Source organism: Falco biarmicus, chromosome 11, assembly GCF_023638135.1.
Source record: "Falco biarmicus isolate bFalBia1 chromosome 11, bFalBia1.pri, whole genome shotgun sequence".
NCBI classification, from domain to species: domain Eukaryota; kingdom Metazoa; phylum Chordata; class Aves; order Falconiformes; family Falconidae; genus Falco; species Falco biarmicus.
In genome coordinates this window covers 26,538,923-26,827,280 of record NC_079298.1, presented here as the reverse complement: position 1 = coordinate 26,827,280, position 288,358 = coordinate 26,538,923, and the positions used below count along the sequence as shown (strand labels likewise).

The following is a 288,358-nucleotide window of genomic DNA, read 5'->3' as shown; positions in this document are numbered from 1 at the left end:
TTTGAGGTTTCTGCTTGGTTAATTAATTTTTTCAGTTGGAGAAGCTTCTGTTGGTTCATCTGTGTGGATTGACTGGGTACCTGAAGTTGTACATTTTGGAAAGTACCACACCATCACCAGCAAAATAATAAAAAAAAATGTCAGGAATAAGTCACTAAGAAATTGTGATATGGATTCATTTGACAGTACATGCAACTGGATTTTTGTGCTTAAGTGTAATTTTGTCCTCATTGAAATCAGTAGCAATATTGAACTAACAATCAGGTTTTAGTGCGTGCCATGCGCTAATTAATGCTCAGTGATAAACACATTAGGCCTCACTAGTTGTTTTTACTGTAACCTGTGACCCGAGGCATTTATATCAATGGAGTGTTGAGGGCTCTGCTGGATAACATCCATTGTCCCAGCCTACTTGAAGCAAGTGTAATGATTTACTGGAGCAAATACAAAAGTGGTTTAATCGTTTCTGTAGAAGCAGCTGATTAATTTCTGTTCTGGATACTGCCAGACCTGTATTTTTTTCTAATTCTATATTTTCAGTGTCATTTCATATAGACAACTTACAGTCTTGACCTTTCTTACTTTCTGTTTGCATTTGCTGAAAAGATGGAAATTATAGTGCAAACTTCAGAACTGGAATTCAGTTTTAGAAGTTGTCCAAACACATTAAAACTACAATCAAAGGTGTAACCTGGGGTGCTCTAAAATGCAGCAAAAGCCATTCCTTTAACCTCAGCCTACCTAGAAAAATTTCTCTTTAGGCTGAACTAATTCCCAGAAGGGCTTATTTTGCCAGTTTAAGAAGAGTGGCTTTTTGAAACTGGAGTAAAACCTTTGTGCTCATTCAGTCAAGTCCAGTACCACCAGCTAGCGGTCGTGACTTCAAAAGCTTAACCTAATGGAATTTACGTTAGCAATTTAAAAACAGAAAAATAGAACAAAAATAAAAAAGTAGAATGATCTGCAGGGATAGCTGGCTCTCCCAGTATTTTTCTTGAGCAATATGAACAGGGAAAAAAACTGCCTGTATTAAGATTGCCTTCAACTTTTCATCCTCCTGTATCTATCAGATTAATTTCAGGAAGATAACTAATTCATGTCACAAATTGCCATGGAGGCATGAATAGTCACAGGACTTGTGCACATAAATCACAGAGGATATTCCAATTCATTTTTTCCATAAACAATATTTTATGAAATATGCAAGTTTCAGCAGTGAAAGTATACCTATTATGCCTGGCCAATGCAGGAAAACCTTGCCTAGAATTTTTCTCTTTGAATTCACTCAATTTATCACAGGTTTCGAAAAGTTGGAGCAATACGAGTTTCACCTAAAGCAAGTATTATCATCTAAAAGCTAATATTGAGGTTCTTAGTAATCTGCCCTAAAGAGGAAGGAGGCAGAAAAAAGTTTCTACAAAAATACTGGACTTCTGAAGGTACTTGGGCTTCTAAAGGAATGATTACATCTGACAAAAGTGACCTTATATGTTCTGTTTCTCGCATATGAAATAACTTTTAGGTAATTTTTTCTTCTCCTTTTCAAGTGATTTTGATCTCTATGAAAGGTTTGTACATCTTCTGAATGGTGAGAATTGCCAATAATTTTAGATAATACCATTTATTTCAAAATACTGTCATGCTCAATTTCATTTGTCACTGGGCTTTCACAATATTTTTTGTACTTTAAATAATAGCCTAGAATATTTGATTGTTAAATTATATGTTACTTCTGGAAGTTTACAGTATTTTATGGCTGGTTTAATGGAGGCTTTGAAAGATGGCTCTTAACATGCTTGTGAATTTATCTGGTAAGTGAATTGAAATCAGTTAGGATTTTCTTTCTGGTATTTCTAACGGTTCCAAAATAAATGGGCACAATTTATGAGTTAGAAATGTATTTGACCTGCAGATCCTGTAAACGCTTCTTGTATATGAGAAAAAAAAAGCACAAATCTCCACTTGCTAGAGCTTTATCAGGAATTTAGAAAATCCTGGACTTCTGGTTTAAAATCCTCACCACCTAAAATCACTGAGAATTTGTATTAAAGATCTGCAGGGGGTAGCTCATCTGTCTGGTAGAAAGTAACTGTTTTTGCACAATTCTTAAGATAGAGCTTCCTTTGGCAGGCCTCACAGTGGATGCAATGAAGAAGCAGCCATAAAAAGAAAAATCTGTTTAACATGCTGTTTAAACAAGAAAGCTTTAAGGTGGACATTCTAGTTGCAAACCCTAGTTGTCTGCTGGCATGATTTTGATTTGCTAAACCAATAAATTCTTAATCTGCACCAATATCAGATTGCCAAACAAACCTTCTTCTTGCCATTTCTTCTTCCAGTATCCCTGTGAATGTGAAGACAGTGAAATTTTGGGGGAATTCACCCAGCTTAAAAACTTGCTCATTTTGAGAACGCTTCTGCAGACTCTCTCTTCCTGTCCTTTAATTTTGTACAATGGAATCTGTTTCTTTCTAATGTGCTATAATGCTTCTTACTGTTCCAAATGATACATTCAGGTTTTTCTTTTGGTTTATACTTTGACCTTTGCCAAAGAACCAAGTGTTCAGCCTTGGTAAGAAGGGGGATTTTTGCTTATTTACAAGAATGCAATAAAGAACTTCTTTAACAAGATGCATTTCCCACTTTTCCATCTTCTTTGCAAATGGATCGAGAGAAGCTACATTGCAATGAGAAAAAAATGCTTGAAGCTTTCCACATCACCTGCACAAGAGTCAAACCAATTTTACAAAGTAGGACAGGAAACCATAAACTGAACTGTAAACACTGAACATCATTAGCAACTCACTTTTTCATACATAAGCACATAATTAATTTTTACTTATTACAGCAACAGCACTCACTGAGTTCTTCATCTGATGATATGATTGGGGGTTAATGCAGGCTGGTATGTGAAAGGTAGAAACACTCTAATAAACCGTTTATCCAGAGATAGAGCTCACAGTGCTGTCATTTTTTGAGCAAGTCCAATAGAAGACAACTGAAGCAGTTTTTCACAGTGTTTCCAGCCTGTACCAGCTCTCTGTTTAGTAGACAGGTGGTTAGTTAACTGCGTTCCGATGTGCCTGGCCAGGGAACATGCATCCATATCAGCAGACACCTGTATCACCCATTAGTGCACCCACCTGCATCAGTGGAAGAAGCAGGACCACTGGGCAGTGATTCAGTCTCTGTACTTTACACAAAGAACTGTTGTTGGAGTGTCACTGAAGCTCTGCTCTTTTATGGTGGGGGATGGGGTGTTTTCTTTTTCATACAGTAACAGACTTTTTTTGGAGTGTGTGTTGACTGGCTAGAGGATTTCTATTAGGATGCAGGTGCTCGTGATTTCATACAAAAGGTATAGTTGTGCTAGCTGCAATTCGGAAGATATTGGGAAGATAATTTTGGCATAAGAAGGTGATTTTGATCTATGTCTGCAGGATATTAAACAGAAAATCAAACGACATCGTACATTATTTTTAATTAATGGTTTTGGCAAAGTTGACAAGAGGAGGTAGGATGGAGCAGTGCTCCCTTGTGTACAAATGTTGAGTCTTTGATGAGGTACAGTACTACAGAAAAAACAGCACTGCATTTTGACACGGATTAGCCTGCTCTGTTTTATTCTGAAATAGATCCATGTACTTACCCAGTTCTCGAAGCATATTTTAAATGTTACTTTTAAAAAGTTACTTTTTTCTCATCAATGTTTTTCAGTTATTCACTTTTTTTTCTGAATTTCCCTTCATGTTGTGTTTACATGGGAGAGTGTTTTCAAGCAGCAGCCATGTTTTTAATCCTTTCATTTTCTACTGTGTGGGACGCTGTTGTCTATAGTATTCAGGTACTTTCAAGATTACAGAAACAAAACCAAAATCTGCCATGCTTTCATCCTTCTTTTTCCCTGCAGGAACATCTGAAATGTCTGACAAGCTCTCTATGAAGCTGCTGACAAGGAAAGAAAGCACTGGGCTCCGTAGACTCTTCACACAGGTTTTTGTTTATTTGTTTTTTAAATTTATTAAACGTTTAGTTTAATTTTAAACATGTTTGAAGAGGTGGGATGATGAACAGCCATCATAGTAGCAAGTACCCTTCGGATAGGAGGCAGCTGAGGTCTCAATTTTTGCTTCTTTTAAGGTAACAGCGGCTCAGTTTGTAGGAAAATGAGATCTGATCTCAGAGCAGCAAGTTTTATCAATGTCAGAATGACAGATATGCCAGAGCATATAGTCTATTAGATTTGAGTTTTTGAAGCTAAAGTCCCTTTTTTTTTTTTTCTTTTTCTTTGACATACTTAAGGCTAGGCACAATATGTGCAATTCTTGGAGCTTAAGGAAGGTAGATGTCCGGATCACACTGAAGCTAAAACATTGCTGTCTTCAGATGTCACAAAAACCTGAAGTTCAAGCTAAATTTATTTTTAGCCAAATGACGACTACTTCCACATTGTTCATCTCCTAGAATCTCAGTATTGTTTTTGCCAATGATGGTGCGATACTGATAATGATGGCGAGATAAAGAATTTGTCTGCTAGTCAGCCAGATCTACCAGTCTTCCTGAATGCACGCACCAGAAAGGGGGTGGGGGGGGTGGGGAAGGCTTTTCCAGTGCTTTAATCCCTTTGGAAAATTATGTTGTTCTCCTGTCTTGGTGTCTGATGTCAGGAAACTTGAACACTAGACAAATCTGCCATTTAATCAAACAACAATAGCTATACATTGCTTTTTAGAACTTGTATCGTAATACCATTATAATGATCATCCTAAAGTAATGAAAATAATTCTGCTGCTGTTTTATAAAACTAAGTTAATATTTGTGGTTAGTTTGTTATTTCACATCTTTGATATCACAACGTGTTTGATTATATGCCTTCAGAAAAAAACCTGCAGAGGACAAAATGAATGACAAAGCTGAATAAACACTGATTATGCTGCCTAGCTTTAAGTGCCATCAACAACTGTATATTCTGTGATGCAATATTCTATCTTATGCAGAAGGTGCACGTTAGCATGTTAGGCTGTTACAGTCATACAGGTCTCTGATAAGTGTATTGCTCTCCAGTACTGTAATGTATAGGGGTTTTTTTCTTCTAGAAATTGATATTGGTCTGTCTTCAGTAGCAAATACTGATATATATGAAAAACATTCTCTGCATCAATACTGGATGGACAAAGTTCTGTTATCTTCACTTGTTTTCTGATAAGGACCTAGAAGGCAGATGTGCTCTGCAAGGGCCAGTCATGTAACTAGGTTAATATAATGGCAAATAATTTTTTTATAGTCAGTCTTGCAAACTTGTGTTGTGATCTCAGAAAGCAGTACAGGCCCAGTAAAACAGTGGGAAATTTATTTGTGAATGGACTGGTGCTAACTTGTCTCGATCTGAAGGTCTGGCTTTTCATGCACCTTCAGTTTGCTCCTCGTGCCTGCTGCTAATTTGCATGCCTTTTCCAGAGTTTGCTTTGCTGCAGATCAGTGCCTCAGGTAGCTGCCTGGAGTGTAGTATTCTTTTCTAGGAGTTCTAGAGGCAGAATTGCATCCTGGTTTTCAACCATTCTTTCAGATATGTCCTCTTACTTTGTCAAATATTTCAAAATACATGTGCTACTACTTGTTGTTATTAAAAAAATGAATAGAGAAGGCTGAGTGAAAAGTGTTACATTGAAATCTCATGCTTAGAAAACTGGAAACACCATAACAAAACACCACTCCTCTGGAAAACTTAACATCTGTCTCTTCCATATGTATAATATCCAAAATTGTCATTCTCTGCAAGTGTACTGTCAAACTATGTTTCTGTATAATGGATGATCTATTGATAATCCATTTGATTTGTTGTCAAATTATTTCTGTTACACCTCTGCAACATCATTTAGTCGCTCTTATGCGTGTTAAATATCTCATAGTTAATATCATTGTTGCTCCTGCCAATTTGGAATGGATCTGCATTGGCAGTACGACTGAAACTGCTTAAAACTCTTTAATGCTAAGCCTGGAAAATCTTTTATGCTCTTCTAGGCATGATGCAATGTCCTGAACAGAACCATCTAGTGCCGTTTTAGAAGTACTAGGCTGTATTACCTGTCTCGCAGCTGCTACTGGGAAAGGGCATGCTCTTCTACAGGTCACATCACGTGCATCAGCTGTGTGCCGATGTTGCTGCAGAGTATCAAAGGCACTCGGTGCTCATGTTGGGGCAGCCAAATTGACTCCTTCAGTATCAGATTTTATCTGACCAAAACGGTGACTGCTTAAGGTATCTTTTGACTCATGCCTAAGTGACTAAAAGCATTTCTGTATTGCCCAGTCACGTATCTCAGCGGCCTGGAAACCATCACAGAGCAGAATGCACTGTGATGACACTGGCTTGGGCGTGCAATTACTATGTATACATTATATACGTACTGTATCCAAGCCAATAACGACTTACTCTCGCCCATGCCATAACCCTTTAATTTCTTTGGGTAGCTCTTTTACTGTATAGTATGGAAACCTACTTTCAGAATTGATGTGTGAATTAACAGAGCTCACTACATGTTTTTTAAGTCACAGGGACTTGGGGCCTTCAGATTTTCTGACACTTCAGATTTTCATCCTTTGAACTAAGTTTATATTTGGGAGTCTTAAAAGCCCAGTGTGCTTGAGTTTGCTCTGATACTATCTGGCAGGGACTAGATGCATACACTTTGGCTTCAGAGAGGTTCTCTAGGATTCATTAATGCCTTCTTTTCTACAAGATAAGAACAAAACTCTTGATGGTTTTTCATCACTGCTTTCTGAGATTAAAGTACTTTCTCCTTTGAATTAGTTGGGTGGGTTTTTTCTTTCTGAAATTAGTGTGATGGTGTTATTTTTGAAATATTTTAAGAATGTTATATCAATTTTGTGTTCATTAACTTCAGTGTTTAAGAATATTTTTTTTTGGTAGAGCAAAATCATGTTTTACTGTCTGTTTTGTGATAGGTTTCTGTTCATTTAGCCTAAAAAAATTTCCTTTAAACAAAACCAATCAATTTTGTACACTGCATCTAATGGCCAGTTTAAGCTTATTTTGTCCCTGCAAAGATAGTATAGATCTTAGAGTGGCTCATTTCTGTAGGGCATTCCAATGCCATGTAATTTAAGATTCTTTTGATTAACCTATTGATTTGGGAGGATAAAGGGTAAACTATTTTTCTTTTCATTGTCTTTTTCCATGAGCTTGCTTTTTCTTCACGAGTAAAAGAAGAAATAGAAGTTTCCAATGTAATTTTTTCAGCACCTGTTAACATTTGAATGTTTTTTCTCACTAGCCGTAGTAGTTAATTTTAAAAATCTTTAGATTATAACAAATTAGTGATTCCTTAAAAAATCAGCTAATGAGTTCACTAGAAATAGTTTTAACAGATACTTAGAATATGGAAGTATTATGCTATATCATATATTTAATTACCTGTTGCCAAAAGATATAGATTAAAAATACATATTTTCCTCTAGAAAGAACAGTGTTACAGGCTTAGAGGTTTTTTAATATGTTAATGGAAAGCCTCTGATGAAAATAACCATTGTCTTATTTTTATTTGGAGATATATACATCTCACCATCTACAAACTTAAATTGTTGTTGCACCATTTCAGTATCCAAAATGGAAATCCCCACACTCTTCATTTTAATTCCTTAGAAGTAAAAAGTTCCTATTTCAGAACTGAAATTTTAAAATGGTGTCTAAAACATTTATCATTCCTTAATTTAAAATCTCCACTCTAGTCCATTGCCTGTGTCATGCTCTCATTAAAAAAAGTTTTATTTTTCATCAGGAATATTCACATGTGAAATATTCTGGTCAGCACTGTGGCACACTTCCTTCTCTGAAAATTTCTGTGAAAAATACGTTGTCACGAGTAGTGTTCTGCAACTGTGCAAGGTGGGGATTTATCTGCTTTGCAGGTTTCCCTAAGTGGAGTTGCCCTACTTTGAAAAATGAGTTTGCCAGCTGTTATTAGCATCTGCAGTACTTCCAGGTCATGCTGTTTGTCTGTAAAAAGGAAGCAGTTTGTTACCTGTAAAGTCAAGTACCTAAACTCCTGTACTTAAAGAATCATAAAAGGGTATATGTGTTGATAGGTTTCCATCTTAGTTTATTGTATGCCTGTGTTGACTAGGAAGGGACTAGTAAATAAATTTTTAGAACCAAGCTATAGACTGCCATGCTTGCTACTGAAACACCCGGACAGGAACTTTATTTAGACGAAAAACAAGTTTGTCAGAGAAGAAGTTGGAGTCACGGTGTGTTTGTTCCTGGGCAACCAACGGAAGGTAACTACAGTGAAAATGGCTTTTTTCCATTTGGATGCTGGTTATGGCTGATGCCTCACTGAAGATCCTTGAATCTGCTGAAGGAGAAGGCAGGGACACTTACACAGGTAGATCTGACAGGCTGTCTAGCTCCAAGCCTCCATGATTTCCATGGAAGATACCTCAGTAGGTAACACTACTGAAAACCAAACAAGCATTTCAAAGACTGGAGGGAACACTTAGTTCAAAATCTTGGCTCAGATTGCTACAGGGTCTGCTGTATTAAAATCCAGTTTGTAGGATACAGACTTTTAGAAAAATCTATGTAAATCCATAGTGATAGCTCTGTTTTAAACACCATCTCCACAGTCTCTGGAAATTCTAGCTCTGCTGCATTAGTTTAACACTTACATGAGTATTTGAGCTAGGTAACGTTGTATTGTTAATTGCTTGATATGAAAATTATTTCCAGGTTGTTTTCCCCATATAGAAATTATAATTCAGAATACACCCAGAACACAATCAGAGTGCGTGTCCAGAACTATTAGGAAAAAGCAGAATTAATATTTCTTGAAGTTTGCATTTATAATTTTGTCTGATTATCAACATGTAACAGAGTAATTCAACATAGTAACCACATATAACCATGGCATAAATGAATATAGAAAACAAAGTAATTAAACAGAAATAAAATGAAGAGGGTTGTTTGGCTGTTTTGGGGCTTTTTTAGAAGTGGAACAGCAGCATAAAATAGTTTGTCTAAGGGGAGCGTAGCAGATGTAGGAATGGGCAGCAGTCATTTGTCAACATAAGAAAACCATAATGGTAGCATCAAGAAGAAAATTATGCTAATAAAGTCATGCCTCATGGTATTATTATTACTTGCCTGTGATACATGAATGATAATGAGAATTACCTCACTTCTTGAATTTCTAAATTGCTTTACAACCTGGTTGTTTATACATTATATTCTGCTTCACAGTTGGCAGATTTTCAGCACTTTCCAAAGAGTTTAGATTGTAATGTTGTACAATCCTTGCCTTAATTATACATGCAGATGATGTTCATGAGTTCTATGGAAGCATGAAACCCATTCCCTGAGACTTGTCCCCATTTGTTCAGCTACAGGGACTAGGAATTTCTGGTACAGAAAGGCCAGACCATCTTTCTACTTATGTGGAAAACTGCCTTTATCCTGTTTCTGTGCTTTGATTTTCATCATACGTGAGCCCAGCACTGGACCGAGGCTCCATCATCTTATTTATAGGTGTATATAATTTTTTAGTAGGATTTCTAATTTTTGGGGTTGTTTGGTTTTTTTAGGAAAAAACATTTTCTGCTGCAGTTTAACTTTGAAACAGCCTGTCTAACACTTGTTACACCACTTTAATTTCTTTTACCAAATAGCAGTTTTGTTTATTTGGATCACAGCAGAAGTAGTGATGAGAGAAACATCAATTTCACAGCCTTGTAATTCCCAGGAAGCACACAAATTATTTTATTTAATCTAGAGCCTAATATGTAATTCTTACAGAGCAGCTTCTCTGAAATGTATCACACAAGATCAAAATGCTTATGAAGGTGAGTTGAACAACAATGTTTTAAAACTGACAGGTACTGAAGTGATAACCTGTTTACTTTAATATTGGTAGTCATAAACCCTCAAATTTGTTCTATGACCAGGTAATTCCAATTAGTCTATTTTGCTAAAATTCTGTTAAATTTTCTTTTAAAATTGTTTTCGCATTTTAATTAACCTCCTCCTTAACACTTACAATATATACATAACTGGCATAATTTTAGTGAGGCAATTCTAATGATTCACTGAAAATTTAGGGTAGATGGTGTTCATTTCTATTGTATCATATGGCATTTCTGGTAATTCCAGAATGAGAGTTATGTCTTTATTTGTTTTTTCCTCTGAGAAATGGATAATAGTAATCCCACCCCCCTGCTGCCCAGGCTTTTTTCTGACATGGCAAGTGTAGTCCTCGTTGTTCTTCTCTCATCCAGGCTGATTCTGGGATAGTAAGTACCACTTCAAGTTCCACATGACTATAAAATACAGTTCTTTGTCAGTGCTGCCTCTAAAAAATAACATAATTTCTAATTGAATCTATCAGTTTTCTGGATTTCTGCAGCTGTGCTTGGAGATCCTTGATTTTCCTCTTCTGTTGCTTCAGAATCTGGCAATCTGTCCCTTTCCTCTTTGATCTAGAACTATCCATCTGACAATCAATTCCAATATGTACTAGTGAAGCAAAACCACTTCAGCTACTAAAAATTATAAATTAAAATGGAGGACTGGTCAAAAACATTTATTGGTTTTGCTCAACTTCTGGAGAAAGTCACAATGGAAAGTGCAGAAGGCCCAGACTAATTTGCCAAGAAAGAAAAGGCTGCTGTAAAGAACAGAAGTCTTCCAGTCCATTGGGAAATTAAGCCACTTGGATAAGTTACATTTACCCTTCTATAATTTATAAGATAAAAAAGGTGAAAATTAATAACCTATCATCTCTTAGTAATTTTTTGTGCCATACAAGGAAGACTGAAGTTAGGTTCTAGCAATTTCTTTCCCTTTGTGTTGTTCATAAATTATATTCTCTGTATTTTAAGAGGCATGGAAACCTCTATCTTGCTGAGAGCAATCTGTTTTTCTCAAATCCTGACAAAACCTATACTTTAATTCAAAAACTTTCACAGTGCATCTAATCAATTGTATAGTTCCAACTGACTAGTTCATCCTAAACGTGTTTAAGATATGCAAAACCCATTTCAAAACAAAGTATTTACTAAACCAAAATTAATAAAAAGGTCTTGATATAGCTGAGAAATGATACAGAAGAACAGAGGTGGCAAGGTAGATTCTTTCCCCATGTGAATTGGTCCAGGGCCATTTAGAGTCAACACAGTTTGATTGTAGGTGTTACATTATCTGAGCTCGTGGAAAGACATGAATTTGAAACACAGTGATTTGGTGATATATCTGAGAAAGTACCTGCCTATGATGGATGGATATACTCAGTTGCAATTGAAAAAGCCCCTTAATTTTGAAAAACATAAGCAAAAGCATATTCAAAGTATAACGTGTTCTTGCCAGTATATGCCGCAGATCATGTGGTAACATCTGTGCAAGGTTTCTGTCCTGATGCACTAATTCAGAGAGAGACATTTTGAGTAATTAATGTTGGAACTTTAGATAAAGTGAAGGCTTGTCTGTGCAGAAATAGTACAGAGCCAACTGTGAATTTAGCACTCACTGCATGCTCCTCGCTACTCCCTAGCAAATATTTTTAGTTTTTACCAAGAGTGCGTTCTTGTGCTGCAGCTGTCTGCAAGAGTGAAAATAGTCAGTGTATTATTAATTCATAGCCTGGCTTGTCATGTGCTGTGCTGACTTTTTTTTTTAAAAAACTCTCTTCATTTTCTGCTGTTTAAGAAAAGAAGTCAGACTGCTGAACTTCATTGATAAGCATTTTGCAATAAGCAATATTCTTTACCAACCTGATTTATTAAATTTTATTGCTCACTTATGTACAGTTAAACTTCTTCCATAAAAAACAAATACAAAAGATTTTTTCTGAGTCACCCTTATGTTAACTGCATGCCTAAAACTGCAATCAGAAAAAGTTCCAAGTTTCACCATAACAGCTCGCCTGTCATCACAGTGTGTGTGAAGACTTTTGGAAATATACAACTGTTCAGTTTCCTTTAAATTATGAATAGCACATTTATGTCACTACAGCTTTATAAATCCACAATATCCTGTTAATTATGCTTTATGAGTCTCTTAGGTATTTCATAATCCTTACTGCAGCACAATGTATTTTTTCTTTATTACAAGATGTTGCTTAGTAATGCACAAATCTCACTTAAAATGCAGCTGTTTGTGTTTTTTTAATGGTTGTCTGCCTTTAGTTAAAGGATGGCATCAGTAAGATGCCTCTCTCTGTGCCAGCAATGAAGATGATAGTTTCATATCAAGTCTGTCAAAGTTGCCGTCATTAAAAGGCTGATAGCTCTCTTTATATCTCTTTCAGACACTGGAATTGATGAATCAAAAAAGCCACATGCAGGAGGGGGAGGGGAAGCAGCCTATATAATCTAGGAAACTAAAAAAAATGAGGATGGGAAAAGCAGAAGCAGAGCACATCTACATTGGCTTTAATGTTCTGCACCTGGATTCAATCACCTTCCCAGGCCAAGCACTGGGCATTTTATAACACTGTTTCACAGCTGGAACAAAATGCTGTGTCTCAGCAAGCCAGAACCGTCAGAGGTGTGAGAAAGAGCTGGTTTGATTTTTAGGGTTGAAATGCTCAGTTGCATAGTAAGGTTTCTGTTCAAAAAAAGGCAAAGTTCATCAACCAATTCCATTAAAAAATGTAACTATAAATGAAACTATGTTGTGATTTTTACTTTTTTAAGGGGCCTTCATGAACAGGTGAAATCACAAGCAACTTCATCCACGTGCAAACTGCTTATAGGAATGACAGGTGGTTTTGGTTTTCCTATACAAATTAATCCCTTTTCCTCACAGAGGCCCCTTATGAATGCTGACCTCACCTTCTCTGTGTCCTCTCTTACTGTGATTAGCACTTGAATTGATATCTGGTAAAAGAAATACCATGCTGTTTTGAAGCACATTTACAATTTCTTGCTGAGATGGATAGCCAACTATTAAAGGGTGAGTACCAGAAACTCAGCTTTTGAGGATGAGTTTGCAAAATACTTTAAGTTTTAAGAATAATGTCCCTCTCTGTTCACCTGCTGTTAAATCACACTGATACCTCAAAAAGAGGTGTTGTAAAATGACTCTGCCCAGCTGGTTCTGTAAGTAATATGTTTAGATTGTGAGTGAGAGAACTTGATTTTCGGGCTGATGCTAGAAATCCGCATGGTAGTTTGTTGTGTAAAATAAAGCTTGATTCTGCCAATAGATTTCTGACATGAATATGCTTGGCTGACTGCTGTCACCTAAACCACGGTTCACTTTGCTGTGAAAACTGCATCGCTGCCACGGTGGGTGTTCCACAGTGGCGCTGGCATTCAGTGTGGCACTGGCCTAAAGCTCTCAGCTTTTTAAGCAAGTTTGTAGGAAAGGGGGGAAAGAATGTAATAAATGATGACAAGGTGTGGAAGGAAGGTTGCTAAGTAAGATTTGGGATCAGGACAGAAAGCATAAAAAGAAAGGTCTTTAGACGCTTTGCCGTTTCCCAGAATAGGGGAGACGACCTGGCTAGGGAGGGTCTGCTGTGCTGCTGTAAGGTCACTGCTCCCCACAGCTGCTGAGGCAGTCCTGTGTGTTACAGGTGCACAGACTGTCCAGGTCTGAGTAGTTTATGAGGAAAAAAACACATTTACAAGTTTAGTTTGAGAGAACGTGGTTATAGACGAAGAAATGTGTGATTCGTAATACAAAATTATAAGCTCTCTGGCTAGTGAGAAGCTGCTTTTGACTTTGACAAAAGAGTTAATATTTCCTTTGTGTGTTGGATCAGCTGGCTCGTGGGGTCTTTTGGCGCCTCAATCACTAGTCCAGCAAGAGGAAGATCTTCACGTAAAATGGATCACATCTTCTGTGCAGAAGTACTGATAGGCTGAAAAGAATCTGTAGCTGTGTTTAGACTTCGGGTAAAGGATAAGAGTCATGAAGGTTTGGAGGTTTAATTTACATATGTGTAATGCTGTATTTAGTCGCAGGCAGATTTCAGTCACACTTTATTTCTTATTGACCCCAAGCTGTTGTGCACAGAGTTGTTATTTTTGTCTTGTTACAGAAGCACCACCTCTGTGGGTTTTTTTGTTTGGTTTGTTTTGTTTTCCTTTTCTAGTCTTTACCTAGTTTCTTCCTCCCACCTTAAGTTTTTTTTCCAGGGTATTTGACACCCACATTATCAGTCTCAGATCCAAGTTTTCTGGATCCTGTACAGAATCATGGAGCATCACAGCACTTCTTTGGCAAATACCCCTTTACAATCCCTTTGCAGAAACACTTAGAACTCAGACCTGTGTTGCCCAGGGAACTCAGAAAACCTTTCCGCAGGTGCTTTGTTTTTCTTGCTATCTGCTCCTTGCAAACAGTAAAACCATAGCAATTTTCTAGTTCATGGATGAGTGAGGAAACTGGTGACAAAGAAGACAATTTTCTAGTTCATGGATGAGAGAGGAAACTGCTGACAAAGAAGACATTCCATAATAAAAAAGACCGTACTTTTGAAACAGCCTCCAGATTTGCAGGGATGAAGATTGTCCTATATGTGGTAAACAGTGGGATTACTATTTAAATATGCCTTGAATAAAATGGTATAAAAAGTTTCCATAAGTACCTTTTTTCCTTTCACAATTTTTATATTCTATGTTGGTGAAAATTTAGGTAATTAAATGAGAATAACTAGATCAAAGCTTTTTTTTCCTCTTTCTCTGCTTTGCTTGCAAAATTGAGGGAACAGAGTTTAACCCAAAAAAGATAATAGCAAGAGTAAATATATAGTGTCATAGAAATTTCTGCAACAATTATCTGTCTGTGACAGTAATTTGTGCTCTTGTGTTCATGGCAGGTAGGACAGGAAATAACTGACTTAGCCGGATAAGGCAAAAAAGATTTAGGTTAAAATTGTGAAAATCTTTCTAGTGTTACTGAAACACTGGAATAGATAACACGGAAGAGTAGCAGAGATATCACTTTCTGCAGCTTTTAAAGGTACATCACGTTACTGGTTAGAATTAAATGTCTGAATTTTGAATGTGGAAGAAATGTTTCCTCTATGATTCTCCACATGTGAGCATTTTCTGAAAGTGCAGCCATTTTAAAATAAAATGACAACATGTGATCTATTTAAGGCTTTTGGACATATAACAACGTATTAGAAAAAAAAAATAATTACCTACCTGATACTAAAGTTTTACGTCAGCCTTACCTTAAGATTCCAAAATTCAGAAAAAGAAAAATCTTGAGGTTTTATGTTGGAGGGTGAGTGTATATGTAATGTGTAATCTGCCATAAGAAGATGAAGGTTTTAAGTGTGTGTTAGAGATGAGAGAGTTTCATGTAAGTATAGTTCTTTTCAGAAAAAAATAAACAATTATTTGGAACTTAGAAGATGTTGTTGTCTGTCCTGTAGTTGTTAACAAAATGTGTGTTCTCATGTAGTATGACAAATCACTTTAAATTCTTATTTGGGCTAAAATGTTATTTAAAACCAATTAGATGCACTGATTGGAACTGTCAGGTGCCATATTTAATTTCTACCACATTAAAATTATATGTGGTCATGAATAATTAAAATATCCCATAGAAAAGCATTGACCTTGAAGGTTTAAAAAAGCATATTTCACAGGTCTGCAAAAGCTTGTTGTGCTTCACTTTGAAATTATGTTCTCATGTAAGGAAAACACAAAATGAAATCCACTCTTTTTTCCCTTTAAAATTCAGAAGAGAAAATATGCAAAGTACATTTAGATCATGTTTAGACAAATTCACTTAATAGTTCAGTGCAAGCTACAGGCCAGATTGGTAGAACTACATCAAATTAATTGCTATGAAATGGAAGCTTGTACCTGTTCCCAAAGCTTTTACACTTACTCAGTTTCAATTTGTGCAAATCATGTTAAATTTAAAAAGACATTATTTTAATTTGGAACAATATTTCAATTTTTAACTATTTTTTAATTTTTCTTTAGAAAGCAATTATATTTTTGGAGTTAAGTAACTCTCTAAAACCTTGAAATGAAATATTATTTTTTAAGTGATTTTCCTCTTTCTCCATTGTCATAGTATATGGAAACAACTGCTGAGACTTCCAGCAGCAAGTTCTGTTCCTTTTTGCCCTACATGAGTATCTTCTTTATCTGTCTGACTTTTGTAAAACAAAAGTCATTATGGACCTATTTATGCAGGTGTTAATGGATGTGAATCAGTGTTAATGCAGTTAAAGGATCCAGTGAAAACTTGAGAAATAAATCTACTAAATTTGCATTGCTTCTTCCTCAACTGTAGGGTGATGCCAAAACGACACAGAGTAACTGCTCAGAGACGAATTTTGTCTTTAAGCAGCAAAGGTATTTATTTCGTGCAACGTTGGGGAGCTAGCCGATTGGCACCGGACAAACTAGGTCCAAAGTTTTCAGTGAAAAGTCAGGTATTTTATACAGTTTTCGTGAGGGATTACAACATCTTTACATACATATTCATTTGATTTTGACACCTAATCTTTCCATTCATAATAGGTGGGATCTAGGTGGAGTAGACCTTTCAACTTTCTTTGTTCAACGATTTCCTGACTCAGTCTCCTTATCTCCTTCAGGTGCCCACCTTATCTTTTCTAATTATTCAGAGTACTTTCCTTTAACATTCTCAGTGGTACATTCCTTTAACATTGCCAGTGGAACCTTTTCTTATTCAGAGTACTTATTATTCAGGGTACATTCCTTTAACAATCATCAGCGGAAACTTTTCTAATTATTCAGAGTACATTCCTTTCGCAACACAAACAGAGCATCACCCAGAGCATTGTACCAAACCCATCCCGACCAATCTTTTTAAGTCCTTGCTCTGTTTCAAGGGCTTTTTGCTCTCTTCAAATTGTTTTGCTAAAAATGCAGGGGGTTGTTGGGTTTCTTTTTTTTAAAAAAAAAAACCTGCCTAACAACTCTTAGAAAAGAAAAATAGGGGGGGGTTCTGCTTTATTAAATAACTAAGACTTCAGAATGACAATTGCTGTTTTGCTCTTCATCACACACCTTACTGTATCACCTTGCCAACACAGTGGTGATCTTAAAACACAGCTAAGGAACAGAACATGATCAAAGTATGCTGAGATACATTGACTTCACTGTTGGAAAATCACTTTGAATAGTTTGTTACCTAAATCCTTCTTAGAACCTTCAGTACTTTCTTCATGTTGCTCTTTGTTTATGAAGTATCTGGCACAAAGCCATATTGTAGGCAGGGAAGGCAGCTTGAATTAAGATAGTCTCATATTTTTTTGCACATAATGAAGAAAGGTATCTAATTTTTATACAATTAGGAGTGTTTGTGTTATGTCCAGAAAGTTCTATTTTAAATTAGACTTTTTTTATAAAGTTAGTGCCCTATAAAGTTGTGGCTTTTTATCTTCCCAAAATGTTTGATTGACTGTAACTGAAGATTTCTGGAAGGAGAATATGGCAGTTTTTCAGTGATATGGCTCATTGAGCCAAGGAAATACAAAGCATTTTATGGTGAAAGGCCACAGCTAGTGACGACTTTCTAAAAAAAATACCAAAAAGAAACCAAACCATCACCACCACCAAAACCATATAGAAAGGGAAGTGATCGCACTCTGCTCTGAACAAATCATATTTATTTTGACTGTTCAAGCAGGGTCTTCTAACACTTTGCCTTTTAAATTTGAGGAAAAACAGTCTCTTTGCGTACAAGTTGGCCGGGGTTCCTTGCCTGTTCCTCTGTGCCCATTATGCTCTTTCTCAAGGAGGTGAAATTTTCTCAAAAGCATCTTATTTTCTTTTGTTTAATTTTTTTTGTTTACACTCTTCACACCAAAATGCAACTTTTAAAATATTTATTCCAAAGTTCTGGTTGTATGCCTGTTAATGGCCTGTAATAAAAGTATTCACAGTATTGCAAATGGTGGACGTTCACCTTAGCGTGTTACAATAAATTATCAAAAGAAATGGAGAAAAAGGGGGGGGGAACCCACTATTTTGATGCCTCAAAAAGCCTATCTTATTCTTGTTTGACTATCAGCTTGGAAGGAGCAGTGTCTTACAAGAAAGGTGCTTCTTATCCTCTATTTGACTATTTCCTTGGGGTTTTTGAGAATTAAATACATCCTTTTTTTCTGGCCTGTCTTGCACAGTATCCAAACGTACTACTTTGAGACAGGAATATAGGCCACTCAGATGGTTGTACAATATACCTTATATTATGGTCACATGCTTGTTTCTTCTCTGGTGCTGGTATATTCTAGTTAATGTTGTGTGATTGGAAGGATAGAAAACTGACATTAACGGATAGCATATTCTTAAACAAATCTTGATCTGTAGTAAAATGAGCTTTTTTTCTAAATAGTACATAACTTCTCTGGGTTTTTGGCATGTCTTGCTTGAGCCAAAGTTGTTTACATGACAGATAACAGCAGATGTAAATCCAAATCTTGACAGCAGAACTAAACAAAATTGTGGCAGCTGAGATTTTGCTCTTCTGTTATGCACTACACCATGTAAAACTTTTTAATGTGTTCATAAGAGATGAAAAGTTCATTCTTATAAATTACTGTAGTACTCGGCAGCATGTAGACATTTTTAGTGATCAATTATGAAAGGAAGATTTCTGATTTAGGCTTCATCATCTTTGTTTTCATCTGTCCAAGGAACTTCAGATACCTGTCACTCAAACTACCTCAATAAAGTGAAATTTTATCTTAGTAGCTTTCTACCTGTACAGTGTGTCTTTTATATTTGACTCTGGGAACTTCTTCAGAATGATGTAAGGTGTTCCTTTCTCCCTATCCTAAACAGTCATGTAACAGTGCTGTCGTAAGTCATCGTTCTGCTGATGTGTTAAGGTTCCTTTTATGTTTGTAACGTCCGTGGGAAATTTGCTACTTGGAGGAAGTGTTACCTAAAGATGTGATTATTCTGGTAGGTGGTATGAGGGGAGATTCAGCTTCTGGAAGGAAAAGTGTCATCCTTGAACTCTTGAAAGAGCTATGTAATAGGCTGATACAGGTACAGACTCTTTAGCCCCTCTGGTTGACTTTTACTTTTTTTTTTTTTTTCAAACACAAGAGGTTCAAACAGTGATATATTTTGCCGCTCTTCATAGTTCATAAAATTGCTTCTGATGAAAACTGGAGAAGGATAAAAAGTGAAAGGAATAGCACATTCACTTTGTTGCTTCCCCTTCTGTTACATTCTCTCATCCAGTATTTTTGTATTTTTCCCCAAACTGTTCAAAGTAAAACTGAAATCCTTTACATTACCCTTCAGGGAAAAGCTATTCCTTTTTAGCAAGATTCAATATTTCTTATCATTTATTATTAATTTCTTTCAGTGATCATAATTTTTCAAGGGTAGCCATAGAGAAATAATTTCAAAAGAATTTGAAACTTCTTAGATCACATCAGAGGAGGTCAGCAAATGACCGTTAGCCTTTCTTCCTCTTATCCAAAGAGTAAGCATGACTTCCCTTCATCGGGTGAACCAAAATATAATTGTTTCCTATCAAAAAGGATTTTACTTCACTTTCTTCACAGCATTGTGATCTAGATTAATTTTTGTAATAGGAAGATAATTTTCATTGCTTTTCAGCTGTATTTTTCTGAGCTTCAAGATATAAAACATTGTCATATATTCTATATTACTGTAGCTCCCGATATATGAAATGCTTTAGATACAGGGTAGAGGTATAAACACATCATTCAAATCTAAATAGATTTCAGAATGTTTCTCATCATTCATTAAAAATTTCTGAAGTGTCTGGCTTGAAAGATTCAGTGTTTGCTCCAAAGCTGACTCAAAGCTAGTGGGCAGTTTCTCATTAATAATGTGCTTGAGAGGGAGGAAAGGAGAAAAAATACTTTAATCTGTTTGGTTTTTGGTTTTTTTTTTTCCTAAGAAGTGATCCATTTATATAGTTTTATGTAGTGATGAATTTCATACCTGTTGCCACAAAAGCTCACAGTGATTTGTTCCAGGATTTTGAAATTGCTTCCAATGCAACATCAGAATATTTATATTGTTGGAAGAATTAAAACCATAGTAAAAGTTTAATTATAACTTAGCTTGCCTTGGTAACTGAGATGATGCCAGAAACTCTTGATAATTCACAGTGAGTATGCTAAAAAGAGGACCTTCTCTTCCTCTTCCTTTTCAAATTTGATTTCCAACCTTGAAAATAAAAACTGTTTTGATTTTTTCAGTAGGAAAGCGGCAAGGCTCTCACCATTTCTACAGCATAATGTGGCAAAGAGCAAGGTTTTTATGCTTACTGCAGTTATGTGTGTACGTGTATTTGGAGTTCTTCACAGGGTGTCAGTCTTCTAGGAAATCCTGGCCTGAATTGGCCTATTCTGTTTCCTGTGTCTGGAATTCAAAGATTTTATGCTTATTATGAAGCACAGAAAATTGTAAAGTGTGAAGAAATTTTACTGCAGCTGCAGTAACGTTTGTTTCTTTCCTAAAGCAGCATGTGGCAGAATAGTGCAGCGCGAATCATACCTGATGCACCAGAGCAGGATCATGGCCTATTTATATGGATTTTCTTTATGCCTCAATGAATTTCAAACCCTTTCACTTTGTTGTTTAGCCTTAACTTCTACTACTCCACAATATTTACAACAGATGTTCTTTTATTTATCAATAGAAAGCAGAAAACCACAATGCTTCTACAAAAAAAGCCTAGGTATTCCTTCCATCCTTCCATGACAATAGTCTTGCTTTACCTCAAGTGACTGAACTTATGTTTAATATTTGATGGCATATTTTGTCTCAGATCTTCCCTCATTTTAGTATATGATGGAAGATGAACAACTCACGTGCTTTGCATAGTGTTTTGGCACAAAAGTATCCAGTAATAATAATATTGCTTATTTTTCAGCTTCAAAAGGGATTTTTAAGATATGAGTATTCTAATTTAATGTAATGATAAACCACCATAAATACTTTGAACACAGGAGAAAAATATGAGTCCTATTACTTCCTCATTTTGGAGTGTGCATTTACAAAGTTCTCATGTATTTTCTGAGATGATGTTGGAGTGAATTAGCAATGATCATATGATTTCAGTAGAGGAAATTGAACCGTTCATATCGGCTGAAGATCCAGGCCTGAGGTAATAAAGTTTGATATGGGTAATACATTAGCATATGAAATAATTTTTGAAGTGCAAGAAGGATGTTCCTTGTAAGGACACTAAGAAAATTTTATTTTGAGACATGAGCTATTGGTTAGTTAAGGTCTGAGATTACAGAATTAAGGGGCAAAGTTAAATCTAGTAAAACAATTCTTGTGTTTTAAGATGGGAGAAAGACCTCTAAATAAATGAAAGCATGATTCAATTGTTAGTTTTTAAGAAATCTGGGATCTTCCCTCTTTGAAGCTTTAAGAAATTCTAAGATTGAAGGGGGGGGGGGAGGGGGAGACCCGTTTGGGCATTTCCTCCCTCTGCCCTTTTAAAGGAAATAAAATAAAAATTTCACTTGAGGAACTAAATGTCTTTCTCACTGAAATGGAAGAGACGTACCTTGGCTAAGGCTAAAATTCAGCTTTGTGCATCAAGCCTATGCAAGAGGCATATATCATCTATCTCAGTTAACTTCCACTTAAAAATGTGCCAGGAGCATCGGTATTACAGTGAGTTTGCATGTCATCAAATGCCACGCTCCAAGGTAGACCGGTAACTTGTATTTGCTGTCTTATATACAAGAACTCTCATTGAAATACCAGAGCAGTTAGGTTGCTTCTTAAGAGCATGAGATTTAGATACTTCTTGGCCTTATGGGCTATAGCCAATGCTATCACCTTGGCACATTTCCATATTTTTCAGTGAGACTTGGATCAAGTTTTGAGGAAAACCTGAACGTCTTTATTACTTTTTTCTCCTCTCTATTTATGCTTGATTAAGTCAGACACTATAACATAGCTACTAACCAGAAGCATTCTTGTTCCATATGCAGTCTGTTTCCTTAAAAGACAACAGGAATCTAATCATTCCCAGAAAAAGATATTTTGTCGTGCTTCTGAAGTGTGAATTGTTACAGTGGCTGAGTTCTACTGTGAAAAGGCCATCTGGCATAATAGAATACAGTATATAGTACAAAAAGATTCTTTTGTCCACATGGTTTTCCTACTATTATTGTAAGTCCTGCAAGTTTCATAAAGTTTTAGTTCTAACCTTTTTGGTTTTGTGTAAGATTTTAATTGCTCATCTGGTCATGAACCAGACACAAGCATGCACTCTCACCTGTGATTATTTGGTAGAAAACAATGAATTTATTGTCCTATGATGAGACTAAAAGCTCCATCTTCAGTTCCTCTTCTTTATGATGGGAGAGAAGTTCAGAAGAGTTCCTAGAATTTTTGTTGTTATGAACACCGCGACATTTACCTGGTTATGACTGAAACCTCATATAACTATTTGAATGCAAAATGTAGTCCCTTCATGTATCCTTATCCAACCTTCTGCTAAGGACCTATCTTATTAGCTGAACCTACTTTGTCTGCTTAAGGAAACAGTTACCACCTGAACCCCAGTGCCTGAGTGAGCTTGAGGAAAAAAATAGCTTTAGCTTTCATCCGGGAGGAAAGGAGAAAGAGTCTTTTTCTGTCTGTTGTCTTACAGCAAGAGTATCTCCGAGATGTGTTTTGCTCACATTATGTGAAAAGTCTCCAGGCATTTACTTCCAAGATTTGCTGCAGTTCAGGGCACAGGCTGTCGTCGAAATACCCCAAATGCACCATGAGGTACAGTCAGTAATTTTTTTTTCTTCTTGGCCAAAGAAGCTACTCTACATAAGAGTTGGTATTAAAGAACTTCGAAGCAAACACCACAATCTGTATAGGTCTAACACTATGACGGAATAATGATGTTTGAGGTTGAAGCAGATGGTTCATTAACTAGAGACTGCAATTTTTCTCATTAACTATATGGCTATTTAAAGAAATGTTTTCACCCGATATGAAGAAAGTATGTGTGTGTTCACATACCTGCACATTGCACTCTCCCCCCACTGTAATATCTAAGTCTACCCAGATTTAATTTTTGTTAGACATTAAAAAGAAAGAGGGAAGGAAGCATACAACTACTCAAAGCTTGTTTTGTTAACATTTAATGAAAAGGTGTATGATGACACATGACATCTTGAAGATCTGTGAGGCTACTGTAGAGTCAAGTTCTGGTCCTCCTGTGATCTTGGAAACTGTGATCTTTAAAAAAAAAAAACAAACCAAAAACAAAAACAAAAGAAAAACCCCACAAACAAAACTCCAAACCCCAACAAACTCCCGAAGGTTTATTCTAGCAAGGGTTACAAGAGTATCTCTTAGCTCGCTTTGTGTGGTATTTTATTTGGGACTTCAGAAGCCTTTTTACTGATTTTTTGGGGGAAACAAAACAATGGTAACATAGAACAACTAGTTAAAGTAATCCATTCAGAAAACACAGACCATTTAAAATTATGCTGTCTTTCCTGCAGCTCACAACTTGGGCAGCTGCGCATGTGTGTATCAGACATTAACTGCTTTTGTTACAGAGCTTTTTAGGGGAAGCAGCTGCTTTATGCTAGTTGAAAAAACGTGATGGTAAGATCAGTCAGGATGCTTTATAACTCTCCTTATTACCGTATCACTGTTTTTCATATCTTCCCATTCAATTGGATCCTTTTTCATTATTCTACTGTATTCTTCAAGGGTCTTAAGTGGGCATGCATTTTATTTAGTCAAAGGTCTATAAAACCAGGAAAAACAAGAATACTTTTTAAAAAATTGAAAGGATTCCAATTTATTTTAAAGAATTACTTTCATGACACCTGAAAAATTTCATATATACTTTTCTTCTCCAATGACAGAAATATAAATAAGTCATATAACCACTGTTTATTTAATGGAACATGTTCTAGGTTTGTCTCCATCGTATTTCTGTATTCAGAATTGTGCCAGATATTAGCTGTGAAAGATAGATACAATTTTTTTAATCATTTTCTTTTCTTGTTTAACAGAATATGGTGGACCAAGCTTTGTATGTTAGTGGTTATATTTCTAAAATTGAGTATTGTATGTATGTACTCTATGTAGCCATTCTGTGAGATCATTGGAGCATGCAATGACAACTTGATTATTAGAAGTCTGTGTGTTTTGAGGTATCCTTGATATCCACTTGCCAGGCACCAGATCTCCTCATGTAGAGCTGTTACAGATTGACTGAGTGCTAGAATATTTGAAGCTTATCATACGAAAGCTAAAGTTGTGTAAAACTCAGTAACTTCTAAAGAAAAAAATGCTGCTTCATTTCTGTGGCTAAAATGGGATAACATTGTAGTATTATTTCTTGTAGACTGAGGATAGTCCATTTTGGTTTCTTTTTTAAGAGAGTTATAAAGGGTTTATGTTACAGATGAGATTTCCAGGTTCAAATCTCTGTATTCCGCTTTTGTTAATCTAGATACCTAATGTTTACCCTCCAAGGAAACGCACCTGAAATATACTCAGAAATGTAGCTCACTACAAAAGTCTTTGAAATTTAAAATAAAAAGTCACTATAGTGTAACCTACTATTTGATGGGAAATGCATATGTAAGTAGCTTTTTGTAATTGTTCATGAAGCTTTTAGACAGATATCCCCTCAGGTACCAGTGAATTTCAATGCAGTATGTGATGATATTGTTTATTCAGGTTACTTATTAGCATTCTTTACACTTCACTACTTTAGACAGCTGGGACTTCATATAAATGGTTCTGTAAAATTATTTCACTTGCCTACAGTGTGGAAATGACTCTTTATAATACATTGTCGCATCTCACTATGGAACAAAGCAGAAGTTGTACAAAGACTATTTCCTGCAGTTTACAGAAGTTTACCTCGTACCATTGCAGGGCTTGGCAAGCCGTATTGAAATTCAGTCTCATGCCAGAAGTTTCATAAGCTGACATGCCAAAAAGTGATGTCCAAAATTATTTTGATGATGAACATTCCTCTGTTTCACTGATCTGAAAAGTCCAGTGAATTCCTCAGTGGTTTCACCTGGCCCTAAGGTTTGAATTTCCCTAACTTTATCCTTTCACCTGTAATAAAGTGCTATATTGGTCAAGAGAGATTCCTCATCTTTTATAAAGGTTGATGCTACCAAGTCCCTTGTCACCTTTCCACCTGTCCTCTGATTCGCTTGGAGTTACTAGTTCTGGGATGATTTTTCTTTTCATGAAGTAAGTTTGGGATTTTTCTTCAGAGTAGTTGGAGCTGCTCAAAATTTCTGACTGCCAGAAAGGAATCCACTGCTGACAGGCTGTTTATTAAGAACTACACATCCCACATAGTAACGCACTAGGAAGAAAAGATAGTCTGCAAGTTCCCTACAATCAGAAAGTATGTATTTTACCTCCCAGCTCTGTATTTTGAGTAAAACCAAATATGGCATCAATTGGCATGATTATCATGAGGTAATTGGACCCAAGGGATTAGAAGCATTTGGCTACAGGTTGTACCTGTAACAACCCAGAATGTAAATTATAATAATTATTTCACAATAAACTCTGTATAGCTGCACCTTATTTCCCAAGTAGCCTGAGGTTAGCAAAATGCTTTTGGATACCTTCAGCAATTTCATTTCCTTCATACCTTAAGGTTACTTCTATTAACCTGATGAAGCTTTGATGGAGGAGTGAAATGAACAAATGCAAATATACCTGAATTCTGTTCTACAACTTCAGTGCTGTTTTGCAAAGAAAATGTTTATGCCCAGTATTGTGTCATTATTAGTTTTTATTGTTTTTCAAAATAAATTCTGCAGATGTCTTGTAACAACCGCTGAACAATTGTGTAAGACACCTGTAAAGTCATATTACACTGAGATTTTTAAGTGAGCCGAAGAATTTTGATGCATCACAATCAGAAACCAAAAAGGGTAGGAGGTATCTGTGAGGCAGCTTTAAGGACTTAAGCCTTTTACCCAGAGTTTTACACATCTTGGGTATTTCACTGTAGTTAATACTACCATACCTGTCACGCCTGTGTAGCCTTAACTGCTGACAGTGCCGCTTTATGCACTAGAAACTCCTTACATCACTTAGACTGGCAAATGTATAGTAGCCTGCCAAAGAGAAGGGAGAAACCTCTAAGGTCATAAAAAATGAAAAGGGTGATATATAGCTTATGTGATGAAGCAGTAGTTCTAGCTTTGCTTACATGACCTGGTAGAAGAAAAGGACACATTAAAGTTTTGCACGTGTTCATTTTCACTTCCATGTATCAGAAGAACATCCGTAATAACAAGGTAAGGAGCAAATGTCCTTAACCTGTTCCTGTTTGGGCATCTGTATTCTACTTATAATTGGTAAGAACTGTGTATGTTCTCTGCATCTTCAGGGTCTAAATACGGAATAACCTCCAGACATCATTAAAAAGAGTAACGGATGTGTCTTTTGCCATTCTGGTACTTCTGTCACAGAACTGAAGTTATCCATTGGATAACACTAGTCCTATAGCCCAGCTAAATCTCTGTATTTACACAATTTCCCGTGGCTCTAGTAGTAAGGAACGCTAATGCTACAGCTTCAGAGAATTTCAATCTTGTAATACTTTATCACCAGTGATGCAATAATTCCAAACCACATAATACCAGTTGGAGAAGGACAGATGTTTCTGAAATTTTTGCTCATATCCTTTGCTTGCCACACTGAATTACCCTGGAGTGTATGCATATTAGTATATATGTTAGACAATGAATGTTTCACAGCGTCAGAATAATGTTATGAATGATGCGTTTTCTTGCACTTATGCAATACTAAAGGGTTTATAAGATCCTTAAATTTAAAGACCACTATCTGATGAACTCATCTCTCACTCCACCTGCATTTGTGTCCTCTGTTTTTCTTTCATTTAGATTCCATTAACAAGCAAACTTTTAACTGAATGACTACCCTAAGTCAATTTGAACAGGCTGTCTTTTCATGGATTGTATTACTTGATAAACCACCTCTTAGAACGGACTTGTCATTTACTCCAGGTCTGCCAAGCTTAGTTTATCTGCAAGTGTATATTTTTGTGTGTGATCATCAATCGAAATATTTCACTTTTAATTTGAAAAATTAGATGCCTGGTATAGTTGTAGGTGGCTCTCTGATCCTGGAGTTCGTCTAACTCCACGCTAAGCATAATAAAACTTTCATTAGGGAAAGTTTCTGCGTATTTTCCTTATGCAGCAGACCTTGCAAAGAAAGGGCTTCAGTGAAGATTCGTACTTTCATTAGATTTAAGGCTATAGTGGAGCTAATGATACTACAACTGGTGGAGGGGAGGGAGAAGGAACAAAAAAAATATCCTATTTTTCTTTGGTTATTGTGTTTTCTCTTTCTTCTGGTGCTTAAGAACTTCATCCTGTTAATCTACTTCATAGGATGCTGTTCAGCTCTGTAGATGATGGCACTGTTCTACAGCAGTCAGAGAGAGGTGCATTCACTCACATTAACCTTTTGTTAGAAACGAAGTACTTGTCTGACTGCACTTTTTTGGCTAAGGAGCAACAGAACCCAAAGATTTTAAGCAGAACTGAGAAGAAAAACTTCTTTTCTGCTCTGATGTAGGCTTGCAAGTATGCAGGAATTCGAGATACGTTTTCTTTTTTCTTTCTGAAAATACGGGTTAAATTTGATTTATCCTTTAAAACTTACATATGTGTAAGTGTACAACCAAACACTGTTTTCCAGCACAGTAATGACCTACGTTGCACAGTCATTAATTATTTCCATCACAGAAATATATAATGCCATTAGAAGAAAAGCAGACTGCCTTTATAACTCCAGGAAATCAAACATCAGCCACCCAAAACTAATAGCCTGTCATTACATTTCTGTTTACCAGAGAACAAAATTTTGTTCTTGCTATTTTGAAAAGGTTCCCTGGAGTAAATGTTTCTATAACATTCATAAATCATATCCTCCATCAAGTAACCTAATGATGCTTTGGGGGTGGCATCATTAGGCTTCCACATAATATTTTGCCTGACAAGGGATGAAAACTGTCTTCTAATTATCAAGGAACTGAATAACAGGGACAAATAAATAATATTAAATGAGACTCTTTATTATCTTTTCCTGAAAAACAAACAGAGAAAACAAAGCACGCCTTTCTGAAGCCTGTTTTTACTAAAATCCTAGTCCCAACGTGTATGCTGTTGCTTTCAGTAGAAATAGAACTCAAAATGTATTTGATTCATTTTTTGCTTGTTATTCTTATTGTCTGTTCTCGTAGATAGGGTGGATAAAATGCTTGGGGTTTGTTGTTTGGGATAGATCACTGATTTTTTTTTTTTCCTGCTTCTTGACAATCTCTTCAAGACATTGATTAAAATCTATTTGATTAGATGTGTACTGAATCTGTAATATTGTTTCCTTGAATGCACTTTTTCTTGTTGTTTTTCTAGGTGGTTATGCACTGTCCTTTCCTTTAAGAAATGTAGTGAGAGGTTTAAATTGTTTCCATGTTATATAAATCAAAGCACCAAATGTTAAATGGTTTTAAAACAACCAGAACTGCTAATCCATGTAAAATGTATTAATTGCATTTATCACATACATAGTAACAAACTGTTATATGTGCTAATATGAGAGAACATAAACTAAATTTTTGATGTCCCAAAAAGACGGTTTTTCAAGTCGTGTCACAGAAATACGGTTGCCAGTCTTGCCATTTCTGCTGTAGCAAGGAAGAACAATAACATCTCTTGATCACTTTAAGCTGTCCCATAGCACTGGGGAGGGAATATTTAGCTGTAGGAAGGATGACTGCAACTTCTGCTGCCTCCTTTAAGACTGATTTCCTTAGTATCTTCCTGCAATTTGAATCCACTGTCCCCTGAAAATGGTGACTGAAATACCCGTCTTAAGAAAGAAAACCTATGAACAAGCAAATGTCAGATCCATTTCTGCGATACCACTTTGTACAGGCTGACTGACTCCCTCACGCAGAGAAGGTGGGGATCAGGAAGGATGGAAAGTTTGGGCTAATGATACGGATTCATATTTGAATTTATTCATCTATAACGTCAATGGAATAGTTCTTTGTTTCTAGTTTTCCAAGCTGAACCTACCTTTTCCAGTACTGAAACATATTTCTCCTCAACCATAGTACCATTGTCAGTTTTTTCCTGGTCTCTTTAACATCTTGAAATCCACACTATACTCTGCTTCTAAGGTTTGCACAAATTTAGCATTCTTATTATCTAAAGATTTTGGATTAAAGCCCTGCTAAAAGCACATTAGGCAACTTGCATTATCATGATAAATCTTCCTGTCCTATCTATAAACCAGTCCAGGCAGTAGAGTCAGCAATCACAACAACATAAATCATTTTCTACAGCATGCCTGACTGAGATGATTAGAGGACGTTACTAACTTGTACGTACACACCGCTATGTTTCTGTGTGTACCTCAACGCCAACTAGTTTTATGAAATCAGAATCACCCTAATACTCTATTAGCCTATAATGACAGCCATTCACGGTTTGTTACCCTCTACTCTGCCAGTTCTCAGTCTTCAGTTATAAAATTAGGGAAATCACTGACATTTAAATGTCTTTTCATCCATACTCCAAATAATTACCTGTACATACTTTAATGATTTCTTCACACACTTCATGCAATTAAAGACATAAGCAATTTGTCTTTCTTCTAATACCTTTTGAGGAAGCATACATCTTAGGGCTATTTGTGTCAAAATGTTATTTTGGCTGCATAATCGTACTCTCTAATTCAGAAAGTTTCCTAATATATCCTTGGAATATCTGAGACTAATTTAGTTAGCTATTTTAAAAAAAATATTGTTTAAATTTGCCTAAGTTTTCCTTTGAATGGTGATTTTCATTTACACTGCTCATCTATATCAACATAGAGGCACATCTCTTCGAGCCTAGAAGGAAAATTTTAGATGCTTGTTGAGAGAAAGTAGCTTGATGGATCTTAGATACCTCCATCTAGACTCTAGTATTAAACAGAAGCTGTTTAGGGGGGTTGAGGACTGTAGCTTTGGATGTGAGTGACTTTGTTCTGCCAGAAGACATATTTTTTTGTGTATGGGTCTCTGAGCCTTCTTGACTGACAAATGACCTTGTTATCTTTTTATGATTTTTTCCATCAAGTATTCTGTGATTTTCATTGCCTGTCTTACCCTACTGCTTTTTTTTCTTGGCTGTTACTTGCCCATATCTTCTGTCATGGATGAATAGCCATGCTGCACAAATGTTTGGCATACAGAACCACATGGTTAAAATATGCATGAGACCAGAATGAAGTTTAACTTGCTTTGGTACAGTTTGTTCATGATGCCTAATATAACGGGTGCTGTTCTAGACTGTAGGTCAGTGCTTTGTAATAGCATTTCTGTATATCACTTTTTTTTCCATTTCTTCTAAGAGAGATGACAGATATACCATACAAGTGCTGTTAAATCAGAGATTCACTTATTTCATAGCATTTCTGCTTACAATGGACCAGTGTGACCAGGCAAGAAGCCAAGTATATCTCATTCCTTTGCTTCCATTACAAAAGTGTTCTTTTTCTACAGCTTAAGGCAATTGGTTGATAATTACAACTGTTTCTGTGATTTCTAGAGCCCTTTGAAACACTTACTTCTCACTTTACAATTTTCTCAGCTTCATCTGTGCCCAGAGGCCATGAATTTGGAGACTCTGGATTTTCAGAAGTTTCAGAAATTTTCGGTAGAGGGTCATTCTGAGTTTTATGAAAATGGATAAAAGTAATTTTTCTATTGTCGTGTTTTAGACCTGTGGCTGAAATCTGTGGTGTTACCAGAAGATTACTTCTATTAGCTTAGTAGTTCAAAGTTATTTAAAATCTTTCTAGAGGAGATGTAGTTCCACCTGCAACACAGACATCTCCAAGAATGTCTTCCCTTATTTCTAGGGTTATAAACTGGATTTAGCACTTACTCCTTTTTGAAAATGTCTGTATGAGACTGATGTGTATGAAACTGGCTGGACGGGCAGCGGGGCTGGGGCACCAGGCTGGTGGGGAGTGGCTGAGGGAGCTGGGGGGGTTCAGCCTGGAGAGGAGGGCACGCGGGGGGGACTCCCTAAAGCTGTCTGGCAGGAGGTTGCAGCAAGATGCGTGTCAGTCTCTTTTCCAAAGTAAAAACTGACAGGAGAAGAGGAAAGTGTCTCAAGTTGTGCCAGGGGAGGTTTAAATTGGATACTAGGAAAAATTTCTTCACCAAAGGGGTCATCAGCACTGGAACAGGCTGCCCAGGGAAGTGGTCCAGTCACCATCCCTGGAGGTGTTTAAAAAGATGTGTAATGTGGTGCTTAGGGACACAGGTTTAGTGGTGGACTTGGTAGTGTTAGGTTTACAGTTGGACTCAATGATCTTAAAGGTCTTTTCCAACCTAAATGATCCTATAATTCTATGATAGTGTGAGTAAATATCACACTATAGCCAGTAACATGGCTTTCGCACATTGAACAGGAATGTGAACATTGCAGGGTTTCCCATACAAAATCTTTCTGGTAATTTGGGAATAAGCAGATCCATATAATATCTCAAAGCTGAGCTATAGCATTTTCTAGCCTAGAGATGTAATGAACCATTGGCATACTACACTGTCTGGACTTTCCCTTTTATACTTGAACAGGAAAATGGAGACGAAAAAGCACAGAGATGAAGCCCCCATTTTCCCCATTCCTTAGATGTTGAAAATACAAAAGATCAGAATTGAAAGCTAAACTACCGGGTTGATCCCTTGGAAAGAAAGGCTGTTTCTTCTGTCCTAAAGAAGCTTAGATGTTTAGGAAAACAATCTGGTACCATCTGTGGCACAAAGTGGTTGAATGGCAAGCTGTTAAGAAAAGATGTGAATTTCTGTGTTGATCAATGTACATCACTGTTAAAATTGAGAGTCGTGCCACAAGTATTTTAATGTAAACATAATGGATTTTTAACATTAAATATTCACTTATGTCAAAAGCAAATTTCCTAGACATCTGTATAATAAAAGTTATTTCTGAGTTTCAATCTAAACTGTCAAATGGAGAGTTACTCATCTTCCTGTCACCTTACAGGTTTTAGAAATCTTTGCCATCTTAAATGAGCTCTTTGTGTCAGAAGTTTATGTAGATATATTCTGTAAAACATAGATGTAAATTAGGTATGACCAGGAGGCTTTATCAAAATTCAGAGGCAGAAATCCTCACTTTTCCAGATTAAATCACACTGGAATTTCAGGTTTTGTCCTGGTTCTGTTCTTAGCATTGTAGTTTTTGGAGACTCCATGACAAGAAAATTTAAGTACGTGTTCTAAAAACATCTGCTTATTTATTGACACTTAAATATTTGTTTGTCCTTATATTGCTTATTTGTTGTATATAGCTATGATGGGTATTTCATGTGTACGTAGATTAGGATTTCTGAAAAAATATGTAACAAGAACCTTCCCTTGGAAGTTGGGGATACCTGCATGGAACTGGAGTTTATGAATGGTCTCATTATCCTTAAGGAATTTTTCCTAGATAGACCTATAGGATGATGCACTATAGCTAATTTAACAGATCACATCTACATGAAAACTTGTATTTTTTTGTAACCCTATGATTACAAAATAAATGCTAACCCTTGTTATCTCCTGACCACAGCAAATCAGACTTACTTCTGTGGAAGCGGTCCCTTTTAATCTGTAACAATGCGTAAAACAGAGAAGTGAGAGCAACAATCCTGAACTGTAGTCACTTGTGACAGGCTAGACAATAAATATCAAAACTTTCATGACTGAAGGCAGTTTTGAGGTAAGGCTTGGATTGCTGTGCAAGGTATTGTATCAGGAAAATTTAATCTTTCAAGACGACTGACTATTTTTGTTATTTTATAGGGTTTGACATAGATTGTAAAAGCTGCCATAGTTTATAGGAAACTATTCAATTTCAGAGTTGTTTTGGAAGTGAAAAGCCCAAAACTTCATAACAGCAGATGTAAAAAGGTGCTATCCTAGAACATCTAACTGAGCCTTTGGCTACTGCTGATCTGAGGTTCTGACAGCCACGGTCTGTAAGTTCATAGGTATAACTGTATAATACCGTCTTTATGTCAGTCCACGGTTGCAATTGGAGGCAAAGAGATGTAATGCTTTATTTCAGGTTACCATTGCTCCTGATTTTACTTTGATAAAATTCTAGTTCACTCCCCCTTTACTTTAAAATAATGCTTTATGCATGCCTGCTGTAGCATGTGCATGCACAGTGATTATCAGAATGTGTTTATGCTTTAGCATTTAATTCTGTGATGCACATATGGAGCTTTTTAATACCCATCCAAGTCTGACCCATCACCTCTGGTCTGTTAACAAACCCACGATTTTTACAACAGTAAAACTGAAATATCAGTAGTATGATATTTGGTAGCTGTGTAGTTAACTCAGTCATGCTTACACTAGTAGAGCAACATATGGGTTTGCACAGTAATTTCCTCCTTTTAGCATGCTGTTCTCAGAACTACTTCTAGCGTTGACCTGCATTATAAAGTTATCTCATTCAAGAAACAGTTGGATGAGATGAGCTCAGGTGAAGCCTGCTGCAGAGGTCCTAAAATCTTTAGCAGGCTTGTAAGTGTAGAGGTTTGCAGCATCAAGCTTCTACCATATGTAAAGCACATAAAATTCAAGATGAAACCTACTCCAGATGACCCTGCTTGAGCAGGAGGTTGGGTAAGATGACCTTCAGAGGTCCATTCCAACTTCAACCATTCTTTTATTTGTGTCCTCTTATTATATTGAGCTTTATTTTCATTTTCTTTTAATTCCGTGTAGCTAGTTAGGAGTGCAAGACCTCATTAGTCTATGCATTTCTTTCATTACATTACTTGTGAATTCTGTAACCCTCATATATGAATTAATGGAACATGCCTGGGTTCTGAGGACAATTTTCTGAAACAGTGTACAGCCACAGAGTTAGCTCAAGTCAGTAGAGGTGATAAACATTAAAGGAAAAGTCACTGCTCTCGTTCTGGTTCCTTTGTACCATGCAGAAAAGCCTGGTTTCCTGCAGAGGCGTTTCCCTTGTTGCTGTGGAGCCTCATAAGACCCCTTGGAAATCAATGGGCTAACAGTGTACTGGGGCAATGTTGGAGAGCTCTGAAATGATGAATGCTGTCATTTTATGGACTCTGTCCTTAAACAGTGCTAGGACACATGTGGGAGGGCACAAAGCTTTCTTAAAACAGACTACCCTCATTGCGGCCTGAGGAAACTGCGATCTGCCTCTTAGCAGTGAAGTAGAAAGTCACAGAGTATCCTGAATAAAGCATTTACAGGCAAATTAATAGCCTGCAGAATTAGAGTGTAAGTGCATGATGCCGTAAATACTAATGGCAGTGCATATCACTTAACTCAGCTATTAGTTCTAATTAACTTGATGTAGACTATTTGGTAATAATAAGTTAGTGTTATATTCCTTGGAATTAGAACATGAAAACATTGCACTCCTGTTGATAAAATGACAGAATTATGTTCAGTTACCTATTGGGAGATACAGTCATTATTAAATCCTGCTATCTATGAAATGCAAACTCGAACGTGTTCTTAGAAATAAATTACTTCATCAATAAAAGCTTCACCCCCTTATTATAGTGAGGCTGCTGTGTGTACTGATGAGTTGGATCTTTGCCTTTGTTTTCTAATATAACAGATGTGCTGCTTCATCTTATTATACATGGAGCAAATCCAGAAAGTACTTGAGTTTTCTGTTGATGTCTAATTTCCATGCTCCCACAATATTAAGAGTGGTCTGCTGACAAATCTTCCCAAATATATTTTTCAAAGCTAAAAGAGAACAAGTTCGTATCAAGTATTTTAAAATAAAACATTCTTAGAAAATGTAATGTTCAGAACATGGATTCAGTGGGGCTGAATGCAGCCACACAGGCAGGATTGTGCTGTTGATGGCATTATTTATTAGTGTCTTAACTGACAGCTGCTGACAACCGGAATCAGATGTCTCTGCAGGACTACTTAACCCAGCAATTAGAAGTATTTGCATACGGTACTTCCCCCCTCTGTCTTGGAGCTTGTCTTTTCCTTCCTAGCACAGCCTCACGGGTTAGGAAGGATGTTGTCTTACTTCTGAAGTGAAATGTCTGACTAAAGTTACCATGTAAATTGGGCTTCTTGCTGCGTATGTTGACATGTGGACTTCTTTAAGACAGAGCAGAAATATAGGACGCTCGCTAGCAACAGCGAACCACATGAAGAATTCGTTTTGCCTGCTGATTCTTTTAAGAACTAGTAGGAGTTTTAAAGTATTTTTCTGTTGAATCTTACATGCTTCTACCTATAGTTAAGACTTGATCCTGCAAACCTCCACACCTGTAAACATGTTGAAGATTCAGGATCTTTGTGTCAGGCTTTACCTGAGCTCATCTCATCCAGCTGTTTCCTGAATGAGATATCTTATAACTCCAGTCAACACTACAAATGAAAACTCATGCCATTCATTATTGAAGGAGACAGAGCTGTGTGAAACTTGCAAAACAAATTTGGTTTGTACTTGTCTATCAAACATTTTTATATTCTGAGGCCGTACCATCACAAGCTGATTACAAAGAAATGCTAGTTGTTTTTTAGAACTGTTTTGGGAACATGCAGTGATGGTAGTTTATCAGCAGAGTAAATATTTTGCCTGCTAGTAATAAATTTACAAAATAAATTTTAAAAAATTTGAGTCTGCAGAGGCAAAGATTTAAGCGTCTTACAATTTGTGAGTCTGCATATAGTTTACTTTCTCAGTGATAAAAAGTTTATTGTAAACAGTAGAAACTATTATGGAAATCACACCTCACAAAATTATTGTCAACTTGCAGCTGAGGTCTAAAGATTAAAATCCATTCAGCTTTCCTGTTAGTCAACTGCACTTGATAAAATGTACAGTAGTAAATTAAAATTACATATTAATGAAAGTGCCATTTTGTCTATTGCTGTATAAAGATAGGGCTGTGCTCTGCCAAATTCTGTACCATCTTTAAGTAGCCTTGTTCTAGATTACAAATGTAACTAAGATACCCTTACGAGCATATTTCTAAAGAATTCCACTCTATTAATAAAATATTTCTTACAGAAAAAGAAACTGGAAACAAAACTACCAAACAATAAAAGTAACTGCTTAACATAGGTTTCTAAAAAGTTTCTAATACTTTAAAATATAATCATATTAACCGCCTTTTTCTATTTTTCCTGTTAGTTAAGAGATGCCAGAAAGACATCAGAACAGCTGTTTGAATGCCTAATCAAAGTAGTGTTGAACTTCCACATTAAAAAAGAAAGATGCAAATTGGTTTTAATATCATCCTTTATCTTTCTTTCTGAATTCCTACTCCATCAGAGTTTTATTGGCTGATTGGACCTAATCTTTCAAGCTTTCAATGAGGGCTATTTTTTTTTATTTTTTTTTTATTAGGATTCTATAATACTAGCACATATGGGAAGTTTTTCCATAGAAAAATAGACTGATCAGCTGATCCAAATTATACCCATCTATGCATGTAGAATTACAATGATGTTAATAGAACTGCTCAAATAAAGGCTGCTCAAGGGGCACCTGGGAACACCAGCCTATATTTTGTGGGGAGATTAAAAATACCACTTTGTCAGTATTGCTTAATATGTAAAACAAGTTATGCAAAACCCAGTGCTCAGGGGAAGAGCATACATTTTGCTTTTATATTCCCATTATGCCAGGAGCTTTGCCAACTCATAAGCAAAAATACTATTTTCTATGTTCTTTGAATATGAAACAGGCAGTAGACTTGAAAATAATCATCTCTAGAGTAGTGTGACCTATTGGTTTGAGTGTTTAATTTGTGAAAGAATTCCTGAAAGGCAAAAAAAATCCTCTGTTCCTGTTAAGGCTTAGGGTCTTCATTAGGCTGTAGCATGTCTGAGAGTTTTTTGCATTCATAACTAGTGATTCAGTTGTTTTCCCACTCCAGATTTGAGAGACCACATTTAGAAATAAAATTTCATTGGAGAAAAATAAGGTCATATTTTCATAGTCAAAAACAGATCACTGTGAATTGATTAGCGAAAGAGTGAAAAAGAATGGAAAAAATATAGAAAGTAACATTTCCCACCTCTTTCATCTCCTGAATATATAAAAGTATAGATAAAGAGGACACATATCTACAGAAATACAGAAAAGTTTATTATCAACAAATGTACTTGAGCTGAATTTACATGAATGAGAAATTTTGTTCAACTATCTGTGGATCATTACTAGGACAATTATTATTATGAATCCAGATTTATGAACTTTGGCTTTTATATCATCTTCATTTAAAAACATTCTTTAGATAAAGTTATGAAAATCAATGTTCTCGTTGTTCAATTAGAATAAATTTCTTTTTACGTGGATTTAATTTTTTTTCAGACTTCACGTTTGTGGCACAACATGAAGCATCCTCTGTAGATTATGAAAGATCCAGAGAAACTGCATTGGATTTGTTTCAGCTTGGGTTTTCTAACATCATGCAAGTCCACAGATAGTCAGTTATGTGGCCACAGGACTAACACCCCAATATCCAGTGACATACAATCTAAAATTTATTTACTAACTAGGAAAAAAATAGTGATTCCAACTATATAGCATTCACACGCTACATGTATCCAGCAACCTAGGTCTCAGATCCTCTAGTCCTGTGTGAACCAGCACCATGGACCTAGGGGGATGGGGCATCACTCTTACCTCAGTGTCCTCCTGTCTCATGACCAGGTCCCTACAGGTAGTGGTTCCATCTTGGGCTTAGGTTTCTATATGGCATTCAATACACATGTAAGCATCCCACCACCTCCTTCAATTACGTTTTTGTATTCTTAACAAGTTAAAGTGAAAAAGAAGATCTTAGGCTCTTAAAAACCAGTGTGAACCAAATTTGTTAAGATGCAGGTACCTTTTTCTAACAGAACAGTAATCATACTTTGCAGGTCCTAAGCTGCTTTAGAACACTCATTACCTTATCACAGAATTTTTAGTATTACAATTAATCTTTTTCTTTCTGTCTGACCAGTTTCTTTTCTTTCCTTTCTTTTCAGAGCTGTTTGTTGCTTTTTCTTCCAAAAAAAATGAAATCTAAAGACACACTTCTAATTGTGTGAAGGTGTTTCACCTCAGGATTGTCAGATGGACTTAACCGGTAGTTGGATACTGAGGGATGCAGCCATTGTGAAATTGCCACACCATATTTGATATTGAGCTGAATAAATGATTTGAAGGATTTGATGATTTGAAGGTACTTGGTGTTCATCTTACTGCAGAAAGTGACTGTCAGTGCTGGGGCTGACACATCACTAACATAGAGCGGGTTCTGGTGCAGTCTGCACTTGAAACTGTGTGTGGTCTCCACTTTGTATATTCCTTCCCACACTTGTTCGGTTCTGTTTATATCTCTCTAGGTATCAGTGAAGGTTAAGAAACTACTGTATGAAGCCATGTACAAAACAGGAGCTAATGTCCATGCTGGAACTTGGTCTGAGGCAAGAAAGAGTTGCGTGGTGAGGCAAGAGGTCATCAAACATTGGCAGCAAATCACAGCAATATTTGACAGTAGCTCCCAACTCCAGCCAGGTTTCCTCAGGCATGAAAACTGTTGACTAGTAAAGGGAAATTTGCTGGTAATCACCTGTCTGGTAATAAAAGCAAAAACCTGGTTAGAAGACTGCTTTATTTTTGTCTGATACTTGGTGACACATTTTACAAGTTGAGTTGAATGCCTGGAGTGCTGTAGTAAAGTAAGTTTATTTGCCAAAATTATTTTCAAGAAACTGATTCTGCTGTCATCTTATTAATTTTGCCTGAAAACTAGATTCAAGAACAACATGCTTGTGCATTTCCTCGGGTATCTGTATAACTTAAATATAATGAAAAAGAACAAGTGCTTATTTTTAGATCATACAGTAATTATAGGGTTAGTTTAACAAAGGATAAATGAAACTTTACCGAGAGAGGTTTAGGCTAAAATAATTTAAAAGAGGTGATACAGTGCATGTTAAGCATCATATTAGTGTCAACATGACTCTAGTTTCAGGAGAGATCTAATATTCTGTCATTTGCTAACCATGATATTTTATTTGTTAGTACCTGGATTTCCACGTACTACCTTGCCTCCATCTTGGCAGTCTCTGTAGCAGCCTGGGAAAGGGTCCTGGGAGACAAGGAGTCTCTAGGTGTCTGATAAAAGTAAATGCAGGTACATTGATGTAGTCTTTTTTAATTGAGGTGGGTTTTTTTGCTTGTATGTATTCCTAGAACAGATGCAGGCACTGAAGGAGAAACTTGTTCCACAAGAGGAATGGATAAGAAAATATTCTTGTAACCAGGTGATTTAAAGAAGTAAATGTGATGCCTGAAATATCAAAAGTTGCATAGCAAACATCTGAAATACAAAAGAGTAAAGTAGTTATGGAATTCAGTGATACAATGTGATTATTGTTTTTTAAAATAAGTTGAAATATACAAATTTAGCTGCATACAGTCTGTTCTTTGCAAGTCAGAAGCTTGAAATATGAAAACTCGGTATTTGTTTATTCTAGAGGGTCCTCTTGACTAAAGGCTATTTTGAAGTTATCAGCTCAGGGACTTCATTTGGAATTGAATTGGAGACTCTTGCCCGGATCACTAGCACTCTTTTTCCAGCTGATTAAGGATGTGGTGCTGTATCTTTAGCAATGTAGTGTTTTTTCACTATAGGGTATAATGAACTCAGGATCAGATTATAAACAAAAAGCATATACGTAATAAATATAACTTTCATTTTTTTAATCCCAACGATTTCTTTCCATTGCAAAAAAAAAAAAAAAAATAATTTTTTTTCGGATGATTATCTAAAGATGGCTTTATACAATAATCTAACAAGATGCATTATGTCACTTTGGTTCTTTGTAACATTCTGAATCCGAATTGCTAGAGACTGCAAAGATAAATTTTAAGTATCCAAATCTCGGACATGTATCCCAGGTCAAATTTGTGTACATCCTCACATGGAAATAATGTGTAGATTTAAATTATCCTGATTCTTATATTTTCTAAATTTAGTGCTATTCAAGCATAACATCATTAAAACATTCAAGATATAAACAAATTACTTCTTTGAACAGAATCACTACATATCAACAAAAATCTGTCTATTTTTGAAAACATCTGAGGATTTATTTTCATTAGATTTATTTATTTTTAAATATTTGTTTAGAAAGAAACATACTTTTCAGTGTGTTATACTTAAGTTTCTCAACGCGCAAAAGCAATACCTCATTATGGCCTTAGAAAGATACCTGGTCATCACATTTGTCAAGTTGAGATAAAGCTGGAAAAGCAGCCTATGGTATTCTTTACTGCAAATGTTTGTGATTATGTAAAACCATATTTCCCAAAATACAGTGCCATAATGCCATAAGCCTTGTTCCTGCCTTGTTTTACAATTAGTCGAATCAAACTAATACTGTGTTTCCACTGAGACCAACAATGGGAAAACGCATCCAGTTTGTTCCAGGTTTCCCTTTCCAGCCCAATCCGCTTGTGAAACAAGAATCGTGAAACCATAACAGGCTACAAAGCACCCGTTAAGCAGAAGTAGATAAATAATATATGAACTTTGGTTGGAGGGTTGTCAGGGTTTTTTTCACTTTCTAGAGGAGGGTGGAACCCAACTTCGGAAATTTCAGCTGAAGGACTCACTTCTGTTCACAATGAGTACAGACTAGAAAGGAGTGGTTATCAAAAAGCTGTATTTCGCTTGAGCTGGGATATTAAGCAATGAGCTAAGATTCTCAAAGCTTTACTGAGTATAGGGTCTGGAGAACTTAGGAGTTGAAGGATGGGGGTGTATAAATTGAGAGGGACAATTCATCCTGTAGTCTTGGTTTTGTGTGATACATATGAAAACAGAACAACTCTGGCAGACAATTCCTCTAAAAGAAATACTGAAATAGAAGCTATTATAGCAGTAGTTGCCACTGTGAGCAATCTTCCAACAAGCATAACAACTTATATAAAAATGAGCTTCCTTTTCCTATAACTTGTACATATGTTTAGAGAAGGAGAAGTCAGAGATGACTGCATGACAGAAGTGGCTCTCTTGATAGTTCAGGCAGCCTGTAACAGGTTACCGTAAATTTCACTTGAACCGAGTCACTTTGCCAGACTTATTTTTTGCTTTGCCAGACTTATTTTTTGTAGAGACTGCCTACGGCAGAGCAGCTGTATAGGCCATCTTGTTTGTCATCAGTCACAATACACATTTCCAGATGTTACCTTCAGTTAAAGTAAATTTCCATTTAGTAAGTAACTGTGGAGCCTGGAAAGCTCTGGAAAAAGCTGCATATTAATTGCGTTGTTCAAACATACCAAGTACAGCGGACTAACAAATGTAGGCTTCAAATTCTTGGACTCTCTTGTTAAAGTCAGTCTTTGGAATCATGGAAGGTATGCTGAAATTAAGGCTTTTACATTTTTCTTGCAACTATACTTTCTAAAGATGTGCATTTACAATTTGCATTTGTACTGTAAGGCCAATGTGTTTATCCAATTATTGTTGTTATTTGAAGATTTCTGTAACTGAACATTTGAAGCATCTTTTTTATGGTTATTGTGTCATGAAAATTCAGGGATGATTTCCGTTAATATTTAAGCTGGTTAGTTGCCTTCCTTACCAGTTCTATTAATCGCTTCGGTAGAGTGTCTGCTAAAAGATAATATGTAAAAGCTCACTCAGCCTTTAATTATGGAATCAAATCCACTTTGATACATCAAAATATCATCTAAACACCTTCTGCCAACCTCCTACTCATTTCTCCAGCTGTAACCATAGGTAACCTTGTTGGGCTGTCACATTCCTGTTGTTGTGGTCACAGATGTTTGTCTGGAAGTAGGCTAGGGGAGTGATCCTGCATGCTGCAGCATGTTTTGGTTCCCTAAGATGAAGATAATTATGTGGATTCACAGGTTTTCCTGCAAACTATGGAGTCTGAGTCTCTGACTGGATGATTTTCAAAATGAGTATGACCACTTTACTAACAGAATGTTGCATTCATATAAAGTAAATTAAAAGAAAAAGAATAAAATGTAGGCTTTTCACAGAGCAATGTAATTATTGTTCCATTTAAGTTTATGACACATTGACTGACCCCTAGAATAGAACAGCAGAGCCAAAGCTGTGTCATTCAGGGATCCAATCTGCCAGTCTGCATTTCTGAGTAAGTAAACGAGTTCTTTCCATTACAGAAGTTTGTTACAGGTAGAATTATTTCAAGGATGTTCTGGTGTTCCTTCAGGACATTTGCATGACATCCGTTAACAAGAGCTCTGGAGAATATGTATTCACAACAACAATCTCCTTCGCTGAGTTTGTTTTCAATCACACTTGCTGCAGTTGGTTTTAAGTGATAATTGCATTTGAGCTGACAGCTGTCAATGCAAGTGATTGAAAATCCCAGCATTTGCACTTCTTCACTAATGACCCCTTATGTCCTCACATGTGTTGTGATCCTGTGCCACGAGTAACGTATAGTTCTACTTGTCTTAACCAAGAAATAAAAAGTTTGTTGCAAGTTTATATTAAAAAAACAAACAAAACAAAAATGAACTTGACCATTGGATTACTAAAAATGCTTTGCAAAAATGTTATGATACTCTCTTTTCCAGCTTTAATCAGTTAATTGTTCTAAACTTTCACAATCTGGAATGGTGATTTTTACACACTTACTGGAAGAAGTATCTCATGCTGGTTAGAATGGGGATGGTCAGCTATAGTTTTGCTGCTTACGTTAGAAAATAAAGTGCTTACTATGAAAGACAGTACTGCCTGATAAAACAGGAGAACTTGCTGAGTAGAGGAGGTGGCAATCTTCACCGGGGTCCTCTGCTGATGTGCTCTGTGACCCTTACCCTCCTGGGCTTTTCCTTCTATCTCCTCATTTTATCTTGTCTGGAATTTGTATGTTTTCTATGACTGTGGCTTATGATGTGCAAACCATCAGCTCTGAGTACCAAAACCCTTGCTGGTTTGTATTCAGGAATATTTGTGATGTAAAGAACAGGATAACAAGCCCTGGATTGGAAAAAAAGGGTGTTCTTCACACCTTGCATGCTCAGATCATGGACTGTTGACAGAAGGATTCTTTTAAACTGCTTCAGGTCTGTGCACATTGTATCTGGTAACAGCATATGTGTTAGTCGTTAGAGCACTTTCCAGCGCTTCTGGTAGTGAAAGATGTTACATGGCAGTTCATTCACCCTCAGTTTATAGGGAGAAACCCTTCAGCACAACTTTGTTACTACAGTGTGCCAACTTACATTACCTGAAATAATAAAGTCATCTATTGATGTAACTTATCCTTTTCCTGCCTACCGAGGTTAGTAGACACTTCTCTGTATTACACCCCTCCATGTTCATTCTTAAAAGCTATCACCATCCTAATATACAAAAATATCTCAGTTTCTCTTACTTGCAATTTGAATAGGATGGCAGGTTGTTAAGACCCTTCCTATTTATATGCTGCAGTTTTACTGATGGCTTTACCTTGCAGACGTAGCACTTCAGTAAAGTTGCTACTTTATGGTGACTTTTTTCTTGTCAACTTGGTTTGGGTTTTTTTTTTCATATGGGTGACATGTCTGTTTTTCTCAGAGTACAGTTTCCATTCAACCATCTTTTGAAATAAAATCACATAGTTAAATTGTCAGGGAAACCAGTCCACTGTGTGAGATAAGGGATCATTGAACTGGCGTATTTTCCCTCTACTGTCTGGTGTGTGTTTCCAATTCTGCATTATATAATATGGTAAATTAAAGAAGTTGTAACTAAATATTGCATCATCCAGTGGAAGAAAAAAATATCAAAACCTTGTAGACTATAGCAATTCTCAGGAAAGGATCCTCAAATATTATTTGCATCTCAGAAGATTTAAGCTGGCTGAGCTGGGACAGAGTTTATCTATCTCAGCTGGGGAGAATAATACTGCTTCACTTCTGTGTTTCTAATTATATATGATATTTTAATTATTTACATTGAAATATAACTAATGATGTGACATTAATTTACAGATTTTACATTACCTAAATCCAATGTACATTAGAAAAAAATTGCACAAAATGGCTTTATTGAACACAGTTTTACATAATGCAATACTTATCGTGAATTTTCTGTGGAAGTGGTGATCTGGAAAGTAAACAGCAAAATCATCTGCACTGCTATAAACAATTAACACTGTGCTTTCACGATGTGCTAAATACGTCGCAAAACCATTAGCTGTTAAGAATCTTTTTATATAAAAGAATTGATTTGACAGACTGTTTTGGTTTATTTTTTAAAAAAAGGAAAAGAAATGGAGTTCACACAAAAAGGTTTTATTTCTGAAGTGCTGCTTTTGCAGCTATCTGGTATAATAGGAAATGGGGAGGGGAGTTAGCTTTTCATGTCCTGGGAAATTAGGCATTGGTTGGCATTCAGAAAGTATTTCTAATCTAAAACGCAGCTGCTGCAACCTTTGCATTTGTTTTCCAGGTCTAAATTTTCCTTGTTTGATAATAAAATTGAGGAATGGTTTCTCTGCTGTCTTGGTGCAGCAAAGACAGTTCAGTTGGAAAAATAATTGAACTGGAGTCTCCTTGGCCTGTGCCCCAAAGACTTTCCAGTATGATATCCAGTACTGAAGATCTGATCGAGTTCATCATCTTCAGTGTCTTGGTTCATCCTTGATATTCTTCAATTTTGTGGGGACTTGTAAAATAATAAGCAGACATGATTACACTGGCTCATGAGTACAACCCGCTTGGGACCAGACTGATCTGTAGGGCATGGATGAGGTCTGTCTTTGCTGAATGAGGAGCACTGTAAGTAAAAGGGGGACCTTCACTATTCAGCTTTGAATTTAAAATTTGTAAAAAACGGACTCTTTATGATGACATGTAGTTCTAGCTGATTTTTTTTTTTTTAAAGTGACAAATTGGGTGTAAAAGTCCCATGACACTTCAACAAAGTGTTAGAAAATGCAGTTTGTTCTATACCTCTATGCATCTGTGGGAGACAAGCAGTGTAAAAGATAAAGGAAGTGTCTTCCTAATAGAATTTGCCTCTAATACTCATCAATGAAAAATGCTGCATCATTCAGCTTATAACCTTTCCACATCCTGTCTGGACATGCCCTCTAATCTTAAAACACGTTAGTCATTATATGTAGTAGGTCAGAGGATAATGTTAAACTCTAAATCAGTTTCTTCTCTAATCTTTCTAAACCTTTAATGCCTTATTTCAGACAGTAATGCAGTTGCTAGAAGGATTTTGTCAGCCGTTCAATGTCAGAATTTGCAGCAACGGGGTGGACAATGTCTTTTCACACTTTTTGCTTATAATCATAGAAGAAGAAATGTCTGTTACCACTGTTTTTCCAATCCAACTGGTTTATCATACCCAATGAGAAAGTAAAAGAGGTATGTTGAGACCTCATTAGAACTACTTGCTATTTGCTACCATGAATTGCACATTTCTTAGCACCGGCTTCTTAATGATAGTGTTTCATTAGCAGCTTTCATCTGTGGATCTTTAAGAGGTTTAATTATTTAGTAATAGTGGTACATTAAATTAATTAGTTAAGCCTTATTTTATACGCTTGTGAAAGAACCAAAATATTTTTAGTCTTCTGGAGAAAAAGTGCCATAGAGACTTTGAACACTTGTCTCATAAAGCATGTGTGATAAACTCAGATATGGGCACTTCAGATGACTGACCTGATTTTCATGGATGCTGCACATGTGAAATCTAAATTGGCTGTCAGATTTCACGGAAGTTAGGGAAGGCTGTTCTAAATTATTTGCCCACAGCTGCTCGATGACCCAGATCATTTAACTCTTAGTCCTTTTCTTTAATGGTATAGCATGCTTCACTCTTGTGTGAAAAATATGTCTTTCATTACAATTAAGACCTTTCTGCCACATTGTTATCTGATACTACCAGAAAAATTCAATAGTAATTCATATTCATAAAAGAGAATCCAGCAATGTTTGGATGGAAATTCCAGTCTACTATGCTTCACTGGTGAAACTGAATTAAAAAGGGGGATGAACATATTGAAAATTAAAAAAAAAAAAAAAAGGACGAAGAGGAAGAGTGGCTCTTCAACACCAGAAAAGACATTGCTGAAAAAGAATGGCCTAGATGGGAGGAAAAGAACTACATTTCTTCCAGTATTTCTCAGTAAAAATATAGGTGAATATGGCAGAAGTAGTTCCAGTAAAATCTGCCACTGAAGCTAACGGAAAAAAACACCTCTCACTTAAATCATTGTCCCCTCTATTTTATCTGCAGGCTTTGCACAGTGTAAGAAAGCTATGAAAATAAAGAAAAACAGAACTATGGTCATCAAGAGGTCTGATAATGCTCATCAGAGGAAAGCTGAGCCCCTCTAACAGCAAAAAGTGTAGTGAAATCCTCTTTCAGTTTTTTGGTGTATTTTTGTTCATTGGACTTCCACATTCAGTGAGCTGATGGAGTAACTTAAAAATAGGAGTCATGTCTTCTGCAATTAGCAATGGATTCTTGAAGTAGGGGCTGGGCTATTTCAGGGAAGGAATGGTGTGAGAACTTTAAGGATACCTTAAATATTTTTTTTCCACCTTCTGTAAAAGAAAAGGATGACAAATGGTCATACCTATAAGATCTTGAATATATTGAATATATAGCAGATGACACAGAGAAGCATGGTTTATATTTGCCATAGTATAAACCCAGAGCACCTCAACTCTGTTAATTATTTTGCCTGGCTTACAGGAGACGCTCTCTTACTGCATCATGAGAGGCTTTCCAACAATACATGATGAATTAACTGGAAGAAGGTTAACAAAACAGCATGTGTCAGCACATAAACCTTTTCCATTAAGCTCTAACTACATGATTTGCCCCCCTTTCTTTTCCTTTAGAGATAAGAATAGATTCATTAAAGTAATTCTAAATATTTTATCACCTTTAATGTACTTGCATAGACAAGGCTTTGCAATAGTCTCAGACATAATTCCTAAATGAGCTCTTTCCTTCACAAAATCTCTCATTAATCTGTCTAAAGAAAGATGTATGACTGTCTGCCCCATGCAGGTATTGTCAAACGTGTGATATGTTAGTTTATGTGTAATAAAGTAGCCTAAACTATGTACATAAAAACATTAATGACATCAAATTATAATTCCTGAAGCTAAATGAAAACCTGCCTTGTTTTCTATGCACATATAAGAATCTTGGGGTTTGGGGTGATGAGTACCTCTCATAATTAGAATGAGTGGCCACAGAGTGCACGCATTGCCCTTCTGAAATAGAGAAAATGCTCCTTCCCTGTGGTGACAGGCTGGACCTCATCAAACCCATTTTGAATTTTCTTCTAACTCCAAGGATGTAATCAATGAGCTATCCTCTTTGAAGTGACTAATCGCTTTTGAGATTACAGATGCTACCTTGATAACTAAAGATTATCTTCTCTTCAACAGACTTTGTCACACTGTGGCATCTTGTGGAACAAATTGCTCCTAACCTACAGAAGAAAAGAGTATTGTTACCCTGCTTTCTGACAGAACTTGTGACTGACATGGCTGGAAGGGCTGAACATCTTCAAAAGTAGTATTCAGTTCAGCTAGGAAGACTAGCAGTGGAGATTGCCTGATAGAAGTAGTACTTCATACCTAGTCACAAACGTCTTTGGAGACTCATGAGATATGAAATCTCATTTGGCTCTGCATATTACTAATCTATTTTCTCAGGATTGTTTTGGGAGTAAAATAGGGGTTAAAGCAGTTGTTAGGCCTCAATTTCAGAACACAAAAGTATCTGCCCTTCAAAATAGTTAAATTTATTTCTGCTATTCTTTATTTCTAATTCCTCCTCAATAAGCAGGACTGCTTTTTTTTCCCAACCAGTAGCACACTTACACATCTTGTGTTCTGCCTCGTCACGTTCAACCGATATCCAATAAACAAAATGCTCGGTTTTCACACCTATAATATCCGTATCCTTCAGGGCACTGCAGTGCTACAAGTTCATGCTCTGCTTCCCCTAGGTGAAGCTACCACATCAGTAGGAATCTGATAAATAACTGACTAACGTCACAGGTCCTCTATAAAACTGGACAAAGGACAATGATGGACAACAAGGTGAACACCATGTGTTGTACGAGTGGACTGAAGAATGAAGTATTTCTTTTCCAAGAAGTGTGAAACAGCATCACTCTGACTCCCAGGTAGCTGCAATGGAAATACAGCTGCAGCCCTACTCTCCTTCTTCATTGTCCTCCTTATCCACTAAGGGAAGAGTGCAGTTCAGCACCTGGCTGTGTGAAGTCATCGACTAGATAATGGCACAGTCTAATGATCTTCTGGTACTTGCTAAACATGAAAATGTAAAAATTTTACCCCTTAATTTGAATTGTGTGCCCTGTAAGCTGTCAAGTAAAAATAAAACCAAGATCAACATGTGCCGAGAAGCTGTAGGAGCAATCCAGTATTAGCTACCTGTTAGCAGTAAAGAACAAAGCAACCTCTAACTAAACCACTCTCCTCGGAAGCACATAGGGCCATACGTATCTTATATGCATTTGCGTTCCTTCAGTCAGCTTTCTTAATACAGTTCATTATACCTTCTACCTGGCAAAAGGTTGCTGATTTGTGATGGACACATGAGGATGCCACAGAGACAGAACTTTTGGAAACCCTTTTTCAAAGGGTCCTGGTTATTCACTTTGGGCCAGCAACTTGATCTCAAGACTTTTGTTCATGGTATAATAGAAAACTTTGCAAAAATCAGAGACAACTCAGGCAGAATGGAGAATGTTCCCAAAGTGCAAGACAGTCACCAAATGAAAGAGCAACTCCTGTTTCTGCAGAAGCACTAAGCAGGCACATGAAGAAAATGGGACAGTCAGATGGAAGTATCCTAGGGAGAAATAGTGATTTGAATGAAGAAAAACACTTTGCCTTGGAAGAACAGTGAAAGCAGAGAATGTGACTCTATGCCTAAGGTGTTCATCTTTCTGCCAGGTTCCTGTACATGGAAATGTAGCATTGTCTGTCTCTAGGTTGTTGTGGATAAAGAGGTGAACCTTTAAAAAGCTACCGTGAGGAGCTTCAGCTTTACAGACTGTCTGTTCAGAATCTCTTCAGTGGCACATTATAAATCTTGAATTTACATGAAGAGTAGTGGACGAAGGAGGAGTTTTCCTGATTTATGGCAGTATTTAATGTATCAGTGATAGGTCTTAGCCTCTCTTGGTGTAAAGATTTTACTCTGAGGGTTAGCACAGCTGATACTAACAAAGTTCCAATGCTTAAAAAAAGACCCCACCAAACAAACAAAAAAATACAAAACCAAACCAAAATAATTAAGCTGGCTTTCATGTCAAAATCCCTGCATGGCCAGCTATAGATAGACCTGAAAGAGGACACTAGGATTAATGCTTGCAGTATGTATAATTTGGGGGATGGCACAGAGAGAACTGTGATCTTTGGAATATTCCTATAAGCAGGTTGCAAATAGTTAGTGAACAGTTCCTGGAAGAAGGATGCTTAATCATAATTTAGAAAAAGGTTCTGCTGTTCTTTTACTCCAAGTTTATAACTTTTTATAATTTCTCTTTTTCATACGTAATTCTAGAGCAAACAGATGTGTTTGTTAATTCAAAGAACGTGCATTTAGGTTTCCCATGTTGTTGGATAAGGGCTTGAGCTGGTATATTTATTTGTATAGAACCAAGGTCTATTGCATACAGTCCTTCATGCTGGACTTACTGAGTTTGCAGAAGGCTTACAAATAAATGAAAAGACTGCAGTATACTTGAGTGCAGTGGTAATGGCGCACAGTACATATAAGTGTGTACATCACTGCCTGCTTCTCCCAGAATAATAACGAGGAAAAAGAACCCAAGATGTGTTTTGAAGAGGTAACTGTAGATATTCTTATAATATGTAGTTTATACTTAGATACTGATAAGTTCCACAAAACTTTTAAAAATTCTTTAAATACTTTAAGATATCTTATTGAAAGGACATTCTCATTATTCATATATTTATGCTAATTATACTTTTGTATGATGTCAAACAGGGAATGTTGTGCAGGGAGGAAAACTTGTCACTCAAGAGAGTATGTAGTGTGATGTTTGAAACTATGTGTTTTCAGGAACATGGGGAGCTGGATAAAAATCAGTGTAATAACAGATTTGCAGCTTGTTGAATGGAAGAGTGTTTTTCTTATAGTACTCTGCCTGCTTGAAAGTCTACACAACATTTCCAAAATATCTAACAGTAATGTGAAAGAACTAACAGTAACTTTATCCACATTAAGCCTGTCAAACTCGTTCCATAATTGGTCCGAAAAGAAAGCTTCTCCAGAGATCCCATACCTGTGAATTCTTGCGGGACCTCTGAATTCAGATGTTGTTTGGCCAAGAGCTCATAGGTTGGTTTTTCAGGGTACACCCAGATTTCCCATAGGAAATCATCCCAATTTGGCAAGTGACAACTGTGCAGCCGGTGTGGCCATCTCTGTACGGAGCAGCCTAGATTAGCCAATTCTTTTTTCTGTACAAAAAAACCCTATGGCTAGCATTTCTAATTAAGATAGGTAGGAAAAGCAACAGAGCTACTTCTGTGAGAATGTGTTGCTCAAATCAAAATCTTTGATTAAAAACAGGGGTTTATTCTTAGAAATCTGTTTCAAGAAAAAGCAAACATAAAAATTAGGAAGAAGTCCTGGCAACTTCAAGTTATCCCATTTTAAAACTCGTTACAAAGAGTATATTTTTTTAGAACAAGTTTTAATACTGATTTTGTTTTTAATTGTGTTATAATGCCAAGTAAAAAAAAAAGTTTAAAAATGAACTGTTTGAGGCAAAACAAATTGTCTTCAGAAAAAGGTATTTGCCTGATAGAGTTTATAATGCTTTGGTTTAGAATAAGAGCAAAACCATATTTTGAAATCTGAAATACTTAATGTAGTGTTCTGTAAACAGCTCTATATTTTAAAATTATGACTGAGGAAAAATCTGGAAATATGAACACCATTTGGAGAGGCAGATGGGATACTACTCTTAAGGTAATTATAGGAAAGAGAGAGGTACTTTTCTGGAAAAAAACCCAAACAAATAATGTTTCTGCAGCATCACATCTGAGGTAGCTTGAATGCATAAGATTGGCAGCTATCAAGAAGAATGTGAAATAGTTTATGCAGTGATTGCTTTTCCACAGACTCAGTGAATGTGAACCAGGCACTTATACAGTGGCGGGTATCAGCAAAGTAGACTGAAGTCTATTTTACAGTCTCATAGCAGACCATAGAAGACAAAGGATTTTGTTAAAAGGCACCCTTTTATCCTTGGTTGCGTGTCTTACAGCCGCAGCTAGAAGGTATTGCAGAAGAAGCTACAGCTGGAAGTTATTACGGCCAGAAGTATTACCGAAACTACTTCCAGAGAATATTCCCACCATTGGTTCTCATAGCAGCTGGCTTCTGCCTAGTTTGCAATAAAAAAAGAAGCTCTAATGCACTGGGGAATCAAGCCCATTAATTCTTATGAACAGTAACTTCTTGAAGTTACCCTTGAAGATTATTAGTGATGCTGGGAAGGATTTAAGGGGTCAGTGAGGAGATGGGCGGAGATCCCCACTTATCGCCATAGCTGCAGAATCAGAAGCCCGAATAGGACCTGTTATTGGACCTTCACCTCTCCACCTTGAGACCTCTCAGTGGCTCACTTACAAAACTCCAACCTCTCTGATCCTACTTCAGAGTGTTGCTCTGTTGTTGCAGCAAAACACTGCAACACAAGATTTCGTCAAGAATGAGAACAAGGTGGTTTTCCCCCTCATTCTTGCTTAAATACCTCAAACAGGTTCTCTTACTAGTGAATCTTGAAAAGAGAATTTAACTTTCCTGATCCCAGAACCTTGCAATGCTAATTCATTTAGCGATTAATGGTTTTGTATAGAGATTCATCATTTTATCTGTTTAGAAAAAAAAGTCCACACACAGAGGTAAATTCAGTCTCTCAGGATTTTTCAAGAGCAAGATTCCAATTGTGCAGAATCTTCATCAGAGTATCTCATTAGATGGTTCAATCTAACATGGAATAGTCTTTAACCTTCTGCTGCACAGACTAAGTGATCAACTAGTTGCAGGATTTCAAACACTTTGCTTAATCATGTCTCATAATGAGTGCTTAATGATGGAAGAGGGAAGGGAGAGACATTCATATTCTTTCCATTTCCTCTTTGAAATAGTTGCAACTGACCTTTCCTAAATGACCCTCAGATTAGGTTCTTAATAACTTCTAATTAATATTTTCCACATGATCCTTTACATATGAAATCTGATGTCTTACTTCTTTCTAATACCCAGCAATTATTGTATTCAATCACAGTTGTTTTATGAACTTGACTTTCAGCAGTGTATGTGGGGTCTTCTAGAATCTATTTTTGTAGGAGGTGCAATGTAACTGCAAAATACTATTGTAGAAAAAAATTAAGATATAAATCAGTTTTAGATGTGCAAAGTGTATTCAAAATACTCTTTGCTATGACAGTAAAATTAATTTTTAACAGATTATTGCTGAAGAGTATTAAAGATATTATGAACGAGTTACACTGCAAAATCTGTAGAGAAATATCTCATGCTGTCTTCCATCGCTGTTGCATGTTAAATTTAAAAAATGCATGGTTATGTTTGCAAAGCATTCATAACTTATCAGTAGCAACGTTGTTTATTGCACAATCATAATTATAAATTTCTGTGGATTTGACATCTAACCAAAAGTAACTAACAGCAAATATTTTTTTCAAGATTTAAGGAAGAGACAAAATTATATCTGGATCCAAAATAGGCCTTTTCCTCTCAAATTATTCTGTGTGAGTGCAAGAGTTCCCATTATCAACAGAAAGGTCTGTGATTTCATCTACTCTGAGTTTTAGCTGTTTCCGATGAATCTTTTATTCTAAAATACATTATATTCGTAGGTAGTTGAGGACTGAGATATAATGATATGTCATTTTCTGGGGATACAATCAGCATTGACATGCAAAAGCCCTCTAAGCTCGAACCCAGGTTTTTTGACAAGAAAACCAATAAGATTTAATAAATTTGAAAGTGTGAGCTGGAACAAATTGACATTCACAAAATTTGAATGGAGAAGGACTTAGAAGAACTTTTAGCACAGTTAGAAGTTTGAGAGAGATTTCTTTCTACAGTTCAGGCATTAGGAGATTTTTGTATGTGACTCAAGAAGCTGGTTTTGTGATATTTTGTAATAAATGATGTTACAGAACGGTACCAGTCATTCACAGTTATAGCAAAGCAACTGCTATTTTATTTGCAATATTTAGAGCATGCATTAATTCACCAACACAATAAAAATTCTATATGGAACTACCAAGTAACCTACTGCTGAGATGTTTCTGTGTGCTAGAAATAGTTTTTGATGGTTTTTTGTATTTTATTTTACACCTGACTTCTCTACTCTGACTACCCCTACTGCTTTGAGAGTTCAGAGATCCATGGAGCTTATGTCAAAAGTAACATTTATAACTTATTGGAGTAGGAGTGCCATACTACCTAAATGCTTCCTTTTCTATTACCAAATGATTAATATTTTAACAGTACTCTTAAGTGTGTCAGGAGTATCACTATTCATGCCATTTTAGCAGGCGCTCATATATTTACATGGTACATGCACGATTAATTTCCTAGATAGCAGACTGCAACAAAATGCTTGCCTCAGACTTGGATCAAATAATTTCTTTTCACCATTTGTCAGTTGTGGGGATTTTTTGATTTTCAGCAATTGCAATCAAAATACTTCAGGAGCTGGGTCAAGTCATTTAAACCTTAGACTAAGGCAAATGTGAATTAGATTTGTACTATGTTCTGTATTGCCACTTGTTTTCTGGAAGTGTGGAATGAACCTGTTAGAAGTCCTGATTGGTGCTGAGCATGCAGGTGAGAAAACATCTATATATTGGTGCTGTGATTGTTGTAAAGGTGCTGTGTGTACAGGTAAGAAAATGTCTCTCTATGTATTCTCAGAATTTCAATTCCATTTAAACATACGCAACTCTCATATGAGCTCAAGCCGCAGTGACTATCCAGGATAGCTTCTGACTAGATTTCAAACTTCCTGTTCTATACATGATTCTATCCCAGAGGTACAAACTAAGTTTTCAATTCCCAGGAGTATTAAACCACAAGTTGTGCTTTTAAGACCATTTGAACAACCAATTAAAACTCTCCTGTAACCCGTCGTCCACATTTCCCAATGCCACCAATCTCTACGAAATTTTGTGGGTTTGCAACAAATATATCTCATTTACAGGTAACATTTTCTCTGTTTTTCCAAGATTAGTAATACTTAATTTTGGAAGAAGCCATCCCATGTCTTTTGTGCTACCTATAGCAAAGTTTCTATTCCCACAACATCACAGCGGATGTCTAGTTCTTCCTGCTTTTATTTCAAATGCAGCACACAGAACAGTGACTTTCTGCCTTTGTAGCATTATCTATCACTACACTTCTCAGGAGCCTGCACTTCATTGACTTAATTGATAAATACACTTTATCAAGTACCTCCATACTTAAATATACTAATTTTTATTTCTTGTTAGTTTTTTACACATACTGATTTTGGGCTTAAATAATAATTGTTTAGGTGGGGTTTAGTTGTGCTTCTGGTTATTATAGCTTCACATTACATGCAGCTTCAGATGTAATTCTTTGAGCAATGAGATACGGTTTAATGTCTGTCTTATTAGAAAAGCTAACCAGCTTGCCATTCTGTGTCCATATAGACTGAACTGGTATAATCTGCTCAGTTCTTTAAGTCTGGGGAATAAACAACTGTGCAGTTCTTCTAGGATACAGATATAGATTGCAAAATTGAATAAGCCTGTGAGCATGTAGGAACCTTTTGGGTTTTTTCTCCCTGTTTTGGAGAGTGGGAGGGGATGGCCCCCTTTGGAGGCCAAAAACTTAACTATTGTCTGCTGCCTTATGGGAAAAACAATAGATATTCCTTGTAGCGGGGGATGCTATCTCAAATTTCAAGACACCTATTGAAGCTACGATAGAGCTTAAATCTTCAAAACAGTTCTGATAATCTTCATAAGTATAGACAAAACACGTTTTTCTCCATTTTGGGAGTGGCTCATTAAATGGAACTAGATACCTGTTGGGAGTATCTGCCAGAAATACTGTCATGGAAACATATCCATAAAATTTACTTCCTAAGCAATAACATTAACAGTGGGAATGCCTGGAGGTTTGATTACACTGGTCACTGTAAAAAAAAAACTCAATTCCAAGTAATAATGAAAAATTCTGAATTTTCAATTAAAGCTGTTTATAATATGTTGCTAAAGCAGATCAATTGCAAAATCAAATCACAAGCAACAGGCTAAAAAAAAAAGTAGAATTGCTGGCTCTGACTCACAGACAGAATTTCTGCTAAATCTGTGACCTTTGAAGTCTTCAATTACTTACTAGAACCTGAATTTTCACCTCTGAATTTCTTTACTGAGCTTACTTAAGAACTTATAGCAATCCCTCAGCTAAAGGTCACAGTGTTGTGTGGTGTTATCTGGGGTTTTATTATTTCCTCGTAAACTATGACATTTATAAAATGTCAGCATCTAAGGAAATCAGGCCTATATGAACATGGAGGAAGAACAAAAAAAAAAAATCCCTGCTTATTTTGGCAATTCCATCAGTGGTGGTTCAGAGTTATAAATGTAATCACAACAAATAACACAACATTCTGTACTGTTTACAGGTATCAGTAATTGTCGTCCTGAGTAGACATGCATGTTAGTACACTTAGGAATAAAAATTAAGTCATGTCATACTTTGTTTAGAATCATTGTACCATGCTCAGTGACCGCAGAAAGCTTGCTCTTGTCAGAACTAACAATAAATGTTGTTCCTTCATTTTCCTCTTCCTAATCCTAAACCGAGGTGATCTGCATTCTGGTAACCCATTTTGGTATGAGAGTTCAGAGAAAAGTGGATCTTTCCCATACTCAGATAACCCACAAGATTATTTTGGGGGCGGGGGGGAAGGGACAGTCATAATGATAGTAAGATAGCAGAAGGTATATGTTGGACAACAAAAAAGGGGCAGCAGAAGAGCAAAAGTAAGCAACATGCCTGGCTGAGGCAAGCTGCTTTCTCTTACTGCCGGCTGCCATCTATTTGTCTTGCTGCTGTCTCACCCTGCTGCCCTTGTGGGCTTGATTGCACATTGACCCTCCATCTGAAATGACAATTTATGTTTCTGTGAAGTGAAAGAAAATGCAAGTGTTTTCTAATCTCTATGCACAGGCATTAAGTGATAACACATTGTGATACCAGTGAGGCATTGGGTACTTGAGGCCAAACGCATCTGTATAAAGCAAAGGAAATTCACTGTCTTCAATTTTATTTATTTATTTGTTTAATTTATAGCAAGATTGAGGTCAGCTCAGATGGCTAAACTGTAACTTTCTCTAACTTTGGTTTGGTTAATTTATACTAACCTTTGATTCTGAGTCCTCTAACTCCTGATAAATACCTACCAAAACCAAAGGGATACAGCATCGGCAAAGAACATCTCTATTTTTCCTTTTAATTATTAAAATCAGTGTTTTGTCATTTCAGCAAGTCACTTTGGGAAAGGAAGAGCATTTGTTATATCCATACTCCTTATTTCAACTTCCTTTGTGTTACCCAACCAAATATATATATATATATATATATCCCTAAGGTGATACTCATCTTCATCTTCCAAATTCCTACTTCACATATGGATCCAGGGGAAAGAATCAGAACCAAACCATGCTGTCTCAGACTCTTCCATCATTATTCTATTTAAGTGAAGCTTGCATTTTTACTGCATCAGTTTGAGTAGCTGCAAAACTACGCAGGCAAATATGATTAGTTCAAAATGTTTGATAAATATTTTCATCAAATAGTACAGCTAAGAGAAGTCTATTTACAAATAACTGATGAATAAATGAAGGAAAATAATTTTGTTTGCTATAAACCCTAACAAAACAAGAAGAAATGTACTTTGTCACAGCTTATGTAAATCTTTAGCTAAGGCTCCTCAGAATTGGGATTTTGAACTGATGAAATGTTGAACCGCAATTTTCAAGTGTCTTTAAATCTTTGAGGTGTTCTTGAGTTGCTTTTCATACAAACATATTTGTTAGTGTGGGGTGTATGTGATTTAAGTTCATAGCATCCTAGTGGCAGTGCTCTTCTTACCTTCAATAGTCAAGGCCATTTACATAAAATGCATGTCATTGTGAAGTCCACTAGAAATATAGGATTAGAAAAATAAAAACTTCATAGCTTCACAAAGAGATAAATGAATTAATACCAGCCCTGTTCCTCCAGCAGTACAGCCCCTTCGCTATGCTGGAAAGAAGGTGGTATATCTTCTATCTGTTAGCGGGTTTTCATCTGTGTCCCATTCTTGCTGACATTGCTTCACCTGTCAGCGGACTACTCATAAACAGAGTACTCCAGTGCTACATTACTATACCATACTGCAACAGCAGGAGCTTTTGAAATCTAGCTTCTTTAAAAAAGCAAATAATTTTTAGCAGCTCCCACTCTTTGTCAGGTTTCACTGAAATAATTCATTCTTTCTTTGATTCGCCTTAAAGCTACCAAAATCTGATAAAACAGAAAAAATCATCCCAGATAAACACAATGTCATAGGCAGACCCAGAAATGACAAAAAAAAAAAAAATTAGATTGAAGTAACAAGAATGAACTGTTCCGGACTATAAGCTATTTTATGGGCAGAGCCATTTTCTCAAGACAGGGAATATGCCCTATATGTTCAAATGTCCATGTCCTATATATTCATATGATTAATAGGAAAGTCAATATAAAGAAAACTGAAAACTTAATGAAGCTTGCTTTGTGTGTCTTAGATCAATTATTATCAGAATATGAGGCACGAAGTCATATACTTGTATAAAGATCTCAGAAATTAATGGGAACCCTGGGTCTTCTGTTTGAAGAGAATAAATTAACCTGACGGGGGGTGTGAGTGTGTGTGTGTGTGTAATTATTTTTAAAAAGGACTTTTTTATATACTTGTAAGTTTCTTGTGTTTTTTTAAGAGATCCTAAATAACTTAAATATTTGTAAATGAGTATATTCTAGAAATCGTAGAAAAATAGGGCAGGAAGAGATCTTCAGAGATCATCAGGGGAATTCCCATGCTCTGAAGCAGGCTAACACTCCTGGCTGAAGTTTGTCCAATTTGTTCTTAAAGCTCTTCAGTGATGGAAGCTTCAAAAGCTTCCTGTGTAAATCTAGTTTAATGCTTCATGTGTTCACTTCTCCCTTATATTGTACTCTCCAATAGAAATGGATGAGAAAAACCTCAGATAGATTCTCATTCTTGTGGGTTTTGTTTTCTTATTAGTTTTTTTGCAGGTTCCCATAGCTCTATTTAAGTGTCCACAGATTTTTTCATGAGAGAAAAATTAAATATGGCTTGACTGAATCCAAAAGAGGATGCAGCTAAGAAGATGAAGCATGGAGGTTTTATAAGCTAAGTCTCCATACTGTTAGAAGATCTAGCTACGATGCAGCTTTATAATGAAAATGGGAATTTGGCAAAGGAGGTGGTACTTGGTAGCCACCTGGACACTCAGCCAGACTCACTTTCTGCCATAACATCATAAGCATATGATTTAAGAAAATGAAAACTGGAGTTTGGCATTAGATATTGTGCAAGAGGCCATGTATGAAATGCTTTCTAAGTTGCTCCTCACTGTCCTATTCTGAACCTTTCACACCGTCCTGGACCTCCCTGCCCCCACCGCCAAAAGAGTACATTAGGAATGTTCTTTAGTTGGTTTTCATTAGGCAAGGACACAACCATTCATATAGCTGTTTGCCTCTTCTTTTCCAGGATGGCACTTGAATCATCTGTCTGCCTTAGGTCTACCAAGTACTGTTACCACAAGCTCCGAAGAGATGCAGAGACAGTCAGTCCAGGTCAAGGTAGTCACGGAACTGAATTTTCTTTCTCTCCCCTCTCCTGACTCATCATTCTTTGTAGCTTACCCCAAACCTGTGCTTCTGTTCTTTGGGCACAGCCTCTGTGACCACAGCCTTGGATTTATAAAACTGTTTTCAACCTCTTTCTTGCCTGTTATATAAATTATTTATTATTATATCATTCATATTATTATATCATTCATATTATTATTGCTATTATTATATCAAGTATTGATATGATCATTTAAATTAATGCAAATATGCATGATTTGGGATATTTTCTTTTCCAAAAATCTCTAATAGAGACACATAGCGTGCTTCTTTGGGACAAAAAATTCCCTCCTGACATCATTTTGAGCTGTAGCACTATGCTGACCACCTGCATGCTTAAGCATGTAAAGAACAAGTAACAGCGTAACACTGGCCACTGTCTCCACAGTCAGGCAAAAGTGAACAGCTGGAGCAAAACTTCAAACCCAGTGACCTATTGTGAATTCTGTTGAATTTGTTTTAGAACTTGTGATCATTCTGTCCTTAGATGTTCAAAGAGGGATGCTTTTGATATATAGCACTTGATAAGGGCTTATTCCATTAAGCTGTAGTGATTCTAGCTTTCATGCATCATTTGACAGAGAAAATGAGAATTTGCAGAAGTAATAGCTAATGTAAAGTATATTAGGTCGCAATGCAGTTAGACAGGTAGGAAATAAAGTTTATGTATTATGTTATAGATGATCTTGCACATTTCATTTTATGTGCACAAAAGAGATATTTTTGGGTTGTTTTTTGCATATCAAATTTAAAAAGTGCTAAGACCACTGTTTCTGAAGCAGGCTGCATCCTCTTAACAGAGGTTAGGATTTCAATTTCAAATAAATATTCTTACACAAGTCGTGAAGGTTAAATTGAAATTGGAAGACAAAAAGGAAAGCTGTAAGCAGAAGCACGAGGATAATGAAATGGTAGTTGACTCAAATAATAGTTTTACTAGTTCCATATCCTACCTAACATCTTCAGACATACACACAGACACAACCTTAACACTTAAGTAATGCTTGTGTGACATTTTTTCAGGGCTATTTCAACAGCCTGTCAAACTAGTTCTCACCCTGCTTGCTGAAGTTCACCCTGAAGAGGGATTTCTTCACCATACATTTCTACTTAAGAGAGGATGGGAGGAAAGCATTGAAAACATCAATAAAGTGCATGCAATTGCATTTTAATTAATGCCTTTGATATGTGAAAAAAGATTGGCGATCGTTAAATAATTTGTTGCACAGTGAGTTGTGAAAGTGACTTGCAGTGAAAATATATTGCAGCCTATTAAAATATCCAAGCTTTTTGGACACATCCTTAAGCACTGAGGTGATAGATATTTCATTCCTGCTGCGCCTTAATGCATCCATAACTTGATGACACTTCTAAGAAATAATCCAAATTGCCTATCAGAAGAACCATTTACTATAATTTACAAAAAAAAAAAAAAAGGAATAAATAACTTAGGACATCACTATTTCTGTGAGGAAATAAAGTGACTACGGCAACTTCTGTAATGAAGGAAAGCATAAGCACTATTTTAAATTGTGGTCTTTGCATAGCTGTGCTTACGAAGCTGTTTCTCATGTTAGCAATATGATTATCTCCCACAATTCAGAAACAAGACACGAAGAAAAAGGACAAAACTTGCATTCCTTCATACCCTGTCCTTAGGGGAGATTTGGCTTAACAGGATTTCATTAATAGGTCTTAATTATTTTGACTAGTGCTGACAGTTTCCTGGGAACCTTATCTGCTTTCAAAAGGTGTTTCTACTGCACCAATACATGATCAAAACCTTTTAAATTTATTTGAAAATGAATTTTTTTTTTGCCCCTGTGCAGCCCTACAGTAGAAGATAAAAAGGAGGGGAAAACATAAGAGTGTGTGTCTATTGTTTCTGTAACTGAGAGGCTCTCCAGGGATGTGTGAAACCCAGGTTCATTTGACTGCTCAGTTTGTTTTGGAGGGAAAAGCTCTCTAAGACAATGGAGATAGCACCAAAACAGATAAATTAAGAGGCTCTCCTATGTGCACAGGCAAAGTGAATAACTAGCTTATAAAAAGCATATGCTACTTTCATCATAATTTAGAGTCATAAACTTCCAATCCATTTTTTTGCCATATATAAAACAATAAATACTTTATTACTTCTGTACAATTTTATTAACCTCAATCCTAACCACAAAGAATAAACACATTTATGTTAAAATGTTGTCTTATGTTTTCCAAAGGTCTTGGTCCTTTGTTTAGAACGACCTGCTTATTTTTCATCTTAGCACACGCAAGTGTTGTTTCAGATCTCAGTTCTCTGTGCCCTTTCCTACCACCACAGTGTGTTTTATGATAGGTATGCAAAGTCTGAAAATACCTCTGCTTTCAAACTAAGGAAGAAATGTGCAAGTGGTCACAGAATTCTAGTGTTGGAGCCTTTTGTTTATGCTTCCCTTTTTAGATGACTTGATCATTTGAGGCTGGCAGAGAATGGTGGTGCTTTTTTTCTCTTGGAAACTTTTGATCACGAGGCAAATACAAAACAAAGTACTATTCTGAAAACTGGTGAAGTATATATGCAATATTAATAAATTTTGCTTTCCTCTGCTTTTGTCACTGAGGGTAGTTTCCCTTTTGCTGCCGTATATATATATGCTACTTCTATGTTATGAAAAAAATAACTATGACAGTTCCAAACTATGTTTTATTTATATATGATAGACTTACTTGCAGTAATATTCCGAACTGCAAAACTGAATTATATATCTAAGTAAAAATGGTATAAGAGCTCAAGCTATGGCAGCAAATGGAAGAACATCGGAGCTCAGTGAAAAAAAATGTGTATGTCTAAATGCTTCTTTCTGTACTTGCCTTCAGGAGGCGGTTCCCATGCAATAACTCAACTACATTTTTTTCAACTGCTACATTATTTGCTGTAGCAAAAATCAGGGAAGAAAACCAAGGAGAGTATAATTGAAGAACACATATAATCCCCATAGCAGGTTATCGCTCACTTCTTATACTGATTTTACCATTAAAGGTACTATTGCTTTCCTAGTTCAGCCTATATACATGAACTACGTTCTAATAATTCTTTTTCATAAATTCTGATTTCTGATTCTCACATGATTTCCTAGTAGCCGTCATAATCTTATCTGTAAAACAGTACAATGTAACCCTGTAGTGTGATGAAAAATTTTGAGTATTTGACAAGTAAATATCAGTTTAACTTTGTGTTTGAAAGCCCAATACATTAGGTGGCTGAAGTCATCTGATCATTTGCTTTTCTATTAATTGTCTTCAAGACAAAAGATTTTGCTCTGGGAGACTATGTTGGTATTTATGTTGATTTCACAGGTTCTTTCTATTTCGTGTGGCACTAAAGTGTATCTGTTTTTCAGGATTGTGACTACTTGATATTTGGTTAGCTTCAGAAGCACAGAACCCAAGAGAGTTACAGAATATAGGAACAGCATACATCATTCAAAAGGCATTGAATCTGACTTCTAGATACAGAGTTTTGTACAATTATATGTCTTGAGTTTGAGAAAATTGTAGATTAAACCCTCTTTCTTTGTTCACAAATGATGTGAACTAACTACTCTTTTATAAACAAGTTTATGCAGTTCCCGTGATGCGGATTTTAGTCCAGTCAAGAACTTTCATGATGCAGTGTGCTAGGAACACGCTTCCACTGCAAATACTATGGTCTAAAAAAAGGGGTATCTTATCCATTTCAAAATCCAGTCCGAGAGGTGATCAGAGTGTTGAAAAGTACCTCATTATTTTAGGTACCTGTACTGTGCATAGTGTCTTGATAAAGGTTCAGTCTATCTGCTGTAGTACCCTTAATGACTAGAAAACTATGCTTTCTTTAAGCTTTATAGAAGTGCTTTTGAAAATTCAGTTTCCCAACTCAGCAAGTCTGTCCATAGGAAGTAAACCTTAGTATGAATCAAAAATAAACATGACATCGTTTCAACGTGATCAGCTGTCATCATAACCCGTTGTTTAATATAGGAGACACATAGATATTTCTTGGCACAATTTCTGCATAAATTTATTGTGATCAAATTAATTTTATTGGTAAATATTCTAAAGAGCTGAACATGAAAGCAATTTTAAAGTGCTACAAAAATAGGTACTGAAAAGACTATATAACACACCCTAAATCCTCTCAGAATTCATTTTCCCACTAGGCTATTTTCTTAAGGGTTGCTGACATAAAAGTGATGTTTGTTTAGGTGCCAGACTAAAATGACAATTTTATTTTTTTTCTGCTAAAGGAACATAAAAAATGTCTTCTTTTATTACAGTGGAGTGTTTTAACTGTGATCTGTGCTGGGGAGTAATGATTTGGCTGTCACCGCCAATAAGAATGCAAATTCAAATGGTGGAAACCGGACAGTTTTCCAATAAAATCTGAACTGGAACTACCAGCTGGTTTTATGGAGACTGATAACCCACGGGTTTTATGGCTACTTTGTAACATGAGCCGAGTATTGGCCAGCAATAAAAGTGAAAATACTCATTTGCCTTCCTGTCCTTGCCCGTGGTGTTACACTACCATCTAGAGGCCCAGCCAAGAGCAGGCAATGATAAAGGAATACCTGTTAGACCTGTAGAAGGGTTATTAGTTCTACTTTGAACTAGTTACATATAACCCCCAGCACAGCTTCTAGAGCATTTCAACAAAGCTTTTCCATACCAGTGAAAATGCTCCCTGTGCTGTGCGACCTGAACGTTGGTACGAGTGCCAGAAAAGCGATTCCTCTTTGTATTTGTCATTCAGTCCGCTATGATTACCTTCAGTGCAGGATTATTACGATTATTTCAGTGCATGCCTGGATTCTTCAGGTTTTTAGCCTAATGGAGAATTTAAGAAATCCTAGTGCAAAATCTTGTTTCCCCTTGAAATATAAAGTTAAAATAGAAGCAAATCTTCCTTCCCAACATTTCTCAAACAAATCACCTCAGAGGGTGTTTAGTTCTTAACAATCACTGTAAGAAGGTGCTGTTTCAAAGTACTTTTTGGGTACCAAAACGTTGCCCTTTTAGGCCCATTTTGCTGAAAGGGCCTGACAACACACCTGCCTGAGAACCTCACGACAACTTGCTGAACGTCTTCTAAAGGAATCCCTCTTGACTGTCAGGACTGAGAGTAAATTCCTGGGATCTATCAGAAAGGTGAAGGGTTTGACAGGAAGGGCATAGGTAGACATTACAGGAAATTAAAGGTGTTCTTTTAATTTTATTTAACCCTTTGTTTCATTATGTTCATCTTTTTGCATCTTCCTATTATTTTAGAACTGAAATGTGATGTAGTGTTTTATGCCAGAGGACAAACACCTTTGCATCTGGATTTGCAGATATTTTTGACCAAGTTATATGATGAGCAGTAAGTCGATCACTATGCTGGTATTTCTTTGGAATTATCTAAAAATAAGATTTAATCTGGGTGGAATCAGTGGTATAGCTTCTTAGGCAGGATATAATTCTTTATAGAGGCCAGGGTTTTTTTTAACAAGCCCTAAATGAAAGTGCTCTTTCTTCTGTGTTTAAGGGGGTTTATCTGTAAAAGTTCAGAAAAGAACAGATCTGAAAGTCTAGGTTGCAAAACCTGTGCCTGGATCAGATAGCTGCTGCTCAGCAGTCCGAGGAGTACTGCATGAAATGCAACAGAACATGAACTGCAAAAAGGAAGGTTAAGGTGAAATTATCACCTACACAGTTAAAACTGCAGGTCTCAACTGAACTTCAGTCTGCCCCCACAGAACCGGAAAAATCCATTGGTGTCTGTGTTTTCACTAGGGAGGTTTCCCAAGGGCTCTGCGTGCTGCCTCTGGACATGCTTACAGCAGTAACTGCATGGGAAAGGCTGACAGCTTCTATCTATCCTACATCTCAACTCACTTCTAAGTCAGACTATTCCAAGATAATATTTTGGTTTTATCTTCTGGAGGTCTGATGAGCATGCATTGCTCATGCCTGATGCATGAGAGTGACATTTAAAAATGTGGCAGCAACCACAGGACTCTATCCAGGACAGGAGGGAGTTGATGCAGTGCCTTTCAAAGCTGGAAGGGGTTCCAGGTCACCTCTCCTGTGTTTTCACTCCCTGTGGTGAATCCACATAGGAAAAAGCATGAGATCCATGCAGTTACATTGGTGAAGAAACATTCCGGATCCCTGCAGTGAACAAGCTCTTTGAATTACAGCCAGTGCTGAACAGAAATGCTCAAGACGTTCCATATGCATGTGTCCCTGTAGCGACAGAACAAGGCACTCATGTTCTAGCAAATAATGAAGCTTTATAAATGTCATTTTTAGCTGAATTAAATTATACAACTTCATGATTAACCAAGAGAAGAAGGAAGAAAGGCTTGAATGTTCTGCAGCTTTTACAGGAATTCACAAAAGGCATGAGACACTAGTGCCTGAAGACTAGCTGTTTATGAACTACCCACACATAAACACTCATAATTAAATTTATGTTAATTTTTTTTTTTTAATTGATCTAAGGAACTCATCATTGTCAGAACTTTTAATGATAAAATATAAATTAGCCAAACATCTCTAATATAAATTGCTATTCTAATTTATCCTAATTCCTAAAAAGACCCAGCTATGTACTAAAGTTAATAAAGAAAACTGATGTAGTTTTGGGGTTTGTGCCCATGATAAATTTAGTTTAAGAATCCAGACACAATTGTAACAAACAAGTGAAAGATAAATGTCATAAATAAAATTTTAATTTAACGTGTTGTTTCTAACCTGTGTCAAAGCTACCTTTTTTCTTGCATGTTGTCCTGATACATTTATGAAAACAATTGCGTGGACATGTGGGTATGTAAAGTATAAAACAGCTGTCTAATTCATAACGGGGCCACCTGTGGGTGGAGGATCAACGGAGCAAGTATGTTCTGCAAATGGCTCTCATTAGGCTACTGCTAGCATTAACTGTTTTAAAATATCTCTCTCTGCTAATTTCCAATTTTGAATTTAATTCCTCATAGTCCCACTTCCCTATCTTCCTGCCTTGTTATCTAAACTAGTAAATTCAGATAGTACTTGAAGCGGTTGTGTGTAGTGAAGTAATATCCTTGCAGAGACCCATCTTCCCTGATGTTAAAACGGTATCTTTAAATTCATAAATATATCTGGATAGAAGGCTCTGTATGAGGTATAGTTTTTAAAGAAAATTCTAGTTCCAGTTCCATGTATGGAAATAAGGTGGGGTGGCGTGGTGGTTAGTACTCAGAAACCACTGGGAGCTGTGTTTGGCACCTCTTTGGACTGTCTGTTGAAGAACCCAGTCACCTGCTGAAAACCAAACTAGGGAAAGAGTTTTAGGCCAAGCAAAGAAATGGGACAAATAGTACCCGCTGCCATCAGTTTGATCCTCACATAGTCCGTTCAATTGCTGCCTGAGCCTAAAATATATGGGAAAAAATGAAATGTTGCTGTTCTAGACGGTGTCATTTTCACCATGGTCACAAGAAGGGATCATTACAAAACCCTTCGTGTCAAGTAACCCAGACAGCTCTGATCGTAGGGAAGGCCACTGCTTACACATCTAAGAGCATTTGTAGCTTTAGTACAAGCAACTTTGTTTGCTTTTAAATTATTGCATGAAATAATGTACTTGCATATGTCTTTATGTGGCAAATATGTTCTGTGAGGTAGTGTATAAATAAGAAATAATGAGTAGGGTGGTTAGTGTCTGTAGTGTCTGTAGCCACAACGGCTGACACGATCACACAAGTTTCTTAAGCCAAGTTCATTAAAGGACCTAAGAGACTATAATGAAAACTACGACGTTTCCATAATCCATGTAAGCAGATCAGTAAACAAGCTTACTGAAGATACTTACTGGTTTGTCAGATATAAGGGGAAACTGCACTCGCATTTTGGGATAAGCCACCAAGGACCTAATGACAAGGTGCTTGTCACTGTTGGTGAGGGGGAAGAATCACTGGATAGGGAGCTACGGGGCAGATGAATCTGCCGTGATGGGCTTATACAAGTGTCTAGAAAACCAGCTCAGAGCCTACCTTGGAGTCGTTTCTTATGAAAATGGAATTCTGCTTTGACCAGGGCCTCACAAGGGGCTTGGAATAACATACGAAAATAATGAGGTTGTGGTTGGTAGGGTAAAGTGGAAATTATCTGAGATAACGAGAAACAAAGGCAGCATATTGGCTAAGCTGCCCGGCCACGTGGAAGTGGGTCACACCGCACAACAGGTCACAAGCTCTCTCTCTTATTGCAACAGCAGATCATGTGGATCAAGCATCTGATAGTTACAAAAAAGACAATGGTTTTCCTGGGGTGTACAAACAGGGAGAAAGCCTGGAGGACACATGAAGTAATCCTTCTGCTCTACCCCCTCAGTGCTAGGCTTCACGTGAAGTAATGTGTCTCCCTGGTCCTTTCAGGGCAGAGAACTGAAGAGGAGGAATAATAACGGTTAGAGGTTCAGAAAACACGTCAGAACTGGGGATGTAAGTGAAGTTATAAAGTAAAAGTTATCAAATGCTCTTCACAGAGAAAAAGAATGTTTGTTTTCAGTGCTTCAAGAAGTAATGAATTTAAGGTGTAGCATGGGAATGTCAGTTTAGATTAGGGTAACAGAGTAATGAAGCATAAAGTAGATGCAATGGAAGGTTATGGGGTCTAAATTATTTAAGTACAGGTTAGAAAAGTACAAGCTGGTATTTGTCAGGAATGCCTTGGTTAAAACTGATATGGTTTTGGGGCAACTTGTGGTCTAGATGTCTTGTTAAGGTCTCTCTCTGTTCTCTATTGCTATCTGTATGCAAACAGCTCAACATACTTTCATATTCAACCTCACTCTTTGCTCCACCTAGTTGAATAAATATATTGTTTATATATTGCTCAGCTGGAGCAGATTTTTCTGAACAGCAGGAGATGCAGGGAGGAGCCTTAAACCCCAACCCCCTTCTGCTGCTGGGGGCAGTGGGGGGCAGGTAAAGGAATCAAGTTGAGGCCAGGAAAAGATGTGTGAATGTGTGTGTATTGTTTTAATTTTTTTTCTTGTTTCTCACTCTCCAAATGTCTTTTAGTTAGCAATAAATTATACTAATTTTCCCCAAATCTCTTTTGCCCTTGATGGTATCCGGTAAGTGATCTCCCTGTCCTTATCTTGACCCACAAGCTGTTTCATGTTATTTTCTCCCCTTGTCCTGCTGAGGAGGGGGAAAGAGGGTGAGCAGCTGGGGGGGTGTTTGGATGCTGGCCAAGGGTAATCCATGATACATTTGCATTCAGATTAATCAACACCTATTTTATCCACATTAAATTATAATCTCATCATAAATCCATTTCTTATTGTACATTCATATTGCATATTCTGAAATGGTTAAATCCAATTTCATTTTATAAACGGTCTTCATTGCTAACAAGTCACAGAGTTTCTCCCTTTCGGATAGAATGGTGAATGTCCTGGTTTTCATTTGTGTTAATTCATAATTCCTCTGGAACAAACTTAGAACAGAACCTCAAGGGCCTGGAAGATTGTCCTCAGGTTCTCCATGGGCAGACATAGGATCCCTGACTCTATTTCAGTCCTTCTAAATCTGTAATTTCTTTGCAAAGCAGCAAGAAACTATTGAAGAATCTGTTCCAAAAATACCATGGTCGTATGACTGGGATGAATGTGTGCTTTCAAAGATTATGGTGAGACGCGTTGAATTTTGCTGTTTGATTGCGAGCTACATCTTGCATCTGTCAAGTAGTGTTTTGGCACAAAAACCTGAACCCCCCTGACTTACTGTACTTTTGCAGCTCACTGTGGAGTACATGTAGAGCACCCTTCAGAGACCAGTTTGTGAAAAGCAGTTTAATACAGTTACCTTGCCCTTTTTTCCAAATAGCATTCTTGGGTGTTACCAGTTTGTGGTGCCTTGGATACATGTGATTATCTCCCTCTCCCTGCAAACTGCAGTGAACCTCCAAAGCTTAGATAAATCTATGTATCATTTAGCTGAAGGAAGCCAGAATTTGAAATTAGCTATTATGGTAATCACAAAAAACAGTATTTTCATTGTTCCAAGTATTTATATTTCAGCTGTCCTTGCAGCCCATTCAGTTGAAGCCATTTAAAATGTATGGATCTAGCCTAAGGCAGTTGTCCTAAGTACTCTTTACAGAGGTAGATGCTGGCAGGGGCCACTTTGTCTCATGTAAGACACCTGTCTTTCAGTGGCCAAGTTTGCCTCTGGAAATGCGACCTCTCTGTCAGCACTGACATTTTACGCAGCCTAGACAATCACTTTCAAGCATCTCTCTCTCTACCTTTTAAATGGCCAAAGGTACCTGCCATGTGATCTTATCACAACAGTCTCCAAAGCAGTGCCTCCATACTCAATCATCACCCTTAATTAGCTTTGGATTAGTCAATTACACAATATTTTGTAAAGCCTACATGAAGTTAAGCTGTCTTTCTTCTGTTTTTATAAGCTTTCTTCTATTTTTATTTTGTACTTTTAAAATCGTTCTTATACTTTTATAATGAAGAGAGCACTGTAGCAATTGGAATAGCAATTACAATCTTTACTTCAAATGTGTATCTTTTTGCATGTTTTAATAAATGTATGCATTTGAAATGGAATGAATATTCTACATTCTACCATACCTCTTAGGTGTTCAGCACCCTGGTATTAGTATTGAAGACAAACATATTGAAAGATTGACAGGTATTCTGCATATATACATAAATATTAACATATTGATTATAATATTGGAATTAATTTACATTTATATTTTACATATATTCCAATGTTTAAATATATATCCGAGTAAGTTCTGTTCTGAGAAAAGTACTATTTTTAATATTGTATTTATTTAGTTTTATTTATTTCTTACTGCATTTCTTTTAGAAAGAAAAGCCTGAAAATTAAATAGTGATTTTTTTAAAAGTTTTTTTTTCTTCTGTGAAAATTTTTACGATTTATTCTAAGACGAAATAATGGGATACTTCCAATAAAAAAAAAAAAAAGAAAGAAAGCAAGGAAAGAAAAGAAAAGAAAGGAATCTTGAAGAATCAGAAGCCTCCAGATTGCTTTTGTCTTCCTGTGTCCCTAAGGAAAACAATTCAAACTAACTACTCTTCTGAAAAAATATTTGTCCATTTAAAAAACAGCTTTTTGTGCATCCTCTCCAGGCTGCCAACATGAATTACTGTAGTGGATCCTTCTCCTCACCTTGGGACTGTGCCAAGAGAAATGTTTTCCTGATTGCCTCCATCTCTTTTACAGCAAGGTATTTGATTTTCTTTTTTTTTTGAATTCTGATCACCTTGCTGTTCTAAACGAAAGTAAAGTTCAAAAAAATTATGGCATAGAAGACATACTTTTGATCAAAAGGTGTGATAATCTTCAGATGGAAAACGAAAATACTTTACATGAAAACAGTATTTTAAATTTTAAACAATTCTCATGGAAAGAAAATGGAGAACCACCAGCTGAAAATGAGAAATTTGGGAATAAAACCAGATACATTTCAACACGGTAATTTAAATTCATTATTAATGAAAAAGAGAAGTGTAAAGATAAAGCACCTTTCTTGATATTGCTAATAGCAACTAGAGCTGCTGAAATTCAGCACATTAGTTCCATCGGAAAAACTTGGGGAAATTAATATGTTGCTCCCAGAGCTGAGGTTGGTTGGTTGGTTGCTGGGTGGTGGGAGCAAGGCTCCAAAGGAGGTCCTGCTGAGAGAACGCCAGCAATAGCAGGGTGTTATTCAACAGGGCTTCCTGGACACTTACCATAACTTAACTCTTAAAACTGGGGTTTTAACTTAAGTGGGTTGCCTCTTACTGCAGTGGCGCAAACTTTGTTATGCAGGCAGGCGGTGATGGTTTTGTTAATACAATATACCTAATAGAAAACCTCCTCAGGCCTCTTTCACCTCCTCCATAAAACTATTTCACAGGCTGTCTTATGAAGGGGCATGAGCCTACTTAGAATAAAAAAGTAAGTGATAGCTATCAGAATACTACTACTCAGGTGACAAATTCCATCCTTTTTGTTCAGGAACTGGTGACGTCTGTTCTGGAAACCTGGCTTCAAAAATTGTCAGTGCTTCTTTAACAATAACATACATACATTTGGAAGGTGTTATGTAGGGCTCTGTCTTAATGCAAAGGGAATACAGGTAGTACCACCACCTAGTTGTTCATTGTTTAACATATCCAAGGTCCCATTTTCTCCTCTGTACAACACCACAATTACACCTCTTCATATTCTGACAAATGATCATATATTCTACAGGAAAACACTGCAAAACAAGAACCACGCGTGTCAGAACAGAAAAGCCCACAGCAAGAGAGCACTTTCTTTCTTTGACAACAGAGTAAACAGCAGATGTTTTCTTAGAAACAGAGCATCTATGTGGCGATAACTTTCCAGGTTCAGGGATACCCTGAATCAGGGGTGTAGTTTTTGTAATATGTTGCATTCAAAGGATTTTTCTTCCTTAAAGCAAGCTTTTGTCTGTTGCTCAGTACCTTACTTTGTTTTGGATGAGGCAGTGACCAATTCTTATACTGTTTAAAATATGGTACATTGACGAAAAAGCAATAAAGATGAAATGAAACTTAATTTTTCATTAAAAACTAATAATAAAGTTAATGTGCTAATTTTATATTGCTCAGATGTAACTAGTCTACGTACCATTACAATTACTCAGATGGCATTTCAACATGACTGGAGAAGAAAGCATACTTAATATCCTATGCTGCTGAATTAGTGGTAGAAATATGGATGGAAACTGCTTTGACTCAGAAAATCTAATCTTAGCATTTGCCAGATCTCTATTAGTGCATGAAGCTGCTATTACTCTCTAGTCATATATACAAAGAACACCCCATACAGAAGATACCACTTAGTTGTTATTATAGAGATAAAACAAACAAGAGGAAAATTAAATGCTGATAGAGTGTTTTGACAGGAACATATTAAACACCATTTTGGGGTACTCAGCCATGTACAACATATCCTTATAGCTAAGGAAAAAATAAGACGATGCTTAATAACCTCGCAAGGTTCAGTCAAAATGTCTATGTCAGTAAATTGCTTCCCAGATTTCTCTCCAACCAAGAATATAAATTATCCCCCAAGAAGAATTAAGAGACCTTTACAGTGATACTGTGTGGGCCAACTGGCTGGATTAATTGAATAGCTAGGAAAAAGTACCTGTAGCTTTGCAGGGATCTTATCAGATGCATGTGGGATTCAAAATGTCAATCACATCAATACAAATACTTCAGCCACAGCTGAAGTGAGGAAGTGAGTATATGTGTCCCCACTGTCATTTTATAAGCATATGTGATGATGTTTAATAAAGAAACCTAATTGAATTATATGTCTTCCTGTGGAGAGAAAAACCCTTTTCTGCAGTTGCTCAGAAAAAAATCCAAAATATACTTCCTTAGGAAATTCACCTATAGAAAACAAGGTTATGGACTGAGTTGGTTTTTGGTTGGGTTTTTTTTTCCCTCTTGGTAAGCAGGTCATTTCTATGCGTTGTCCACAGAGTCCAAAGATTTGAACCATTTAGAGAGAGTCCAGAAGAGAAAAACATTAAATACTAGGAGTCTTGGTTAAAATGACCAGCAATGAAAACCCAAAGAATCTAGAACTCTTTCTCTACACCATTTTTTTATGTCGACGTTATGTTATACTAACATGCAAACAATAGCTTAGCTGATCTGCCCTGTGATAGATGTAAGGGTTAGATTGTACTTTTTATCCCTACAACTAGAGAAAGCCCTGAGCAGCCTGGTCTGAGCTCACAGCTACCCCTGCTTTGGGCAGGGGATGGGGACTGGAGACCTCCTGAGCTTCCCTGCAAACAGCATTATCCTGTGATCCTGTGACTGTATGACATGGTATGATTACAGGAACTTAATCTAAAGCATGTTGAGATTTTGAGTGATTGCAATGGCATTTGGGCAAGAACCAAGACACGCTCCAGCAGAAGTAATTCTAACTGAGAAAGGACTTGCTTCAGGATGCTGCCTACTAGAGCCAAGAGTGTTCATTGATGCAAATTTTCCAATTAAATCCAAAAAAAGAGTGCTTACTTAGAGAAGATTACAGAGTGTGTAAAATTGATACACATATTATGACTATGCAGTTAGAATAACGTGGGCTCTAACAAATAGGGATGCATATCTTGCACCAGAAAGAAAGAAAAAGCCATTAAATACTGCTTTGTTTCTGCAATGTGTCCTAAGCCCTTTCAAAACTTTTTCATCTGTCCCCAGAACAATAAAGACTCTTTGAGTGAGACTGGTTTCCAGATTGTTCATAGTACAAAACCACTTGATATTTCTATTGTTGTACTTTGGGGAAATCCTTACATTTTATTTTGCAAATGAAACCAGTATGCCCTGTGTAAGATGTGATGCTGGTTCTTTAAGGCTGGCTGCAGACACAGGTGAGTCTTCTGACTGAGGTGATACAAACAGTCGTGGCAAGGGCTCTGCTCCTTGTGGAAGAGGTTTGAGCTGCAGTCTTTTCTCCTCCGGAACCATTCTTTTCAAGAAAGAATTACATCAGAAGCACTCTTAGTGCTGTGGTTGGAAGGATATTGGAAAAATAACTTTTCTGCACCAGATTCCTGTGTTCATGTAAAACTAATCTCAGGAAATGCAAGCCCAAGAAGATTAGAGTCTTCTACTTCTGATGTTGGCTGGTAAGAAATGTAACATGTAATTTAATAATTTAAAGCTATGTCTGAAAAAGCTAACCAATGATTGGATTTTATTATTGCCTTTATGGTTGCTGGCATGCCGTTTACTGTTCTGCCTGTCAGTACACAGAACTAAAGCTGTATTTCAGATTTGGTGTCTTGATCTTTATCTTGGAGACTTCTGCACTTCAGAAGCTGTTGGAGAAGGGTATAAAACTTTACGCTAAGTTTTATCTGATTTAGAAGAACCCTTTGTGCAGTTCAGTGTATAGGGATATTCTCTTCGGCCATCCCCTATTCAGGCTGTATTCATCCAAAGTACATAAGAAAAAAATACCAGTACACTCTAGTTACCTCAGATGTTATATTGACTTACACTCGTAACTGGGGTTGTTTTAGAAAGACTTGCACAATGTTTTCAGGCGACTTGATGCTGCAATTTATGCCTTTTTTCTAGACATATGAATAAATTATATGAAGAAGTCTGCCTGAAAACTGAAGTGGCTTGACACAGAGTAATGTTTTTTATATGCCACCATCACTGCAAGAGCATAGCAAAAGTGTAGGAATTGTCAAATATGCTGGACATCTCAAAGGCCCATGGATTGTTTGAGTTCTTTGGTTAAACACTTCAATCTAACTGATTTGTCTGGATTAGTTATATCTGCTGTAGATTCTTATACTACAAGTGCATAGAAACTAGAGTCGAATTAGTTTTCAATAAGGCAATAACAAGGACTAAACTCAAAGGCGTGTTCTACCTTATTTCCTCCGTTAAGTTTCCTGCTTTGGAATTAACTTCTACTTTCAGTAATATTTATATGAAAACTTGTAAAAATCAAAGCTATCTCTTTGAGCTTCAGCCATTGCACTGGTTTGTGATTATAACTGTTTCTTAGATTGCCTAATCCCTATTAAAGCTTTCTGAGTCTGGCCAATCTTCCACATAAACATTTTACCCTCTCTGTTGAGAGTTTTGCTGCAACTTCAGTTCTGTGCTAATTCTTAGTTGATATTAAAAATAGACTCTTGAGTTCATGCTGTTGAATATGATGCAGATAAAAATTGAAACTTGAAGAAGCTGATGTAGATATCATATGCTTAAGATTTCTTTATATAGTATTGTTGAGAAAATACGTTAAACCATGCCATGATTTAAACTAGGTAAAATTCCTGTGGTGTGAAAGGTCTCAGGCTATGCTGCTCTGCTTTGTGTTGAATCCACCCAAGCGGTGATAAAAGCTACTGATAGCCAAGAATCTTCTCAAAGCACTTCCTCGTTCCTTTCAATGTATTTTCTTTATTTGAGTTAGGGAAGGAAAAGCCACTCAAGAGCAAGTCAGCTGCTCTTTTTGACAAGTACAAAGAGTGACAATTTTCAAGCTTTCATTGGAGAAATGTAAAGCAAGCAGTGAGTCAGCTAGGAGAGGGAGGTGAGGGAGGAAGGAAGCAAGAACAAGCATCTTGGCCATTATTTCTTTATCTGAGGAGACCCAAGTCTAGAGAAACTTATCCTTTTTTTATACTGCTAAAAAGGTAACGTTACAAAAATACTCTTCCCTTAAATACTATATCATTCAATCTTTCTAGTATGAAAGTGTATTAACTTTGTTATATACTAGATCACATTATACACTGTGATGTAATGAGGTAGTGGAATTTTACTGGAGACTCTGGTATTGTTCATGCTTAAGTAAAACAAAGGAAAGGTCAGCCTGGCCCTGGAAATAAGGACTTTGCTTCTCAGAATCTTAGAGCTGTCCATGAAGGAAAAAGATACCCCTGGACAACCAAGATAATGCCAGCATCCTAGCCCCTTTAATGCATCTTTGAAACCCTTCCAGTGTTGTCTGGCATCACCGATGAGTATGTATAACAAGACTGACTCCAGGCACATCTGGATCAATAGACAAGTAGCAAGAATGCTGCAGAAATATAGTTGCTTTTGCACGAAAGGAAAAGAACAGAAAAAGAAAGCTGGTCTATTGGCAGCAGCACTGAGTAATAGCCCTAGATAAGGAAACAAGGGCATGGAGATATCCAAGCTGGGGCAGGGGAGAAAATTTTCAAAGCAATGGGTCTCAAGGAACTGGAGACTGCTGTAATTATTGTGGACAAGATGCCCATTGGAAATGGGAGTGCTTGGCATGATGAAGAAAAAAAAAAAAAAAAAAGCCTCCCCAAAAGACCTGTGAATCGTACAATGCAATCTTTCCCTGCTCTGTGCAACAGGGGCAGCTACGTCTGGCCCAGGATTGACAGTCAGCGGGACCTATTGTGCAGCCTCCGAATACGAAGCGTTTTCCCCTTCTTGTGAGAATTCAGTCTTAAACCTTTTAATTAAGGAACATGATTAACCCTGTTTAATACATACAAGGGATAATTTTTCTACCTTAAATCAGTATACCTATTACTCTGGGCTTTGAAGATCTTTTTGCATTTACCTGGGGAGAGATACAGCTAACATGGACAAAGGTCCCTCAGGGATCCATTGTATCCTGCCTTGTTTTTCTAGAATTTTAATAGAAGTTTCACAGGATGTTGTGTTTTTGGTTTTTTTTAAAAAAAAAAGGATCTGTTTTTGACACAATATGTTGATGCTTTGTTAGATCCGTGGAATCTTGTATAGCTGACACCTGTACCTTACATTAAGCACTGCAGGTAAGCTGAATGCTGTACCAGGGGAAGGAACACCATACCATAATGCAGTAATAGCCCATGAAGCTGAAAAAAACCCCCAAAACCAACCTACCCACAGGAACTTTCTAATAGATGTACCATTTCCAAATCCTGAACTTGAACTATGTGTAGACAGGTCCTTACATTATCTGAATGGTAACCAAGTTACAGGTTATTCAGTAACTACTGAAGATCAAGTACTGGAAGCTTCACCATTCGCTCTGAAGCTGAGTGCGCAAGCAGCAGAATTGATTGTGTTAACAATGACTTGCCAGCTGTCCAAAGAAAGATTTATAAATATACTGATCTTCTGTATTTGGGATCTGTCACACCACTGGACAGTTATGTAAGCAGCGAGGGTTCATAACTTCCAGTGGGAGTAAATGCCAAACTGTTAAAAGCTATACAATTGCCAAAGAAATGTTCATCAGCCAGCTCATACTGGTGAAAGGACAAAACAAGAAATAGGAAATGATCTAGAGATGTTTTGCTATGATTAGTAAGTGCTAGTGTGGGTGTTAGTGATTAGTCAAATTATATTGTACCTAAATGCATCAAAGGTAAAAGAGCCCCGTGTAGAACCACATTCAGGGTGCCTGAATTTGGCTGGGCCACCTCATGCACATGAGTAAATATTTACTCTTTTAATTCTATACTTTGCATCCCAGCCTTTCTCCACGGTTGGCATGGGCCAGTTGTGAATTTCCCTAAGAGTATATAATTTAGATTTTGTAGAACAAATAGAAAACTTCAGTTCACAGAAACTTCAAATGCTTGTTTTTAACTTTATGAAGCAGAAATACTTGCCTTTTTAAGCTTCTTGAGAGGCCGTGGGAGTTTATGCTTGTGTTGAATACCGTTACTGACAGCATTCTTGCATTAGCAGCGTAGGCAATAATGAAGTATGTAACAAAACCATCATTAATATTTTGAATTAATTTCAGAATACGACTATAAGCAAAGTCTTGGTCATCTCTCACAATTTAATATGAATTAATAACTTTCTTCCTGTCTCTGGGCAATGCATATACTGCATCAAGCACAAGGTACCATGACTGGAAAATTAAAGTGCAGCTCTTTTAGACATGTATTCAATGTATGTCTGTTTCAAAGTGGGGTGGGCTGTTTCTAATACAGTATCAAAAATATGCAACAATATTTGATGTGGATTTCTTTATTTCATGAATTTTGCATTTATATAACTGCCTGGAAAAAAATATTTTTCATAACCTCGTACAACTTGACGTCACTACCCACTGCTGCTTGTCTTTATTAATTCATTTCCAGATTGTAGTGTCTGATTTCTCTCAGCTATCAAGTGGAATTCACCGCAGCAAAGCCTCATGCATCAGTGCTTGAAAATTACAGAATGGTTGCTGTCAGCCCTAGCTGCCTAAAAACTACAGAATTGTATGTTACTTCTGGTGCACTTGATCTCATTTCAGTTTTCCTCCACTGCCGCAGCCTGAAATCTATTTGTTCTTTAGCTTCTTATTGGTGTGCTGGTAAACAAAGGTGTATAAGAAATACTCAGTAATGTGTATTTGTATACTTTAAACTTGTTAAAAGAATAGTTGTAGTAGGAAGCTGTTTGTGCGAGGGGAAATATGTATGCTGGGAAATAACTTGTTCTTTTCATTTCCAAGTCAAAATGTCATGAAGACTTTACTAACTCATTTTACTGCAGGTTTTTAAAACTCAATTTGTATGCTTTTTACTTCATGTGTGAACTAATGTGTGTTCTGGAATTGGAGTGAAATAGTTAGCATGCTGCATTCCACTGAAACACTTTTTGTGACTTTACTGCAGACTAGGCACCACGTTTTCATAGGCAGATCTCACTTTGCTGGAGAATTCCCTTGCGAGAATGAAGTAATTATTATCTGCTATCACTTTCTTCACTGGGATTGTGACTTTGGGTACCAAATTGCTTTGTATGTGTTAAGGTAGCACTAGGGAAAATGGGCGGCTTTGAGTTATTGGTAGAAGTGAGTCAGAAGGAAAAATGCATAGTTAAGCACAGATTGAAATAATCCTTTTTTTTTTTTTTTTTTTTTTCTTCCCCCGTGATGGAGAGAAACAAATATAGGTTATCCAACCATCTGACCTCTGACAACTAGTTTAGGATTAAATCTCTTGCTTATGTTGGTGATCATAGCTCTAAATTTCTCTGTCTACTGAGTGAACTATGACCAGAGAAAACTCCTCTGTTCAACAGTCATCTGGATCTGCTGATTCTAAAACTTCTAAATCATGATGATTCTAAAATCATCCCTTCTCCAGCACCAAGCATAGAGATTACTGTCCTCAATCTGATTCCAGTCCTGCTAGACTTGTATTTTGTTTCTGATAATCATGATGAGAAGAAACCGTGTGAACAAAAGACTGCCTGTAGGTTGATCACTGAAGAATCGCCTCCCTTGCCCCTGAAGGAATGTGTACTGCCTCATTCAGTGTCACTGCGGAGGTGCTTAGGACGGTTCTTGAAATCCCATTCTAGTGGGATTTAGTCCTTCCTCTAGGAAGATATTTCAGAGGAAGTAAAGCTGTTCTTTCAATGTGGAAGGCAGTATATTTTGATTAACAGAACTTTGTGGCATATTATTCATGGGTTATTAGAACTTCTGTTTCATGAGAAGCTGTTGTTAGTTTTGCCTTCCAGCACGTTTTGAAGAGAACCAAGTATTTTATTCAGAAAGATTGGCTTTCATTCATTTTAGAGATTTCAACTGTCTCCAGCTGTCTTTGTGTTTGCTTTAGTAAATCTTCTGGGGCTAATGAGCAATTAGAAATTCATTAAACCTGAAGAAATATCAGGTCACATGAGATGCTGCTATTTAAATCTAGCTGAGCAGCAATGCTGCTGAGTTGGGTGGAGAAATGGATATACTCGACTATTGTTTGTACTGCTTTATAGGCTGTTAGATGGGAGGCATCGAGTCCCAGCTACAGACCCTTGTGGCAGAGTCCTTAAACCTGTGGTGGGTACTATAGGCAGTGTTTGGGGGATGCCTGCCAGCAGCGTGTGAATCGCACTGCTTGCAGAGTATCCAGCTTGCCAGCGGAAGGGTAGGCATGCCTCTGGAATCCCATCTGCCTACTTGAGACCCTGTTAGAAAGGCCTTCAGTGTGAAACAAAGGATCCTCCTGTATTTTGGAGTGGACATTTTTAAGAAACTTGTATTTTTTTGAAAATATTCCACTGGAATAGTTTTCTCACTGAAGGCATTAAAAATAAAAAGCTATCCACACTGCACATGGAGTCTCTTGTACAATATCTTCTAGGAGAGATCTTGGACAAGATCCTGTACCATATACCGTTTTTTAAAAAAAACTTCTAGTCTGTGCAGCTGTTTCAATTGATTCTTTTTTTCCCCAGTACCCAGAGGGCCTATTTGAAATACTTTTGTCTTTACTGGTGAATAATGTGATAAATCATTAGTATGTGTGGATAAACAATGAACAATAAAGGACTCTATGCAGAATCACTGAAACCCTTCGGAACCATGATGCTACTTTCATATGTCAATATGAAAAAAATAAAGCAGGAGAAACCCTACTGTCCAGTTATCTTTCTTTCTTTTAAAATTGGTACTTTTGGTCTTCTCATGGCTTCAGTCTGCTCTGAGACCTCTGTAGTTTTGTTTTGTGGGTTTTTTGTAATTGTGGCTTTAGGTTTTCTAACTTAACATGGAATGGATTAGTTCAGTTTTGGAAGAATTAAGAGGAAGGGAGGGAGTAATAGCACACTTGCTGTCTTTCCTAATATGAATGTGACTTGATTTCAGCATCCTTACAATGCTAAGTGTACTCATATCCACAAGTTGTTTGTTCATGGGCAATTTGGTATTTTGTTTTTCTGAAATAAATTGTACTTGTTCTACCAAATAATATAGAAGAGAATATAAACAATTTTGACTGAATTTTTGTACATGTAGAACATCAAGAGACTTCAAAGAATTATCATTTTTTCCATTGCAGGCTACCTGCCATATTTCTTCTACCCGTTCTATATGGATAATTGTAACAGCAAGGTTTTTTCCCTTATGCATGCTCTTCCTTCTTTGTGAGACGGCAAAGCAAAAATGTCATTTTGGAAGATCGCATAGAGGCATGCTTAGTTGTCTGCAAAGCTTGACCAATTGTGGGATTGTTTTATATGTAGACTGGAGGTTCTGTAGCAGCCCCAGATGTTCATACCTTAGCAGATGCTTTCTTGTGTACTTTAGTGGAAACAGAGTCTTCAAATCCATGGTGCCTTTTCACACACTGTGGTATTACATTTGTTTTATGGAATGGGTTATATATTTCTTTAATTTTCAACATGTTACATAATACGAAAATGTATCACATTTGGGTAATCTGCATGATGGCATGTGGTACTTTCGACAGCTGAGGTTCTGGCACATTCATGGAAATGGGAAGGATCTGTGGTGTGACTCATTCCCTAGAGGGATGCTCTCACTTCTGTATCATAATCTATTCAGGCTTTTATTGACAGACTTGCTAAGGTTAAAACAGTTGTATTTCACCTGAGCTACCAGTTTGCAGCTTCACACAGATAGTCCTTTGCCAGTTTTTGCAAATGTGGGGGGCTGCCTGTGTGAGATGATAGGGACTTTCCTCCAGGTGGGCTCCTCTAAGCTAATCTCTCAGTAGATATGTCTCAGATCTCAGCCTCTGTGGTGTGGCTAGGCTGTGTCATTCAACACCAGCTGTTTAAACCCAGGGAACTAACACTTGAGCCCTGGAGGCTAAAACGGGACTGAAACTAGCCTGTTCTAATATAAATGGGTGACAGGCTGAGACCGAGAATTATTTCAAGGGCTGGATTCTTGACATGCAAAGTCTCGTTGGCAGCTTTACGTATTAATGTATTTGTTTACAACAAATTATGCATGGTCTCGTTACAATCATCAGATAATCTTTACTGATGTAGGTCAGAAGCTTAGTCACTGACGTGCTGTCACCTTTATAAATATGCTTAGAAGCATCTAAGCAAAACACAATGGGATCTGTCACTTTTTAAATCATTTGTTCATATTGGTTAAATAGTAATTGGTGTCATAATTCTGTTCCATGTGGTAGTAGAACTTTGCCAGTTTAACAGGCTGCAAGCCTGACAGTCCCGTAAATCAGAGTTTCTAGACACCACATTTCTGTATTTGGTCACTTAAACGCTGTCTTTTTGTTTCCAAAATCTGAACAAAATGTAGCACACAGTTCTCAAAACGGGTAGTGGAAACAACATGTGTATAAAATTGTCTCTTAATTTTGTGATAAGTTACATATCAAAGTTGCGTTTCCTCCCTGGTATCTTGTCCCACTGTATTGCAGAAGCTGTCTTTTCGGCTGGGTGCAGTATTTGGAACATAAGCCAGTGGATCAGGTCGGATCAAGTATCTATAAAAAGAAATTATAGCTCTTATTAAAAAGGCTCAGTGCGAGCAAGGATAAAACAAGTACATACAGTTGTAACGTTGAAAAGATCTGGGGAAGACTTAGAGACTTATTTTAAAGGTGCTTAGTCTAGTTCCTATTGGGTAACATATCACTCATTTAGCTGTCAATAATAAAGCTTTTCACATTTTGTCTGCCTAGACATCATCTGCATGCACTAGTGCACAGCTAAAAATTTTGACCGACAGCTCCTTTGCCAGTAACTCTGTGCTTCTTTATGCATCTCCTTATTCATGACGTCTTAAAGTAGGGACAAGCAGTCTACAGAGTAATTTCTAAAATAATTTTGTGAGAAAACAATGGATAAGTCTAGTCACTGTGCTCAATAAATACAAAGCCTGATGTCGATAATCTCAGTGTAGGCTGACAGATACAGAGATGGAGTCTAAGAACTTCTTAGTAGATCTGAATATTTGAGGAAAATGCCTCATGAGTTCGAACCAAAGTTTGAGATGTTTAAAATGACTGCTTTTCTTAGGGTAAGGATGGAAGAGCTTCCCATTAGTTTGTAAGTGTAAATTCTGCACTGTTTTGTCAGCTGTCTTAAGTGACAAATGATGTGATCTGAGACAGCTTTTGGTACTAACGTGGTAGCAGCCTTGTGCTGCTGCAGAACTAACACTTCAGTGTTCTGAGCCATCGATCAGCGCTTCCCAATGCCACTATGCTCCTAAAGAGAGAACAGACAAGTAGATTCAATCCCAATATCTAAACTTGTCCAAAGATGGGCAGTACTGTTGAAGCCATTGGAAATGTTATTTCAAATCCTGGTTTTGACTCTTCTTTCTTTCAGCAGGGGTGGAGGGGGATGATGGACACCACCAAAAAAAAACCCAAAACAAAACTCAAAAAGGGGCAGGAAAATGAAATGTGAATGAATCCTTCCTCTCATATCCTCAGAAATCTGGGTGCCACATGTCTGTCCATCCCATCATCAACCAAATGAAAATGCTTAAATACCCCAACAGAGATGGTGTGCAGGCTGTGTGGTGCTTACAACGGTTTGCTCTATTACTTAGCAGTGGCCCTGAAGAAAGTCTCTGTTTCTGCAGGCCATGAACTTCTACATTCAGTATTAATGAGCATGTTTTGCCACAGACTGAATTAAAACACCCTCAAAAATTCTTCAATAAAATGCAAAATCCCGATTAATGGAACTGTTCTCTAAGTGCACGAGCAATCCCTGCCACATGTCCCACAGAACTGCTGTATGTTTTCAGCTTGCTTAGGAACAGACTGTTCCTGGCCCTTCAAAGCATGGGCTTCCACGTCTGGGGGCTTTATCACTGGTACCCAAGAAAGAATCACCTTGATCTCCATGATTTGGAACCACCGCCTGCCTCTGTTAATTTCTTAATGTTTATTTTTCTCTCAGGGCTAAAGTAGAATAGCAGCTTCCTCTCTCTCATGGAGTTTGTTGATACAAACACCCTGAACTTACTTGTGTAAGCAAACAATTGACTTAAGTAGGGGATTAAAGAAATCTACTCATACTGTTCCTATGTAGGTCACTTTCTCATGGTATCTGTTTGTTAAACATCAGCTTACTGCCCTCTATAACAGCTGTTGTTTATGTTTATTCTGGTAGAACCTATTTATTTTGCTGACCCAGAAACTGACAAGTAGTGGAAAAGCCTGCTCTATTCTGCTTGTTAAATCCAAATGAAGCGTATTTAAATACATGAAAAACACTCTTACTTTTCTTGCTTGATTTTTTTTTTTAATAGGCTGTCTTAGATTTGGGGGGGGAAATTCAGGTGCTTCTGTATTTATTTTTTTAGAGTAAACTAAACCAATTATTTGTACCTGAAGTATATAATTCACAGGGTCTACATCACAAATAATTCTGTAGGAAGTAAATCACAGCATCCCTCAAGTGAAAATGAACAAGACTTTTATAGTGATAAACACTGATAAAATTTTAAGAAGCCTGAATATATGATAAACAACTGCTGGAGCCTTGAGGGTTTATAACTGGGCTCATGTCACAGCTGCCAAATCTCCGTGCCACCTTCCTCCCTTAGGCATGTCTGGACCAGTCCTGCATAAACAATTCCTGTGTGTGATCTTTGGATGTTACTGCAGATTGCTGAAGTTTGGAACTCTTAACTGCAACTCTTAGTACTGAAACTACAATTCTGAATTTGATGGTTTTATAGGGCACCATCAACACCAACCTCAGAACAAAGAACAGTGTAAATCTCCGGGGCGGGGGGGGGGGGAACCCACTCAAAAACAACCAAATGCATCAAGAAACTGCCATTAGTGAGGTTTTGAGGTTGTTGGTTTTGTGTGTGTGTGGTTTGTTGTTGTTGTGAGGGGGTTGTTTGGTTTTAGGGGTTTTTTTTGGGGGGTGGGGGTGGTTGTTTGGTTGTTTTTTTCTTTAATAAGGAGAGGGCTAGTGCTAGCAACAGAATATATTCTACTAATAGAACAAGGAGTGTTACTGCAAGATCCGTTTGCAAGTACTAAACTCTGCTATAGAAGAACATCAGGCTCTGCTGACAGTCAGGATGTTAAAACACTTTGCTACAAAAATCTCATGGGTATAGAATGAAAATGCTGTTATGCAGTGGCTGCTTCCTAAGGCATATAGGCTAGATGAAATGTAGTTATTAAGGCGAAGTCTGAACATATTACTAGAAACATAAGGGCTTTTTTTTTTTCAATTGTTCAATAAAAATAGTGAGATCATTGTCCTTTTAAGCTCCATCAGGTCAAGATACTAAACATTAGCCTGCAAAGCTAATGCAAACACTAACAAGAAAGCTTTCTGAGCAACTACAGTTGCTCTGGGTGCAACCTATATCTAAAAGCTGAGAAGGTTTCCTCATATGCTGGTTCAGGGTTATATGTTACCCAATATACTCACAAGAAGTTACAAATGTAATAGGATCATAGCGAATGCAGAAGACTTCAAGTTCTATAAGCATGGGAAATCAGAGAATGAAGGTTCCATCTATAGGACTTAAAGCGAGTGTTTTGGCTTCTCTCACAGATACGCACAGAAACATGTGCTTTGGGTAACAATAAGCCATGTTGGCATAAAAGTGCAGCTAACAAGTGTGATGAAAGAGTAACCAGCAAAATCATATTGAGAAGGGGAGGGGAAAAAAATACCGGACGACTGGCTTTCCAGCTTGTCAGCAGGAAGGACAAATAGAAAAAGCTTTTTACAGGTTCTGGGTGGGATTTCTGACAAAGAGAACTGTAGAAAGAGAACGACCTCTTCGTCCTTGCCTCTCTGCTAATAATCCCCCATTGCATGAGGGTGAACTGGCTGCCTAGTCCAGAGAACTATATTCAGTCAGAGTAATGATCTGGGTTATGGAAGCCTTAACAGTTACGCAGATACAAGTATTATGTTCTTGTGTCAGGTTTTAAAAAAACGAAGTCTGAGCTTAAGCTGCGACACAGGCCCACTCAATAAGTATTGGGAAATGAACATACATCAAGCTAGGTAACAGTATGTGCGTTTACAGGCTAAATATGTGTAGGTAGCACACTACGAATTCAGTACCGCTACAAGTTTTTGCAATATTGGACTGCTGAGTACCTTTGGTTTTGCAAAGAAAGAAAAACAGAATGCAGGATAGCTCGTTCATCTAGATAGAACAGGTAACAGTACGTGAATTTACAGGTTAAATATTAGTGTGCATCATACTGTGGATTCCTGTAACAATAAAAACAGTATTCCAAATAATTTCAACATTTTATGATAATTGCCTTTGCTGTTTGATACAGTTGATACCATGGTGTGTTCTTCATATGAGGATTTTGTTTTAGTATCAGTAGGGCTAACAGTTCAAACAGTTTTCCTCCTGCTCCTCCTCTGCAAGCAGTGAGGTGAGTCAGCACTGATGTGCAGGACCTTGCACAACTGGGCTGTGTGGTTTCTTTCCCTGGAGCAGATGGGGCACGTCAGTGTCGCCAGGCAGCGGCGGGAGAGGTTAGACACAGAAATGGCTTGGGACCTAACACAGCAATCACATCAGCCTTCAGTGTGAGACAATGACAAATAACTATCTAAAATTCTTGACTTCCAACACTTTCTTGATGGTGCAAATTTGTGTTCACTTTCTTCCCTTCTTTTTTTCATGTAGTCTGCAAAATTCCTGGTAAGCAAGTGAAAAAATATCCTGTGTGAAGTTCCTGCCGTTTTTATTTGGGTTATCTTAAGCATGAATATCACATGATATTCAGAAGACTGCCATTTGCTTTAATGACCTTTGAATCTATGTAATGAAATTCTATGTGAAAACACTGATTTTGAAGGGTTGATCTTTCTATTATGATGAGGTAGCTAAATCTAGCTTTAAATTGGGTAGCAAGAATTTAATGCAAATATTAATTCTGTGAAGCTGTCCAGCAGACTTGATTAATTATTTTCTAAATATATCCTATAACAGAGTAAGAGGAGGATGAGAGAATATGAGGTAAAAACATTACTAACATATGTTACATATTCATATGTGTATTTTAAATACACACATATATATGAATAATTTTATATCTATTTAAATAGAAGTCCCCGTAGTAATATCTTTTTTCCAGGTGCACGGCAAAGTTAGGGGTTCTTTTCCAGCAGAAAAATAACAAAATAAAGCCAGACAGGAAGTGAAAACAAGACATTTTTCAGGTCTTCTGACTTGGGGTTTTTTTGTGTTGTGCTTTAACTTACACTATGTCATTCAGCTCTAATCTTGTATCTGGAGAAGGATTGATCAGGATGTAAGAAAGGTTGTTCTGATGATCATTCATTTCATCTATAGGACAAAAAAAACCAAACAAACCCAACATACAAAATTAATTATATTTGCAAATAAATAGTGAAAAGCGTGATTTCTGGCAAACTAATTTGATGAAAGATCTTCTTTGGTTCATAGGGCTGCCAAAAGTGTCAAAGTGCTTTCAAATAAGTTTAGCTAGTTTTTTCCGACTGTACTTGAATCGGAAATATCTGACATAGCATCTTTTGATTTATCAGTTTTCAAAATATCCTGTTTCTGAATAATCAAAAAATGTTCTTTTGCATTTTTTTCAGTCATAGAAATTCTGAATGCAACCCAGTTTTAGAGTGATTTACCAATCTGTCATGTGGCTTATGTTCATATGTGGGAAGTAGGGACTTCCATCCTCAGCTGGCGTTGGGTTCAAGTGGCAAGCAAGTTTAATGCAGGTGTATGGCATTCTCATCCACTTCCAGGTTTGGTCAATATAAACCTTTTTTCCTTTTCTCTATTTATCTGATAAGCGTTTTCCTTCCTTTTATCACCTGTGCCAATGGGTTGAAACGTGAATGCTGTATAGATGGAAATTGGTATTTTTTTTCTTGCATTTTAAACAATTTTTCTAACAGTATGTTGCAAATGAAGGCTGACAGAAAATCTTTTTTAATTTTTTTTAATGTTTTTGCCTAGTCAAGTCTTGCTAAATTGCAGCTGCCACTGCAGTGCCTTTTGTATAGCCTTCTCTTGGTATGCTTCCTGGGATGCTGCAGTGAGACTAGTTTTAATTTGATAGAACTAGAAAGGAGAAGCATTGCTTCTGTGTTAATTTCTCTCTTCAGCATTTTAGGGAAAATGATTTGAAAGAGAACAGCCCCATTCTAGTTTCAATGCAATTCCTAAATCTTTTGCTAATGAAGTATTCTTGTTATACTGTCTGTAGGTTGAAAATTATATTGGGTATTTTCTAGTGTCATCTTTCTACATGCTTATATTCGCACCACCATAGGCACGCCTCTCTAGAAAGCAATCAGATAAGCTCACATAGATTCTTACATGCAATTACACAGCCAGAATGGTGTTTTACGACACAGCTTACTTCTCTAAAGGTGGAACCAATGCAAAGTATTCTAAGCCGTTATACAAGCAGCTGTGCCGCCATACTAACATCACGCCTCTGCTAGAGGCTTGGATGGTCAAAACAGTGTTGTGTCTCAGTGGCTTAATGGAACTCACAGTTAATTGAATTTAAATTTGGAGGTCTTAAAGGTTATTAGGTTATCAATGTAAAAAGGACCCTGAAGATGTGAAACTGGCTTCAGAGATCATCCCCATACATGGAGATACATAAGCAGCTGTGATTTTTTTTTTAAATTTTTTTTTTCTTTTTGGTCATTGTTCCCTGTACATGCAGAGAGATAGTACTAAGCAGTGTGTTTAACTGCTGCAGGGAGTTAACTGGTATGATTGACTCCTGATAGTTTGAAAGGCCAGGGAGATTTAAAAGTTTTTATTCTGTGTTTAATATGTAGTGGGATGAGCGCAGAGTGAGCTAGCTCTGAAGCGGGGTGAAAGGCTTCTGACATTTCTTTCTGAATGTGAGGGAGTGTGGAGAGATGGCAGTGGGGATGTGACAACCCAGGTTTGCAGCTGATTGCCTGTGTAAAACTGATCTGTGTTTTTTGAGGGGTTTGTTGTTTTTGTTTTTTTTTTTCAGAACGTGGGTATTCCTGGGCTTGTAAAAGTAGAAGCTTTCTTTATAATGAGGTGCATCTGTAACAAAATGGAGACGTGATCATGAAAATCTATAAATCAAAATCAGGGCAGATAAATGTAATCAGGTGAAGCATTTACGTATCAAGATTTTGTTATTCTGCAATTGGTATATATTCTTCCTAAATTTTAAATAACGAAATAAACAATTACTGTTGGCTTTTAACTTTTAAAAGAAAGACAGGGATACAACAAAGTTTTCTTGTTACTAGGATAAATATGAATCAAATTTACAAAACTTCTTTGCAGTTGATCAAATGTTATTGTGGCCTGTGTCACTCCTGGAAAATATTTAGTCCTGAATCTTCTTCAGAGAGTCGTATAGTATCCAAAAAGGAAGCAGGAGTAGTAATTATCCAGTTGTAGTGTGGGATAAAAATCTTGCATTTACATATCTAATTTGTAAAGATTGAGCTAAACTATAACCATGTATTCTGTAGCAGCCTTCTCTCACAATTAAGTTGATTTTGCATCAATAGCAGCAATAAGAACTACTGCTGGGTATTGCTATTGATGTCAAAAGATGTTTTGACCCTGCATTGAGAATGTGTGTAGTTAAAATAGAAATAGCCATTCTGCAGGAAATACACCATTTACCTACACTGAATGGATAATGTGGGGGTAAGTCAAATTTAAAAATAACCGCGTTGAAAAATGAAGAGTAGCACTTCTGTAAAACAGTACGTTTTGGATTCTTGGAATTAAAATTGAGCATGGGAACACCCCAGTTGGTGCTTCTGAAGTAGAAAGCACTAAGCTCCAGATTGGACCTACTATGCAGACAAATACGATGAGATCTAGAAATTCTTGTTGTTTCTAGGACAGCCAGAACCCATAGTTCTGGGAGCTTCCACACAACACACTACAGAGTCAAGGCTGTAGAAAGGCAACCCAGGCAGCCGTGGTGCATATATTAAAGTGTTAGCAACCCAGCATCAGCCTTGCTGGGTAAAAATGGCATCTAAAGACCTAAAGACATGCTGCATAAAAATTACTTTAACATGACACTTTGGCATCCATTTTAAAAATTGCAGGGAAAATGCAAGATCCTTCACATATAGACAACTCCCCACCCTGACATATGAGTGAACTTCACAACAGCTCTGTCTTCATCTACATTTCAACAAGTTTGAGGAAATATGGTGAAGCTGTTCAGTGACAGGGGAATGTTTATATATTCTGAATACACATATCATATGTGCTAAATATAAATGTGACTGGCAGGCTGCCATCTGAGCTTTCCACTTGAAAATAGGAATAGGTGCTAACAGAACTGACTAAAAACACTCCAAGTTTTAGTAAAAAGAAACAAAAACCAACCAAACAAAAAAACCCCAAAACAACAAAACTATTATCATAAACTTCATATATAGCACCTTCAGTTCTTAAAAAGTAAGTTCATCTTGCGTAATACTAATGCTTTTATTAATTTCAAGTATTTTAGTAATCATACCGTATCCTGCTGGAGAAAGGCCCAGATGCTTCATTCTGTTTTTCACAAGTTCGGCGAGTTCCTGCCTTTCTGACCTCCTGTAAAGGTTCATTCGCTGCTGGTTAATCTTCTCGGCTGTTTTACCAGGGTGTCTCGGTACTCTTCTGCTCAGCCGTCGGGCCCACTGCATGCTTTTTCGTCGTAACAAGGGATGATCAGACTGATCACTAGATGTTGAGTTACGATGATTACTACGGTAACTGATCTGTTCTTTGGTGTCCTTAGTGTCTTCCCATTCTTCAACACTGATAGAGATTTGAGACTTGAAAGGAAAATGACAAGAGAGATTAAGGGCTTTAAAAAATGGAAACAGATTAAGATGTTCTCTCCTCTTTTCAACAGTGCAGTTGAACATGTCTTTTGGTTGGAACGAAGCTGAGGGGATTCAGCTGTTTGTACTTGGCAACTGTTCCTGAATTGGGCAGCCTTTACTAGACTTCGACTTATTATGTAAAAGGCTCGTTTATGATATAAATATGTTTCTCAAGTGAAAAGCAGTTAAGAGTTATTTAGTGCCTGATTCTATTTTGATTCTGAGAAAAACAACTCTAGCCTTCTGATACTGCCTTTCCTCGATCTCGGAATCTACAGTAATGACTTAATCTACTTTCTTCCAAGTCTGCAGGTCTTTTAGAATTTCAATTTCTATAGCTGCTTTTTCAATGTATGTTTTGGATTCATTAACTCATAGTTAAACTTTGGCTGCACTGTTCTGAGTACAATTTTAAGTGGAGACACAGATGGAACATGCCTGTTACCTGTGTCTCATTCCCAGGCATTTTAGGACCCTCCAGCACATGGTATCTGGAATACCTCTGTGTCTGAAAGCAGACATATGCAGTAGCCTTCAGTGTGACTCAGGGCACCTCTTGCAAAAAAAGTAATTAATTCCTACCTTAAAGCATAGTGATGTTGCTTTTTCACTCATGTAGTAACAAAAAAAAGCAGACTTAAGAGCCAAAATCTGTCTCTCTTGCTGTATTTTCTTTATGCCACCCAAGTATGACCAATCGTATATACATACAGCAGTACTGAAATAACTCAAGTGGATGGACTGCGTTGGTTCTAACATACAAAAAGATCATAGGAAACGTAAGAAGACAAAATTTTAAAGACAACTTCAAAACTGCTTTAATGTCTGTTTTATATTTAACTAAAACTTTTGGCTTCTAGTTTCAAAACTACTTCCTTATAATCCTGAGTTATTGATGTCACCTTTGAAATGTCTTTTACTGACACCGAATCAGTGAAGCCCTTGCTGGTGTAAGCACAGTCACACTGCCAAGTTACTGGTGACCTATTTCAGTGTGTTGCATGTTTAAAATAAATGAAGTATGAAAAAAAGATGACTTGAAGTGGAGCTGGCTCAGTCTGTATGAATCCTCAAGAAGAGAAAGAGTTCACAGAAGGCAGGAAGGGATCAGCAAATAAAGCAAATTTAACTGAAGAGCTACTGAGGTTCTGAAGGCCTTTTCCCATCAACATAAAATCCGAACGCAAGATTCTGTTGACCTCATTGGTGTTGAAAATAACCCTTCTTTAAGAGGCTCAGCACCCTGTCCCAAACAGAATCTGTAAGGTTCCTGGAATCCATAAAATTTTATTTGAGATGAATAAGTCTGACACTATATTTTTCCCCTTTTGCACAATCAAAACTAACAATTAAAAAGAACATTAAAATATGCTTATGTTGTAGCACTTAAGTAAAATCACATTTTTAATATTCTAGACTAGGATATGAAATAAGCCTCATGCAAAGACCCACTAATTTATTGAGGATCTTCAGATTAGTCTGCCATAGAAAGGTGGGTTTTTTGAAAAACTACATGATTTTTGAAGTTTTGTTACTGACTCGGCTGATGTTATTTTGGGCAGAGCATAAGAAAGAACCCTGAATCCCCACGTACCGGAATGCTATTTGATTCTGTTATTATCTGAAACTGACTTTTGGTTTTGAATGTGTTTTACAGTAAGGATCAATGTAGGCAAAGTACATTCCATATAACAAGGGGCTGCTTATGGATAGAAAGGGTCTATTTGGTATGAACAAATCTAATACAAACAGTGTAAAGTATGGTCTTGTTTTGCCATTCCTTCTGCCTGCATTGGTAGCTTCCTTTGTCCAGCTCTTCATAAAACAGCCATCTGGACCTGCTGGCAGTAGTATTGGAAAGGCGGAGACCGATCATCCTAATTCTTACAGCAGGGTAAATCACATTTTTTGAGCCAGAGATTTATTAGGAGAGGCCAAGTAAAAGAACAAGGCTCTTGATTTTGCGAATCTGTAAATCCTTAGTTTGAACTTTTGAAACACTGAGACAGGTCAGTTGAAACCAGAAATCAAGGGGACTGAATATTTTACTTCAGTGACTGTTCAGTTTTTATGGTGCCTGTTGAGAAGGATGTTCAGAATGGCCCTTTGCTGCATGCAGGAGGAAAAAATTAAAACTGCTTAAAGGCAAAGCAAAACCAAAGAAACACAAAACTTCAGAGGCAGCACAGAAGTGTGCCTGTCAGTGCCTGCTCTTTAATCCACGGAAGATAAAAGCCCAGCACAGAGTACTTCTGTGTGTCCTCCTCTGTTTCAATCAGTCTCAAACTTTCTTTAAAAATACTTCCATAATAATACTTCCAAAACATATTTGTTTTGAGGTTTGATTGCTTTGATTTCTTTTAATTTAACTTCCTTTTTGCAAAGCTTCTAAACCTGCTCTGTAAGAATGATACGGTGTCACAACTACTATATAGCAGTAATTGATCCTATGTTTTATGAAATTTACATAATTTTTTTTAGATTCCTTAAAACGGAAACATGGTGAGATCTCTGGAAAATACCAAGGTGCATGTTAGGTCTTTACATAATCACTGCTCCTTTTACTAGGGAAAAAAATCTGTATGTCACACATTAAGTGATGAAGCATTTGCCTTTAATTTTATTTTTTATTAATTTTATTTATTTATTAAGTTTCAGGGGTGTGTGTTTTTTTACAAGGCAGGTTCCCATCTCAAGTGTCAGACTGTGTGTCCAAATGGATATGATTGCTCACTTGTGCTGCTGGACGTCTGTGACCCACAGGGGGGTTTCCACTCTGGCAAGGTGCTCTAATAGGACATTTCACACCCTTTTTTAAACCCTAGCTCAGGTTGGCCAACACATTGCAGGAACGGGGATGTAGTCGCCAACACGCCCATGCTCATATTTGAGATGGTCAGGGTGGCTGTGAGTATGGCAGTAACAGCACTACAACACCAAACATCGGTTAGCTTCTTGGATCTCTGTTCCCATGCCTTGCTGCTCCCTGGGAGCTAAGCGTGAGTAAAATATGGAGCAGTTTTAATGTGCATATTCACCCATTCTGAAGCAATGCCTTGTTTTTATCTAACTGCAAGCTTTATGTTAAAATAACTTTACTGTTCTGTATACCAATAGCTCTTAGTTGCATCTAGGCTGCTAGGAAGGCTTTTCAGCTCCAACAGCTGTCTGAACTGTTGTTATGTACAGCCACGTAGTCCTTTTATGATAAACTTTGGGATTTCTGTCCATTAGCATTTAAGGTGGTTAGGATCAACGCTTTAACCAGACTGTAAAGATGATCTGTTATCTTCGGAATTCAATAGGGACAGGACCAAATGAGACCAAATTCCATTGGGCTTTTTTGAAAGTCAGCTTTCATATTTTTAATAAGAAGTTTGTGTCCAGAACAACGCTGCTTTAAGCTTTATTTATGCAAGGTTGATCAATTCCATAGCTCCATTTCCTGCAAGGATTTTTACTCCTGGGTTTTAACCCAGTGTGCTGGTTTTGGCTGGGATACAGTTATATTTCTTCATAGTAGTTTGCATGAGGCTGTATTTTGGGTTTGTGATGAAAATGGTGCTGGTAACACAGGGATGTATCAGTTACTGCTGAGCAGTGCTTGCACAGAGCCAAGGGCTTTTCTGCTCCTCACTGTGCCCTGCCAGCGAGCAGGCTGGGGGGCACAAGAAGCTGCAAGGGGGCACAGCCGGGACAGCTGAGCCCAAGCATTCAAAGGGACATCCCATACCACATGGTGTTGTGTTCAGCAATAAAGGCTGGGGAAGGTGAACGAATGGGAGGACGTGTGGAGTTAATGGCATTTGTCTTCCCAAGTATGTGTGATGGAGCGCCACTGTCCTGGCGATGGCTGAACCCCTGCCTGCCAACGGGAAGCAACGAATGCATTCCTTGGCTTGCTTTGCTTGCGTGAGCAGCTTTTGTTTTACCTATTAAACTGTCTTTATCTTAACCCATGAGTTTTCCCACTTTTACTCCTCCGATCCTCTCCCCAGCCCACGGGGGGAGAGCAAGCAAGAAGCCGTGCAGGGCTTGCTGCCTGCTGGGCTTCAGCCACAACTCCCAGCGGCAGGCAGGCAACAAGCAAATACTTACTTGTGAAGCCATTTCTCGTGACTGACAAAAGAAGGGGAAAAAAGAAAACACAAGACAATTTAAACAGAAGTGAACCTGAAGAAACAAATGTGGAATTAACAGGAACCACAGAAAATCAGCTGCACAGGTAGTAAGGAAGATTTCGTATCTTCTTTTTTGTTTTTCTTTTATGAAATGGAAATGGTTTGAGTCATAGGTGCAGGTCATTGAAAGGCAGGCTAGATTTGCTTGTTATTTAGTAACTAAATGACCAAAAACTTTCTTTTTAAAGGAATTATATTTATCTGTCAGAATGAAGTGAGGGCTTCTCATTTGCATAGAACAAAAAAGGGGGTGTCAAAGGAGAAACTGTACATACAGAAATAATAATAATATTGGCATATTTTGTTCTTGTGGCTCAATTTAACTGCTGACAGTTTCCAGGTGTGTGCAATACAGATTAAGTTTTGTATCTCTGTTTAAACTCAAATTGATATACACATTGGAGGTTCTCTGAGTTAGAAACCTTCAAATTATGGTTAGAAGTTCCTAATTCCTGAGACAAATAGCAATTCACATTTCTCTAACTTCCAATTTAAAGATCTCATCCAACAATATTTTAAAGTTGTTTCTGGCTTAATATATTGAAAAGCTAAAATGATATCCCACGGTAATGTTATTTTATTAGTGAAATTAGTCCAAAATTCCTTTGACTTCAAAGGAAACACTTTGCAGAGAGATTACAGCTTTCAGCATCTCTGCTTTTGAGGTTTCTACCCATAAAGAACACAGAAGCAGGGCCAGATGTTGCCCTTTCGTGTTCTGGGGAAGAGCTAGGTTAGGGAAGATCGCCCTGCTCCTCTCTAGAGGGGGAAGGATTTTACAAATGCTCACTCAATGAACAAGAAACTGCTGCTGAAGTATTTAAGTGTGAAAATACCATGGGGGGGGGGGGGGTCTGCATTCAGAGAGCCTTGAGATTTTTAAGAAGAGTAACATACGCTTTTACTTCACTTAATAAACAAGGACAGTGCCACCCTTCCACATGACTCCAGGACCTTACAAACTGAAAATTTATCTACGTTTCCCCCCCCCCCCCCCCCCATTCCCATTCTTCCTCTACCTGATCTAACTCAAACTCTTCAGGAGATTACCTGTGTAACCTGGTAGGAACTGACAGCAGAACTCCCCTGGTGCGCAGTGGCTTCCAGGCTGGTTTCAGTGTCTGAATGTTTTAAGAAATTGCTTCTTTGTAAAAGATGATCAATGACTATCTTAAACTAAATCTGGGCCTGGTCTGATCAAGTATTCAAGTACTGCATGTGTACAGGCTGCACAGGTTCCCAATGTTGTATGAAAATTGTGAGTTAGGAGGTAAGTGACTTGTGGTCCCAAACCTTATTTTCAGAAAAACATTTGAAAAATTTTGATCAGTTAAGCTTGCCTCAGAAGACTTACTTGAGTGTGAATGCTTAGCCCCACCTTCCTGCCAAAAAAAAAAAAGTTCACGTAGACAAGATGAGTGTCACTCTTCATAGTTACTCATCCACTGTACGGATGCTGTTTGCCAGTCAGCCTGTATGTTTGAAAGCATGTGAAAATGCAGAAAAGAAAAAAAAACCAACCAACCAGGCCACCAAAATGCACTCTCCACAGCGTTACATGCTCACAGTTCAATTGTTCTGGATTCTCTTTTTGGGACCTGAAGCTAAATAGCCAGCTGTGGATGTGAGAATAAAAGATTGCCATGAATTTCGTATTACTTATTCAATGAATTCGTAAAGTTTGGCATGTCCTCTGTTTTGTTAAAAGCTATGACAGACTTTTTTTTCATATTGGCAGTGATGCTGCTTGTATTCTTCTCCAAGGAATGATTTTGACGGCTTATGTTAAGACTCCTACATTTTAAAAAATCAGCTGATGTTATTGCAGTGGCTGAGTCCCCTGGCTAAGCTGTAAAAGCCACCTGTGGAGGTATCGGTGGCTCACAGAGAGAGACACTACTGAACCTGGTGGAATCTTGCACAGCTTTTTGTAACCCTTATTTTTAAATTAACTTTAACTGAATGCTTATACCTCTTCCAAGATAAATCCTGCAGTTAAGCATTACATGGCTTAATATTTTATAACATTTTTTCTGAAATATGGAAGAGAAAATACAAATTGCCTGTCTAGGAAATTAGTAAACTATGTCTGAGTATTTCAGAAGAAAGTTGTTGTTCACTGTTGCATTGCAGAGCTGTATTTGAGCCATGGTTTCATGAGATGGCAGTTCTAATGGTCACATAAACAAATGGCTTGTACATGACAAATAAAAACTGCACAAACAAAAAAACCTTATGTTAAATAGTCAGGAGAAAGTATTTTCATCGTTCCTTGTATCGATATAGGAAGAAATGTATATATTTATACAGCAGACACATAAATACATATACACAAAAAATTACCACTGTTTGGCAGCTAGATTTAGAGAAATCCCACAATACTGTTGCTAACATTTATTTATTCTCTTGTTGCTCACCTCTACTTAGAAAGTCACGTGAATACTGAAAGGCCACCTGTTTTGAAATATAGTGCTGGCATTCTTGTCACCCCTGATACAGGACGTGGTTGTTCGGCTTGTTAGGGATATGGCCGTTAGCCACCACGTGCAAGTTCAGGTTAGAGCCAACTGTCCTGGCCCGTCCGACCTGTGCCCGAGCCGCCTCCTGCGGGCACTCGGCCAGTTCTCCGCAGGCAAGCACGGGAACGAAAGCCGGCAGGTCAGACTGGCTCTGGGTAGTCACCACGTCTGGGGCTGAGGGTGAACCCTGAGTTAACGTGACCACACACGTGTCAGCAGAGGGAGACCTTCCGTGGGTCGTTGGAATTCTGTACATTTGTTCTATGCATTTGCAGATACGGCACTTGCAGATACGGCAGTCACAATACTCTTTTTAAAAAGCGGCTCCCATTTTTCTGAGGACCGAAGAATGTAGCATGTACTCTGTAATCAAATTCAGAGAAAAGTACGGTAAACTGACATACCTCAGATGTTGTAAGCTTCTGGGATTCTGTCCTGTAGACTCCAATTGGAATGTCTCCTGTAGAAGAACAAAGTTTCTGATACAGCCTGGCATATGTCCTAATCCATAGATCCTCTTCCGTGATTTTCATCTGAACAAATAATAATAGGAAGGAGGACTTTTAACTCTTGAGGCCGTATCACTATGCTATACTTGAAAAAATTTTAAAACTAAACACTAGCTGGTAATGATCTCATTGTAGTATTGCACCTTTGCTCCACAACTAATCTGGAACTTCTATTGAGTTTGTAGGCACCATTTCTATTGTTCTCTCCCTGTCTGGGAGACACTGCAATGCAAATGGTTGTCTTATGAAATTGCTTCTGTCCTTGTTTTAAAATTACTTGAAAACTTGTATGACAACCTTCATCCAGTGTTCATATCTGACTAAAATAAAAAAGAATGAACTAAATATTGGCAGCAGTAAGAAACTGGCGATGGACAGACTGAAGAACACACAAGTATTTTGAATGCAGCCAGATAACTGTTTACTAGACTGCAGGCTGAACATCTGGTGAGAAGGGACTGGGGGGGAAAGTAATACAGTAAGCATAGATGGCATAAGAAAGTCTTAAATTAATCTCAAGTATTTCATTACTGTTACACTAGCTTTAGTTGGAGATACGAGAGCTCCTTTTCAGAGATTCAACCGTCTTGCATTTATGGTAACAAAGTTTAATGACTGTCCAACAATTCCATTATTATTTTATATTTAAACAAAATTTTTAAACCATCATTGATAACTTCCTTTTTGAGAACAACATCCTGCAGTTCTTTTTAGTTACCCAGAAAGCAACTGGTAAATAACTCTACTGATCTGTTTACCCCCTGGGGTGTGATGGACATGGGACAAAACAGAAAGATGGGTCTTATTTTTAACAAAAATACAATTTTTGTTGGGTTTGTGTGTGTGTGTATATACATATTAAACATAGATTAAAAAATAAACTGTGCTTTGGGGAATATGGACATACATAATAGCAAGATGACTTTTGAACTTTGACACTTAAACTAAAGTCATTTAATACATCTTACCCATATGTAATATCCAGTTCTGCCCTTTATTGCCTATGATGGAAATGGGTGTTGTGAAGTAGCATTGTGTTTCCACAATGCGCTAGCCAGCCTGTACAACACAGGTAGTGCTTCCTCTTTTTTTATATACTTAATTTGTAAAATTGCTTGCTGAACTGCCATTGCTATTTCATATAAAATGCATTTTTCCTGTGTTTTCCTGTTCTCCTATTTTCCCTTGTGCTTTATAGAATTAATTGTATTTTCTTGGGGGAAGGGAGGGGTGTTTGTTGCTATGGAATTAACTAAAAATAGGTACGTTTTCCATCTAATTTTTTTGTCTTCTCCCCCCCCCCAAGTGAAAAAGGAAACAGGTCTTTCCTGGACTTTCAAAAAAGGAAGGGCCATACAAAGAAATTAAAAGTATTCTGCAGACAGTACAGAATCTTCTCTCGTACTCTAATAATTTTTTTTTTTTTAAATAACTTACGGAACAAAGAAACCCAGATCCTGGTGTAGTATCAAGTCCCAGCAGGAGTCTTGTAATAGAAATCATATAATCTTTCACAAATGACTGCAAGATTTTTAATAGGAGAGATGCAAAAGAAAGAAAAAAAAAATAATGAACAGATGAGCAGGTAACCATTAGCACCATGTGTGAATTTCAAAGAATTTGTACATCTGTGTTTACAATCAATCTCTTTATATTTTATGTATCTTAATCACTGTAGAAATAGCTATCCCTTTCTTTGTGTTGAATCTACTTACACAAAATAAATTTCATTACTTGATTCTGCATATGCATGCAATATACACACAGGATTCAAAGAGACTAAGGCATAATAAGGCACCATGAAAGTGAAGATGAATGTAGATATAAGATCAATGGAAGTTAAGGTCTTAGCCTTATTAGGTGTGAAATTATTATAATGAACTATTCTGTGCAAAAGAAACACTGTCTTATGTTAGATGGGTCTGCAGTACTGAGTAGTGGGTAATACTAAGGTGAGACTGTTATTATTTTAATTCAGACGAGTCATTTGCCTTCACCAATCCATCTGGTTTTTTAAGGGTTGATCTGCCTTATCTCAGGTCAGGCTTGTTGCTCTACTAACAGAAGTGTTTTAATGATTGGTTAAAAGGTAGAAATTAGGCTAAATGTAGAAGTATCGGCTAAGACCAGGACCAGACAATAGATCAGCTAAAATCTCAAATATTTCTCCTCCTTATGGCTTGGGCTGCTGGAATCAGAGGGCCGTGTGGGTGCTCTGTTAACTGTGGTAGGACAGTTCATTGCCACCTCTCCTTAGGTGTAGCAGGGCAGCATTCAAGGCAGGCTATCAATCCTTGTTGGAACACAACCTGCAATTAGCTCTTTTGGCTTAATGCAAATAGGGAGCTAGCAAATAGATTTTAATAAAGAAATACCTTATAAAGCTGTTAGATAAATCCTTTAGAGTTATAGCATCTGAAATTGTTTAAACTCAGAAGCTAGACAGATTTGATACATAGCGATTAATCTATTTTAATTTTTGTACCGGTAATCTTCCAGTTGTGATTGGGTAAATGCCATTCAGCATCTTCTTGATATGAAGAAAATTTTCTGCAGCCTTCACTTACTTGTTATCTTGGAGGTAACATTTAAGATTATCATGTGCAGTCACAAGACCAAGTTTTCATTTTTGAGTCACTGTCCTAAAGATAATTAAAAGGCTTTTCCTTTGGCCTAACATAAGAAGCATCACATGAAACCCCTCTGTTGCTCATATGCAAAAGAAAAAGATGCCGTACAGAAAAGGATGTGACCATGGTTAAAGAACAGAGGGAACTTGTTGTCATAGCATTTGTAACTCGGAATAAGAAAGGTACTTCTAGAAAAAGACAGTTCACCAGAACAACAGGAGTTCAAAGAAAGAATGGGTAGAATTTGAGTGAGACTGAGTGTGTAGGTTTTATTGTTGTTGCTTTAAACACTTCCTGGTGAATGGTTTTACTCTGTCAAGTCATAGTATGACTGATCATGTCTAGGAGCAAATATAAAATATTGAAATTACTTACGCACTGGCAGGAATTGTTGATGATGACAGATCTGTTTCTATATAGGTGTCTTAAATATGGTTTTTAAAAAAGTTTTGCCATATGTGATGTTGATATTCTGGGACATGATTAAAAACATGTTTTATAAGCAAATACATTTATTTCTAAACATCTAGAATTTGATAAATGGCTTTACACCAGTTGGCTAATCTGCTTTTGGTACCTGTCCATATACATGACTTTTATATATTACTGACTTTTTTGAGAAAATCTTAGCTTCAGGATTTTTTCTATTTATGTGGAATTTGCCCTCAGATAATTTATTTGGAAGTAGAATTTAGATAAAAGAATACCTTTTGTGCACCAAATTACCAAGTAAACTAATTTCCCTGAAAGAACGTTTAGCGTCTGAATACAAAGGCATCCACAGCCCACCTCTAGGTACAGGCAAAGTAGGTAGCTACTCAGGAGAGCAGACTACATGGGTCACAGCGATGTGGCTGCTTATTCTGCACACCTTGACCTTTGAAGGCTAGCGTTGGCAGCTGCCGCTTGGCCATCCCAATGTGTCAGGGTGTGCAGAAAGGTGGTCATGGCTGAGAAGCGAGGGCAATGTTCTACACTTTTTTTCACCCTGAAACCAGCAACTACGACCTTCATTTGCCCTGACCTCGTATTTTCTGATATATTGTTTCTTCATCTATCTGAGGCTGCTGCCCTTCCCTTATCCCCACGGACTAGCATCCTATCTTTTTGCATGAGGAGCTCTGTCCTGGATTCTTGGGCAGCAAGGTTCAGTGCTGCCTTTTCTTTCCCCACCATCTCTTTGTAACCACTGCATATATTTCTTGTTAGGGCCAGAATGAGTTGCTTTAAGGTATGATGACTGGTCACCTGGAGGCCTAGTCAACGTGAGTAAGAGGACAGCACACAGTGAAGTAATTGAGGCCTCTTATCAGCAAATGCAGATGACTATCACTCATAAAAGTAATTCTGTTGATTTTTGTGGTTAGAGACACTACTTTGTGGGAATGGGCATGCCCTTTTTGTTGCAGAGTGCAAGTATTACTAGTATGTATAATCTGTATTTTATGTAGGCTTTATCAAAACTATCCTGCTTATTCACCAGCAGTAGTATATCGTTTAACAGCAGAATTTGTGCAAGGACAGGGCGATTTTGGGGCTGACAACAGAGGTAGTACTGTCATGTGGAATATGCTCCATTATCTTTTGCCTTTGCTTGTTCCTGGTGCAGACGCACATTAATGGCTTACATGTAGAAAACCAGGGTTGTCTAACAAGTACAATAACATATGTGGTAACAAGGCATGTCCGTGTTAAGGTAAGTCACGTTATTCTTCATCGTACCTGATAAAGCAGCGTATCCAACATACTGATGCTGAAAACCCTGCCAGCAGCGAATGGCAGTCGAAACATAAATGCCAGATTAGATCCCTTCTCCCGCTCTTTCTGTTAAGGAATTAAAAAATATAAAATACTTTTAGTGCTGATTTTGGAAGGACTATAATAAAAACATCAAATGCATATTACCTCGAAAGAGATCTAAACTGTAAAATCCCTTTACTCAATATAGTTCCTTTCTACAAATATGTAGCATCTTTGTTGGGTACTTACAGTTTTTCAGGTTGAAAGATTTTGTTTAACGTATATATTGTTTCATTCATCACATCTCAAATTGCATGGGCAGCATATTCTACCAGTTCATTTTAAAAATGATTGAGGGATTTCAACTGTGCTTAGAGCAAAGCTCTTGTTTTTCCTGTTGCAATTCCCTGTTGCTGACAGTGGACTCTCACATTCCTAGTAGACTTTCTGGACCTGAATGAATGTGAAATATGAACAGAATCTGATGCAAAAGGGAAGAAATGTTTTTTCAGTGAATGTGAGGATGTGACACGAGGTAAGACACAGAGTGGGGTAGAAACTTATTGCTCTGATGCTTCTGGGGAAGGGACGCAGAAAAACGTAACTATAGTTATACCTTACTCTTACCACATCTCACTTGCAGAGGAACACAACGTGCCTCCTATTCCTTCAGTTATCAGAGAGCAAAACTACAGGTTGGAAGTGATTTTGTTATTTTAAGAAGAGAGAAAATATGAAGCTTTCAGTTCAGAGATGTCATGAAGAATAGTATGTTCTCAAAGTACAGAAACGTTCCATGTCTTGGAATTGAGACACACTCACCACATCTCGAAGCAGTATATGCTGGTGACTGACTGGGTGGCAAGCAGCTTGGCAGGACAAGACCCTGGGGGTCCTGGTGGACACCAAGTTGAACACAAGCCAGCAACGCGCCTTTGCGGCGAAGGCGGCTAACCGTGTCCTGGACTGTGTTAGGAGTGCGGCCAGCAGGTCGAGGAAGGTGATCCTTCCCCATTACTCAGCACTAGTAAGACCACAGCTGGAGTACTGTGTCCCAGTCCTGGGCTCTCCAATACAAGGAGAGATGGAGCTACTGGAGGTAGTCCAGAAAAGCACTGGTAAGACGGTCAAGGGACTGGAGCATCTGTCTTATGAGGAAAGACTGAAAGAGAGCTGGGACTGTTTAGCCTGGAGAGCAGTAGGGACAGGGAGGATCTCATCAATGTGTATAAATACCTGAAGGAAGGGTGTAGAGAAGACAAGTCAGACACTTTCCAGTGGTGCCTAGAGGACAGGACAAGAGACAGCAGGCACCAGCTGAAACAGTTCCTTCTAAACATCAGGAAACATGTTTTTACTGTGAGTGTGATGGAGCACCGGTACAAGCTGCCCAGGGAGGTTGTGGAGTCTCCTTCTTTGGAGATAATTAAAAGCCCTCTGGACACTGTCCTGGGAAACTGGCTCTACATGGCCCTGCCTGAGCAGGGACGTTAGGCAAGATGACCTCCTCCAGAGGTCATGCTCTGACTCTGTGATGTGCAAATGAACAGTCTGCTCTAACTAACGGTTTTGTTGAACAGTAGCCTACTAACCCGTTTGTCGTTGCTGGATAGTCTGGTAGTACCTGTTGATTTCTGTGGCCTCATATGAGTGGAGCTGAAAAGGAAATCACACAGAAAGAATTTCCGCCCCAGATAAAAATATGACATCAATCTGTCCTTCATAAAAAGTTATTTGCTGTATATTTTTAAGTCACCTCTGTCAGTCTCTTCAGTTTAAAGGGGATTCAAAATTTTAAGGAAATAAAATATAATTATTATTTCAGGGTTTTTTCATTGCAAACATTCTCTGTTCTGACCAAATACTACTAGCCTGTATTAGAGTTTCTTCTCTAGGAGAAACACATGCAAATATACACTCAAGCTCTGGCACACATGCACACACACGTGTGTGCTTTGATGGCTGAGCAGCAAAGGGGTGTTTCTAGCAAGCTGCGCGTTCTGACAGTTGAAGCAGCAAGCAGTCTAATCGCAGAAAGAACACTTTTGCCTAGACAAGCACGCCATTGTGCTTACTGCTGTAAGCTACAGAAACAAGAACTTCTGTATTTCTTTTGTAGTTCGACCTCATATATTTGAGTGTTTTTCTTTTGGTGCGGTCGGTCAAAGTAGAAGATACTTTTCTTCAATTGCTATTGAGAATAAAAACTTTTATGTGAATTAGGGAAAAAAATCAAGATTTTTTTTACAACAAATACTTCAACATTAAAACTACATGCATATTATAATGTACATTACATTAAATCCTTTTAGATTCATGCCATAAACTATAAGGAACTGGCTGTGAAGTGACTATCCTCCCTATTATGTGACTTAGGCATTATGTTTATCCTTCCATCTGTTTAGAGACATTCGTAGCAGATTCTGATTGTGTGCCAAGAAAGGTGGGATAAGGCAAGAGATACTTGGGGAATAATGTGATTCTTATCCAAAATTCTGATGATAAACATAAGGAAGTTCTTATTTGTTTTATTTTAAAATGGAAGCTTGGAAGTTTATGCTCCCCCTTTATTTTAGATTTCTTGTATGGTCTCCTTCCATCTCTTATTACAGTCTTGCTTTTCCTTTATTCTTACTTAATGCAAAGTGTTTGAGTAATAATTGTATTTCTCACAAATCTCTTTTGAGTTCTGCTTTATGACTTGCAGACTTATTCACTTCCCAGAGAATACTGTGGATGTGGAAGCCAGAAGTGTGCCAGAATGCCCCAGCAGTTTTATTTCATGGTAAGTGTGATGCCCAGGAGCTCCTTCCCTGATACTTTAAGTAGTTATATCCCCTTCCTTATTAACTCCAAAATCATAGATCATTTCTAGGAATAGAAATATAAGATGATGTCACAAAGGTGTCTTGTAGAACTTCACATATATAGGTGACATTTTAAGACCCAGCTATTAATAGATGGAGATCTTTACTTCATCCTCAGTCTTCCTATGTGTGTGGCTTTGCTCAAGTCAGGAAGCTCAGAACTTTTACTGCTTTCTTTCTAAGCAATAACAGCTGTACACTGGTGGTTTTGAGATGTTCTTAGCATGTGCTTCTTCCATATAGGCTATTTAATTTGAAGTTAATTACTTCCTTTTGGCTTTGCATATTGGGAGAATACTAAAGACCATCTGGCCAGAAGGTCAAGTTCATAAGATTTTTAGTTTATTTCATTGTCTTTTGTGTTAAATCCTTTTTAGGGCTCTTTTATCATGGTTTTATGTTTTTGTTATTTCTAAATAAATACCTATTCCTTCATAACAGTTAATTCTATGATACCAACAAAGTACCAGCCCCAAACCAACGTGAAACCTTGTTTTGGCCACTCTGTTGGTGGCTGAGAGAGATCTAGGGCCCATGTTGATTTTAAGATGTTCTCTACCAATATAGATGGTAATATGGGAACTGCCATGATAGGCTGCAACTGTTGCATACAAACTGCAAAATTACTGTAATGAACACACAAGGATGAGGTGGGCAGGCTGGGGATCATGCAAGAACATATAAGGGTGACAGAAGTAGTGGCTTATAACAGTGCACGGTTAGTTTTGGTAAATGTCAGTTGTTGCCCATGTCATATACAAGACTGAACAAAAATCTGGGCATGGAAACATCTTTACAGTCCTTTTCTTTACATAAGGGAATTCTGGATCAATAACAGTTTACATTATTTTGGACTATGGGCTTCTGTTCTACCTTTTTGGCAAGAACAGATTAGCTTTCTGGTTTTGATCTGGAACAGCTTTCTAAAAACCTGACAGTTCAACAGCCAAATGTGTATGCTTATTATTTCTATAGTTTTAGAATTGTAGCTGATGTAAACCATTAGAGATCCATCCAAAAAGAGACGTAAACCAATTAAGAGGTACCAATCTATTTTTTATAACCCATATATCATTACTGCTTGCCATTATTTAATGTTACTTCAAATCTGCTTAAAAAATGAACAATATTAAAAACAAAGGGAGACAGCATGCTCTGTCCTTGATTGAAGGCGAAAACCACAGCCTGGCTTTGTATATATCACCGCAAATACGCTGGGCCATCCCAGATGATTTCTGCTCACCTAACATGTATGTGCTTAGCCTTGCGGAAGATAAAAAAATCACAGTATTAATGGTTTGATTGAAAGATACAGAAATTTGCACAGGTTTTAAAATGATCGCTTAAAGGTTTAGACTGTTTATCCTTCAGTTGACACCTGCAATATTTACTTGGAAAATTAAAAAATAATACAGAAAACTAAAGTATGACTCTTTTATCCAAGACATTCTAAACCTTTTCTTTGAAGAAAGAGGGGGTGGTTATCACATATTTTTTCTTATCTAAGACAAATGGAGAACATGTTTTAAGTTTAGACCATGCATGTTCTATTTTTCCTTTTCCCTGTTGAATAAGGGCCATTGCTTTCTCCTACATCAGTGCTGAGCCTGGTGTTCAGATTTATTTCCCTCTAAAATGAGGAAAGTTGCAGCTGCAACAGCAGATGGACTTTTGAGTTGTATATATTTTTTCTGCAGCCCATTAGGTTGAAAAGTCAATTTTGCATGTGTGTTTCAGTGCTACCTGAAGGCAGCTTGCCTGAATTTTTTAGTCTGTCTGAAAATGAGGTGCTTAATGCAGAGATAATAATAAACTGTACATTTGACTGCATTAGATAATTTTTACTTGAGTTTTTATTTGCCTTTCATTTTGCATGAGGGAGTTCTGAAACATCAAATGAGCTACAGCACCACCTGTGAAGTGCTCCCTGCAAATGTTAAGATGAAATGAGTGGGAAATATCAACAGCAGGCAACTTCAACAGCAATGAACAAAATGTTCTTTCTTTAAGATAATTTATCTACCACCTCTATTTCAGCATAGCATAGTTTGGCTAGAATTAACTCTTCAGCTTCCAATCTATATTCGCAATTCTGCATTTGCACAGTAGATGAATAAGGATAGGGAAGAAGTTATAATATTTCTAACAATTTCCAGAATCTTTGCTGGAAAAATGAAGGAGCCTATATAAAGCAATAAAGAGAACAGAGATAAAAATGCTGGTTTCGCTGCATTGAAGTAGACAGGCTACAGCCCACAGAGTATTCCAAAAGCAACTGTAGACACCACACACTAGTAAAGCTGTTACTAGTCTTATCTCCCCTTATCACCAAACTATATGAATTAAGGGAATATGCTCTAAAAAAAATAAAAATTGCTGTCAGTTATAGCACACCAAGGAAGTAAGTTAGGTTGGAACATCGTCGTGAAGACACCATCCAGATGTTGGCACTTGTTGCCCTGAATAAAATGTCAATGCGTGATTCCAGCCAGTGCCAGCTTATTCCTCCTGAAGTTATCGTTAAGGGAGGGAGTACTAAAACCGAAGAACCACAGGTGCAACCCTTAATGGACAGTGGGAACGGCATAACCCAAATGACGATGTGCCTCCCACTGCAAACTGCTCCTCTTTTTGTGTAACAGCTTTTGTCTAGCTTTCTCACAGTTCTCCATTTTATGTGCTTACCAGAATACCCCCTAAATACAATTAAGCCTTTGTCCTGTTTCAGACAAAGGTCAATAAATCACAAAAGCTGACCCAGGTATTTACATCTTGTGGCTGAAATGTAAGCATGATAGTCAACTGAGTAAAAGATTTGACTTCTGCACTTACCCTATCTCACCTAGATAGGCTAAATTTTTGCAGAATTCGATTCTTGTTGAGGAAACTGGGAGCTGGCCCATGAAGATAAGTTTGTATGTAAAGTTTGTTTTCCATTAAATATATAATAAAATAAGCGATGTGAACAATATACAGTAAATAGTGAAATATCTGAAATTCAGTGAAATATCTGAAATCGCCAAAATCCAGGAAATTTACTGTACAGCTAGGAAATGGGAATTATGTGCTAATTCTGTAGAATGACAATGACTTTAGCATTAATTCAAATTTGCCAAGATATGCAAGATATCTGAGGTAAAGAGATTGGGGGGCTGCACAAGAGAACCTAGACTGATAAGAAGGGGGAAAAAAGACGACTGGAGTGAAAGATCTCTCTGTCCTTGAAGACTGGCCCAGTGATATTGTCTTATAAACTCAGAAAACAGCCTGAAAGATCACGAAAGTGATACCATTAAGTTTTGTGGGCTGCATAAGTAGGTAGGTCAGATCAAAATGAAGATCTGTAAAAAAAGAGAATTGCCCTCAAACTTACCAAGTTAAACAGCTGCACAATGTTACTTTGTATGTTCCCTCTATTATTTTAGCAACAGTATTTTGGACAAACAGATTAAATTAGACTTATCTCCGTATAGCCTCCCTATTCCACAGCTTGAAAATGCCAACATGTGCACTAAAATGTATAGAATATGAAGGTTTTTATCTAGCATTTAAGTAGTGGTACTATCCTTACCATCACTGGCACTGGCACTGCCCCTCGACAGAGTACAATTGCTCTTCTCAAACTGTCACAGTTAATGCAAACACCCCATACAGATACATGGAAATGTATACAGAGTATTTAACTATAGTCCCTTTAAAGTGATTTGGAATAAAAAATACATTATAATAAAAGCTGTAAATATCTTAAGTGTTTACTCAATAAAAATATTTTCCACATTAATTGCCTGTGGCAGCCTCCTGGAAAACCATACTAGCTCTAAATATTCAGTCATCCAAAAATACTCAGTTTTCCTTGAGAAAATTCCACCACACCATTGGTGGATTGATTTGAGTTCCATCACTTTACAATATAGTATTAAACTTCATTCTTAAATGAGGGTAGAATCTGCAAAAAATAATCTTTTACATTAGCTCTGTGACCATAAAATGATTTCACTGTTTCAGAATGTTTTGAAAGCATTGTTACAAAATCAGACAAAACGCTAAAATGATAACACTTCGGTTGGGGGTAGGGGGAGGCAAATCTCCTTACCTTTTCTAATTTGGATAGAGCAAGAGAATAGCAGTCTTTGGCTCTGAACTGCATGAATCTCATATTGGCTGGGTGAGTTAGTTCCGTGATAATGCTTAGGCTTGAGAACAACCTGTATTTTAAAAGAATGTAACAGTTATACCTCTAGTAAGAATTCACAAATGGAAGGCTCTATGTAATGCTGCTGTATCTTGTGCCCACGCCCACGTTTTTTAATGAAGTTCCTGAAAGCTGTGGTGTTATTTAGCACAATGAAATGCTGGTATAATAGCAGAACTACAAAACATTCTCCGTAGAATTCAAAAAGAAGAAAAAACACATTCAAAGGTTGAGCTTATAAAATACGTTAAAGCTAGAAAGGAAACATTTCATTTCGTTACCAGAGATTGTATTTAGTAATTTCTAAAATGACACAAATTTGTAGGGAACAACAAAAAATGCAAAACTGTACAGGCTGTACTTAGTATCTGGTTTCATGTAAACTACAATTTTGTAAGAACTGGCTTATGTGATCTTTCAGTTTGATTTTTATTTTTATTTTTAGTTCTGTTTGTATGCTGTGTCCACAGACTGAGCAACATAGACAAAAATTGACACTTCTTGGGAGTTGCTGAGAAAATGAATGCTTATGTATACTTATGTTCTCACGTGAAATATTTATATATACAAAATATTTATAAATGAACACCAATTCAGATTTCCAATAACAAAAAACAGTGAAGAAAGCTTAACTCTGATCTGGCTGAATTACACAGGTTTTCATGCAGCAGACTAAAAAGCCCCGCCCCAGTCCTCACAGCCCTAAGAACTAGAAAGAAATCTGCAGTTTATGAAATGCAAATACTAAAAAACTTGGAATAGAACTCAGATTATTATTATTTGAGATTGATCATTACTGACAGATTAGCATCAGAAACTGAAATGTGCTTTTGTAATCTGTTTTGCTGATTGTGAAAGTACTTAGCTACATGTGACAATCGATAATTGTAGTACAAATGACATCATTAATGTGGCTTGCTTCATTCAGATAAAAATTATAGTGGCTTTCTTGAAAGCTGAATTTAGTAAATTAGTGTCAGATGGAATCCAATACACCTTTTTGCAAGTCTTTAGTCTTTTCCCCTCATTTTTGTATGGAGAGACTTCACTGAAATGGCAATTCAAACAGAGAGGAAGGTGGAGAAACATCTGTCAAAACTATCTGTCAGTATGCATCAGTGACATATTATTGCAATACAGCCCTAGGTCTGTGGATGCAAAACGTAGACTGGTAATGTCCACACGATCCCAAACATGCTCTGAACATATGATGGCAGAAATGCTAGCCATTCTAATGTTAGCAGCTATCATGTCACTGTGAAAAACCAAATATTAAATGTGATTTTATGAGGAAAACCAAACTTGGCAAAGTGGTTGAGAACGTGAACCACTGAACAGTAACCATTTGTGTACACTGTAGTTTGAAAGGCATTGTACCTGCTCAGAAATTTCTGTACCTTTTTAGCTCTTACAGTCAGATTTTGATACAAACTCTGAGTGGTGCAGTGTTGTTATACAAAGTCTGCTTATGGCCTACCAAAGATTAGGCACTTAGGGAACGGAGTCTGCATGCATAGGTTAAATACCTATATAATAACTAGAACCACACCCTTGAGAGGCAACTGTGGTACGTCTTTGCTTGCATGCTGTGTGTTATAAAAACCTATGAAGTGTTTGTGAAAACTGAAAAAAAAAAAAATCCCAGTAATATCACACTTGTAGGTATGAACTTGTACTTATTAAGTAGCTTAACAAACGTGTTAAAGTTCTGAGGAAGAAGCATAAATTTCCTCTGCGTTAATTCTGTGTCAGGTAGCATAGAATTACTTAAGTTTCTGCTGGCTGGAAATTCTCTCACATTGCTGCATTAAAGGACAGACATTCATATTTGAAAAATAACAACAAAACGTTCAGAACTAAGAGTAACAGGAAATTAGAAGCTGATCTAATTATAAAATACACACAACTTAAATGAAAAAATGCAGGTCACTAGGTTTCTGTTAAAGATGGGTTTAGTTTACTACCAAGATACAAAAAATGATTCGTATTAGGAAGTCAGTTTCAAACCTGGTCTTGGTAAAATCCCTATTTCACTTGAGAGTGCCTTTCAGGGGAATCGGAGGCAATAACCTTCCAGGCAGTCAGGGCGAGATTGCCTCTTGCCCTGGGTGTAAGGCACACTGCCTGAAAGCTTTCAGCACCAGAGCAGGTGACTTCTGTGCAAAGATCCCTCTCTTTATCCTATTCTGGTAAAAAAGGCCTGGATGGGGCAGAGAAAGCCCTAACCAGTCTGATGGAAGACATGGGCTGCTGTTGCACCAGTGTTTGGGAATCAGACAAGCAAGAGATGCATTTAGTTCTTTGCCAAAGCAAAGAGATATACCAAGAAAATAAGGTAATGACATCATAACATCTCATTTGATTTAAATGTAAATTGGTGCTGGCTGCTAGACAACCAGCCAAGCTATTGACTTCTTGGGTGTACTGCTGTCAGTAGGCTTCTTGCAGTATTTCAAACATAGCCTTCAAGATTTAAGCTACTAAAAAACTGAAAAACAGGGCCTCCCAAACACCAATGTTTAATTACCCGAGCTGTTAATGAATAGAAATTATTTAGAAAATTAAATAGAAAGTAATAGAACGCAAGAGTAAATACAAACACTTGTTCTAGTACAGACTCACGGTTTTGCCGAGGTGGACTCGCAGCTGTCAGCAGGGACTCAACAGTCGGGTTCATGTTTCACGTGAAGAAGTGGAAAGCATCTCCAGGACACAGTCCAAACCTAGTAATCTCCTCTTGTACTTTTAAACTACGCTAACCTGTTTTTTCCCATCCCAAGTTTTCCTTTTTTAGTCAGTGTGACCATTTGAGTCACACTTCTGTACTCCTTTTAGCCATAATTAAGTCAGATAAGCTAGTGTTGTGTCACAGTTTTAATTGGTATGGAACAGTTTTTAACCTTAAAGGTGCCAATAACCTTGTCGTTATAAATAATGCACCTGTCTTCTAAGGTGTGGGGGACACACTCTTCTGGCAAAGCAAGCTTACAAATTTATGTAAACCAGGGAATAATGTCAGAGCAAGTATATGAGAACTGGCAACCGAGGCCAGAGGGTACAGCAGCACACTTTTTTTAAAAAACATATTTTTAGGGTTCATTTACAAAGTATTTACCTTGGCACAATGACTGACATTTATTCTGTGGAACAGGTAAATGCCACTACCTTTTGCTTCTTCCCAAAGCTTACTGATTTCTACAATTTTTACATAATATAAAAATAAAGTGAAATTATTGTACGTGTTCTACGGAGAAAAAAAATTAGAAAAAAAGTATAGAATACACTATATTCTATATTTTCACTATTTTTCAATATATTTATTATTATAATAAATATTTCAATATTTTCACTACTGTGAAAGTTTAGAAGTTTTCTGGGAAAGCATTGTGAAGACTTAGACCAAGAGATTTATTCTGATCAATTTTGATATGTGTAAAATGTACCATGCAGTCTTAAAATTATGCTGAACCAGATACATATAATTTATACATGAGTTAAAGCTGCCACCTAGTTGTTAGCATTGTGCAAGACAACTGAATGATTATACAGGAAGTTGTTCTAGTTGGACACCTATGGTACATAGTGGACTACTATGATCTTTTTCCTTTTGTTTTTTTTTGCGTTTTTTTAGAAAGTATTTTACAAAGTCGAACAATACTACAGGAAAAATCAACTAGTGCTTTATAAGTTTCAATTTTCATTCAACTAATTTTTCTGTTTTGAATTTAGGGATAAAATGTATTTCTGAAAACTTTAAGTGGCCTATGTCAAAACCTCAGTGAGATACCCTAGCACAATATAATTAAGAGTAACTTGAATGATGCACAGATTAAGTTCAATTACAGTTTCTAGGTTAAATTTAGGTGTGATTATGAAACACGCATACCTGTACTAGTACTGGGTACAAATTCAAAAACTGTTAGAAAAAAGACACAACTTAAGTTTCTTGTGTAATGTAGATTTTGCCTCTTTTTAGCACACACACAAGCTCTAACAGCGTTTAACTGCATTCTCACACACCGCTGCATTAAAAGAAAATCTCCTGATTGAAATACCTGTGTTTTAATGAGCTCAGCTTTCTAAAACACTGACAGATTTTCGACAGACCTTTACTATGCATCTCCTTCTGGTCTTAAGCGGAAGGCTTGACACATGAAAGGGCAGCAATGGTGAATGATACTGAATCCTCTAGGGAAGGACAGACTTTTGTCCAGGTCTTACTAGAACGACCAGCAGGAAGCACTCGGCTTAAGCCCCATTTCAGCGAAGCATTTCATAGCTCACTGTGTAGTGTGTTTAGTTCTCTAAGCAAATAAGACCTTTTTTCACAGTTTGAAGAGACACCTATCTTTTGCTACCTGTTGAATCCAGGTATTTAACACAAAGCGAGGCTTTAATCAGGAGAGGTTCTCAAATGAAGAGGAAATCTCAGAGTGTTTAGCCCTTCATCACAGCACTGCCTTCTCAGCCTCTTTATTAGACTGGTAATTTTTTCACTCTGCTTTCAGTTATTCTTTTACGACTCTTAGTATGTAGTTGTCATATGTAATGTTGCATATATGTGCCTAAAAACCTAACTTTTGTTCAAAACTAAATATACCAAGTATGAACCCTTACTACTAACTCCAGTGATGCATTCCTTACCTTTCAGCATTAAAAGGATCTGCTTTACATACTGGCTTTAGAATTACCGTGAAAGGCTGCTGCACAGAGGAAAAAATTCTTTTCACAACTATATTTGGTTCTAAGTCTTTAAGAGTGGCTTTGTTTTCCTTCCTCCAAACCTGACAGTTGACTTTTTAAATGATCATCCAGTTTGGGGATTTGCAGAATTTTATCTGAGATTTCAGAAGAATACCTCAGGATTCTGAGTGTACTGCTAAGCAGGGTGGAAAAAGGTTTGCCCATGTAAGACACAAATTCATATAAGGGAAAATTTAAGTAGAAGGAAGAAAAAGAAATAATTTCTTACCTGAGTAACAAAGGCATTACATATTTCACGATTGATGAGGATGTATAGATAGAACGCAAAAATGAATTACCTAAAGAGTGTTTGAACATTTACAATAGTCTTAGCATCTGCCATGTAGTCCTCCTCGGCACTCATTGTACTTTCTTTGTCCACCACCACCATGTTAGCTGCAAAGGTGACCCCACATCTTAGTAAGTCATCTAGGCTTTTGTGAAGAAAAAGAGGGAGAAAGAAACAAGCAACTTAAGCATGGAACACTTAAAAGATTAGGGATGGCTGGAATTTGCAGATCACAGGGTGAGTTGCTGGTTCCCTTCATCTCCATGTATGTATCATAATTTCCGATATAATCTATAGCAATTACATAATCTCAATTAATTGATAGAACAGCATATGCATAATTATTTTCCTTGAAGTCATACAAAATGCACATCAGTAGGTTGTTACAGTCCCTCTCCTTTTGCTAAAATGATACATTTCAGCTTTTTAAAATAAGCTTTTAACATAAGGCTTATTTTATGTCCTTACATGCAGCAAGAACTTGCTTCACTTTAGTTACTTTTGGCAATAAATAGACCCAAATAAATGCTTTGGGTTGCTCTTCCCCACCTTTATATTTCAGTTTCAAAATGCTGATAAATGTTCTACCAGGACATTTAATACATTCCTCTTTTAGGTTAATCTATGAGTTGTAGGGTTCTCCTGATGCTTTTAGGAGCAGCTGTACATCAATAAAACTTTGCATGCCACTGGACACTGTTCCCTGTGAAGCCTGACCATAGAAAACACACACAGACAGCTGAGTTACAGTTCTCATCAGGCATTATAGTTCTGTTTGCCAAATGAAGCATCTTTCAGTTGTTTTAACGATAATATTTTCCATAGAAGCCAAGCACTCCTTGAAAAGTTTAGAAAGGATGTTTTCCATAATGATAAAGACTGCTAGGAACCTAGCAATTTTTAAGTGAGTGAAAATAAGATGAAAAGGTGAATTTCTTGCTTCCAAGGGAACCTGGAAAACTAAATTTTTGCATCATTCTGTTTACTTCCAAGCTGAAAAGCTATTTTGTCATTGTAATTGCTTCTTATTTGGCAATCTGTAAAATTAATTAAGTCTTAATTGTCCTGATACAGTGGGGTTTTTTCAGTAATGATCTTCTTAAGTTTATGTAACCTAATATAAACTATTTTTGAAATTCTGAGTGAGGAAATCTCTACAAATTTGTGGTTTGTTTTTTTTTGTTGTTGTTACGTTTTATACATATTCTTCCAAAACAAATACATAATATAATTATTTTTGAAACTGTGCAATAACAGTGATGGTTTACTACAACAAAAGAAAGGCTGTATTTTATATGAGCTATATTAAAAACTTCAGTGCACAAGTAGAACTCTAAACTTTCTCTGAGCAATCTATTTCTGCTTTTTTGGTCTCCCAGCTGATTCTTGAACATAGCAGCATATTCTGAAAGGCGCAGCTTTTATGCATTTCAACATTTCACAAGCTCAACAGCTATTATTTTAGCAGTTACATTCAGCTGATTTGTGGAGAATTTAAAAAATGTTGGTTTAGAAGTATTATAATTCTAGTTCTCTAGTACCTCTAGCTATAGCTTTCTTAATACTGAATATATTTCTACACAACTGTGAAATCTGTTCAGTTACAGATCTCAAATAATTTTTACCTGAAGACTGTAGAACAGGTATCTACTACTCAACGACATATTGTAAAAAAGTTCATGCCATCTATGAATTTTGGTAAAGCTATTTTTCTGCAGGCCACCCACTTCTAATACTGGAGTGGTAAAAGAGAGTAAGTCCTTTGGTAGTTTTCTTTCTAAGGTGATGACATTTTATGCCAGGTGATCAAATGACAAATAGATTAGATACTTAAAGGTAGGAGGTGGTACTTTGGGAATGTATGCTATACTCATTAAATAACAAAGGAGGCTTCTCATATTTTACATTATTGTTCTTAGCTAAGGATGGTAAACTTCTATTACTTGTACATGATAAGTATGAATTACATTGTTAAAAGCATTGTTATTGATGAAAAGATGTCAACACTCCCCCCCCCCAGATATGATCGCTTATTGCACCAGGAATTGAAGTGATTGTATTGTCAGAAGATATGCAGAAGTTCATGCTAGTATTACTTTAAACTCTAGCATTCTGCATTTCAAAGACTTATTTCAAAGACTACACACTTAATTTTTTTTTATGTACTCGGTTCTGAAAACAGAACACCTATAGGGAGGGCTCTGGTGATTTTCTTTTTGAAATAAACTCAGAAAACTTAATTAAGTTTTATTTTCCATGTTCAAAAAAACTAGTTTAACATCTATGGGTGGTTTTGGATACTGTGAGTCAATTCAATTACTCTGCTGGTATGAATTCTTTTTATAATTTTTTGGAATAAAGAGTTAAGAAAGTAGTAGATATTAACAACGTGAGACACTGTTGGTTTAGAGGAAAAATGCAGAAGGTGAAAAACATTCCTGTAGATTCTTTGCAAATCTCACAATGACTATGCATCACCAAGGTAAATTTGTAACCGTATCACTACTGTAAGTAGTTTTAAAGCCCTTGTTACAACAGGTTGAGATGGAGAAATGTTGACTCTCCAGAATTCTCATAGAAAAACTGGATTCTGTTATTTCACAGTAGGAAATAATGATTTTGTTTTCTACTTGGGGAATAAGTATTACGGGCTTGTAGCCCCAACTCAATATTAGCAATGTAGTAAAGCAAACCATTTTCTTCTCTAAATTGACACTCCATACACAGGAGTTTACTAAAATGGCAGTGAGCCCTTGCTATTTTCTTATTTCTGCCTGAGTTTTACATTAAATCTATGTTGCTAAACCTACATATGCAAACACATGTTAGCATAGGTGAAGACAGAAATGTAGAGGTAGGTGATAGTTTAAGTAGCAGTAGCTGAAGACTGCTGGACACATTCCAGACTGTCTACATTCTGCAGCTACCAGCCCCAGTCAGTAATCCAAACAAATAATAACTAAATACAGAACGACATTAGAATCAAGGCTATAATCTGGCAATTTGCAGAAACATCTTAATGCAACTAAGGAAGTGTTAATTTTAACTTTTTGAAGATATTAACCTGTGTTCCCTGTCACACTTTTCACTAATGATATCCTTTACAAGTCAGAAATTTGAAATCCCAAATTACAGTACACAAACACAAACCACGCATGCAAAAAGTTCATCTTCAAATACAACACACACTTAAACATGCAATGACAATACACACAAACCACTGAGCACTACAATGTTAGGTTTTCTAACAGTTATTTCACCTACTTGTCGATAGAGCCCACCATGTAGTAAACCATTGGAAACCAACAGATTGCATCCAGAAAATGCATATCTGGCCTAAGCAGCAAATGGGATTACAAAATGAAACACAATATCACAACAGCGGCATCTCTTCTGAAATATTTCAATAAACTGGTAGCTTTTTTTTAAAAAAGAAATAACTGTTCTAAACTGTGTATCAATACTTTGCTGTGATCATAAAGAATGATCAGAATTAACATGCTTATACTAAAAAAAAGCACCTCTTAAATCAGAAATTTTATGGCACAGTACAATTCCAAATATAAAAATGAACGACTGATGTTAAAAGACACCCTACCAAGTTATACTCCAGTGCATGACTTAGGAGTACTTAAAATAAGCAGTGAGAATTTCTAATTAAAATGTGAAGTGGAAACCCAACCATCATTTGGTTTTTCATGCCAACTGCTCCATTCAAGTCAATGAGACCATCTTAGATGAAACCTTATTTTTAAAATGAAATGTGAAAACTAAGATACTGTATTTTATTGCATTGTTTCTTTAATCGTAAATTTTACCGTGTTTCTTCTTACATACAAAGAAACATTGGGAATCTTAAAACACATGTGATGTATAGGTATCAGAATAAACATACTGTAATAAATTGTCTTGATAAATAGAGAAAATAGGAATATAACACCAGGGCATAGATAGGGTCACTGAAGGTGGCCAAATTCCTAAGTCCAATGAAGTAAATTTCAAAATTCCAGTTGACTGGAATGGCAGTCTGAATTCCACCTCATGCAGGTATGGAAAGCATGCTGGCTTTTCAGCCAGCTTCTCTAGTCCCACAAATGCTGGCCTTTCAGAGGAGTCACTGCAAACGCTACAGAGGGAGATAACACTTAAGGTATTAGTTTAATTAGCAACAATAGCTTTTACTTTATGCTAATAAGAAGTGGGTTTAGCCATAAAATGTCACGATAGCATGAAATTCGGGCACCCTGATGGAAAAAGGAACAAGCACAAGAGGGCACTGTATGCTCACATCTTTCATCTTCAGCAAGTTGCAAATCAGAAGTCCTTTGGCTTAATTTAGGCTCTTACCAATTTGTGTAATTCACTTTACAGCATAATATGAACATTATAAAGCTTTGGTTTTGGAAACACGGGTGTATACGGCTTCACTAAGAGCTTTCCGAGGCAAAATCAGGACACTTCACAGCACGTCTTTATATAATAAATCACTTAAAACTAGAAGATATATATATGCAAAAGGAAGTGTCAACTTGGAATCCGAACCCATGAGACATTTCTGTGCTTTCATAGCTTGATCTAATTTTCTATATGCAGCTAACCTCCATTTCTGTGTCTTCCAAATTGTGATTTTAAGTACTTGAGCAGTACCAAAGTGTTGCCCCCCACCCCCCCCCCAAAAAAGTCTCATTCATTGTCAGATTGTAAATGATTCAGTCTTGCCAGAGAAGAAGTTGCCTGAAATTTTAAACAGATAATGCAAGACAGGCTAAGAATTTCAGTAATCTCCAGATAATATTGCAGATTTTCATTTTCTTCCATGACTTCATATAAACATAGGCCAAGTGGGTGCGTGTCCTACTAGCTTAAAGAATTGTTTATCTTAAGAGTCTAAAATTACTAAAATCATACCTAACTGGCCCAGGCCACTGAAGTACCTCGTGATAAAAAGTCTGTGTGCCTTGTGATAAAAATGGAGTGCTGTCATGTAGCTGTGCACAGCTGTTGCACAGCTTGTTTTTTACACTATTTATGAAGTTATTTGATTTTAGCAGTAATATTCACGTTATTTTGGGCATTTTTAAGAAATACTTAACTGAAACATTGGCCATGAAGCATAAGGACATTTAAATTCAGTATAGCCGTTTACAGTCATATAAAAAGTCAATTTTGTGTATGACAGTGAACATAGGGTATTACTTCTGTCACTAACTTTTCTCCACAATAAATGTGCCATAATGTTTTTGATTTTAAGTTGGCCATGTGAAGTGATCATCTATTGAAGTAATGGTAAAATGAATTTAAAACATATCACTAAAAAAAGAACTTAAAATTTACTTACGGGTTATCCAGGAGTAATACAATGGGATTTAGTTCTTTCTTTGGTCGATAATAAGCTCTGAGTGGAACAATAAAGTTATATAAGCCATTTCCAGCAGTTTCTGCTGCAACTATAATCAATTTATTTTTGAATCCATAGGCTTTGGCATCTTCGTAGTAGTTATGTTGGCATCCCTGAAATCAAAATAAGAACAAGTTTAGTGGATATGAATAAAGAGGTTTAGATGTGACATTAAAGGCCTTTACCATTAGAAGTAGAAAATTTTATCAGGTGACCTCACCCAGGGCCTGATCAGGCATCAATAAATGCTTGGTCATGAAAAGGATGAGAAAATGTATCATAGCTTAGTACGTGCTGAACAAACCTCATCTCTGAGCAGAAACCAGAATTTAACTGTTCAGATGCAAGAGACAAATGAGAATGCAGCTGTACCCAGTAACAGAAACTCCCTTTACCTTATCTAGTCTTAGACAACAGAAGGGTACTTTTTCATGCAGAAGATGACAAAATGTAGGAGAGCTTCCAATATATGGAGAGTAAGGAGGATAGCCTTTGGCATACCTAGAATAGAACAAACATTTTCAATATAGCAAATTACAGGAAAACTATACAGTTGACTATACAACTATTTCGTGGGATGTTTATACCAATGTCTTAAGTTTTGCAGTTATCTGTAGACTAGCAGAGTCAAATACATGAAATGCACTATGTTTAATAAGGATCAAAGGAATACATTTTGTAGCTTCGACCAATGCAATAGAATTTAGTGAAAGCTATCATGCTTTTCTGGACCAAAAGAATTTGGCTTGGGTTTTTTTGTACAGGCATCTTTGGAAATGGGCTGATGTATCAGTGTGCTGCCCTAGTGTTTTGGATGCATGTTCTGGAAACTTCTAGGGAAGGAAAAAAAAGGAAATAAAACTGAAATAATTGTGGTACTTCTGCTCTTCCTTCCCCATTTCTCTTTCAAACATTATCACGAATGATTGAGGTCATTATTTTCTTGCTTTAATAACATACTTTAAACATAGCTGGAATAAGTTGTAAATGGCAAGAGATGAAATTTCTAATTGGCCTTAGTTTTTAACGAGGGGCCTTTTACATCCTGGTATTTTAGCCTGCAGATTTTAGAAGGCTTGTCCTATTATTTTTTTTATTGGAGCTTTATGATCTTACCTGGGGCTTCTCACGCTTGCCACTGTTAGAGATAGGAAACTGTGTTAGGTGAGCCATTGGCTTAATTGTGTATTTCAGTTTTAACATCCCTGTCAATAATCCCAATAAACATAATTGCTTAATATGCATTTTAAATTTGATGTAATAGATTTGTCTCATACTTTTTTTTCATTCCTACATTTTGAAGTCAGACACCTAGCCTATTCAACAAGCCTGTTGAACGATCTGATTATCACTGCATTCTCAGAAGTACTCTTCTGTTTACAGATCATTTGAGTCCTGTCTGTGTAACAATAGAATGCAAGAAAAACAGCTATAAAAGACGCTATTAAAAAAGGAGATACCTATAACCGAGTATAGAAAATCTCCAGCAAACGGAGATATTGATCAGGTTTTTTTGAATTTCAACATGGGCATAAAAGCATTCTGCTAACAGACAACAGCATTTCAAAAAAGGGAATAACTGTAATTGCCCCTTATGGGTCTTGCTTGCTACAACTGCTTGAATTGATCTGCATGTCAAAAAATTATCCGTGCCACCTACATAATATTAGCCTTTCAAATTATGGTTTTTATATTTAATATACATACTCTAAGCCTGCAGAGACTTCATCATCCGATGGGGTAGTTTCATCTTCTGACTGGTCACTTAGCAGGTCACACGTCTGAAGTGAGGATGAGTCTGCAACCTCCAGAACAGGTGCTATACTGGGCCGTCTGCCCTCTTTACCCCCCTCAGAAGGCAGAGCGAGCGTAGGTCCGCTGGACGTTCGGCATCCTGCATCTTGCAAATCGATAGCCACTGTCCCTGAAGCAGAGTTGAAAGCATATTCTCAATGTGGTTGTCAAAACATTTGAATAACATTCCTGCATTTAGTGGGGACTACCAGCCTACACTGCCACAGACTAAAAGGAACACTATATTGATTATTACACTAAAATAAAACAAATACGTAAACTCTTCCTGAGCAAGTCTTTTCCTGCAAAGCAGCACTTTTTCTGACCATTAATACAACTTTTTAAATACCTTTTAAAAATCATACCTCCTATAACTAATCCATATTTATATGCACCAACAACCAGTAGGTTTTTATTGAGCAAGGGCATTTTATTAATTGAAGACGTTTATGAAAACTTATTATAAACAACTAGTTATGAATGACAAAGAAACTACCCATGTGATTTTCCCAGTTGTTTTGCTTTGTGTACATTTTATTATTACTTTTCAATACAACTGTCTTCGGCAATGTAATTCCATATTGTCAAGTAAAAGAAAAACATAACCTATTTCTGTTCGGTTTTCTTTTTTGTTTGTTTGTTTTGGGGTGGTTTTTTTTGAAAATAGGAGGGCAAGCATTTAATGCTTTTTCTTTCCACACACTATTATAATTTCTTAAAATTTTAGGAATACACTGTTAAACACTTTAAAATGCACTATTCATTGAATATGTTGTGAGGCTTTTTTTTTACTTACCCATGCTGGCTATTATACTGTGTACAGGCAACCTAGAAGCTCCACAGTAAGATAACTTTGATTCCTGTTTTTTTCTGTGCTTTTCTTGCTTCTTAAAAGCAGAATTCTCTTCCTTGGTGATATTTATATAAAAGCATATATCTGTAGAATTCATGATATATCGAGGACCTGGATTCAGCAAAATGTTTTTGTTATCTTCCTTTCTAACACCAATCAGACAGACTCCAAACCTTAATTAGAAAAGGAAAGGCATGGTTCATTTTGCATAGTCCCATATATACCAGAATTTCCACTGTCAAAAATGAACCTCCAGTATATTTTTATATTTTGCAGATCATGAACATTTGCAGATTTTTGTGACCAATGTTTGAAAAACGTTGTCTCCTTGATAGGCCACTTCTGCTCAAGTAGTTTTTATGAGTTCACGGATCCCTAGGTGTTTGAAATCCAGTGTTCTTCTTAACCCCGATAATATTCTTCTAATGCTGTTGATTTTTTTTAAATCAGATCTATAGTCCCCTCTGGGAAAATATTAGTAGAAGAATGGATATATAATATGCAAAAGCATTGATCATGTTAAATTGTTCCATTATCCATATGCAATAGAAACCATTTTCAGAATTTATTTTTGCAATTCACTCCTAGAAATGTATTTAATTAATGGAAGAAAATAAGGAATTAAAGAAAAAAAATCTCTTTTATTAAGTTTGAGAATAAACTCAGTGTTCAGGGTTTGATATACGTCCATTTTGTTAAATATATAGGAATATACATGATTTGGTTTTAGTCTGTATGTTCTCCTTACAGAGCAGCACTGAATAAGTCATGCATGATCTGGAACCTAAAGAAGATATGATAGCATCGAACAGAAAAAATACGGGTTTATTTTGAACAGTCACCAGAATATAGCATGTACCACCTTTCAATTGAACATTTGGCATGAAATGAACACGCCACAAAGGAAGCCAGATGTCCAGCTGACTCCTAAATAAATGAAAAAAATAAATACACTAACACCCTCCCACCCACCCTTTTCTAGATTATTTTGCACATGGAAAGAGACTGGTGTTCTCACACAACCTCTCTAAGATGCAGGTTTATTTCTGGTTGTCAGCCTTACCCCACACATCCTTTGTAATCTATTCTGTCAGACTGAGCCGCCCTATACAGAACCAACACGAGCTTTTCCCTGACCAGCTGTAACGTACATAAAAACATCCACAAAACATATTAATGGGCAGATATTTAAACCCAGAAGCACAGTAATGTGTAATACCGCACCTTCGAATGCAAAGTTACATTGCAGGCAAAACAAATAATTAGTTTTTTGAAGTTTTAATTGCTGATAGGAAAATCAACATACTTTTTATGTGCATGGAAAGAAGCATATGTGAAGCTTTTCCCCTCATACTCAGCAAAAAAAGTACTTTCTTCCAGGTTAATATGATACACTTCATTACCGGAGCACCTGCCATACATTTTCTGCCATTGTTCCGGTGACTGCTGACTCTCCCTGAAACATGTACAGGTAGAGAATAATTTAAAACAATGTCGAATTCTTACTAATCAAAACAGTATTTCATGGCAATAGAAACTACAAATGTCTGTTAAAAATGTCCCATCTGCTAATCTGAAAGAAATACTTGATATCAAAGCTTGGTAACAGTGTAAGTACAGAGATTATTTTAATAAATTAACATTTTCTGCTAAGTAATAGGCATATAAGATTATGTACTTTAACATCAGGAGAGAGACGGCTGAATTAACTTTAAATTCACACCATTAATAAGTAGATTCATTACAATCTAAAGATGTCAGGTGAAACCAACAGCATACTCATTCTGTGCATAAAGACAGCCCCTTCAGGTGCTCCACGGCAGGTGCTCTGGTTCCCGTCTGAAGTAGAACCGTTAAAATTAACTTATGCAGGGAAGACCCATTTGGCTTCAGTCACTTTATCTGTAAGGAAAATTTCTGGGGTTTCCCCTGCATTTGCTTGTTGGTTATCTTCAGCATTTACTGTATGGGCATTTTTAATTACTGTGCCTTGTATACTATGACAAGTGTATACCTTCCTTTCTATAATTACCTTAACCATTTACGCATATCATCCTTTACTATATGCAGCTAACGTTCTTTATCCAGATGGACTGTTAGTGGAAATGTTCCAAACCTTAGTGAACACCAGAACTTGCAGACTTGGGGCTTCTGTGAATTTCTTTATTAAGTTTCATGCAGAAACAAGGTTCTGTCTATATGAGTCTTCCTGGATATAATGGGTGCATATATATACAGATATATGTATGTGCAGATAGAACATAAAACTGACAAATGTGCTCTGTGTTTTGCCACTTGGAGCTATGATCTCAAGATACTGGGACACGCTCCTTTGTGCTCATTTAAACATTTTCAATATCTTCACACAATTTCTGTTTTTCTTCAATTTATCACTCATCTCCACCGTTAGCATAGGAACATTTTGTTTCAAGATGGAAATAAGTAAACCACTTTTATTGCAGCAGTGTTAACAAAGTGCACTACATGTAGAATAGCAGAACTAGAAATGTAATTACAGAAAAAAATTCTCCATATTTCATTTTCTCCTAAAATACAATGTTTACCTGTTTAAAGTCTGCTTTGTTCCAGTTAGTTGTCTAAAAGCTTCCCATGGGTCTGTTCTGTAAAGATCACATTAAGTTCAAGTCAGAAAAGCTATTTTCTTCCAATATTTTGGATCATAATACAAACTCAATAAAGTTCTACCACTAAATTAGATAACTAGGTAACATTGAAAATAAATACTAAGATCAATAAGAATATTATACATAAGATTCCAGGTAGAGTTTTGGTGTCTTACAGACTGAGGTTTTGAATTCCATAAACAGCTGAGAAGGGAATGGGATTATTTACATCTGGTTTGTTTAATCTGAAAAATTGCATTAAAGAGCAAAGCCAGTTCATATAAACAGCAGCAAACCTCCCTTAATTTTAATAGCAAGTTGAGCTAGCCAAAGTTTGCTTTGAAAATGAACATTTTCCCCAGTCTCTCACATAATAATACAAAAGATAAGGTGTTTTTAATTTATGTACATGTTTCTTTTTGTTTACTGTTTATTGTATTACCATTCTAATTAGGATTACAAAGAATAATGATTTTGCCTGTGTTCTGCTGCTAAGTATTGCCTTCAACTTCCAGTAATTTCTCAGTGTACTTATCTTCGTGATTATCAGAAATGGGGTTATATTATTAACAGTGGCACACTATTTCTTTGTAAATACAGGAAACAGATTCCCTGTGGAATAAGTAGCACTTCATTTGTAAGAGTACAACAAACAGTTGGGACAATGTTTTATCTATGAACTGTCAATGAACTGTTTAATTCCATTAAAATGAGAGTCATTTAAGATCATTATTTCACTAAATTAACAAATGTTAAGAAGCTAGAATTTGAAAGTGATCATATTTTCCCTTAATGAATGGCTTTTCACCAGGGAAATAACAAAAAGCAAGAAATATTCTGGTCAGGTCCTTGATAATCTCCTCTGGTTACATGCACTTAAAATACCATGGAAAAAGAAGAATCATTCCTTGTGGAACAGAAAGGCACAGGTAGTCATTTGAACTTTGTTATCTGTGATAAAAACTTGCACAAACATTCCCAGCCACTACATGGAAGTTAAGTAAGTCAACAGACATGGGGGTTCTGTGAATGGAAACCTGAATTCATTATTATGACAATCTTTCCAATGACCTTGAATACGCTTTAGGAAGATTATCCAAGGTTGGAAGCCATTGATTCATTTCATTGCAGTCTCCCCATAATTCAAACCTGTTCTTTTTATATAACAAAGTCAGTACTGACAGGCATTTAAAAGTCAAGTTCTACATGAAGTTCAATGCAGGTGCTGGTAGTAACCAGGACAATGAAAGGATAATTTAACAACAACCCATGTAAAGGTGTCCTGGTTTCAGCTGGGATGGAGTTAATTTTCTTCTCAGTGGCTGGGCGGTGCTGTGTTGGGGTTTGGTGTGAGAGCAATGCTGATGGCACAGGATGGGTTTGGTTGTTGCTGGGGGTGTTCATACTGAGTCAAGGACTTTCCAGTTTCTTGGGCGCTGCCAGCGAGAGGCAGGAGGGGCATGGGAGATCGGGAGGGGACACAGCCAGGACAGCTGACCCGAACTGGCCAGAGGGATATTCCATGCCACAGAATGTCGTGCTGAGTGTATATATAAGATGGGGAAGAAGAAGAAAGGGGGGATATTCGGCACTATGGTGTTTGTCTTCCCAAGTAACTGTTCTGTCTGATGGAGCTCGGCTGTCCTGGGGACGGCTGAGCCCCTGCCTGTCTCCTTGGGGAGCAGGGAATTAATTCCTTGGCTTGCTCTGCTTGCATGCATGGCTTTTGTGTTACCCATTAAACTGTCTTTATCTCAACCCACGAGTTTTCTCACTTTTACTCTTCTGATCCTCTCCCCGATCCCACCGTGGCGGCAGTGAGCAAGCGGCTGTGTGGGGCTTGCTTGCCGGCCAGGGTTAAACCACAACACAAGGAAAGCAGTTCACTGTTACTATTGGAAGTCTATTTAACAAATACTCTTCATTATGTATGTCAAAGTTAGTATTTAGTTTGGATATAAATGCACACATAGTTAACATTTTTATTTGTAGCTTAAATAATCGGTTTTCAGTTAATCTTTTTACTTATACTTAACCGAACTCAAATGTTCACCAACTTAATCTTTCATTTGAATAAAGGTAACTTTTTTAACTATTAGCAGTTAATTTACCTGTTGTTCAACATCAGAAAAATCTACAGAAAAGCCCAAACAATTACTCTGATTTATAAATTTGTCAAATCCAAAGCAGTTTTGTCTGCAAATATAATGACAACCTGAAGATGAAGCTCAAAACTGATAACTATTTTGAAAACAGATTTCCCCCTGAGGACAATGAAATGCAGAATCATTTTTTTTACCAAGACTGTTCAAACACTCTAGAGTCAGTGCAAATCTCCAGAGATGCTTATGAACAATGTAAGTTTGAAAGGAATTTTTCCCTTAAAGCATTACTGTATACTCAGTAAGAAAGTCTGAAAATAAATTTCTTTAAGCACAGTATTTCTAAAGATCAGATTTATACCTGTACCTAATTATGAGTTTATTTCAGTTAGCAAGGGTTTAAATCAATGATGGTATTACACATAAAAATTATGAATAAAAAAGGCTGATAAAATTGGGACACTGAAGAGGTAATACAGGAAAGAAATTATTTTCACATATTTAAATATTTTATATGACTTTTTCAGTTATGTGTGATTACTGTCCTCCTTTGAACTGAGATTATTACATTCATGAAGTGCATACTTGTTAAAAATCAATGGTTAAATCACTAGTTGTTAATGATCATCTTAACTAAACGTTCGAGGACACAAAACTTCCAGATTAAACATGGCCTACCTGACACTCAGTTATAAGCAAGAAGTAAGATCAAGTATACCATTAGTTAATGTTTCCAACAGCACAGTAGGTTTTTAATAGGATCAGAGCAGGCTAGCAAAAAGACAGCTTTGTCCTCATTTCCTAATTCTGAATGTTTGACTTGGCGACTTTATCATACATTGAACAGATCTGTGCACTTAAAAATTTAAAGAAAAATTTAAATCACAGTTAAATTAGACTTCTGAGAAAATATTCTAGCATTTCCAGGGGATCTCAAACAGTTTTAAGGAACAAAAGGGCAAGAAAAACTCCACCAGTCCGAAAATTACGTAAACATCTAGCAAAAATGAAAGGAAGTAGCAAAAATATCAAACTTGAAAGCTTAGAAAGTGGTATTTTGGGAGAGAAATACTTAATTTTTTGAGTTATTTTTAGCACTGCGAAGAGTACTCAAATTTGAAATATTTTTGAAGTTTTTTTCCTCTAATGTTTTAAACTTTTGCACATATAGTGTGGTTTTAAGGAACGGTCACATCTATTCAACCAATTAGTCCAGCATTAATACACGTGCTCTAAGATGTCCAAAGTTTGCCATTTTTCAGTATTTTGGAGCCCATCCAAGATTAAATGCTCTGATGAGTGCTGACTAAAGTATAAGAAACAACTAGGCATTTTCACTTTTCCAGTTCTCCTGTGTTTATACAGCAAGCTTGTAACGTTTCTGTAAGAAGGATTCAAAGTAACACAGACAACTATTTGTGCCAAAAATTTTTTTTTAGTTCCTAGTATACAATGACCAGACTAGAAATCAGTTACTTTAACAATCTTGATAACAACAGTTAATTCCGAGTAAGAGCTTTTGCATTCTATTAGAGTTACTTTGCATCATAGTTGGGAATCTGTATAAATGATCAATATGCCTGTGTTAAAAATGAAATGCCAGAGTTCTTAAGTATAGCAGAAAACAGATTCCCTTTCATATGTTTGGTTTTGTGCTGACTGAGAATTCTCTGCTAGCTGTTAAGAATATTACTCTTCTAAATAACTAAAAAAGGCTCTGTATTCTGTGCATGTCAGATACTGAATGCTAGGCAGCTGGAGAACATATTTCAGCATGATTATCAGGAGGCACAGAAACAGTATTTTGTTGTCTTCTTCTTAACAGATTCGACTACAGATACTGCCATTAAAATCTTGACATTTGTGGTTCTTGGTAGTAAAAGTTCTAGCAATAATTTCAGTTTTCCCCATCCTGGGCACAGGGGGATATATAAATGCAATACAGAAGGTTAAATAACACTGCTTGTAAATATCAAGGAATTACTGGGTCCATGATTACTCGAAAAAAAAGTATGCATTTTTACGAGACTCCCAAATACACTCTTGTGCAGTCTATATGCACATATTCCATTTCTACAGATATATTTGGAGATTTACTCTTTAATGCATCCCTCCTCCCACAACATTTTGATAAGAATACCTTATTATTCCAAGAACATAGCATAACAGAGATATACTAGATGTGGTAAAATTCTTTTGGTAAATATAGAGAGGTTCTACTGTGACCGTGTCTGTATCCCTTCTGGCAGTGTGGTTATGATGTTAAAAACCATCTCTTCATATGTATGTTTACTTCTTAACATTCAGGCACTGAATAGCAAATAATATTTTGCATGTTATCATAAAAACATTTTTTGAGCCGAATTAATAGGAATTTTTATATGTGTACAAAAACAGAACTTCACATTAACATATTAAAATTGGCATTTTTGGCTCTTGCTGTTGTTAAGTAGAACTGTGTGATAAATACACAATTCAATCTACTACATTGGAAATACATATTTTTCGTACCTTGTGGAAGCGGCACAACAGCAGGCAACAAGGTTAAATATTGGTGGGGGGAGTTTCTTTTTGAGATAACAGTATCTTTAGTAAAATAACTCGATGCTTTTATTGTGCAGAAAGTTCCAATTTCTCCTTAAAAACTTTGTCTGGGAGTTCAGGGTAAGCTATTTTCCAAAGAATATCAGCCACAACTCCCATAAGGTGTTTTTTTTTATTGTGGCATATACTTACTGTCCCCTAGATGTATGAACCAGCAGCGTGATTAACGTAGAGGTAGCTGGGCATATACAATTGAGAGCTAGCATAGCATATTTGAATTCCTCTTCACACACAACATGATCTGTAGAAACAAAAAGAAGATATAAATTGTTTTAAAAAAATACTTTCCATTGAAAAGAATTATCACTTCCTTTCCTTGTCTAGGAAAGTGGTGAAGACAGGGACAATCAAAATTTGCCTCCAGACATTCATCTTCCACTAGAACCCAGACAGCAGCTGTGTATGATTTGCCCAATCTACGCTCTCTCTCAGATTGCATAAGCAGAGTTACTTCTGCATCCGCTTCAGACTTTCTGTCCTGCGGCTACACATGGAGAGGATGCAACGGCTCTGTGATTCCCACTTCCACTATCTTGCTGCACTAGTTGTATGAGTAAGCCGTGTCACATGTCTAGTTTCTATCTTTTGCGCCTTCCGCAGTTTTGCATAGAGACATCAAGCATTGCACAGATACAATTTTGTGTTCAGCAAGTAGCATACCCAGGATATCGCAATGCAGGAGTGCTGATCAATTAGATAGGCTGTACTGGTTTGCAGACTGGTTATTTGACAGCGGCTCTGGGAGTTTGCGCTGCACCTCCATATGTGATGTAGGTTTGACTGTTATCTCCCCAGGAACTGCTAACAGCTGCTACCTCCTTGAAATATAGGCCAGGGGGGTGGTTGCTTTTTCTTTTCCAGTTTTTTACAACTTTGCATTCTTTTTACCCCAGTCCTTGTCTGGCTTTTGTAATCACAAAACGTGCATTGTTCTAAGAGTCCTTAGAAGAAAGTATGTCTGCATGTTAGTACTTGCTGTGATGGAACAGTACTATAGGCACACCTATTTTTTTCTGTCTTTTAATGGCATTTAGGGGAGGGGAAGTAAGAAGAGAAAGCAACAGAGACATTATATCTAGTCCTCTGTATTGGCTTATAGCTAAACTGCCAAATCTTCTGCACATGCTTTCAGTATCACATCAATTATTATTTAACTTGGATAGGCAGTGCTTAAAATTCAGATCACAGTTAAGTGCTCTCCAGTGGTGGTGACAGCATGAAAATGAAATAGAAATTACTCTTTAATGTCATTCACATAATAGCTGTGACAGTATTAAAATAGATATAAGAAGGGATAAGCACAAAACTTATGACTTAAACTTGTCAGTGTAGAAATTCACAAGTCATAAAGGTTTTCTAAGGTCATGAAGGCATTTATTGCATGCTAGTAAGTATTTTTTCTTCTGAATTTACTGTTTGATTCAGTCTATGTTACTTTCAATAGGAGCAGCATTTGCTTCTGATGAGAAAGAATACTACAAGTAGTACAGCCTATTATCAAAACATAAGCTGTACGAAAATTGCTTAATAAAAGCAAGCAAATCATCTTCCCACCTAGGTCTGAGCTGTCTACATACCTCTACTTCTAGTTGCCCTAATGTATCATTAAAATCCATAGAACCACCTTACCTCTCTAAGCTACTTTCTAGACAGAACTTATACTGTAGCTATAAGCATGCCACTTACTGAACCGGCATACTTTATGCCTTCTCTATTCCTTTTTTTGAAATTTTTAGAGCCTTTTCAGTAACAGAATCACTGACTACCAGAAGGAGAAACTCATTCTCTCATTTTCTGAAGATCAAGGCATATTTAAATGTCATAGGAAAGGAATGAATTTAGTTATATAAAGACAACGTCAAATATAGAACAAAATGAGATTTTTCCTCTGCTAATTATATTTCAGTTGTAGCAATTAAAAATTTCCTGCAGAAAATATTTCAGACAGAAATGTGTTCTTTTAGTTGACGATGTGCCATGAATAAATCTATTTGAATTTTAAACTAGAGATTTTGAGACAGTAAGGCATAGTCTACTGCTTGGATGGAGTATCTGCATTCCGTTACCATTAGTCAGATGGCAAAGATTCATGAAAGCGAATACTGACTTCCTGATAGAGGAATGCAAACTCTCCATATTGTATAGGATTTTGCCAAATAACCTCCCCTTATTTTTTGTTTAGAATGTTGTTATATTATAGCTAATACTTTTGAAAATAGGGGCAAGAAAAAATACACAGGAAAATTATTTAATCTGTTATTTCAAATCTTGTACTTGGACAAAACTGTACATGCTGACCTAAATATATGTAAATGAAAATGGATATATCATGGATGGCACGATGCAAATGAAAAGTGTATCAGACATAAGTTCTCCATATGTTCTACATTCTGACATCTATGGTGGACTTTTTGGATATAATTTATGTAAAAGTACCATTTTAACAGGTAACATAGCACATAGCAAACAGAGATTGCTGTCCTACAATACTCATCTTCATCTCCTACGTGTAAGAGATTCACATTGTATTGTCCAGTTACATCAGGAGCCATGGAGCTGGGATTTGTAGGACTATTTCCACTCCTATCATAAACTTTGACTTTGTATGAGTTATTTATGCCCTCCATGATCTTTTATGCGTCTGTAAAATGGGTATATGCAAATAATACCCTGCCTATTTCAGAACTATTTTGAAGTTTTTGAATTCTCAGAGGTGGTTTGACAACATCAGGTGAAAGATTCTTCAGTGATCCAATTATCATGAATAGAAATATCATAGCCATTTGAAAAATGAAGAGAGGTACTATGGGTTTTTCTTCTTGGCTGAAGTTCTTGTACTAGACACGGATCAGGTCAAAAATAAGTTGTTTGTTTCTTTAATTATTTGACAGATTATAGTTTGCCTCTAATGTTACTGTGTTTTATATTTATGTTCAGGACTCTTATTGTGGAGATGCAGTGAAGGCTATACAGAATTTTATCTGATGCTCTCCCTTCTAAAGTGAGTAGGGAGGAAGCTCGGTGACAACTTTCCCACTCCTCAGGTGTGGGACATCAGTCAGGTCCTGTGACAGCAGGTTCTAGAATCAGCAAATTATTCCTTCAGTATGGCAGCAAGGCAGCAGAGGAAACTGCAGTTTATCTTGAAATGAGTATTAAATATGTCAAATCAGGTTACCAAACAAGTATTTTGACTGCATTTACACTAAAGAAATAATCCATTTAGTATTTTCCAGAAGCTGTATTTTCTGTTGAAAATATATTTTGACAAAAAACATGTTTCTAAGTCTGTCTCAAATAGATGTAGTAATGCAGTGTGGTGAGTTATGACTTCTGAATGTTCCTGAAGATAAATTAGTATTTTAAATATGTTTTAAGCCTGCAGCATCAGCCATGTGTTAAGAATGTCCCAGTCATGACACAACTATCCTGAGAAACCCTACTTTTGTCAATTTGATAAATTAACATGATCACTACCAGACCAGATAGAGAAAAATGCCCATTCATTACTTCTAGACCATTTTTATAGTTAATTGGATTGGTTACTCATCAGATGCATTCACTTTAAAATGCATCCATTTTGGTGAATCTGGACTATGTTCCTTTTCAATAAACTACTAAAGGCTTAATGTCAGACCACCAACCTGTGCTAATTCATCAGTGCATTCTGAATAAATACAGAACATCAAAATGTATCCCCAGTTCCTGGAATTGTGATTATACATGATTTCTGAATATTCAAGGTAAAGGCAATTAATTTATTTTCTAGCAAATACATAAAAGTTCTAAGCTCAACTCTGAAAACATGCATTTTTATTCCAGTCTCTGAATTGCATAAATATATTGCTCTGCTGTGGATAATCTTTGCTTTATTTCATGTTTGTGCTGAAATGCACGCATTAAGAGTACGTGGCCTTTTGTAGCCTTGTGTGTTTGAAGGAAAAGCAGGAAGATTAAGAAAAACACATGCAACTGCCAGTGAAGAAAAATGCAGTATTACTGAAAGAAAAACTGGACATGTCACCGCATTTGTATATTAGAAATTACTAAAGGAGTAACCAAAGCATTTCAGCTTCAGACATAAGACTGTTAACACGGGTGACAGGAATGTTTTCTTGCCCATCTGACAACTGTCATGTTAGAGTGACTATATATTTATAAGGCGTTTACACCTTGAACTTGCAAAGGAGTTTGCTGGGACAAACACTTACGCCGTGTGCTTTCCAGATTCCACTGAAGAATCATTTTCAAGCACAGAGAAATATTTCCACTATGTTAACTAACATAAGCATAAGTTACCTTTTTAAACAAAGTAGCTAAGCTCTGCTGTAAAAAGTAACAGAGAAAACAGAGGATGCAAAGGTGTGTGTCTGTCATCAGGTGAAAAGACAAGAAACCTGCCTTTCTGACAGGCCATACTACCCCGTGCAAAGTGTCTCCATTCTTTGCTCTGATGATAGGAATAAGTTGTTGTACTCTCATTAAGGAGAAGAAGAATGTAGAAGTCTTGTCTAGCAAATGGGAATAAATTATAGCAAGCACTTGTCATATATATGATTACTGAAGCCTCTGGCAGAAAATCTCCAGGATGCTATTCCAGGGGAAAATGCAGTCAGGGTCTAAATTTCAGGGCTGTCTCATGCAATATAGGATGACTGGTCAACCTAATACAACCTGCTGAGAAACTGGGCTTCTAGTGATTTAAAATTTTCCATGTAGTTAAAAGTTAAACTTTTTTACAAGGTCCTTCTGGAACTCTTTGGTTGTATTTTTTCTAAATTCAGAAACTTTCTGACAGTTATAGTCTCTAAACCTGTGTATAAAGCAAAAAAAAAAAAAAAAAAAAAGAAAGAAATCCTATTACTGCTATTACTGAATATTTCAAGTCCACAATAATGCACAATATTGTTTTGTGAAACCTCCAGAAGGAAGGAGTCATTTTTTAAACGAATATTAAGTTTAAAAAAACTTTTGCATTAAGGTACTAACAAAGCAGTCCCAAATTGTAATCCGAAAAGCACTTAGCAAAGTGTTCCATGCGGTTATGACAAATTTTATTCGTAAGCACTCTGACAGGGCTATAGTCTGCAGCCCCCACTGCGTATAGATTTCAGAATGAAGAAGAGTGGGATGAGATTAATAACCAAAGTAGTCCTCTTGGGAAAACGTATGTAAACAAATGTTCTCGTGACTGTCAGTAGCCTAACCATTTGCAGTAGGTAAGCATCCAGCGGTGATATTTATACCATGTTCGTAACCTTGTGAATTTAAAACTGCATTAAAAGTTTCCTGTGTTTTATATGAATAAAATTAATCTTGAAGGAAGCCTTGTAATTCTCTGCTTTTAATGTTGTGCTGAGAGAGTGTGGAAATGGATGCAGTGATCCCTACGATCCATGTGAAAATATTCTGGGATGTGAGGTGCTATCTGAATATTTAGACTTATGCCACAGCACTATTAATGTTAGAGGGGGCTAACAAGGCACAGAATACAAAAGGTCTCTTTCAAGCCCCTGAAGAGCTACAGAACATAAATTAAGGCAGTAAGATACCAGATTGGTTAAGCTTAGTTGAATGAAATGTTGGAAAAAAAGAGGGGTTTTTGTTGTTGCTGTTTTGGTTTTTTTTTAAAAAAGTCTGAAGTCTCAGTCTGAGACTTGGAACATATATGAAATATTGCCTCAGTTTTGCAAGTCTAGTTACATATAAGCTCCTACAGAGACAAGACATTAAGAATAATGAAACTCTCCTAAAAATACAATTAGGAACAACATTAGCACAGTTACTGATAAAGAAAAGTGGCCATGGCTAGGGAGAAGAGATTATGTTTGTGCTGGGTGGTTTTAAGGGGAAGATGAAAAAGCACCATCATTCTTGTCACAGCAAGAGCCTTATTCCCTGTTGTGCCATCTCACAATTTGAGATTACACTTTTATAACTTCAGAACCGCTATTGATGCTTTCTTCCTTCTTTCCAACCTAGTGGTAATTCAGTAGCTTTTAAAATTACAGCTTTAACTGTTGCTCTGGAATTGTTCTGCACTGGAATTTACTTTTTCATCACATTCTGGGATGATGGAGTAGACTAATATTTTTCCATGGAGTTTTTTTTAATTTTGCATGACTCAGCAACCCTTTCTTCCTTAGAATATCCTTCCAGAAAACTGAATTTTCAAAATTACAGTTGAAAAGGAAAGCTTTGCCTATACTTCATACAGGTATCTTTCCAAAGATAGGCAAAATAAGTTCATTACAAAAGTATTTGTGTCATTTTGCACGTGCATATGTATGTATGTATATGCAGTTATATATATATATGTATATGTGTGTGTTTATACACAGACAGAGACAGACCTACCTACATACTGCAGAGAGACAGTCTGTCAAATTAAAGCTGCAATTGCTTCTTAAAAGAATAGATTTGTTTGGATTTCTTAACATTATTTGGCATTTTATGTCATAGTTTTGAACACGTGTTTTACTGAATACAGAATTAAGTTACATGCATCTTCCCAAAATACCTGGAAGTCATTAAAACAATGTTTTTTGTATTACTTAGAAAAAAAAACAGTCTCATGGGAAGACTTTTTTTCCCCCCCCAATTGTTTTTTGGGATAAAATTTGGCCTCTTCTGAGCAGATCTTCTCATATATCCCTTAGTAGTAGGCAGAAATGATTTAAAGACATGGATACATCAAGCTGGAAACCTACCTGGATTGATAATTAAGGAGTAACAACGTGTTATGTAGCAAATAATTCTACTCTGTGTTATATAACATGAGAGTAATAATCCATAAAAGTATTTATAAATAAGACTTCAATGTAAAACATAGCATTTTACTATTGATAGGTTACGTACAGCCCATGTCATTTTACAATACTGCAATCTCAATCTGCTTCTAACCAGTAAACATGCCTATGGAATTTCACTTTGCTTGTGTGCATATGAAAAACTGCCAAATACTAACAGGTGGTTCAAATGGCTGAAATCTTAACTTACCTGCAAACTTGATGTGGAATTTATTCTCAGGTTTCAGTATCTGGACATACAAAGGACAATTTGGAGCAAAGTCTTTAACTGCCCATGCTCTTAAAATGGTTTGATGATCCTAGAATAAAGAGTATGAGACAACAATGAAACATAAATACCATGTTAAATTAGAGAAAGAACTTACCAGACCAGTTCCATTGAAGAAAACTCATTTTAAGCCTGTTTAACACCAGCTGTTGTGGATGTTACATGCGGATGTCCACATTGTATAAGTAATATTATGTATATTACAGGTATGTAAATACACCTAAATATACATATACACAGACAAGGCTGTGGTACTCTCAGTGTTCACCAACAACATCTCTCAGGCCTCTGCTTTGAGGCAGGCTTCAAGCAGGAGTAGAATGACCAGCAGTGGATTATTTTAAGACAGGGAGCGCTCCAGAGAACTCAACCTGTATAAGCACACAGAATCAGATGGGTGCAGGGAGAGCAGGCTAGTGTCCTTGCACAGCTGCTTTCCTGCCTTTGAAGCACTGTGCAGACTGGGGGAGGTCCTCAGCAACGGCAGAAAAATTAATAGTTCCACCCATCTTCAAACAAAAGGATGAAGTGGGGAACTATAGTTCAGGCACATGAATGCTGCATCTCAGAGAGAATCCTTTTTGCAGTTTGAGTCCAAATCAGTTTTCCTCACACAGGGCACCAATTGTTGCTGCACAAGCAAAACCAGTAGGCTGCAACAAGGCTTTACCATTGGCCAGATTCTACCATCCAAGCTGTTTCTCCATCCTCCAGGGGCCAAACCACACTGCTCCTTCTGTCTGCTACATTGAGTTTTCCTTCTCCAAGCTTCTCTCTCCCCCAGAACCCAACCCTCCCATCCCCCACTACCCCACAGTGCTATTTAACCACTTTGCAGGAACAAGCTACAGCTGCACATCGTCCATGTCAATCAACCCACAGCCTTTGATCCTCTACAGATTCTCATTTCCACATTCAGGTATTACAGTCTGGATGAGTGGAAAACTACAGGGGTAAAACGCTGGTTAGATGATTGGAGTCTCAGGTCAGTGGTAAATGGCACTCTACCCAGAGACCTGGGGCCACTGGAGTGTCACAGGGATCTGTACTGGAACCTGTTCTATTAAACATCTTTATCTGTGAACTGGAGGAGGTGAAAGAGTGCGCACTCAGCAGGTTGGCAGACAATACCAGACTGAAGGGCACAGTCAAAACACTTTAGGGCATGAACCAAGGTAAGATGCAGGAATGGATTGGCAAGAACTACATGAAATTCAGCAAGGGCACAAGCAGAGTCCTGTCTCTGGGACTGGGTAACCTCCTGCACTGGCACAGGCTGGGGGCTGGCTGGCTAGGCAGCAGCTCTGCTGGAAAAACCTGGGGGTCCTGGCAGAGAGTGAGCCAAGCATGGGCTGGCAGCGTGCCCTGGAAGCAGAGGTGGCAGACAGCATCCTGGGCTGTTTTAACAGAAGCACCGTGAGGAGACAGAGGACACTGCTTATCCCCTTCTACTCAGTGCAAGTTAGACTGACTCCAGACACTGCAACCAGTTTGCAGGCCCCCAGCACAACTGGAGTGAGTTCAACAGAGGGTCACCAAGATGGTCAGGGGCGGCAGCAGAGGCCCTGTGAGGACAGGCTGAGGGAATGGAGCTTGTTCAGCCTGCAGAAGAGATGGCTTCAGGGGGACCTAACACCAACCCCCACTATCTACGGGATGGTTACTGAGCAGATGGAGCCAGGTCCTGCGCAGTGATGCATGGTTGGAAGACAAGAGACAGTGGATGTTAGGTTGAAAAGAGAGATTCAGGGTGGATATAAGAAACCTCTTCTCCACGAAGACAGGCAGTGGAACAGGTGGTGCAGAAAGTCTCTGCTGTCTCCACCCTTGGACACTTTCACACCAGCCTAGATAAAGCCCTGAGCAATGTGGTCTATGTCCATAACTGACTCCTGTCAGACTAGAGACCTCCTGAGCTTCCTTCCAACCTCCATTACTACCCTACGATTCTAGTATAATATATTTCATTTACTGGAATGCAGAAGAGAGGGTTTGTTTCCAGAAATCATCTACTAATATTTTTTCCCTCTCCTATCTTTCTGAAAATGTTGGGGATCTTATAATTTGGAAGGGCTAGCATTTGGCCGTGGAAGAATTGTGTGAAAACTTAGATGGTAGTGATGAGTCATGTCAAATTATTCAAGAATGATGTATTAGACATGGCCTTCCAAGGAGACTCAGAATTTAAATAACATTAAATGAGGACATCAGGAATTAAGAGTTTAAAAATGTGGATGATTCTAAAAAGTATCAGCTCAGTTAAAAACAGTTTGACATATTTGTGCAACTAGAACATTCGCATAACTGATGTCAGAATTCAGCCAGCTACTGACCAAAGGATTCCAAGAGATTTCCCAGCCTGTTAGTTTTGGTACCTGTTACCACATGTTGAGAGTGCGTTAACCACAGGATGAATACTGCTATCCCATAAATTATGGGTAATACATTCTGTGGGAAAACCACCTTGATGGGGAAATTAGAGAAAAATAGAAAAATACTAATAGAAGCATAGTATTACAGAAAGCTTTTTAGGGTAAAATACAGCAATCGCCTTTCAGACGGTTGGCATGCATGAAATCTCCATCACCACAGTTCCCTAAAGCCACACCACCTGCTATCCTAGAGCAGCAGTGCGGGGTGGAGCGCAGTGGAGACACCATGGCCAGGATCTGCTCTGCTCCCTGCAGGACCGGGAATGCAATGGTACCGTACAGCCGATAAGCTGCATAGTGGCTGCAAATATAGATGCTTGTTGCTGGGCCAACAACTGTGGTGAAGACCAAGCAAAAGCCTCATTACCTGCGAAAGAAGGTTGGGAATTAGGCCCCCTCAGCACTTCAAAGCTTTCTGATGAGGACGTGCTAACTGCTAAAAGAAAACGAACTGCTGAAGAGATAAAACTCAAGGATGCTAGGGTAAAGTAATTGTGGTAGTGGGAGATCGCGACCTCCTGCTTGAATGGTTCCCCCGAAGAAAGTGAATCCCCCGCTCGGGGAGCATGCGCAGTAAATTTAAAATGAACTGTTTCTTTAAATGAAAGCGAGAGAACTTTACACCAAGCATAATAAAGGAATGCATGACTAGAGTCACTCAAGCTCCACCTGAGAGTAAAGAGAAGTATAAAAAGTGAATGAATGAGGGGACAAGTGGGGAAGACACCACCAAGGGAAGACACCACCGAGACAGACTCCTGGGACCAGCCGACAGGCTGAGCCTTGCTTCTCCCCCCCTTGGGACACCTTGCATGAGACTGAAACTAAGTGCTTCTTTGGGAGACTTAGAAATATCTCTCGAGAGTTACTTTTCAATATTTGTAGCCAGGTTGTATTGTTGTAACTTTTCCACATGTTATAACGTTTTATTTGCACATGCCTTTTTGCAAACAGTCGCTATCACTGGCAATCCAAGAACCTGTCTATCTGTTGCACTCATAAAACTGCCCTGTTAAGTAGCTGGTCATCGCAGCTCCTAATTGAGCGCGACCATCCCCTAGAGTGTGGCCGTGCTAGCTCATGAGCACGGCTGGGCCGGCAGTGCAGACCCCTGGCACTTTAATATACATATTAAGCGCGACTGGACTGATAGTGGTAAATTGGACATCACCTAGAATTTAACCCTAGCTGCACCCAACCTCCCACCTCGGTGAGGAGAGCTGGAAGGCGGGTGTGTGTGTGTGGGTGTGTGTGTATTTCCCACTAAATTACTCCATCCCCTTTAAGGCAACACAATCATATATTGAATTTCATGAAATATGGTTAATTTCAGTGTATCCAGCCATCAGTTTTTATTTCAGAACTGGAAAGGAATATTTGAGAGCCACATGTAGGAAGCAATACTTGGGTTGAAATATCTTGCCTAGTCATTAAATTGGTGGTATTAAAAGATAAAATATAAAGTATGATTCATTATGTTTTCAGCATCAGCAGTAAGAAAAGCTTTCATGCTGATGAACACAAGGGAAAATATCTGCCTGGAACAGAGCATAATTGACATTTTCAAACCATAATATTTTAATGTCTACTGAGATGTTAGCAAGTACTTTTTCTATTAGAAATACTAGAATGGAGTCATAAGGGGAAGACCTTTTGAGGACGATAAAAACCACTATTTCACATCTTTCTTATTAAGAGTTTCATAGATGTAGGATTGCTGTGCCCATTCAGGAGATTTCAGAGCTTGGATGTACCCTGCTATGAGCTTTCCTTCCATGCAGGCACTTTTTCTTCACTTTTTCTATAGCATACAGCAACTTATCCTCTTTAGGATCTATAGGGGGGGTTGTATTTAGGGGTTTTCTTTGCTGTTTTGTTTTAAGGGAATGAAATGCCAACACACCTTAGGAGTAGCAAATGGCTGGGTAATGGGGTAGATGGCAGTTGTATAGATATACTATAGAAGGAGTAGGAGTAGATTTGGGACAGATTTGAAAAACCTGTATTGTTGAAGATGTTACCTAATCTTTTTAATGCAAAAGGTGTCAGGGAAACACATTAAGAGTCACTTGCAGTGCTGGTATGGCTTCAACTGCACAGTTTGACATTACTGGTTTCTTCCCTTCCTTTCCACAGCAATCATTCACAGACCACATTGGCTTGCAAAAGTGGTGAGAAAAGGCTGTTTCCTGTATGCCGCATGCATAGAAATATAGTTTATATTCAATGAAACTCAGGTAAACTACTTTTTTCATTCTTCAGTATTACATATATGAGCTAAGATTAAATTCACTGTGATAAACCACAACTGTACCAGTAAATACTATTCTGGCTGTACATTTCAGACTGTTTACTCTTCCTTATTTAATCTTGATATTAAGATATTTTCTTTGATTTTTTAAAATATTATTTGGTCCAAAAAGCGTGGTTTTGTCAGACGGTGCAAGAATTGTTAAAAAAAAGAATGAAAAGTGCTTATTAAAATTATTCCAATGGCACCATTAAGAAAATTAAACAAACCTAGACCCACAGAAGTGAGTGTTGTAAAACTAAAAGAATGAATCTCAACATGAAATGTTATTAAATAATTGTATAGGAAAGCGAAAGACTCCTTAATATTGAAATCTCTTGATGATCAGTTGGCACATTTGCAGTTTTAACAATATGTATTGCTTTCCATTTGCTATCTCTTTTTTGAAGAAGCAGTCTACAAATATGCAATATGTATAAAATGGATACTTAAATTCCTATACAGCTTCATAAGATCAACTCAGTGTGTCTGTACTGTTAACATAATAACCCTGCCTTATTGTTTCATTTCCTCTCTTTTCACTTCGTATATGCATGTGTTTGTATACAAAATCTGGTTATTTGGGTTTTCATGGGTTTTTTCGTTCAGTTACCTTCCCAAATTCCCCTCTGGAGATGCATTCCAGGGGTAGAAATGAAAATTCAGGCAGGCACTTCAAACGATTTCTTGGAATCGGTGTCTTCGTATAGTATTGGCGGTTGTCTTAGTTTCTATCCACATTACAAAATATATGCTTCTTTGGGAGATGGGGGGAAATATGCATTCTCTTCTGTGTGCTCTCCAAGCAATGAATTGCAGTCAGTGATCAAAAATTACCACTGATACGGATGGTGATTAATATAGAGGTGATATTTAAGTTCACGTCTCAAAAGCTGTAATTTTTAAAGTGGGTATAAGGAATTTAAATCATCAGAACTCAAAGCAAGGCCTTGATTTAATATATACTTTTAAATAGTTTGTTAATTTTTTCTTGCCACACACAACTTGATAAATTAGTTACATCTTCCTATGCAATGCATCCGTCTTGTGATGCTATTAATGGCAATGTAACTTAGATTACAAGTATAATAGCGTCATGCAATTTAATTAACAGAAGGGGGGGAAAAACTGAACTCGGCCATCTCCAAATTTTCAGAAAGCATCAGAACAAAGCTGTCAGCAGTAGAAGTGGTCTGACATATTACCTATTAATGAGTTACAGGATAATTCAAAAGAGACTTCTCTTCCCACACCTACTTGGGTTAAAACAGCAGATGCACTGTTTTCAAGCACCTTAGTTTTGTGGAGCAGTTTTGATGTAGGCAGTGCACTGAAGTTATTGGCTAACTTCGTGTGTGGCACAGACTGCTGTTCTATACCCATCAATCAAAATAACAAATAATCAAAATAATAAAAAAACCCCAAATTTTAAAAAAAAAACCCGCAACAGCAAAACCAAACCAAGTTGTCATCCAGAATTAATTACAATTTGAACTGTCTTTAAGAGCTGCCTCCTCCAGAAGTGAAACAGATGTCTGCCCTGCTTACTGTAGCAGATGAGCAGTTTACACTTTGGTCTAAGAAGTCAAAATGGCATTTGATAAAATAAAATCTGGCAGAGCTCTGTCTTGCAAGAGAAGAGAAAGTTTCCGGTAGGAGACTTTGGAAAGCTGACAAATTCTTGGTTAGACTGCTTAAGTTCCTACGCCTCCAAATGAAAAAGGAAGCAACTGACAATTTTCACAAAGTAACTGCATGTCACCTGTTACTGTACTTTTCCTCTGAGCTACAGCTGAGACCCATGGGTCAGAAGCCACAGATTTTGGCACCAAAACTAATGAAACAGCAAGCAATGATTAGCCAGCGGTATTCATGGCAAATGACTAGATCTGCTGAGGACTGGAGCTCGGGAGATAAAAACCCTCACAGACTTCAAAAAATCGTAAGTAACAACAGCTGTTCTGGTCAGGAATCTCCTCAATGCATCTGTTAAATCCTGTTTTGACAGCTGTCAGACACAGGAGAGGATCCAAGGCACTCCTAATGGTTTGTCAGCCTCTCAAGCACAGCGGGGTGAAAAATGAGTTGGTAGTTATAAAGACTGACACTGGGCTAACAACTGAACTTTCTTCAGCTCAGCGACAAACTGTAACCTTATGTTGTACCTTACAGAGGTTCTTAGTAGTGACTAGAGCTGGAAGAGTGTAGGAAATGAAATCCATTTCATTTCAAAGCTCTAGGGGGCACTAAAATAATTTAAAAAAAAACAAAAAACAACAAAACAACAAAACAACAAACAGTTGTCCTGTTTTCAACTTGCAGTATAAAATTGCATTCCCTGTGCAAAGGAAATCTGAACAGCAAGAGAAATAGGGAGAGAGATGACATCTTGTTTAAAAACTTAAGATGACAGTGACTGTCACAGTATCACCGCTACAGTTGAGATACTGGGTCATTATGACTAGCCAGCCAGTCCCCCAACAGGGCATTCTGTCTCAAGGAAAGTAACAGCATTGTGTCTGTGTGCTCCATATACAGTGATAAATGAGATTTGATAACAGTCCGTACTGGATGCTGAAATGTGCCAGGTACGGTCTCCTGGGGCACACTGTCCCTGAGGGCACAAAGGCTGCCTGGAGAGAGCTGTAGCTGGCCACGACTCGGAGCCCAAAACCAGCCAGTGCTGGCCAGAATGGATGAAAGCTCCACACAGAGTCCACTGCGTGTGTGCCCTGTAGCAGGGTTCAGCAGAGCTGAAAAAGTCCGTCCTTTGCATAAATTCTGGAGAGGTTACTAGCAGAGATGAACAGCTTACCTCAAAATGAATCCTGTGTTGGTGCAGCTGTCCTTAAAGCTGCTTAAACCTACCGAGTGCAATGTAAATCACGTGCTCTGCTTGTATGGCATTTCTCATTTCTAACCATTTCACAACTGTCAAGTATATTTTGTGAAATGAGATGTTGTAGCTGATTTATTCTGAATTTCATGGCTAATTTAGGCAAGGCAGCTTGTCTTTTTGATATTTTTCCATCTCACAGAAGTTACCAGTATTTTCCCAGGTATTTGCAAGAACTGTTGCTTGTTCTTAAACACACTAGCACCTCTGTCACTTCCAAATAGTACACTTGCCTTACTTGACCACTCCAGGATTACTTGTTGCCAATTCAGTGGCTTTTGCTAGTGTGTTTTCAGGAGCCTGTGGCTGATTAATCAAATTCAGATCTCTTCATTCATTAACTTTTAATACTATAGTAGGACCACACATTCATTTGTCAGGGAGTTCAGTGGCTTTCTGCAAGTGATGGGTAAGTACAGGGTCTTTAGCTTTGAATAAAATACATTTCTTCATCACGCTGATAGCCTACACAATTTAAGCTATTTTTGATAAAATTTGCTTCTGGCAACTCATTTGCCTAGCAAGGACACAATCCCTTCTTCTTGCTAGCTGCAGCTTATGTTGCTTTTTTTGTTCTCCTTCTCTGATAAGCTATATCTGTAGGTATGGAAACAACTAAGTTTTGACGGCAGATGAAGAAATTATAGCAACTGATAGAGAATATATTAAGAAATACTACATATATAATGCAAAGCCCTTGTTTCTCATGTTTTACTTTATTTCTAACATTTAGAAAAGTAATTGCTGTGTCTTATAATGTAGGAGCAAAACAGTATTTTTAAATTGAGATAGCTTAAAACATAATTACTTTATAATAAACATTAGTTTGATCTTGTTGGCAATTTGTAAGCATCTCAATTTAACTTTGTGAATATTTAGACTTATTCTGATCTTCCTTTGGAGTTCAAGATCAAACTGGATATAAGCAAGTGTGCAATAATTTTAGCATGTATCTCATGGTGAAAAGTTCAAAGCTGTCTTCATAAATCGTTCCCATGTGGACTTTTTTCCTGAAGATTTGTGATCAGTAGGTAATTTCATTAGTTTGAAGAGTTCTAGTTCATATTAAAATAGTTTTATTCTCTTACCACAGATAACGCTGAGTCGAGGCTTCTCTTAGCAGTCTTGCTTTGCGGACAGCAACTTACCTGACTGCAAGTAACTAGTAGAATGGGCAAAACTACAGTAACTCATTTAAAGGAACCCGCCATTTTTCACATTTTAAATTGCCCAGTATGAAAAATGGTCATACTCTCAGATATGTTGGTTAGTTGGTATTAATCACAGATTAATTTATACAGTTGAATTCAATCTTTACTTTGTTAGTAGTAAACTTTCAATACTTCAATAGTTCTGCACGGAAGTACCAGCCAGCTGATATATAACTCTTTTCTGATTTAATAAATATAACTTTTTGAATTTGATATCTTGAGCAAACCCTGGTATTAGTGCAGGTAATCTGAGTAAAAATTTTTGAAAGAGCGCTACCCTTTGGAGCGATTAATGACCAAGCGTCGATCTATCTATAAGGTACCATGATAGTGCTTACATGGTGTTCTGCCATTGGTCCATAAAAGGAAAGAACTCATTCAAAGTTACTCTAGTCAGCATGAAAATTGTTTTTTGAAAGTACTCCATTCTTACAGTACTTAGTTTTCTTAAAGTCCAGTAAGAATGTATAAATTCTTCTTTTATTTTAAAGTTCAATGTATAACTAAAGTGTGCTGTAAAATCCTAACTTCTTTGCTAGATAGGTCATGTAATTTATTTTCTAAAAAAGAAGTAGATATGTTACATGAAATAAGCCTCTAGATCATGTTTCATACATTTGTGAAATCCTGGCCTTATAGAATCTAACAGAAACCTTTTCATTATCCAAACTGAGACAAGAAGTTCATCCTGCATGCAAAATCTCTGTGTAAATCAGCTAATTTTAACCTTCTATTCACAGAAGTCTCAGTCCCTGAAAGGGAATAAGGGCAGTAACAGTATGAACAGCATGCACGTTCATTCTTAGTTATTCCTTCAAAACTTACAGCTGCTGTCCGGTCCACCTCACAGCGGCTACTCAGAATGAAACAAGCTTCAGCATCATCCATTCTAGAAAAGGGGAGACAAGCCTGTTACATGCCAACAAATACTTATGTGGACTCATGTTTCACAGTTTATAGTGTTGTACACTTACAGAAACAGAATACAGAGAAATTTTATTCAATTTGTTCTCATGCATTATCTGAACGTCAGCAGCAGTCACCTTGTGCACTGACTTAGTGTGCCAGTAATTCTTCGCTAGGCTGTGGGAAACCTTCTTTCCGTAGTGCCATAGAAGCTGTGCCAAATGAATAAAACCAGAGAGGCCTCAAACATACCTAATTTGCAAAATAAATATTTATCTGCCATGACTGTAAAAGGTAAATAAATAGCACCAGTCTGCATAGTGTGTAAGGGTATGATGAGCTACTATTGGTAAGAATGCATAAGAGGGGGCAGATAACTTAGTATAGACCTGCCTTGCCTAGTGGTAGCAGAAGAATGGGTAGAGGTACTAGATTAATACATCTGGGATAAATAACAAACATTTCTGTGTATGTATGCATTAAATGAATTAACTGTTTCCAGTTCATGGTCTCTTTGAGAACTTTTAATGCCTAATTGCTCTCTAGCGGGTCACATAATAAAAGGAGTGGTGGTGGAAGTACAGAGAAAAACTGTCCGACTGAAGGTTTCATCCAAATTTGCTTTTCCTCTCTTGCCTCAAATCTTGATATCCTTCTCCAGAGAATCTAACTTCACTTGCTGTTATGTGGAAATAAAGAAATGGGGACTTCGTTGACCTCTTTGGGAGGACACAACTTTCTGGGCAAAGAGAAACGGGATGATCAGAATGGGTTTCCTGGGAAGGGGAAAAGTGAGAGAGAAGCTGGGGAAAATGAGCAGGAGATACACTGCCCGTTACAGCAACTCTATTCTGGAGTCTGGAATGGGACCCAAGAGTCCTAAATCTTTGGTTTCTCTGCTCTAGAAAATGGAATTGGTGGTTATCAGTAACAGTTTAGGCCATTGGGACTGTAGGCTTAGACTGACAGCCCATTCCTTTAGGTACTGTACAAACACAGAACAAAAAGACGGTCCTTGCCATATAAGCTCTAAGTGACATGACAAAGGACAACGAAAGTATATGCAGACATGTGAAACGGGAAGAAACGGTGTGACAATACCTGAATACAAAAATTACCATGGCAGAAAGTGATCTCACCTGATAGCAGAGAACCCACCGAAGAGAGGATGCAACAGAGAATACTGTGGTTACTTTACTGGAATTACTGGGAGTTTCAGGCTAAGTGAGAATAAGGGGTCACTCCTTGATGAAATAAAGAAAGGTAAGCCACAGAAGGACTGCACTGAGGCAAAGCGATGTACTATGTAAATAATATTTCCAGAGTATTCTGAAACAAGGGTTCAGGGAGTTGAGATGATGTATGTGTTAAGAATATAAATACAATTTTAAGTGGGGCAAAAATAAGAGCTTGTGTGAGAAAACACTTGCAAGATGCAGGCTCAGTCTACACAGGATACTCTACAATATGATTCCAAGCTTATGATCCACAGTAGGATACTGGCTTTATTTTAGTAGGAAAAAACTAAGATCTATTTACAGCTGTCTGCAACTAAACTAAAGTCTATGAATAGATATCCACAATGAGATGTCAGATAGCTTGGCCAACCTTTTAGGTTTTGACTATAGAAACAGAGATTAAATATGTGTGCGTTGTGTGACATCATTCAGAGAAAGTATAAAGAAAAGAGAAGGATAAAGTCAGGTCAGGTACCTATGTAGATTCCTCATAGGTACCCAGCAGTAGGAAAACAGGGGAAGCCTCAAAAGGTTAAAGTACTTGAAACGGAAAAATCACTGTAACAAAGGTAAATCAATATATCTAAAATAGTAATGCCAAATGCAGCTGATGTGGAGAAGTGAGGACAGGAGGTCACTTCCGAGTGCTGATTAGGAAGAAATCATGGGAACCGTATGAGTAGCTTCAGCTAAGTATGGGAGCAGAACTGGGAAGATAGGGTCTTAAAAAAAGTTGTAGGAAAGAAAATTCAGTGCAATTAGATGAGATTTTGATGAGAGCTGATGAGGTAATTGGGATGACACAGATGGTTTCATAAAGAAATGAAACCTCATATGAATATAGTCACCTTTTTCCCCAACGTTTTTCTGTAACTTCTTGAATCACTTCAGCCACAGACAACAAGAATAATAACCTGACATTAACATCTACAAATCTCATTAATTTGGACAACAGAAACACTAACAGCATCTGTGTTGAAAACACTCATTAGAACCCAGAGTATCCTTATGAGTAATGTTATTCAAGACCTAACAACTGAAAAAGCTTTGTCAGTTACAACATTTTTACATGCCAGAAAACTGAATCTGAGGCAAAACCCCCTGACAGTTCCACTGCTTGAGGATGGCAGAAATTATAGGGACTTGTTATACTGAAGAGAAATTTCTGAAAGGAAGAAGTATAAAGTCAAGAAAAAGAGTGGTAAAGACGAGGATTACGATCTGTGACGGTTCACTAAAGAAACTGGAAGGAGAGAGTGAAAATATTTGGGGTCATGACAGAACATGGGAGAAAGTCACAGGGGAAAGAGATAAAGCATAGTAGTGTTACTTTCTAGTGCAAGTCTGCACAGAGAACGAGAGCTGGTTTAAGCAGTTACTGTGTTGTTTCAAATGCTGAAGCAGCTATAGTTTCCAGTCAGGCTGAAGAACAAAGTAAGTATCAGTGTGATACCTCATGACAGAATTTGTTCTGTTTTTTTGTTAAAGCTGAGCACATGAACACTGTTCAGAGAACACCAAAAATTTGCAAAGTGAAGGTCCAAAGGTAAGAAGCAGGAACGGATATCATTTTTGTGAAGTCAAATTGTGTTCTAGGGCATATAAAGAAAAAATACAGTCTTTTGTTAACTACTACTTACCCAGTCTGCCAAATTTTGGTATTCTTTTTTAGGGTGACCTTTATCATGTTATTTTGACATTGCATTTCACATAGAATATATGTATAAACTTTGATAACGAGAAACTTCTTGATTTTTATTTTTTAGTTGTGTTGGTAACCATTATTTTATTTATTAAAATAAGTTAACCTGTGCCTTGTTATCTTCTCAGTACATTATGTTCTTATTAAAAAGAAATACAGCAAGTGTCTTAGGTACTGGGTTATATTTCATATTAAATGTTCTATTAAATTCCCACTATGCTTCTTCCCTCAGGAGAGGTTGAAAATTATTCTGTGACAGGTACATCCAATTACATGTTCTGCAGGAAAAAGCACAGTTCCACAGCTGACTACCTCCAGGTTATTATAAGTGAAATTCAAGATTATCTTTAGGGAACAGCCTAATTTTTCTTCTCCTAATGTGTAGAACAAATGCCAGCTAAATCCCCACGTGAATTCTGTCTTGAAAACATCAAGAAAGCCAAAAAAGGGACCTCCCTCTAAAAGAAAATTGCTAATCCTGAAAAAAGCTTTATTGTATTTTCCAATTTTAAACATTCAGAAGTATTTGTTTCCTCAGTGGCAGAAATCTGAGAAGACAAGAGTGCTCACTTGACTTCTCATAAATTAGATTCTTGGAAATAACTCCCCTGGGGTAAAGAAGGCTGGATGACTCAAATACTCAGACAGGTATTGGCTTAATTTTAAACATCTACCTTAGTTGCTGAGTAAGTTCTTATAAAGAACAATGCAGGTAATTTAAATCAGTTATTTGCTAAGAATCACCTTTCTCTTTCTTTGGAGAGTTTAGAGAGATGATCCTCCTATGTGAATTCCACTGTGAATTCCTTCACACCTTCAAGAGACTGAGCAGTGGTGGGGGGAGTCTGACTAATGGTGTTTGACTGATGTGTTTTGATTAATGCCGTTCACCAACTGGCAGAGAGGATTGTGTAGGTGTGGTGGAAGTATGCGGTAAGAGGAAGGGCCTGAAAGAAGAGTATACAGAGGTATAGTGGGGTAGTTGCTTACACTACCAGGCTGAACTTAGGAAGAAAACGAAACTGTGCAACGGGTTCAAAGGGTGATAATTGTTTACTTTTTTCCTCTTCAGTTAGTCAGAAGAACTACCATCACATTTACCATCTTAGCTCAAGGAACAGAAACAAACTCTATCATGACTAGCAGTTTTGGAATTTTCTGTGCTGCTTTTTCAGAAGAAATCACAGACCCTCTGTTTCAATATCTTTAAATACTGAGACAGAAAAGACAGTGAAGAAAAATTTGGTCAAATGAAAGAGCTTACAAATACTTGTTCCTTAAAACATTTCAGATATTAAGAAAAACAAATTATATCAAAGAGCCTGGCTTTCTGAATACACATGCTTTCCTTCTAGCACGGCTTTTGTTGTTTGTCAAACTTATTTATCAAACAGTGTGAGTGACACAAAGTAAAAACTAATATTGGTCAATATTTGCCTACTTAGCTCTCAACAGGTCTTGATCTTTTAGTGCTGAGCCTTGCAGATAGATAACTCTTTGGGACCACATTGGGATTTGTAACACCCTTCGGACCTGAGCATCCATCTCAGTAGGACACAAAATAACGACATAATAGTCCTGTCAAAAACATAAGGGGGAACAGTCATGTTATTTTTTTATGTTAACATTTATTGTTGCTAGAGAATCATTCAACAGAGACTCAGGATGTCAAAAATATCACTGCTAAGTCTCAAAATTAATAACAAAAGTTATTTGAATATATGAATTTAAATATTGAATTATTTAATAAAAATGTCTAGATAGGTGTCAACTGCTCACAGAAGACACCAGGGTGGCAACTAAAGTCCACTAAGAAACATTCTTGTTTCCATACAATCATAAATTGTTTTTAGAGACAATTTAAATTTTTGTCTTTCCAGCTGGAAAATGTAGGAAGTTTTCAACAATCCAAATGGAATTGTCTTCTCCTACATTTTTCCCCTACATTAACGGGCAGATCCCAACCCTGTTTCCTGTGCTACAGACAGTCCTTGTCAGGAAAAGTAAGGTTGCTCTGAAGTATACACGTGTGTACAGATGGAAAGGAGAAATAAAAGGAACATGAGCAGAGAGACTGAGACCTTAGGACAGGCTTGTCATAGCAGTCTTCCTTAGCACACACAGACTTTTGCAGAAAGCTTAGAGCATTTGACCCAGTGTATCTGTACCCTTCGGCTTCTCATTTCAAATGTGAAGGGAATGTATATAAGCTCTTTTAGGATGCATAAGTAGTATTAGGACTTCTTTGTCTCCAGTGTACCACAGAGCCTGACTCATTCTTCAGGCTAATTAACAAAATCTTGGATTTCAGTTTGTGTCTGCATCTATACAGAACTTGACTTCTTTGTGCATTGAATTCCACCTCTTACTAGCTGGTATTTTGGATTTGGGATTTGTCAAATTGCTGCTCAAAAATTTGCAGATTGTGTTTTCATGATTTTTTGCACTAGTCAAGGAACCATGTAACACAGGTTACAGAAAAACAGGTAACAGAAAAAGACGTAGAGAAGATTTAATAAAAGAAATAGTCTGTAGCAAAGCTAATGATAATGAATCCAAATTACTATCTCATATAAATAAGCTTTTATATGATCAAAAATAACTCATTTGGCATGTCTGCATTGCCTAGGGCATACGTGTACCCTAAGAAAATCTCTTGTGTTTAATCTTTCAAGGTCTTTGTTCTTTAAAGTACAACTATTTATTTTGTAATTTCAACAATTCTGAAGGGAGCTAATCTTCCTAAGACTGACAACAAACCAGAGCAAAAGGCAGAAACCAAAAGACGCTTAGACTTATAAGGAGTTTTGGATCTAGTCCCAAAACAACAGGAAAAATAATTTTAGTACTTTCGTTTATTTTCTATTCTGGGGTAGAACATGGGGAATTTCCATGGAAATACCTGTTTCTAAAAGGACTGGCATAATTCAACAAGACAGTAATTCTATCTATTTGATCTATTTACCTCAATTTAAAATTAATGTCTCCATACTGTATCTCAGCTTCTTATTGCAATTCTAGAATCCCAATTCAGCCAGCAATTCCCAACAGTTTTACAAATTAAAGGCCATTTCAGAAGGCCGGCTGAAAAAAAATCAGTGGATTTTTTCTTTTTTCTTTCACTGTAAGTACCTGCAATCTGGGGTGAGCATAGAATTCATTTAAGAAATCCATAAGTAAGTCAATCTTCAGAGAGCTAACACACAGCACAACATGTTTCTCCGTCTGAGCCCTGTGTCGACTGTAGTTACCACCAGATTTTTGTCTCTCCATCCACAAATATGCCAGCTGTTCAAACTGCAAGAGATCCCAATTGGCAGTGAAACACAGACAAGCAGATGTGCAGTACAACTGTATCATGAGTTAACAATGTTGCATCATTCATCTTGTGCCCCTGTGAAAAGCTGCACTTAGCCGACAATGTCTTTTCCTTTGTAAAAACTTTTCTGGTAAGTGGGTGAAATGAGTAATAGGGTGATCGAAAAACATGACAGTACAGCCAGTCTCGACCACACACAAACAGCAGGGAAAGTCCACTAAAATATCATGAGACCACAGTCAATCTCAACATTTCAGAAAAGAATGAAGGCTGTACCTTATTTCTTGTACTCATTTTATACCTCTGAGCTCTCTTTTTCCAGTGCCATGGGACACAAGTGCTTCCCTCAAATGAAAGGTTAAAACTTATAAAAGAAAGTATACTTAAGTGTATACTGTGACTACAGATACTTGGATAGAAGCACCGTTTTACTTAGTTTGGCCAATAACTCTTCTCAAGAGATTTTATACTGTTCTGAAGGTGGCCTTCTGTATACTCTCTTATCTGTCTTGCAAATTTAAATAGAACTTAAATACACAATTGTCAATACAGCAAATCTGCCTTTGCCAGCTGAACAATATATGCAGGCTAACAGTAAACATTGCTCTACCAGTCCAAATCTTTAAAGAGAATACTGTAGCAATCAGTGCCATTGTAACAATCTGCAATAAAACAAACAGACACTATTTCAAAGCTTCTTGTAAGTAATATGCATTTAATACTGAGCTCAACTTAATGACATACCTGTGTGGTAGGGGTTTTTCTCATCCGCATTCAACTGACAGAGAGACTGAATTGTGAATAATAATTTATTTCATCTTAGCAGGGCAAAAGCTGAGGAGAGAATGCCTCCCACATTCTGTGTATGGAAAATATATGAAGCCCCATTATCACTACAAAGCTATAAAATAAAGTAGCTAATAATTGGTAAATTTATTTGAAAGGGCAGTAGATTCCAGGTGTTTACTGGTAATGCATAGCTCTTACGTCTGAAGTCTATGTCAGAACCACCTGAAAGATATAATCTCTATTTCCTGGAAAATTCCAATTTTTTTAAACAAAGCATGTATTATTGTCATTAGATTTCCACTGAGTGTGAATATAACTGTGATAGTGTATATCTCTGTGTATGCAAAGATCAAATATTTAGGTATAATTAAAATGTTCAAATAATTTCAAGAAAACTAATGCTGAAATCTTGAGCTTGCAACCTCTCAGGGCTTCTGTGTTCGCTACAGTGAGCTTTAGTTCACTGTCAAAGAAGCAGAGTCTCAAAACTATGGCTGTGTGGGAAACTTCGGAGCTTCATGGTCTAGCAAGTCTACTATCAGCTTTGATAACCCTGCACAAAGTCTTCCACACCCCCTTTTTGTGGCAGGACCCAGTGTGGAACAGTTAACATCTTGGCAGGGTTTCCTACACAATCCCAGGGTTTCTACCAGCAAGTCTTAACCTAATGAGCTAGGAAAAGTCTGGTAACAAATTTAATGCAACTGATCCATGCCTTGAAAAACTTGGATTTTCCTAAATCATCCTTTTCTTGTTGAAATTGTTAGAGGTCCTAAACTTAAGTAGCCATAAAAAATTCCTAGCTGTGCTGTTGGCTCTGTCTGTGTGTCTGTGTATGTGTACTGACATACACAGCTGTGAACCCAATTTGCTTGAGTTGCAGATTTAATGAGATTTTTTTCAAGCTAGCACTGAGCTGTAAGGGTAAGAGGAAGTGGGGAGAACCAAGATTAGAAACACGGAGCGCCTGCAGAGGAAATGCTATACTCATAAAGAAAGTGCTGGCTACTGTTGTGTTTGGGTGTTTTTTTAAATTGCTTCAGCAATAACAAACCCATATCTCAGGATGAAGTGAAGGCTCTGTGGTTCACAACAGGAATAGAAAGCTTTCACCAGCACTCGAAAACTGTTATTACTGCTCTGTTTTTTAGTATAAATCTAGACTATGGGAGAAAAGACAAAGGAAAAGGGAAGAAAAAAACCCCAACAAACACACAGGAGGTATAGAAGATGGTTATTTTTTCTGACATTTATATGCAATAGTAATAGTAACAATGAATTATTTCAGTTATTATTCTTTTGTTTTAGGAACAGTTCTAAAGAGAAGAAAAATCCACATTTACCTGTATGGGCAACACCACAAGAGCAACACAGATCATAATGACAACAAGCAGCTTTGAAGGCCATATCTTGGGTGTAACATCCCCAAAGCCCACAGTGGAAAATGTCACTATGCAGAAATAAAGGGAGTCAAAGAGAGTCAATCTGTTTCCTGCTCGTTCCAGATGCTGAATTCCACAAATACTATGTAGAAAAGAATGAATAAAAGACACGAAAAATAAAAACTGTACTTAGGGTCGGTTCAAGTTTGATGATTATATGTGCAGATAACTATTTATTTTCAGAATTCATTAATTACTTTGCAAAGGCATTTTTTCAAAGAAGAGTAAAAATTAGTATCACACCAGAAGTGTCTTATTAATATAACTTTCAAATGTAATTTTTAATAAAAAAAACCTCATTTCTTGACTATTTCCATATGATAGTTGCAACTTTGTTGCTAGGTTTTGCTTTAGTAGCTGTTGTGAGGGAGAGGTGGTATATAGAACATCACGGATTGACGCAATTCCTTGCTAAACCAGAACAAAACAGATGGTACATAGTTGCCACCATTCAGAATTTTTTATAAACATATTTTAACTTTTTCAGGGAGAGTTTGCTGGAATGGCCAAGCAAATGTACATACTGCTTTCTTTAAATCTATTGCTCTTTAGGTTAGTCTGCATCCCTTTCTGTGGCAAGAGTTACTAGCATGAACTAGTTGTGAGAGTACATGTTCCATACTAGCAGGATAATGTTGGTATAAATGGGTTCTGTCTAGAACAACCCGAATGTGAGAACTGCAGGCTATGGAATTGTCAGAGGAGTAAGTGTCCAGAGTCAGTCTTCAGGTAGAAGTGGAAGATGCCTACTGGTATGTCGACTCTGCTTGCTAAAATTACAGAATAGAAATACAAGGCCTGGTTGTCTTTGATAGCAAAATGATTGAAGTTCATTCCTTCCAGTCACACATTCCTGTGAACAAGTAAATGGCTCAAGTAAATTAGTAATTATTTACTTTTTAATCAGCATGATGTGCTTTCAGTTTTAAGAAGCACTAGCCGAATCTGTCCACGGGTCTTACTGCTATTTCATACATCTGTAAAAACATTTCACTTTGAAAAAATGTATCATGCTAAAGAGCTTCCCAAGCTTAGAAGATGATCTTCCCTCATACAGTAGAATTCATTAGATCAGTTCAGGCTTTTAGATTAGATTCACCTATATGAAGCATATCAATGTGTGGACTACCCTGAATAGCAGTTTTTTCCCTTTGGAGTTAACAGACTGATTTCTACTCAGAGAATTAAGAGAAATATAATGTCGTATTTGTTAGTAAATATTCTAGAACATGCCAAAGATTACTTCTTCACATGTGGTATCCAGATGGTAATAGTCAACCATTAATACCTGCCATGGTGAGATCTTTGCATCACCAGGGAGACCCTGTGTTTACAACAGCTTTAGCAGTTGTTCTACTGTTCTCTGTTCTGTTCTCCAAAAATAATTTAGCTGTGGGCAGTGGCATTTCCAGAACATATGGATCAAATTCCCAGTTTCCTTTTCACAGTTCTAGCATTTGTAGTTTTCACACATCTCAAAATGTTCTAAAAAGGGTGGGGTTTTTTCCCCCGTTGTTTGCATAAGCTTCATACTTCAGTCAGAACTGATATTTTTATATTCCTACCCAATTTGTCCCACATTTTTCACTAGAGTTGTAATCTAGATCTTCCATAATTTCACTATGTTCCCAGGTTTGGGGTTTTTTTTTGTTTTGGTTTGGTTTTGTTTTTGCTTGGGTTTGTTGCAGTTTTTAGGGGTTTTGGTTGGTTTTGGTTTTGTTGTTTTGTTTTTTTTTTACAAAGAGGATAATTATATTATTGTCCCTGAAAATATTAACAGAAGAACTGTAAGGAGTTAAGCTAATGAAGCTTCCTTTTTGTCTCAGACAAGGAAGTTTTTCTGCTAAATACTTTTCCAGTGCTAATTTGAAATAATGGAGTATACTGCAGAGGCATTTGTTGAAAAAATTAATTTCTTCAAAATTACTTGCACCTCATTTGCAGTTCTACCAAATTGTACTCTAAGCCCTAACCCTGAAAAAAAAGGAACAATAAATCCAAAATTAAGTTACCAAGTCTTAATTTTACTGGGTGTTTTTCTGCTCTGCCTTTTGTTTTTACTAGAGGCAGAAACCACAAAACTGCAGAAAAAACTGACTTTCAAGAGGCAACCTTCTGGGAGTCTAATTACCAAGTGAAATATTATCTCTTTTACTCCTCCCCCAGGAATATTACACTTTAATCTCACCATCAGTGCCTCTAAAGAAATGTTAGTCAGCATCTATAGCATGTTCCTATCTGTTTGGGCTACCTGATTACACTGCATAGACAGTGCAGTGGAAAGTTGTCCACATGCATTAGTTACTCCATTCCCCACAACTTTCTGATCTCTTTCAATATAACCTAATTCTTTATATAAATAGCAGTATCAACTCCTTTTTTCTTGTAAATTAAGTGTTCAGCATTATTTTTAAAAGATGCATAAATACGGCATGTACCAATACAGACAGTGTGTGTTCTTGTCTGCTTTCTCATATTTCCTCACAATGAAATATGTTGTAACTTTGATTTCATCCTTTGGCTGTTTTGATATTTCATGCTGGTATTTTTATCTCCTTGTTCTTGTATAGAGGCTAGATTTCAAGGGTACTCCTTGTAGAAGGTAGATTTAGAATAGATATTAGGAAGACATTCTTCCCTGTGAGGGTGGTGAGGCGCTGGCACAGGTTGCCCAGAGCAGCTCTGGATGCCCCATCTCTGGCAGTGTCCCAGGTCAGGTTGGCCAGGTCATTGAGCAACCTTGTCTAGTGGAAGGTGGCCCTGCCCATGGCAGGGGGGTGGAACTTGATGATCTTTAAGGTCCTTTTCAACCCAAACCATTCTATGCTTCTATGAGAAGTGTGCTTCCTCCTCCTTTTTCATCCCATGAAGAGACAATAATTAATTTAGTCATCCCTGGACAAACATAATGATTTCAAGCAGAAAGGGAATGTTCAGCAAAGGCAGTGCTCACACCAACTTGTTCTTGTGGAGAAAATAAATGACTGTAATAATAAATACACAGAAAACGGCTCATTAAAACATAGGGCCAATTCAGCACTTTATCTACTAATTTTAGGTTTCCTGTAAATTGAGCGAGGCTGCCTTTTCATAGCAGATAAAAACAGAATTGGTTGAACAGAGAGGAGATTTAGTACTACTAAAAAAGCCCACAGAAACCCAAACTATAGGTCTGCTAAAGCAAAAGTAGTATCAGAAAAATTATTACAAACTTATTGAGAATGGAAGTGATTTTAAACACTCTACTACCACTACACTTGAAAAACAAAAGGTAAAGATAGTAACATGCAATCTGAAGATTAGTCATGTTTTGTTTAGGTATCATTTGAACTTTTGAGAGTTCAATCTTTGTTTTCCTGGAAGATTTCTTTTTAATTCCAGGAATCTTTGTTTGCTTGAGTATTTTATGTGCCAACACTAACGACTGTTTGTATAAATAGCCTGTCTTTACATGCAGTATAGAAACAAATACTGTAGAGTAAATTAACCCCTGAGATGAAGTCAGATTTTTATCATGCTGTGGTAGCATGTCATAGAAATAGACAGAACAAGAACCATGTGGATAGCAATTTGCAAGTACTTTACATTAACTATCCTTATTTAAAAGCAATTAATTATAATCTATTTTATATTGGTTTGCATTTTCATTTTTCAGTGTTGCCAAGTATGTCCGATTTCTACATATTTTTTTTTTTTTACTTTTAGAGAAAATTATTGCTAATAGGTACAACCTCTTGAGGTCTGCCAAGAGTTAGAGATGCTTAGGTGTCTTCAGGATTAGGCAGCAACTAACAGCATTTTTTTCTTTGGACTTTAATTTTGAGCTTCAACTTGTACAATTACTTTGTTGTGTTTTAATCAGCTAGCTACACGAACTACCTAATGAATATGTTGAAATCAATGGGGATTAATTTTACTGTGTTCGGTGCTATTCTGTGGTACAGGCTCAGTGCTGATACACTACAAAACTTACATTTGAAATAACTCAGAAATATAGCCATTCTGCATATTAAGTAAGTGTTTCCAGCAGTTTCTCACATCCAAAACTCTAGGTTTCCACATATCCTACCACAGAATGGTGATGTTAGAAGACATAAATAAAAATATGATTATTTCATTGTTCTGTACTGCTGTTTGTATTATTTCAAAATTTTATGATGCTACTATCACAGCTATTTTTTTTTCTCTTTATGAGAAAAAATGGAATGAACAATCAGTCAGCAAAATTGTTGTCAGACCACCAACTGTAGCAAATATCTATAAGTAAAATTCAAATACACCAAGATACTGAAGATGACGACCACATTAACTTTCCAGGAAACGCACGGGCAGGCATTTGAGACATATTTTACCACTATAGTTGCTATAAGTATCTGCTTAAGGAAATGAAGCTTTGGAAAAGTTCACCCAAGATGTTTAAAGAAACTTCCTCAATCTTCACACCAAAATAAAATGTGGCTATAGAATAGTTCACACTATAGTCTTGCTCTGGGAGACATGCAATATCTTTCAGTAGTCTAATAAACGCATAGAGGTTTTGCCTGAATGTAGAAAAAGGTGCTCGCTACTTGCCAAAGATGTTAATATTAAGCTAGTGCCAGTCTTAAGTCCTTGAAATGGAAGTGGTGTTATGCTGCAGCACAAACAAACTAGTAGGCTGCAACAAGGCTGTACCATTGGTCAGGTTCTACCATCTGTATCGTATCTCCTTCCTCCAGAAGCCACATATACATACACACCACCACCACCCCCAGTGCTATTTAACCACTTAGCAGGAACGCGCTACAGCTGGACATCATCCATGTCAATCAACCCACAGCCTTCGCGGCGAGGCCACAGCTGCATGTTATCAATGCTAATCAACCCACTGCCTTCATTCCTCTACAGTGTTAGGACTAATGCTCTATCTGGAGAATGCCCTGCTTCGTACAGAGGCAAACAGTTTTTCATACTGAAGTTGTCTCTGTGGGGTGTTCAGTCTTCTCTAGGACACTGAGGTAGAGCCAGATGCAGTTTTGTCCTGTATTTTTAAATGAGACACTATTGGAAAAGCAATTCTGTCTTTGTAGAATTAGTATACACACAAACCATTAAACGCTCAATTTACACTTCAGAAAACTCTGCACTGAATACTGGTATGACTGCAGTGACTAATATAAAGCATATATACATATAAATATGTATAAGATACATATAGAAATATTGTATGCTGACTTCTAAATGATAATACATGTCCTCTGAATTTTAATTACCTTTTTCCTATGAGACACAGCTGAGCTCTGTAGTCTGGTCCTACAAAAGGTGAAGCTGTTGCTGCTAACCACCTTACCTATGACCTAAGCCCCTGATGTTTTCTGATAGAATCTCTGAGTCTTGTGTAAGTAATGAGGAAGAGGCAAAGAAAGAGAACAAGGAATGAGCAGAAACTACAGCACATAAATGAGTGAAGAGACAATCAGAAAGTACTCTGATCAATAATAAAATGTCTATCCTGCCCAAACACCCAGAAGCTGAGGTTTTAAGTTGCCAAAAACCAAATGCTTCAACTTTTTCCAAGCCTTGTGATGCTTTCTCTGGCCTTTTAAAATATCTGGGGCTTTTTCTTAAGCATTTATTTTCGGAAAAGCAACTTTCCATAAACAGTATTAAAATAGAAATAAAAAAATACATAAATAAATAAACTGAGTAGTCTAAGTAGATGTGTAATTTCCAAATGTTAAAATGACAGAATCTGGTACAATGTATCATGTATAATATATGCAATTTAAGAATTACAACGAGAAATTACAATTTGCACCTTTAATTACATATAGAAGGCTTTAAAGCTGTGGGAATAATTGAATTCCAGGACGTAATATGGTTAGTGCATACAAGACAGTGAAAGGAATGAGGGAGAAACACTGACTTGAAAGAAGACGAAGGTTGTTACAGTATCTTCAAAGTAAGACAGTAGAGAAATACATTTGCTATCATGCTGAAATGTATTTACTGACTGGACAAAAAATAAAAAAAAACAACTTCTGGACATTGTGGCTTCTTAATATTCAAGGACAAAATTAATGTTACGTATCTCAGACATTTTTGCAACACTTACATCACTTTATCAGAAAGTCCAATGTAAATCTTTCTATTTTTCCAGAATATTTTCTTTTCACAGACCAGCACATATTCATACAACACTCTCCCTTTTTTTCAGAATCATGGTAGTGAAGGGACTCAGATTACATCCACAGACTTGGAATCAAGCTCTCTGGTTCTGTGGGACTTTGAATACAAGCTGAGGTAGGGGTGCAGAACTTTCTTTCACTGCACAGAAATCCCACCATGTCAGAAATGAATTCTGAATGTCACTTCAGCCAGAAAGGTCACTTTTTTTTCTGTATTCCAACTGTATCGTTATCCTAAATTATGGTGCTTTAATAATAAGCATTATTGTTTACCCATAGTGCCTAACACAAGCATCTTCCTTCCCCAAAGATCAGTATGTTATATGCAGCTAATGGTTGCAAAAGCTCAACTTATAAAAATAAACTTCCACTAGTAAGCCATGTGATTTCTAGAAACTGCAGAACATCTTGGTAAGCAGAATAGGATATTATGAAATGACCAACTGTTTATAAATATTTGTTGAAACCGAGTGAGAACTTTTCTACTCCTGCTGCTGCATCTTGTGAAATGAGAAGTGGAGCTGCAATAAAACAACCCTGGTAATTGAGACGGCACAAGTGGAGTCCCACTGTGGGCAGCACTCAGCTCAGCCCATTCCCCTAAAAAGGTCTGTGCACCCTTCAGTCTGTAAGTCCAAAGAACTACCTGTATTTTTGCATGCTTTCAGTTTGCCCCAGAGCTCCCCAGAGCCTTGACGTTAAACAAAGTAAGCCATGGCATTCGAACATCAGTGGATCAATCCTGCTGCAGCTGGAGTCTGAAGTAGCCAGCAGCTCTTCAGGAAATCAGTCATGCAGTCAGTGCTTCAACCACCAGACACCCTGCACCTGCAGGGCATCACAGAATTAGGTAATACTACATACCTTGCCTTTCTCAGGAAGAATAATTAGGTAATCTATTTATAATATTCAGAAATCATATGTGCTGTGCTGGAAAATTCAAATGCAGACTTCTAATTTAATACACCCACTATGTTACGCTTTGGACCATGACATTCCTTGAGGTGGTTTTGAAACACCCTTAAGGGTGCAACAGTTGTCATGCAAACCGCCCACAACCCCTTGATCAAACTGAATTAACAATTGAAAGACTCATTATCTAAATATTTATTAAATGTGTAAGAATTAACTAACCCATGTAGAATCAGGATAGGAATTGGAGGCAGAGGTATTGATTATGACCAGGTATATATATATATATATTTCATTTCCTCGTGACAAGAGTGCAGTCCACAGTTATCCTCTTAGCATAAATAATAAAAATTAATAAAAATCCTCAAAAATATGAAGAAACCCTCAAAAAAAATGCTAATGAACTCTAGGACTGTGTTTGGGTATCTGTCTGAACCTAAGTTTGTTTTGGGGTAAATCATTGAAAATTATATCCAATTTCCAAAGCCTGGTTATTGTACCACTACCACTACAGAAGTTGTTTAATTATGTACCTGACAGATTTTAAAGATGCTAAACTTGGATTTTAATAATCAGATTTGTTAAAAAAAAAAAAAATAATTTTTGAATCATAGAAGGTTGGCTAAGAGAAGCCAATAGTAATAAAGAAATGGAAACTAAATTTTTTAAAATTCTAAGATCAGGTTATATCTACTGTGGAAGCACTGCTGCTTATCTTTCTTTTTTTTATTATTTGCTCCTTTGGTTAGATTGCTACTGGTGATATGGAAGATCCAGCTTCATATTCGTCATCTATGACTGAATTCAAACACATCCCATTTCTTTCGTCTTTATGACAGTGATGGAGAGAGATGGTAAGAAGAGTAAAAAGATTCTCAAGTTGGATGGATGAAGCTTCTGAAAGGACTGACACAGAAAAAAAGGCCATATTGGATTAGGCAAAAGTAATTAGACACTCTAATTCAGTGTCCTGCTTCTACTGGGAGGAGTAACACATTTTTAATGAAAGAATAAACAAAACCAGTATGGAAGGATTCTCCCCTGAAATACTCTGTCTGCATTAAAAGAACCTGTAGTAATAACTCAGTGTGCGTAGCGTACTCGTGGTGCAAGAACAGACTTTCTCTGATGCCGGGTGAATCAGCTCCGTGTCCCTCCTAGCCTAAGTACACTGCAGTCTCATTACAAACATTTTTGTCGTAAACAAGCCTGCAGTTCCTGACCTTGAAGTATCCTCTCTAATGTTACATGTCTTCTCAATGGAGTGTGCTTGATTATACTCACGATTTAAAGGAAGAGCACGGGTTGTATCAGGATGACCAAAAAACAGCAGGCATACGTGTAAGTGAAGAGGGGAGCCAATTCAAGTAAATAATACAGGATTACTGATCATAATACTGGAAAGATGAAGGCAGGGGAGGAAGAAGAAGATCACCATGACTGACAGCACACTATATAGTTCAGTCTCTTCTATGTTTTGTCTGGCATACGATTGCTTAGTCCATGGAGAACATTCAGTATGATTTTATACTTAGTACATGCTCACTACAGACCTTAAAATTAGACTTCCACTCTGAATATTCAAGATGAAGTATTTCATGTTCACTTTGAAGTTGCCTGAATCTTTATTTTCTGCATTTTTTTTTCTTTTTTAGTTTTAGCAAAATTAACAAAAAGAGATCGAGTAAAGGAGCACAGCTGAAACGTGACCCACAATCGTTCTTTCTGCCGTATTTATCTAATTCTAGTAAATGTACATACATGCTCACATGAAGCTCTACCTTCTCATTAATGATTTTATTTTTAACTTCTTTGCATAAAATACTTTCATGACCGTTTTCACGGCTTATCACTAATGATAAAAAACTTGCAAAACAGAGGACTGTATTTAATTTGTTGATATTAACACACTCTAAATTGAAAAGCAAATTAAGTACCTGTGCTTGTTCTCAGCAGTTGAGTAAGGTTCATCATAAATGTAGGCCAGTAATAATAGATGTTGTGAAAATATGAAAAGGTAATTCAAAAGTTTATTGGAAGGCCATGAAGTGTTTTGTTCTTACACTGTGGAGTTAAGCAAAGCAGTAGAATGCATGCAATTATAGGAGACAGTAATGTATTGGATACCTTTAAATAGCCTCATCCCTCACATGATCTCGTAATCCTTTTGTAATATATTAGTAAACATACTGCTTTGCTGTAGAATCACGTATGGTATTCTGTGCCCAAAGGAACCAACAATTTGATTTCACACCTCTTGTTAAATTTTCAGTCTGCAAAGTCAACCCACGGTTTGTACTTAATTGTTTACTAAATGAATACCAATTATTTTTTCTTCCTTATTCTGTGACTCAGGCACTTCCACTATAATGCACAGTATATATAATTTTTCATCTATATTGCAGAAATGTGCCACTTCCACAAACAGAAAAAACATAACTGTTTTTGCAAAGAATGGGAGCATATATCCAACTTTAGGCTTACATTTGAGTTTCTTTACAAATATACAGTTAGATATTTTAATGAGGTTGAGAGGTAACAAAACTCAATATAAACTAGTATTTTTAATTTTTTTTAGGAGAAGGTTTTAATTGCCAAAGTACAGAACTCATTAATCAGAGTGCTGTTTATTTGGATTACACCCAAAAGGGTCTTTATTTACAGACTTCTGCTTTGTGGGGGAGAGGGGGAATGGAAAGCAGTATCTGTTAACAGTGCTAGAAATACAAATTTATTGGAGATAAGATACCATTTAGAGATTAAACTTTTAACACTCCTTGACATCAAGCTGACATTTAATTTTTGTGACTAGGTCACATGATTGACAGACTTGTATGTTATGGTAAAGACTTTCATTGAAGTCCAGGAGAAATTTTCAGAGATTGAGTTTACAAGTAACATTTTTGTAATGAACCATACTTTTTATTCTTCGCTTCCTTTACTTAAGCTCAGTAAGTGACTCTGGTACATGACATCCCTGGCATGTTTTGCTTGCTTTTTTCCATCTATTGCAAATGCAAAAAATATCACACACAGGTGAATTCAAGGAATCCATGGACATTTAAATTTTACATGTATTTGTTTTTCGCCCAAACATGATATTATGTTGGATGTCTGCCTACACCTCTCATCTTCACCTCTTTAAAAAACATCTGCCTAAACATTACAGCAACTTCTAATGGAATACCTAGTATACAGAAGAGAAAAATGAGAATTTTTGACTTTTAAAATCCATTGTAAATGCACTAGCATCTGTCTTCTTTTAGATCACCTCATATCACATCCCTAGTTCTGCCAAAGCCTCTGAGATGTCCCTTCAATATTCCATAAAGTTATGCCTAATACAAACAGAGTGTAAGTGACTAATTTCTGGTAGCTGGTGCCAGCTTCTGTTAGTATGCCCAAAGTTGTATCACTATCTTTTTAAACTGTACTTTCTGATATGAGAAATTCTAACTTTGCTAAACTTCACACCCTTAAAATACAGTTGAAATATGAAATGGACAATATAAGTGAAGAAATCACTAAAGAACTATATTGATCACAAATCACCATAATGAGTTACTGCTCATCAGAGAACCAGAGTAACCGATGGCATCTAATAATACAGTTAAATTTGTTAGTGTAAAGCACCATAAACACCAAATTTTAGTAAAGTAAAATAAATAGTTTGTCAGCCTAATGAATCAGTCAATGAAAGATACTTTTTTTTTTTTTTAAACGTCTGGATGCTAACGACAACTTCATTTCTGAGCCAGGAATTGTGAGTAATGATGGTTTGCTGCCAGGCATTGAATTTTAAATGGTGAAGTAGCATCTTCAACATAATTAGTCATCTGTTGTTACACATGGCATTCTATTTGCTGCTGCCTAAAATGATATAACATTCTGAAAGACAGCATGCAACTATCGGGATTTTGTTTTTACTGCAAAGTGCAAATACAATGCCTTCATGTAATAAAGGAGATGGAAGACAGAGGTTTTTAATACTTACTCTATATAACAAATTGCCCCTTTAAGGAGAATACCTGCTTTTATTGAAGTCCTCGCAAAACCAAAGCAAAACCTAAGATTTCTTTTACCCATATGATGATACAGTATTTCACAGCCTGAAGATTCTGGTTGTATTCCAGATCAACTTTTATTCTAGCATTTTATTTTAGCAAAGTTATTCTTGTCACCTCTGTTCTGAAAGTAACATGCATATTTGGCATATGTAACATCTACATTTTCACACAAGGTATCTACTTACAAGCCTGTGATTCAGCAGCAGGTGTATGTGTGCATGTATGTTTATAAACCAATGGAAAGCTTACTAGAGAACCCACATCCTAATTTGCATCCCTTTGCATGCCTGCTGTGTTTACCTCCATAGATCCCTTTGTCTCAACCCCCAAAACCTTTTCCCTGACTGCATTTTTTCTTTGGATCTTTTTCAAGTACTGATACTTCTGAAGACAGATCTCAAACGCATATTGCACGCATTAAAATATGGTAATTGATGATTTTGTAATGAAATATGGCATTCTATTTCTCTTTGACATCTTATTTGTTCATGCTATTTGGATAATCACTTCCAGATTTTCAATAAATCGCCCTTTATTACATCATGGGGTTCACATGACAATTACAGAATTATATTTTGTGGCCCTAGTTCTGTCCTTATGTACACCAGTGTGACACAGAAAATTAAAGCAGGCTTTACTAATTTAATTGTTAACTTTACTAAAACTTTACATATTCCTTAAAGTCACTCTATCTTGTGGTATGCTCTTGCAGATGAACAAGGACAAGATTGCATTTAGATTAACTTTGAGGAATTTTATGTGTTGCTTTACACATGCTGGCAAGCCATGATTAGTTAATAGTGGTAGCAGCTTGATTTTATTTATCTCCCACAGAATTCAAAATATAATTCCCAATGAAAAGATGCTATGGAGATGTAGTCTTTTAGCATTGTATTTCTAACAGTCCAAGTGCTATATGACTCAAAATAATTTACCTTTTTTCCTCTTTTCATAACGGTAATTGGCCTTTACTTCCAGAACAACCTTTACTTGTCATGGTATCTGGAAATATTATTACTGTTTTACAAGATATGATAATAAAGGTCAAAAAATTCTTCGCCCAATGGCATATTCAGAATGCATAATATTTTGTGTAAAATAATTTGTATCCCAAATATTCTCAGTGCATCTTCAAAGAAAACTTGTCAAGATTATTCTGAATATTAGCAGCATTTGTTATCTGAGACACATTTTTACATCATGTGAAACTTACGGGGAAAATATTGGGAAAGAACTTGAGAGACATTTTATCTCCTTATTGGGCAGGAGTTTGGTTTTGAATCTATTTTTACACGTTACTTAAAAATGCATATTCTGATGACTGAATTTTCAGTACCTTCACATAGCAGAAAAGATTATTAGAAGAGACTGATCACAAATGATTCACAAGATAGAGGCTGGAACTTTCAGAATGGCAAGTAATTAAATGTCTAACTCCCACCAAGAGTAAAAGTCTTGCAAGCCGTGCTGAAAATTCTTCCTAGTATCAATTAATAATACTGATTTAAAGAACACACTACTAGACTGTGACATTTCCATTGCATTAATTGCTGATGGGTGATTTACTCATACAAAATATTAAAATATTGTGTGGTACAACAATAGAGAACAGAAAATGTGGATAAATTTATGTTGTCTTTCAAATTTATTGAACTTTAACTTTGCTCACCTTTATCTTAAATTTAGTCTGGAACTAACGATTTTCAGGTTAATAAATGATCCACAACCTGTGCTAGAAAATCAGCACAGCTTTGATTGTAACTTGAAAATATTACAAGTACCTGAAGCTCCGACTCATCTTCCAGGGTGCAATAAAACAACAGAAATCTCTCAATCATATTGTTTACTTCCTTAATTTAATATTTAGATTTCTAAAAAATTTCTAAAATTTCTATTTCTAAAAAATAGAAGGATTTGTTTATAAATAATATGATGTTGACACTCCATTTTATAGAGGTTTTATGAAGTGTAGCTTTCTGAGCTACCATTGTGTCTTTCTGATTATTTTTTATTTTCAGAAGACGACAAGATGACTACAAATGTATCTGTCACAGCCAGAAGATAATTTAGATTGAACTCGCTAACCTTTGACTTTCTTCCACAGACCACAATAAATAGACTATTGGAATTATTGTTAATTTCACCAGTGTCAGTGTCTAGTTTTAAATGTTCCATTACATCAGTTACACAAAGAATTCCCTGCTTGTCACATGGGAAAGATGCTGACCTAATTATTTTAGAAATATGGAGAATCATCTAAAAAGATTAACAAAGGAAATATTATGTCACTACCAAATTCATAACTAAAATAGCATGAAAATCACTGTATAATTACCTAGGTTTCCATAGAAACCATGTTTGATGGGTAGCCAAAAAGACTTCTGATTGGGCTTCACTACTTCTGCTCTCCCTACAATAAACACTTCTGTTCTGCCTCTCACAAACAACTAACCAATTTTTCAGTTGCCTAAGTCCATGTCCTCTTTAAGCAGCATTCTTAACAGCTCTAATCACCCATATGCTTTTTTAAGATCTGAACTCTTGAACTTACACACGTAAAAATATTTTTACAAATGTGTTATAACAATTACCATGGTATCCACCAAAGGGGAAAGAAAGAAAATAAATTTATACATGGTAATATTTCTTTGTTGTGACAATACAACAGTTGCCTAAAAATGTGCAAAAGCCTTAATCCAATAAACAAGTTTGGGGTTTTATTGCATTTTCTCATTGTAATTTTTCATTCTCATTGTGCCTTCTCAAAGGCTTTGGCCCTTAAGCACTAGTAATGCAGATGTAAGCAAATGGTCCCCCGTGCTAGCAAAGGTAAAAAAGGCGTGGCCCAACCCGTAAGTCCGTATTCCATTAGAAACAGCAAGAATTCTATCTGAATTTGTGTTTAACATAAATAATCTAGATTGACAACTATTTGCGGCAAGCCTCTGTTCTCACATGCGTCCCATACAGCAGATTTTAGCAAAGCCACCTCAGAAATTTCTATACCCAAGAAATATACTGTACAGTGTTTTTCTCCTCCAAAAGCTGATGAAAATGTTGTCCTTGAGGTGATGCACACAGCTTTTCCCAGAAAGCGATATTTCAGATAAAGTCTAATCGAATTGATAGATTATTTGTTTGCAAATGACAAATGGGTATTTTAAGAAATGCTTTGTTATTGACGTTCTGGAGGCTGCACAGCCTTTTCATTGTTTCATCACGTAAGGAAGAGTTAAGGTACTGCCCGAAGCAGACTTCAGTTCTAATGGTACTGACCCACAGGAAAACTACCCTTACACACTGCCTCGATCCCAGCAATCAAGAAGTAGGACAAGAGTAGGGTGGAAGTTGAAAACAATGGATTTACAAGGTGCTACCTGGCCTACTTCTAGATTTGTTTATGTTTGAAGAGCACTGTATAGGAATATTTCAAAACAGAAAATACAGAGATCCCTTGTTTGAAACAAGCAAGTTCCTGACAGATTTGCTTTATTTCAAAGAAAGAAAAGCACAAGCACTATTATTTTAATACCTTGTGGGATTTTTTTAAAAAAATTTGAATAATTTATTTTGTATTATTTACAGTTACTTAAGAGTTTTCAATTAATGTTCTATCATATTCTGGGATTTAAGTTCTGCAACTCCTGTTTAGTCCATTAGAGCCTGAGACTTCATGTGCTTTTACCACTTCAGAATAATTGGATCTTATCAAACTAAACTACAGAACTACAGTTTATTTTTGTGCTCTTTTTGAACGCAGAAAATCTCTTTAAATCAAACTGAGACTGGGCCCGAGCACTGAGAGTGCTGTAGAACAAAACATAACATTACAGAAAGAACTGTAGACCCAAAAAACACATTTTATTCTACATTATGTAATCCACCAACACTCCTCAAGTTCATCCTACTTAATGCTAGGCATCTTTCTTGGAGAACTGCCATTGTAGGCTCCTGATATAATCAACACAGAAGGGCAGAGAAGCACAGACCTCCATGTGGTGATTAAGTTCCCTTCGCATCTGCATTACCCTCTAAGGTGTCTGCCTCTACTTATTGATAATAAAGGGAACCAGAGTACTGAGATGACTTATTTTGACTAACCTTATGTGGATTGATCCTTTTTTGTTTGGTTGGGTTTTTTCTGTAACCTAAGTGTTCCAGATCTGAAGGTATTAGTTTGTCTTGTTTGGACTAGACTGTTGTCTGGATTTGTTTTCATCCTTACAAGGAACTTACACTGTTCCCTCCAGATGAGAATTTTGATTGTGTAATTGACATTGAGGCTACAGTACTGGCATACTATGTTTATTCTGTAAATCAGTGTATGGAAAAATCCTAATTTTCTGATGTTGAAAGCACCGAAGGGTAAAAAATGTTAAGACTGACCTCAGTGAGCTTTCAAAGAAGACACAAGCAAAGTCTGTGCAGGTTTCTTAGTCTTCAGTATGAAAAAAATAAACGTCCATCTCAGTTTGTAGCCACCTTTTTCACAAGCTAATCATTCTACACTGGTGATATATGAGTAACACTGACTTAAAAAGCAAAATAAGTCTTAATAGATGATTCACTGTGTCACAGAAAGATGCCTGAAATAGTCATTCAGTGTCATTTTTCTTCTTGTACAGTTTACAGAAATAATCAGTATTCCATTTGACAAACAAGTGCAAACATCCATTAGCTAAATGACACAACATATACTTTGACTAGGTCTGTAACTTTCACTAAAACTCTATCAACAGAGATTGCTGAACAGTCTGTATACCTCTTTCAGTATATATACAATTGCTCTGGTTAGGAGGCCTCTGAGGTATTTAAAGAAGGAAAAATTATTGGATAGCTTAATCTGTCTTTGAAATCAGAAGAAAAGAGAAAAAATATCCTGGTATATAATCTGTAAACTACAGATACACGGAGTTGGTCTTATGAATTTATTGTTCTGCATATGAGTTCTACTCCCAGATCCATACACAATTATCATCAAAAATCAAGGAGTGGAATAGACAAAAAATTTATTATGTGATTACTGTTTATTCTGTAATAACGTTGAACTATATACAAAAATACAGAAGGAGCCTTTTCCCACTATATTGAGTGCAAAGAAGAGCTTGAATAATGATCTCTAAGAACTGTGAGATCAGCCAATTAGCTGTAAACATTAGATAATTTATTTTTTTCAACTTTTCATCTGAAAGCTTGCACCTGAGTTATAAGCCTTAAGTTGTAATGCATCTACAGGTGTAACCACCACTTGTAACATTCTGTTGTGGATATGTAACTGACAGGTTTGCTGATGATGCATGAGGCAGAATTAAATAAATTTTATGTGGATTTTCTGCTTGCTATGGTAGAAGGTATTCTGAAAATACTTATTATATGCAGACAGAAGGAAAGTTGAGGAGCTCCTTTATATGCATTTATAATTTTTTTAACAGTTTTCTATAATACACCATTTTATAGCAGCTATGATGCATAAGATAGATCCCTCAAACTGATCTTTAAAGAAAACTTCCGTTGAGAAAGATCACCAGTCAAATGGTAACAAATGCAATGCTGCTGGCTACACATTAGAAGAACAAGTAGAAGTAGAAATGTACTAGGCTTAGAAATACCAAATTTTCTCCCTCCGTTGTAAACTATCAGGAGAGACCAGGAGGTCCAGCCAGGTTCTTTCCCAGGATCCTGGCTGTGCTGAGGCACTTCTAAGTGACTGAGACTAAACAGTTCTTCCACATTTGAGAGAGCATAATTTAAGCTCTGGCTAGACAGATAGATGGCAGATGCACATTCCTACTCACTGAACTTGCACCCATACAAAGATCAGACATAAGTGTCTTCTGATATAAATACCCTCTTACTCTATAAACACACAAACTTTCAGAAAAGATCCTACAATATACATTCTGCAGCAAAACTGTACTTTCCGAAATTTCAGTGGAGACATGTCAGCTCCAATATGCTTGTACATATCCAGCTGTTTTGTACTCCATGCAGAACTACAGGTTTCTGTTGTCGTACATGGAAGTAAAGAAAGAATCTCACACCTCAGCAAAAAACTGCTTTTAAATATGTTCAAAATATACCTAAAATTCTGAAAAGTTGATTAAGGAGCATATATTCTAGATACGAACTAATCACTGGAAAGTAGATATGTTTCAGCATTTATTTGTTTTACACCTTCTCACAGCAATGACCATCAAAAGTCTTACAAAGGTTTCGGTCTCGAACCAGTAAGAAAGCACTTTCTCGGTGCACCAGTCTAACTGAACCAATAAAAAACGGAAGTAGAAAGAACAGTCTTTCTGTCCTTCATACCATCTTGGACTTCTTATAAAATGGTGTAATGCCCATATGAAGCTACATGCCAACCCTTTCTATGTGTCTGACAAAAAAGCATGGTTTTGAAAAGGACCCTATGTTGTAAAATTATATTGACTTCAGAAGTGCTGAGAAGCCAATGTTTCTATTGAAGCAGATGGTAAAAGCAAGCCTGTCAACCACAACTAAGAGAGGCTGTGGTATTACAATTTAATCCATACAGTGACTGAAAGTCATTGGTCAGAGGGGGACACAGTGAGGGCAGTTATCAGTGGTGCCAAAAGCACACCAGGAGCATGTCCCCATGGTACTGAATATCTCTAATGGGAAAGTGCTTTGAAAGTGTAAGCACTGTATTCAAGCTACTGATCTAGGCTTATTAATTTTACATTACTGAAGCTATGGTACTTCACTGACCAAGGTAGTATCTCTAAATGTAACCAACACGTAATTATGAAACCAGACCAGTGCTAGCTCAGAATTTTTTTGTGTTGTGCTCCATTACATGTATGGATAAGTCTAGTGCTGGCTCCCGTACGTATTTGGGGGGAATGCACTTTGTTACTCCTTGCTGTTGCAGAAAATGCGAAAGATCAACCTGGTGAAAGCCATCCTTAAGTGGACAGATTCTGGAAATGGACTTTGCTCCTCTTTCAGCACGAAGAAACTCATGTAAGCTCTAAATGATGTCTCTTAAAATGAAACACTGTCTCAAATTCCCCATACACACAACATAATAAAAAAGATTAAGCTAAGAATTTTGACTGTTTATAGAGAAATTTTTAGATTTTTTTTAAACATATACTCTGTAATATAAAATCATACATAGCTGGGTAAAAAACTGTAAAAATGCTACTATGTGTGTTCATGTAAGCAATAGTAACAATTGCCTGAACAGAACTCTGGCTTAGGCAAGCTGCAGATGCTTGAACAACTGTTTTTATAATTCCAAAACTCCTTGATTTCCTTCGTTATTGCATTACAGGGTGTTTTCACCCTATTTAGCTTATTTTGCAGTCTAGAAGGGTCAATGTTAGGTCAGTATTTAATACGAGCTGGTATCTGTGGCTGTTGAGACCAGACATAATTACTGTAGGTGAGCTTGCCATTTTCTGCATGTTTACTGTCAGTTATCAAAATGCCTGGTGGTGAGCATGATGTTCTTTCTGTTCAGCTGCAGCTTCTATGCCTCATTCAACCAGGGATCATCACAGTGAGTTCTTAGGAAACAATCTTGTTAACTAGCTTACTTCAGTGAGAACTAGATACAGCTTTTTTGCAGCAGTTCAGTAAAATATTGAAGTAGGTTAGTGAAAAAAGGTAAGGCGCATTTACTACAGAGCACTTTTTATTGTAAAAAAAAAAAAAGCAAAATTAGACCCAATTAAAAATGTCCAAATGCTACAGCGATAGAATGTTATGCATTCTGGTTCAAGTATTGTAGTCCTTATTCATATAAAATTTCCTCTCAAAGGGCCATAATACCAAATTTAATCCCAGGTAAATTCGTTATTGTTTAGAACTTGCAGCATTTGTCATTATGCAGTTGTGAGGCCATAAGACAAAGAGTAAAATCAGACCATTTGGTTAGCCACTAGCTAGAACAAACAACTCCTCTTGAATAAAGGACCCAAAGGGACAAGACTGGAAAAAGCCATTATTTGTTTATTACCAAAAACATTTGGCAGCATGTAACAGTGGCTATCAGAAAAACAAGCTAGAGAAATAAAGTAACAGAAAATCACAGTGTCTTCAAAATGACAAAGCAAACTTTACAAGTGTGCTGACCCAAAGGCAGCCTGTCTGGCCACATGCATAGAGGTGGTTCAGCCTTTCCACACAGCAGCATCTCTCTTCACTGCCCCTTTCTGCACTCTCTTGTAACATACACATTCTTCCTCTATTTTTTTTTTCTCTCCCAGACATGATACTCACTTCTCAGACACTACTGCTCAGAAAATTCTGTATGTTAAGTAAGCTACCAAGTTACATTACAACCACTGTGCATTTACACAGACATAAGCATGACCATACTCCATACTACCAGAGACCAAAGACTCATGTAGTCTACTTTATCTGTCTCCAGCCCTGGTCAACAGCAGATCCCTAAGGCATACAACAAAAACGGAGCAATCAGGTGGTGTTTCCTGTGGATCTTTTCCTAGCCTCCAGTAGCATGTAGCTCATGGATTCCATTAACCAAGTACGTTTACATTTAATGCCCTCAAAATGTTTTCCTTAATGTTTCCCAAACTCCCATCAATTTTAAGTTTTCCAGGTTTTGCAGCAAAAAAAGTTACTCAGAGTAACGCATTTAATCTACTATCCACTACTTTCTGTAACCTAGATAAATAAAACCTACATTTTCTGGAATCTAGATTATTAACAGCTGTCCCCAAAGTCCCTTTGTGAACCTGACTTGGTCACCAGAGCGATCTTGCATATTTTTCTCTGTCTGGCCTATCAGTCAGAGGAAGGTGACCTTAGTACTCTTCGAATCTGAGTGCCTTTTCTGCTGAGATTGCTTTCTTGGTGTGCATGTAAATTTCCTCCTTTCTCCCGTGTTTTTTCATCATCTGTACTTCCTTCCTTAGGCTGAGAATGATTCCCTTTCCCATGCATGCAGTTCTGTTTCCAAACCCAGTGTGTCAGGACCCCAGCAGTACCAGGTACTAGTTAACACTTTCATTTCAAGTACATTACTCTTTATATTTCAATGCATGATTTGCACAATGCCTGTTTTATCACCATGTAGTAAAGGAAGAAAAGCCAATATATAATAAAAACAATGGGGGGTTGGCCACTTACCAAGTGAAGATAAGACACAGTAAGGTAGATATTAAAATGAGGACCTGGTTAAACATTGCAGACTGTGTGCGCTGGATGGCTCTGTGAAGATCATTCTATATTAATGGAAAATAGGTGTTATATTTTGTTTTCAATTAATAAGGCATGAGCTGATTCTATAGAAGAATTATATAGTGCCTTGATAAAATGCAGTCATTCAAAACCACTCTAGAATTTGCTGATCATATAGAAGTCTGTGAAAGAGCCAGCTGTGATTCTGTGATTATTTAACTAGTTCTTTGTTCATCCTTGCACAAGCCTGATACTATTGGAAGCTGCCCTAAGGTCTGTCTGCTTATGTCTAACTTACAAATTACAGGCTGCAAGGACCAATTAAGGCATAGCAGTTGAGTCCCCTGCAATTGTATATGAATGGAAGAGCAGCAAAAGAATTAGCTATTCCAACTTTCCCTGTTGGCACAGTAACAATTTCTACTAATTGAGATTTCACTTGATGTCTTAATTTTTGATAATTGTAATGCAGAAAGAAGTTTAGCAATGCTTGACCATTTGTATCATCTAAATACACATCTAGTTAGCTGTCTATTAAATCTGGACGGTGTACTGCACTGTGAAAATCCTACTAAAGACAATATACTAAAAAAATAGAAAGTCAAAAATAGTTATTTCCTTTTTCATACTTACAATCATATTCTCTAAAGCATGCTTTGCCAGCCAACAATTTAAAAATACAGGAATAAACAGGTTTCTTAGGACTGGCCAGAAAATCTGAAAGAAAAATTAACAAATTTGTTAAACGCTTTTCTATTCAAGGACAGAGCTTTTCTATTCAAGCAGCAATGAAACACTTGGGAAAAATACTTATTATTAACGTGTTTCTAATGTGAGATATGGCTTTAAATAATATTTTTTCTTCCTTTGTGATTAACTGTATGTAAGATAATTTGATAAAATAAGCACAGTCAATTTTCATTGCAGACACCAGATATTCTTAGATTTTTTTATCTAGCTAGTCTATTTTATTAATTGTGTTGTAGTTTGACTTAGAAGGTTTTGTTTTTATTTATCCCCTATTGGGGAGGAAGGGGAAACTGATCTGTATTATTACTTCATTCATGTAGCTAACTATCTTCTTCTTCTTGTTGACAGATTTCTGTTCCCACAGACACAAATCTGTCATCCATATATGGTTCAAATTTACTTCAATAAAAATTAAAAGTATTTGGCAGCTATGAAAGTGCAATGTGCAAATGTATTAATTCAAATATGATTACCGTGATGATGAAAGGGACAGCATTAATTATTTCCAGGAGAAAGGGTATTCTCAGGATTTGTTCCCAGATATTTCCCTTCAATGAAAAGAAAAAAACCCATCATGTCACAGTAGGCTTACGTATAGTTCTGATGAGAAATATTTGTGATATTCCAATGTCACATAGGGAGTCTCTCCCACTAGCTGAATTTCAGAAAGACCATTCATCTCAGACTTAAACACATACGTCAAAAGTGAATATAGAATACAGGCCACTCTGGCCTATTTATCTCCTGTTTATCATAATGTACTGCACAGGTAAAAATATGTAATTTTAAACCTGTATTTTCACTAGAGCAGGTCTCTATTTCCATATGACCATATACTTCCTTGCTATGACCTAGTTAGTAACATAGCTCAAATGAAGATTTTTAATTGCATTAACTAGTCAACTCATTCTCTCAGCTAATGAGGACATGCATTTATCTCAGAGAATAATATGCTCCTGTTTTCTACTATTGCATTTTTAGGTACCTTGGAATCATACACAGACACCTTATCTCTGCTTTTTTGTTCTTCAAAGGTTAGTTTACTTTCATTTTTACATGCAGACTTACACACAGATAAGAAGTTCCTGTCCTAAGGAATTTATCTGTTTAATAACTCTCGTTTTCCAGTGACTCTTCATACAAGTAGCAGACTGCCTTGCTGGCAAATTCTTTTACCTACAACTATTTCTACTTCTTTTTCTTAGAAGACTCTAAATATTTAAAATCCTGCATTGCAATGCTATAGCTTGTGATGGTGCCAAAGCTTTCCTTACCTTAATGTTTATTGTCTTAAGAGTGTCTAAAAACTAGAGACAAAGCCCTAATACAGCCTAAGAGTTGCTTATCCAAAGGACATGACCTGCTCAGAAGATTTTACCATCAAATCAACTGTTTTGATTACTCTATGGACAGGTGGCTGTCCTATTATAGTCTATACTAATGTTTGTTATGAATGATGAGGCACTCTCTGTACATCCTTCTGATAGAACTTCGTGGCAAAACATAAAACAGAGGAGGAATGCAAATACGTTCTATTTTCCAAAGAAAAAATACCAGCTCATTTTCTCCTAATTTTGTTTCATTAGCCTCTGCATGTTAGTCACAAAGGTCTGGATATTTCTTCTATTAATTCTAATTCTGCAAGATCTTAACTTATTAAGAAATAAGTATTAAGAAGAGGAATGAAGTGAAATTACAGAAAAATTAGTAGACCAAGTCCTTTCTTTGCATTTGTCTTCTTTCATCTTTACGTTACATTTTCTCTTTCCCTATTGTTTTGGAAAAAGAAGTAAGGAAGACAATCTAGCGTGTAGTATTTGAATTAGGACTACAAGACCAAAGTTCTGTATTTCTGCCACAACCACTTCCTTACATTTCAAGGCTTTTTGGAACTTGAACCTGCTTACATTTAAATCAGCGTCCTTCCCACATATTTCAACAAAAGTGGTACTGATCTTTTTAATCTGCTTACTGCTAGCTACAGGATGGGGATAATACTACTTCTTTTCCACAACTGAGCAGTGACTGTGAATGACTAAATGTTGGGATGAAAATGCATACATTTAAAAAAGAAGGTATTTAAAATTCAGTGACTTACGGCTTTAGTAATTCTGTATATCAAGATTATTACAGGTGATGCAATAACAATGTAGTATATATCATGGCAATATTGAAAAAATGTGCAGTACAGCATTATATTTTCAGTTGCAAGGGCATCTTAATCTTTCCTGTTCAAATAACCATCTGATATAACCACTGAATATTAAATACAAGTGTTATAGCATATAAAACTCTTTTTCTGTTTTTAACTTTTCACATCTGGAAGCCATTGTACCTATGGGGCAGGGATTATTGTCTTCCATGTAATTGTACTTGGTGGGAGTTAGACATACTTGAGTAACCTTAAATATTTCATTTGATAAGCAGCCCTGCAAACAGAAATGAAATTATAAGACGGTAAGCTGAGGTTTTGTTTGTAGGAATAATAAAATCAAAAGAAAATTTGATTTTCCCAACTGACCCTTTTTGTGTTTTTACCAACTTCCTCATTTTTAATGCTAAGAGGTTTCTTTTCTGCATTATAGAAAAGAAATGTCACATAATTTACTTGTGCACACAAAATGCCTGTACAGATGTGCTCCAGGTACTTAATGATGTATGCAGCTGTAAATTCTGGCTTCTACATACAAATGCATCATGTCTTCTGCAAAACTGCATTTTGCATACGGTACTGGTAAGAGTAGCTAAGATTGCCTGTGTGCCAGTGATATAGTAGGACTGCCAGATCTATGTGATGAGTTTTGGCCGTGGAAAGTTCTAATGTATATAGCTGTCAGAATCTGGCCAAGGGCAAACCCTCATGTAATGGGTTACGCTGTGAGAATGCAGACTGTGAACCACTCATTCTTGGATCCAAGTGATCAGCAATGTAATACAGTGCTACATTCTTTGCATTCCTCACCATATAAAAACAATAAGAAATGCAAATCAACTGTATCCTAGTCGCATGACACACTATTATACCCTCACTGTTCTGCACGTTGAATCGCTTCTCAGATGTCATCCACCAGATATCGGAAAGGTAAATTCCATGGAGTATTCTCTCAAATGACTGCTTGCTTTATTTTACAGGTTATTTGTGAAATCCCAGCAATGTGGACACAAACGCAAACACAATCATCTTTTCCTTGTTTTCTTCCTGGCTCATCCTCTGACTTGTGCCTAAATTGCTTTTGGAAAAGCTTTTGCTTTGGAAATGTTGGCAAGAAGTTATCTGTCACAGACTTACATGAACCGAGACTCCCTTGGTCATCTTGGCAGTGCAGAAATGCCTTACAGTGAGCAAAGTAACTGCCACCTTGGCTTCCTGAGACTGCTGTAAAACTGGGGTAAATGGCTCTATCATGACATTTCCAGATTGTAACTACGAGGACAGGACCATAGAGAAGGAGGTGTTTGCATCAGGTGGATTGCCAAAGTGCATTTGAATACTATTATTCTTCTTACATTACTCTTATTCCTTTATGGGAAGTGGAAAGACAGCCTCATAAAATTACCTCAACTTCTGTGACAGGCATATGCAGCAAATCAGGATAGTAGAGCTTTACACTCATCGCACACTAGTAAGTAACTGCTCATGGGAGGTGACTTGACAATATTTCTCTCGTCTTCTGTACTCACTGAAATTGATGCAGACCACAAACATAATGGATGCCCATAAAATGCTGCCCAGTAAACTCAGGAACAATATAAATTGTGATTGCTCTTCGCTGTTTTGGCACTAGATGTGTTAATTTTGGATTGCTTCTGCCTATAACTGATTTGCACCTGTAATCTCCAACTAAACAGTATATGCTATAAGGATTAAGAAGAGTAATTTTTAGACAGTAGATAGTTTTAATTCTTTTAGCATTATTGGGCACTAAGAAAAATATTTATGCCATAATTACTTGATAAGCACACTAAAGTACAACTTCTAACTCCAGTGGTGGCTCTGATAGCTACTTAATGTCAATAATTCAAAAATCGAGGGGGGGAAAAAAAAAAGATTTTGCTACAAGATATTTTTAGCTTTAGAAACCAAGTCTTTTCATATTCACTTTGATAAATCACTTCTTTCTCCTGAAGATACTAAAAATGTAGAGTACCTAAAACTCACTGGAACAGCACATAACAAAATGTAATGAAAAAAACTGAGTAAAAAGTTTAGGAAAATATAACTTTTTAAGGAGAATGCAAATACAAAAATATAATGTATTCACACCAGATGATTTCAAGACATTTTGCAAAGATGTTCCAATAGCATCAGAGAGATGGATAACACAAGTATGTAGGTATTGAATGAAAAAAAAAAACCAAAAAGTACTATCTTGGCTTAGTTTTTGGTGTGCAGTTTTAGAGGCATGAAACTTGAGTTACAGATACTGAGGAGCTACAGCATTGACATCAATGACAATCGTGTCCATTGCATTACGGATAGACATATAAAACTGCACTTGAAAAATCAGTATCTAAAAATCAAGGTCACATTTGAGAATGTTTTCAAATTACAACGGAAAAAAAACCCAGAAACTTCATTTCTGACTTCCACTCTCTAGATATTAGTGTTTGCATATAAATTTGGGAAACATGACTAGGGCTGCCTGTGACAATAGGCTGTCCTCTGTATGTGTGGTTTTCTTAATTTCCTGCTTGTACATCAGTGTGGGCATAAGTGCAGGCACATGAATTTTACATTGAAACATTTAACTTACTTTTTCTGATGACTTACACCTAAAAGTAACTAGAATTACTTACCTTGTAGCTTAAATAACTCAGCAGCAGAGTTTCAAAGAGACTTATTAAAGCCACAGAAACCTTAAGTGATAAAATATACGTATTAATACTGGCTTCTAAAGAATATATGACATTAAGCACTACAATGAAAAGTAAAAGACAGTAAAAAACAGCTTTTTCACACATCCTCTGAAGCCATCTCAGCTAACAGCATTCAGCATGAAGCTTAAATATTGTTATTTTTCTGACTAAAGCAGCGGCTGTGACTTGAGTCTCATTGCTCTTTTCCAAGTTTAACACTCCAGAGAGCCTGCAGGATGGCCTTTCCATGGTTTTTAGACAGCTCCGTACATAGTCTGCCAGATTGTTTCTCAAGTTTCAGTTGTCTGTTCCTAAAAGGTAGCAAGATCTTTTCAGAAGACAGAGAAAGAGAAAGCTGTAAATAATGGAAGTTAGTCAGCTCTTTACTTTTCTGAAAGGTTATTATGAATGTGCGGAAAAACAAACACTTTTCTGACTGTGTACAATTCAGAAAGCTGAAAACAGCAAAAAAATGATACAGATTAATAGTTATTGATTTTAATATTCAAATGCAACTGAGCTCAACTTACCAGCCTTCACTAAGATTATATGTAGTATACATATTATGTAATTGAAAAATATACCAAAACGGTGAAAAATCTACTTAAAACTTTATGCGTATTACATAACCACAAAACTTACTTAAATCCTCTGCATAGCAAATATTTCTATTTTAATGTATATTGTGGGAATATTCTATCAAAGAGATACACAAATTCAGCTGGAGCCTGAAGTCAAAGAAGCCTCAGGATTTCTAATTTTAAACCAATGCTCACTACTACTGAAAACTCAGAAGAGTACACTACTTTCACTCTCAATATCATTATCTAGTTTTGAAAAAGATGCTGTGAATTGGAAAATTATTCAAATATGTAACCAAAATATATTAGTTTCTCCAAGTAAGTACTACTGTTTTACATAAACTCAGGTTATACTTAAAAAAAATATACCTTTGTTTGCAGCTATTGTATATACCTTACTGTGAATGCAGGCATATATATACACATGCATACACATACGTATAAAGTCCTATGTTTATCAAATAAACTTACTGGAGAAAGACCGTAACCATAAGCAAATAAATCTCTCAGTATTTAATTAAACTGAATACAGTAATCTGAATGTCTAAGTCAAAATTTATTCAAACTATGCATACTTTGAACAAGAGATTGAAAGGTCTTTTCATCTCTTAGTAAAATTGTGTATTACATAGAGGTACAAACCACAGTAATGGCATTGCGCTAAGCATGGTGCAAGAATATAATGGTAGAACCATTCTGGAAGCTTAAGGAATTCTTACTAGAAAAAAGCATTTCACAAGGAGAATTCCCACATCACTGTCCACAAGTCAAAAAAGCATTCCTTAAACTGAGCAGGATCCAGGAGACTGTGGATTGAGCCACTAACTTCAAAAGACCTCCAGGACCCCCAAAAGCACTGATGTAGTGCACCTTTTGTGACATACTCCTCTGAACATGTAGGCTTCTATACCATGAAGTAACTTTAGCTTTCTAATGTATTTAACAAGAAAGCCCATGAAGCATGTCAAAAACTAGTCATAAGCAATTATGAAATTTAAACTCATCATTAGAGCAGTGAATACTTGACTCAAAAGAGCTCGATAATCCTAAGACAAAAGGGTATCTAATTCTACAATATTTTGTTATAAGCTTTAATACTTTATAAATATATTGTGAAGTCATATAAATTCAAATCAGTTAGCTCAGATCAGCTTATCTTTACTTTGTGCTTTTGTTATACTTGGCCATCAAGTAGACTTCTTTGTTAATACCAACTTTTCCAAGTACCCTTTAACACCACTAAAATGCTATTCATCAATATTGTCTACACTTATTAAATGGAAATAGTTAAATTGGCCATTTACATATTACCTGTAATCCCCATAAAGGCAAGCTTCGATTCACCCAAATAATAGGAGACCTGTTCAATATAATGAGAAAATAAATATGAAATTAATCAGAATCTAGTTAGTGTTTTGAATAAAATCAAGAGGAAAAAAGTTTGTACACGTGAATGGAAATTAGAGCAGCCTTATCTTTTAAACAAATTCTCAGTAATAAAAGTTTTAAATCAGTAGTTATCTACTGAGTATTGACATTTGTATTTCTAATCTAGAGCCAATCATTGAGTTCCCATGGGAGTAATCCAACACCCAGTGACAACAAAATCTGTTCCTGGCTTCAGTGGCTGCTAGTTCATCCTTTATGATTCCAGAAAGAATAAATCAAGTTGTGCTTTTGATTCTAGAGATGCAGAGGAATAATATTTTGTGGTAGGAAAAAAATTTGACAATTATTTTGCCTGAAGTTTTTGCTCTCTGTGTAATGACACAAATAGTACATAACTCATAGGGGCTGTCATATCTTGGAAAAATCTCGTGTCTTAGGATTTACTAAATTCAAGATTAATAGGCACTTGATACAGTACTACTGGGATCTGGCACACTCAATGGCACAGTACCTTACTGTCACTCATTTATTGGCAGTCATAATTGTTTTTTAAATGGGGGGGGGGGGGGAGGAGTTTCAGCAAGGTATAAGCACTGATGGAATTCAGATCTTATAAGAACATCCAATCCAGCAGTTCACTTATGCAACCACAGAAACAATTACAATATTAAAGGCAGCTTTGAATAATCAGGAACACGGAAGTAATTGCTTGAGAGTTATGGAAATGTCACTATTATACCTTAAAATGTCCCCATTCCAGACGGAAATGGATATGTCTTTCTGTTTTTCTCCCCTTCCCACCATTACGTGGACTTTTGGTTTGCTTTTTCAAAATAGAAACTCACCAGTCAATCATTCCAGGTGTGTAGTTTTGATTAGAACAACTCCGGTTTAACTCCTTACTGAAAGTTGTCATGCCATCCATGCAAAGTCCATTTTCATTAGCAAATGTATATGGGAACACGATCATAAAAACATATGAGAGGAAAGGGATATTAATTACATTATGAAGTGTTTTATAAAATGCATGTGATAGTTTGAAACCCTAGGCAATGTATATAGACATTTTTAAAAGTAAATTAACTTCTAGGAAGTAGTTTGTATGTATTCCATATCTACAGATAAAGAATTATGAAGCATATTGGGTTATATTTTTTAAAGATTTTTCAAACATGTTTCAATTTAAAAACAAAACAGCTGAAATTATTCTTTAACAAGCTGAACTAAGCACACAATAAATACTAAGATCAAGACAGCAGAAATCCTATCACATGGACAGGCTGGGATAGAAAGAGCGTCAGGAAAGATAGGGAAGATTGCATCAAACTACACTTTATATCCTTATTTGAGTATGTGGTGAGGGCTGGAGATTCATGCAGCATTAATTCAAGAAAGAAACTGGTGACATCTATTTAAAAAAATAGCTGCTATGTACATGTGATGTTCTCTTGCCTTGAATTGCTGGCACAAATCCTCCCTTCAAAAGGTGATATAAGGATGTGAGAATATATATTTAAGTAATGAAAAATATCCTTGTTTAACCTTGGCAAACAAGGTCAGCAGAAAAGGATTTGCAGACCACAGATTAGTAATAGCTGTATTTTTTACCAACGATGAGTGGGACAGGTGCTAAATGGTGTCCATTAATAAGGATGCTTTATGTATTAAGCTCTTCCCTGCACACCCACTGTGCCTGAAGGAGTAAATGTAAGGTACTAACTTGTGTAGTAATTTCTGAAAAACAGGAAATAAATTTGCATCCCTCCCAGAACTGTCACTTTAAAAACAACCAGGTGATAATGTTTTCTGTGGCCATGCTCTCAACAAATTGAGTAGTTTCTTTCATCAGGCTGTGACACAGTATCTAAAAAGGATTATTTTTAATTCATAACAGTGCATTTGTAAGAACGCATTATGGCAGTAGTTTAGGTATAAAGCCCTTGGGATCTCTACGGGTAAAAGCATTAACATTAACAGGGTACCATTTGGGCACAGGGCTGATTTGTCTGGCATAGCTTCTAAGACTGGGGTCTTGGTGAGCATGCAGAAATGACTCACCTGAAACTTCTCAGCCAGACAAATGTTATACAGAGACAGAATCTCTTAAATGTACCACAACACAATATAAGGGAATAGTATATACAGAAAATACAAATTCTGGTTGGTGAATTGTTCAACATTTAGATTGAAGGAACAGACATGTCAGGAAACATCTGGGGAATTAAGCTGCCTGCAAGATGCAGAAATATCTTTGCATATGAATACAAAAGTACTGAAGTATACCCGTGGCAGAAGTGATGATATTCTAATCTGTACTGTGTACCCCACATAACCTTGCAATATAATATGCTCATCTGGGCTCACTAGTATTCTTACAACAAAACAGTATCAGAAACTATCATTAGCTGTAAAATTTCAAGTCCCTGAGTTGCTGTGTTACTATGTCTAAATTTCTAAGGATGGATTTTCTCTTCTCCATCACAAAGGTTTTGCAAAATCTTTACTGCTCGCTTCCTCCCTGCACATTTCCTCTCATTGAAGAGACATTCTCAGATACATGCAGAGACAAAAAATATCTTTCGCTTTTCCAGGAAGATTTTTTTTCTGGCCCTTTTTCAAATGTTCTAATTTCTTACAATAAATCTTGACAAAAATTTTCTCAAATGCATCTTCTGTACTTTCAATTCACACATCCTTCTCTCATGCACTGCTGAGTAAAGCCAATACCTTGCTTTGGACTCTGTTCTTGTAAAATGTAGTATTTCTCCTGTGTACTAGATTTTTTATAGTATTACTCTTATCAAATTTAACTGATTTTCAAATATTAAAATTGGAACTCATACTTTTGTCCTTTGTTTAACATTGTGTGAGGAGTGCTAGTTCTATTATCCTAAGCTTAGCATTTTCATCTGTGCTTTGCTTCTTTCAGTATTTAAGGCCGACAGAATCAAATGAAGTGAAAGCAAGTAAGTTAATAAAATGTGGTGCTTATTAGCATTTGGAATTGAGAAGATGCAATATATCCAGGATACAAATACAACTGAAGTACACAATTGAATAAATTATCAATATAATTTCTTCTACAACTGGTTGATTGTATAACACATGGGGGCGGGGGAGGGAGCAGAGTACCCAATGACCCACATAGAATGCCACACTGACAACTGTAGGTGTGCAAAATCACACATTATCACCATAGATCAGCATGAGCATGGAATACACTTTTGGCCTTTCTGTTTTCTAAGTGTTTAGAGAAGGCAGGGGACTAGAAAATTATCATCAATGTCATCTCCATGAAAGCTCAGTTTCATGTATTTGTCTGTTTCTGGGATCTGGGGTTTTAAGTAAAATTATTCAAGTAAAATCCAAAGTAAAATTATTTAAGTAAAATCCTAAAATCATTGTTGCATAAACTGGCAACAAATATTTGTGATTTTTATAAATATAAACATAATATATAGAAATGCTATGTAATAATACAATCAAAAGATGTAAGTTTGCACAACTGTATCTGACACACTGTATCTGGGCAGTCAGGATTATTTTAGCAGTAAAGTGAAAAAAGAATATTGTTATTTTAGTTCTTATTTCCATTCGCGATGTAAGACTAGCTTTATAATTCTTCCAAAACATCTGTAAGACATAAAATCAAATCCCTGTTGACAGAATATCAAACATTTATTAATTACATTAATTCGTTTCTTATAAGTTAAACAATGCTTTAAGAGCAAAAATAATTAAAAAAAAACCCACAACACAAAAAAAACCAAACCAACAAACAAAAAAGAAACAAAAAAAAATCAAACACATTACCATCCAACTCCTTGTGTAGGATCATCCAGGAGCACACGAATTATGTATAAGAAACAGCTTAGTAGCTTGAGAGAGAAATTGAATAATCGTATCCTCAGACCTATTTTAAAAAGAAAAGAAAACACAGACATAAATTCAGGTTCTTTACAGATTCATCCACTTTACAGATAAAACTAAAAGGAACTAGAAAAGCCATGCTGTAACAAAGCAAAGGTCAATCTAGCCAGTAACCTGTCCCTGATACTGGCGATCGCCATAGCATACAGAATGTAAGAATAAGCCTGTCAGGCACAAATACACCTTTCGAGCTTCGAGGAATCCCTGGGTTAAGACTCAAGTCTGTCTTAATACAAAGAACTACTCAGTGATTTGTCTGAACCTAGCCTATGCCACTCATCTTTCCTGAGGCCACTCTTTGGGTCTTCCATAGTTTTACAAGTCCACTTTCTTGAAAGGGGAACCAGAACTACATACGGTACTTGACATGCAAGATTCAGCAACATGAAGAAGGCATACTTTCAACCATAGGCAGAGGATATACAATGGCAATTTTTTTAAATATTAATATTTTAAAGTCTTCATGGAGTAGCTTCTCATACAGAACATATTAATACTACCCCAACTTACACATATTAAACCGTAGCTATTTCATGTTGAAGTTGCATAATTACATGTCCAAGAATCCAGGCATTTGAAAGTCATGCTGAATGCACAACTGAACTGAATCAACAACTTGTTCTACAGACCATATGAATATTGAAATGTTCTCGCTGAAAAGATACATCACAAATACTATCACAAAATATTACAGTATTTCCCACAAACATAGGTCCAAAGACAAGATTCCTTCAAAGGGATCCGCATGGACACTTGCTTCTATCACATGGGCAATTTATTTCAGTGCTTACTGGAGCCATCATCTACTACAGTGGAGCTTCACTGTATTTTAATCAGATTTTGCAGTCATTAGAGGATTAGAGTTTAGATTTTCAGTCTTGCTATTAAATTCACTAGTCTTAAAATTTTGCCTATGTAAATATTTGTATCTAACTCTTGGGTTTAAGTTTTTGTTCACCAATTAAGTTAAAACTGTCAATTGACTAAAGTTAAGTGGGGGGAGGTCACTTTAGGCATCAATTTTTTCCAGTCTTGTGAACTGAGAGTCCAGTTCTGCATGATGAACCCTTCTGTCCAAAGGAGAATTCTACTGACCAAGCCTTACAAAGGTGTGACTTCATTTGCGCCTAGTCATAGTAAAGATAATATATTTTATTGTTTGTTGCAAATATGTTAGCAGGTCTGCTGAACTCAATGTAATTACTTCTATGGCTTCAGAACTACAGCTTTATTGTATATACCCAAAGCTGTATGCATACATTCCCTTTGAAGGAAAGAATCACAATTACCTTATGGTAATATTACATACTTTTTCACTTTACTCAGTCCCAAGTTCAAAATGAACACCTTACAGATAAAACTGATAAATCTCCTTTTTTATCTACTAGTTCCCCTCCCATTAAAATGCAACCTAAAGAAAACACAGAAAAATAGGAAACAGATTTTTAAATATTCTACCATGCAATTGCTGAAAGAAATCTTAAAGCTCATTACACAACACTGCTTGCTACTTTTAACTGTGAAGTTGCAGTTATGACACGAGATCTGGATGGACTTTTACAGCACCTTGTCATCTGTAAACTAGGGATTAAAATCCTGTGGTCCCAACCATGAGAAGCCCCACAGCTGTTATTGGCAGTTAGGTTTGTGAACATTAACCTAGCGGATCCTGCTGCCCTGTCAAGAGTCATTAGCCAGAGACTATTTATTCCGCAACATGAGTGAAGATGTTGAAGTAGTAAACGGGGTGAGAGGCTATAGAAGGTAGAAAAGTGTGTTGTCATGCTAGGAAGACACCTTTTCTTGGACAATGCTATGATCATTTTTTTTTGCAGCTTTTTCGAACTGTTGCTGAAGAAAACATGAGTTCTTTGTCTGTACTAACCCTTTTGTGCAAGTCTGCTAGAGTATGAATGGTTGCCATAACAACTAGACTATTACAACAGGAAAAGCAGATAATGTTAAAAAAAATAAATGAAAAAACACCTCACCCCAAATAAAAAAGCCCACCAGGATTTCTTTTCCTCACCAATTTCATGCTGTCTAACTTTCTTAGATAAGTATAAAAGTCTGCTGTTTCTTTCTTCTGTTTTTTAGCTCTGTAAATGTTAATCCTAGAGTGAAACACTTCTTTTCTGCATTGATAATGACCTGGTTTCTAATTATGTGTTGGTTTAGATGCCCAAAGAAAATGGTGCTTTTCAACTACATCCATAAAAGGTACCCATGATCCTGCCTGCTGCCTTAAATTCTTAAGTCTCAAATTTTAGTCCTGACAAATCTAGAACTACTTAATTATTCACATATTGAAGTTCCATCAGTCTATTCCAGGCTATGCCTAAACGCGCTTCAGACTCTGGGTATCCCCACAGGAATGGCTGTTCCTGACAGAATATCGGGCAGGGTTTTCACACCAGACATTTTCATATTAGGGTTCTTGTTAGTGTAGATATAAAGGGCGTGTCAGGGACTGGGTTATATATAAAGTAAGGCAATAGGATAGGTCTGGTACCGTGTGTGATTGGGTCAGTTACTACAATGGAAGCACGGAAGAACAGGCTTCAAGTCTATCCTGTTCCAGAAGGTCACCTCTCCTAGTTCTGCATGCCTCAGCCTTTAGACATAGGATGTGCTGTCAGAGGGAGTAGGATTAGTCATCCCCACCAATGCTTTAGTAATTAATGTAGGACTACCAAATAAGTACTGTCTCTCGTGGAAGTCTTCTGTAACCTCATAGTTGGGGGTGTCACCTATGAGTTGGAAGAAACACATTTATTCCACTATCACGGGGATACAGGATTTCAAATATGGGAAGGAGGGGACAATCACTAGAGCAAGTATTTAAAATAAGTTTTTGTTTATTACTCTGTTACAAAGAAAGCATTTCATATTTCTTTTTGCTGGTTATTTTCGTCTTCCACTTTACATGCTGTCAGTGGATCAACACGGTCTACTTAACTTCTTTTTTTCCATTTGCAGCCAGATTGTTCAAGTAGCAGGGTCATTTGCACAGAGTATCTCTGTTTTGACACTGGTGTCTGAAACTTGTATTCAGATACAACAATCATACACTGTTACCCACTTATGTATTGTTTAATTAGACCGTAATTTCACTGTGTCCGTGTAACCACAGTGTCACATCCTTTGTCTTCTTTAAAGAACAAATTGATAATAACAGTTCAAAATCTGTTCTGTGAAACACATGTAACTACGTCAGACATTAATGCTTCCTTCTCAGTTTGGACAAGTATTTGCTCTTTTTTGCAGGAATTTTTAAGTACAGTAATACAGTTGCTGACTGACTTTCACTTTTATTACAAATTCTTAATGCTTCCCTCAGAAGCATTTTCAGAGATTAATCCTCTCATTTACAGAGCTGATCTAAACCAAAGCAACAGTGACAGAGATGGCAGCAGAAGATTTTACGATCATCTTCCATTATTCCTTTCCCGTAAGTCTGTAACATATTTTTGTTTTTTAGGAAAAACCATCTCAGTAGCAGCTTGCTTGGGAAGTTAGATCAAAATATACTGTTTATGATTTATATCCTGGTGGTGGTTCTTTCATTCCCTCTCCTCCAAACTGAAACGTTGCTTATTTTTTCCCTTTGAGACCTACTTTATGCTGTGATAATACAGTGTGTGATCTTGGCAAGTACAAGTAAGTCATACCAATATGTCATCTCCCCCCTCGCCCCTCCCCCCCCCTTTCTTTCTTTGGCAGAGGGCTGGCTGACACCTTTGTAAAAAGCTTTTCATGCATTGGTTGAACTCGATTAGACATCTGCAGAAGACTGAGTGGAAGCTAGGATGACATTAGACATGCATGGAGGCTTGTTTTATCAGTTTACAGAAATACTTCCAAAATTAGAATAATGAATTAAATGCTTGATATTTCATGCTACCAGTCTGCACATGATTTGCATCAGAATAGTATTTGGTAGAAATTTCATATAAATTCTAGAGTTGACTGTTAGTTGAAAAAATCACATGATATTACACTCTGATGTGTTAAATTCACTTCTGAAGTCTTAGTGGTTAGCAAAAACTGTTTGGTGAACACGGGTAGTTTGATTTAGTTATCTGAAAATATGCTGATACTACTGACAATTACTTTCTCAATTATAGCAATTACATCTTTTGTATGTGAAGGAAGGTTTTCAGCGCTCTCACAGACACCAAAAAAGATCTAAAGGGCAGTATCTTTATCAACTCCCTCTTACCTCTGGGCAACAGAATCCTCTAATTTCAATGGAGGACTGAATGAGTGGCAGGCTACTATCTGAACAGCAGGATTTTGGAGATGGTATTTTAGAGGACTCTGGTTGTGAGTATTTGGACAAGAACACAGATTATTTTAGAGGATTCTGAATGCAAGTATTTGGACATGAACCAAGATCTGCATAAGCAGAAGGAGTGTTTGACTGCACTTACCAATTCTGAACACTCCGATTTGAGGATTTTTTTTTTATTTTTTCACTCAGCACAGTAATAATTCTGCTGTATTTCCTCTTTGATTCTCCTGAAAATTGTCTTGTTTAAGTTCCAGTTGTTGGTTAAGCTTCTTCTATCATGAAAACCAGTAGCAGTGCTTGGGTAACCTGTGGGATTCTAGTGGGAAATGCCATGCCCATGCCATACGGTGCTGTAAGTACAGTAAGCACCCTCATTCTCCAACTTACTTTCCATGAACCAGCTGCATAATTCAACAATAGATAAAACATCTCATCTCTTAAATTTTCCGTGGAGTCCTCTCCTGAGGACCTGTCAGGAATGAAGGTGCCCATAATGACAGTGTCTCTACTAGCTGTGCAGGACGAACTCATTACTGTGTTTTTATTTGTTAATCAAAACCAACATTCTTCTAAAAAATCTACCTTGTACTGTATGGTATCACTGCATAGGAGAATTCATCAGAATCTGGATTTTTCCAGCAATCATCAAGCAAGCCAAGAAGGAAAATTCCTGTGCTACTTGTCTGTAGCATGAACCCATCTCCAACAAGATGAATTAACAGTTGTTTTACACTCTCTTGCTTTTTTCAAATAAAATTCCACATCATTCATCTCCTTTGGACCCATATATCACACTTACCCAATCATAACCTAATAGAGATGTCCCAGTATAGTAACTTATGACAATTCCGTTAATGTGCTTAGCCAGAAGGGTATGCACTTGGCAAAGGAAAGGCTATAAATTCATACTAATTAATGAACTTCTGGTTTAATTTTTGTGCTGATGATCATAAATGTATCTATTTTTAGATGCACAGAGTCTGCCGTTCTGCCATCAAAATAGGTAACTGTATATATGTGGGTTTTTCTAACTTTGTTAAGATTTTAAAGTAGGGAAAAACATTCTTTCATGTAAGCCAGAAGGTACTGTTTGGAACCTTCCCACCTTATCAGTGAAAAGCGATTTAGAATGAGTCAGGTCATAACTTTATAAATGTTCTTAGTAAGTAAACAAAACCACGTCAAATTCTTGTTTTGTGGACTAGATCAGAAACTAAAAAAAACTATTTATTGCTTACACCTTCTGACTGCCTTTCTAGCCAGGAGTAATGCTCTTTTCTAGTGTAGGATGCTTTTTCTGTTTTATTTCTTACTCCATTACACACTATATCAACAATGTCGTAAGTCAAAGGCTATAAAGATACAAAATACTTAGACATGTAAAGTCACAGGAGAAAAGTAGAAGAGAACTAAAACCATTTGAGAAATTACAGTGCAATTAATTACATTTAAAATATAAATTCAGTTAAATTCATTTATTTCTAATGAATCACAAAATGGTTGAGTTGGAAGGGACCTCTGGAGGTCATTTTGTCCAACACCCCCTGCTCACATAGGGCCATCTCGAGCTTGTTGCCCAGGACTGTGTTTAGACAGTTTTTAGTATCTCTATGGAGAAAGACTCCTCAATCTAGATGCAAAACCTCATTTTTGGCAACACAGACTTGTAAACATAAAATGGAGTATGAAATTGTACTTCACACATCTCCTTTCTTTGTTCTATGCATACGGAGGTTTTGTACACATTCTTTTCATATTGGCCAAAATGCAATAACAGAGCTCTAAAGTGTGCTAATACAGAGTAAGAAACTTCTTTCAAATAAAAAGTATCATTAGAAAATAATTTTACCAACCAAATCTAGTTAAATCTATAAAAAATGTAAAAAAACCTATGTCTCATCTGAAGTTTAGAAGAGAATATAGTCTAAAGGCTATCCACATCATTTAGTAGCAGAGGCAGTCCTCTGCTTTCTAAGGTATTTAGGCATCTGAATTGAGATTAATTTTCCCCTGTGTGTCTATGTAGGTGTAATAAATAAAGCTTTCCCCATGGATTAACCTCCAGCAGCTTTGTTAAACCCAATTTTCCAGCTCAAAACAGGCAAATAAATCCAAAGCCCAAACTGAAAATACCAGTTATTCACAGCACAGTGCCTTTTTTTTTTTCCTCAGGAGAATTTTGCTTCTTAAACTTGGAAAGTTAGAGAAGCTTAACCAATAAAAAGCTAGCTCTTACTGAGAGAAGGTCTGATGCTCTGTTACTGATAGAAGGTCTGATGCTCTGTATTATTTTAAAAAACTTGATCCAGTCTCCCAAATTTTGTTTTGTCTGGGTTTTTTTAGATTGAGACACCAAAAAAGTAAAGTCCTTCCTTTTTTTCTTTTCTGTCCTTTTCCCAGACACAAAGCTATGGGACTATCTTAATTGTATTACAAAGGCCAATATGTATTCTTTCTATTCTAAAAGCTTTATGTATAAAACTATTGCAGTTTTAGTTCCTTACAGATGTAGGCAAACGGAGGTAAATTCAATCCTGCTACACAGAGGAAAATTGAGGGCAGTTACTGCTCTTCTCAGCTATGACCTCAACTGGTATAATCAAGTTTTCATAATATACCATGCTTCTATTCCCTTTGACCAGCTGCATGGAGGTATATAAAAAGATATCTTAATTCATATTATGGCCTATGAAATGCTTATGTCAATGAAGATATCGTTAAATCAGACTAAAGAGAAGGACCACCTTTCTGAGGTACCACATTCAGAAGAAGGAGGTATGTTGTCCCCATTAGTTTCCTTTCCAAATTGATTTTCATAGTACACAGTAAGTTTGAAATTTATTTAGGAATACTTAATAAAATTGAACACTTCAAAAAGCTACGTACTTCTGCAGATTTTTTTCCTCCAGCATCTTAGAGGCTCTTTGCTTTCCTAGACATACAATCATGAGTTGTCAGTGAGCACTGCAATGTCAGATCCATGCAAAATGGTCAACTTGATCATGATACAGGAATAAAATCAAGTCACTAAGTATTTGAACCTATGCAGTAAAGCATGTTGGTTTTAAGTTTAAGTAACACTTGCTGAATTTGTTTTGGATATTATGTAAAACTGACTCCTCTACAGGGTAAAATTTTAGCTCAGAAGAGAATGAATGATAACTTTTCTGTTGCCTTCAATGGAATTGGATTCTACTCAAAGTATCACAATTATGCTTAACAGAAATTAATCCAACTGCTTACTTGATCTTTGGTTTTTGATGAAGAAGAGCTTTAGTCTCTCTTTAAATGTATTTTCATTCATATAGAATTCAACTTGCACCCTGAAATATAAAAGGAAGTATTAGAATTGAATATGAAAGATAATAAGTTATTTTTTTCAAAATTATTATGCTAATCACCTGTTCTTTATATATAACTGGAGGAACATATAGAGAGTGTTCAGTAAAGAGCTCACTTGAATTTGAATGCGTAATGTTGAAAGATTAAAAAAAAACACAACCAACCACCCAACAAACTAAAAAATTTTAGTTTATCCCCTTTACATGCAGAATCATTTTCATAGTCTTTGGATACTCTACACTGCAAAATCAGAAGCATCTATGGTTTTCATATTGTCATTGGAAGACTATTCTTATATCTGCATATTTGTAAGGGAGATTTCCTTGATATTCAGGTTAAACCTTCCATCTCAGTTTAACTCCATTCCTGTAAAATTGGCATGTCAATGATCCTTCTTTTTTTCTGTCTTGTTTGTATCTCTACTAAGTGTTCATTTCTCAGCCAAGTGTTCACTTGTTTGTATCCATCTTTCGTAAAATGCTCATGCACCAAACAAGCCACCCTCTCTGAACTTCGCTTTTGTCACAATGGCATACTGAGACCTGAAAGCAAAGCTATGTTGCAAACATACACTATCGTATAGAAAACAGCTCCCCTTCCTCATTATATTAAAGCAACAGTAACATCTTTTCCCTTCCTTCCTCCTGAATTTGCCAGGATGTACTTCATGTTTCTGCTCCTCAATTCAGTCCGAGTACAACCCATGCAATAGTTCTACAGACTAGAAGAGAGAAAAAACTGTTTCAGGGGCTGGCAAGGGGAAAAGGTATGCATTAGTTGTATACAAAAACTTAGGCCATTCCACACTTGTGGAGCTGCACCACACAGCATTAGTTAGTTCCATTTCCACTGAAGTCCCTGCTCTACCCAACTGACTGGTCTCCCTCGCCAATCCCAGTTCTCCTCCAGCAGTGAAACACTTTACCCCAGCAGAATTTCTGTGCCTTCCTGAGAAATCAGTGCTCAGTTTGAGAACTGCTCTACTGTTGCTAAAGAATTAAGCAACATCACAAAAGTGAGTTACTTCCTTCTGGCTTGCTCTGTATACCATCATTTGTTGCAAAACTGCATGTACCTTTTGTTTGTAGACATACTTGATCTTTGAGCATTTCTTTTCAGCAGTCTTTCCTTCATCAAATGACTGTACTTCAATTACTTGCTCTTATATGTTTTTCAAGCAAGATCCTGACTTTAATTTTTCCCTTCTTGCATGTGAAGCCTTCGCTGAAACAATTTTTGTATAATCTTACCTAATCTATAGTCTCTATCTTCCTCTCATACTTGTCTAATACTGCATATTTCTGTACACTTGTGGAACTGGAGGATTATTTTGTTATGGGCCCAGACTGGATGACATCGTGGGTAATGCAGTTTTTGCATGCTTGCTTACTTATCACTTTGTAGGACAGGGACAGCAAGTCATGAAAAGGCGGCTCCCTATGACTTACTCAGTGAGGTCAGTTAATTTTAGCTAGTCACTTTGCTTTGGTGTGGTGTACTGTAGTGTTCCTTGTAGAATGGATAATTACATGGTTTCCTATTCAGAAGAAGAAAAAACATAACCTTATTTTTAAGAATCTGTATTGGAACCAAGCTCTATAACTTACAGAAGTTCAAATGCATTTCTGTGTAATGACACCTCTGACACAGTGGTAAGAGCAACCCCTAGCCCAGACCAGATTCCTGCCCTATCCAGCTCTACCCTTTCTGTGGTAAAGAAGTTTAAGCAGTTGGAATTAATGAGGAGGAACCCACCTACCCCCTGCTTTTTAAACTAAGAGTAGCTGCAGCTGCATCTTCCAGAGAGCTTGGGCCCAGAGGAATGTCCTAGAAACTTCTACCAAACTTGAGGAAAAACCCATCAGATGAAGAGTAACTTGTTTTGGGGCTTTTCCTGAGCTTATATATGAACTAAGTGTTGTGCTGTTCAAGACTGCAGGAGTTGTTGCCACCAACAGTGCAGTTTCGACAGTCGGTACCCCTAAGGCAAGTTAAGGAAGCATGTCCAGGGGTTTACTGTTATGTGAACAGGTTTGTGGGGCCCTGAGCTCTGCCTCAGTTCTTCTCTGCACATTTCCCAGGGTACTTACTGGCTGTCATTAATGCAGTGACAATTTTAGTGGGAAACACTTCCCATGATTTGGCAGCTGCCACATGCTAAGTGTATATACTTAATCTTCAAGGACATGTTTCAGTAAGTAAACAAAGTGGCACAAGCTATTGAAGTAAGGGATGTTATTTAAAAGGTGCACAGTATCAGCGATCTTTTTTACACATTTTAAACTAATTTTTGAGCAAGAAAATTACAGTAGTCACTGTGAAAGAACAACATGTTAACAGTAAGCCATGATTTAATGATAATGAGGAAAGAGGATGTGGGAGCTAATCACCCTCCTATCACTAGCATTATGAATTGCTCTGATAGCCTTCTAACAGCTGTCTACTTTTCTTTTCTTAGCAACCTGCGCTCAGAGCAGACTGGGATTCCACAGAGCTGCAGTTTCCATGGCAAAATGGATTACAAACACTGCTAATACCACTTTTGTGGCTCAACTCCACCTTCTCCTTCCCCTGACTTTTTTTAAACTTACTTAAGACTGTATCAGCCTTCTACATTTCCAGGAAATACATTATCATGCATCTATAATCAATGTACACTTTCATGATACCCTGGCTACCAGACAGAAAACATTTCATTCTGTTTCTCGAAGGTTACCATTCGCTAAGTAAAGCTAAAAATGAATGGCTGAAGAAGCCACTGGCAGGTTAAGGGCAGAAACCTCCAGATACTGTTGCTTCCCAATACTCTGCTTTTCATTTTTAGGGAGAACACTCATTCTACATGAACATTTGTGTTATAGTTTAATGATTAAAATTCTACTTCAAGTATTTGCTCTTTTCTCTATTTTTCCCACCATGAAGTGTAACCTAGAAAAGGAGTGTTTCAGGAATATAACACAAAAAAATTCTGAACTTCTCTTGTAAAATCAAAATCATTTAGTAGTAGTAGTGAAGGGCTTCAACAATCTTTTCCTGAACTTAATTGGATGTTTCAAGTGAGTGCGTTAAATTCATTGTCACATACTTATACAAAACTTCTCTGTTGCAGGATAAATACTTGTTGGAATTTGATTGCAAGCAAATGGTTTTGTTAAAATGGGACACATGCAGTACACGCTGATAGTATATGTGTGCATAGCTCATCTAGCCTATGGAATAGGTTTGGTTTTGTTCTGTATTTCTAGTGTAAGTAATTTAGCGTAGTTTAACAATTTCTGCTCCATGTTCTTTACTTTCCTGTGAAAGAAGTAGTTCCTGACCAAAAGGAAATCAAGCTGAAGGATTAAAACGCTACTCTCCTTGGTGATGGTTACTGGGACAGAAATGTTTGATGAACATAAGGATTTTGTGTATGCAGCCAGTTAATCGCTTCTGATTTTTCCTATTTATGTGGTAGGCACTGAATATGAAAAGCTGCTTTTGGAAGCCAAGAGAACAGGTCTTACGCTTTACTGACTCTTGCTTTATTAAAAATGCACAAATACATGGTTGGTATACTTGTGGCAAAAACAACTGAAGTTACATGATTCCCTTGAAAACAGTGTGGGTTTTTTAACCTTCTTAAAATTAAACAGTATGAATAGTATTAATAGTGGTCTTCTAGTTTAAAATCTAAGAATAGTGATGCCGATGGAATATTTCAAAACTGTAAGAAGCATCCTTAACTACCCGAAGTACCAGTATACATCATGCTCTTCTAATTCAGTGAAGACATCATTTGAGAAGTACGTTTTCATGTACCACGAAGTATAGCAGGAAAATACTATTTCATGCCAAGGGCACTAACACAAAGCACTGCTTGTCATGACTGTAAAGCACTGGGACCAATCCGTCTGCATTTTTCTGTTGTTATATACAATGTCACTCTAACTCTGTAGCCATGCTTTACTATAGTAACAGTATTACCTTGCACCCTCAAAACTACGAATTGTCATCTATGTTAGAAAATAGCAGATTTGGCAGAAATAATCCCTTCAAAAATGAAAGTATCAGTTGGGACTTCTCACTACGTGTGTACTAAAAGCTGTAAATGCTTACTAATTCTTGACATTGGAATCAAGAAAAGATATTAAATGTACAAATGGAGCCAAGCTGAAGAAAACCAGATCCATTTATTTAAATCCATCTTGACGGGAAGGGATATTTCATGTTTTTCCTACAAAAAGAGGCTTGTAATACAGACACAATATGCTTTTTATTAGGATTTGCCAATCAAGTATGTGTGAAATCCTGTTAGATTTCAAACCTGAAAGTATATTATGTAAGGTCTAGATAGGTGCTTGTGGTGAAAATTTATTAAATCGATTACTGCTTATGAAAAAGCCTTTGTCTTTAGTTAGGAATCGTTTAACTTGGACAGGGAGCTCAGGGAGATCAAGGACAACTTTAATGAGCAGGTACTGTTTGTCCTGAGCCCCTGAACAAGCAAGATGTGAGCAGGACCATCCCGACAATAATACTGCATGCAGCTGTGTCATGGTGGGAACTCCACCGCGCTCGAGCATCTGGGCAACGTCCCTGGCATGTGTGACCCTCACAGATCATGAGACAGTGCACACCTGCACTTGGCATAAGCGTACAAGTTTGTATACACCAGGTGTGTAACCTGTTTCTGGTTTTCATTGAGCGTAAAGGCAGGAAAGCTGCGGGACTGGGCCAGAAGCCTCACCTACAGGCAAGCACACTGCATAGGAATTTCCCAGTTCCCAAGAGACTCCTGGTGCTGGCTCCCACGGGGCTCCCAGCCAAAGGATGGGCCTGGGTGATGTTGGGGTGGGAACTGGCGGTGTCTCCTTTCCTTAGTCTCATTAAAGCTTTGCAGCAATGATTTGATGATTTGCACCTATTGCTCTTTTATCGTATCATGCATAATAACTAGTACTGCTTCCTCTTATCATATTGCATGCTATTTTCCTTTATTATATTGTAATATAATAAACTGCATTTATTCTATATTTGATTTGGAATTCATTTTTTGCTTGGTACTCAGTCAATCAGAAAACAGTGCTGAAGTGAACTGCTATTGTCAGAGCCTATTTTACTGCAAAAAAAGAAAATGGGCATTTTTTTCTTTTAGCCTTTAATGAAAGATTAATGTAGTTTAATGATGACTGTCTTGGGTAGCAGCTCTCTTCTTTTTGAAGTTTTGCAAGTTCTTAAATATTGGGAACACTGATTTGTTTAGAACTTCAAAGAAAAATGGTCATTTGACTTTCCAGGCCTGTTTGTTTCATCAGAATCCATATGACAGATGGAGACTGCTTGTCTGTAATAATAACTCATCATCTTGTGCTGAAGGAAATGGTTGTAAGACCAGCACTTTTCCATTACTGGTTCTTAACCTGAGGTGGCCTTCTATTTGTTTCTGGTAGGAAATCAGTCATCAGTTGCATAGGTCATCGTGAACACTCAACACAAAGTTCTGAGTTTTTCCATTTCCTCTTCCTGCTGAATGACAGCACCCCAAAGCCAATGGTAGTAACTGGGGGAGGCAGCGTTCTTGTTTCCTCCCACTTACTGGAAAGACAGGAAAGATGCCATCTGGTAGTCTATTCTTGCAGTGTGAACATGACATGAAAAAGTTGTGGAGATCAGGACCCCAACATTCTTCTGGGTACTTTAGTCTTTAAAAGCTATACACTTACTGAAGCCGTTTGCCATGCACAATGCTAATGAAACCTAACGCTTGCAAATGGCCTTGCTTTTTCTTACAGATGAATTCTAACAAGTCAGCATAATTAAAACTGATGGGTATAAGGTCTTCGGACAGGGGATTTTATCTGTTTATTATGAATAACCCAATGAATATTTTAAAGATCTCTGCAGAACTGTGTTCATGTAGTATTGTCTTATAGATTCTTTATAATACCTAACATCATGAATGTACATGATAGAACACAGGTTCTACACCTTCTAACAATTGCCTTGCCTTGTGGTATGAAGTATTACTTATTATCTCTTTATTTTTCCAAACTAAATTCTTGCAGTACCCCTCTAGAACCTCCTGCACAGCATAATTGTCTGGTTCAACTTTGAACTGTCATGGAACAAAGACACGTTTGGTCATCTACTTAGAGTGTAATGCTATAACATCTGTACGTGGTGTTCCTTTTGTTCCTTTTTTTTCTATGGGTGTATTTATTTAGAAGTTACTTTCTAAACCAGTGAATCTGAGTTAACCTAGCTGGTGAAGTTTTTCCAGACATACCTACATTTGCTTGATTCTGTAACTGGATGTTACCATAATTGATGGGTTTATAGAGATCAGGTGTTATGGTGTCACTGTAAAAAATCTCTGTATTAATGAAGATAGAAATGGCACACACTGAGTTCACTTTAATCACAAGTTACAGAATAAAGGACCTCATAGCTTAGAAATGTATGTAAGCTCAGACACTTCTTACTGTATCCTTCCAGTAAGTGCTGCTTGTTTCAATGGAAACAAATCTAAGACAGCACCAGACAATAGGCAAAACTGAATTTTTCAGGTTGCACAACATAAAAATTTGCACCTGCAACCACAAGAAAATATTTTCTATGTAAAAGCAAACTTTTTCTTCACTTGTTCAAAAGCCAGAATACTAAAAATTTCAGCCCTTAATTAACATTTTCTTCTGCACAATTTAAATAGTATATCTATAATTTTATGTATATAAATACAAACATATTTTAAAATCTGATTGTGAGTCAGCTTCATGTTCCTTTTTATGTTCCTGCCATGTTCCTGGCCTCAGTTATATAAAGCTGTCTTTGTAAAAACCTGTACAGATCCATGGCAGCAATTTAATAATACAGCAGTAGAGATACAAAATTACATTATTTTTCAAAATTTCACTGCAAAATATCTTCATTTTTTGCATTTCTTTGAGGGGAAGATTTTTAAGGGAAGACTGATAGAAAGTGACTGAGACTCAGTGGTAGGTAGCATGCATGCTTTTCAATCAAAATATAATACTCCTTTAAAAAAAAAAATCCCCCATTCACAGGAAGTCATCCAAATTCAAAAAGGAATTATCATGTCACTTTTACACCTGTTCAATCTGTGTTCTTTGTCATTAGAAACTTTTTTTTTAAAGTGTCCTTTAAAACAGGTTTCAGCTGGGATAGAGTTTATTTTCTTCTTAGTAGCTAGTACAGTGCTGTGTTCTGCATTTAGTAGGAAAATACTGTTGATCACACACTGATGTTTTAGTTGTTCCTAAGTCGTGCTTACTCTAAATCAAGGACTAATTGGGTTTCCCATGCTCTGCCAGCCAGTAGGTGCACAAGGAGCTGGGAGGGAGCAGAGCCAGCCAGCTGACCCAAGCTAGCCAAAGGGCTACTCCATACCATAGAACGTCATGCTCAGTGTAGAAACTGCGGGGAGTTGGCTGGGGGCTGCCAGTCGCTGCTTGGGGCTGGGCACCGGTCAGCGGGTGGTGAGCAACTGTGTTGGGCGTCACTTGGTTTTTCCCTTGGGTTTTAGTCCTCTCTCTCTCCCTCCTCTTCATTACAATTGTTGTTATTATAATTTTTTTATTATTATTTCAATTATTAAACTGTTCCTATCTCAACCCACAGGTTTTACCTTTTTCTGATTCTCCTCTCCATTCCACTGGGCAGGGGGGAGGGAAGTGGATGAGTGGCTGCGTGGTACTTAGTTGCTGGCTGAGATTAAACCATAACAGAAAATACTACAACGTTTTACTGTGGGGGAAAGAAACTTCAGAGCAATCTCCCTCTCCATTTTAGTGGCCCTGCAAATATCACACTCTGAACTTTACTGCAAATACACTTTCCTGTTCAAATCTATTGCCTAATACTGGAATGTTAACAAATCAAATGTGAATACTGCATAAAGAAATAGCGCCGTTTTAAGCTAAATTTGCAAGAAAATCACACAAGGAAGATATTTGACAAGTTCGATGAAACTTTCAGGGAGGGGGGTTCTGTTTTTCTTTTCCTCCTTCATTTTTTTCTCCTCTTTTATTTTTTCATAAACACCCCACCCCACCCCACCCACCAAGCTTACAATGAGGGGAAAGCAAACATATTTTAAAGTGAATTAACTGCAAATGAAAACAGCTCTCTTTAATCTCTGGGCAAAAATACTTCATGTGTAGAGTATCTACAGCACAGAGTTACTGCAATAAAAATCCACTATGCCATGCTTTTCAAGTGTGTAAATCTGAATATCTGTAATTTGCAACTCTGTAAATCTGTAATGGGGTATGCTTCATGAGTTTTTGTCCAGATACTGTTCAGTTGTATGTAGTTGTGCCAATTAACCATACCTGAACAGCATGAATGTTTGTTGGTTTGGTTTTTTTAATAATGTTGGCAACTACTGTCAAAAAGACACTTGAAACAAACTTGTTGAATATCAGGCATACCGTGATAACACTATTCTGTTGCTGTCAGCCTGGATTTAATTCTATATTAGAGTATTAGGAAAAAAAGACACTGTAACTGATACAAGCTACCATATCTTTTTTTTTTCTGCTCAAATTTTATTCTCTGTTGACCGGGTCATCTTCTTTACTGCTTTCCTGAAATTATTTTCCTGTACCAACTTTCTTCTTTGCCATTCAACATTTAATTTTTGTTTCAAGGAAAAGGTTGCTTTGCTATGAAAGGCAACAGGACGGCTGGTGATTCATGAGTAATGAAACTGCACTTGGAGGAGAACAATTCATGTGCCTAACATGCTCTATTCCTCTGTATCACAACTACGTGTCCCTATCACCTGTTGATACTCTAAAACAAAAGCTGGGTAACAGATCCTGCTCCTACAACTACAGCATTCTATGCATTGAATCTATCCTCTCTGTGATAGGCAAGGCATATGCAAGGTCAAGCACCTTGCCTGGGTACCCCATGTATACAGTATGAATGAATTGGAAATTACTGTTCTTAAGAGTAACAACATGCCTCAAGTTGTTGATTTAAAATTTAAACAGTATTTTCTACTACAGTATTTTAATGCTAATCATCGCAAACCTTCTCATTGAAGCTATTTATTAATGCTTACCAAACTTCTGTAAAAACATTGCCAATTACTTATTACCTTAGCAAGACTCTTGTTCTCTTTCTAAAAAACCCTTAGTTATTTCCTCAAGTAGACACTTCTGTCTACACCAAAGACCGTCTGCAGGGTCAGGAGTAGTTTTAGGAGTTCTTTGTAGCCCTCCATCTATTTACCTTCCTGCCCCCAACCTCTTTCCTTGGTCATCTGAGATCTCTCTCCTGCTAATCCACGATCAACTCTTTAAATCAACAATTTAATCCACCATCTTCTCATTCAAACTCCTCTTTCTTCCTATTCTTCCATTCAAATTTTAAGAATATTTCCAATCCCTTCTTCAACAGGTTTTGGTTTCCGTTTTTTGGTTGGGTTTGTTGTGGGTTTTTTTGTCTAGTTCCTCCTTGCAGAATTCACCCTGTCTTGTCTTCCCCTATGTACCACAGAACTTCACCATTCCACTTGAAAACATTGCAGAAATGGCACACTGTCCTTCCTGTAGTTTCTTTTCTTTGCTCTAATTCCCTGCATAGACCTTTGCTTTCAACACACCTTTCTTCTTTACAGTCTCACCATCTGGAATTATAATTCAGGACTCTCTTCCTTCCTTCCTTGTCCTTTTCTGTTCTCCTTTGGAAACTTCCTTTCCTTCTGGCCAAAAATCTTTCTTTTGCAGGAAGAATTCATTCTTTCCCATAGCACCACCACCTCTAACCACAGTCAAAACAGAATGTATAGCCTTCTCTCCAGGCCTCCTTCCATGTCACCGTTAACAATTTCCTGGTTCTTTGTCACCAAGTGTCATTAACTTAGTGTTACCTCTGGCAAATTCTCTTTTTTCATCATCCATCTCTTCCTGTAACTTTATCTTTCAGCTTATTAGTAAACCTAAAGGTCATTCCTTTCCTTCTGAATTCCTAGTGTTCAAAATCTTGGCCTGTGCCACAGATACCTCTGGACTTCACTACTCTTAAAGTTATCATTTCACTGAAAAATCTCAGTCCTTTGAGATGTTTGGCTTTTCTCTTCTCTTGAGTTATTTCATCAATTTTCAGCCTACTTCTGGTATTGCACATTAGGATAGCCCACAGATACCAAGGCTTTAATAAACAATCTCTGCAGCATTGCATAAACACCATCAAGACTAAATGGTGACCATGTACGAGAATACCCAATGTATGTTCAAAATGGATCTATGGCAGTGATGGAGTTATATCACTCCTACTCCAACACTTAACATGCAATGCTGTTTCTCTGTAGATTTTATTTTAGTAAGTTTGGATTCAGTTTGCGTGCTCCTCATTTAACACTTTTCTCTTACAAAGCAAGCAGCTAAACACTATGAGGGACATTGTCATGGAGATTATCCAGATAAAGATAGAAACAGGTGTTTGGATAAATAGGAACCTTAAACTGTTCTGGTACATTTTTGTACAGCCGAGGGATCAGGCTCAGCTTATGAAAAGCAGGTCCTGCTTGATGAACCTGATCTCCTACAACAAGATGACCTGCCCAATGGATGCAGGAAAGGCTGTGGCTGGTTACCTACCTGGACCTTAATAAAGGCTTTGGCACCATCTCCCACAGCATTCTCCTGGGGAAACGGGCTGCTCATGGCTGGGCCGGGTGTGCTCTGCGCTGGGTTAAAAGCTGGCTGCCCCAAAGAGTGGTGCTGGATGGAGTCACATCCCGCTGGTGCTGGGCACACATGATGTTCCCCAGGGCTCCATGCTGGGGCCAGTTCTGTTTAATACCTTTATCCATGATCTGGACGAGGGGATCGAGTGCATCCCCAGTAAGTCTGCAGACAACACCGAGCTGGCAGGAGTGCTGACCTGCCAGAGGGCAGGAGGCTCTGCACAGGGGTCTGGGCAGGCTGGACCGACGGGCTGAGGCTAACTGCATGAGGCTGAACAGGGCTCAGTGCCGGGTCCTGCCTGTGGGGCACAACACCCCACTGGGGCACTGAGGGAGAGAAGGAGGCCCTGGGAGGCCATTATTGCTCTCTACAACTACCTGGAAGGACGCTGTAGGCAGGTGGGAGTAGGTCTCTTCTCCCAGGTAACAAGCAACAGGACAAGAGAAAACTGCTTCAAGTTGTGCCAGGGGAGGCTTAGATTGGATATGGGGAAAAATGTCTTGACTGAAAGACTGCCCAGGGAGGTGGCAGAATCATCCCTGGAGGTGTTTAAAAAATGTGTAGATGTGGTGCTTAGGGACATGGTTCAGTGATGGACTTGGCAGTACCGGGTTAGCAGTTGCACTTGATAATCTTAAAGGTCTATTCCAACCTAAATGATTCTATGATACAAAAAACCAAATACCTGTGAATGACATGCCATCTTTGTTTAGGCATAGGAGCTACTTAATACTTTTCATTTTTATGTGTATAGTAGTTCAGGGCTTAAAAGAGCAAAAACCACTGTGTGTGCAGAGGTCTCATTTAATGAGAGAAAGAATAAACCCAACATGTCTTAACTAAGGAAGTGCTGAGTAAACACTCTTCTACAATTTGGCCCCTTGCAAGTGACTCAAGTTAGCCTCTGATTACCAGAGAAATCCCGACCACTACTTAAACTCTACTTCTCATCTGTAAGACAAATGTATCTGACTACTCTGTTATTGCTCTTCTGTAAGTTACCTTTTTCTTATTTTTCAAGATTGGAACTTTTCAAAAACAGCAAGTAGAACAAAACTGAGAGCTGTTTGTACATGGTATCCTCACAGATTAGATCATTTATCTCAGTTTTATTTTTACTTTAAAAAAATAAATTCAGATTTAGTTTTCTGAAAATGCAGCAGAAGGGACAAGAGAAAAAGAGCAGATGGATAGAAAAAAATCAAAAAAAGAAAAAAAAAACTTTTGTGGGTGAATCCCATCTGTCATTTTTTAAGTATCACATGACCAACTGTAAAATATAATTTTAAATATGACTCATTAATATGTTACCTGGAACACAGAGCCAGCTTCCTAGTAGGTCTGATGCAATTCCCACTTATATCAATGGAAGATACTATTCACTTAAGAGTCGAGTCAAATAATCAAATATTAAAAATATTCAAACTAGATATTTCCCTATTACTTTAAGTATCAAATTAGTATTTTTCTCCCAAAATTAAAGCAAATTTCTTGCTAGTTCAATTATACAATGTATTTTATATAAAACTGGCAGGTCAGTGTGAGATTCAGAAGATCATATATATTTATTCCCCTCTTTTTATATAATTTCACAGCTTTTCATAGTTACCATCTTGCTTTAGTATTATGTCTGTCTGCTGGCTTTTCTGCTTTTGTGGTTTTACTGTATTATGCTAGTCATACTTGGTAATCTTCAATTACAACCAACAATTCATTCAGTGATTCCTGGAAAAATGCACAGCATAATTATATCAACTCAGAGTAACAAATTTTGAAGGTGTTTATTTGTTTGTGTTCCCAAATGAAATTTTGGGATTCAGTAAGTCAACCTCCATTTTTACCAAAGACATAGTAAATTACAGGGAAGTATTAGCTGCACCTATCCAAAAGAAGTCAGAGTTTATGAAAAATTAAACAACAGTTAAACTACAGCGTTCGATGTAAACAGATGATTTACATGATCTTTGTATGGAGTCTTACTGATTAGCATTTCTTAAGGAGAGAAGTTTCAGAAATGGAATGTTCTGAGTTCCAAGACAGAAATGTCAATATGTCACATCAAAATCACAAGTTCCTGTTTTCCCTCTGAAAATATTTTATTCAAGAAGGTAATGATATTTTATATTTTTTAATTGTTCTTAAGGTAGAAAATCTATTGAATTTTTCCAAGGAAAACACATTCATCAGCCCAAAGAATAGTTCTGTTTTCATATGAATTTTGGTGTTGCTTGGGTTTTCTGACCCAATTAAAACAGAGTATCTGAAATTTTAAGTCTTTGTAGCCTTAAAATTTATTTCTTGTACAACTCCAGTTACAATGCAAGGTATTATGCCACCTTTTGTATCACATTGACCTGGTGGGATGTGATCTATATTCTGTATCCTCCCTTTTGGAAGCTGTATTCTTCTCATAATTCTCTGCCCTAACTTAGTTGTTGTGATTGCTTTCTAAGTAACTGTATGGGGATAACATGATTCCTTATTGTTTAACAGCTTCCTGCAGAGTTCAGCAGTAAAACCAGCAAAACTAAGGCCATCTTCACTGAAAATACTAAGAAAAGTTTATAAGAAACATCAGATGAATTGTAATAACCTGCAGTTTCAGAAAACATTGCATTTATCCTTCAAACATGGAAGACTTCCTTTCCCAGTGTTAAGCTAAAAATGAGCACATTTTACACTTACAATCCTTTTTTTTTTAAATTGGCCACCAAATCTGAATTCTCTGACCCCATTCAGACTGACCTGTTTTTTTTCCTTTTTTACATCTCCTAAAGCTGCTTCCTTCAAGACAAACAAAATGTCCCTATTATGGATGTTTGGAGGAGAAACAAAGCCTGAAATTTAACATTTTTCTCTAAACATATTATAAACCTGAAGTGTATATACATATTAACCTCGAGAAAATAACATCCAAACATACTGCAGTTGCTGGATCTAACAATCCAGCATCAAAGTGAAGCCAGCAAAATGCCGTCTGTATTTCCTGTGATGTGATACTAACATGATGTCTCAGAACCTGAATCACAAAATTCCCTCAAAAAAATATTCTGTGTGCTATAGAAAAAGCCTTGCAGGTAAAATTCATTTCCAGTCAATGAAAGTCTGGCGCTTAGTCTACAATTTAACTTTGCCTATTCTACAAAGGCAGTCCAAGTATGAACTACATTTCTAGAAACCGGTGCACTTTACTGCCAAGTCATGGGAAAGTAAGCAGTGAAATTCTTGAGACACTACAACCTTCAAGTATTTACACCTTTACTTCATCAGAATGAAGTTGTTGCTGGTTTTAATGTCCAGTGAGATTACCTGTAGCCTTACGTACACCTCTGTCTATCTGTGATACATACGTCCTTGTTTCCTTGATTATTTGACCTCTTGCCTGTTTCTTTCAGCAAAACTGTCAAATGTTTCTTCAGCATAGGAGATGTGAAGGAGGAAAAGTTCTGAATCTTACTTTCTGTTACTACCCTTGCTACTTCTTTCCTTCCATCCCTAATCCTCAGAACTTCCTCTTGTCACCCCCAGCTGTCACCACAGTTTGCTTTCTCACCTCCTAATCCCCTGCAGAGAGGGATATGATGAGTGTGGACCAAGTGCCAAGAGCTGCTCTCCAGGGTGCTGTGTAGCAGCCTTACTCAGAGCAGTTTATACAGCACAAAGGCGGCTGGCAGAGTTTTATGCTATGTGGAAGGTAAATCCTTGCACATATCTACCTTAGCTATGCAAACATAAATCTCTGGGTGGGATGGGCAAGTTAAGACATTATATGTTCAGATAAATGACCAGAAACCTTTATATGACAGGTGCCATGTAGTGCAATAGAGTTTAAATAAAAGTCTGATAGTCCAAATCACTATTGCAGTAGTAAGCCACAAAGGCCTGAAAAATTCACAAAAATTATTACTTCTCCAGTTGGGTGTTTAAAAACAAACAAAGAAAAAATCAAAAGCAAAAAGAAACTCAGAAAAACATGAGAATTGTTACACAGGAGGCACAGACAGCAACTACCACAACGAAGCTTAAGCACAGACCAGAGGAAGTGGCAGCAAAGCCTCAACAAAGCACCATGCAGTGTGGCAAATAAAACCAGCTGTCCAGAATTTTAACATGGGCAGTAGCTACTTTACACAAAATCATTGGGCACAGACTTATGGAATGGAAGGGCATGTAGGTTTTTTACTTTTGCAACCTGCAGTGGAAGAGCAGCCCTGAAAGGAGAGGCCCAAGCCTTGGACTTTGATCTGAGCTTGTTGTTAGTTGATCTGAGCTGTTGTTACTACACGCAGAGGCGTGCAGGACATGAGGCTGTGCTTAGACTGCCCTTCCAGATTTACCAGTTTCAGTTGGAACTGGCTGAACTCTTTAATGTTCGGGTGTATCAAGTGATAAACTTATAGTCAAGTGTATACACAATATGGAATATGCATACATTTGTTCAGTGTGGAGTCTTACTAGGGTATATTTGGGATCTCTGCAGAAGCAGCAAAATCATTAAGGAATATTCAGATGCATGTCTTCACTGAATCATCTGGTATTTATCAGCTTACTACCAGCTTTCTCAAGAAAGTCATATAGGCAGTTTTTAGCTTACAGATGCAGTAGCTGATTTATGTTTGGAACTAGACAGTTGTTTATTTATCAAAGTGCAGTTCACTGCTCTACTGCTCTCAACAATGTGATTTTCTTGCCAACTATCACTAAATCTATCAGTACTGACCAATTAACACTTGATATGCTTATTACCAGATAAACCAGTGGTACAGATTTGTGTATGAATTAGAAGTAAACACAAAATCACTTATCTGTCAACCATGTAAAACAGGCTTGTGCTGACTGTTGGCAGACAGCAGTAGATAAAAATGACAAGTTAGGATGTTGTTTTACAACCAGTATAAGAACCTGCCATGTCCACAATGGGGGCCTCCACTCAGGTGCCCCCTACAAAGGGGTGATTTCCAGGTGAGCCTGACTAGGAACTAGCTCTAATTAAAGACTGTTTCTATTCTTTCCTTTGGAGAGAGTTTTCAATTGGATCGGTCTGTTGATCAGACTCAGCTTAATCATTTTGATTATCATAGCTAATACAAAGGCATAGCAGGAGAAAACACTCTAGGACAGTGGGAAAGGCAAGGCCTTAGTACAGATGCAGTGCTTGACTGACTTAACAGTTATTATTAACTATCTCTTTGTATTGGTGTAAAAGACAGAATAAATTTGATGCTACAAAGTTCATGGACCAATTCTTCAGTTGCCCAGAAAATGGAAATAATGGAAGGAATGGTTGGTGCTCTGGTTTCAGCTGGGATAGAGTTTATTTTCTTCTTAGTAGCTAGTACAGTGCTGTGTTCTGCATTTAGTAGGAAAATACTGTTGATCACACACTGATGTTTTAGTTGTTCCTAAGTCGTGCTTACTCTAAATCAAGGACTAATTGGGTTTCCCATGCTCTGCCAGCCAGTAGGTGCACAAGGAGCTGGGAGGGAGCAGAGCCAGCCAGCTGACCCAAGCTAGCCAAAGGGCTACTCCATACCATAGAACGTCATGCTCAGTGTAGAAACTGGGGGGAGTTGGCCCGGGCCTGCTGATTGCTGCCTGGGGACTGGCTGGGCATCGGTCAGATGTATTGTTCATCACTTGAAGTATTTTGTTAGGGTTTTTTCTCCCTTGGATTTTATTCCTCCCTCCCTCTCTCTTCTTCATTACAGTTGTTGCTGTTGTTATTTTTACTTTATTTCGGTTATTAAACTGTTCCTACCTCAACCCACAGGTTTTACCTTTTTCTAATTCTCCTTCTCATCTCAGGGGGTGAGGGCATGGAATGAGTGAGTGAGCGACTATGTGGTACTTAGTTGCTGGCTGGAGTTAAACCAGAGCAGGTGGGTGGGGAGACAACAACGGAAAACTCTTGTGTAGGATTGAACAGTGTAAGGTTAATAGAATTGCATTCCTAAATGTGATTACAGGTATCTGGGCTTATGTTGCTGCCAAGTCTTTTTTAAAAAATTGGTTTAAACATAACAATGTTCAAAACTAAGCCTTGCTTTAGCATAATAAACTGTTGTGCACTCGTCACCAGTGAGACTTCTGCTGGCTATGTACTTTCATCACTGGTCCTTAGCTAGTGAGCCTTTTAGGAAAGGCCTTCCACTGATTGTGTAAAACGTCTATGCTATACATAATACAGTATTAATAGCTGTCATAGTTTTGTTAAATATTTACTCAGAATTTTTGCAACTGGCAAGTTTATAGATTTATAAACAGCATTTCTAAAATAAATTAGTTCCTTATTGTCTCCTTCAAATCTGGACAAATGTCAGTATGTATTTTCAAAATCAATTCCCTAAACTGTGACAATATTTTTATAGGCCAAATCTCTTAACAGTGTTCTTAAAGTGCTAAAATATTTCCAAGTTGATTATAAAAAAACCCCATATATCTGTCACTATTCGGATGTTAGAGCTCCTACAGGGGTAGTTTAAGCAGAACATATCACTTTTTATTTGATCAAGCTAATAATCATCCAGTCATAGCCCATTTCACAAACACAAGTTACTTCTAAAATAATACAGATGTTTCTCTGCAACCTTTACTTTAATCATACTGTCTATATTAGGCTGTCTAATAACATTTTGTAAATGTTAATACAAAACTTGCAGAGCACATTTTAGCGCTTCAAAACACAGCATGAGGAGCACTTTGGTATCATTAGGAAAATGTTGATCATTTGTTTCAATAACAACTATATTGATGGTAAGAACAAAATGTAGAAAATATGGGAATACACATGGGAATGGCATGAGTGGTGATGGAGGGGAAAGTTGGAAAAAAGGGTCCTGCTCTACTGCTTCAACACGTACCTACAGACAAAGATTATCAAGCCACTGTTCTGTCTAGAGGAAGGCTATGTTCCATTTACTGCTGTAACCTTGTCTATTTTTCCTTCATTTTCATGTTTGCTGTCTTCAAATGTTCTTCCTAAAAGTGCCTCTCATGTATCAGTATTTGTATACACCTTCAGGATTAAGGGTAGTTCAGTACCCTGAATACTTCATTGTTTGATTCATGTTTGATCTATATATCCTGGTCCTGTGCTCCATGTACTTGCTGCACATCGCTTGACTTCTGCCACATTCTTTTTGAAATGGGAATCATACGCTCCTCTGTTTCCCTACAGAGCTTTGCTACTGTGGTCTGACCTAGACTCAAGGTCTCTGGATTATATCAAAATACAATTAATAATAATTTTTTATTTATTTACAAGGCAAGTGTATACGAAGTTCAAAACCAGATTTTTGTGTATCACAATGCTTTCCTTCCCATGCTCCTTTGTTCCTCCCATTTTTCTCTTTATGAACTCCTAAGAAAGCTTTATCTTAAAAAAAAATGAGAGTCTCAAGGATCCCATTCTATAGCCACTGAAGTCGGAAGCACCTTAGCACAGAAGGCAATCCTCACTGTGGAGTGATGTCAATTTCTATGAAGTTGTATAAACCACATTCTCAACACAAATACATCCATGCAATTCCTAACTGGATGTGAACAACATGCATGGGTATAGTAGTCTCAGATATACGGTTAATGTTATTCAATGAACATAATAATTCTACTTAGTTGTATATATTCTGGTTGTCATACTCCTAACATTTTAGCAATGTTAGGAGTTTCTAGGCACAGGGACTAGGCTATAATGCCAGATACTGAATTGACATGTCTTGTAACTGGAGTATTACAAGTAAGATTAAAGAGTTAAAAATAGCAGCTAAATGAAGTAATGGCAAAAGGCAAACATAAATATTCTTATAATGTAGATTAGGAATGATAAAAATAAAGTAATGGCTAGAATGTCAACAAGAGATGAGAAAGAATAAAGGGCACCCATGTCAAGACCTACAAGTTGGATTTAGCCTGGGAACAAACGAAGAATGAGTCAAATGACAAATATAAATAGAGTATGAGCTGTAGCACTCTGCTCCATTATGAGATAATTGGAAGAGATAGATAAGGGGAAAGTCTAAAGTGAACATCATGTACTTAAAATTTTTATAAGGCATTTGAAAAGGTTCTCTGGAGATTGATACTGAAGGTAAAAAATCATACGCTTGTAATAAGGAAAAGAAGTAAACAGATCAAAAAGTAAATAAATGGTGTTGATATAACACAAAGTCAGTGCCTATCCTCATAGAAGACATCTTTTGGAACAAATGTGTGGTAAAAATCTATTACCACTACAGAAGCATACTTTTTTTTTTTTTGTACATTTTTAATATAATAATTTAGCTTGAAAGTCAAATAGGAAAAGAACCTATTGAACAGGAAGGTAACTTGAAAAATAAAATAGTACAAAATCCTTTTTCATAAAGGACCATGCAATGATCCTTTAGAAGGAGCAGACAGAATCCTAATAGAATAAGCCACATAACTTCCTACAGACATAGCGAAGAAGAGGCCTGTTGCACTCATAAAGCAGAAGCAGACTAAGCAAGATCAAAGAAATCTTTACTTGCCTTGAACCCTGACAGTAAGAACACTAAAATAACCGAGAGCAATGAATAAATATTTTGAAACTTGTATACATATATTCAGTTGCAACACAAAGGAACTACATATACTTCCAACTCTCTTCCTATGCTGTGAATATATTGATCATTTAGGTAAAAATGTGTTCATCATCATTTATTAACCAGTTGACTTCTGTACATCTGGTTGCAGAGGAAATAAAAATGCTTTGTGGTCAAATGGGACAGACATAAACTTCAGGTATAAAATCAGCTACTTTAGCAAAAGGGGAGGAAAATAATTGGACTAAGTTGTCAGAACGCTGTGTATTCCTAGGTACGTATACTAAGTGTTCAGATAATACAGCTGCAGAATAAAAATGCTAATAATTAATTACCTCTTCTTTTTCTGCTGTGTATATTGCTTTGGTAAAATAATACACAGCTGACATGCAAGTGATCTATCAGTGATGATTTTTGTATCTGCTTGCTGTTTAGCACTGGACTTGTAGCGCAGTTATATCTTCAAAAGCACCCAAAGCATCTTAATTCTCAAAATACTGAGTAACAACAAATTAACATATTATTTTCAATATTTTGACAGATACACATGACTTATCTGTGAATGTCTCGATCTTCTAGAATATTTTAAAATTGTCAAACATTGGTCACTAGGATGTCACCTGAAATAGTCTGTTTAGGACCTATCAGTATGCACTGGTAGCACCACCATTTAAAATATATTAAGTAATATAAAAGAGAAGGAGTTCATTGGCATAATGCTCCATGAACCTCAATATACAGTAGCACAGAATGAGGCCAGTAATTATTAGTCGTACACACATGCTAATTTGGTACGGGGTGAAAATGTATACATGCCATTTATCAAATTAAGACTTAAAATAATAAACTATTAAGTCACATTTGATAATGAAAAAATCAGCATATGAATTCACAGGACACTTGTTGAGATTAGTTGTATTTATTTTTTACCTATTATGCCTATATTTATTGTACTGATAAGAGGAATTGAAACTAGCTTTAAGTTTTCCATATATTCAAAAATCTGTGCAGTTATATCTGGTGCCTTAAGCTACATTGGGTCAAGGTGAAAATACAAGAGTTTTCATAAAGCTTGATGCTGTATTGCCTAGTATGCTTTCTCTTAAATGGGAAATAACCTTTTCTGCTCAGACTAAGACCCACAAATATTCCCACTGAAATAAAAATAACTACTTGTAGTAGAAAGTGATATTTAATGTAAAAAAAAACCAACTTTGCAAGTTACTTAAAAAGCAGTTGTGTGTCATCTGTGTGTGTGTCCCCTTTTCGCCATTAACTGTCAGAACACTTTTTGCCTAACTTTCTTCATCTAGATCTACTGGTTTCTTTACAGTATTTTGATGAATACTTAAAGATACACAGAGGCTGAAAATCTGCCCAAAACAATACTGTACCATACTGATGTTAAGTCTTGCTGCAGACCAGAATTTGTACAAATCCACTTAAGGTAGCATGGCAATCTGATGGATAAAAACATCGGTGTTTTGCTTCCAAAAGACATAGTCTCAACCCTAAATCTGTTGGAGGTGAAGGATTGATTATGAGAAGAGGAGAGCATGGCAAATAAGGAATACAGTTGGTGTTTTGGCCTTTTTTCCATTTGTGAATAATTTCTAGGGAACAATGCCTTTTACAGGTTATCTACATTAGGTTTTGCAAAAAGGAGTAAATGCTAACATTTCTTTTTTGTTCTATGACCTAAAGTGAAAATTGATAAAGAACTTTTTGGAGTGTGAATCTTTACTTGATCAGAGAAGCAGAAAAGTACTTGAAAAAGATTTTTCAGCTTTGAAGAGATTAGACTTCCAATTAAAATCAGGCTTTGTGCTAATTCTCATCAAACCACTAGTCAATATAATAATTTAGCCTTTCTTCAGTTTGTTTTGAGAGAATGATTCAAATAGCCTCTTCAGAGTTACTGAAAATCATTATGGAACTTTACTGAACCAGCTGTGTGGTAAATGCACAGTCCTTTTAATCTAAAATAAATACCTAGCTAATTCTGATCGTTCCTCACCTTCACATGAACCATGTTTATGATGAAAAAACTCCCACAACAATACACAATGAAATCTAGTTTTTAGAGCTCTTTCTTGACTCTAATCATAGCCAGCAGTATTTCCACAGGAGAAATATCACTAGTTAAAAATAGTACCTGTAAAGATAATTAAACTAGATTTACTAGTTACAGAATTTTTAGTAACTAAAAATGTTACACCATTATCTTTTGGATTGTATGATCATTATCACAAAACACACTAAAGCATGGAATAACATTTACATCAGACCGTTTAAACTATTTTTTTCTTGCACAAACATTTATTTATTCTGCAAGCTACATTCTTCCTGTTACTGATAGAAGTAATATTAGGTAGAATGCAAGAATATGACTTCCAAAGCAATAAAGTTAGTTTACATATTTCATTCACTTCTTTTCTGTACTCTGCTCAATTCCCCATCTGCCTACAGCTTTACTTAGATTAACAATATTTGTTTATTACAGGGTAAGAAATTATAGGAACCTGAAAGGGAAAAAATAGTAAAAAGTCAAACTACATTTGTCAGGAACTTCCCACGGATACTTTAACAAGCCTGGGAAGAACTTATCTGAGATTCCATATATAGCTGAAGCGTTAAAAGGAGGGGGGGGAGGGTGGGAAGTGATACTGCACATGCTTTTTACACATGACCAGGACTAGGGTAACTTTACAAAAAAGAAGTGTCTTTTTTTCATTTTTTTAAAGTTACATATTTAAACAGTCCAGACTTGCAATCTGGAAACATACAGTAACCCAAAAGCTGCCATTAGAATGCCAGCCACTCTGAAAGGTAAATATAGAGCTGAATCTGAGTTTATCACAATTTGCCTGAAATTATGGGAGCTGTATCTGCTTTCAGTCTTCCACAATCATGTAACAGTTACACCAAGGACAAAGGTGAGTATTTAAACAGATAAATACAAAGAGGAGGCGTACTGAGGCAAAGACTCAGGAAAAAGCATAAAACAAAACTTAATACTGATGGTGTAGGTGTCTCACCTGGCATTTCCCACAGAGGAAAGGTTGTCAGAGACTTCACAGACTCTACTAAATCAAAAGGAGAAGACTGCTGATGACATTTCCTGCTGATGATGCTCCCTATAAGAATTGGGCATTGATGCATACCTATCTTCATTCTCTAGTATTCAAAGGCGTTTTGGCTCCAATGTTGTCATCCAGATGGAGTATAAAATACATAGGATTTCTGAAGTAATACTTGCAGCTTAACATGATGTATATACTGTATCAGATCCTACAGTGGTGTGGAATTGCTTTCTTCCTTTCAAATGCAGGTCGCTGCACAGTACAACCATAGTATATGATTATTGTTTTACATTTTAATAATTTACAAAATTTTAATACAAATTGTAAATGTCTCATTAAGGTATGGAAATGATTCAAGAACTGTGAACATGTAACAGAAAGAAACAAAATTTTTAAAAGTCATTATTATCTCTAAAATGTCACCTGTCTGTTCTCTCCACAGCTAACAGGGTACATGTAATTACAGACTTCACATAAATCTCAGTCTCATTACTTGAATGAGCTATTAAAACTTCCTGATTAATCATAAGTCATGGTTTTAATTGCCTTTTCATTAGATTAAGAAAAATTTAAAAGACCCATTTTCACAATATTTTAGAAGTTTAATTTGTCATTTTTATTCATGTCAAATGGCACTTAACATCTTAGTACTCTGAAGTAAAATGCTGCTCATCAGTGGTATAGCTGGTAGAATGGTATGTTCGGTATTCAATTTTTCAAAATAATAACTTCAAACTTTCATAACGTGCCTTGTGTGTGTTTAGAAAATCATTTAGCAGGTACCTTCAGAAAACTGGCCTGCCCAATGTAAACACTGTATTTTTTCTTAAATCTGACTTCCCAAATGAATGCAGAAATGTCAGTTTGCTGGCTGTGGTGAGAGTTATTATCACTAATTATTTAAGACTTCTTTAGCTAACTGTATTGGTGAGGTGTGTCAAGAGAGGTATTGCCCTGTCATCTCGTTTTGAAGATATTAACACTTACCAGACTTAGGTGGAATAAATGGATACAATGAGGAGAGATCGGTGTTTATGAACTGGACCAGACTGGCTGTATTGTCATTAGGAGGTCTGATAACCAATCGTCAAACATCTAGGATGATACAAGAAGGCATTGTAGTACTTCCAGCTATTCCTTCTCTCCATACGACCATTTCTATTCCTGTAAAGCGGCACTGCCATCTTAGAAAGGAAAGGAATTTTCTAAATGCTTAGTTCACCTTAGCCTGAAGTCAAGTAGCAACAGGTTGCTAGAAAACTCTTCGTGCCCAGCCACCTCTGCCTTGGAAGAAAACGTTCACCTCATAATTTTGATAATGGTGATCTTCTAACAGCTCTTTTTTTGTCTGAATTTCAGAGCAAAACCTGAGGTTTTCCACAACAGTCTCAGACTAGCCCACAGTGTTGGTCAGAAGCCTGCCTATGAGAGGCCTCTCCTGCACCCTCAAAGATACTTCCTCAATAGTACTGTGAAACATCTCTAGTAGCCAGCCTTGTTCTTCCCACCACACGCAATGCTCTGCAACTTCACACTAAAATCCCAACATTCGGAAGGACCAGATAAGCTCGTCACAAACACTAACTGCCACACTTAATTGTATTAAATGGATTCAGAATGTTAGCGCAAATTTAACTTACTTTGTTGTTTTTTCCTGGACTCAAACTGTGATCTGTGAACTCCCAAATAAGAGGGAAAATGGGAAGTAAAAACTAATCAAGCCTTTAAAATTAATTCAGTGCATTTTGAACGTTGTTTGTATCATTTTAGCTAAATAGTAATTTTCATGCAGTCTGTGGTCAGTCTCAGTACAAAAATAAATGATCATGTGGGTCACTGTTTGAATAGTTTGTAAATTAATTCCTCAAGGTCAATGAGATACATGATACCTGGAACGACTCTTGTGAGATAAGCTTCACTTTTATGATACTCTTCGGTGGATGAAAAATCTACTGGGATTTTGACAGTCTTTATAAAACCTGGTTGACTAATCAGCAAAGGCAAATACAAGGTCCTGCACCTGCGGAGGAACAACCCCATGCACCAGTATGAGCTAGGGATTGACCTGCTGAAAGGCAGTTCTGCAGAGAAGGACCTGGGAGTCCAGTGGACAGCATGCTGCCCATGGGCCAGCAGTGTGCCCATGTAGCCAAGGGGCCAGTGGGATCCTGGGGTGCATCAGGAGGAGTGTGGCCAGCAGGCTGGGGGAGGTGACCACTCCAGAATCCCATCTGAGTGCTGTGTGCAGTGCTGGACTCCCCTGTTCACGAGAGACAGGGAACTACTGCAGAGGGTCCAGCAGGGGCTGTGAAGACAATGAGGCGACTGGAGCATCTCCCTCCTGAGGAAAGGCTGACAGAGCTGGAGCTGTTCAGCCTGGAGGAGACCAAGAAGGAAACTTACAGTGTCAACAAATACCTTAAGGGCAAGTGCCAAGAGGATGGGGCCAGGCTCTTTTCAGTGGTGGCCAGCTACGGAACAAGGGGCACAAACTGAAACACAGGGAGTTCCTTCTGAATGTGAGCAAAATTTTCTTCACCCTGAGGGTGAAAGAGCACTCGAACAGGCTGCCCAGAGAGGCTGTGCAGCCTCCTTCTCTGGAGACATTCAAAACCCACCTAGACGCAACTCTGCGTAAGTTTGGTGAACATGCTTTAGCAGGGGGGTGGACTAGATGGTCTCCAGAGGCCCCTTCCAACTCTGACCATTCTGTGATTCTGTAATTACAGAATACTTTGTTCTACTTTCTGTGTTTGTATTTTTTATGACTACTGAGAGAACAAAACAGTAATTAAAAACTGGACAATACCTACAAAAATGCATTTTTAAAAGTTACTTAACTGATTAAACCCCTTTGAACAAGTCATCATCAACAAATGCGAAATTGTTGGACACAATGACAACACAGCTTGCTCACTTTTCAAAAGGGTACACTCAGCTAAATATAGAGCTTTGCCATCTCTGTTATAGCTGTCTGGTTTCGATAGTGAGAATTACAGGGCAATAGTCATAAGTGACCTTAGCTTCTTTTGAACTTGGTGTGAAGATGGGAAACTAAATCCCCTTTCAAAGTGAGGGAATGTTGTGTATTAACAGGTGCTGTGTCATAAGGAACAAATAATATTGACTGTTTTCCATTTGCAACTCAGCTTGTTGTTTTTCCCGTCTGTATTTGTTTTAGATTTGGTTTGGTAACACTGCTTTTATCTGTGCTGCAGTTTTCTCTAATCACAAGGGGAAGAGAAACAAAGTGAGAAAGACATAAAACCTCTAGAACATTTTCAGCTATTTAGAACAATAAAAGAGTGAGGCTATTTTACAGTGTTTACTCCTTATTAAATATTTTAACAATCACTATACTTTGAAGGAGCTCAGTAACTTAAAGCTACTTGAAGTACGGTAAATGCTATTAACTTTAACATCATAAAAAGCTAAAGGGCAAACTCTTTTCTTTGCAAAAAGCCAAAGTGGTTTGACTCGGTGCAGAATCTTGGAGGCAGGGCCAGACTTTCCTGGCAGAGCTCATCCATAGTGAGGACTGCTGTTCAAATCGTGTAATTGCCCCTGCCAGGCATATAGTCCCAGTGCTAGCAGTCAGATAGGCAGTGATTAATGGCTGAAGCTAGCAGGAGACTTGTAAGATCCAGGCAGAGGGGGTAGGCAGAGTTTTCTTCCTTCTGGTAACTCAGGAGATGATTTGCATTGATTTTAACCTGATGTCTGCCTTCCCCATCTACCACTGCTTGGTACTCTGCAAGTCAAGGACAACGATGTCAGACATAGCAAATTGCTTTCCACCACAAAACTACAGCACTTACTAACAGGTATCTCTGTAAGTGGAGGCAGGATTTGTCCCTCAAGAGACAGTTCTGAGTAAATAATAGTATCACTGGTTTTATCTATGAGTATAAACACCGGGTTTTGTCTCTTAATGACTGTTTCTGTTTTACTGCTACTTCCCACCAGGAAGTTGACTGCTAACATAATTAGCAGATGATTGCACGGGGGAGGCTGAAATCTTCAACAGCTGCTTTAAGGCACTCTGTATCAAATCTTCCATGCTGCAGAACATTTGCAGTTTATGAATGGTGTTCTCTCCAGTGACATGGAGATTATGGGACCATGGTGTGCAGGCCTCCAGGAAGGACTTAACTTGCTCATTTACTTGGAAAAAACATGAAAATTCCACTTCTAAAGCATGTAGTGAATTAGTACGTGTACTTGGGCATACTGTACGTACTGGTATTCAGTATGAAAGATCACCTTTAATTGCTAAGTCTAGAAACTGAATGTGTAGCACTGAAACGGCTGGCAGATTTATTTTACAATCAAAGCGTTTTGAAGCTTCAGACATTTCCGATGCTCCATGTGATGTTTCTTTGTTAAAGGATAAAAGGGAGATGGTATGAATCAATGCTACCATTTGTTATAGAAGACTCATTCTGAGAGTAATGCATAGTGCAGCACAGACGTTTACTGTTATAAAATAAATAATCAGAATCATTGGCTGTGATAGAATACCAATTATAAAATTAAGAGAGAAACCATTTGGGAAAGAACTGCTTCAGTTCCCCATGGAGCATAATAGTGTCTGCCAAATGTAAAGTAGCATGTATCAAGTTCTAGATGGAAAAATTACAGCTTTAGAGTAGTAAGTGTATAACTAAGTAATGACTGAAGTACCAAAGAACGTTTACAAACTGTACATCATCTTGTCCCAAAGGAGGAAGACCGCTTGATCTGTGGAAGTTTTTAAGCTGAGACACTTAGAACCTTTTCTGCAGTAGAAAACTTGGGCTGGGGTATACTACCAAAGTCTTCCTCAAACAGCTACAGTTTTAACAGCACTGAAGTGTTTCGCTCCTCTTTTCATGTTGTCCTTCCCCCAATTTCAGTGTGTGCTAATTTAAGTGGAATATAGAAACAATGCATTTTGTCTTCCATTGTCGCTGCAAGAACGATGCTAAACCAGAAATTAGCATGAGGCGGACAGAACTGCTTTCTGCAAAGCATTACTTCCTCTTCGTTCCACACAAGTAAATAGATTCCCTCTTTTATCTATAATAGGGACCCAATCCTAAGATAAATTTTGAAGGAAGGTGAGTATGGAGATATATTAACAGTTTACTTACATAGGACTCCAAAACCTGCCACAAAAGTGTAAACTTTTGGTGTGCCCAATGCAGTGATTCTAAAAATATTAATATTTTTCTTTAATCCTTTTTAATTTAGGTGAGTTTCACAGTGATAAAGGACTTGGCCTGTACACACAGAGATTTTTTCAGGCTTTAGGGCAACTCACCTACTACTGTGCAGTGCCTCACTGCCGATATGAAAACACTTGCTCTCTTAGTGAATTAGACCATTAAGATCTTGAGAAGTTTCAGTGAAATCCAGCTTTCAAAATAGAATTTAGGCTCCTAAATAATTGTATTACAAAAATTTACTTACAAGGACAAATCAAGATAAATTGACAATATTTGCTTCAGTCCTTTTATGTAGTAGCCTCTGTTAAATGGAAGAACTCATAAAAGTTAACACACTTTCTAAAACCAGGAGGCCAAACTGATGTATTTCTCAAAAGAAAAAGGAGGATCATTTTGAAGAAATCATAACAGAATTTTCTTTTGGGGTAATTATAACAGAATTCTTGTGCAAGTTGAATCTAGACTCTGATATTTTAAATCACTTGATTCAGAAATGTGTGGGCTTTTTATCCCCTTATAGTTTAATAATCTCAGGTGATTTCCAAAAGGAAAGGCAAAGGGAGAGCTTCACTCACTGATTCACACTGTGACAAATGACTGTTAAAGTGCCTTCTGAGATTTATGGTAGGGAGTTGTTCTTTTGAAAGTCACCAGCCAACATGGCAGCCAGCAGCATACAATTGTCCAAGTGATATGTGGAGGTGTCTGTATTATCTGAATGAATCTCTTTCCTTTAACGTTCATTTTATGCAGTAAGCACATCAGAAGGGAAAGCTAATTTTAATTTAATCCTTTAAGTATCCAATGTAACAACAGTTCTTGCACAAAGGTAAAATTTAGCTCTCTGGTTTCATCATGAAAGTATATAATGTAGCAAAATGACTCGAATTTTCATCTCAGTACAGAAGCAGGATTTGAAATGTATTTCCAGTACCAGTTAATGTGTCTTGTTACATATATACAGAAAAAGAAAATTACAGAATTGAAAAATGTAAATTTTTGTTCATGACTGTGAAATTATAAACACTTACTGCAATAGCATATAAAAAAGTTATGAAATCTGATGCTTTGAAGGTGGGGGTTGGAAAAATCTATTGGGTTTCTACGTTCATTTTTTGTTCTTTCCATTCCAATTGTTGTATGGGAAGTAGCACAGTAGTAGTGATTTCTCCTAGAACATAATAGTTATGTAAACAATGCTAAACTTCAACAGGCAGTAGAGCAAAATAGTAGTATGAAATAGATGCTTATGACTGTCAAATGACTTGTTCATATGGCAGACTGTATTAATTCAGCAATTCAATGCTGGAATGTACTTCATGTTCTCTCAATTAATATTGCTAGAAATATTCAGCATTGATAAAGTTTACCTTGGTGTGCAAGGTCCAAAGCAAGCCCAACATACTGCTTAATCTTACTAAACCCAAAGGGGCTTAAAGTGTAAAAGGTATATAAAAAAATAATACTATACACATTTTTATGAAATCAATAAAAAGCATATCACTCTGCATATTGTAAAAACATCCATGTTTCTTTCTCTTTCTCTTTCTTCAAAATGTTGTGGGAAAATAGTTATTCCAATAATCAAAGATCTTTAACAGCAAGTATTTCCTCCCCCTTTTTTAAGACTCTGGGACAAAACACATTTATTGGCTATGTATACGGGCTATACTGCGTATTTCAGGAAGGCAGGCACCAAGCATAAGCAGGTCTGTGCTTTACGAATAGATCTTTCTGCAACATTAGTGCACCATATATGCAAAATCTAAATGTGTGACTGTGCAAGAAATACAGGAGACCAGAAAGAGAGGAACTAGCAGCACAAACGAGAGAAGCAGCCGGTAATGTTGCAGTGTAGAGGTTACTATAAAATTACTTGGATCTTCTCTAGGTACATCTTTAAATGAGTTAAACTCGCCTAGATACGGTCCCAGGCAGTGTCATTAAAAGGCACAAACAGCCTACGTATGTAGCAGAAAACTGTTCCAGCTTCCCAAATTGGGTGATTACCTGCAGCTTGTCTGCTTGGAGGTTTCCTTGGACACACCCCCTGCCAAATCATTCCAGAGCAACTGCACTGTTCAAGCCAGTTTGGGCTACTGGCTATGGCCAAAGCATGCAAAGGGAAATTTGAACAGCTCACTAGTATAAGCGGACATGCTTCAATGGTGGGAAACATTCCTGGCTTGCTTCTGTTTACTAAAACAAATGCAGCTTTTATATCTTAATAAGCTTTTAAAGAACAGATTAGATATCTGTACACAAATGGTTTAAGATACCAAAGCACTGAATTTATATGACAGACCTCACTATAAAAGCAGTGATACTGACGGAATTAAACGCTTTTTTATTTTTAACTTAGAATTCTTTCTTTACATCTCCAGTGTCCTGTGGTTTGGCTATTTTGAAAGTACATGGTAATGATGTATGCTCACCAGAAAATACTTTTTTGTGAATAACCTCTCCATTCTATCTTTCCAAAGCTTACATGGGAACCTAAAATAAATATCTTCCTTTCTCCCCGCCTCCGAAACAAATTATTTACCAGCTTTAAACATGTATTCACTAGGTAGGATATTTTTTACTTTTGTGCTCGTCTTCAACACAGCTGGTAAGACTAAGGATTAGTGATCAGTGGGTTTATGAAATGTTTTTATTACATAATTTACTGTTACAATCGTGATTCAGTGAAACCTCACTGAATTAACAGGTGAGTAACTTGTGTTAATCACCGAGTTCCCCCTTTATTTCCACTCCCTTCCCCAGCAGCCAAACTGAAAGACAAATTTCATTATGATGGTCAAGAAACACCTCAGAATATCCAGCAAATCAAAACAGCTTATTTCAGTTACAGATACTTTCTAATAATGAAAGCAAACCATGAGATTCACAAAGGAATATTAGCATTATTTACAGAATTAGTGGAAAAGTCAATGACTCCATCTTCTCTTTACCCTCAGTCCAGTGACCGGGATATTTACACGGCCAGAAGAAACCTGGTACACTACCCTACCTGCCACAGAGATCACCCCCTTGACACACACACGCGCTGTAGCTACTGGGTTGATCTTTTAAATGCTGTCCTGCGGAAGCTGTTCAGATCCAGGCAGTATTTAAATATTTTATATAGTGACAGGAAAACAGGTGAGTTTTTTACTCAGTTATCTCTCCAAGTAAATGAGTATTTAACTATTCCAGGTCAAGCATGTGTACTGTAAGCATCAAGCTTCATCTCCACAGTTTTCAAAAGGAAACAGATTTTTTGAAAATCTAGTCCTTCAAAAACCTTCAAAAAAAAATGGTTTTAACATCCAAATTTTTTCAGGAAAAAAAAATCACACAGCAAACTCAAGAATGTTAATAAATTATTCAGCATAGTTTATTTACTGAATAAATGTGTTTGCGAAAGATTCATCATGTTCTTCTGCACACAGCAACTTCTTTTATGAAAAATATACAATCCAGTTTGGTGGTTTGTGGAATGCAACAGTGCAGAACCCATCTATTACTGAAGCCAAGTGCAAGGTTGGTTAGGAACCTACACTACGCAAGTAGAATTATTTTCTTAGGAGAGAAATGCAAAAGCAGGGAGATGGATGTTACTGTACTGGAGAAGTACAGGTAAGAAATGGACCATGAGCTAGACAACAAAAAAAAAAAGGCTGAGTCAAGCTCAACCACAGGAGAAGTCCTCAAGAAAAAAATAAGATTAGAAATCTGTCTCCAAACAGGTACAGATTTAAGAACAAAAATCCTGAATCAAGAGTCCTATTACATTGAGCTAAGCATTTTAACACACGTGCATTTCATAAATGAACAGGACCATTTAAAAGAAACAGCTGATCAAACTCTCCTCCTAAAGAAACGTAACCAGTACGGTTTCAAAACTGAGTACTATGCTTATGTCAGAAATCTATCTTTCAGCAAAAAAGAGGTCTGTATCATTTTGATCCTATTTATTATTAAATACTACCATGCAACTTACTAGCAAACTATTCTATCAAAACTGTCATTTGGTGACACAGAATCCTAGGTTTGTGGCAGATGAGAGGAATAATTCCATCTCCTCTCCACTTTGAACAATCAACAAGCATCTGAAAACACAGAGATGGAACATATGCCTCCCAGCCAGCAAAAAGTGAGCATCTTTCCAGAAAGAGCAGAATGGAAGGAGAAAAAGAGAGACCTCAAGGATGAACAGACCGGAAAGATCAAAAAGGAAATGGGACTAAGACAGAAGACAAAGAGTTCAGCTGGTAACAGACCTGAAGTTCACAGATCACACACATGGAAAACCCTTGATATGAATCAGATTGCAGGAGTTGAAAGCAAGTGGAATTAAGAAGTTGCAATGAATTGGAAATATGCAGACAACTATTTCCAGCATCTCAGCCAAGGGCCAATAACCGCCTAAAATTAACTATCTGGATCTCTTGCCATTGTGAAGCCATACTATAAGGCTACTTCAACTGCATTTTAGTGTTCAGATATTCCATTCATAGTTAATGTCTGAAGGGACTACAAGCGACACCTTTGGCATTATCTATATTGCATGTACACTTACTACAACAGAATACAAAAGATATGCTTCGCCAAAACCAAACTTGAACCACTTACACAGGGGTGCAAAGAAATGACAAAAAAAATACAAACAATTAAAAATAAGACCTATAAGTGTGTAATACTAATAATCACTAATTAATAAGCAGCTGATCTCAGGGGCCCCACAGGTCTGCAGTCTTTCTAATTAAATATTTCCTGAAAGTATGTCTAACACACTAAACGTTCTATTTCTATGCAGAATACATACACTTTTTCTATAATGGATAGTAGCAAAATACCAGCAACATGGGACTAGATTAATATTTCTATATTAAAAGTGTTATCCTCCAGCAGAGAAAAACAAGAATCTGGACAAGACCCTATTGTAAGGTGGCCAAAAAATACTCAAGATTTTTTTAAGAGTGGACTTTGTTCAGTTACTGGAAAGCTATTATCAAAAGAAACTGCTATGGTAACTTGCAGAGCTGGAGGAGAGACTGCTGCTGTCACAGCCTCACGTAAAACAATCCTGATTGCATTGTGGGGAAGCAACTGCCCAGCCTTCCTGCCACAGTGCACCTGTGTCCAGCCTCAGCACAGGACAATACTTGAAGATCTACAAAGCCATGTCCACTATCTATTTTCATTCCTGGGTTCATCTTCTATATTTCAGATGTGCTAGAGATCTTTCTTGTAATGCTTGTACGAATATTAATGAAATAACTAAAAGTTACTATTCATCTTCCAGTACTGGTTTGCTACAATTTTCCAACAATAACCATGCTCTATACAACTGTCATGCTGTATTTCTGCTATCAATATTTTTTAAGGATTATTTGTTTCCATTTTGTTAAGTACACAGAGACTTGAAATAGACATTTCTATAGCTACATAGATGCTATGGTTTGTGCAGCTGCTTATACGCTATTTTATTAGAGACCAGATTGTGCTTCTGCCATTGAAGGTAATATAAAGTTCAAGTCAAACAACTTGTATCAGGGAAGCACTTGACAGAAGTTTCAACTAGAGCTGGAAAAAGTGTTAAGCCATAGAGTGGTCCAAAAAGATAAATAAAGAATATTTTGTTTATTTTAGGCATCAAAACCCTAGCTAAATAAAGCTGATAAAAAGAAAGGGTTTTTTTTTCCCATTCCAGTAGAAAATAAAATGTAGATGTAAGATGCTAAGATCTACATTTTCTAAAATCTCAAAGAATACTGTGATCATTAATTTATGAATACAGAATAAACTTATGGTTTAATTATTTTTTAAACTATAGAACATGATAAACATACTCCCTTAACTCTCCATTACGTAGTTACAATGCTGTCATTTGCAACCAAAAGCATTCATTTTTTGTGACTATCTTAAGATTTCATTCACCCTTTCATAACCCTCAGAAATAGACAGAATTTAATTGCTTCAAAGTATAGCATATTCTCCTGAACCGAGTTAACGATTAGTCACATATCTGCGTTATCATTTGATTACTAATCAATGAGAATCCATCTTTCTTTAGGAAAGCAGCTAAATGTAAATGATGTAGACCAGCATTAAAAACAAAGTTTTTGACTGCCGAGTTAAACACACGTTCCGACAATGTAAACATACTGAATTAAAATCGGCCCAATGTGCCATTATATATTACTAGCTAATTTTGCTTTTCTGTCATTTGACCACAATTGTTACTAAAACAATGGATCACACATAATTTTGCAGGATGGGATCATGTAATTGACAAGCCAGGTTTTACGGTCGAATAAAGTAGCATGGTGCTGGGGGTGGTCATGAATACTGTTCATTTAGCTTTTTGAAATTAAACACACATCCCTGGTTCTTTTGTTTGTTTTAGTATCACGGGTTTGGTGTTGTTTTGTTTTTTTCTTTTAAAGGCATTATGTGACTTGACCCAAACATACACCTTTTTCTATCGGTTTGTAATTGAAGATGGTGACAGTCCTTGAAATAATTGATAAAGGAATAAATTAATGTAGTTACACCCAAGCCTAGGATCCTTGCATGAAAGGGAACCGTATGTAAAGCAGCATGCATACCGAACAGCAAACGCGCCCCGCGCCGCCGGCCGCCAGCCTCCGGACCGGTGCCACAAGCTGGTTTGGTTGGGGCTCCCCCGCGCCGCATCTCATCACCCGGAGCCGGTGGCGCAACTTGTCCCGCTCCCCCTCCCCCCGCAGCCGGGGGCAAGAGGCAGCGGGCCCCGAGGCTGCGCGGCTCCCAGCGCCTCGGCGAGGGGCGCCGGCCGCGACTCGCCCCCGCTACGGGGAGGGGCACCGCAGCCCCCCGCCGCCGTCGCGTCCCCTTCCCGGCAAAGTTCTGCACCGGGCCCGGCCTCCCGCGGCCGGTGCGCGCCCACACACGGGCACCGCGCTCCGCGGGACCACCCCGGGCCGCCCTTCTGCGGCAGGGGGCGCCGGCCAGGGAGCAGCCCCGCTCCCTCCCGGGCTGCCACCGCGGCCCCCCGCGCCCGCGGACCGTGCGCTCACCTGTCGTCGCTCTGCCAGCCCTGGTCGCCCAGCAGCAAGTCCCGAAAGCGGTACCGCGGGGGCAGCGGGGGCACCTCGCTGTCCAGGTCCACCATCCTGCCCGGAGGGGGCAGCGGCCACCCGCCCGCCCGCACGGGGTGGGGAAAGAGCCCGGCGCGGCGTGCGGGGCTGGGGCGGGCGGGGCCGGGGCGAGCGGGGCCGGGCCGGGGCGGGGCGCGGGGCGGGGCAGGCGGCCCCGCAGGCGGGCGCGGGGGCTGCGCGCACAAAGGCGGCGGGAGCGCTGCCCGGCGTGGCCGGCGGGGCGGGGCGGGGCGGGGCTGGCTCGCGCTGCTGGGGGCGAGCGGCGGTTAACGGTCGCCGGGCTGAAAGTCCCGCCTCGCCTCGCGCCGCGGGGGGGGGGGGGGGGGGGGGGGCGGCAGGTGCCGGGGAGCGGCCCGCCGCGCGCCCACCGAGCGAGCGCGCACGCGAAGGCGCGCGCGCTGCCCGCCGCGGCTGACAACAAAGAGCTGCCCGGCGCCGCGCGGAGCCGCCGCGGGGGGAGCGGGGGGGGGAGCCCTGCCGGGGGGGAGCGGGGGAGCCCTGCCGGGGGGGAGCGGGGGAGCCCTGCCCACGGGGGGCCCTGCCGGCCGGCCCGGGGAGCCGCCAGCAGCGCCGCAGACGGGCGGCAGGAGAGGGGTGGTTCGGGGCCGGGGGGCGCTGTGGCCGAGTCCGTCCCCGCGTCGCGGCACTTGGCAAGAGGAGCAGCTGCACGCCCCGGGCACCGGCTTGGCCCCAGCCCCTCTCTGTGTCCGTCCTGGGGCTCCTTCACCAGCCTGCCTCCGCGCCGCCTGGGGCTTCCTCAGAAGCACTTTTCTGTCGGCCCCGAAGCTCGCAAACTGAGGTGATTGATATTGGGGAGCCCCTGCCCAGCCCCCATGTCACTGCTGGGGGCTCCTCTGAGCGGGCTCGGGTCTGTCATAACCGTGCCTTTCCCCTCGGCGGTCAGGCAGGCGTATCTGGCCAGTGACATGTGTCTCGCGTTTGGGGACTCAGCTTTTCCAAAATCACGGCCGCAAACGCGATGCGCCGTTGGTCAGTTCCTGCTTTTAATTAGCTGGGGGCTGCTGTGCACCTCAGGAGGGGTGGCACAGGCCCAGCAAAAATACGGGGAAATGGAATTGCTCCAGTGACTGACATTTGTAGGCAGTGTCTGAAAGTGGGAGACAGTATAGAAAGTTTATATGACTGATTAAGCACGTATTACCCATATGATTATTTGTTTGAATTAGCTGTCACCAAATTGAAATAGTGAATAATGGCTTTTTGATTTGCTCTTAGAAGGCCCGCTGTAATGAAGACTATCTGTCATCCTTAGCACGTAATGCCCCAGTTCTGGTAAACAGAAATACTATATTTCACAGCCTGCCATGATTTGCCTTCCTGGATTATGCCTTCACCGAAACCAGGGGTCCTCAAACTTTTTAACCAGGGGGCCGGCTCGCGGATGAAGTGGCAGGCAGTCATCTGCGGCTGCTTGGTTCCCCCCCCAACCCCCGGCGGGGGGGGGGGGGGCAGGGGGGCTCTGTAAATACCGGGGGCCGGATTGAGGACCCTGGGGGGCCGTATCCAGCCTGCGGGCCATAGTTTGAGGACCCCTGACCTAAACCATTCAGTCACAGCATTCCTTTCCTATAGAACGAAGTCATGCCCAGTCTTAACACTGGTGCAATTCTTAGATTCAGATCTAAATTTTCCTGAATCAGGAGCTAATTGATACACAAGAAGTTATTTCCATAACTTCTCCATATATATATGGTTAAAATACCATGTATCTCATTAGGTACATGCATTCACACTGTGTGTTGAAGAGTGAACTTTCTTTTTGCATTCAGTTGGATTTCTGTGTAGAAGGCAAGCTAGTTAAAAGCTGATATGGCACATACAGTGTCAGCTTCAGTATGGCAGCCTGGAGTGTATCGCATAATAACGTGCCCTGCTGAGAATCCAGCACATAGCTTTATGCTGTGATGGAAAGAGTTCTACTGGTAACCAACAGGTAGTTCAATTCAGGACTCTGATTGTCTCTGCTGTTGTTACAGATGGTGCATCTTTCCTTGCTTCTACACCACAGAGTTCTTAAACATAGCTTCGCTGATTACTGTTTCTTTAGAGAGACGCAGGTCCTGTAAAATCTTGGGATCACTGGGGTATGATGCTCACCCTTTTTCACAGCTTGCTGCATGCAGCGTTTGCAATGTACTGCTCAGAAAGGCTTGTTAGATGAAGCAAAACAGGTGCACGTATGTGGCAAGAGTTCAAAGGTAACTCACTCTTTGCTTTTGCTGATATGGGAAATAAATAAAATAGCAATTTACCCTGCTGCCAACTTCTTGCCAGTTTTATTGTGCTGTGTTCTGAGATCAGCGCTCTCTAAAAGTCAAATCTAAAAATAAAAAAGTCCAGGATCTATCTTCTTGCATTTCCTATTCAGATGATTACTTCTGTCTTGCATCTTTCCCTAATACTCCCTATTCCCACACTTTATAATTTGAAAGCATCATCATTTTCTTCTCCCTTGCTGCAAAAAAATCTCTACTGCAATACCACTCTTTCACATCCTTTTCTCAAAAAGAACTTGATAGTGGGTTAGGTCAACATAAGCATATCAGTTTTGAACCCTTTTTTGTTTCTTAGTCTAAATGCACATTCGTTATGGCTTACTAGATTCCTGGCTGTTAGGCATAAGGCAAAATTTTGGCTCATTCAGAATCTGAGAGTACAGTCTGGGTGCAGGGGTGTCTGAGTACTATGGTCACATAAATAATCATGATGTTGTCCAGAGAGTTTCTGCAGTGTTTCTGCAGAAAGGAATGCTTATGTGACCTCCTTGCTAGGTAGCTGGGTTGCATGCTGAACTAATAACAGGAATAGTTGATGATCATTTTAATTATCCTTTAACAAAGCACAGCCATTGGGGGAATACTACTAATACATAATAAAAAAAAAACCCTAATAATCATAGTTTTCTATAAGCAGCAGCAGCAGCACAAGCTCCAGACTGCTCCATGTGTTTTTTCCAAACAAATACCAAATCTTGCTATTCTTGCATACCTTTAAAAATGTAATGATCCCATTTACTTTTCATTGTGTATTTTGCATATCTCTTGATTTTACTATCTGATATACCTTCCAGAGTACAATGCTGCTATTTAAACTTCAGAGAAAAGATGTTCTTGGAGTTCTTCTATCTTTCCACTTGGTGCCTATTGTTTAAATGGCTGTGCAGCAGCAGAGTGTTCTGCTGGCATGAAAGGTTTAATAGTAATTTAGAAACAGTAACAGAGTGAAATAGCCCAAAGTGAGAACAGAATTTTAAGGTCACTGAAAAAGCTGCAAAGCTAGGGCAAGAGTAATGTGAGGTATTTCCAATGTTATAATACCTGTGAAAGGATTTTAAAAAAAAAAAAAAAAAAAAAAAAGTAGGTAGGTTTGGGTTTTTGTCATGTGTGTAATTAAACTGAAATCTTGGTAGGCAGACGGCATGTTTTCCATAGCCAGGTGAGCATGACTCTACTGCAAGCATGATCCTTACAAGGCTGTTTCAGACACAAGGCACACAATGTGACATGATCTTTGTATTCTTAGACGCTAAACCATCATAGCACAGATCCAAAAAGCAACAGCATCCACTTCAGGGTTACCCGTGGTCCTGGTGCACCACAGTCCTCTGACATCTGTGGGGACCTAGCAAGAAACTGTAGGAATAAGAGGAATAGCAGTACTGCAACAGTGGGGGTAGAGCTGGTTGGAAATGGTAATAACCTCTGAATTGCCTTCCAGTAAATCTCCACTTGGCTGCAAGTAGGAGGACTTCATTTAACTGGAGATACTGACAGCTGCTTTTATACAGCAGAGCTTTTTTTTTTTTTTTTCCTGCTACCCCTTTTCAAGTAATTTTCACTTCACTTTTCATTAACAGAGCACTAAGGCAGGAGAATGAGATAGTACTTAAGAGTAATTAGAAGTGTGGCACAAAATACTTTCAGAATTGGACATATGTCTCCTGTCATTGCTGCAAAACCCTGCTTGAACAGGTGCTGTTACCTAATTTACATTAGAAGAAGCTGAAGGAATATTCAAAGAATTCCTAATATTGTTTTTTTCTATTTGCGGGGGTGCTCATGTGGCCCATCCTTGGTAAAATGGCCTAAACAACAACAGCTGTTAAGACAGGAGTGTGAGTTCACACATCCAGTACTGTCTGAAAGTGCATGCGCTACAGCTGCTCATATTAAAGAGGATGACAACCATCAGCCAGATGAAACAGTAACCATGGAGTTAGGGTGAATTTTGAAACAAGGTAGATGCCAATTTGGAAATAAATGTAAGGGACAAATAAAACTTTGTAACAGTAGGGAGAAGAGTGGGAACAGAGCAAGCAGTCAAAACTGGAGGAACTGAGTTTGACACTTGTATGTTCACCCACTGGCATCAAAACCTCTGCCTGGGGCCAGCAGAGCATCGTCCCTATCTGACTCTGCCAGCAGCCTGCATCCAGCTCAGGCGGTAACAGCACAGGGTGCAACAGGTACGGGCTCACAACTGGGTGTGCATATGTGACCTTGTGTGGTGCTTTCTCCCCAGTGTGTGCATTAACAGGTTGTGAGGTGCAGCACAGGTACACATTAAGCACCCGCATCTCCTACAGAGGGCATGTGTAAGAGGAGGGCTGTGTGTGTAACTGTGGGTGGGTGCACAACTTCATGTGCATGGTATTAAAAGTTTATTATAAATGTGGGACTGTCTTGGTGCAGTTAGAGCACTGCTGTCGGTAGCAGCACATAGCACTTTACCAAAGATTTGGGCAGTGAAGTTCTGCAAGGAGCTGTTTCTTAGAACTGAACTTAGGCAGGTGCAAAAAAAATATTTTTACTGATCAAGTATGCACCAGTAGCTGCAAAATGGATGCAGGCTGATCATCATTGGGTCACGGAGCAGAGTGAGAGTTCATTTTCCATGTAAGAGAAAGGGGTAGTGAAGGGAAGAGATGTTATGCTGTCTATAAGAGTTCTTGTAGGTGAAACAGCTGAATGCCAGTTTTCACTAAGACCGTTTCTTAGAACTGGTAATTGAAAACACAGCCCAGGTTACAAAAAAACCCCACCCAAACAACAAAAAACAGAACCAAAACAAAACGAACAAACAAAAAAACACAACAAAACCAACCAACCAACCAAAACCCCACCAAACAAAACCCAAACTAATTCCAGCTGCATTTTGAGAAGAAGAAAAAAAGATTTAACTGCTTTGGAATTCAGGTTTGATTTGAGATCTGTTCTCTAAACACACTAATTTTTATCCTATATCGGTAGGCTAACTAAGCCAGTGATTTTAAAAGTCTGTTATCTGCGTCTTTTGGGAGTATATACAAGATTGGTCTGTGCGTACTCCCTGCCAGTCAGACATGACCACTATGGGGTATCTGGCATGCAGCTGTTTTACATGCATCTCCTGAGAGCAGTTTGTACTGTTACATTTTTTTCCCCCTAATTCTCAGTATCAAATAATTGTCATCATGTTATCCACATTTCCACTGGAGTGCACTTCTTATAAAGACAAGAAACTTAATGAGAATATTACTAAGACTGTTACTTACATGAATCCTTGAGGAATTCCTCTGTTAGGCCAGTTTGGCATATAGTTCTTTTAGCACAAGCTTTTTTATGATTTTTCTTTGGATGGTTTATTATCCATCTTACAATTAATGCACATCTCCATCTTATCATTTCTCTTGTGGTATTGAAACAAGTGCTTAAATATCAACTAGGTTTATTTAATCCAGTAAGTTTCCTTTGTTCTGGGCAGTTGATTATCTTACACGAGAACCAGTGAGTTAGTAAGTCACTTTGTATTTTTGTCTGCTTTTCACTTCAATTGTTTTCAACACAAATCTTGAATGATATGCATATAGTAGAGAAGTTAATTTTTACACACATTCCATTTAATATGAATTTCTGTTTTTTAACTGAGCATATAAGACACATGGAATCATGAAATTTATTTGTACAATTTGTTTTGGATACTAAAAGAAATAAACATCTGAGTGTGGAAGGGATTAATATGAAAACATGAGGTTTCATGTGAAAACAAGGCTTGCCAGAAGTTTATTTATTCTTTCAGCAAAGTTTAGAGAGGGAAAAAAAAAATAAACACTTGTGTGTTGCAAGAGGATTAGGGGAAGTGACTGCTGAAATCAGAGTATAAATGCTTTGCAAGGTCAGTCCCTGGAGCAGTTAGGGAATAAAACAGGAGTGGAAATAAGAGTAATCAAAAAAAGTAGGCTACAATACCAGTGTGCTTGCTGAATTTCTGAACCTCTAGGATGTCGCTCCTGGGCTATACAGCTATGCTCTTATGTTGGATGTGTTATTGTACTGCAGAAAGAGGTAAGCTTTAAGGGCCACACACACACACACACACACACCAGCAAAACCTTTCGTAAAGTGTGTGTGAAGATGGTAACAAAACCAATATGTAAATAAAATATTTGCATTGTAGCCCATTTTAATGAACTTTGCATCATGATAATTGAGCTCTCTTCTGGCAGTATCTGGTATCCTGTCATAAGTATTATTTCACCTATTTATTTGGATAACTACTGCTGCTATAATCTGTTGCAACAGAATTTTTAATGGTTAGTATCCCTATAAGCTGCAGTCAGACAACTCATTTGTTATTGATTATGTTTGTTAATTATTCTAACATTTAAAACCTGTAAACAGCCAGTAGATTAAATTAGGAAATATGCATTAAATGGGCATTTCTTTCTGTCCGGAATAATCTGTGAGATGATCTGAGAAAGAGGAATGATTACTATGTTGACTGAGAACCTTACAAAATGTCGGTTGACTGACAGACTGGTTTTAATTTATTAAATGTAATAAATGTATACAGGTGTGCTTTTGTACCTGTTTAAAGAGGTAGCTAGTGTTCTGGGTATCTTCAGAAGCCTTTGATATTTTCTGCTTCTCTATTCAATTTATTTTTTTTGATATTGTGTTTATCTTGTTTAATGTTTGTTTAGTAATTTCCTTTTTTTCTTTCTGTCTGGGTTTCTTTACATCGGCTGTTGTGAAAAGGGTGCTAGATGGTTTTGAGCTAGTGTGTCTTTGTTTGGTTCAGGTTGTTTTTAATCTTAGGTGAAGATTATGAAGACCTTATTAATCAAAACAATCTGATGGATTCTACTTTGAAAACCTGAAAAAAAATCAGAACATTAATGAAATTTATTATCTTTTTTATATATCCTTATAATAAAGAATGCTCCAAAGCAACTAATAAAGTCTAAATTGTTTGCAAGGAAGTCCAGAAAAGTCTGGGATTTGAAAAGAAACTTTCCCTGAATTTGCAGTTCCTTTTCACAATGCTTTCTTTAGATCAGAGAGATTGCAGAGGAATGTGAATGTAGCAATATTTGATTTATCTGGGACAGCTATTACCATGGATCATGCAGGGTTCTTAGTTCAAGTTTCATGTTGAAAGTCTGTGTGAGTTGTTCAAGAGCTGGGTTTTTGCACAAGGGCTGAAAAATACCTCTACCTGAATTCATAATTTATGCTTGACTTTATGGAAGTTGCTACCAGCGTAATGACAGCGAGAAAGCAGCTTGAGCTATTTCTGACTGAGGTCAAGTCACATATAAATACTAAGTGATTAATTCCAGCTCTCCTGTTCTCTCACTAAAGGATTTGAAGGTATGTATTTAAGTGCATGCTTTCTAATATAAAAATGAAACCCTCCCAGTTTTGGTGAGTACACATGGTGAGTGCATGATGTAATTAATATAGTTTTGAAGTGCATCCTGTCAGCAGACTACTTCTTCTCAATCTACTAAGAAGCTGCAATATAAAAAATATAAAATTGACTGTAGTCAGAAATACTTACCAATACTGTGACACTTTGTGGTAACACGTAGTTTGACATCAGGGCAGGAGTGGTAAAGAATAATCAGAGAGAGCTGAAATAGCACCCAGAAGGAAGCATGTTTTAGTAATGATGAAGAGACTATCAGGAGTTTTTCTTTTGCATAGCGTTATTTTTTTTTATAAATGTAGACAAGGAGGAGTCAAGAGGCCTCGTTCTGCTAAAAATAATATAGAACTCAGAAGCAAGAGAGGAATAGAGCAGAGAAGCATTGCCTGTACTAAACAGCCTCTTTTTTAAATAATGGAGTTTGGAGTCTTCTTTCTCAGCTTGCAAACTGAAAGCACTAATTCTAACGAGCTTTAATGAAAAACATGTGGAATTAGAAAATTTCTTTTTCTCATCATTACACAGAACTTTTATGGGGTAAACTAACCATTTTTAACACATGTAAAAGACAGGACTAGCTAAAGGAGTCTTGTTCATTTTGTTTATTCCTGCATTTTGCAAAAAAGTTATTAAAAAGTGCCTGTGTTTAAATCCTGTGAAGTGGAAGGCCCTACTGCCTTTTTTGACAGTAGGGTAGTACCCTCTAGTGGATAGAAGCAATAATTTTTACTCAGATACAAACATTCGTAGCAGGGAGCATACTTATCAAAGTAGTTGGAAAAAAAGGGAATGTGTGGGCATACTCTTCCTTTAGCACCTCAGCAGTATTGTCAAAGCTTGTCTGCTTCTGGCTACTTAAGACAGCCAAAATAAAGTTACTGGATCTCACAATTAACATTCTTTTCTTTATATTTTCAAATGCCATAGCAACAGTACACTTGTAATTATAGAGGTGTGTTTTTTCTTGTAACAGATCTTTTTCCTGAATTTTAAACAATTTTCTAAAATTATGCCTCTAATTTGGTAGGTACTCTACTGACTGAAATAAAATCGGTGAGTGTTCAAGGGTATGTCTTTGTACAACTAAAGTAAAATTCACTTTCCACGCTTTGATGTGGAAGAATGAGTATTTAATCTGCTCACTTTGTATTAGAAATCACAGCTACCTAATTTGTCCGATTTTTCTCCTTCTCAAGCTGTTGAGGAACTTCTAATTAATATTAATTCAGGCTCATTTCTTGTAATTCATATGGGCTTAGTTGTACATTTCTGTATACTGGAGACACTGAAGAAGGCCCAGGAAGGAGTTTTTTGGGAAGTACTATATAATATTGAGCTAATGAGAAATCTCACACAATACCATCTGCCCCCTAAGTTGCATCAAAATGCTTTGAAGCTAACAAAGGTAACCCAGAATTAATTACATTGTGTAGTAAGTAACTTGTCATAAGAACTAATCTCATGGACAGGAGGAATTAAATTTTGGAATATCAGGTGATTTCAGCCTGGAGAGAAAGTTTAGGCAACACAAAAGTGAGGGGAGATATGATAGAAGTTGATCAAATGACACATGAACTTAATGTCAGTAAGGATGGAGGTGGCTGCAGAAGAAAATAGTTTGAAAGGAAACTGCATACACAGAGTTCTCTGTGGTAATGGAAGGACAGGCATGGAGGAGCTCCAGCAGGTGGAAGGGTAAGATGTGTCTGGGTGAGAACCTGGGCACTAATGTCATCTTGGTCTTTGTAACTGAAATCTATTTCATGCATTTTGACTGTCCCGTGTGGTTTCTTGGAATTTCTGTGACTGCTCTTATGTCCTTCTAAATGTCAGTTCATATTCCTACAAAATGCAGCTTCTTGGCACTTTCCTATTTTGTGATGATTAAGTAGAAGACGTATGCTCATTTGATTGTAAATGCCACCAGGATTTCTTGCTACATTTTCTATTGTAAAATTATTTTGGCACTTGCAACATGCTTCAGTCACCAATATTTTTATTCACAATTTTTAGCTTGTGAAGAACCTCCTCCTAGGAGGATTAAAGAAGTGCCTAATGAAATATGGGACAAACCTCCCTATCCACATGGTACTCAAGTAACATATGGATGTCGGCCTGGATATATAAAACTTGGACGAATTGTGTTTGAGTGTGTTGATGGAGCATGGAAGCAATATCCACCAGGGGTAGAATGCAAAAGTAAGTATTTACACAAAATATGTGCAAACATTAGACCTGACAGATCACATTCCTCCCTAGTGATGGCAATGTGAAATTGTATCTTTGCCTGTAACTTACTTATTTCAGCATCCTTTAAAATATCATCCTAAAAAGTATGTATGCATAAGGAAATATTTTTGGAACTTCCTTTTCTCCAGATCAAAGGAGCATTTTTTTTTCTTTACAGGAGAAGATCTTACTCTAGACCAGTCTTATTAACCCAATTTATGTGAAGTTATTAAGTTATTAGGAGCTCGCTTCCAAAATTATAGAAAAAAAGTGAATGCAGATGAAATTTACATTCTAACCAGAATGAGTTACAAACCTAGCTTCTGAATGAGAGTCAGGAGACAGTATTGTCTTCTTTAAAGTTTTCAACTAGTTCTATGAAAGATATAATTTCTTGGAAGTGCAAAATTATTTTTCTTTGCCTGCTTTTTTAATCTGTGAAGGAAAATTCATGATTAGAATAAGCACTGCTATATATTATCTCTAGTATACTATGTTAAGAGTTTAGAAGTATCTCACACCTTGATTTGGAATTTATTAGTGAATAAACTAAAGAAATATAAATAAAGTAATAAATAAATTATTATTAGCAGATATTTCTTTTCTATAAGAAATTATTTTTAAACTCAAATTTTAGATGAAACAGCTTTTTTTCTTGCATGTCTAACATACAAAATTTTTACTGATAGAAAATAAATGTTTGGTTTGATAATATGTAATTTAGTCCAGGTGCCATTCAAACAGAAATGAATACAAATGATGAGTAAAAATGAATTAATAAAGTTGTTACTGGTTTCTTTTACATTTTTCATTTAGTCACCTTCTCAGTTTTTATATGTTTGGATAACTTAGTGAACACAGATCTTAAAAATTATAGAAAAATTGGTGTTGCTCTTTTGTAGCATATTTTGGTAAATACTGCCACCCAGTGAATAGATACTGGCACTGGCAAGGTGCAGGCAGAAGGAGAGGGATGATCTGCCACAAATAACCATGTCCCTTTTTCAGGATAGGCCAGGCTGGACAGCAAAACTGACCATGAGGTTTTCGGTTTTCTCTGAATCACACTGGAGCAGGCGTAGGGCCTACTCAAACACCTCTTCCTTGGAAAAAACAAGGACACTGATATGGTCCAAGAAGTGAAATTGCTCAGGTTACCAAGGACCAGGGAAGATTTCTTCTGAGGAGGCCTGATACGTTTTAGCTATGCAGTTTATTTTCCAGTCCATATTATGACATCCAAAGTGGATGAATGAGAGGGATGGTGTGCTCATCTTTGCAATTCTTTTGGGAATCCAGGGCAAATAGTTGATGCCAGACCACAAGAAAAGTCCTCTGGGGAGCTTTGAGCAGGAAGGACAGAGGACCAAAAAACTCCTGTGGCCTTAGACCATCCCTCTTTACTCAACACAATCCCCATCAAATTGAGGAAATTTCATTTCCAGTCATGGATGGATTCTGTAGCGGAAGCTTTGGACCCGTTTATGTCACAAGTTGTACAAAAATCTGAAGTTAGATCCTGCCACTCTTTGTCATAAAACTTAAGATGAGCTTAGCCTTTTTAAAGAATAAAACCTGCTAATTTGTTATTTAACTGTTATTAAAAAATCAACAGATCCTTACTGCAATACATTCTCATTGAAGATAGTAATTAAAAAAAAGGGGGGGGGGGGTAATCAAGCTAATGCTGAGTATTTTTGCATTTTTGAAAGGCCCATACTTGCTACTAATAATTAGAAAAGTGCTCTCATTCACACTTTTGCATTCTTATGTATGGTGTAAGTTGCTGGGTTTTTTAATTCTTCTTCTTGTTTTTTACCAGATAAGCCCTGTGGACATCCTGGAGATATTGAGTTTGGTTCCTTTGAACTTACCAGTGGAAGTGAATTTGTATTTGGTGCGAGAGTTGAATACAGATGTAATGATGGGTAATACCTTTTTAGTTCAATGTATGGGTGTTAACATAAGGTGCTAATGTTAAAAGTGTCAGTTATATATTTGTTGTCTGTAAGGCAGATTCAACGTTAATATTTAATGCTCAGTTATTGTTTAATTTAAATTTATGTAATTACAGTAATGTTAAAGATAACTCTTTCTCATGTCTGGTGCTACTGGAGTAACTGAACTCATGCACTTGAAGCTGTCATCCAAAGTGTCTAAAATACTAAAGGCAGTATCTAACTTGAAATCATGGCTGTTCAAGTAGAAAACAAATATAGTGGTCTGTCTGTGAAGCTGACTCCACCAGCCAGCCAGTTCAGATGGAAATGCAGCTTTGTATGCTGGAATCAGTGCTTTCAGTATGCAGTCATGATGCAGTTCTGGTAGCGAAGTCATTAGTCCTTACGACAGTCTCCTATTCAGAACCACAACTCACCAGTCCTGCCTAAATCATTTTTGTGCATTATGAAGTAAAATGTATTGTAAAAAATGTTTGATGGAAGGAATTTCTAGTAGACTCACTAATATGTCTTCATTGACTGCTTGGAGGAAATTCTCTGTTTCTCCTCTATTCATCTTCTCTGATGAAAACTGCAGCAAGGCAAATACATATATATATATTTTTGTATATGTGTTGTGCTTAGTTAAGTATGCCTCTGACTGCATGCTTTCCTCTTGAAATGCAAGTCAGCTATAAGCATGGTACAGTAGCATATCAATCTTTGTATTGCTGGAATCTAGTCTGAGTTCCACAAAAAGAGTTCTAAAATCAATATTCTCCTTAATCCCTTAATTTCAGACAGTTCTTCACTGTCATTTCAGACTGGCTGTACTTCCTTTGACTACATTGCAGACAAAGCAGAAGCCATGGCATTGTGGCCGTGTTGCCCTCAAACCTAAGATAATACTAGTTCATCAAAGCATGAGATACATACGGTTTGGACTAAGTCCTAATTTGATGCTGTCACATGGCTTTCAGTCATACTTGAGCAACAGGAGTTTTACTCTGCTTGCTATGGATTAAGTAAATTACGCCTAGGCTGTTTGTTATGTAGCTAAAGCTTGCTACCTCTGTAACGAAGAGGCCGTCTTACCAATCACTTCCTACTTTCAGATTTTCTTTGTATTTTTTGCCGTATGCAATTAAAAGAAAGAACATAGTTAAGATGCAGACCAAAAAACTACTTCATTTTGTCACATTTTGGCTAGTCTGTGCTACATCATATGAAACCTACTTCCTGTGCTTCAAAAACAGCAGCACTGCTGTTTCTGTCACATAATGAGACTGTATTTTAGCTGTTTACTTTTTATTCGGTAAGATACTGGATGCTCAGCCAAAGAAATTACCGTGAGTGTCAGGCAGATGGATGGAGCAATGACATCCCTCACTGTGAAGGTAAATGGAGTTTGACATTTAATTCTTTATCAAACTGTCTTTTTGTCTGTCTGATATGATCTAGAACTAGTCTGTGATCTCTCTACTGGTATTAATTCACGTATGTTTAAATTCAAGTTATGAAGCAGTGAAGCTCTTACAATGACTGCTCAGCCATTTTAGTCCAACAAACACTCAAGCTTTTTTAAAAAGCATTTGCAAAACAGTCTTTTCACCCCCAGCCTCACTTAAAGCTCTGCCTCACCTGAAGGCCCTGAGATGCCTGCAAAACATGGTTACAAAAGGCAGCCGGGATGGGGCATTTCAGACATATGTGAAAGCATGTGTGGTTTTAGCCAGTTTCCTCCTCCACCCTCACGAATATCCTAGCCATTAAGATTTGGTTAGAAATTCTTCTCCCTATTAACATACTGTGGAAGAACTTCAATAAGTAAGAGTGAGAGAGACTCAGACCTCAAGACTTAATAGACTGGATGGCTCAGATGATACTTCCCTGATTTTGGAAGTATTTTCACCCATTTCAAACCTGTATGATTATGAAAATAAGATTCCTTTCTTCTCAAAGTTAATTTTTGACTGCTCTGTTTTAACATATGTGTGCAGCGGTGACATTTATCTTTAGCTTAAGCATCTAATATCAGGAAGGGTTCTCTAAGTAAAGAATCACAAATGAAAGTAGTATCTTTCTCTTGTCTAGAGTTTGTTGTCTGTGTTTTGACATTTCCTTGATCTCAGATATTTCACATCTTGTTTACTGGATTTTGAGCGTCCTCAATTTTAGGCATGCAGGTCTCTGCGCAGTATAGAACAATGGTTTCCAAAATTTTCTGTCACATGTCACCAAGATACTGCAATTTCAAAGTCCTCATAAGGTTTTTCTGTCATGATTGAGTTTTCATTGTGCTGAAATGTGATTGCCTATGGAAGAAAGTATTTGCATAATGTCCTAATTGTAGGAAGATAGAATGTAAGCTCACAGAAAAGGCAGATCGCTTATAAGGTGGAGAATGTTGTCAGAGGAAAGTGGGAGCTATGGTAGGCGAAACGCCAGCCACTTTCATGTATGCTCAGTGATATCTTCATGAACATTCAAGAATGAGCTTTGATAGTCATTTCCCCCTTAATAAGAATTATCTGATGTTATACAGTAAATTTTCCTTTTTCTAGAATTACAAAGTTAGGAGATAAAAGAGGTCTAAATTAATGGCTGACACTGTATTCCTTTACTTTAGCGACATAATTGTTCTGAGAACGAGGATTTTTAGTGGGTAACTGAACTGTTGGAGTCAGCCTGTAACAATGGCACTTTTCCAGACACTTGTGTATAGCAAATACAGTTTGGCATGGCGCTAAGGTAAATGAATCTATTTTGACAGATTTTAGTGGCCCTGTGTATCAGTCAAGGCTCATCTAACCATCTGTAGAATTCACAGGATAATTTAGATTGGGTGGGACCTGAGGTCATCTAATTCAGTGGGTGCTCTGTCTTCAGCCTTCAAGGGCAGAGAAAAGGATGATGAGAGCTGGTCTACAAGCTTCCTCCTATGTCGGTCTGTCTTTTTGCTTAGGGTTTTGTATTATATCTCTTGCAAATGGTATCTGATTACATAGCAAGAGTCTATATTTTTAAAATGTGTAAAGAAAATTACAATGACTTTTCTGTATTTTAAGTTTTTTATGTGTTGGTTTATTTTACAGAATAGACCTCAAAATGGCTCTTTTTTTCCTTTGCTTTGGTTTTGTTTTATTTTCCAGTGGCAAAGTGTTTACCTGTACAAGCACCAGAAAATGGAAGAGTAATTACAACTGGTGCATTTGAGCTAGGCCAAGAATATTCCTTTGGCCAGGTTGTGAATTTTGAATGTAATGCAAAATACCAGCTTGTTGGATCTAAAGAAATAATTTGCTCTTCTAACGGAAAATGGAGTAGCGATGTGCCTCAGTGCCAAGGTAAAGAGGAAACTATTTATTATCTGTAATTAAGAAGTTTTATTCTCAAAGACTTCTAAGGACTGGTTGCCGTATGGGAAACTACAAAGCTGTCACTTTGTTCCACAGCAATTAAGCATAGTTTGTCTGTAAACAATCTCCATTGCATATATGCAGAAGTAGGATAAGAAAGAGAAATCAGAGAATATTGGATGCTAATATAGTCATAATGGACCATCTGTTTGTTCCACATTTTCACTACAAGCTCTATGTTTTGCCAGGCTGCAGTCAATTTCCTTGAAAATAGCTTTGGTATGTCTACATAAAATTCAATCACTTCAGTGTTGATTTAACAAAAGTAATTACAGTTTTGAATCTATGTGAACCAAGTTTAAAAAACAGGTATGATTTTAATTCACTCATGTTCTTAGGTTATATAAAATACAAAGAAATCATGGTGGGTCTTTCTTTCTTTCTTCAGACTAATGTGTTTTGACAGGTTAGAAGGTTAATTCATGTCTAGTTTTTACAGAGCCACACAATAACAGAATAGGTGAGGCTGGAAGGGACTTCTTACGGACCCTCAAAGCAGTCAGCTAGGGCAAGTTGCTCAAGACTATGTCCACTTGGCTTTTCAACTTCTCCAAAGATGGAGACTCCACAGCCTCCCTGGGTAACCCATTCCCGTGTTTGACCACTCTTAAGTAAAAATGTTTTTTTCTTATGTTTAAGTGGTATTTCCTATCTTTCAGTTTGTGCCCATTGCTTCTCATCTAGTCACTGGGTGCCAATGAGAAGGGTCTGGCTCCATCATCTTTGCTTCTGCCTGTCCCACCCCATTCAGGAGTTTATACATATAAATAAAATCCTCTCTCCCCCCAAGCCTTCTTTTCTCTAGATTCTCTTAAGCCTTTTTTTGCCTTTCAGTTTTTCCAATTCCTTAATTATCTTCATGTCTCTTCACTGGATCTGCTCCAGTATGTCCATGTCTTTCCTGTATTGGGGGAGCTTTGACCTGAACACGGCACTCCAGATGTGGTCTCACCAGTGCTGAGTAAGGGGGGAAGGTCACCTCTTTTGACCTGCTGGCAACACTCTTCCCAATGGAGCCCAGGGTGTTGTTTTCATTGTTTGCTGCAAAGACACGTTGTTACCCCCTGTTCAGTTTGTCCACGAAGACTGCTAAGATTTTTTTCTGCAAAAATACTTTTTAGCCAATTGACCCCACCCTGCTCTGCCCACAGCTTCTACTGGTGAATGGGTTTATTCCTCCCATTTTGCAAATACAGATTGTATGGGATTGGACTGTCAGTATGTAAGGAAGCTTGTGGTACCAATCACTGTTAAGTATCTGGTCCATCAAGTTTCTTGGAGTATTTATGTTATCTGATCATGAAGTGTGCATTTAGAAGAGCAGAGTATATATGTCAGGATATCAGATATGGTTTGTTCACAATTTCAGTGCTGCATTTTTCTGATTTGAAACCCCCATTTATTGTAAATTGAACAGCATAAAGTGGGATTACAGCCATGTACCTTTAATATTTTGCAGAATATAGTGAATTTGATTAAACAGTTACAGTTCTACTGAGCTATGTTTCATCTTAAATGCAAGGGAATCCAAGAGGACTCTTTGGTGTCCTGCTCTGTGGCCTAGGAAAGAAAGCCTTGAATATTTTCTGGCTTTATGAATGCAGTTTTTGGAAACTGCAAGATCTTAGTGGTTTTATTGGGTTTGGCAAGGAGATGGGGATGCTGACGTTCTTTTATAGATAGTTAAGCATTCTAGTGTCAGTTTTCCAGGTAGTTTAATTCTTTTTTCCTGTTGATGCCATGATTTAACTAATCATCTACTGGCTATGAGAGAGCTTTAAGTTTGCTGGAAATTACAAGGAAATTTAATTATCTGAAAAATGGAAAATTCTAGATTTCAGCTAGCCTAGATGCTTATTTCAGAATGTCCCCTGCCCTTATATACTGATTATGAGATCATTAAAACCCAAAGCAAAGCTCTAAAATGTGTCTCATGAACCAATTTGCTATAGATGCTGTGCTACACCACACTTTCTACCTGGCATCCACAAGCAGGTCACTGAAGTGTTTTCAAATAAGTTTCAGTTTCCAAATGCAAATGTTTTGTGAAGTCAAATGAAAAAAACCTAAATTTTATTCCAGTAGGCATTTAAATGTAGCAAATAAAAATAAACAAAAATTCTGTATTTCTCAATTTCAGAGATTATCTGTGATGTACCAGATATTCAGCATGGATTTATACGTTCTCCAAAGAGGTCTTACAAGGACTCTGAAAAGCTGCCGTTTGTCTGTGATGAAGGGTATACGTATGGTAACACAGCAGATGTACGATGTACTGAATCAGGATGGACTCCAACCCCCTATTGCACTGGTTAGCCTTGCCTAAAGTTATTTTGCACATTTATTGTGTTTGGAAGTAATTTCAGAGTTGAGTAATGACAAAAGTTAGTTTAATCACCACAAAATAAATCCATCCGCATCTGACCAGTAGCCCATGAAGATCTGGAAGGACTAAGTATTAAAGAGGCCAAACAACTGGGTAAGAATTTTCCATGGAGAGCAGCAGCAAAAACAGTTAATTCAGTCTTTTGTTACTTGAGTGTAGTTAAATAGGCCCACAAAGCAAAAATTGCTCCAGTATACTGCATAAATAAGACTGGTGTTAAAATAGTTCATGCTGCATTAGCAGGTATTGTTATTTTATTCTTTTTTTATATATGATTCTGTATTAATGTGAAGAACATAGGAAAATGATTTCTTGGGCTAGAAAAAAATCCTAATTTGGACAAATAGGAGGGATAAAGCTGAATCTCTTTATCTTCTACAAAATGCAATGAACATGTTTTATCTAAGGGAAGGAAAAATGAGGCACTAAAAAGAATATTTAAGCAAGCAGGAAAAAAATTATTAATACAAGAGAAATTTAAACTACAGACGGAACCTGAAATTTTTAATGCATTGAAAAATTAACATTTCAAACCAAGTTCTTAGAGAAGTGGTATCGTTTTTTTAAGTCCTCTTGTCTTCACATCAAGTTTTGATACCTTTCTAAGTGTGTTTAACCTGAACATAACTGGTACAAGTCAGTGGCTTTGCTGTATGTTGGAAGACTGGGTAAAGAAATATTTGTTTGATACCATATGAATTGTAGCAGTATGACTAAAACTGGGGAAAGCTAACAGTCTTAAGCTTTCCTTAAGCTTAAGCCTATGCTTATGAAACACAAGTAGTTCTTTGAGGGGGAGATACAAATTAATGCATCTTCAGGTCTTCTGTGTTCAGTAGTTGAGATGCAGTGGCCCCATAGCTGAGACTCTGCTACTTATAATCATGGGACTAACCACACCATAAAATACCACTCAGCATCTCACCCTGTATGAACATTTGAGAGAAGTTTGCTTGACCTGCTGAACTGATCTCTGCATCTTGTGTGAGTGTCCTGATGAGTCTTAGGGTAGTTTGAGCAGACTGAGCACCTGGTTGCTAGTCGTTATAGCCATCCTCTAAATTTCCAGGCTAATAGTTCTGATCGATCAGTTCCAGCTGAAGAGGAACAATTGAAAAATGATCCCTGTTTCACTGATGGAACTTCAGTAAGAAATTGTTAGTGTACAGTGCAATCTTTCAGAAATTACTGGAAATTAAAAAAGTTTCTTTCAAAGTGTCTTTCACATTAAAATCCTGATTTAAGTTATAAGCTGCCTTTCAAGAGTTCTTCTGAAATAGTGAGATAGTGTTGTAGGAAGAACAATCTGAAGTTGACATCACCATTGCCAAAGGAGTTTGGCCATTCTCTTTGCAGTTCAGGTTTAGTCTTTTAATTAGCCTGACATCAGTAAGAGCTGTGACTCTCCTCTCACAAAGTGGTACATTTCTAAGGGTGGAAGAGAAGTGTAACCTTTTCTTTGCCCTAAGCAACATCTTTTTAACGATTTCATGCAGTTATGGTTAATATGCTATGAAAATAAGAACTTATGTAATAAATATAAATATAGTCTTCAAATTAGCATCCAGTTTTTCTCTTTTTATTTAGTAATTCAGTGCTCTCCTCCAAGCATTCCCAATGGGAGCTTTAGACCTCAACGCAACAGCTACAAAGAACGTGATACAATCACAATACAGTGTGATGATGGATATCAAATTACAACAACAACTGGCAGAAACACAGCTGAATGCACCAAGAATGGCTGGGTGCCTGATCCAGTTTGTACCTGTAAGTAGCTCTTGTGAATGAAGACACAACATGTGGAGTTTTTGGAAATATATCAGTGAAAAAGAGGCCAAGAGAAAAACTTCAGAAGCATGAGAAGTGAGAGTTGCTTATTCACTGTGTTTCTTCATGATTTAAAACTTAATTTGGTGGTTTGGAAAAACAGCTATCAAACAATGGTATAATCTACATTTACATTTTGTTTATAAACACAGGTGTTATCTATTATTGCATTTCTGAAAGTATGTGTTAAAATGTGCTATAGTTGGCTCCCTGTCAGGAAGGTTTGTGGTCTGCCAGAGTAGCATGCCAGTCAAGATAAGAGGATGTAGTGAGTGTTAAAGTATCCAAACTGAAACATAGGTTTCAGTCGTTATAGGTATAGTCGTTGGAGGTTATCTTTCATCATTCATATTTTTATTTGCAGTTGTATGTTGGATATTATGAACAATCACAGTTTTATTCTACCTGTTATAACCTGTTAAATAACAAAACAAGATATTCTTGATTGTTGATGAGTTCATTCTTGGCTTAAACTTCCCATACCTACAATTATAGTTTTGCCAGTAGGCACAGTAGTAACAAATAAATAAATAAATTGGCAACTAATTTCATAATCTAGCACTCTTTGGTCACTGAAAATAAAAGAAAAACTTAGAAAACAGAATGAGAGAAACCCTGATGAAATCAATCTTGTAAATGAACCTTTGGATAAGATGATTTTAACTATTCCTGAGAAGTGCAGTTAGTATCTGTATTGATCTTTCCTCTATATATGTGTGGGTTCTAAAATTCAGATATGATTCTGAGACCACTTCACTCATTATTGAGTGGTCTGTCCAGTGGGTGATGTCCCCTGCCTCAGCATGTAGGCTCTGAGACAGGGCACTTCAGGAGGAATGTACCTGCCATGGCCGAATAGGACACCCTGGGTAAAAACTGAATAAAAGCTTCTGGGAATCTCCTCCTTCAGTCCTTGAGTTGTCCCTGAAAAGGATCAGTTCTTCTGAGGAACTGAGAAAACAAAAGAATTTTAAAATCAAAATTAGAAGATCTAGGAAGAGATTTTGGTGCAGGATCCCAAAAGTTACAAATGAAAGTGGTGACAGGAGTCATCTCAGTTTTAGAGTCCACAGTTCAGTGTCTGTAGCTGAGCTCGCTGTCTGGGCTCCCATCATGGTCAGTAGAGCAAATTTAGTCAGGACGGTCTACAAAGACGGTGTCCTCTCACTGTAGAATAAATACTTACATTTGGTCTCATGAATCAGCCTTTGGAGTCCACTGAGAATATTGACTTGATTTCTGTTGGTTCCAATGGAGTCGAAGGGAAGCAACACAGGTGTAAGCACTGACAGACACCAGAAGCAGCGTGTGATTGTTCCTGCACTCCTTAGGATCTGCCAAGGTGTGCAGTCCTGATTCTGTCAGTTTCAGAAAACGCTCAGATGACCAAACTGAATCTGAATTAATTGTGTCCTGAACTTCTTGTCATGCATGTGCTGATGTTGTTACTGTTCAATTTTATTTCAAGGGAAACCGTGTGACTATCCAGCTATAGAAAATGGCAGGTTGAGTGAATCACTGGAGTACGGCAAATACTATTACTTTCCAATGAGGCTGGGGCAGCACGCTCATTACCACTGCAACAATGGTTATTCAACCCCGAGTGGAGAATACTGGGTTCAAATGGTCTGTTCTGAAAGGGGCTGGTCTCCAAAGCCAAAATGCCTCAGTAAGTACATTTCTACTATATGCTCAGTTCTGTTGTAATTGGCAAAGGTCTGTGCGGCAGAAATTGTGCCGATGGAGCACAAGACGGAACAGGGAACAGTTTGCTAAAGTAGAACTGCTTTAATTGATCCCTGGAACTGCAACCAGACTGTCCATCCTATCTGCAGAGCTCAAACTGTCAGCTAGTAAGAAAAAGACACTCTGAAATGATTAAAGTAAGGATGAAAGAATGCTTTTAGATTTTGGAGATTCTCTACTCCCAAAACCATTCATGAGATTAAGAAACACACAGGAAACATTTGTCCGGCTTCCAGGGTATGTGCATGCATCTACTTTCATCTGCACATATAAACAGGGAGCTTCTACTCTATGTAGATATATTCTTCCCTCTGCATCTTGGGCACTTTGTCTAGTTTGCTCTCTGAGCTCCATTGCCTGCTCCCTTTGGAAAACATTTGGAGTGGAGAAGGGGGCACACGCTTGCAATAAGCTGAGAGTGAGCATGGCATCAGCAAAAGATCCAGATACACTGACTTAGATTTAAAATAGATTTAAAGCAGCAAGCTGAGGCCTGCTCTCCTAACATGTATCTTCAGTCACAGCAAAGTTCCTACCTATTGGTAGGGCTTGGAAGCGGATTACAAAAGGTTGATCTTTCCCTGTTGCCCTTGTGGTGCCTTGAGTGGTGCTCAGTGCAGGGAATGAATGGAGTCCTGCTCAGATGAAAGGACCTGGTTGCTCAGGTAACACAGCTACATCATCCCTTCAGCCACCTTCTGTGTGTCTGGGCTCTTGGGGGTGCAGGATGTTGTGTGTAGAGGAATTATAGAGGAATGAGGGCAGGTTAATTAACATTGATAATATACAGCTGTGGGCTGGCTTCAGGGGCGGTGGGCTGGCTGATGTGGATAAGGTGCAGCTGTGGCTGGTTCCTGCTAAGTAGTTAAATAGCTCTAAGGGGTATGGAAGAGGAGCACTGGATGAAGAGAGACCTGGAGGGAGCAGAGGGAGGAGAGGGAACGTGCCCCAGATATAGGGGAGGCCCCAGGAGAGGAAGGGGGCCCAGGTGAGGAGAGGCTGGCTGGGAGAAGAGACGATCTGGATGCAGCGGAGGGACTGGCCTGAAGAGGATGAAGAAACAGCATGGCCAGTAGATGAACTGTTGAAACCTTGTGGGGGACTGCTGGCCGTGCCGGGGCGAGGCACGGGAACTACTTATCGAAGTTAACCTGGTATGGGGTGGTAAAAGCCTTGTTGCAGCCGGCTAGTTTTGAGAGTGCCGCAACACCAGTGTGCTTAGCTGTTGCTGATTTGAGAGGCTGATACATTTGCACAGAGATAAAATCTTTTAGAGGCAAATGCTGAAAATCACTCAGGGCAGACATCAATGTTTCAGAGACATAGCAGACCAAACCAGAGCTGGTGTACATGACGCTAGGTGCGCTGAAGTTAGCCAGGCTTGCATATGAACACTAGGTAAGTGGTAGTGTTTACTATACTGCTTCTCAGCACCTTATGTGGTGACTTGCATCCCTGCTCATGTGATTAGTTGGGGCAGTGAAATAAACACGCTTTCATTCAGGTTTGAACATGAATACCTTTTGGGGATTGAAGACTACAGAAAGGTGCTTGGAAGCCTGTTTTAAAGTCACTGTCTTCCTAAGAATTCATTTACCTCAGTTCTTGCTGTGCAAATTACTGTGGTTAAATGTACTTATCTTCCTTCCATAGAAAAATGCTATGTCAGACGTGTGGAAAATGGTTATTTCATACGTAGCTGGCAGAATGCTTACAATGAAGGTGAAAGAGTTAAATATGCCTGCAACAATGGCTATTATACTGAACATGAAGGTGGGGAAGTCACATGCACAAAGAAGGACTGGTCACCTCCTCCAAGATGTATCCATAAAAGTGAGTGTGCAGTGTATTTTGTTGGGGTTTCTAGCTTAAACCAGTAAATTGGTCATCAAATCACCTGCATTAATCCATCACCACTGCTTACTAAGCCTAAGTCTAGGTGTTCTGCAACTGAAACACAGTGCTGTGATTCTCTCAACTGTCTCGTGTGGTTCTTATGTCCCTGTTATGCTGCTGAGGTCAGTCGCTATACAGACATGAAAAATGTAGCGTTATGAAACATTCACACGTGACTCGTGCTGATCTCTCAGAATGTATGCTCTGGGGTGGGAGTCATGGTCCCTTTGTCTTCAGTAGTGGAATCTTGTGCACGTAGCTGTGCAGTAATGTAACAAATAATAATCATTTCCCTTGCACAGCCTATCTGTAACTTGTCTCCTTTCAGCCTCTCTCTGTGCCACCTGACCCTTGTTTCTCTTGCTTCCTTTCCAGTTAGTGTCATACTGAAAGTGGGGGGAATAGGAAAGTTACCACTCCTAACTCTGTTTCCAGCTTTTGTTCCTGACTTGCACCAAGCCTGAAATTTCTAGAATCTCTCACAGAAACTTTGCACAATTTAGATAATGATGTCATATGGACAAAAGTAATAATACAACCTAATTTTCTTGGACTGTAAAAATATCTTTTTAGGAAACAGTTTGACCCTAATAGAGACACTGACCATAAAATGTTTTGGACTGCCACCCACATAGATTTTGACATAGCAATGAGCAAGCAAAATAAAATTTTATGATTCCTAGTGTTAGGGTATTGTGGGCATCACTGATATAAACACCAAAAAATTTGATACAGAATTTAAATTTCTGAAGCTGTTGCGCTAAAGTATCATTAACTCTGCTTCTGGCATTCAAATACATCCTCTAGTGTTTCTCAAAGTCTTTATTTTTTCATATCTTTATTTCCTTGACTCTCTAATGCAAAAATATTGCTATTTGTTTCTAGTGTTAATCTCTTAAAATGAGGAAACTCCTTCACAGGCTCATTTATTTGTGAAGAATTTAGCATACCACAGAAATTTTATTTCAGAATACAAGACCATGACATCCAACCAAGATGACCGATTTTAATCCATTTAGACTGGCTTAATGGATTCCAAGTGATGTGAAACCAGTTATAACATTGCATCTGTCGGGGCTAGTGTTTTAGCGTGCAATAAAGGGACTTCTGGTCCAAATTTGCTTTAGTCCTGCAGTATGTGCACTCTGAATGATATCTCTCTGGTAGAATTGAGGCAGTACCTGCACACCGTGGTGATCTCTGGCGTGCCCTTGCCCCTTGCAATATGGACGGAAGGTCCTCTAAGCACGTGCGGTGCTGTGCATGCCCAACATTAATTTCTTGTCTAGCGAAGACGAGATGTGGACATGCAATTTTGAAAGCTTGCAGGATTGCTGAAAAACAAACTCCTGTCCATCCCTGTCTGTGCTGCATGAGTTGGTAACATGAACTCTGACTTTTCACTTTCCAGTTGTCCCCCAGGAAGACAGCTCAATGAAGAAGCAAAAACTCACGTCCTCTTAAAAATGTTCTCAGTCCTACTGGTGCTTCGTTTGTTCTCCTTCTGTGTATTATAAATATGTAGTTTAGCAGTGTTTTACTTGGAAGAAATTCCGTATCTCTCTTTCAGAAAAATGCCATAATGTCAATTTTGACAACGGTTATTTCAGCCTTGGAGAGGAAACATTTAATTTATGGGAGGAGACCACCTATAGTTGTCATACTGGCTTTGTAACTCCAGAAGGACAAGAAACAGGAGTGACACAGTGTCAAAAGAATGGCTGGACTCCACCTCCAAAGTGCATCAGTGAGTAGCACCAAGGCTTCAGAGCTCCCTGTCATTGTCCTTAGCACAGACATGATGTCCTGTGTACTCAGATTTTTGTCATCCAGATTTGTAGAATTTTCTTATTGGCAGAAGGAGACTCAGAGGACTGATCCTCCAGATATTGACATTTCTGGAGGTCCAAGAAATAGAGAAAACATAGAGGAAGTGAATAAGGTGGGAAAATATCTACTGTTTTCTAGGTGAGTTATCTTTTTAGACCTCTGTAGCACAAATAGATGGTAATTGCACCTCTCCAGTGATTCTTACCTGACACAAGGAACATGTGCTCCCAATTCTCCCACCTTTCACACATGTGAGGGAAGATTTATGAACCTGTGAACAAAGAGATTCTGTCAAGAACTTCCTTGAAATGTGACCAGACTAGAGAAAAATGGGGTCATTATTTGGGAAGATGTTATCCCTATGCATAAAAAGCACAATGCACATGTCTGCTCTGGTGTTAAAAAGTACAAAAAATGGAGTGCTTTTTCCCAAAAATACCTCCATACTGTTTTTGCCTTTTTCCTCTTAAAAGTTTTTTCCTCTCCTGAACTGGGGTGCAGGATCGTAAAAGAAAAGCCCCCCTTGCAAATGACCTTGGGGAACAGGACTACAGCATGTTTGCTATGACACCAATAATAATACATAGTAGAAGGAAAGGAATTGTATCTAGAAGTAGTATCTAGCATAAATATTTCTTCTTTAGATACATGTTTCTGAAAATTAATGCAATGTATATTATATGAATATGCTACATATGATGTTCTACATTCATATTCTGGCAATAAAGAATTTTCAGGTTTCAAATATACTGAGTAGTTCAGTAGACTAGCACGCATTAAAGCTGCTCCAGAAATTATGCTTCCAAAGGGCAGTGTTTCTGGATCACAAAATGCACTGTTTGTTTCATTCTACAGAATCATGTAAAAGACCTCATGTGGACATTTTGAATTACCACACAAATAGGACTATCTTCTTTCCTGAAGAAACAATTGAGTATACATGTTTGGAGGGATATCGAACTGCAAGTAATATGCCAACTGGTACCACAAGGTGTGGTGTAAATGGTGAATGGAGTCCAACACCGCAGTGTCTTGGTGAATATTGTTGCCTTTGTACAACTCTGTATAGACTTTGTGAAGTTTTTTCTTTAAGACTTACTTTGGTTTTGTTCTAATTGGTAACACTTCATGTATTTTTTGTAAGGTATGTACTAGATGTTAAAATATTTTGTCTTTGTAGCAATAGAATGCGACATGCTGACACTGCCCAATGGAGATTTTTCTCCCAAGGAGGGTAAATACAAGAATGGAGATGTTGTGAATTTTATCTGTACAAACAATTACATTAGAGTGGGACCTGCCTCTATTCAGTGCTATTACTTCGGATGGTTTCCACCACCACCAGTATGTAAAGGTAATTCTTTTGTTAACTTTAATGTAGTAAGAGATAGATGAAAATGCCTGGGTCCCAAAGACTTCTGTGGACACCTTCTATAAGCTAGTCTTGCTCCCAAGAACCGTTATCCCATCTTCAGCTCTAGAAGAGCAGGAACGGGTCTCTTTGGATCATTTCATAGTAGTTTTCTACTTCATGTTCTGAACAGCTGAACTTTCAGTGTTGAACTTTCTGTTAGCTTTAATCATGCCAAGTGGAGTTCTGCAACAATGAAAAGTGAGCTGGTAAATGGCTTAGGCAAAATTTCACTCAGGTTATTGACTGTACTGTATGAAAATAAAATATTATTTTAAAAGGCATAAATAATGTGCAGTATGGCAGCCAGGAGTGGTCAATTTGAGTAACATCCTCTCTTACTGTATCGTAAGTGTCCTAAGTTTTGCCACTGCCTAGTGTTGATACCCGTCAGATACTGTACCCTATATTCCTTTTTCTGATCACATGATAATGAAGAAAAAAAACTGTTTTGGAGGTGACACAGAGCTAAACCCAAGCAAAAGAAGCTCAGTGAAGGGTTTTAACATTCCTCAGCTTCATCCAGTAGGATGAACAAATTCGTGCAGAAGGGAAGCTGTATGCCCCTATTCTTACTGGTTTTAAGACACAGAACAACTTGCTGGCATCTGAAAAGATTTTCTTTTACTGGTGCTATGCCCTTTCACGAGAAAGTTTGGGAGGATGAAAAGATCTCATCTTCCTCGTCTCCTTTTCTTCACACTCAATTTCCTTGTTGTCCTTCATGCTCTCATAGTTCCTTTTTGCTCACTCTCTTTTGCATTTAAAAACAAGTATGTTTCATACGGTTGGCTCTTTAGCTCAGAAAGATTCTAAACTCCCTTAACAGGAGCTCTGTTCGCTCCGTCAGAAGTTAATTCCTTTAGTATACAGTACATATCACTTGCTGGGTAGTTTATAACATAGGTGGTTATTACTTGCAGAATTTTCACTTTTCACTTTTTTTTTTAAGGAATACTGCAGCTGTTATCCATATAACACTTTTTTAATCTTAAAACTGGATTGTTTTTATCAACCATTTCTTTTACCATAGCAGGCAATTCAAAGTGCATGGAAGTAAGCGCAGTGAGCCAGGATCACACATGTATGTTAGTGATCTCCAGCCCAACATGAACCTAGATAGTCAAAGGCATAAACCAATGACCTGTTTAACCTGTTCTACTGGGTTTTCTTAACTTTAAACAACAAATTCAACTTATTTTGTGTTGCACTTAACACACAACTGTGCTAGAAGTACTGAATTCGGAGCATAGATTTGATCTCTTGATTTCAGCGAACACCAGAGGTTGTGGACCTCCACCTGAGATTACCAATGGAAGTATTGCTGGTGGCTCTGTGGGACAGTATCGGCATGGGGACAGAATGCAATATGAATGCAACACTGAATTTAAATTGAGTGGATCAAAGGAAATAGAATGTGTCGATGGACAGTGGTCATCTTCTCCCTCTTGCATTGGTAATTTATGTAACTCTTACTTGTGAGAAGTCTATAATTCACTGTAGGTTAATACTTCACAGATATTTTCACAATTAAAACTATATAATTGCAAGTATAATATGTTACATTTCAACACGTTATGGGTGAAAAGTAAACACATACCATATGTAAAGCCAAAACTTTATTAGTAGTATAACTGAAATCTTAAGATTCCAAACAAAGTGTTGTGACTCTGGATCAAATGATTATAGAAAGAGAAAGAAAATAAATAATATATAAAGAACAATTATAAATATATAAATAATACAGAATATCAGAGTAATAGAAACAGTTATCTATAATTACAATTCTTATACACACACTTTCTCTTATTTACCACTTTTTCTGGGTTTATGGGTCTCTTTGGGTCCTAAAGTCAATGTCTTCAGTCTGGTGTGTTTTGGAGGGAAGTTGTAGCACATTATCAGTATCTCCAGTCGTTCACTGGGAAGAATAAGATGTTGATGCTGATGATTTCCTCCTTACAGGATCTGCTTGGGGTAATTTTTAGTTTTGCTAGCATGCTTTTATGCCTTGCCTCTTTTCACTGATCTACAAGTTCTGAATTGGATATGTTAAGCATGTTTTAAATATGCTACATACTTGTTCTTTTTCTTTGTGTTACCCCTAAACCCAATTTTGATCAGCTGTGCATGTCGTTAGGTAGCATACCTACACAGGAGTCTGATACTGTGTGAATGGCAACGATGGGTTAAAAATGCTTGTGCAAAACTACTATTTGTTTGTTAAGAGAGTGTCTCAGAATTGAAGTAGAATAGAATATTCAAGCTGAACATCTGTAAATACAGAAAATAATTTAGGGAATTCTTACGGCACAGGATGATCTTACAGCAGAACCAATAAATGGTAGCATTTTTGTGGACTGGTTTATTCTGTCCCTATACATGTACAGCCTGACACATCTTTCTTAAGTAACACTGATGGTTTAAATATGTATAGCACGGAGCTTGCATCTTGTCAATCCTTGATCCAGTGAGAATAGTTTCAGTGCAAAGGCTTGACAGGAATAATGGTCCAAACTTGAGTATGGGGTTGTTCAAAATCAATTTTTGAGGTCATCATGGGTCTTCCCTCTCCCATGTTCAGAGCAGGCCCTATGCCCTTATTTCCCTTGCATACCTTTTTCCTCCTTCAAAAAAACCTGCTCACATGCTGCACTCACCTGTGCAAGACACGACCCTTTGCTGTCACTGCCACTGCAACAGTGACAGCCCAAAGCAGGAACTGCTAATATCACACAGAGGTGAGAGCGCTGTAGCCCTCTAAGTGATGCAAGAATGGTTTTCAGCTCTTGTAATAATAGTGACTGAAAGTGCGCGTTACAGACGTGTAGATGTATAATCAAATATAATTTTGACTGATCAGAATCATGGAAGTTGGTTGATCCCACCAAGGGATCCAATTGTGTTGGATTAATTGAAGGTTTTCTTACACTTTAGGGTTTATGTATCAATGAAAAACAGTTTGGGAAACGAATGTTAACCGAAACTACTTGTGGAGCATGCCACATGTGGATTTAGCCCAGTGATGGAAAAGGAAGGGAACAGATGGGCGAGGGACTTAATAAACTGATGTAAAAAGATACACGTGCTTCAGCTGTGTTAAAGTTTAGTTGTTACAGTTAATGGAAGTAGATTTGATTCACCATATGCAAATATGGTTATTTTTAATTAAGGTCTTTTAGCTATTCATATACAAGTCCAATATTATTCTGGAATGCTTCTGCTCTTTTCAACAGAAGACAAAGCGCCATGTGGATCACCTTCCTCTATTCCAAATGTTGTTCTCCATCAGGAAGACCAGACCCAGTTTTCACATGGTGATGAAGTAATTTGTGGATGTAAACAAGGCTCTGGCAATTCTAGGCAAATGAAAATAAAATGTCTTCATGGGGAATGGAAGCCTTTACCTCTTTGTCCTGGTAATCTATATCACGCTCATATCTGAAATACTGTGGAAATATTAGGGAAACAGATCTACTCAAAATGTCAACACCTTCAGCAATCAGTATGTAGCCAGCAATACTATAGCTTCATGCATCTCAGCTAAGAGGTTTTTTATTTACTTCTCTTTTAAATGTGAACATGTCCTTCATCCTGGAAAGTTCCTGCAGGTACAAGTTTGTAAGCACTCTGAGCAGGTTTGGGAAAGGAAACATGCTTCCACAGTGGGTAAAATCAAGTATGGGGGTAGATCTTCGGTGTGTGGTGGCTTTTACCCATTTTTCCAGTGTTCTTCCCTAGTAACAACCCTTCAGAAGCCTTGGGACACAGCTGCAATAAAGCAGTGTGCCTGTTGCATTAATTACTTATAGTTTTATGTCTCTGTATACTACTTTTATAAAATCGTACTGGGAATTCAAAATACTATTAATAGCTGCAACATGCTAGGCTTATCCCATCCTCACCGTTTTTATGTGGATTAGTCCTTTTCATTTCTGATCAGTAGTTTTCTCTTTTTCCCATCTTCCCATTAAGTTTTGCACTGCATAAATTGAATGAAAGTAATAACTTTTAGAAATATATAAAACAAAGCCTTTTCCTAAGAAAAAGAAAAGAATTACACTGGAGTCAGTAATTTAAGAAAGAAGTGGCACTGGACGAGAAGTCTTATCTGGGATAAATTACTCTAGATTACTCCAGCATTTCACTGTAACAGAATACAACTTGCCCCTCCCTCCCTCCCCACCCCCCCCACCCCCCCACCCCCCCTTTTCTTCACAAGTGACTTTGTATTCGTCAGTGATTTGAGTACACCATACCTTCATTTACAATTATGTTGAGGATTGAATCTGGCACAAAACGCATTCTGCTTAGCTTTCACAAACGGCTTGTGTTCTGACTCTCAGAATCAGCAATCAAGGACTCAAGACATGGTTGTGACTTAGATACACTTCCACGGGAGTCTGATACTGGATACATATTCGTTGTGGAGTAGTACTTCCTTTATGCTCCTGTTTCTACAAGCAAAAGAAGGCTTTTTGTCTTGCTCATCTTGCTACCTTTTTATAGTTTTAGGGGAGGAAAAGAATGCTTTGGTTTTATCTTACTTGCTGCACTCAGCAGAAGGGGTCCTGTCAACATAAAAATAATGGCTTTGTGAGTGGGAACAGTCTGCTTTAGATAGCTGGAACAAAAATGATTCTATTTGTAACTATTTGTACTTACTTCAGACTGCAGTAAATTAAACACATACTTTCCCACGGACATGCATTGGGAAACTGATGAGCCCTTCATTGGTGAATGTGTATGTACATACTAACTCAGCAACACTGGGTTTTAGCTCTTTTTTTTTCTTTTTATTTTGTTTTCCCAGATCCTATTCCTCAGTGTGTACTTCCAATGAATGTTGAGCTTGTGCACAAGAGTCATCTTTCCAAACAAAAAAAGGAGACTAGATTCCATAAAGTTATACGTTACGTATGTAAATCGGGTGACAAAAGTATTAAACTGGCAAGTTGTGTGTCTGGAAAATGGTTACCAGAGATTCAATGTACAGGTATGTTTTTAGATTTGCAGACAATTTCTTCTTTTTATTTAGGAATGATAAATGCTCATTATTAAAGCTGCTTAGCGTTGCTGTTTCACTAGTTTGAAATAGAAAAGCTTACCTATTTATATACATGCTTACTCTATTATATGCTAAAGGCTAGTCACGAAAAATATGAATAATCTGCAATAGTAATGAATAAACCTAGTTAATTTGAACAATTGACTAGGTTTAGAGACACTGTATTTTAGCAAGGCAGGCTTACTAATCTCTCTTCTAACAACTGGAACAGTTGTCACTGTCCCTTCTGATGTGAGAAAAGATGCAATGATAAATTTAAGCTTGGTTCTTCCAAAGGGCTTTACTGTGGTGCAAATGAGAGTAGCACATAGCTCAAGCTCCAGAAAAGTTCCTTTATTTCCTGTAAACGTTCAAAGCTTTCCTATTCCTGATTTTTCTTTTTTTTTTTTTCCCTTCTATTTTTTCCAATTGCTTCCTATTGATTTCACTTCCTAGTGAAATAATAAGAAAAAAAAGCCGAGTTGGCCAAGTCAAAAGCACAGACCTGGAGTAACACATAAGTGCCCTTATGTAACACACCCCAAAGGTCGGGTGCCTGCAGGACTGCCTTCACGTACAGCACAGGGGGATGTTGCCTGAAGAAGGCACGATTGTAAACTAGTCATTGCCTCGTTTATGCCAGATCCATGGGAATGATGCCTGAAAGTGGGAGAAGCGCACAGAGCAGCAGTCACTCTGGGCTGCATTCCCTTTCAAAACCGTGTCCCTACCTTCTCAGTTTTCTGGAACCACTAGGAGCAACCAACCAAGCTCTGAAGGTCTTCTCCTTCCTAGATCTACCTTCTTCCCTCCCTTTTTCTTTCCTTTAGCAGGAGCAGCCCTTCATTTCTTGAGCAGCAAAATTTAAGTTTTACTTGTTTCCTTTTGTGATTCTTATTTAGCTGTTATTAGCTAAGTCTGAAGAAAAAAAAGCAACAGAACAAAACAATACCTCCAGAAGTTGGTCCACTTTTCCTAAAGCAGTTCACTAGAGAGGGAAAGCACAAAGAGTGTGCAGCTGTGTGTAAGGGAAAGGAGGGACTACAAGAAGCTTCAGCTTAGAAGGCTGTCGGCAGCTGTGCCTGTTTTTTCTATGAGTTTGAAAGCACATGAGCATCTGAAGGCAGCTCTGGTGTTTCTGAAGCACAAAAAAATGATCATTACATTGATTAAAGCTTGAGATAGCTGCTGAAGAATTATCCAATGCCAGTGTTTTCTTGGTTGTTTGTATTGCAATCTGTGATGAACTGCTACACTTTATCTTATGTTCTGGTCTAACATGAGTGTGTGTCCTTAGCTGAGGACAGCAAGAGCACATGCCCACCTCCACCTCAGGTGCCTGGTGCGCAGCCAATAACAGTTGGAAGAAATTACAAGCATGGGAGTAAAATAGCTTTTTCATGTCTGAAGAGTTTCCAGCTCATCGGTTCGAATGAAATAACCTGTATAGAAGGGAAATGGCAATCACCACCTCACTGTGTGGGTCAGTAGTGGATTGTTTTTTCTATTTATTTTATTATTAATTTCTATGTTATGCATTTGCAGTCACCGTTAGCAGGAGGATGATACTATTTACGTTAAGATTATCATGAACAGGTAACTGCAGAAAAGCAATAGAATGTAAGTTCCTAAAGTGTCGTTAACCAACTGCTGGACAGTAAGTCTTGTTTACAGAGACTCACCGAAGAGGCATATAAAACTTTCAGGTAGTCCTTCAAGAGCTGTGTATTTCTTTAGTATATTGCAGAATAGAGTCTCAGTTTTGACTGGAGGCCTTTAATAGTATCCTGGTGAAAAAAAACAGTACTATTTATTATTTAGCTGGTTTAGTATTTGGGTTTCTTCATTTTTATTCTTTCTTGATTTTTCTTTTTTTTTTTTTGGGGGGGGGGGCGGGAGGCGGGGAGGGGCTTTTCCTGTAGTAGGAGTATAAATGACATGGCATCACTCAGGCCATCTATTCTAAGAAATGCTGAGGAATCTAATTCAATTGGTAAAATATTACCGATGCAGGTGATATCTTGTAAGTGGAAGTTCGTTAAGAGGTAGAATAAAGTGTTTTCTGAAATGAACAGGAAATAGCTGAGCATGGGACGAATGAGATGCCAGCTGGTGACTGATGTGCACAACATGCCAACCATGTCTGTATTTTTAAGCTGCAAAATTCTGATGCCATGTGGTTTCTCTTCTACACTGCGTGTCTCCATTTCTGCTGACAAGTGGCAGACACAGAGAAGAATAACCAAAAAAATGTTTGAGCTATTCATAAAATAACTTCTACCGAAATAAAATTCCACGTCCCAGTTACTGAACAGGAACTTTGACTATTATTAGATCTTTTGTATTATGGAATTCAGTGCACACATATGCTCCCAACTTGATGTGGCAACTAGTAAAACCTAATTTACTAATTAATTTAAATTAGTTAGTTAATTAAAATCATATGAAACATAATTTACATTCACTCACCTGACAGTAGTATAGCAAAAGAAAGCACTGGAACATCCCTGACTCAGGAGGACTTTGCAGAGATTTAATCCATTGTATTTATCAGCAAGTACATTATAATACTTTGGAAGTTCTGTTCTTGTTTTCATTTTCATCATGTCATCACAAAACCACTTATGACATTGGTACAACTTTATTAATGGTGGAAAAATTTAGTAGGTAACATTCTAGGAATTCACTTTCAGTATCCCAAAACAAGATGACGTCTCCCTCTTTCTCTGCCTATGAAATTTTCCCTGTTATTGATGCTAAGCTGTAACTGCACCTCCGTGGAATGAACTGGAAAACAGCTTTAATTTCGTTCAAAGGAATAGAGAGAAACCCCATGCAGGAGGGAAATGAGACAGACTGTTTTCTTTGTGTATCTTAAATATTTCTTCATCTTCCTTTAAAGCTATTTAATTTATGTTTGGATTATTTCTTTTCTTTTTAGTTTTAGATGGCATATGTCATTGCAATATTAATTGTCTTGCATTTTGTTTATCTGTGTTTTCTGTATTTTTTTAGAAAGTCCATGTTTGCCACCAGAACCCATAGAATGTGTTGACGTTCCCAGACTGGAAAATCCAAACTTAAAAATTAAAAAAGAAGGGAAAATAATATATTTGGCTGGTGCTAGATTTAAGTATGTGTCTCGTTCTGGTTATGTGTTAAATGGATCATCGGAGATAACTTGTTCTATGGGAAGCTGGACCACAGCTCCTACATGCTTGGGTAATACGAAAAAGTACTTTTTCTGAATCGCTTTTAGCAATGAAATGGAAAGAATTTAAAACTGGAAGTTGACTAGTAAGGGCCCGTAACTCCATAGTTTGCTGTGGAATCTTATCATCCCTCATGGATATCTTCAGAGCAATCCTGTCTGGATGCAAGACTTGACCTTCCAACTGCAGTTTAATTTTTAAATATTTTATTCTTTGTATTCTTGCAGTCTTTGTTCAGTTCATATCTATGCCAGGTGAGCCCTGGGCACATCCTCATAATCCAAGGATCTGTTTTCTACAGAGCCAGCTAGCGACTGGGAGTTGCTTTGGTGCCTCAGTGATGGAAACAACTTTGGCACAGCAAGGGACAGAGCCTTTATTAACATTTTCTGGCACGGTTAACAACAAGATCTAAATATTTCACTGACTGACATCCATGCCTATTTAGGGGAAGGACTTATTTAATCTTCCATATGTTACCTTTTATATAAAATCCACTGTCAGCAGATGACTATGCTGATGTTAGAAAAAGCTCTCTAAAGCATCTGTGAGGTGGAAACAGTACACTCATGTGATGTGTATCACATTAGAACAAGCATCAACTTTCTGTATCTTTTCAGAAATTCCATGTGGAAGTTTTCCAAAAGTTGCCAATGCTCAAACTGAAGGCAGAAACAAGGAAATGTATGAGGCTGGTGAAACAATTCGCTACCAGTGTGACGAGGGGTTTCTGATTGTTGGTTCCCCTGAAACGATCTGCAGAGAAGGAAACTGGACAGCACCGCCCTTCTGTCAAGGTATAGGTTCTAGTTCTAAGTAGTACGTGATCCTACTTAGTCGTTCATGTTGTGAATTAAAATAATGTCAACTCAGGCATGCAGGTGAGTTGGCCCAATAGAGCCAACCAATGACTTGCTTTGAATGGGCTGCTACAACACCTGTCTTTCCGGCTCCTGAGTAACACCGAGCAGAGTAGATCAGCAAAGAAACTGTTTCCCCCATGGGCTGAAGCTACTAGCTCAAACTTTGCTCTCTGCTGAAATCAAGCAGGCAGAGGCTTACGGAGGAACGGATGCTGGCTGCAAGGGAGGAGGTTACTGGCAGCATATTGTATTTTATTTTCACATCGCTAAGAATGCCAGTTGCTGAAAGTTGCCTTCAAATACAAAAGCAAGCACTTCGCTCTCCAGCTTTTTGGTGCACAATGTTGTACAGCACCAGGCTGCACATTTGGCTAATCTCTGCAACTCCTTTTCTCTTTTTAGTCACTCCAGGAAAAAACAGTACGTGGTGAAGTGTTGTAGAATAAAGACCATAGATAGTATTTTCCTTTTCTACCTGTAGAAAATGATCTGTGTTACACAAACCGGTTTTGCTCATCGGGTACAACGGTGCTCTGGAATGCAATGTTCTGTGGTTGTCGTATTGCTGCACTACGATGCTTAAATGCACCTCTCTTTTCAGATGTTAGGTGTGGACCCGCACCTGAAATTCCCAATGCTTTTATTACAAGCACTCAACAGGAGAAGTATCTGCCCAGTGCCAGAGTGCAGTATGAATGTGAACGCACTTTTCAAATTATGGGTGGAAATTATGTCACTTGTATGGATGGAGTATGGTCACAAGCACCAACTTGCAGAGGTACGAATCTGTGCTTTCATCTTGCCTGTTAGCATAGAGGGAACTGTTTGTTTACCTGAACACACACTAAAGACTTTACCTTTTTTATTTCTGTTTCCTACCCCAACTTTGTGCTTGCTATTGCTTCCTTGCACAGCACTTTAATTTAGCCTGATGCTTCTAGAAATACTGGGGGTATTTTCATCAGTGGCAAAACCGCCTTGAAGAAGCAGGGCCTCAGACGGGCTGCTCTGTCATTGTCCTGGGTAATACTGGCATTTCCCCAGAGTCCACCATTTCAGCATCCTTCAGCAGAAAGACATATAAGGGCTCCTCTGTTTTATTCCAACTTGTCAGGGAGTATCTGAATGGAAGAAGCAGCCGGGGAAGAAACAGCTGTTCTTCCCCAGGGCTCCACTCTGACCAATGCAGATCCCAGCAGAGACTCAGATCTAAACCGTGTAAGATCTGCTAGGCCTATGGAAGTCAGAAGAGCATTCCTGTGACAAGGAACTGTCAGGAGCTGTGCTCCTGTCCCCTGCCCAGATCTGTGGCTGCAGGGTGAACAGTGCAGGCTGACAAGCTCCTCCGACACTGCTGGTCCTCCAGAGCTCTGTGTTTGACCAGAGCACCAGCTGGTCTACTACCCCTGCAATTTTCAGGGATGCCAGGGATTTCCATGTCCCAGTGGAGGGGCATGGCCATGCAGGAAGGCTGGTGTGGCTTCTTGTGCTATAGGGTGTAGCTACAGAAACACTAGCTTTTTCTAAAAGCTGTCATTGACACTGCCATCCTCTGAGAGTCCCAGAAAGAGTGTTCTGCTGCCACTGTCACACCTCGTTGTTTTCTCTGTGATGAACTTTTGGAGCTCTGACCCACCTGAGGCAGAAACTCCGGACAGAAATTTTAACAAGGTGGATTCTTTTAACTGTTGGTTGTATAGGGAAACACCTCAGCGACTGCAAACATGACTGCAGCAGTGTCTCTTTTCAGATGTGACGTGTAAACCTCCTCCAGAAATTGCTGGTGGTAACGTTCGAGGTATTAAAAAGTCAAGGTATTTGCCTGAGGAGAATGCTCACTATCAGTGCTGGGAAGGCTTTCAGATGAGTGGGCCTTCCACCGTAGTGTGTCAGAATGGGACCTGGACAGAGCTGCCAAAGTGTAGAGGTAATTTCTCTCTCTCTTCCTACAGTCACCTGTCAGTGAGACTGTCATGAAGCTGACAAGGTGGCATTTACTTCTCCACATTTCAGTCTCATTATTGTGCACAAACACAATGTATCTGGCATGCTCAGGAAAAAGCCGTTTCCCTCGGTGGCTGTTCAGACGAGTTTAACAGCTGTGTGACCCCAGTAGCTTCACTTGAGAGAGCCACATCTAGAAAACCACCATGAGGCCGAGCACAATTGCTGGCCAGGTCTGATTTTGGGATGTAGTCCTTGGACAACTTAGTATCTCCTTTCTTGGTCTGCCTGACGAGAAGAGAGTGAAAATTTTGCCATCAGTGTGGGAGAACAGAACCAACAGCTTCCCTGTGAGTTGAGATGCCAATAATGCAGACAATAACACTGCTATATTGAATGCCATGCAGTCAAATCAACGCTAAATCAACCGAGAGTAGAATTTGATGTGTGGGCCAATACCTAGGTATTGTGTTGGTGCCTCCTAGGATTTCATGAGTGCGCTGAATAATCGCATTTGTTTTCATTAGACATACGGAAAGTTTCAGCACATGAACCAATGCAGCAGCATTTGACTCAACCACCACCCAGCTGGAAGCTGAAATGGGTGCAGAAACAGCAGTTAAACTAAGATCAGGCTGTATTTAAACTCACAGCATGCCCTCTGATTGGGAATTTCCTTCCAGGGAAAGGTGGGAAATGTGGCCCTCCTCCAGCTATTGAAAATGGAGACATTCTTTCCTTCCCTGTGCGAGAATATCGGCCAGGTACAACTCTGGAATACAAATGCCCAAATCTCTACATCCTGGAAGGATCCCGGTATATCACCTGTACTAACGGGCAGTGGACAAGTCCCCCAGTTTGCCTAGGTAGGCTTACGTGTGTGCTGTGTGGCCAAAGGCTGTGTGACTGTTACTTTGTCTTCTCAGATCCTGGGGGCATCACTTGTGCAGCAGCACTTGTGCTGAGGCCATGGTGCCAGCAGGGCAGAACAGCAACGAGTCCTTCTTTTGTCCAAAAGGAGTTTCTTCTTGAATGAAGGCAGCTCACATAGTCCCCTCTGCTGCCTGCTGTCTCTTGCCGCCGCAACAGGTTTGGGAGGAGAGTTTGGCTGGCCCCCTCTGTGTGAGCAGGTCTCCATCGCCGTGCAGGGCTCCCGAACGCTTCCGAGTTGGGGATGCTGCTATGGCCAGCAGGCTGTGAGCGGGGAGGATGGGTCAGAGTACATGGCAGTGTTGGGGAAATCTGGGGGTGCATCCGTGCCATAGCTGTGAGGAAACAAATACAGAGAACTGCTGAGCAGAAGAGAAGAGGCGATCCCAAAAACGATACAGGGCAGTTCACTGGTGCCTGTTACCTTCCCCACCTGTGCTTTGATCTTGCCCTGTGTGATTGTCAGAGTGAAAAGGCTTCTCTGTAGCTCTATGCAGGGTCTCAGCCATGGTCTTCTTTCCCTTTAGCTTGCATGTCAATGTCTTTACTGTTGATGAGTAGAACTTCTGTAGGCTCTAGAGGAAAACAAGGTACCTGCGGTGCAGCTGTATGAAGTCATGACACTCTTCTTATGCCTTTTTCAAGTGGCCTGTACAGCATCTGAAGAAGACATGGACAGAAACAATATTGAGCTGAAATGGGTCACAAAAACAAAGCTGTATTCCACATCGGGTGACTTTATTGAATTTCAGTGTAAAAGAGGATATGTGGCGGACCCAGCATCTTCGCCCTTCAGAGTGCAGTGTGTGATGGGGACGTTAGAATATCCACGGTGCAATGAAGGAAGTAAGTCATCTCCACTTCAGCCACAGCTTAGCTGCTGTGTTGTTGCATTTTTAGTGCTGAAGCTGAGGGGAAAGCCTTTAACTTTCCTGGGAGAGGGCCTGGGGAGGATCCAGGGTGAGGGAGCATCCTGTAAGCTGCAGGTGGTGAGGGTCAGTGTTCCTGGGAAGCCGTTGACCAGCATACCTGAGCTGGATATACTGCTGGGGAAAGGGCTCTCAGGGGCTCTGGGCTGGTACCTACAGTTACAGAGCATCAGTTGTCCAGTGTGAAGCCTACAGGCAAATAACGAAAGAATTTTTTGCAGAGAACTGTACATTGCAGGAGGAGGTTATGAATGCTAATAATATTCAACTACAGTCACCAAGGCCATCGAGCACTTCCACCTATCGCTCTGGAGATTATATTTCCTTTAACTGCAAATGGTCATACAGCATAGTTTCACCCACAGAGAAACTTCATGTAGAGTGCCTGGATGGAGTGATTTCATATCCTGCATGTGCCAGTAAGTGCTCCGTGCCAAGACACAGGGTGGCAGGGGTGGGCTGTAGGAGGCAGCTTTGCTGAAGTTGCCTGTCCACTGCTCTGAGGAACCACTGTGGTGCGTCTGGCTTGGCCTTCATGCCTTCTCTCCTTTTCTCTCTTTATGCTGCAGGGTTATTCTGATAAATGGGAATGGCATGAAGGAGCCCAGCTGTGGAAACAAATCCCTCCACTGACCCAGTGATTTGAGCTCAATTTTTCCTGGTGTTTCCCATCTTGCTGTGCATTGTTTGCAGCTTAGCCAACGTTCTGTCTTGGAATTTGTTACTGTTTTTATTGTTGGATGATTATGTTTACATTTTCTCCATGCTATCCATTTATGTAAATGTATTTACCTTTTATCCATCTGAATGGTTGTGCTTACAGTTTATCCAGTCTGTATTAATCTCACTGTTACTTTTATCAGCTATTGTGTCCCAAAGTAGGCTGGCTTTGGTGGCATGCTGAAACAAGAATTAAAGTTCAAAAGTGATTTCATCATTAGGAAGCAGAGTGTGTTTGGCCTTGTCTGCTCCTAACCTTCTTCATGCACTTGCATGGAAACTACTCTGGGGTCGTGGCAGAGGTGAGTGTCCTGATCAGGACAAGCAAGTGGCATCTCCTTTAAACAACTCAAGGAAGTCTCTGGATCACAGACCTAGCTCTTACGGGGGACTTGAGCCTCCCCGGCACTTGCTGGAAGGGCAAGATGTTGGGATGCAAGTAATTGGGATTTCTGCATGGAGGTGGGGATAACTTCTTGGTCCAGTTCCTGGAATGGGGCCTCATCTTTATGTTTTGTAGGAGCATTTCTGATGATGTCTTGATGGGGCCAGGACCTTCATTACTTACTAGTAGTTGATCCAATGTATCAGGTACCTGCTGCACCTGATGTATGCCAATGTGTTGCAGCTAACCCATTTGTTTATCACTGATGTCTTGCTTGTCAGGGGAAGGCTGAGGAAGTGGGTCTACTACCTCTTACATATGGGACTTCGTAGATGAAACTCAGTTCCTTTTCTTGCTAGTCACTTTTCTAAGGGTTTTTGAAAGGCAGCGTGGGCAGCTCACCTGGCACTGGGCAGCAACGGGTAGTTTTGTGTTGGCCTTTTGTGCCTTCACCTCAGAGGGTTATTTCCTTATCTAATTCCACTAAGGTCACAAAAATCAAGTAAACTAGCATGCCGCATTTGTGTATAAAGGAGCTTATTTCAATATTCATGTAGGGTATTGATAGGGGTTGATTTCTCTCCACGAAGTAAGGCAAGAAATACTTCTGTTGTTCCTTTTGCTGGATAAAGGTGACTTCAGAACAGCTAAATCTTTGCTTTGGCAGTCCCATACCCCAAAACTGGACTCATTTTCTTAGAGTAAGATGTGAAGAGAGAAAAGGCAAGCTGACTTCCTGAGCACAGACAGGTCTTTTTAGCAGGGACCTGGAGAAGAGGGAGCCCTTCAGCTCAAAACCAGATAAATCAATGCTGAAGGTCCTCCCTAGAAGAGTGGGCTCTAACAGGGGATGCATGCACGCGTAAGATGTTCCATTGGTGTGGAGGAATAAAACATTAGGACTTATCTCTTCACCCCCTCCCAAAGTTTTACCGATATTTAATACCCAGGTTTGACAGTGGCAATTCACTTGGTCAGTATGTCAGAGAGTTCCATGTTACCTATGGTACTGTTGGGGGGGGGGGGGGGGGGGGAGTGGGTTCTCTGCCATGCAGAGGAGTTCACAGTGGCACTCATTTGTTTGCTTTCAACACATTGCAATGCATTGTGTTTGTGTGTGCCCAGTTAAGTGCATTTGTGGATTATATTTAGTTTTAACCAAACTGGCACCCAGCCCAAGTTTTATTTCAGCTGTTATAAGGCTGCAAAGGGAAAGCGAGCACCAGCAATAGAATTCCTTCCTCGAAACTTCTGTGTGGGAGCTGTTGCTGGATGTTTTCAATTTTGGAGCAGACTTCCATGAGAATGAGAAAATGAGGGAACTGTTTTGTGGCTAGGAAAGCATGTAGCCCCAGTGTTGGTGGGGCTCTTACAAGGCTGCCAGGGGAATGGCTAACTCCCACAGGTGCTGGATACCGTTCTCTACTGCAGTCCACTTGCCTGGGCAACATGTCATATCATCCTTGAAGGGATACTTTTCCTTAACACTTGACAGGAGCCACCACCAGAACCTGAGGATTTGTGTCCCTCTTCCAATTGCCTTGTCAATGCTCCCTTCTCTAAAAAATGAGCCTTGCTGCTTGGCTTCCCTACCCTCTAATTCTGAACTACTAGCCCACTATCAGAGCAGCCAGGTGATAACGTGCTCACCTGGATGACAGCTAAAATCTTTTTGCATAGCCCACAGCTCCTTCAGGGACAGGGGTCAAGTGGTTACCTCCTGTTCTTCCTCCTCCTCCAGTTCCTGTTGTGGCCCTGCTGCATCCTCCATTACTAAATGAGCTGTTTTTCATGTCCATTTCTTCTTCTGTGTAGGGGTCACTGATACAGACATGGGTTGTTCCTCTGCATCACCTGTTGCCAGGATCTGGGTAGCCACAGTGCCCATCACAGGGTTCTGAGTAACTGCAGTACCTGCTGTTGGGGCTGGAGTAGCCACAATGCCCAGTGCAGGTGTCTGACTAGCCACAGTGCCTCTCACGGGGGTCTTGCTTTGAAGAATCAGTCTGCAATATGCAGGTGAGCAGAGGTTATCTTTATTCGGCAGCACTGGGTGCATGGGGCATCGCTCCACCAAAGTCATGCACACCAAGGGAGCCTTTCAGCCCCCTCTTTATACAAGTCACTCATGTTTATTCATTAACTTTCTGGGAACTCATTAACATATCTTGTGCCTGGACAATTAGCACACTCCCATTCAAGGATTTAGTATATCTTCAAGTTAACAATATTAACATATCTTGTGCCTGGACAATTAGCACACTCCCTATGTCACCTGTTTGAGGATTTAGTACATCAAGTTAACAATAAGGGTCTCCTCAGATAAACATGAGCACACTGTTCCTTAAATAAATCATATATGGCTCCTTATTCAGTCTGAGTAGCTGCAGTGCCTCACTGCAGGACCTGGAATACCCACAGCTGGTTGCTTAATTCTCAGCAAAATCAGAACCACATTTAGTTTTCCTAGAAATAGTATCAGGACCAGCAATAGGCAGGTTTCAACAGCCCAAGGATATTCAAAATTTTCAAAATTCTTAAATACTTCTGTAACTAGCCTGGAGAAGAAGGGGGAGATGTAGGAAGATGTCTCACCCATAGGTTGGCTGTCTGAGGAGAATGGGCAAAAGGTGTAATTAGTGGTAGTTCCCATGGGATGGCACCCGAAGTACACAGGTGACGACCAAACTGATCACACAGACCAGCTTAGTTTCAGGACCAAGGATTCTAACATGCCACAAGCCAGTACTGCAAAGCACAGCAAAACAAGAACCTTAGCCCAGGCCCCAAGGGTGATAAATACTAAACCAGCAAACACAAGCTTAAAGTAAGGTGTTGTATAATGTAACTCTGAGAACAAACAAAAAAAAACACCACCACCCCCCAAAAAAAAAACCAACAGTGTGGCCAGTGACTATTAAAACAATAAAATGAATGCTTACAACACATTGATTTTGACATGCTCTGGTCAGATCTGTCGTTATCTCAACCCTTCAGGCCCCTCGTTGGGCACCAGAAGGGACCGTTGTGGTTTAAACCCAGCCAGTAACCAAGTACCACGCAGCCACTTGCTCACTCCCTGTCCCCAGTGGGATGGGGAGTAGCATCAGGAAAACATTAAAACTTGTGGGTTGAGGTAAGAACAACAATTGAAATAAAATACAGTAATAATAACCATCGTAATGAAAAAGAGAGAGGAATAAAACCCAAAGGGGAAAAAACCCCAAGTGATGCACAATACAGTTGCTCACCACCTGCTGACTGATGCCCAGCCAGTCCCCCAGCAGTGATCGGCCCCTCCTGGTCAACTCCCCCCAGTTTATATACTTATATCACATAATCCTGCCACAAATGCCCCGCTGTATCCCATCGTGCCCCCCTACTGCCCCGCTGTATCCCATCATGCCCCCACAAATGCCCCACTATATCCCAAAATGCCACAGAAATTCCCCCACTATATGCCATAATCCCACCTAACACACCCTTACATCTCATGATACCCCATAAAAATGCCCCAGTATATCCCATCATGCCCCACAAGTGCCTCACTATATCACATAATGCCCTACTATCACCATGGTATATCCCATAACACTTGGAAAATGCCTCACTATATCCCATAGTCCCCCTTAATGCTCTGGTATATCCCATCATGCCCCACATATGCCCCAGTACATCCCATAATACTTTGGAAACACAAATGCATCACTATATGGCATAATCCCCACTAATACCTTTTCAGTATCCTTAAGGGATGTGGCGAGGCTGTTATGAGGCAATATGGGATATAGCGGGGCATTACGGGCATCATGGGTTATAGGGGGGTGTCAGGAGTCTGCCCAGGCCCGACCACCCACCTCCTGCAACTGGCCCCCCCTCTGGACACCTCTGGGAAGATTTTTGGGGGTTCAGGGATGTTGGGGTTAGTCAAGTTAGTGTTAGGGTTAAGGCTATGGTAGCTACGTCAGGGGCCCCACGCCAGCGGTGGCCTGACGGGAGGCAGGCAGGTACGTCAGGGGCCCCACGCCCGGCAGCGGCCTGACGGGAGGCAGGTACGTACGTCAGGGGCCCCACGCCCGGCGGCGGCCTGACGGGAGGCAGGTACGTACGTCAGGGGCCCCACGCCCGGCGGCGGCCTAACGGGAGGCAGGCAGGTACGTCAGGGGCCCCACGCCCGGCAGCGGCCTGACGGGAGGCAGGTACGTACGTCAGGGGCCCCACGCCCGGCAGCGGCCTGACGGGAGGCAGGTACGTACGTCAGGGGCCCCACGCCCGGCGGCGGCCTGACGGGAGGCAGGTACGTCAGGGGCCCCACGCCAGCGGCGGCCTGACGGGAGGCAGGTACGTCAGGGGCCCCACGCCCAGGCCCCCGCTGCTGGCCGCCCACCTGTTCCCGAAGGCCCTGCTCGGGGGCAGCTCCAGCAAGCGCAGCAGCAGTGCGACTGTTTCCCACAGCCAACAAAGCAACGCAGCCATACACCTGTCACCTATAGAAAACCGGTGCTGTAAGTGTGCTGATTTCTGCTTGTGGTGACCACAGTGCATGTGATGAAGCTGCCAAGCCTGTACCTTACTTCAGTATCATATTACTTCATTGTATTTTATCTGACAAAAGAGGGCAAGAAATCAAAAAAATTATTTTAGTCTGGTGCAGAAGCTGAAGAAACACTCTGTAAGTGGCAAGGTGAAGTGTGAGAAAGTGTATTTTTTTATTTTAACTGATGTTTAATTCTGCTGGCTCTGTTACCAATTTTTTGTTTCTAGAACGTTACAAAAGGAATTAACGAGCAAAGACAGTTACCTGGTGCTAAGCTCAATTCTCCATTTCCCAATGCCTTTGTCATTCATGTCTCTGTATCTCCCCCAGCAGTTAATCCAGACTTGCACGTGTAAGAGTGAAAAGGAAACATCCATGTCAGCGGCGTGGTCCTAAAAAACCTACAGTAGGTACAAGACAAAACACATTCGAGAATAAGATGTACTTCAGTATAACATTATTATTACTCATACATTACAGATTTTGATTGCTGCAGTAATAAAAAGTCTATCCAAAATCAGAAAAGCAATGGCATTCATATTCTACGTAGACTGGATACGGAGACTATGAAAAAGTGCAAACCATGAGACTGGATGAAAACCCAAATGAATAGTTCATTTTCAGATGAATTAGGCTGTATCACAGATGCAACAGATGAGGAACACGACGACTTACCTTATGATGGAGATGTAGGAATAACCTGTAAACACAGTAAAAATTTCTACAATTTGAATGATTGTACTTGTACAAAAGATACATCTGTTATTTTAAATTTTGACTCTTCTGAAGGTAACAAAAACATAAAAGGAACAGCAAATTATGAAACTTGTCCACAGCCTGAAGAATTCTGCAGTTGCCACAGAGGTGCCACAGGAACAATGGGAATTTCAGTTGAAATGCCTGGAAGTGAAGCTTCCTTTAAGAAGGAATTACCTGTTTGTAGTTTTAGTAAACTAGATGGCAAAGAATATCTAACTCACTCAAAAATGTCCAATGTCCTTTTGCGTCATTTTTCTAAGGGTGAGTTAATGAGCACATGCCAGTTAATCGAACGTGAGACAATACCAGAGACATCCTTTACTGAAAGTATTGATGACACTGTGGGCAAACCTGAGCCTTCAGAACACGTCAAAGACCCTTCGGTGCACGAACAATGGGGAACTAACTTTGAAGAGTATCACTTAGAAAAACACAAGGAAGTAAACACCCATAATAAAAATCAAAATTTTCTAAACAAAAAGATATGTGTTCCTAAGAAACCCATTTCTTACACTGTTATGTGTGGCTGCAGACAAGAAAATTCACAACTGATTGGCGAAAAAGAAGATACACACATCTCGCAAAACACGAAAGAAGAGAGCGCCCTGTTTAAGAAAACAGTTTCACCTTGCAAGCTCAAATATGGCCAAGGTCAAGGTCACTACTGCCTTCCTGATGTCTCCAAAGTTGCTTCAGAAGTTAAAGTACCAAAAAGAAGTGACAACATTAACTCAGTTCCTACCATTGAAAGAGCAAAATCCTTCCCTATTTTGCAAAGTAAATCAGTAATTGTGAAAAACGTTCTAGAAAATAAGAACCATTCTGTACAGAACAGAAAAGAAATAAGCATTCCAGAACTGCTGCAACAGCTAAAGGTAATTAAGATGCTTTAAGATAAATTCTTAATACTTGGTAGAGTGGCTTTACCAAAGAAGATACTCTGTGTCCAGTAAAATCTAAGATGGCTAGTTCATGTAGGCAGCCTATAGGCATCAGTGAGTTTATCACTTTAGTCAACAGCTGTTTTCACAAATAGAATTGTGGGACTGAATTTATATGGAACTTTCATTACCAAATATTTAATGATGCTCTGGCATATTATTTGCGATAAAGCATCCTATCAAATCATTAGGAAATTCACTATAAATTGTTATTTCTAGTATTATATGTAAATGTTGAAATTAATCAAGATTACTTTAACTTGCAAGTTTTTCTTCATGTATTTTTATACTGGCATTTATTGACAGGTCAGTTCCTTTTTAAAGGATTTGTTTGACCACAGCATTTCTCTTATTGTAGTAAATTTCTTTTAAGGTTTGTTAGTAATTAGATAATCACTTCTCAATTTCATACCCTCCCATGGAGTTCACTTCCAGAGCTATACAGATGCTGAAGATCATTCCTAGATTTGTATCTTAGCAAATTGTTCAAGATGTAACAAGTTTTAATAGTTTTCCCTACTATTTCCTGGCTGCAAACAAGATGCTGACACAGCATGCTGACACCCAGAATCACACTGACCACCTGAGATTGAATCCCAAGGTAAATCTCTCAAAATAGACACATTTTTTTAAAACTCATTCTCCTTTATCTCTAGGACCATGATTATTCCCAAAACCTGTTTTGTCACCTTTATATTGTACTTACCATTTATATAAAATCTTTAGATTTTCAGACAGAGTTGAAGTATTTCAGTATTTATGCAATAAGACGCTATACATATATCGAACTATAACACAGAAAATTACATGGGATTGTTATATATATATAATAAACATTTCATTAATAACTTATACTATGTATTTTGAGTTATTTCTGATTTTGTGTCCAGAATTTTTCTGTAACCAAAGTTCTCATTTTAACAGATACTTCCTCAGTCAGATTTTCCAAATGCCAGCACTGCCATTTACTCAAAAGACGCTGGGACATCCTCTGAAGTCTTTACGTTACATGCTCCTATACAATCTACACATGGTTTGTCTAAAGCAAGAAAATAAAATTACAGCAACTATGCAAATTACTTTTACACAATTTGATAGAACTTTTGAGTAGACTTTTTGGACAGAAATTCCAGTTGATTGATCTTATCTTGTATTATGTAGGATCAGAGTCTGGAACAGCAGCATTGGCATTACCAGCAGCTGGTACAATAGAAGCAGGCTGTCGAAATCCTCCTTATTTACTGCCAGAACTAACACTAGGAGAAAAGATGTCTCAAGTACTAAAGGATCAGACAGATCAACTGCTAAAAAAAGTAAAGAGCTCTGTTTCTATACTTTGCACTGATGCTCCAATTCTATATTCATTTGGCATATTTGTTTTTAAAATTCCAAATAAAAGTAGTATTTTTGTCTTGAAGGTGGAAGACTTTTCTAACCATATGACCCAAGAGACATTCCTTTTACAAGACCGCTATCTGGTAAATTAATTTATGTATTTTCAGCTATCTGAAACGTACTTTAAATGGCTGTAGACTCGCAATTTGCTGGCAAGGTACTCCATGTTTTCCTCCAACAGACATTTAAAAATGCTCTTTTTCTCAGTTTTTTTTCCACAGTTTAAGAGGCAAAAATGAAGGTGGTCAGTAGATGGCTGGATTCTTAAATCTGTTTTAAGGATTAAAATTAAAAACTATTAGTGAAAAGCCTAAAGTTGCCATATAAGTTATGAATTTTGACATGTAGGCTATCAGTTTGGAAGTCATGGTTTAGTATTTCACTTGTACATAGTAGAGCAGCACAGAGCACTGGGTGGTTATATAAGATGCAATCCTGTCCCAATGCAGAGCAGTACCAAAATTGTTACCACCATCACTGCAAACGGCATCTCGCTTACACAGCATAAGTAGCTATCACTGTGGCTTGCCAAATCATAATGACATTTGCTATTGAATTATTTCTTATTGGTGAAGGAATTAAATCAATTGAAAAAATACCTTGATGCCTTGGAAAGGAATTACTTAACAGCTAGAGAACAGCATCGTAACTTACAGCTGCAGAACTACAAGGACAAGTCTGTCAACGTTGGAGAGTTTGATCCTGAAAGGTTAGAAGATAAGTGCTTAGTAGTACATGAGTGTATTTTTCATATTTTAAGTGTTTGAAAAACACTTTTAAAAAACCACATTATTTTACTTATCCATTAGAATTCTTCTGAAGTGAACACAGTATCTTCATGTTATATGTGGTAAATTAGAAGTGGTTTGGCCAAAATTCATCTTGGGCATTATATGTCTTAGCTGAATTAATCAATTGGGTATCTCAATTGTAAGTACTTAAAAGAATCTCAGTGAACTCCATTAATTCATTTTTTTTCCTATGGAAGTGTACTGCAATGCCCAATATTGTTATCAAAGAAAGAAATAAAGCATCGGTTCATACAGGTTTCACTAACTGTGTATTGCAATTTGGTTTAGAGAAGTGGAAGGGGAAATATTCAGACTTGGCATGGTGCTCGAAGACATCCAGGAACAAAGTGATGACAGCCAATTCAACTTGTCATCTTTGCTTACTTCCTGCGAATCTGCCAATTCATCGTACTCTCCTTGTGAGGTAACTCAGTGAGTTTTATTATTTAAAGACTACAGTTACTCTGTTTTACTGATGCAAATCCGAAGAACCTCAGTGTGGTTGAACTGTTGTATGTTCTCTAATAAGAGCATGATGCTTTTAGATAGCGTGTTACTTCAAAGAAAGTATTTTTTCATTAAATATGCACTTCATAATATTTCATTAATTGTAATAGAAACCTAAGTATAAAAACACAGGTACACTGAATATTCTTAATCCCAGCTTCGAAAGCATTTCGTTCAGAGTAAGAAAATACAAGCAGCTACCTGAATTTTTGGCATTAATCACTATCATTTAGTTGGAAGTAGTACTATCTTGTTTGTCCAAGATTCTTGAACTGCAGAGTTACTGTATGACCAAATGTTACTGTGCTATAGAAAACAGTTTACTGCTAAGTATGGTAATATTTTGTTCTGGATCATAAACACACACAAATAATCTCATGGCCTTCTACAAACCTACAGGTAAGTATCACCAAATGCTTTTACAGTCAATGTTTTAGAAGATTTTTTTTTTTTCTGTATCCTAAGTTAGAGACACTCAGAAAGGTACTTCCAATGCAGTGACCACATGTATCTATGCTATGGTTACTTTGTACAGAGCTCGGTAGTTTCAAGCATTGCTGACCCTCCAGGAAGAAGAGGTACTGAAACTGCATTTCTTCACAAGAACAAGGAGGGAGGAAAAAGTCAGACAACTGATGTAATCCCAGAGACAAATCAATTTTCTTTAGAAGGCAACAAGTGCAATCTTTGTCTTCGCATGTAAGTGAAAACCTTGGAACAGTTGAAGTTTTTATAAAAATCTTGCCTAAAATCTGCTGAATATAAGAAATTGGGATGTCTGAAAGCAACAGGAATATTTCCCGAGTAAGGCTTTTACAGAATTCTGTAACTACATACCCCAGAATTCCTTCCAGTCTTGCATTCCTGCCTTTCTGGGTCATATGGACCTTCAATTTCCCGAAGCAAAACACTATCATCACTTTCACTAGACATTAAATCATACCTCTGAATAAAATTCATTGCAACTAGACAAATTCAGGATTTGAATGACTAATCAAAGTACAGTGCCAATAAGACATTATTTACCAATATTTGAGTGGCATTTTTAATTTTAAAAGGGAGGTATGCAGATACTTACACAATTAACCACCAAAACTTTATGAAGCAATTCTAGATACTCCCCAGGAGGGCGGAGATGGTATTTCATAGATGTTAATCATCTTAATGAGATTAGAAAAATAAACCAAATTGTTTCCCCTTAAATTCAGGTTACAAAAGAGAGCTGAATCAACCTCCACAAGAGAAACAGAGCCTCTGAGAAAAGGAGGTCTGCTAGCAAACAAGCATTCTTCCAACATAATGGTATGAGATCTGTTTCCATAGTCACTTTTTTTTTTTAAACTTAGATTATCTTATTCACCTTTGAGATCATACAGCATTTTTCTCTTAAGTTTTTGCACAGCTTAATGGCTTAGCTTTTGAGCTACTACAGCATGTCATAGCATTGCTGAATTTGTTTCCAAAGGAGAAGTTTAAGGACTATCAAACATTTTTAAAATCTGTGATAAAGCTTACTTATTCTGCAAAGACTTAACTGTGTTTACTAACCTGCCTTTATTATTTGCTCAGAGAACAAAACCCAGAATTGCATGCCTACAAAGATACTTAATTATAAGGCACTGAGAGGAATCAAGTCAGCATATGCTAATCCTCCCCAAAGCAACATGAAAACATGCCTTAAATTCCAACTTCACACAAAAAGGTGCTCATATTTTGTCCACTCCGCTCTACAGGTAGAATTGGGAAAAAATAAATCAAGTTGTAGCATTGATGGCAACTAAAAGCAGTGTAGAAGTGATATGCAAATGATGCCACTGTTTACACTATCCTGTTTGATATCTAATACAGTTAGAGATACACAGTAATATAAACAATTGTAAATTTGTTTTGCCTTCTGGGTGCAACAGAGATTCCTTTCACCTGAGGAAAAACACGCTGCTGAAGGTCTTGCATCCCATAGTTGGGGTACATCAACTCAAAAATTTAATGCTGATGAAGAAAGTATGAAAAGGTAAGTGTATTACATATTTTGACTAGTTATAGACATGGTTTTCTACAGTTAAGTGAACAGCTACATGCATGTACACTGATGCATGGCTATACTGGACTCTGCACGAAACGCCGAATATTGTCTTAATATATATGAGAGGATGACATTTTCAAGTTTATCACCAGTTAATCACATAAGGTATGTGATCTACCAGATGACAAATAGAAAAACTCCCATCAATTTTATTTGTAATACGAATATAATCCTTTTTTAAAGTAGCCCATCTTAGTGGACCAGTGTAAGGTTTACAGTGCTTAAATGGCGGAGATATTTCAAAAGTGTATTAAGAAAAGAAGCTTTGTCTTTGTTCTCTATTCAGCAATGCATGTCAGCATCCCAAATTGGGATGACTGCAAACTGTTCAGCAATGAACAACATTTATCGTTGTCATGAACTACTCTGGTAGGCCTGGAAGCCCGCCATATCGATACATCTGCTTATATTTCAAGTGTAAGGATCACTCTGTAAATTTTCATTTCCAGAAATGTCAGTGTGATATAATAATTCTGCATGGGATATTTTGGAGTCTGAAATTTTGGCAAATTAAATCTCCAACCAACCAAAGCTAGATCTCATAATACATGTGGTGTAGAACACAATAATAGTCATTTAAATATGCCCTGAAATTATTTTACAGAGTAGAAGTTAACATTTGTCTAGTAAAACTCACCTAGCTTCCTTTTTTTTTTTTCTGTCATACAAAAAGTTAGCTTAAGCTTCTAATCATTATTTTCATGAATGGGTGGAAAATTCTCCAAATAAATTTGATGATACTGTATACTCTTAAGTTGAAAATAATGTCAAATAACACAAACAATGAATTTTGTTCTTGTTCTCTCAGAAGGTACATCTCAAGTATTCCTTTAATTATCCAAAGGCAGTAAAATTAAAGCCTTAATAGCTCTAAGTTACTAAGAAATCATTGATAATTGATTGCTATTGATAATATTTTGATGCAACAAGCGAACACATATATAAATACATAGGAATTCATACTACTTTGCTACTGAGATGTCTATACAAAGACCTCTACTTTTAAAGATTTTTAAAAGCTCTGCTAAGTCAGGGTCCTTCTGTCAGAATGTGTCCTTTAACTAAACGGGTCTTTATTTTGCAAGTAGTTAGTTTTTAATTTAAGCTTGTACTTACCACCTTTTCAGGTATTTGATACAGGTAGAAGTCTTTCTATGAGTAAGCCTTCTCCTTAACTAGGAAGTGGTCAAGCATTACTATAATATGCTCGTAAGGCTTGTCATAAAGGTGCTAAGATAGAATTAAAGTATCATTCTGTTTTCATTTTCAAAGAAATACAAACATCCAGGAAAGCAAAACTGGAACATGTTCACTCCTCATTCAGAGAAAACCAACTGATTTATCAGATACCAACCTGAGTAAGTAGTGGCATACAAAGGTCTTAACTGTACTCATACCTACTATGGAATCCTGTTAAGTAGTACATTCCTGTCACTTAGCAACATGAAAATTGTTTTTTAGTTTTAACAGATGTTACTGCTTAGCACAGCACACAGAATAAAAAGGAGACTGAAGAGGACACCAAGTCAAATTCACCATGGAAGTCTCAGTGACAGACCAAGAGGCAACAGACAAGCTGCAATAGAATTTCCAGTTAGATATGAACAAAAGTTTTAACTCAGGGTCTAGTCAAACATTGAGACTGTTTGCTCTACAGAGGCTGTGGCATCTCTGTCCTCAGAGATACTCAAAATTCAGCTGGACAAGGTCTTCAGCAACTTCATCTAAGTCGGTCCTGCTTTGAGAGGGGATTGGGCCAGACAATCTCCAAAAGTCCTATCATACCTGAATTACTCTTCTAATTCTAATTCACCTTTTTAGTTAAGTTTCCAAAAACTACTACTAACATTTTCAGCAACATAACATCGGTGTGTACACAGTGCTTTGATTTTGCTTTTTCTCCTTATCACGTGCATATATTTCATGTCCTAGCAAGATATTCCAAACTTGGCGACTGCAACGTTTCATACCAGTACTTCCACTTTAGATTTTGGATTGAACTTTCTTATTTTGCATGAAAACAAAGGAAAAAAAGTTTTCCTAAATCTTTGATCCATTCAGGGTTAACACAGACTGGAAATATTCTCCTTTCTCAGTCCAGCTCCTAATATAATTTCACCAAATCCAAACTAGAGCCCATACAGGCTACTGTGAGCTAGTTAAGTCAGCTGTCAAGTCATCCAAGATTCCAGCTCTTGGAGGTTCACTAAGAATCCGTCAGCATTTGTTTCTCTTGGGGCATCCCCCTTTTACCTTTCCACTGCAGAATACTCTGAAGCTGTTAGTACCCCACAACTGAAGAGGAACAGCACGAGCTATCCTAGATTCAGTTTTATGTCTGAGTATCTAGGTTATTCTTACCTTTGGTCCACCTGCTGTCCTTCACTTCTCTGTGATATCCTTTCATTTCAATATAATACACAGGGGCCATTATTGTTAATACCGGTTTGTGCAATAGCCAACAGTGCCATACTAGATCCTCCCCAATTCTCTCGTTGCATTCCTCTTAGGCTGCATAGTTTTCACAACACTAAGGACAGGGAGATTGAAAGTTTAAGAACAGTTCTGGGACTGGAAACAACCACCATCAAAAAATACCAACCAAGCTACACTTGAGGCTTACAGTCAGGGCTGAAAGCCAGTCTCTAAAGTTCAATCCCCACCTGTAAAGCAGACGAAAAAGTACTTCAAACTACAGTACTGTTAATGGCAGCAAAGGGCTCAGAAACTATGATGCTAAAACCCAAATAATTACCTAGGTACACAGGCCAAAATTTGTAATATGACAGACCTTTTTAATGTATCTTTGGTATTTTAGGCAGCGATTCAGAAGACACCTCAGCCTACGATTCTTATAACTATTCACAGAGCAAGGAACTTGTGAACTGCGAGACTAAAAGTTACAAAACATTCAATACAAGACTACATGGAGACAGAAGAGGTATAATAATTGCAAAAACGTTAAAATCTACAGAAAAATATTACTTACAGTGTTTGTTTTTCTAAACAACATGTCTTTGTTTTCAGGACTTAGGTGCAGATGCCATAGAGGAAGCAGAGATCAATTTAAACTCAGGAATTACGAAGAGGCTGTTCAGTCTTGTGCCTTATGCAGAAATAAAAGTTTTGGTTCATCCTGTAAGTATGACAATCACAGGCTAGATTTTGAGGGGCAGAAAGCCACACTGCACGTAACAGGCCAAATTTAATTCAGTATAAGCAACCAGTAGCACTGTGGCTAAACAGTGGATGTATATAGATCTTGTAGACCAAGATCAGCAAATCCAACTTTTACATACCTGGCCAAGTTTAATCCCTATGCCAGACAGCTTTAGACTTCTCTGGTTCCTTATAAGAAAAGTCCCTTCCATATTTTGTTTATGAGAGTAGTATCTCATTTTGCAGTACCACATGGAAGAATATTAAAATTGGGCGTTGCTGTGCCAACTTTTTCAGTGCTAGCGTTACTTAATGTAGTATAAACAAGTACTAAAGAAAATTTCGGCTCTACACTCAAATCGTGTGACATGCAGGGAGTCAAGGAAAACCTAATGTTTTCTGGTTGGTTGGGTTTTTTTTGTTTTTTGGTTGGGTTTTTTTTTTCTTTTTAAATGCTTAACATCAGCTTTGGAAGTCACTTATCTCAGACTCCTCTCTATATACTGTTGGAAGAAATCGCATGCAGAAAATAGAAGTTTTCAACAGTGGGAAGAAAAAGTATAAATTAGCTACTTCTGTATATGAATATTATAACACTATAAATCAAAGTAGCATTCAATTTTATTCAGCAGTGATAGATACTTGGGTTTTTATTTATGCTAAATAGAGAAAAAGTGTTAAATACACAGAAATTTTTTTTTTTTTTGGCTTTTGTTTTACACATGGCCTTAACAACTCCAGCTTATTCACAAAAAAGAATCTCCACTCAAAAAGCTCAGAAAAATAAGCAGCCATGCGAACCTGTAAACAGACCTTCTGAAAGGTAAGCTGTAGCAATAACTGAATGTAGTACAATAGAAAATGCCACTGTTGAAGATTCAGCATGGAAAAACACTCACAAGTATCATAAGCAGGAGGAATGTTTTCTTTTGCAGTGCATGCTGTACATTAAAATTTTTCTCATTAGTAAAATTAAAATATTTACCCTAAGAGCAAGCGTGAATAATTCTTAGAGTAGCTCTTCCATCTTTCTAATTTCATGAAGAGTAACTATCTGACTTCTTTAGCCAACACATTTAGTAGTAAAAAATAAAAAACCTCACTTTATTAGGGGCTGTTCCCATTCACAGATTTGAAAGCAGGTCTGTATTATTTAAGATGCAATTCTGTTTGCTACCAACCATTTCTTCATAAATAACAGTCCTACTTTTAACGGTTAACATTAATTTACACTGGAAGTCTAGAAAGTAAAATGGATTCTGAACCGTAGCACAGACTAGACAAACTCAGACAAGTTTTGTTACCATGTTTTTTGGACGGCATTACTCAATAGCACTATTGCCTGGAAGTACAGCAGCTTCACTTGAGAATCAATAGCCTAGGCCACTCTGTGAGAGAAAGCTACAGCACCAAGAACGTGATGCTATTATGAGAGCTCCTGACTGCATCCTGGAACGTCATCTTACTACAACACAGATGTAACACTGATTATGATGGACTGTGTTTTACAATTAAATTAAAAATTCTACTCACTGTAAAACTAACTTGCCACTGAGTATGCTATCAAAGTGTATATAATTTATAGTTTAGAAATTTTTTTGCTTACTAAAATTGTATTTTATTGTATATATTTTATCTTTAGGCAAAACTTTGAAGCTGTCAAAACCTACTATTCAAGCACATACGATAAAGTTACCCTTTCACACCAATACTTACCCAGCAAGAAGTCTGCCCAAAGGAAACCCGCAGTCAACATCAGAAACGCCAGTGACTCCAATACAAATGTAAGACTTCCGAGTGAAAATTAAACCCCACACAATTTATCCGGGAAAAGTACATCCCTATGTCACAGTATTGTTGAACATGGGACTAAGAATGGGACATTCTTAGTAGCAAGTCGATTATTATAATCTAAGCATGTCTAATGCATCTGAGGATAAGAGAGAAGGAAGTTAGAAACACAAGTATATGAGTTTATATTTTAGTATATTGCTTCATGCGAGTATGTCAGAGACTTTTTATACAGCTTAGTCCCTCTATAAAAGCTGAATGGGACAGAAAAGGACCGGATCTTAATTATGTTTCATATACTGAAATGAAAAATGTCACCCTAGCAACACAAACCACTATCAAATCCATAAGAAAACCTTCTCAGTACTACAAACATAACCGCACTGGGGCTGCTACTTTAGAAAGGTTGTTAAATAACTCTTATTTTTCTCTTTGATTGTGCAATCCTTTGAACCGAGAGGTATTTCCAACATGAATCCTGGAGTGGTTTATCATGACTCAGATTTTTTATTTCTCAACATTTACTCAGAGTGAAAATGCTGCATAGTACCTTAATTAAAACATCACTTTCTATTCTACGTAAAGATTTGTCTTCAGTGTTAGCAAGACTAAACTTTATTATTCCCAACAGATTTTAACTTCTACTCTGGATCATGCCATACAGACAGCAAACAGTTTGAAGAAAGCTACAGAACGAATGGTACGAGTAGTTTCAGAAGATCTAGCTAAAGTTAAAAGAAAACAGCTTTAATTACTCAGTTTCCAATGTTATCATTTTGCTGGTTGATACTGAAGTGTCAGTATATCTGCAGATACAAGATGATAAATACAAAGATCAGAAAGTCAGCTAGCTGACTTTGTCAGCTGTTCCCTAACTATCAGTACTAAACCAAACCAAAGCATATTAGTATTCCACACGTTTATATTCATTTTCAAAACTAGGAACAAATTACTAATTCCACTGAAAGTCTTCAGTACATTAGCTAGCCCTGCTACTGTGTACGGCTATTCTCTAAGCATTCACTTAAGACTTAATAAAAGTTAGCTTAAACAAGCGAAGTTAACTTTTTGACTTTTGATTTTCTCCCACCCCCAAACAGGGGATCTGAGTCATTGCTACATATATTTTTTCCCCTGCAGTAAGCACACGAAAGGGAAACAGCCACTGCACCCGAGACATCTATAAGCATCATGCTAGCATGCCAAGTCATAATTAACATTCATTATTGTAGAGTGCCCTACATTGACAGTTGTTTGTTCTTAAAATATTTCCTCGCACATCCCAGTAACCGAGTCATACCATTTGTTGCCTATGTATTCCTTACAAATTATCCATTTCTTCAATGAGGTGTCCTTACCTTGTACGATACCTGGCTTTGAGATTGTAACTGATGGTAAGTAGGCTGGAAAAGTTTAAAATACTGTAAAAATACAGCAGGCCAAGAAAAGTCATCTATTGTTTTCCTTTTGAAATCCATTTAACTGCAGTGATTAAAAGCAAGCAGTTAACAGCCTTGTATTATCAAGGATGATACTTGCCAAAGAAATTCCACAGTATACAGTGCCTAATAGAAATCAAGTTAAAAGTGACAGTGCATTGCTTAAAAAGGACACTCATTTTCAGGGAAACCTGAATGGTTTTATCAGCTGATGGACACAGAGATAATTTGGACTCTGCTCACACAAGCAGTGACAGCTAAACTTGCTGCTGTGTACCACTGATTTACTAGCCCGAGTCAATGGCTTTTTTTCACGGCCTCTTCCATGCTCCACAGCCAACACCACTATTAAACCTTCTTTTCTCCCCCTTAGGCTCTTACTGTATATCCTTATATATCAGTTTGCCTCTGCTTATTATCCATGTTTTAGCTTTATTTAGCATAAGACAACAGCACAGATAGTAAAAGGCCCGTTCCCCTGTGCTAGATTGATGTTTTGAATGTCCCTGTTACTACTTTGCAAACGAACTTAATAGTTGAAGTAATTGCTGAAGGCTTCCTAGTTTCAATTAAAAAAAAAAAATAAATCTTTTTCATAGAAATCTTTCCACACCACAAGAACAGCTAGACCTTTGGTTTATCCTAAGTCACTGTCTGAACCTGCAGCCCTGGGCCTGAGAGCAAATACCTAAGAAAGAACATATTTATCAACACAAGCACACAGTGACGTTTCCTCAGAACATTCTCCGACAAACCGAAAGCTCAGAGTTCTTCCCTACCAGCAGCACTATATTTGTATTTATTAGCTCTATAAAAGGTTTCTCTCTCATGTCAAGATTTAAACCCTTTCATACTACAGTTTAGAGCGTGTCATTACTTCATAACATTTCACATACTAGATGTCCTTTTGTTCCAAAATTGACAACTGCAAGTTTCACATGTTACTTCACACATTGAATAGGGAGGTAACGTGTCTTCCAGTCTGTACATTAACATAATCTCCGAGGCGTCTATCACATACTCCCCCATCCCCTTTTTTCCCTTTGATCAAGTATCCTATTCTAGCCATTCTTGGCATGGAAATTGTTCCATACCTTTGATTTTCCTCTTACTCATCTCTGACTCTTATCCAGATTTTTAGATTGAACTTAAGAAATAAATTACACTTGGAAATACATATCTTTATTATCTAAGGTAATCAGACCAACATCTGTGCTTATGTGAATCTAGGCCCACATGTACAAGCTAGGCAGCTTTTAATACGAAAACAGGAACTTTCAAAATCATAATGTTATCTTGTACATGTACTCTAAAATACTAGGTTTGGGGCTGACACATTTATCTTGATACAACTCTTTCCCATTCCTGATATAACAATTCTTGATGTAGAAGGAAGTGGCTGAGAAAAATCCTTAGGTAAAAAAATACACATCTTCACAAGAACTCACACAAACACACACACTTCTGTAAGAAAACAGGAGCTTTTTTGGGCTACATACTGCTGTCAGCTTTCTTATTTTAAAGCATCTCTATTAATCTATCTTTACAGTAATGTTTGGTTTTGCCTTCTAGAAAAAGTGGGGGATGGATTCCAAAACTCAAAAGTCTTAGTCTTGTATTTATCAGCTATCAAATTCTTAGCTGGTAATAGCACTCAACCCTAAAGCAGACACTTGGAAAAAGTCTAACTGCTGAATACGCAAAAGTAATCCAACATCTCAAGTATTTCTGCAACTCTGTGCAACAAATAAACATCAGTACAATGGATTTTATGTAATACCAAAATCCATTATTTCAGTCCTT

At 37.6% G+C, this 288,358-nt stretch overlaps 3 protein-coding genes and 1 long non-coding RNA gene across 13 annotated transcripts; 3 read left to right on the top strand and 1 right to left on the bottom strand.

Moving 5' to 3' along the window:
• Window positions 1-77,634: 77,634 nt before the first annotated feature.
• KCNT2 (potassium sodium-activated channel subfamily T member 2) lies at window positions 77,635-228,823 on the bottom strand. 8 transcript variants are annotated; one of them, XM_056355481.1, is made up of 30 exons: window positions 228,649-228,745; window positions 217,383-217,490; window positions 193,953-194,032; window positions 186,299-186,398; window positions 183,331-183,387; window positions 182,408-182,456; window positions 180,456-180,515; window positions 176,132-176,206; window positions 175,542-175,625; window positions 174,858-174,952; window positions 154,490-154,670; window positions 152,171-152,335; window positions 150,480-150,616; window positions 146,018-146,081; window positions 136,286-136,394; window positions 129,419-129,527; window positions 124,521-124,577; window positions 123,263-123,412; window positions 121,900-122,129; window positions 121,017-121,233; window positions 119,705-119,810; window positions 119,250-119,422; window positions 113,922-114,056; window positions 108,781-108,892; window positions 101,803-101,904; window positions 98,888-98,971; window positions 97,346-97,474; window positions 89,890-90,190; window positions 86,618-86,702; window positions 77,635-81,879 (listed from the first exon to the last, which is right to left on the bottom strand). In XM_056355481.1, exons 3-30 carry the CDS (start codon window positions 194,011-194,013, stop codon window positions 81,768-81,770), a joined length of 3,339 nt encoding a protein of 1,112 aa, XP_056211456.1. In that variant the 5' UTR covers window positions 194,014-194,032; window positions 217,383-217,490; window positions 228,649-228,745; the 3' UTR covers window positions 77,635-81,767. The 8 variants fall into 8 exon arrangements, with proteins under 8 accessions (XP_056211456.1, XP_056211455.1, XP_056211457.1 ...); XM_056355480.1 differs by lacking the exon at window positions 217,383-217,490 and having other exon boundaries at window positions 228,649-228,820; XM_056355482.1 differs by lacking the exons at window positions 123,263-123,412; window positions 217,383-217,490 and having other exon boundaries at window positions 228,649-228,820.
• LOC130156741 (uncharacterized) lies at window positions 102,259-154,567 on the top strand. Of its 3 annotated transcripts, none has more exons than XR_008824588.1 (6): window positions 102,259-102,355; window positions 104,545-104,605; window positions 140,932-141,032; window positions 142,878-143,027; window positions 149,577-149,686; window positions 154,455-154,567. It is a non-coding gene; the product is annotated as an uncharacterized LOC130156741 (long non-coding RNA). The 3 variants fall into 3 exon arrangements; XR_008824586.1 differs by having other exon boundaries at window positions 104,528-104,605; XR_008824587.1 differs by lacking the exon at window positions 149,577-149,686 and having other exon boundaries at window positions 104,528-104,605; window positions 154,455-154,551.
• Window positions 228,824-234,913: 6,090 nt separating the features above from the next.
• CFH (complement factor H) lies at window positions 234,914-268,992 on the top strand. Its single transcript, XM_056355524.1, has 24 exons — window positions 234,914-235,073; window positions 238,453-238,638; window positions 240,491-240,596; window positions 241,929-242,005; window positions 243,761-243,955; window positions 246,168-246,338; window positions 248,001-248,180; window positions 249,709-249,909; window positions 251,640-251,819; window positions 253,453-253,629; window positions 254,568-254,747; window positions 254,893-255,066; window positions 256,397-256,579; window positions 258,360-258,542; window positions 259,937-260,119; window positions 261,468-261,653; window positions 263,186-263,392; window positions 264,003-264,179; window positions 264,847-265,023; window positions 265,996-266,172; window positions 266,873-267,055; window positions 267,765-267,965; window positions 268,270-268,467; window positions 268,618-268,992. The coding sequence occupies exons 1-24, from the start codon at window positions 235,010-235,012 to the stop codon at window positions 268,626-268,628; spliced, it is 3,957 nt and encodes a 1,318-aa protein (XP_056211499.1). The 5' UTR covers window positions 234,914-235,009; the 3' UTR covers window positions 268,629-268,992.
• A 4,968-nt stretch (window positions 268,993-273,960) lies between these two features.
• On the top strand, window positions 273,961-286,175 carry AKNAD1 (AKNA domain containing 1). The gene is made up of 16 exons (XM_056356204.1): window positions 273,961-275,324; window positions 275,869-275,991; window positions 276,315-276,423; window positions 276,552-276,703; window positions 276,809-276,868; window positions 277,361-277,494; window positions 277,865-278,000; window positions 278,619-278,782; window positions 279,292-279,385; window positions 279,991-280,094; window positions 281,439-281,524; window positions 282,985-283,107; window positions 283,194-283,304; window positions 284,067-284,148; window positions 284,968-285,109; window positions 285,748-286,175. Exons 1-16 carry the CDS (start codon window positions 274,284-274,286, stop codon window positions 285,865-285,867), a joined length of 2,781 nt encoding a protein of 926 aa, XP_056212179.1. The 5' UTR covers window positions 273,961-274,283; the 3' UTR covers window positions 285,868-286,175.
• Window positions 286,176-288,358: the final 2,183 nt, after the last annotated feature.

What these genes read in the sequence shown, in the direction of transcription:
- CFH (XM_056355524.1), top strand. Translation starts at nt 235,010, where the DNA reads ATGTCGCTCCTGGGCTATACAGCTATGCTCTTATGTTGGATGTGTTAT. An exon ending in ACCAGGGGTAGAATGCAAAA is followed by an intron (nt 238,639 to 240,490) that starts GTAAGTATTTAC and finishes GTTTTTTACCAG; the next exon opens with ATAAGCCCTGTGGACATCCT. An exon ending in CACAGCTCCTACATGCTTGG is followed by an intron (nt 263,393 to 264,002) that starts GTAATACGAAAA and finishes GTATCTTTTCAG; the next exon opens with AAATTCCATGTGGAAGTTTT.
- KCNT2 (XM_056355480.1), bottom strand. Translation starts at nt 228,743, where the DNA reads ATGGTGGACCTGGACAGCGAGGTGCCCCCGCTGCCCCCGCGGTACCGC. An exon ending in CTGTCCCTTTCATCATCACG is followed by an intron (nt 175,626 to 176,131) that starts GTAATCATATTT and finishes TTTTTCTTTCAG; the next exon opens with ATTTTCTGGCCAGTCCTAAG. An exon ending in CAAGACCTGTTGAGAGCTAA is followed by an intron (nt 146,082 to 150,479) that starts GTAGGCAAATAT and finishes CCCCTTTTCTAG; the next exon opens with AATGGATGATGCTGAAGCTT.
- AKNAD1 (XM_056356204.1), top strand. Translation starts at nt 274,284, where the DNA reads ATGAAAACCCAAATGAATAGTTCATTTTCAGATGAATTAGGCTGTATC. An exon ending in TGCAATCTTTGTCTTCGCAT is followed by an intron (nt 278,783 to 279,291) that starts GTAAGTGAAAAC and finishes CCTTAAATTCAG; the next exon opens with GTTACAAAAGAGAGCTGAAT. An exon ending in TTTATCAGATACCAACCTGA is followed by an intron (nt 281,525 to 282,984) that starts GTAAGTAGTGGC and finishes TTGGTATTTTAG; the next exon opens with GCAGCGATTCAGAAGACACC.